This window comes from Canis lupus, chromosome 35 (genome assembly GCF_011100685.1).
Source record: "Canis lupus familiaris isolate Mischka breed German Shepherd chromosome 35, alternate assembly UU_Cfam_GSD_1.0, whole genome shotgun sequence".
Lineage (NCBI taxonomy): Eukaryota > Metazoa > Chordata > Mammalia > Carnivora > Canidae > Canis > Canis lupus.
In genome coordinates, this window is record NC_049256.1 from 4,274,618 (window position 1) to 4,520,511 (window position 245,894).

At 44.3% G+C, this 245,894-nt stretch overlaps 4 protein-coding genes and 4 long non-coding RNA genes across 20 annotated transcripts; 4 read left to right on the plus strand and 4 right to left on the minus strand.

Moving 5' to 3' along the window:
- Positions 1–10,200: 10,200 nt before the first annotated feature.
- On the minus strand, positions 10,201–119,457 carry LOC488190 (myosin light chain kinase family member 4). Of its 4 annotated transcripts, none has more exons than XM_038584014.1 (15): positions 94,390–94,795; positions 92,789–93,059; positions 36,147–36,225; positions 35,358–35,802; positions 33,601–33,899; positions 32,315–32,420; positions 29,982–30,075; positions 29,799–29,908; positions 28,695–28,836; positions 25,829–25,899; positions 24,892–25,020; positions 24,129–24,281; positions 21,010–21,088; positions 16,931–17,003; positions 10,201–14,249 (listed from the first exon to the last, which is right to left on the minus strand). In XM_038584014.1, the coding sequence occupies exons 1-14, from the start codon at positions 94,404–94,406 to the stop codon at positions 16,956–16,958; spliced, it is 2,043 nt and encodes a 680-aa protein (XP_038439942.1). In that variant the 5' UTR covers positions 94,407–94,795; the 3' UTR covers positions 10,201–14,249; positions 16,931–16,955. The 4 variants fall into 4 exon arrangements, with proteins under 4 accessions (XP_038439942.1, XP_038439943.1, XP_038439944.1 ...); XM_038584015.1 differs by lacking the exon at positions 94,390–94,795 and adding an exon at positions 93,259–93,349; XM_038584016.1 differs by lacking the exons at positions 92,789–93,059; positions 94,390–94,795 and adding an exon at positions 90,649–90,769.
- On the plus strand, positions 114,704–139,319 carry WRNIP1 (WRN helicase interacting protein 1). Its single transcript, XM_038584018.1, has 7 exons — positions 114,704–115,510; positions 117,702–117,893; positions 119,216–119,457; positions 132,624–132,853; positions 137,103–137,258; positions 137,947–138,026; positions 138,594–139,319. The coding sequence occupies exons 1-7, from the start codon at positions 114,719–114,721 to the stop codon at positions 138,867–138,869; spliced, it is 1,968 nt and encodes a 655-aa protein (XP_038439946.1). The 5' UTR covers positions 114,704–114,718; the 3' UTR covers positions 138,870–139,319.
- Positions 139,320–143,345: 4,026 nt separating this feature from the next.
- On the minus strand, positions 143,346–144,621 carry LOC119867601. Its single transcript, XR_005384110.1, has 2 exons — positions 144,236–144,621; positions 143,346–143,890 (listed from the first exon to the last, which is right to left on the minus strand). It is a non-coding gene; the product is annotated as an uncharacterized LOC119867601 (long non-coding RNA).
- Positions 144,622–148,477: 3,856 nt separating this feature from the next.
- Positions 148,478–157,753, plus strand: LOC111094000. 3 transcript variants are annotated; one of them, XR_005384204.1, is made up of 4 exons: positions 148,478–149,990; positions 155,342–155,407; positions 155,533–155,723; positions 157,531–157,753. It is a non-coding gene; the product is annotated as an uncharacterized LOC111094000 (long non-coding RNA). The 3 variants fall into 3 exon arrangements; XR_005384205.1 differs by lacking the exon at positions 155,342–155,407 and having other exon boundaries at positions 148,478–149,488; positions 149,870–149,990; XR_005384203.1 differs by lacking the exon at positions 155,342–155,407.
- Positions 157,743–166,480, minus strand: SERPINB1 (serpin family B member 1). 3 transcript variants are annotated; one of them, XM_038584019.1, is made up of 7 exons: positions 166,345–166,480; positions 165,074–165,248; positions 162,917–163,054; positions 162,261–162,378; positions 161,164–161,306; positions 160,906–161,073; positions 157,743–159,156 (listed from the first exon to the last, which is right to left on the minus strand). In XM_038584019.1, the coding sequence occupies exons 2-7, from the start codon at positions 165,239–165,241 to the stop codon at positions 158,755–158,757; spliced, it is 1,137 nt and encodes a 378-aa protein (XP_038439947.1). In that variant the 5' UTR covers positions 165,242–165,248; positions 166,345–166,480; the 3' UTR covers positions 157,743–158,754. The 3 variants fall into 3 exon arrangements, with proteins under 3 accessions (XP_038439947.1, XP_038439948.1, XP_038439949.1); XM_038584020.1 differs by lacking the exon at positions 166,345–166,480 and adding an exon at positions 165,712–165,735; XM_038584021.1 differs by lacking the exon at positions 166,345–166,480 and adding an exon at positions 165,518–165,541.
- A 2,966-nt stretch (positions 166,481–169,446) lies between these two features.
- On the plus strand, positions 169,447–180,579 carry LOC119867602. The gene is made up of 4 exons (XR_005384111.1): positions 169,447–169,596; positions 172,752–173,044; positions 176,113–176,199; positions 180,447–180,579. It is a non-coding gene; the product is annotated as an uncharacterized LOC119867602 (long non-coding RNA).
- Positions 180,580–197,508: 16,929 nt separating this feature from the next.
- On the minus strand, positions 197,509–213,146 carry SERPINB9 (serpin family B member 9). 4 transcript variants are annotated; one of them, XM_038584023.1, is made up of 7 exons: positions 212,989–213,146; positions 210,824–211,001; positions 207,367–207,504; positions 206,894–207,011; positions 204,604–204,746; positions 203,200–203,355; positions 197,509–202,249 (listed from the first exon to the last, which is right to left on the minus strand). In XM_038584023.1, exons 2-7 carry the CDS (start codon positions 210,989–210,991, stop codon positions 201,842–201,844), a joined length of 1,131 nt encoding a protein of 376 aa, XP_038439951.1. In that variant the 5' UTR covers positions 210,992–211,001; positions 212,989–213,146; the 3' UTR covers positions 197,509–201,841. The 4 variants fall into 4 exon arrangements, with proteins under 4 accessions (XP_038439951.1, XP_038439952.1, XP_038439950.1 ...); XM_038584024.1 differs by lacking the exon at positions 212,989–213,146 and adding an exon at positions 212,405–212,428; XM_038584022.1 differs by lacking the exon at positions 212,989–213,146 and adding an exon at positions 211,903–212,291.
- LOC119867635 lies at positions 211,488–234,578 on the plus strand. 3 transcript variants are annotated; one of them, XR_005384207.1, is made up of 3 exons: positions 211,488–211,832; positions 211,910–212,070; positions 233,344–234,578. It is a non-coding gene; the product is annotated as an uncharacterized LOC119867635 (long non-coding RNA). The 3 variants fall into 3 exon arrangements; XR_005384206.1 differs by lacking the exon at positions 233,344–234,578 and adding an exon at positions 225,268–227,065; XR_005384208.1 differs by lacking the exons at positions 211,488–211,832; positions 211,910–212,070; positions 233,344–234,578 and adding exons at positions 223,654–224,502; positions 225,268–227,065.
- The last annotated feature ends 11,316 nt before the right edge of the window (positions 234,579–245,894 follow it).

Consider the following 245,894-nt stretch of genomic DNA (forward strand, 5'->3'; position numbering starts at 1 on the left):
AGATTTTTGCAACTGTCTTCTTTTTATTCAGTTTATACTTATTAAAGTCTATTTTACATCTCTTGAGTCTACTAAAAAGTCAGGGCCTGTATTTTTAATATCTTGTTTTTCTATTTCATTTTGTTAGTAATTTTTCATCATACTTCACAAAAAAATCAGTTTGAAATGGATTGAAAATTAAAATAAACAATCCAAAACACCTGGCAGTTTTTGATCTGTAGATTGAGGAACACTATTCAAGCATAATTCCTCCCTATTAATCAGGATTGGATCACAGGGTCATGCCTTGCCTGTAAGAGAGTCTGAGAAAGAAAGAGGAGCAACCAGATTTATCACATCTGAAGATACAACATTAAAATGGGTGTGTTCCAGAACAGTGGAGTAAGGACCTCTGAATATCCACTGCTTCATTAAAAAACAAGACAAAACAATTTTAAAAATGGCAAAAAAAAAGTCCAAATCAACTTTTTAGAACTCTAGAAACTAATCAAAGGCTTGCAACAATCTGAGGAGTATTTATTCAAGAGTAGCTGAATATTATAAGTACAATTAGTTTTACAGCATTTTAATTTGCCCTGTTCTCATTCCCTCCTTCTCAGCTCTGTAATAGTCTTGAAAAACAGCAGCTTAGCAGTCATGAAGGGTATATGCTACATTTGAAATTTCTCAAAAAGTTTCATCCTAAGAGCTTTGTCAGCGTTAGAACTGTCTGGCAGTTTCCTCAGAAATCCCCATTTTCAGGACTTGTTATGTGACCTGACTTGGATCTTGTTCAGTGGGAGAATCTTTAACCCCAGGGCAATTGTCAAAATGACCAATGACAACTGTTTAACATCTTAGCTGTCTCAGTTGGCATTATCAGTTGGGGAAAACTAAAGACTGACCAAAAACTTTAAAAAAAAGTATCTGGAGAATGAGATATTCATAGGGGGTTTGGAAAAACTCTGACATATTTCAGGGGATTTAGAAAGCCATGCACTTGTACAGGGCTACGTACATGCCCAGGAAAGAACTGAAAACACCCTAATCTATCACTTCTGACTGACCTTGAGTTCCTGCATAAGCAGAAGGTGAAGGCTAAGGCAGAGTTCTAAACTGCTGTTGCATTGAAGAAGTGCCCCAATACTTACAGACAGTTCCTCAGCAAAAAGTGTAATACTTTAAAAAAAAGTGTAATACTTATGTTTAAAAAGTTATAAAAATCACTCTCTAATTATGAATTCGTTACTAAATTTACACTGAGTAGAGACTTCAGTGGCCACTTCATGGCAGGGAATACAGACTTTACAAAACTAGTCAAAGAATGTGATTAAATAAGATCATCATCATCAACAACAACAGAAAAGCAACAATGGCAAACCATAGGGAAAAAAGAATTTGACCTCTAGAGTAACTACATTATTTAAAAAGCCCAATTTTTAACAACAACAACAACAAAATATGAGACACTGAAAGAAAAAGAGAACTATGGCAAGTAGAAAGGAACAAAAGTAATCAGCAGAAATCATCCATGAAAAAGCCAAATTTGGGGACTTATTAAAAATACTTTTAAATAGCTATTACAAATTTATGCAAAGAACTAAAGGAAAACATGTTTAAAGAGTTAAAGGAAGCTATGAAAACAATATCTCACCAAACAGAGAATATCAATAAGAGATATAGATAGGGGGCATCTGGATGGCTCAGTAGGTTAAGCATTCATTCTTGATTTTAGCTCAGGCCATTATCTCAGGGTTGTGAGACTGAGCTCCACACTCAGCACAGATTAAGATTCTCTCCCTTTGCCCCTCTCCCCCACTTGCACACTCCCTTTTAATCTCTCTAAACAAAATACAAGATATTGATAGAGATGGAAATTATTTTTTTAAATTAGCAATTCTATGGTTAAAAAGTTACAACTAAAGTGAACATTTTACTGGAAGGACTCAATAGCAGATTTAATTTTTAGAAGAAAGAACTAGCAAATGTGAAAATAGATTAATTTAATTATCCAATCTGATACAGGGGAAAAAAAGAATGAAAAAAAATTTCTTCATTCTGAGCAGAGCCTCAGAAATCTGTGAGATACCATCAAGAATGCCATCATATACTCAGTGGAAGACCCAGAAGGAGGGGGAAGACAAAAAAAAAAAAGTGGGGAGGAGGAGAGAGATATATTTGAAAGAATAATGACCAAATGCTTCCCAATTTTGATGCAAAACATCAAGATGCTCAACAGATTCCAGGTAGAATAAATTAAAAGGGGGTCCACATCTAGCAACATCATAGTTAAACAGCCAAAAGACAACCTTGACAACAGCAAGATAAAGCAACTTATCATGTACAAGTCATCCTCAATAAGGTTAACAGTTGATTTCTTGTCAGAAACCATAGAGGGCAGGAAGCAATGGAATGGTGTATTCAAGTGCTGAAGGAAAGAGACTATCAGTGAAGAATTCACTATATAGTAACCTATACTTCAAAAATAAAGTAGAAGCAATTCTAAGATAAACAAAATTTGAGAGAATGCATTGATAGTCAACCTTCCTTACAAGAAATAAAGGCAATCCATTTGTATATCAATAAAGTAAATAGCTCAATAAAATAGCTTAAATAATAATAATATGAATCATTCAGACTAAAATGAAAAGACAACAGATAGTAACTTAAATTCGTATGAAGAGAGAAAGAGCACCAGTAGAGGTACACAGGTGAATATAGCATCTTTTCTCTGATCTAAAAGATACTGCATAGAGCAATAATTCTAAAACTATGTTGATGGGATGATAATATATGAAGATATAATTAAATGATGATAAGACCACAAAGGAGGAGATAAGAATAGAGCTCTTTTATAGCAAAGTTTTGTATACTGTTTAAATCAAGTTGGTATTAATGCAATAGATTGTTTTAACTTAATGCACTAATTGTAATCCCCAGGAAAATCTCTAAGAAAATAATTCAGAAAATATAGTGGAAAAAAAAACAAGAGATTTAAAAAGATACACTAGAAAATACTGTTTAACACAAAATAGAAGAACGATAGAATAGAGGGGCAAAAAGGCATGAAATGTAGAAAACAAATAGCTAAATGACACACATAAATCCTACTTGATCAATTAATTACATTAAATGCAACTGGGTTAAATATTCTAATTAAAAGGTAGATATTGGCAGAATTGATTTTTTTTAATTTTTTTTTAAAAAGACACAGTCTAACTGCATGTTAGTGACAAGTGTTGGACTCAAAGTTAGTTTGCATGGAAAAAGATACACCATGTAAACCATAACCAAAAGATAACTGCAGTGGTTATACTAATATCAGGTAATACAGACTTTAAGACAAAAATTGTACTAGCAACAAAGAAGGACACTGTTTGATAAAAGAGACAATTCATCAGGAAGTCAAAAATTATAGACATATGTGCCTAACAACGGAGCCGCAAAAGACATGAAGCGTAGACTTACAAAATTGAAAGAAGAACTAAATATAGATAATTCACTGTAACAGTTGGAAAGCTCAATATCCCATTTTAAATAATGAATAGAACAACTAGGCAGGAGATCAACTTAGAAAGAGAAGAATTGAGAATGTGTGAACCACTACACCTAACAAACGTGTGTCGAACACCTGTTACTGAACTGGGCCCTTGGGCTCTCTAAACAATGGGAACTGACAAGACGCCAAACAGGAGTTCCAGGCAAGGCTTCACTGGGGCTTATGCTCCAGCATGAGGGAGAGAACACAGAGGAAAAGTCCTTCAGGCTGGCCCACGAGGAGAGGTGGGGGAGAGCTTTAAAGAGGCCCAGGTGAGAAAAGGGTGACGTGTAAGCATGTAGAGGTGGATATTTCTTGGCTCCTGTGCACTTAAAGGTCATGCTTCTTCATGTATCGCATGTCTAATTGGCATGCTAATCTCCACCCTTGGGTGTGATTTTTAGGAATATAATAAGGGGACAGGCTGGTGAAAAGTCAGTGCTGAGGTCCACCTTGGCGCAGACTGGTTTGGTCCTGTCTTCTCCAGTCTTCATGGTCAAATCACTCCTTCCAGTAAGTCCCTCCTGCTTCAGCATTCCTGCAAGATATACTATTTAAGAGGCATTTAGCTTTTCTTTTTACAGAGACAGCCAAAGAATGCTAGATTTTGCAGTTAGAATTGAGGGGACCCAGTCCAGTCTCTGTTCTGCCTCACACTCAACCACAATAGAATAGACTTTCTTTTCAAGTGCACACAGAACCTTCTCCAGTATAGACCATAGATAGATTCAATCACAAAACAAGGCCTTAAAATTTGTAAGAAATTAAATTATACAAATTATGTTCTCTGATCACAATGGTATTAAGATAGAAATCAGTAATGGAAGGAAATTTGGGAAACTCACAAATACGTGAAAATTAAGAAACACACTCATAAATAACCAGTAAGTCAAGAAAAAAAATCACAAATAAAATTAGAAAATACTTTTAGATGATTGAAATCAAGACACAACATATCAAAACTTAGGAGATGCAGGGAAAGCAGTTGCTTATACCCAATTGATATACCTGTTAACATTTATGTTAGAGATGAGTGTGATCACCATCATGGAGTTGAGAGTTATACCTATTTAATTGTACCAAACATATCTCAAAACCATTTTAGAACTTTTAAGGAATAATTTTTAGGGTATCCACTATGGTTTTAAAAAAAAAAAAAAAACTTCAATGATAGCAATTCATTTTTTAAATTACTTATTTATTCGAGAGCAAGAGAGTGAGAGCAAGAGAGCATGAGCAGGGGGAGGGAGCCTCTGAGCAGAGAGCCCAATGTGCGGCTCGATCCCAGGACCCTGGGAGCATGACCTGAGCTGGAGGCAGACACTTAACCAACTGAACCACCCAGGAGCCCAGCAATTATTTAAATTTAAAGGTTTTACAAAATATTTGAAAACAGAAGTCATTTGGAGCCACATCAGTGAATAAAGTGAGTGGGGGGGTCAACAATCCCACTATTGGTCTAAAGAAAGATACTGATCTGATGGAAGCATTTTCCAAACAGGACAATGAGCAATTCCTGAAAAGGAATTCCAAACACACATGAAGTAAAAGAAAAAAAAAGATTGGAAGAAATGCATAGCTATAGAAGATGACTGTTTTGAGTACAACAGTCTCTTAAATGTACGGTTTAGCACGTTTCTAAAGCAAGTATCCTCAGCGCCTCATTACTTTATGCAGCCCACCATCTCCAGGTGGTTATCATTGTATCTGCCCATTTTGTTCTTTTTCGAAGAGGAACTGGAAATGGTGAATAGGCAAATATCGGCCTAGGAGTTTGGTCTTCTAAGTTACGTTTATATTGACTACGTGAGTTTCTGTTTGATCTTAATTTGATTTTTGCATTGTTTTGACAATTGAGCATCTGCTCATAAGTCTGAGGATATGTGTATATGTGTATATATGCTCCTACAAAACACGATAGACTATTTTTAAAGTCGGAAAGTCCATGTGCTGTGTAGACCCGTCTAACCCTAGTATTTATTTCCCTGGCTGTCTCTGTAGGATACCAATACCACATAATAATTACCGATAACTAATAAAAATGTCTATGAAGTTATATGCTGTATAAACTACCATACAAAGGCTAAACAGTAAATACTGTTTACAGCTTACAATGAGAAAATAGAAACTTCATTTTGCCAATATGAACAAGATCTCCTCTTATCTTATACTTTAAAGGCTATTATTTTGAAAATTACAAGTCCCAGTAGGTTGCCACATTAGAAAGAATTATTATCTGATTTGTTCCTCTTTACGCAACTAGTAATGTCTTAATATTGTAAAGGACCTTAACCAAATATTTGATGTTTTAGGAAACATCTGATTGTTAACCAAATTTGTAAGCTGGAGCAAAAAGACTGCTGAGAGGGACATAAGGAAAATGAAAGCTATTATAGAAAAAACTGACCAGAACCATGGGCTCTGACTAAAGGCAACTTAGAAGGTAGGCTTGGCAGAGGAGCAAAACCATGTTTTACTTTAGAAAGATGTGAGGCACTTTGTGCAACAAAAGCCGCCAACTTTGAATGATAAGAGATACAACAAATAAGAAGCTTTTTGGTGAAAGAATTTTTTTTAAGTATTTTAAAGTATTTATGAAAAGCAGACCATTCATTGTCTTTTGAAACCTTGGGAAATCTTCATAATTTCTAAAATGTGAAGTCCAATTTTATTAAACATATGGGTAAGTTCGAAATTATTCAGAATATTAAAATTAATTAGAAAATAATTAAAATGCAGAAAAACCTCAGGTATGTGTCCAAGTTCTGGGCAACATTAACATGGTATAAAAATCACTCAGGAAATTTACAGTGAACAGGTGTGTGAAGTAATTGAGGGGGAAAAAGTTCAGACATTAATTAGCAAGAATTATGAATATCCTTGTTGAATTGTTTTCTCCCAAGTTGGCATATTTTTAAGCATATGTACGGAGGAAATATTTTTTAAATTATGAATACACGTGGAAAATAAACTCTTACTTATTCATAATATTCTATACTTTTGCCATGAATCACTTGATGACACATGGAAGGAAAACAAAAAGGGGTCTAAGCCAAAAGAAAAATATTATAAATATTTTTAAGAGTTTATTCAAGAAGTCTTGCTAATATTGTTGAAATGTTCTCCTCCCAAATCCAGCAAAATAAGGATTCATGAACCCAAAGAGTATCTCTGTTGAAACTTGGTGAGAAAAGAATAACTATACCAAAAATAAGACTCAAGTCCTACACTCAAGGAGCTTTCAGGAGGAGGGAAGCCAGACCAGAAAAGCAGAGGTTGGAAAATAATGTGACAATCCCCACGGGAAACATAGAGGATGTGAGAAGGACTTTGCCCTGGAAGGGGAAGGATGGTGGGACTGGGGGTGTTTATCAGGTCGTCAACGTTAGAGGCAGACATTTCGGACAGAGAGAAGAGGGTGTATGAAGCTGCAGAATTATAAGCAAGCCTATTGTGTGGGCGCCCTCAGATGCTATGGGGCAGGAATAACAAACACCTGAGAGGAAACAGGCTGTGGGGAAAAGCCGGGAAGACTCTGGGGAGATTGTTAATTTGAAAGCTTGAAGAGCCCAGAAGGTGTTTCATGAAATCCTAATGACCTTTGAGGCAGTTTTGAGCGATGGTTTGAAGAGGAGAGTGAAGAAAATGTTATCTGAAACTGGAGGGAAATGATCTTTGTTATATAGTGGCAGAAATTTCACTACACGGTCACTTGATAGAGTGAGGGAAGTAGAAAACACTGAGTGACCTGTGTGACCTGGCCAAGATTTCAAGATACTGTTGAAAGCACTTCTTGGTTTCTTCTTGCTGCTTGAATGTGAGAAAAAAAAAGAGGTAAACTAAAGGAAGGACTCCTGAACAAAGACGGAGTGAGCATTGCAGCCTCTCCAGACAACGAATGTTAATACAACTAAGAAATGGCTGGGGCGCCTGGCTGGCTCAGAGGACCGTGGGACTCGTGATCTCAGGTTTGTGAGTTCAAGCCCCATGTTGGGTGGAGAGATCACCTAAAGAAATAAAATCTTAAAAGAGAAAAGAGAAGAGATGACTACCAGGTAAAGATCAAACCCAGGACACTCTGAAGAAAACACGGTCCAATCAGGAAGCCAAGAGTTTCAAATTATTTGGGAAGACCTCCGAAATATCCAAGAGAGTACATCAGAGAATCATTCGGTCAAATAATAGGGCTTCTCAGAAGCTGGAGGGCATTGTCCCTCAGTAGGCTTGGCTGAAGTCCAAGGTAGAGAAGAGTGTATCTCAAAGAGATCTCTGGGGTGGTCTTTTCTAATAGAGTCAATCCCAATAAAATTCACAGGCAACCTGTAAAGTCTTTAAAAGATTTATGTCGCCAGGTGCACCACCAGCTTGAACTAAAATGGGCAAAGAGAGCGCCAAGAGGAAAGGGGCCTTTGAATTCTCAGACTTCCCTGGGTAGGAGCAAGGCTGAGGAAGCACCTAGCAGTTGGCTCACGGGGGGAGGAGGCTCCTGCCTTCACTTCTATCCACCTCTTGGAAGCTTGTAACTGCTCCCAAGAAGACCCCAATAGTTGTGGTGACTTAGGTCTGTCCCAGCACAAAGAATGCGGCCGACAGGACAGTGAGCGTTCTCTGTGCACATTCCCATGACGCTGTGCACGCCGTGTTAGTGTGATGGTGCCTCCAGAAAATAGGTCCTAGGGTGCTGGCCTCTTGAGAGAAACCGGGAGGCAGCCCTGTGCCAGGGTAGGTTGGAGCAGCAGGAGGGAGGTGCCCTCACGTGGTGTCCTGCCAGGAGAAGCTACTCTCCCTGATGCGTTGGCTCCTCAACTCCTGTAAGGATACTTGGGAAATCTCTAAAAATAACTGGGTGATATTTGAGGGGGCTCAGAGGCCCTCAGCTCTGCAGTTGTCGCCCTGAGCTAGCTAAATACACATTAGTACCTTTTCTAAGACCCTATTTGTACCCATAGCCACGTCTGGGGAACATAAACTACAAGCTCTCGGAGAAGCCCCATATGAGGAGCAGTAGAAATACGTTACTGAAGGACGAGCATCTTCCTGATGGGTGTGGGTCATGAGGTGGGGTTGGTGTCCCCTTTCAGAGCAAGGAGTGGTCACAGCAAGTGATGAAGTGGGTTTTGGTGCCCTCCCTCTGTCGCCCCATTCACTTTACTTCAGGACAGAGCAAGGAGAAGGGTGGGAAGATGATTGGTTCCTGTGTCTTGAGTCCCAGGCCCTGAAACTCTGGCATTGAAGATTTATTTCTGTAAAAGGGTGGAGCTGTCCACTGGGACCTATATTGTGCCAACAGTGGAGGGTAAAGGAAAACTGTTTCTCATAACATTTCTGATACCGAATGTGTGGATTTTCCCCTCAAATTAAACGATTCTGGCATGAACCGCTTGGAGTTCGCACAGACCTCACAGGTTAACAGCTCAGTCCTACAAGACCACCCCTACTTCAGACACCAGTCACAAGTAGTGGGGCCCAAGGTCACCCACGCTTCTGACGCAACTGCAAATCGAGCCTTCCCATGACTCCTTCCTAAGGCTCAATAATTTGCTACCAAGGCTCATGGAATCCAGGGAAAAACTTTGCTCACTATTACTACTTCATTATAAAAGGCATCATAAAGGATACAAATGAACAGCCAGATGAGAAAGTACATAGGGCAAGGTCTAGAAGCATCCTAAGCACAGGAACTTCTCTCTCTGTGGAGTTTGGGGTAAGCCACTCTCCTGGCACATGGATGTATTCTTGTTCACCAGCCCAGAAATTCTTCAAATCTCTTTGTGTTGGGTTTTTATAGAGGTTCCATTACGTAGGCATGATAGATATAATCACTGGCCATGGGTGATTAACTCAATCCCCGGCTCCTTTCCCCTCCCTAGAGGTGGAGGGGTGAGGCTGAAAGTTCCAAGCCTCTAATCACGTGGTTGGTTCTTCTGGCAACCAGCCCTGTCCTCCAAGGGTCACCTCAGTGGCGTAAACTCAGGTATGGTTGGAAGGGGCTGATCTCGAACAACGAAAGACACCCCCCTCACCCCTGTCGCTCAGGAAATTCCAAGGGTTTTAGGAGCTCTGTGCCAGGAACCAGGGATGAGACCAAATATATAGTTCTTCAAATATCACAATATCACAGGTGACCCATGAGGTTTCCTCACTTTAGAGTAAAAGTCAGAATGCCTCACCTAGAGATCCAAGTGGGAAACAACTGGAGTTCCCAAGAAAGGGACAGGATTGCTTTGTATGTAGGGGCCATCATATTCTGAAATAGTTCAGTAGCAGATTTTCTGAAGCCGACACCTTACAGACACCTCTCTGAATAATATTCATTAAGACACAGTAAAGGGATTGAATTGCTAATTGTCTTGATTTACTAAGCACTGTTCTGGCACTAAATATTTTAAATACTTTACATATATCTCAGTAATATTTTCCATTAATAGGGAAAGAAATCCTAAATCTGTGGGGCTACGTTGCAACCACCATCGTCTTCAAGTGAGAGTGTTGCTTTTCCACCCTGAGGCCACGCAGTCCGTGACTGCTTCTGGAGTCCCAAACAAGTAGTGTGGCATCATGCTTTTAAGGTATTGGATTCTAAATGTCACAGGACTTTAACACATCAGAGCTTATCATAAAGGACAGGGTTTGTAAGTTTGTATTTACCAAGTCCACTTCTTTGAATAATTTAACTCATTAACCAAAGGATAAATAAGGTCCGTGTTTATTCTTCAGTATAATACACATATGTGACTGTTATACATCTTCATAAGGCAAAGAAATACAGCTGAATGAGACTATGTTCAGAAATAAAAAATATACATGACATATGCAATCACCATATTATGAATCCATTTTTATTTCTTATCTACACCCCTAAACCTCATCAAAAGGACTCACTGACATCTATCAGCTGGGACAACTACAAAACACATACAATTCAAGGTAGGAACACTCAGGTATTAGATGTTTTTTGCTCTTTTGAATAAGTGGTTGTTGAGTTATAAGCCTTCATGGAAGGTGAAACTACCCACATAAAGATCACTTATGGAAAGCACACCTGACTAAATGGAGCTCCGAGACGTATGTAGAACTTCTACGGGGAGAAACTATTGACCTCATGCTAGGCAAGGAGGGCGCCTTCATCCAGGACGCAAGCACCTAATAGTCTAATAGTCCAGCTTCAAGCTTCCTTTAGGACAGCAAGCAATTTGCCTTTTGGAAATATCATTTTTATCCCAAAAAGGCTTTAGGGGAGCACTGTGATGGATAAGAAGATGGACTTTAATTCTAACAGAAGAAAAAGAGAAAGAAGCAAAAAAATAAAAAATAAAAATAAAAAAGATAAAGCAAAAGCAAAATAGGCAGCATCATGGCTGTTGAGAAGTGAGCCGCAGTGAAGGCACAGCCTGCACCCACACTGAAATGGCCAGGGAACAGACACCTGCCTCACCCTCTTGGCACACTCGCACAGATGGACTTCCCAAATGAGGTTCCTTCAGCTGGCCTGTCATCCAAACTGAACAAACACATGTATCATGTATGCATCCTGACACCATTTGCCTCATGTCTAGAGTAGGGGTAGTGGGAGCAGAAGGAAGAAGAAAGGAATGAAATCAAGAATAAGACCCTCATTTCCCTAATATCAAATACGTATTTTGATTTTTAAAACACGAAAAAGTTTTGCTATGCTAATATCCTTAGAAACGGTGAAAATGTAGTAATTCACTCATCTTCCAAAACACATTCATGTCAAAGTAGGCCACAACAAAGCAGCATGCCTATTTACATTTTCGAGGAAAGAAAGCAAAATATACCAAGGCAGACTAAAAACAAACATGAGAATTACCCAGTTTCAACCTAGAAATCTTTCCCCAAGGTTAATTCAGGTGAGAATCCTTTGCAGACGTTTCCATGTCACCGACGGGGGCATGAGCTCTCTTCTCCCTGATTGCTAAATAGCAACAGGTTCTGGGGAAGTGTTGGTATCTTACAAATTACAAATGGGGGCATGGTTTTTCTTGACTCCCTCGTGGGGTTTATCTCTCTGCAGGCAGTGGGACGTGCCACATCAGTGCTGAATTCCACCTTTTTCTAAAGAAAGGGCTACTCCTAATGCAAGCGACTTGAAGCCATAAGGCCCATTAGGAGGGTGGAGGAGCAATGCAGGCTATCCAGTCCTGATGACTTCCTGGAAAAGTTAATCACAATAGCCCTCGTCTAGCCAGACTCGGCTTCTCTGGTCCATGCTTGCATCTGGCTGGATTCCTCCGCTGTGCAAAGCCCTCTTTCCCATCAGAGTGGCAATCGACCAAGTTAGCAGTCCTCGCTGGAGCAGCCCCACATGGGTGTGGAGGGAGGGAACAGGATGAGCAGGAGACCGAAATGCTCCCATTTCGCTGTAACTCTAGACTGTAATAATCAACTCTGCAATGCAAACTATCCTCAGCTCTCACATAAAAGGCGCCCTGCTGGCATGGGGATGCCTCCCCATCCAAATGTGGAAATTTAACTCCAAATTCAAAGGAGACCCGTTTTGAAAGTAGAGTCTCCTTTCTAAACCAGTTTTAAAAAGAAATCACACCCACTGACTGCAGGGTGATTAGTGGATTAATCTGACAAAGCTATCATTCCTTCATCGGCCTAAGCTGCCTCTCCCATGTGTGTTGGGGTCTGGTAAACGTTTCTCTGCCAACGTGAGTCAGAATGGGAGCTGATGCAAAAGACCTCCTGCTCTATCTGGTAGAGATTCCACACCGCAGGATAGAAAACGCCCTTCCATGAGGGGTTTCAAATCAGACCCTTGCGTCTTATTTAGCATTTGAGTGAATGCCAGCTCTCTGCGGTCTGAGTATTAATGCATGCACTGGCTTGTATTTTTCCAGACTCGATGAATACCATCAGCTAAAGATAGCACAGTAATAGAACACTTCAGTCACAGGGCTTTGTTGTGTGTGTGTGTGTGTTTTTTTATATGTGTGTTTTTTTTAAGGAAACCAAATTAAACATTTTAAGCATAGTCACATAACAGGAACAGGAGAAAACCAACCTTGGATAAATGCATAGGCCAAAGGAAAAAAGAAATGCATCATAATGTAAGAGCAAAGCTAGAAAGGGGTCAGTTTTATAGCTAGCATGACCGCTAAATTGGCATGTGGTCTGAACTAAATTACACATTTTCTTCTGTCTCTACTTCCCTTTTACCTTGCACATGAGAATAAGAACATTGCACATACAGTTCTTCACGGGCATGCCAGAAGGATCCACTAGGCGGGTCTGAGCAATAATGGAGAAAAGCCATGCCAATTCAAACTGCCCTCCCTAATACGGCCATGAAGGCATTCTCCTTACCTGTCACTGCTACTGTGACTGCCCCAGCCTCGAGTCATTTACAGCCAAAAATAAAGACATTCTTACAGTTAATCTTAACACAGGAGTTATTTGGAAATGGGAAATAGGAGGAAAGCTAAAGAAGCTGAATGGTGAGTGTGGTGCTCGAGGTGTGACAGGAGTTTAGTGTGGCTTTGCACGGCCCCTTCTTCATAAAGAAAGGACACACACGTTTCACTCTTGAGACGCCCTGTGCCTTTCTGTGCTACATATGGTAGGACTCATCTCCATTATTAGAAATCTGTAATGAAATGGCGCATGAGCTCAGGAACAAGAAGAAGCTTCCAACTGGAAGTCATCCTCATATCCAAGGGGTAAGCAGGAGTGTCCTCCTCACCTCCCGGTTTCTGAATGTTCCTCTCTTCACAACCACTGAGCCATGCAAGACTATGCAGAGGTGAGATGGTTGGTCTTCAAAAATGTTGGAGTTGACCCAGAAACCTGAACGCTATTTCCAAAATCATTTCAACACCGGAGGCGAAGGGCCGCCCTGCCTTAGGATGCTCATGACCCATCGCTCGTTGACATCGCAGCTCGGGCCAAGCCCTCGAGACTGTTACCATCGTCCCAAAGGTCGTAATTCTAGGACTAACTGTCAGCAGACACCTCTTGCTCCACTTGTGAAAACTAGTGCACTTCTTGCACGTGAATGTTCAATCAGAAGAGAGCGGGGCTGCCTTGTGAAGTGCACGTCACTCATTTGAAAGTAGACTCGCTGCTCGGAAGAAACGGATGAACTGGGAGAAAAGTTCAGAATAAGTGGAAGGTAGGATGCCTGATGCCTCTTGCCTCGGGATTCAAAAACAGCTTGAGTTCCAGAAAGCAAATTATTTATCAATTGGATTCACCTGATTTCAGACCCAATCAAAATAATGAAGTCCAAGAAACCAAGTGTTCAAGGGTGCAAAAGACAGAATTTTCTTCTGGCAATATGGTCACCTCTTTGAAAGGCATAGTTTAAGGACCGAAAGCAGTTTTCTGCCTCTAAATGTATCCTCCTCCAGGTTTAAATGTCTCAAAGACATCTTCAGTCCGATTGCTCTAGTAGCTGAGGATGAGCAAGAATAATGCGTCCCTCATCCCAGTGACTAAAATCAAAAGCATTGGAAACTCAAGATGTCAGGGAAACATCTTCCCAAATGTGGACTATCACGGGGTGTAGGGATGTGAGCAAAGGGTTCCGGGGCTTGTCTGCATCCCCGGGACACGACACTAGGCATCGGCCTTAAGCAGGCGCTCGGAGTTCAAGTGCAGCGGCTCCCCCACCCCCATCGCCACCCGTCATCATTGGGGTCAAGGCATCAGAACTGCTGATTTTTCCAAAAATCTTCCCAAAGCAGCAGCAACCGCAGCAGTTTTCCTGCAAAGCAAACAAAATATGACTCTTGTTAATTCAGCAGGGCTTTTAAAATTGTAATTAGTTGGTTGTGCCCCTTAGGAAAACCACACATGATTTTTTATAATGCATGTGTGCATGTGAGAGAGGGAGGGAAAAAAAAAAAAAAGAGAAACCCCTTGCAGGATTCCACTGCTTACCAAAGTTGGGTTTTGTGTGTGTGTGTTTTTTTAAGTTTATGCAAGATATTTTTGCACTATTTGCAACATCGAAGGACAAGGCCGCTTTGTTTCATGGGAAGCACGGCCAGCTCCGAGAGCTCCCCACCGCGCCGTCCATCCTGTCCGCCTGACCCCGCATCAAAGTGACATGGACACCGAAGATCTTGCATGGGAATGTTTTTATTTGCTTTAGGACCACGTGTGGCATGGGCCCGCATGCGGCTTGCTGCCCTACGTCACTCCCATGGATCTGAGGAGGAAGCCTAAATTCATATTTCACAGGTTGGCAAAAGATGCAACAGAAGCACAAAACGAAATGCCACCAGGTCGGTTTTTAGAGTGTTTCCTCAACGCATCAAAAAACCTCTAACAAATTATAGGAGATTTATATGCCTCAATTTACATTGTGGATCCTGCCTTATTCATAGGGCCTGGAAGTCATTTTTTTTTCCGCAGGAATAATCTTCAACCACCAGATTTTAAAAATCAATATTATCACAAAGTTGGTTTTACTCATAACAGAGCTTGCCAAAAACCCCATCTTATCCTGGCAGGAAATACTATAAAAAATGATTTAAAAGAAATTCTTCCCAAATGAGGCTACTCTCAGAGTTAATATCTTAAACTTACATTTTAATTTGGAAAAAAAAAAAAAAGTGAAAAAGTAAACTAGGAAAGACCCACATCCCATGGGCCTAAAACAACTCTTCCCCGGCCTGCAGGGCAACCAAGGTGAATTTCTGTGGCTAACTGGAGCTGGAGGGACCCAGGAGAGGAAGGCAGCCAGCCCAAGTGACCATCAGGAGACAGGCCCGACCATGCTCACAGAAAGGTCTCATCAAGCAATTGCAACAAAAATGGTGTCTAACCGCGCCAGTGTGACCAGCTCCCGTATCTTTGTCCTCTGCATAACTGTCACTGCTTGGGCTGCCACCGTCCTCCATTGCGTTGGGCTCAAGGCTCCAACATGACATGGAAGGACTCCACCACCGCCTCCCACTGTCATTCCCTCCTCACTCTTTTCCTGCCAGACCCCGGCCACAGGCCTGCCTTGCAATGTGACCTCCTGTCACCCAATGAATTCATTCCTACTGGGCCTCCAAAGTGACTCCAGTGCTCATGGTGGGAATGTAGTTTGTGGCGAACCCTCGAGGTTTGTGGTCACTGTGGATGAAACTGGGAGGGAGAGCTGCCCGGGGACTCTGGTGCCCACCACTCACAGTGAAGGCCAGGCTGCACCTCAGCCAGCCCGACGACCCAGGCCGGGGAGCATGGAGAGTCCTTTCCTTCTCCACATTGTCACAAGACCTAAAGCTTTCTTCCTCAACTTTCTCCAAAGCTTCAGTGTCCTTGCTATCACTGATACATGAGAATGGTCTTGGTAAGTAGGAAACCCAAGGCTTTCTGTTTCATAGATTTCTAGAGAAGTGACCTGTACACCAAAGGCTGAATACTTGCCTAACTCTGGTCTGTGACTTTTGCTATGATTCGTTGATATATTTCTGGTTGATCTTATTCTACAAGAGATTCAAGGCAAGATTCTTACAAGAATATACAGGCAAACAGACAAACAAAAACCTTGGGACCAGAATAAATACCAATCAGAATAAAAGAGTAAGACCAGTGAGCAGCAAGAACAATAGACTCATACGTCTTACACATCTGTTAAAATTGAGTTGCAACAATGGCTGTGGACTTACTTCCCCAAATTAGAGAATTGACCTGCTGGAGGTTAAATGAGCCCCCAATTGGGACATAGATGTTGGGATTTCTAAAAGTCCTCTGTAATAAATACACTGCCTTAGGCTTCTCCTTTAGGGCATAAATTAAGCCAGCTTATTGATACAATCAAAGGTATTCATATGTAGAACTATTGTCTTAAGAATTCTGACAAAATTCTAAGCAGGGTAGAGGCTTTGTATGAAGTGGTGGCTCCTCCAGGTCCAAGAGTGGGCCAATACCAGGAGGCAGCTCAGGGAAGAAAAATAAGCTTGGGCTTTAAAAATCAGAGATACCTGATATTAGCGGCATAGCTTTGAGGGAGTTATTTAGTCTGTGAGTCCCTGAGATTGGTTTCCCATTAATAAAAAAACAAAAACAATGAATACTTCCTCTGATCCCACACAACTATGAGGACTACCATAAACTGTCCTGTTCAATTATTGGCACCAACTGAGCTAATTATTGACTACCTCCTATGTGCCAGGCCCTGGTCTCCAGGCTTAGTTTGGATTATCTTGTGGAGCCACTCAACAAGCGTAGGAAGTAAGACTATCCCCAACCCACAAATCATCAGGAAACAGGTTTTTGTGCTAGAAAATGGCAGATCCAGGTTGCACACAGAGCAGTCTAAAATCAAGGCCCTCCCTCTCACCAGAAACACCACCCTGCATCCCGCATAGTCAGTGCAACACACATTTAACTTATTTCTTGATCTTTAAAGGCTTGCACAAACATCTCCTTAGGAAAAGACCCAAGACAAACCTTTCAAATGGGTGCCTTCCATGGACTATTTGGTCACAAGGTCCTTTGCATTCGAGCAGCAATTCTTCTTCCTCTGGGGAAATCAAAAGATATGTGGAGAAGGATTAGAACTTTTTTTTTTTTTAAATCATTTCATTCCTAACTTCTGATGTGAGAACACCTGAAGAGTTAATAACTTGCTACTGAATAGAAAATGCTCTTAGAGAATGTTCTAGAAGCCTACATTGTACATGACCCCCTGACAGATACATTGACCCACCTTTAGGATCCAGCTCAAGCATTCCCCCACTTTCTTATATCATCACTAACTTTCCTCTCAGAGTTAGAGAGCTTGGCATCTGATGACACCTCATTTTTACATACGTGTGTTTTGCCAAAACTCACTTCCACAGACATTCATGTTGACAAAACACAAGAATCAAGACTGAGATCAGGTGAGGACAAAGATGAATCAGATACAACTTTTGCTTCTTCCAAAAGTTTTTGAGTTATTTAAGTGCCACAGGAGAGGTTCAAGAAGTTGGAGAAAGCACCTCCACTTTGGGGATTGGGAAGGACCATCTTAAGGGAGGTGGGATTTAAAGTAGGTCTCACGCACTTGCTAGGATTTGGGCTGGTCTGGAAGCAGTAGCGGAGACAGGACTAGACACCGGGATCGGGGCGTGTCGGGGCTCGCCTGGGACGCTGGCTGTGTTTGTTCGGTGTGCACAATGGGGAACACTTGAAGGATTTTTGGTGAGGAAGTACTATGATCAGAGTTGTTACGAATGAAGTAATCATTTGGTGAATTAGAGAAGAGATGGGCAGAGGTGTAATATCAGATCCTAAGGTATTTTATTAGTTCTGTAAATTGGAAAAAGGGCATGCGCTAAGGTCATAATTCTGGAAATGTGAAGGAAAGGTAGAGGCTTATTAGTTCTGGCAGAAAAGAAACAATGTCAGAGTTGTTCAGTTTTCCTTCCTCCAGGCCCAAAGCATTTATTAAGTCTGCAGTAGGTGCTTGATGAGTTCTAACAGATTGGTAATTTGGGAATGCTTTGTTCCACTCCAGCTGAGAGCTGTTTCTGATGGAAGATGGGTTATGTATGGACGGTTGGAAATGTAAGAACATAATACAGAAGGCAGAGAGCTACAGGGCTTTAACTCCTGGGGGAAAAAAATCCTTCTTAAATTTACTGACTGATTATAGGCAGGCTTAGTGGTTAAGAAATGCTAAGTGCTTTTAAGCATGAAATAATTAAAAGAGATAAGTAAAAGTCTAGGAAAGACTTTTAAAACAGAAGTTAGATTTAAATAGTAAATAGCTAGGGATAAGACTAAAATTTTGAACATAAATTTAAATTCTGATTTTATGGGACATATCAGAACCAAAATTATGCCAAAAATGAATCTTCAGGAAAAATCTAGTCTTAATATTTGCTTTAAAAATAAAACACATTAAGCCTAAATACTGGCATTCAGTAACACCAAAATTGTACAGTACATAAAGAGTTCTGGAAACATCATCAGGTCCCCTTGGCCCAGAAGCCCATTATCCAGCAGGATAGCGGAGCGGCGAAGCTTTGCTCAGACTCCAGAGCCTGCCTGTCTACACTGGGATGCTAGCTCCATCACCTTCACCTGGTGGGATCCTATACAAATACTTAGCCCTGTCCTCTGTTTCCTCATCTATAGGAGGAAAATAACAGTACCCGTTTCAGAAAACTGGTATGGGGATTAAAAAAATTAATTTTTGTAAAGCAGTTAGACCAGTGCCTGGCCTAGTCCCATACAATTATAACTTTAACGATAACTAACTAGATTTCTACAATGGAATTTATTTTTTTCAAATCCTCATCATTCCTGAAATATCTTTTCTCCCAGGTACCAACAGTTGGATGGAATAACAAAAAGGTGATTTTTTGTTGTTGTTATGTGGTTTAAAAAATATTTTAAGCCCTTTTAAACTGTATAATGTCATTATTTATCTGCCGTGGTTTCCATATTGTCCTACCACGTCAAAGTGTATTTGGATACCAATAAGCTTGGATAAAAATACATTGGTGGAAAATTGGCCCAAAATAGGTTGGTAACCCTAATAAGCAGTTTATGTAGTCTGGGTGAGGTACCAACTAGGTAAAAAGTCTATTTTTACTTGACATCAGTACCAATTATCAAGGAAAGGTATATTCAGACACAAATAAAACTTAGTACTGATGCTGAATTTAGAAGTAAAGTTAATTTCAATAAAAACTGGATGTGGAAAAAATGAGTACCTGAAGCATAGTCATTCCAAGGTTTGTTGGTCAGTGAAAAAGCTCCATTCCAAAACCCCGGGGAGTAGGGAGGATGCGGAGTAGAGATGGAGGAAATGAAAGTGTATCAAATGCATAGGACTCCAGGGCAGGCGTCTTAACCGATGCTCAAGTCAGACCTTTCCCAATGAGGCCCAAAGGCAGAGGTTACTTACTGCTGCTCTATACCTCTTGGCCAGTTAAACATCCTAAATGTTTAGTTGAGTTACTTAAATGTTACACTTTGGTTCTGAATTATTTGGATAATTCATACGGAGGTGGGTAGAGAAAGTCTGGAGGAGGCTGTTGTAGTAATTCAGAGGAGAGGTGTCATGTGCCAGGACAACGAAGGGGATGGAGAAGGTTAGAGGGATTCTAGAAGTAATTAGGGAAAATAATGTACAGAACTTGGAGATACTTTACACATGAGATGGGAGGATTGAAGGGAGGGAGGAAACATCAAAGCTGGGGGGTGTTGGGGGGTGCCTGGTTTAGGCCGCTTAGTGGGGGCTGTTCTGGGAGGATGGTGAGGGACCAGGGGAGGTGGGGAAGATGCGTTCAGTCCGGTTTAGGACTGCAGAGGTCCAAATGGAGATGTCAGATACACAGGAGGTGTACGGATCTGAAGCTTAGGAAAGGAATCTGTGCCGAGGGGACAGATGGGCTGCCAGGCACAAGTGGCAATTAAACCAATAAAAGTAGATTAGGGATTTTATTGTACAAAGTTAACACAGAGTGTGGGCTTCATTTTTGTCAACAAGGACTCAGGAAAAAAGGGAAAACAAAGAGAGAGAAAGAGAGAGAGAGGGAGGCAAACCAGGAAACAGACTCTTAGTGATAGACAACAAACTGAGGGTTGATCCAGGGAGGCGGGCGGGGGTGGGCTAGACGCGGGATGGGCAGGAAGGAGGGTGCTTGTGCTGAGCACTGGGTATTGCATGAAAGTGATGAACTACTAAGTCCTACACCCGAAGCTAAGATTACGCTGTATGTTAAGTAACTTGAATTTAAATAGAAACTTGAAAAAAAAAACGATTAAAAAAAAAAAAACCACAAGTACTCAGGGCATCTTCATTCAGTCTTTGGTAATAGTGTCCTTCACATATATTTATATTATGATCTGGATCAACCTGAGTATTACAGTGTTTTGGTGCACAGACTGGACTGGAGGTAAGCATAACGGTTAAAATTCTGAGTTCTGGGGACACCTGAGTGGCTCAGTGGTTGAGCATCTGCCTTCGGCTCAGGTTGTGACCCCGGAGTCCTGGGATCAAGTCCCACGTCGGGGTCACTGCAAGGAGCCTGCTTCTCCCTCTGCCTGTGTCTCTGCCTCTGTGTGTGTGTGTCTCTCGTGAATAAAAAAAATAATATCTTTTAAAAAAAAATTCTGAGTTCTGTTTTAAGGAGGCATATTTATCCTGAATGTAAGGTAACCTATGTTCACCAAAATGTTGTATGTTTATGTATCCTAGACTACAGTGTGTGTGTGTGTGTGTGTGTGTGTGTGTGTGTGTATAGTACGGGGATGTAATTTATTTTATAATGGGTACAATGATTGAATAATATAATAAATAGTTATGCTGAAAATAATATCTCCTAAACAACATACGAAGCATTTATTTTTTTAAAAACCCACACAAAAAAAGCATTTTAAGCAATTCAACACTAGCACTAGCACAAGATTGAAGGCTGTGAGAGATGGAAGTAGACAGGACCCCGTATGAGGCTAAGAAGCTTCTAGTCTCTTATCATCAAAAGACTAAGGTCAGCTAGGAAAGGAAAGGAAAAGCAACAGGCCTTGGTTACCTGTGTGGTGAGTCTTGAGTGGAGCTTGTGGTCTGACAGCCAAGGATGCTTGAGCGCTTCGCTTGCACTTATTCTCCAACTAAAGGGAAATTCAGAGAGCTGTTAGCAAAGACACACCAAGGAGGCCTGAATCTGTCATTCACCTCAGCTCTGGCCATTGTCTTTAGGAGACCAGATGGCCAAATGTCACCTGCTATCTTTTCTAGAACTATCCTGGATGGTTGTAGGTTACCACCAAATCAAGTCGGGGTAACAACAGCAGTAAGACAAGTGAGGCAAGTAATTCAAAATTCTTGTTCCTAATTGAACATCTACTTTCCAATACAAGTAACCATTTCTTTCATGCAATGTTTGAGCTTCATGAATTGAACCTCTATCCATCAGTGGGAAAACAAATGTTTACTTACTATCGCAAGAGCAAAATGCTACAATGATTCTTGATAATCACAAAGGTGATTTATATATTAAAATGCTTGAATAATATGTATCACTAACTTTTCAATTGAGAAATTCTGGGGGCGTCTGGGTGGCTCAGTTGGTTAAGCGCCCAACTCTTGGTTTTGGTGCAGGTCATGATCTCAGGGTCATGAGACTGTAACATGCAAACATAGAGTTTGTTTGGGATTCTCCTTCCCTCTCCCTCTGCTTCTCCCACTCATTCTCTCTCTCTCAAATTAAATTAATAAATCTTTAAAAAAAATTTTGAAAACTTAAATAGATGAAGAGTTAATATAAGTATGGAGAGAGAGTACATTAGATACCTTTACAAAGGAACTATATCCTTTTGAGCCAGCAAATGTTTATAAAATTTAAAAAATAACAGGAGAATTATAAAGATTATATAATATTCTAATTTCAAGTTTTGTAAACTTATCTTGAGTGCTAACGTTTAACACATTAAACCAAATAACCTTTCAAAATAAAAACTCTAAGTGAGCACAACAATCTGGAATCTATTTCTGAAACAGTATCAAGAAAGTAGTTTCCAACAGTCATGGAATTTCGGTTTGCAGATTGCTTCAGTAAAATTGCTTCGTCAGATACCAAATATTTAAGTATGAGACTCGAAGAGACGATAACTCTTTAATCCATGAAGGAAGGTTTAAGAACTTGGTGACAACATCATCATTAGTGAGATTTTAAGCAGGCAGGTATAATTTTTAAAAAACTCGTGACCTCTACCAACCTCAGATGGAAGTGCCATTTTGTTCTGTATTGGACCCCTAGAAGCATTTCAATAGCTGACAGTGCCAAAAAATTATTATTTCTGCCCTATAGTAATGCAAACTTCTGAAAGTTGACTATTAAAAAGTTAGCAATAACATAGTACTAATAATTAAATTTTTAATGCAATTTCATGTTTATTTTGTACCCAGAAATACATTCTATGAGAGTGGTGTCAGGTGTTGGCCTTAGTTTCAGCCAACTATTGATTTGAATACTCAGGCAGGTGTCACTCTGCCCAAATGTGTAACTAGCCTTCCGAAGGTGTCGCCCAGACCAAAGGAAAGGGCAGGGCCTGGCACTGGAGGCCAACGGGCATGGTTCTGACTCTGCCTTGTGCTCTGCAACTACTTCACTGCTCTCAGCCCCTGTTTCCTCATTTAATTCAATCATATAACACATAAAAGTTTATTTGTCAAATAGATTCGCAGTAAATGTAGAGCTCACCCACCAACAATTTGATAGAATTGACATTTTTCCATCTGTTCACTGCCTGGTGTTCAGTGACATACAAATAATAATCATAATAGTAACATCAGCCATTGTGACTTCCCATTAAAGATCAAACCCATGTCTGCATGTCTGTGCAGTGCCCCCTCCTCAGACTGACACCCCCAGCCTGGCTAAGTCCTCCTTACCTCCTAGGACCCAGTCCTGACTGACCCTTTTCAATAAATTCTATCTGCATTAACTGCATTGCATTATATCTTTTTAATAAATATCTATCTCTTCTCCTAGATCATGGGTTCCCTAAAGGCAGGGATTGGACTTTACACAACTGTTCTCGATGCCCCAGACACGTTTCTTGGCAATTGTAGATAAAGCACCTCCTTTGTATCAGGCACTGCTCTAGCCTCATGCTGCTTCTTTAACCCCCAACTTCCAAGTACACCCTCCTATCTATTCAAGGTCATGTTTGTTAATAACTTAACAACCATAAAGATGATAAAACAATGAAGCAAGTAGAAAATCCTAAATGGTATTTACCATTCTTATGTTTTAGATATAAAACCATCTGAAACAGTGTTTTTGCCCCTGCCTGTAATTCTAAAATGTAAGCCCCCTATGTTTCAAGGTCATTCTTCTTTATCTGCTGAAAATTTTTTTTTAAGATTTCATTTATTTATCTGAGAGAGACGGCACAGGCAGGGGAGAGGGAGCGGGAGAAGCAGACTCTGCACTGAGCAGGGAGCCCGATGCAGGGCTTGATCCCAGAACCCTGAGCTGAAGGCAGACACTGAACAGACTGAGCCACCCAGGTGCTCCCATCTGCTGAATTTTGAATTAATGTGGTTTTACAATGAAAGAAAGTAGAAGGCCATGTAATATGGAAGAGATAAATGTGCAGCCTTAGTGGAAGGTTGACATGTTCGACTCTCAGTTCTGCATTGACCAGCCGTATGACCTTGGGCATACTATTTAGAATCTCATCCATAAAATAGTAATGATAATTCCCACCTTCTGGAGATGGATGGGGATTAAAAGCCAGGCCTATGAAGCATGTGGCATAGTCTGGCCCACTGTTGGTTCTCAAGTGACATGATAGTTAAGTGTCCAGCTACACAGAGACGGATATGTGCTTCAGAGATGTGAAAGGGGTTATGGAAATAACTTATCCCACACCCTTCATTTTGAGGCCCAGCAAGAGGCCCTAATTGCTGGAGCCTTATTGCAAAAGGCAGAAGGAAGGAAGATTTTATAGCCCCTTTCAAGTCTCATGACCAAACCAATCCCTGATCTACATAAACAAAGTCAAGAGCATCAAACGCCTTCCAACTTTGCTTGGACAGTGGAGATGTCACTAACGGAATTCGGGAATGATTTACATGAATTGTGGTAGCCTATGCTCCCCCATTTCTCTACTTCTTCCAGAGCCCAGAACAAACTTGGGTTACCTCTTCTCCTTAATCAGAAGCTTGGAGATAAACTCCCTGGCCTCCTCGGAGATGTCCTGAAACTCTTCATCCTCTAAGTCCCACCTGCAGGCCAGGATGTTGTTCAGGGTCTCAGCATCGTTATCACCCAGGAAGGGGGACAAACCACTAAGCCTGTAAGACACAGGATCCAGAGTGAGTCTTGTTTAAATAGCTTCAAACCCTTTACAAATAGGTTGCTTTTTCTTGGTTTGTCGTTTAAAACTGAGAGAAGGCGAATAACCTGATAATTAAACATAATTTTCCAATGTATTTTTGCAATCAAGAAAATGCCGCACTCCCCCACCCCGGCCCCTAATTAAACACCTGCAGCTCTGGGGTGAGCAGCCACACTGAAATATGAATCTCTAAGGATAGCACAACTTCCTTTTTAAAGCGTTTACCGCTGCTAAAGTCTGCCCCACATTCAGATGGCAAAGGCAAACACCAACGTGTCACCCTTGAGGAGTAAGGCTAGCAGTAGTCATTTAGGAGATAGGACGCAAGTTGCTTTTTAATTACATTTAAGGTATTAAGTGGAGTCCTAAGAGTTAGAGGGGTTACAAGTAGACATACATTTACTTTTTCTAGTGATGCAAGGGGAAGAATTTATGTCTTTCACCCACAGGATTCACAGAGCCTAGAAAGTGACTCAATATGGCAGGCCATTATTTATTTTTTAAAAGACCTACATTGGGCTATTTTTCCTATCTGCAAGTGTCAGAGAGACTGGAGATCTGCTTACAGCATATAGGCAATGACGCCCACACTCCACATGTCAGTGGGAAAGGAAACAAAATCATAGTTCACGACTTCAGGGGCAAGGAATTCTGGAGTTCCAAAGTTCACCTTCAGCTTCTCTCTGGGTTTGTATCTGAAATTCAAGGGACAAAGTGGAGAGATGGAGAGGGTCGGTCAAAAAGCAACAATCGTAGAAACTGCAAAGATGTAGTCTATAAGACAGAAATAACTTCAGCCACACAGGAAATTTTAAATACACAGGCTTTAGAGGAAATCGCGTATTTAGTCACAAGTTAAAAACTTGTGAAGGAGTCAGGAGTTTAAGAGTCACAATTCATACTGTAAAACCTTAATAATCTGAAACAGTGGTGGAGGAAGCCAGTGAGAATAACTAGAAACACTGAATTACAGAACACAATGAAAGGAAAACTGACACAACCTTTGCCATGTCGATGGCTTGAATATACCCATATTAATGAGTAAATGAAATGCAATAATTTGCATCCTTTCAAATTCTCCATTAATATTATATGTGCTGAGGCCCACATATAAACTCTGTTCACGTAAGAAGCTTATATGTACCGGAACACTTAGCAACCTTGTTGACACTCTTCGTTTTTTTAAAGTAAATCTTCTCTTTACAAACAGAACAAATACACAAGACTAAGACAAACTTAGAAATTCTAAGCTAATGTCTCCAAATTTCATAACCTCACTGTATTAGATTTTAAGTTTTCTGATGTTTTATTGGATACACTTGTAGAAGCCTCTAAACATTCCAATTCCAAAGTCAGCAAGGTAAGGCTGGGATATAATTTTTGTCAAGTTAGTTCTAAATGAGAGTCTGAAGCCAAAGAGGTGTATCAGATTTATCTTTGCAAAGAAAGAGCACCATCCTGCTCCCTGCCTCCGTTCATATACCTATGCCCAAACACACATACCTTCTGGCCAATCCAAAATCAATAATTTTTATTTGCTTAGCATCCCGATTCACACACAGGATATTCTCAGGCTGCCAGGAGAAAGAGACACATTAGCAATGAAAACAACCATCATTCACTCAAATTGTCCTCGAACCACAACTAAAAATACAACGATGCTCAGGAAAAACATATCAGGCCTTTCACTTTGGGTCTGGCTTGTCTGTGTGGGTATTTTCTCCTTTAATTTTGTGGTGGATGAGGTTGTGGGTACCCTGCCAACCTTGCATTACCCTGCCTGTCCCTCTCTCTGGTTCTCCAGTGTACCATAATGCGTGAGTTCAGGCAGAGGCCTCTCCGAGGGAAGAAAGACAAGGAGGCTGCTTCAGGGCCTTCCAAACAGACCGGTGGAGGCGGTCTCAGACTTGACGTGTGCCCCCCCCTAAAATTATTAAGTATGAATTTCCCCTTCATGGAGGAATATCTTTCCCGAGGATTTATGAGCTCCAGGAGAAATGGCCTGATTCATTTGAACAGCCACACTGAGTACACAATATAATGTGGATACTCGTGACCTCCAGATTTTCCCTTTGCGCTTAGGCTATGGGAAAGTCCTGTGTAAAGGGAAGACATCCCCCTCGTTCATTCTTCATGCTCAGCAATTCCAAAGTTTCGCTGAGTGTGTTTCCAGTGCCCAAACCCTTGACTAAGTGTTCCCTTGGAGTTTAACTCAGGTAAGGCTCGGCTCCGTCAAGCCAACAGTCTTGGGGGAAGTGGAAGAGGGAGAAGTGTAGACAGTAGAGCAATGCAACTCAGCGTTTGTAGAACATCTTACAGGTGTGCCTGTGTCTGTTAGGTTGGAAAAACTGAGGTCCGAGAGAAATAGGGAATTTGACTGAAAGTCTAGGTCAACCATAAAAAAAGAGAAATCACGTTTTCGAAGAATTGCTTGGAACTCTCAAGCTCTAGTCCCAATTCATCCCTGAGAGCTGGGGTGCATTTGTTGAGTTGCTGAATCCCAGGACCCCGCGTCCCATTTAGGTGGGGTCACAGCTGCCCCTCCCCTGCCTGTCCGGGTAGAGAGGAGGTTCAAATGAGATCAGAAACTAAGAAGCCCTGAAAGAAATGATGTAGTGTCTCCTTATCAACACTCAGGGGTCCATTTGGTTGGCATAACGTCTTTCGAAGCCCTTTTCTAAAACATCTCTAAAACTGATGTCTATGAGTAAAAGCTATTTATAAACAAGTGGATGCTCTGTAAGAACATTTGGTTTTGTGCTTAGATAACTGATTAATCATGTATAAAGCTGTCCGATTGTCAAAGGATACTATGACATAAAAATGCGTTCACAGCTTTGAGGGCACTTGAAAAAGTCAAAAAAAAATTTTTTAACTATGAAATGAAAGCATATTCACTGACTAAGATTTGCAAAACACAGAAAAAATGTAAAGGAGGCCATTTTTCATTTTTAAGTCACCTATAATCTCCCCTCCATGGTGACAAGCACTCTTTAATATTTTTGGCCATTTTCCTTCCACAGAGCTTTCTGCAAGGGATGAGTGGTCCTTAATGATCCATCCAGCTGTCGCCTTTACTATTATCTTTGCCTACAAGCCATAACTAAAATTGCCCATTGCAAGTCCTCAATCAATGCTATGAAGCCACATACAGAGCTATTTGACTTACGGTAGGTCAGGTCCTAGTTTTAGTTGCCAATCAAATCCCTGTAGGGCTATCTGCGGAATATATACACTCAGCGAAAACGCTCCATGGCAATACACAGTATCAAACTCAGTTCGAAGCCAAGGGCTTTGCTAATGATTTTCAACCTCTGACTGTCTTTTATATACCACTTCCTCCTGCCCCGTGTATGGGAGGGGTAGTGCCCATAAATCAGGACAGTGAGGCAAGTTAAGTTATAAGAAGAGAGAGCCGTGGAAACCCATTTAAGGAAGTTAAATTTATTTAGCTCTACAATCCCCGATGACTTGCAGCCGGTGGTATGTTATGTAGAATATATATTTTATCTCACGGTCATGCTGTGCAAATGGAGAAATGAGAAAATGATTGTGCCACACAAGAAGGGGCAATTTATGATACTTAGCCCCAATATTAGAGCTGATCAGAGTTATTGAGCCTGGGTCTTTCACTGGTTCTAACTATGTACAGTCAAATTCTAGGACTTCATAATGGGGGAGAGATCAAACGGGAGGAGTCATTACATAAGAGAAGAAAGGCAGGTGGTTTGGCTCCCACTATTCCAGAGGCTCTCCACCATGTCCAAAGTGGTGCTTGCCCCACCCGCACCACCCTTCTGGGCTCCTGAGCATGTTAGCACCACCCTTCTGGCTGCCCTGTATCCCATTCTGCTATAGGTCTCTACTTGGTGCTCTAGCATGCCCACAGAAAAACAAATCCCTAAAGTCCAGCACCTCCTAAAAGACTTTGAGACTGCTAAGGATACTTGGAGAGCTGGAAAATTTGGCTACCACTAGGGACTTCTGAGTTAGCTAAAATCCTCCCACCTATTTATTCTAAAAATGAAAGGGATGCAACAAGGATGCCGTGATGGTGGGAGTGGTGGTGGTGGTAGTTCTATTTCTAATCTTTTAGGGAAAGCATCTCCCTAAATGTGGATTCCTTTAACACAGGCAACTTAGAAGAATCTGAACAGCAGTCCCTGAAGATGGAGGTGTGCAAAAATTAGGGGGTGACATTGCTGGGGATGGGGAGAGGACGATCAGAATCCAGGTTTTTATTAATTCCCAAATATGTACCTCATAACAGCATACATTTCCCAAGCTGGCATGGGGTACTGGACAGGGCCCACTGATCCATAGGAGGGGGAGGTGGCAAGGGTCTCATACCAAACAGAACACACCCTACCTTCAGATCCAAATGGAGAATGTACATCTGATGCATGTGTCTTATGCCCTCACATATCTGCTTGATGAACAGGATGGTGTCAAACTCGGTCAGATTGTAGTTGTCATCGATGATGCGATCGAACAGCTCCCCTCCATCCACACTGCAGAGAGAAGAGGCGTGAAGCCCTGAGTGTGACTCCTTCAGGAACACAGCTATTTCTTGGAGCAAGCAGCTGGCTGGTCGAACTCCCCTAACTCTTCCAACAGGTGTGTGGACACAGTGACCTCTCCAGCCCCGTCGCTATCTCTGCCAGATGATGCTTGTGCTGAAGGCCCTTATTTTAATTACCATCAACTTCACAACTGGGCAGCCTCAAGGTGCCTGTCATCCGGTGGCTGCCACTCTGGAGTGAATCCACATCTGCCATCTCCTGACATATATGGAAGATAAAGAGGACCCTACAGAGGTAGAGAGAGGAATCCCAAATACCAAGCAAAGGCCAAACAGGGTCTCCTCGGGCTACTTTCGGTGTTAACGTGCTCCTATGTGCTTCTGATGCTGGACATTTTATTACCCAAAATTCCTATTGCACAATGATAAACAAAACTCCAAGTGGAGGAATGAATGAACTGAAGCACAACACTGATTCAGTGTTAGTTAGAACTACTCTCTTATTAGATACTTGTTAATTTTTTATAAAAGTGAATTTAAATGGAAGTTTCTTAGCCCTAATTATTAAGAGTTTGATGTGAACTTTGTATTAATGATTAGGTCGAAAAGAAAATGTGGTTCAAGAACCACTTCCCTTCAGGTTAACCCGAGTAGTATTTAGGTTGGCTGTTTGACATGTAGCTTAGATACAAAGCTACACCTATGCTGTCATTCTACTTCTTCTCAGTAACATCACACATGGAGATGTGTTTTCCTGTGTGCTTTTCCTTCTGAAACTGATGCAGTTGTCTGACACACGCCAATCAGAATCAGGGGTGCACCAAACAGGGATCCAGCAATTTCTGAAGCAGGATAGAGCGGCAGCCACATAGTCACGGATGCCGTGGGGCGCTCCAGATGTGTGCATGCAGCTGTGCAGGGGAGGGGATGGGGGCAGAGGAAAACACGTACTACTCCATGACCAGGACAATGTCATTCTTAGACTCAAAGGCATCGTAAAGCTGAATGAGGTTCACGTGATCCAGCTGGTTCATGATGTTGATCTCGTTCTTCACTTCATCCTAAGAAGATGGAAAGACGCTTTAGTGAAGAGAAGATGATGGCAAGGAGAGATCCACATTGCACGGCTTTTACCTTATCCTTTGTGCCTCTGGTCTTGATGATCTTGGCCGCCAGCTTCAGACCTGTTGCTTTCTCCTCACACTTGTGAACCTGGCCAAAGCGCCCCCTGCCAAAGAAGAGCATGTGGCACAGCGTGAGGGGAAGCCAAGTGGAAGACGCGGTTGTCCCGGGGCATTTCTCTTTTTGGGTTAACCTGTGAATGCAGCCAATAAACTTCTAAAACGATGTCAAATTGTGGTCTATCAGCCACAGGCATCAGAATCCACTGAGGGGTTTCCTGGCCCTACCCCAGACCTGCTGAGGCACAAATGCAAGGTGAGGTCCCAGAATCTGCATTTTCATGACATTCCTTGGGTGATTCATATGCACCCTAAAATGTGGGAACTTCTGTTATAGAAAAAAAAAATCTTTCTGAATCCACTTGAAGGTAATAGGCTGGGCTTTGTGAGCCTATGAACAGTACAGGCTATAGGTCAGGCATGTAAAATTATTTTTGGAAACCGCATATAAATAAAGTAATAACAATATCACATATAGATACGTATAATAAAAATACACAAAAAAAATACATATTACATAATCACCCATGAGATTTTACCCTCCTAAAATTGGATATACATTTACATTTACCTTATAGGACAGCTTCTTACAAATTAGAAGTGCACAGTCATGAACAAGCTTAAAATTTGACTCCTTGCTTTGATTCCTGATTTAGTAAGATAGAATGCAGGTGCCTGCTTGTGCAATGTGGCTGTCATGCGGGGGATAGAGGGGAAGCTTCCTGAATGACATTGTGACCCAAAGGCCCACCACAATCTTGGAGGACTGCAGACGTGAGGATGGTGGCAACAGCTGCCAGAGGTGGGGTGGTGACTGCCACCACAGCCCACTCCACTAGGCAGGACAGATGGGGCTTGGAGAATGTTACTGTAAACACAAGCCAAGGGATGACTGTAATTCCAACTACCCTCCTAGGTGTAGTCTCTCCTGGAGCACTTGAACACAGCCCCAGGCACCTCACATGTGGCTGCGGATGATGAAAATGCCCTGGGGGCACCTGGGTGGCTCAGTGGGTTAAGCGTCTCACTCTCCGTTTTGGCTCAGGTCATGATCTCAGAGTCCTGAGATGGAGCCCCTCGTCGGGCTCCCCGCTCAGTGGGGAGTCTGCTTCCCTTCTCTCTCTCTCTCTCCTTCTGCCCTTGCCTCTGCTCTCTCTCTTTTTCTAAAATGAAAGAGAGAAAGAAAGAAAGAAAGAAAGAAAGAAAGAAAGAAAGAAAGAAAGAAAGAAAGAAAGGGAGCATGCCCTGGGAATTGTCCCAAAGTGCCTTCTGCAGATAACACTCTCCTACAGACAAACTGTGGCCGGCTTGTCCCTGAGGTCCCTGAAGACTCGAGTGAGCTACTGGGTGCAGCTCGTGGGAAGACTCCCATGGCACCTCTTCACGTGTCGGAGCTCCTGGTTGTGCCTCTGTCCTTCCTTGCAGTCCCTATAACCAGCAGGCTGAGGGGCAAAGCATCCAGGTGGCTCCTCATGGCAAAAGAAACATGGAGCAGGGAGAGGAAGAGGGATTTCATAAATACCAACCACACCCCCAACGATCAAATGCAGAAACGTACTGTTTCTAGCAGCTACGCATATTTTCCACCTGTTGGTAAGTAAATTTTGTGTATATCAGTATAAATGTTCTGCTTCCTTTTCCTTTTTCACATAGAGATGCTGACAGTAGCAAACTTTATAATTTAGCCTTTACATTAGGAGATCTCAAAGGAGGACCGTGACTGGTGTAAAAGAGGAAGGAATATCCCCCAGTAATACACTTGGCCCCTGATGAACTGTACTCTTCCTTCTTCAGGGAGAGAGTCTGCATTTAGACGTCCTTCAAAAAAATTCAAATTCTTCAGTGAGGGAGACAATCGAAATGGATAATAGTAATTAATATAGTAACAACATGAATGTAAAACCAACAACGAGATACAAGATTTAATACGTGCCACAAGAAATACATAGTGTTCACTCATTTCTACATTTTGTGTCTCTGTTTTCAAGTTTTGGACAGCTTCGAAACCTTCTCACTGGTGACTCACTGGGGCTTCTCCCAATTTCAGACATTACAACATGGGAAGTAAAGCAGATAATAAATGTGGACTTTAGTCACTGTCACCACATCAACCTTTCTGACATCAGTGGTGATTTTCAGAAATGGTTAAAATCTCTTAAAATGTTTGTTTATGATGTTTCTGGTTCTCGGGTCAAGACCGGCAAACATTTATGAAATCCTCAAAATCTGTCTCTTTGAAAACTCTCTTATTTTGTTGAAAGCATATTAAAATTGAGCATGACTTACCCTCCTAAAATTTCCGTTCTGCTCACGGTATAAAAACTGTTGACGGCTGCTTGTTTGGCTGTCACGATACGGTGATTAAATGGGGCAGGAGGAGCTGGGACATCATCTAGATGGTGAGAGGAAGAGAAAGGCCATTTGTTAAGCAGTCAGACCTCTTTTTTTGGCACCAGCACTAGGTCTCAGAATAAAATAAAATGCGCCATCTATTTTATTCCTAACGATCCAGGGAATGTATGTTTTTATTTCATATTATGATCTGTAATTCAGGAAGGTGACACCTTGCCATCTTTCAGAAAGAATGTCAGGACCACAAAACTATGGTTTACACCATCTTTAGGACAACTTTTAGAAATGTCACAATAGTTTAAAATCTCCAAACCCAATACAGTCCATATAGATAATCCTCCCAAGCCTGAAACCATTTAAGTTCAAAGATGAGAAATTGCTTGGTTCACTTTTTTTCTAAAAAAAAGCACCACTGATAAGGTCCATTATTTTAATTAAAGGGAAGAGAGAAAGATAGAGTTTCTTCATGTCATTGAAATGCTTGATATTATTCTATATTAATTTCCAAAATATTTTAGCTTTTATTTAAGACACATTTAAGACAAAAAAGATAAATTTTTCCTGGCTGGAAATAAAACCAGTAAAACTGGCTAAGTACATATTCTACAGCTCTCAAATTTCTCCCACTTCCCACCCTTCGGTCTAAGTGTTTAAACTCTAGTCCACGTCACAATTGGCTCTAAAACACATACTCAGTATTGCTCTTCCACCATTCTTTTCACTTTTCCATGGTTTGTTCTCTGTGGGTCTATTCATTTCCTCATTTATTCCATATTTAAGCATCTACTGCATGCAGATTCTTACATGCATACAGGGGTACAAGGGGAGGTGAGTAGATAATAACTTTGCTTTAGGAACTTTAAATGTATTCAACACGTAATTCTTGAGCACTTTATCTTGTGCTAGGCACTCTGCCAAGTGTTAATATTTTTAAGAACTCAGATAATAGAAGTCTCCAGAAATCTGATTTGATATAGACATTCATCTCTCTCACCATAAATATGCTGAAAACTAAAGAAGTCATGAAAGAATTCTCTTGGTGGCATTCATTTCTTCAGACCAAAAAAGAAAAAAACAAAGGTGACTGAATTACATACACAAATGGCATCAGTGTGGCATTATGTCTCCTTCAGGCTGTTAGGCTAAGGGAGATTTAGTTGGAAATGCTTACTGGAAAAGGTTAAGAAGCTTTAAAAGCCTGAAACAAAAGCATTTCCTACCCAATGGGGTCACCAGATCTTGCTGCCTGGAGGTCTTACTTCCAGCGGACTCCAGGGGTTTGCCTTGGAAGCCTCCTCGGGCTTGTCTGGTTTCCTGTGTCCTAAATGCGTGTCCTTCACCTGGACTCACTACATCTATTCTGCTTTTTTTGTTGTCCTCTTTGGTGAAGCACTCGTCCATCACCCTCCTCTTGCTGCTGCCAGTGTGCTCCGCTTGCTCAGCACTCTTGAAAATGGGTGCTATTTCTGGGGTTTCCGGGGTTCGTGATGCAGAAATGGCTTCTACATTGCTGATACACCTGGAAAATAAAATCCAGCTGCAGGTCTCAGCGTTTCAAGGAGATGGCCTTCAGATGGTCAGAAGTCTTAGACCTAAATAAAGCTTCCTTAACATGGTGTTCTGGTGAAGCTTTATGACAGACTTGGGCTGTTTCAGCATTTGGGATTTAAAAAAAAAAGAAAGAAAGAAAGAAAAAAGAAAGAAGCCTGATTTCCTCATCAAACAACGCAGCACAAGAACAGGTGCAGATAAGTGGGACTCCCAGGACTCTTCCTGTCGACCTTTGCGACTCCAAGTTATTTCACTGACCCTTTACAAAAGCAGTCATTTTATGAATACCTAGCTAATTCGGTCTTCATTCATTTCACTTCCTTTTCTTATAGAGGAGAGAGATTACTAAATTAAAGTATACTAGAGGAAGCAGTCATCTCTCTGAATATTACCAGCGGGAAGAGTAAACCTTAAATTTAGTCCATATGAATTGAACTAATTTCAGTTTTTTAACAGCTCCCTACCTTACTAAGCACATCTTTGCAGTGATGGACTTTCTTAATAAAATTAGTCTTTATGTTTAATTCTTAAAACATTAGACTTCTCCATGATTAGGTTTCAAATACATTATTAAAATAAATGAAATAAAAATTATATCTTAATTCCCTGAGAAACACACAGATATGTGGATATTCTGTTCCAAATGGAGTCTGTGGCCCATCACGACATAGAGTAATTAATTTATTGTGATTGGCTACGTAATTACCTGAATTTATATGTGAAACTTTGCAGTTGAGGAAGAGTCCTTAAATAATCTACTTCTTACTCAACCCTCACAATATTCTAGGAAAATAGCCAACTAATCACGTATAATCAGATGGGCAAACTTTTTCAAAATTAGTCTCTTAACTTACAGATAAATCCGACCCCATTATTCAATGCTTGGTCTTAGGAAGGATGTGCTCTATATTGCTAAAAATAAGAACTTTTTACTTAATCTTTTAAAAATATTGATTGATAATAATCATTATCTTTGTCAACCAGTTGGTAGAAGAAAACAGTAAAAATGCCCAAGAATGTCACGGGCAAGAAGAAAAAGTAATGGCAAGAGAACAGGCCCACACCAGCTGGGAAACTGGTTTCTAAATTGTTGCTTTAAAAATTCACTTCAGGGATCCCTGGGTGGCGCAGCGGTTTGGCGCCTGCCTTTGGCCCACGGCGCGATCCTGGAGACCCGGGATCGAATCCCACGTCGGGCTCCCGGTGCATGGAGCCTGCTTCTCCCTCTGCCTGTGTCTCTGCCTCTCTCTCTCTCTCTCTCTCTGAGTGTGACTATCGTAAATAAATAAATTTAAAAAAATAAAAAATAAAAAAAATAAAAAATAAAAATTCACTTCAGCCCTCCTTTTGGTATGGCCTTAAGTTGCAATGGCGCATAGATCTACCAAAAAAATCGATTGTAGGTGTGTAATGCTTCAAACCCTACCTTCCACAGGATTGATCACTGTTAGTTTTATCAACACACTGCTTTTTATTTGCACACTTGTCCAACACTGTTTCATTTGCTGGTCCTTCTTTCATTTCAACTTTGCTTTTGCTAGTATCTTCTTTAGAATGAAGCCCACATTTCTCTCCTTTGAACACTAGACATTCATTCTTATCCACAGTGGCTTGTGTATCATCTCCAGGACTCTTATCTTCTTGTCTGTTCAGTCTCTTTGCACTCAAAATGTCTCTTGTGTCTACATTTCCTCTCGGCTCTATGGAAGTTTTTAGAGCAAAATCTTCTATCTCGTCTTGTGGTCTTTCTGTATGAAATGTGGCAAAACTTCTCTGAATTAGAGAGGCATTGGTCTTCTCAGAATTTTTCTCGTTGAGTTTATTAACTTTTTCTTTCTCAGAGGAGGGCTGGTTCTTCTGGGAAGATCTCTCTAAAAGCCACAAAATATTTTAATGGAGGACGCATGTGATCAGTATAATTTCCACTTCATATCATGGCATTTCTATTCAGGTTTCTCTTTATCAGAAGATATAAGCTTTTGAAAAGCAAAGTAGAAGTGAACGTGACCAATTGGCTGACATTTGGGTTCCCAAAGATGTCCTAGTTTGTAACTAGTAGGACCCAAAGTCAATCAAATAAAGATATCCACACAGCACTTCTCCCGACACATGGCTTTATGAACACGTAACTCCCTCTGAATAAGAACAATCATAACGGGACTTTTACACCAGAGCTTTTTCTAAGCATAAATATCTAGTCTCCTAAAGATGTTACCTGTGAGAGTGGATGTCCTTTTGCCTTTGACAGGTACTGTTTCCTTCGGGCCATGGTGTGACCATGTCTTCTCCTTAGCCTATGGATACACAATTGAATAATTGAAGTCACTTAGTAATTACATCAGGGTTTCTCAACCTCAGCACTACTGATACGTGGGGTGGATAATTCTTTGTGGTGGAAAATGTCATGAGCACCATAGAATGTTTAGCAGCGTCTCTGTCCTCTACCTACCAGATGATGATGGTATCTTCCCTCAGAGTTGTAACATCCAAAAATGACTTCAGACATTGATAAATGTCCCCTGGGGAGTAAAAATCACCCCAGATTGAAAGCCACTGTATTTCATGATTCAAAAACAGAAGAAAAAAAACCCACTAAAATTAATAGTAAGTTAGAGGGCAGGACAGTCTGAATTAATGAAACTGTGTAGACTACAATATTTGAAAACAAATGAACTCACGACTCTAAAAGAAATTCTATTAAACTCTAACATTGTTTATAAAAGAAAGCCCATCTTCATGATTAGATTAAAGGATATTGATAATGTATATGTCACCTCTGACCTTTGTTTATATTGTCTTGATATGGTTCACATATAAATCAGATGAAAATGAGAGGATATATGTGAATAGGTTTTGTAAACCAGAAAGTAAGAGCCTAAAGTAAGCTTTTATAAATGAGTTTTCACATGGCTTAGAACAGATGGCCCTTTTCCTAGGCAGATAAACATCCTTCTCACAGTCTGGCTTTTCTGAATTTGCTTAGCCAACTTTTCTTAAATACCACATAAAAGATAAACATTAGCCCAATCCACCCAAGTTATCACAAATTCTGAAGTTACGCGTTATAAATGCACGAAATTGTATGGATGTCCAAAGAATCAGTCTTCTTTTCTTTGCAAAGAGAGCAAAATTTGCCTTAGGGTGACTTTTAAGCATGAAACGCCACATCAGTGTGGCTCAGGGCCTCAAGACAAACTGCTAATGTACTTTTAAATAATCCCAGAGGCAGTCCCATAGGTTCAGAGCATTTCCATTTTTCAGATAGAGACTTTGAAACACAAAGGTATGTTTAGTAAATCTGGGGAAAACCAAAATTAGAGATTACAGCCTCAGAGTTTGTAACTTCCTCTTTTTTTTTTTTTTCAAGATTTTATTTATTTATTTGAAAGAGAGAGAGAGAGAAAGAGAGCACAAGCAGGGGGAGCAGGAGAGGCAGAAGCAGGCTCCCCACCGAGCAGGGAGCCAACGTGAGGCTCTGTCCCAGGACCGTGGGATCGTGACCTGAACCCAAGGCAGACACTCAACTGACCGAGCCACCCAGGTGGCCCTGCAACTTCCTCTTTTAAGTGAAAGTGCAGGACAAATGTTCTTCAACTTCCTCGGGCAAAGCCAGTTGCTCGCTCCCCTGTGCACAGCACTCAGCATGTGTGCCCACCCCAGCATCACTTGCAACACTTGAAACGTTTTTCCTGTCAATTTTCCCCTAGCTTGTAAGCCTTGCTTAAATAGGCAGAAAGACTGATTCATCTTTGAATCTCTGGCACTTGGCCCAGAGACCAGGATATAGTGATGATGGTGGTGGTGATGATGATGGTGGTGGTGATGATGTCAATGATGATGATGGCTAATATACATGAAGCACTGTCTACATACCAGGAACATTTCTAAACATATTATTAACTCAGTTGATCCTCACAGCAATTCTTTGGGATACATACTACTAGCCACATTTTATAGTGAAATCAGGTAATTTCTAAGGGTTAAACAGTTCAGAAATGGTTTGGCCAGGATTATTAATCAGTCATCTCCTTAATTCTGTGCTCTTAACTAATACCTTGTACTGTCACTCAGGAAAAAAAAAAAGATTATAGGCAAAGTATGAGGTTAGTATTTATTGATTATCTATCACACAGCCAGTACCACAAGAAGATGAAGAGAGAAGGGTATAAAATGGAAACAAATCAGCAGAGTGAAGCAATAAATATTTTATCAAACAATTAGCATTAACATGGAAGAGAGGCAAGAGATAGAGATAATTAAATCCAATTTTGAAAATAAGTTCAAATTAGTCAAATACCAGAGTTTAACAAATTGTGTTTAAGATGTTGCATAATTTTGTCTTTCAGTATTTCTCTTTTGAAGTGAAAACTCCTGGTGGATAGACATGGTGCTTCTGGATTCATTCTGGATAGCATGAACATTGGTGGCCTTAAAAATGAAAACGTACGTATCATTCAATTTCAGTTCATCAAAATAGGTAAAACTGAGAATCTGGTACTCCATGAAGTGCCAAATTGATGAGCGTTTGCCTCTAAGGTCATCTAGGTGTCAGTGTCAAATGTCCCCAAGTTGTGCTGACATTCTTCGGGTAGAGCAGTCTGAGCTGACCAACAGGAGAAGCTGTCAATTCTGAGGAACATAAGAAACCAGCTTCCAAATGAGACTTTTTTCTTCGTCGATAATGCATCACATATGCTTTACCATTTAAATAATGTCAGGAGGTCTTTATTCATTGCCACAGGCTATTGTATTTTCATTTCTCTATGTAATACTGACATCTAGAGGAACTTTGAACTGAGTTTCCAAGAAACAGAAGCTGTCTTTCTCCTTTCCTGTGTCTGGACGGCAACCTCGGTGTGAAGAGTTTTTACTGTGTGTTTCCAAATTATCTGTAGAAGTCGCTAAAATAGGAAGTGCAAGCCCATAGATATATCTTGTCCAAAAATGAACATGTTTTCAATTGATGAGAGTGGACATGACAAGACTGTTAAGCAAGATGTTTCTGGAAGGATTACTATCACTCTCTGTTAACAGATAAAAATCATGTCAGATTATGTTCCTTTGCTAAATTCATACTGGTGACCAAGATGAGCCTGAGAGCTTCGTTTCATTCAAACTCACTCATGACTCCTTGACTTAATAAATACTTCTATATTTGCACATGGATCCTTTTTGTAACCATTTACTCATTGCTTTTATAATAATCTATTGATGCCTTCAGGATGGCTTACAGAAGAAAGGGGTCCCAAAAGCCCAAGTATTCAAACACAATTCTGCTGTCTCCACTCTGTACAGTTTTCTAGAGCAGTGTCTCAAGTGGGGAGTGTGTCCGAGTGTGTCCAAAGTAGTCTTCAGGTTGTATAAAGGAAATGTTAGAACTCATTTTTATTTGTTTTCTATTCCTTTAAAGTTTATATTTTACATATGTTTTAAAACACCTATGAATAAAATTGGACACACGTATAATTTATAAGCATCTGTAATATACTAAATTTATTTATATAAAGAAATATACATGTATTGCTTATCAATGTACATAATTTCTGAATAAACATTGGGATTTGCTTAAATACATTTTACTGACAGCAATGCAAAATCAGAATAATTTGGAGACTATTCTTCCAAATAACACCATTTCTTACATTGTGATTTTTTTGAACTACTTGTTTTAGAGAAGAATCATTCTAATTAGCAGGTTCATTTCCATTCAATAAAAATCAACTTTAAAAACCCATCTTAAAGTAGATTTAAGCTTTAAAAGAACAGAAAGACAAAACAGCTACTGCCTCCTCTGGACGCCCACAGTGCAGTGTATGGTCCCTTGACATGCCTTTTCCCCCCACTGGGATAGGGACCCTCCTCTTCCACTTTGTTTTCCCAGGACCACGTGGTGGTGGGTCAGGTTCTGAATATGCTTGGTGAACCCACGTGCAGTAAAGGAAAGAGAAGTGCCTGCAGAACTGGTGCTCTCATGCTGACATTTTTAATAAAAGCCCAACTGCCCCAGCATCGTCTGAAATGCATCCCTGTTCCTGATGCTCACTTAACTGATGGTGAGTGATATCTGCAGCCCTGCATTTGGGGATGATGGTTCCTACAGAAATCTGTTTTCTTAACGTCGCAAAGGAACACGACTGTACTAACCGCATGCCCTGAGCTGAAGGCTTTTCATATCACGGTTTGTGGAGATGCCAAGATGAACACTTTCTGGTCATTTTAACCTAATGCCTAGAAACCCAAAAACATAGCTGCAACAATTTATAATGACTCTGCTAAACTTTGATTAGGCTGTCGTGAGGGAGAGGAAAAAAAAATAGAGCCTAAAAGAAATACAAAAAGAGGAATTTTCAGAATATCAAAACTACATCTCCTTGCTTGACTATAGAAGATAATTTTAGAAATCATTTGTAAAATAAATCTATTTCTTTTCATCCTCAGGGCACACGCAAATTCTTGCATTAAGTGAGGAGACTCCTTAAAGTCCCTGGGTGATAAAAAGAATGTTCACAAAGCATAACCTGTTTCATGGTCCGTAGGGACTGGTGTGGAACAAGGCAGGACAGGATCCGACTGAGCAAATCCAGGAAGGGAAAGTGTCAACTTTGGCCTCAGAACTCAGTAAGCAGACCCTCCCCGTGCTGCTGAGAGCATCAAGGATAATCAAACAGTCACCTGAGAAAATAATCCTGCCAGGAAAATTAAGGTCTTTTGATGCGTCTACTATTACAGGGACAGTGCGCGTCATTCAGAAAGCAAGTACAGAGAATTCCTCAAGCATAGATGTCCAGCAGAGGACCTGAAATCAAAGGCTGGTTTAAGAAAGTCTACTGGGACCATCTGTCCTAGGAAGATACATGGGTAATTTGACTTTTATTCGATTTTAAGACGTATTGAGCAGGACTAACTAAAGAAAGAGTGTGCACACACTTAACCATCTCGTCTAGCAGGAGAAGACTGGATGGGGAACCCCACTTGTCAGATGCACTGTATCCGGTTATTCCTTATTGGCCACAGACTTGGCTTAATTTAAATGTACTTTCAGGTTTTCTTGTTCCAATAACTTCCTTGTTACAGCCAAGACCACCCAGGCCATGTGCTCAGTCCTGAGGCGGTGTACAAGGCCCAGCGGGTCAAGGACCGGGACCCTAGTATCGACCCTGCCGACTCAGAGGCCAGGCTGTGGATGAAAGCTACGGGTGTCAGAAAACATTGGCTCGCCTCCATTCTTCTATCCAGGCTGCCTTTGTCGACTTTAGAAGAACCAGTTAGAACAAGTTAAGACTCTTCACTTAAATATTTAGTCACATCAGGTACTTTGATCATATATAGATTGTGTTTTTTCCTCATCTTACGCCCGATGGATAAACTTACCCAAAACATCTTAGAAACGGATTCATATTTTTTAATTTTCTTCTTATCATCACCTCTCCCTTTTTTTTTTAAGATTATTTATTTATTTATTTATTCATGAGAGACACAGAGAGAGACACAGAGACACAGGCAGAGGGAGGAGCAGGCTCCCTGCAGGGAGCCCGATGCGGGACTCGATCCCAGGACCCCGGGGTCACGCCCTGGTCCCAAGGCAGGCGCTCAACCGCTGAGCCACCAGATGCCCCCACCACTCCTATCTTAACACAGAAAATGCTGAGCCCTCTGACTCATAACTGCTCATTTTTCCCACTCATACTACCCACATGACTTTGGTTGGCCACACATGCCATCTCCCACCTTCTAGGCCCAAACCCCCTTTGCTCTAACAAGGTCAAAACTGGAGGGCATTTGAAAATATATGACACATGTGTCCCACCCCTAAAGAGGGGGTGGAGCTGCACACTCTTTTTCTCTAATCCCCTCCCCGGCCCCAGCTCCACCACCACACACATGCACACCCCAGTGACTCCACTGTACCGCAAGGCCGGCAGCTGCTGGCCCTGTCTGCTCCAGCCCCCCTCATTCTGGGCTGTTGTTGTTTTTTCTCCCCGCTACTCCTTCTTACCACCCAGGCTGCTGTGCCACAGTTCTGAATGATGGTAATAGCACTGGAGATGCGGTGTTTCTCCTAATCCCGAGTTCCTCCCACCCACCAGCAAGGGTCTTTGATCCTCTCCCGATGGATTATCCAGCGAACCACTGCCTCTTCCGCGCCGGCCACCCAGAGGCCCGTGTGTGGAAATGAGTCTCAGGTAGACAGGCCCGGAGACCACAGAAACCTCGCCTCCAGGAGTGATCTCAGGGGCATCCGAGGAGGGCAGGCCAATGCAAAAAAGCCAGCATTTCCAACCACACCTGACATCCTCTTCCTCGCTTCCTGGTCAGAGTTTAGTATGAAAGTGATTTCTTTCCTCCACCAAAACGGAGGTGAGCAGAAGGGAGGACGTGGGTTAAGTGGAGAAACACCACTTCACAGGACATAGAATTACTTACAGCCCTTTACCCAGAAGTACCCCCTGAAAGCCATAAATAGTCGTGCTCGGCCTTCTCGGGACTCCGCCACCAGAAAGGCGAGCACCTGAGCCCTTCCAAGGCTGTGCAGCAGGATCCCCGGGAAAGCGCAACAGTGTGTGTGTGTCTGGGAGATAGCACGGAATAACCAGCTTCAAACGCAGGTAGAAATGGGATTACAGCTCCCTGATGTTCATTTGATTAAAATGAGTCTTACTTAGTAAGATTCTTCTTTTCTACTACACAAGACCCAACCCTGGAATGTTTTCACATGAAGTTTACAGTGTTTTTTCATCACCTAATAAAACTCTTCTATTTCTTCCTGCCGCAGACAGTTTTACAAGCATTCATTTCACATAGTGTTCTCGGTGTGCTTTTTAATTTTTATTTTAGGTTCGCTTTTATCGCTCCATCTCCTGTCTCCCCTCCGAGTAAGCAATCGGCGTTTTGGTGCAGGCCCTCCCCGCAGGCTGGCTCCTGGAAGTGGCGTCTGCTGGCAGGGGCTCCTGGGGAGCTCCGTGTTTCCTCAGGTGGGGTGATGTGTGATCCCACGGGTTGGTAGGGAAGTTCGGAGATCTGAACTTAGATTCACTGAGCAAAATATTTAACCTCCTCAAGGTTTGCCTTTCCTTATCTTGCCCTGCACAGCAAATTTTGCAGGCACACTACAGAGTAGCTTTCAAAAGCTATCTCTGAAAAGCAATGAGAAGCTGCAAAGTTCTTAAAAGTCTCCGAATTTGGAGTACATAATTCACGCTCAGTAGATAGAAACGAATCAGTCATGACTACTTGTCCAGTCCCTTCTACTCAATTCGGTCCACAGACAACAGCCACTGGGAGCTTGTTACTAGAGACTCTCGGCCCCTCCCTCCACTCATCCAATCAGGATCTACGTGTCAACCATTCCCAAGGTGAGTCCCATGCACATTAAAATATGGGAAGCCCTGACCCAGATGACATCCACAGTGACTTGGGCAAAGAAATATTTCACAAAATATTTGTCACGGCCACTTGTATTTATTTCAACCTGGCCTCCATCCACAAAGAGCCATTGTCACCCTTGGTTAAGCTCAGAGGGAGGATGTGGAGAAAGAAGGAAGGAGCCAACAAACGCTCAGCTGGTCTGGGTGTCTGCTGGCCTTGAGGGCAGCAGCCAGGGGAAGTCCAGAACTGTGAAGAATATCAGTGAGCTTTGAAGAATGTCCAGAATGTTGACACGGACCCAAGGAGTCCTGGCAGGGACTCAGAAGGGTAGGCGAGACTTGATATCATGTGCCTAGAGGTTTCCGCTAATCTCTGGGGTCTCTACCAAACTCAGGCCTCAGAGGAAAGCAACACTAAGTTGTAAAGTTTCTGTTACGGGCTGAATGTTTACGTGCTGCCGAAATTCATATAGTGAAATCCTAACTTCCAACACGGTAGTATCAGAAGGTGGGGCCTTGAAAGTGGTAATTAGGTATAGGTGACGTCAGGAGGGTAGAGTCCCTGTGATGAAATTCGTGTCTTGACCAGAAGAGGATGAGACTAGGGCCTTCCCCTGCCTCCCTGCCAGGGGAGGAGAGAGCGATCATGCAACTGTCTGCAAGACAGGGAAAGGTTCCCATCAGAACCAGAGCACGCTGGCACCTGATCTCAGACCTCCAGCCTCCAGAACTGTGAGAAAGAAATTGCTCTGTAAGCCACCTGGTCTGTGGTGTTTTGTTACAAACACCTGAACTAAGATTCAGTGAGACTGTGCCAGCAGTAAACTCTAGAGAATCAGGAACATATTCTGATCCGTCCCCAAATGTGAAGAATACAGTTAGGATTATTAATACAAGTGCTGAAACTTGGTCGCTGTAAGGTGACTGTCGACCCCTTAAGAGAAACATGTAATTTTATTTAGCCCAGTTGTTATGAAATAAAAATTACAAAGTACACAGATAGTACATAACCCCTGATACCCTCTAGTCTGTACTTTCACTCCTAAGATATTCTTAAACCCTCAATTTTTGGAGAACATTGCAACACCTTACTGAAGTCCTCATGTTTTTATCTCATTCTTTTGTTTTATTATGGACATACAGGAGAATATTCAGCTGGCACAGTCCCAGTACTATGCCAGTTATTAAAATAGGAAATGGGAAAATACTTCCATTCTGGTTGGTAAATAGTGGATGTCCTGAGACCTCCAAGAGTCCAGTTCTCAACTCCTGACCTAACCACCCTCAGGGCCCGCATAAAATCCAGTAGCTTGAGGGCTAATTTCTGCTATGGCAGGGGCCTCCAGGTCCTCATTCCAGTGCAGTCTGTTCTGAAAGGTGAGTGACTGCGGACCCCCAGCCACGAAGTTCGGTTCTGCAGCAGCGAACGTGAATATAATATGAGTGCACCTGGCCACAACAGTAGGCGCATGGCCGGGTAATTTTTAATATTGGAATAAAAGCTTTTAATACTATCTGTGCTGTTCCTTAAAGTTAATTATGAGAGGAATTGGAAAGTGTGCCTTGACCCTCAGGAAAAGCAGTGACTGATGAGTAAAGAGGAGGTAGGAGAGTTCCTATCAGCAATATCTTTGCCCACCTTAGACCTTGAGACAGTGGTCTGAAGTTTATAAATCTCCTGCCCCAGAGATTCTTAATCAGTAGGTCTGGGCTGGAGCCCAAGAACATTTTTCACAAGCTTTGGAAGTGGTTCTGTTTCCAAGGATCATACTTTCAGAAAATGTATGAAATTCTTACTCATTTTTCAAGGCCCTACCTCATGAAGTTTCCCGTTGTGAATTCTTCCTTGAAACACTCCAGTCCCACATCCTTCTACCAAAGAAGAGTCTGTCTTTCCTCCATCCTTATTGTTGATGACCCATCATGAGTGTATCATATTGGGTTGGCATGCTTGACTTTACCTAGATATCCTGATATCTCTAGCATCGCACTCAGCACATGGCAGAGAAACACTAATTGATAAACCGATTGATTAGGAAGCAGGGGCGGGGGCTGATGCCCGGCAATCTTTACTGAGCATCTCAACCAGCTGTATAAAATTTCCAGAAGGGGATCCCTGGGTGGCGCAGTGGTTTGGCGCCTGCCTTTGGCCCAGGGTGCGATCCTGGAGACCCGGGATCGAATCCCACGTCGGGCTCCCGGTGCATGGAGCCTGCTTCTCCCTCTGCCTGTGTCTCTGCCTCTCTCTCTCTCTCTCTCTCTGTGTGTGTGTGACTATCATAAATAAATAAAAATTTAAAAAATAAAGAAAAATAAATAAAATTTCCAGAAGGGGTGCTGTAGCATGCCCTTTATTATATCCTCCCTGGTATCAGGCTTTGCTGTCTCACCCTCAGGCTCCTCTGGCACCTAGAAATCCCCGCTTTTGTGTAGAGCAATTTGTTGGCCTGAACCTCGAGGAGAAAGAAAGCTCATGGTCTTCTCAGACCTTTGCAGGAATTTTTAAGGCTTGTGTCAACAATTAACATCTGAGACTCCACCCTCAGTGTGGGTTATTGAGGCAATTTATCATTTACCACCTTCTCAACAAATGTCTTATCCCTAATAAAATCAGAACATATGCTATAAACACTCATTTGATTGATGCATATATTTAAGATCTATTACGTCAACCATAACTTCTTTTAACACATAACACATCAGCAGCGAGAGACACTTAATGAATATTATTTTAAAAGATTTTATTATTTGGGGATCCCTGGGTGGCTCAGTGGTTTGGCACCTGCCTTTGGCCCAGGGCACTATCCCTGGAGTCCCGGGATCGAGTCCCGCGTCAGGCTCCCAACATGGAACCTGCTTCTCCCTCTGCCTGTGTCTCTACCTCTCTCTCTCTCTCTCATGAATAAATAAATAAATAAATCTTTAAAAAAAGATTTTATTATTTTTATGTAATCTCTGCACCCAACCGGGACTCAAACTCCCAACTCTGAGACTAAGAGTCACATGCTTCACTGACCAAGCCGGCCAGCTGCTCCAAGAGATGCTTAATGGATACTTTTGAGGATAGAAATGAGAAGAGGTTAGATACTGTTATTGCCACATTTCATTTTGTTATGATTTTGGAACTTAGTTTTGCCCGAAGACAAGAGCAAGCTGTACCTATTTCCTCTGACATGTCTCACGGAACTTCTTTGTTTAGCGCCTAACTCAACATTAAAATAAGTGCTAAATAAATGCCTTTGCATTTTACTGCCGAAGCCCTTTACAATTTTTCTAATGGTGATTAACACATCATATCAATTACTCTAATGTCTCTTCGGCTCTCGAGTTCTGTGATGCCACAGAATCGAGACTAAAGCTTGGCGCAGTTAAAGAGCACACTGAAGCTTTCCATGCTGGCAAGAAACTGCTGCTTGGGTGCTTTTCCAAGTGTCTTCACTGTTGGCACCTATTTGTGGTGATGATTTACCTAAGTAAAGCCTAAGTAAAAGCATCTTTATGGCAGATCATAGAAAACAAGTAGCGTTTGTTTGGTTTGTGCTATTTATTTCGGTCTCCGTTTCTCCGCAGGTGAGGGCTTTGCTTCAACCACATGAGGCCCTGTCACCACTGAGGGAGTTCTCCTGGGGTTTCCATCAACAAAGTTTCCTTGTTCACCCCTTGCTACCAGGACAAGGGAGAGGGATGGGAGTTGTCTCCGAGCTCCTCTACGGTCTTCTCAAGCCCTGCTCAGAGGCAGCAACCCGTGATGTGGGGATGGGTTTGTAAAACATGCCAGTTGGATTCCTTTTCAAATTCCGTGAATTTGAAAAGGCCAGTGCACCTGCCTCCTGCTTAAACAGGGAGCTTCATTTGCTGACTCAGATAGGAACAACATTCTTATTCTCAAAGGCAAGAGACTGCTACTTCAATAAACAACGGCAAAACAAAGCAAAAGGTAGCCCTTTGTTGTTGTGGAAATCAGCTATTTATTTCTCACATCGGCTCACGACAGAACAGGAAGGAATCTGAAAAATCACCTTAGATTTAGCATCACAAATTTAAATTAGGTTTTAGAAAGAAATGAAGATAATGGAAGGAGTTTGCCTCACAATCCAGGGGGTTAGATACCTAACTTTTGAATATTTTTATTTTTTTAATTTTTATTTATTTATGATAGTTACAGAGAGAGAGAGAGGCAGAGACACAGGCAGAGGGAGAAGCAGGCTCCATGCACCGGGAGCCCAACGTGGGATTCGATCCCGGGTCTCCAGGATCGCGCCCTGGGCCAAAGGCAGGCGCCAAACCGCTGCACCACCCAGGGATCCCTAACTTTTGAATTCCCAACCACACAACTCACGACAAAACACCCACAATATTCTAAGGGTTCAAAATAAGACAAAGAAATAGAAAACTTACTAAATCACAAAATCCATTTTGAATTCGGAGAGACCTTAAAGAGCGTTGTGAAACGGGCTAAGGAAACCTAACTCACAGGTAGAGGCGGGAAGCGATGCCAAGAGGGTGGTCGCACACATGCTACTCCTTGCAGCTGGCTTAGGCTAGCAGGAAAAAGGGAGATTTCCTCTCAACCCCGTAACTGCCCTCACCTGCAACCAGGAAGAGGTCCCCTCCACTTCCATCACCTACAGCCAATGAGAAGCCACCACAACTATGAACTCTCATTTCCCGCCAAATTTTGTTCCGAACCACTCCTTCCAATCTCCCCCGTCTCCTCTATAAAAGGACACTCTCCTCCACCGTTCTCTGTACTTGGAATGAACTCAGAGAAACCCCTCTCCAGACTGGAAGCGGATCTCTGTCCTGACACCAGAACTACACTCTAGTGCTCAACCCCTCTACCATTGAAGAGCCCCTGCCTCAGAGCACGAAAACAAAGAGTGAAGGTCTTTAATAAACCTCAACAGGTGCCTATGTCTAATGATCTCCTTTTGCTTAGGCCCTTTAAGATATACCCACTGGGACGTCTGGGTGGCTCAGCGGTTGAGCGTCTACCTTTGACTCAGGTCATGATCCCAAGGTCTCAGGATCAAGTCCCACGTCGGGCTCCCTGCATGGAGCCTGCTTCTCCCTCTGCCTGTGTCTCTGCCCCTCTCTCTGTGTCTCTCGTGAATAAGTAAATAAAATCTTTAAAAAAAGAAAAAAAGATATACCCACCCTTTTCGCCTTAGTTCCTCCACTCTGATTAATATATTGGGCCATTTTCTTAGAAAAACATCATGCTGGAAGTTCTTTCTCCTGAAAAGGGGAAATAATTCTAGAATTTCACAGCATCAACCAAAATAGCCAACTAGGTAAATGGCATGACCCTCAACATCTTTCATTTGCTGTGTCTCTGATGACCCCTAGAGCTAATTCCAAGGATAGTAATCATTTGTCCCCTTTGGATCAGCTACTACTACTCCTTATGGGTAAAACTCAACTAGTAATAGCAGAATCCACAATGCACTTCCTATTAAGACCCAAAAAGATCCCCCAGAACCTCTCCCCTTAATTAATCAGCACCTGTAAGTAAAGAAGCCGTTCAAGGCATTAAGCCAAAATTAAATATTTAGGGCCAGGGTCCCCATTATGCCCTGTACCAATCCTTGTGTCACTCCTATTTTACCTGTGAAGAAACCAAGTGGCCACAGATAGTGGCTTGTCCAGAACTTCCAAGCCATAAACAATATCGTTATCCCCCACCATTCTATTGTTCCCAACCCTCACACTTTATTTACTTTCAACACTACTGAGAGCAAATTTTTTTTCTTGATTGATGTAGCATTTTCTTTAGTATTCTAGTAGATAAAAGGAGTCAATATCTTCTTGCTTTTACTTGGGAAGGACAGCGATGCTAGAGACAGTAATGCCAGGGTTTCATGGAAAGCTCACAAACATTAAAGGCTGACCCAGATGATACTAAATTCCCTGGAGGCTCCACTTTAATACAACATGTGGATGACTTACTACTTCGCTCCCCTTTCCAAGCCTCCTCACGAGATGATAGCATCCATGTGCTAAAACTCTTAGCCAAAAAGGGATATAACACCTCTAAGGAAATATTACAATTTGTTCAAACTCAAGTTTAATATTTAGGACATCTGATCTCAGAACAAGGACTGCATTTGGATCCAGACAGTTTTCATGGCATCCTGAGCTTCCCAAAGTCCCAAACCTAATGTCAACTGTGAGGTTTTCTTGAATTGGCAAACTGTATCCCAAACCTCTCTGTATAGCCCCAACCTTTATACATGTTGTTAAAGACTATTAAACCTGTCCCTGTCATCTAGGAAGATCCAGATGACATGACTTTCCAATATTAAAAGAAAGTTTAATAAAGCCCTTTGCCCTTGAACATCCAAATTATCGGCTCCCTTTCTTCCTTTTTGCATATGAAAAAGAAGGGAATGCCCTTGGGATTCTCAACCAAAATCGTGAGGATTACAACCAACCCACAGGATCCTGCAATAACTAGATGCCACAGTCTGGGGATACCTTCCATGCTTCAGAGCTCCACCTGTTACTTACTGTCTTTTTGGGGTAAAACCCTGACTGAGGAAATTTACTGGGCTCCCCTTTACCCACTTCTGTACTGTCGCAGCTCCTCTTACCTCTCATCATACTTAGTATCCCTCAATAAGCCATCTCACTTCCTGTGAAATTCTACTGGGAACTGTCCTTTCTATCACTTTTTTTGTTATGATAACCTTAGCCCTGCTACTCTCCTCCCCTCCTCTACTGATGAAACTGCCCACAACTGCTTAATACTGACAGATCCCCTTGTGACCTCCATAATAACTTAAAGGAAACTCTTTTGGATAACAGTGACTTTTCATTGTTCAATAAGAATTCTTAGGTGAACGATGAAATAAATTGAAGCGGCACCCTTGCCCTTGGGTACTTCAGCTCAACAAGGAGCTATAAGCACATACAGGCCCATATTCTAGCCAAAGGCGAAACTGCCAACATTTACACCGTCAGTATATATACCTTTGGAGTGGCTCGCAGTTTTGGAATGTTATGGAAACAATGTGGTTTCCTTACTTCCAGTGGAGATAAAATTAAAAGCAGCCCTTACAGTCAGGAATTATTGGATGCCATACTCTTACCTGCTGCTTTCGTTATTATTAAAATCCTGGGGCATTATAAGCCTTGACTCTCTGGAAGCTAAAGAAAATCATCTCACTGAATTTCCATTTAAAAATGCTACCCTCACAGGGTCTAGAAGTCAAATCTCTAATTTGCCATGGTCCAAAGGAACTCACTTCCAGATGATAATTTAGAGAAATTGACTATGGACATCCAACAATAAAGCAATATTGGCAATCAAACGATTGTTAGTATGATAAGAAGAGAAGTCTCAGGTTTGGACCAAATACAAACCTGGTCCTACCAGAAATTCTAAAGCTCCCACTACTGACCACTGTGCATGCGTTAAACCATTGGTCTATAGATAAAATGATGTTTATAAATCAATACTGGTGGAGAAACAGCAACAAGACTGCAAAAAGTACCTACACTGCTTTCCCCGCCTGCGTAAAATACTATCCAGGGAAACCTGTCCACACTGTTCCTGGCGCTTTAAATTGCCTAATGGGCCAATTGAATTTTGGCAAATGGATTTTATCAGCGACCCCTACCTCATGGAATCAAATATGTCTTGGTAATGATTTGTATGTTTTTCCCACTAGGCTAAAGCCTTTCCATGTAGATAAGCTACTATCTTTCTTCAGTAGGTAAAATCCTACTGGAATAAAACCATCCCTACTCGGGGAACTCCTCTTGAGCTCCACAGCAAATGAAGAACCCATACTCTGTTGGTGAAATGTTCTAGCACATCTGTGCCATTTAGCAAGTTCAATAGCATTTTCACTGTGTTTATCATCCTCATCCTTCATCCTTTGAAGACTATCATCCTAGTCTTCAAAGCTAGTCAAAGGAACTGAACTCAATTGGAAAAATTTATGGAGACCCTCCAAATACCTTGACCAAAAGCATTGCCATTGGCCCTTCTAAATCTCAGATCCATCCCCTTCAGAACTTGTAAACTCTCACCATTAGAGAAAATTACTGGGTGTCTCAGCATCTAGCATCTCCCTCTTCTGACCTGCATTTAGTGAAGGCGATATCCATTACTGTTGCAAAGGTCTAATTACACCCCTTGAAAATAGTCATACTCTAGGAGAGCGATCTTTTCACAGCACACTCCGGAGACAAAGACGTCAAACTAGGAATTTCACTTATTGGAAAGGAAGACTCTCCTTATCCAGAAAGACTCTCCTCAACCATGCTGGAAAGGCTCCTATCAAGTGTTAGTAACCAGTCCTTGTGTCACCACACTGTGCAAGGAGTTGATTCCTGGCTCATCTAAAGAAAACCTCAAACCTTGACTGGACCTTAAACACCAAATTGAAGGAACTGATCAGGAACTGATCTCAAAATAAAAATTTCTGGTACCTGAAGCAGACAGCTTTCCCAATATGACAGGATCAGGCCTGTTTATTCTCTCCTTTCTGCTTTTTCTCACCTTGTTTTCTCCTTCTTGGTCCTGGAGAGATGATGCTGTTACTTGCATTTCCCAATCCATCTCAAAAGGAAGCCTTTCCGATTATTGGATCTGTCCTTGGAAACCCTGATCCAGCTGTGACAAACGTGACCCTTTAGCCTTCCCGAATGCCATTTTCCCTTCGTCTCCAATGTGACCCCTAGTTACACTTGCACCCCTCCAGATCGTTCTCACTGAGTCAAACCTCCACAACCAGGTTCTCCTGTGCCTTGCTTTGACTTCTCCCCGTCGTAACTCCCAAAGCAACTAATTGTACCTATTCACGTGGATAAATCCCTCCAGAGAAATAGAAACTCAATTACATGATATTAGGGAAGATGCACATTGGCCACAAAAAAATTCCATCTGATGATCTATAGTCCTTTGATCTCCTTAACTGGTTTGGGCTGCTGATTTAGGACTCTAATACACGATGGGGCCATCATTCCACTCCTCATCTTATTTTGTGTAAACATTTTTAAAGCTTTGTGCCTATTGCCAGTTGAACCTTTGTAAAAACAGCGTACCCAATAGGGTGATGCTGACTCAATGCTTCATGATGATCTCCAACACTTACAACCTTGATAAGATGTAAACTTTAGTGGGAAATGCCTGGAAGCTCTCCGTCCCCACCCTTGTTTGTTACCCAAATGTGGCCTCAGTGTTTTCCAATCTGTACACTTTCCCTCCAGCATGGGACATGACACCCAGAAAAAGTCCTTCCTGACACCAAGAAACAAAAATGTTTCAATAAGGAATAGATGATCCAACTCTTGATCAGCAATGCTTTTGAAGAAAGATCTTATCAAAAGGGGGAAATATGAAAATGTGTTAAGGAAACCTAACTCAAAACTGGAGTCGGAGACCATGAAGGGGGAGTTCTCATGCTTGTGACGCTTGTTGCAGCTTGTAAATCCAGCAAGAGGAAGGAAGATTTCAATACCTGGCGGTATCAAGATGCCCTTACCTGCAGCCAATGAAACACCACCAAGACTTCAAATGCCTGCAACCAATAAGAAGCTGCCACCACTTCAAACTCCTCTTCCTCCAGTGAACTTTTGCTCAAAACAACCCCTCCTAACTTCCTCCTTTTCTCTATAAAAGGAAAGTGTCCTTTTTCATAAATGTCCTTTCCTCCTTCGTTTTCTAGACTTGCCTGTCGTTTGCATAGCTTGCCTGTCCCGAATTGCAATTCCTCTGCTCTTCCCAAATAAACCAGATTTTGCTGGCTGAATCACTTACCTTTTTCTTTTAAAAGACTGACAGCATGCAGCCCAATCAGTTCAACTGGAGATGAGAAGTGAGATTCTTCCCAGTTTCATCTAATTATAGGAGATTTTAATAACATTTAAAATGTACCTGCTGGGGATGCCTGGGTGGCTGGCTCAGTGGTTAAGAGTCTGCCTTCGGCCCAGGGCGTGATCCCAGAATCCTGGGATCGAGTCCCACATCGGGCTCCCTCTGTGGAGCCTGCTTCTCCCTCTGCCTGTGTCTCTGCCTCTCTCTCCCTCTGTGTCTCTCATGAATAAATAAATAAAATATTTTATAAATAAATAAATAAAATGTACCTGCTAGAGGGAAGGCTGTTGCTATTACTGGTGATGTTTCCCACATCTTCAACCTTAAAAATGTAATAGGACATTGTGGCTTACACTCTCAATCTTCATTTCCTCTCACTAAAAATCCGCCCACCACAATACAGTTTTTGGATGTACACGTAGTTCTCAGCATTTCATTTGTTATTAGATATCAGTTTTCTATGATGTTTAAAAGAAGTAGGAAAAAAAAGAAGAAGTAGGGAGCTATAGATTATGTTATATATTGGTATAAGTATGAGCATTTATTTTTATTTATTTATTTATTTATTTATTTATTATTTATTTTTTAGTATGAGCATTTAAATATGTTTTGGTCCTAGGTTACTATTGTGGGAAGTACATAATTAGGTCAAGTAAGCTTTGAAGTGACTATTTTTGCTTGGAGGGAAAAAAAATCCTTCTCAAATAAGACATAATGATGGATAGGATTAAGAAAAGTCTATTAGCATCTGCAGTAACTATCTGAAGAGAATCTGTAGCCTTGGGCTAGACATCCCCTGAGATTTGGGAGTGGCTGGCTGACTTTCCTTGGCTTGTGAAGAGCCCCACTTGGAACTCTGTATGAGGGGACAGACGAGCATTATCACGCATGCCTTGTATTTCCATAGGAAGCAGAAAACAATTGCAGACTTGCTCTTCTACCTTCCAGGAGACTATGATAAACTACACCCAGATAACAACAAATAAATGCATGCCTGTGATGAGGTGACAGTTAGCTGGTCTCTGCAGCAAAAAAAAAAAGGCATAATCACTGATGGAAAGTTTGATTGTGGGTATTCCAAGAACAGGATTAAAGTCTGTTTCCAGTTAGGAACTTCAATAAAAGTGTGCTCCATCTGTGTTTACTACATGCAGCTGCACTTCTCTCAAAGTAACAAGCAAAATACTTGTATAAGACAGTATAGACCAATATATGGTGTACTCCTCCTCCTCCATTTACTGAAACATACTATATACCTCATACTCGCGTGCCAAGCTATCTCATCAAATTCCAGAAAATAAATCTAAACTGTGAAACAAGAAACTACTGGAAGAAAAAAGAAATAGAAGTAACTTTTTCCAACTATTCTGGTCATATCTCATTATGTTCATGTATTAAAATTTAGGCAATAGTCTAAATATACTTGAATTTCACATTTAATGAGATCAGTTCAATTTGGCATTTAACAATCACTGTAAAATTTTTCATTTTGATTTAATTCAGTTATAAGCAATATATTTCTCAAACTGACCTCATTACTGGTGGAATACATTTGCACAAATATATTACTTACTAGCAATATCGGTCAATTCTGAACATGAAAAGTTCTTCACATGCTATTACTTTGCTGTTGTTCATTTTCTCTTCACTCCCACAAAATTACTCATATTGGCACCAACTTTTCCTATCTAATAGAGAAGTAGTGTTATTTAAAAATAAGTAAGTTCCAGGTAGATGTTATAATAGTGTTATGTACATTTTATGAATTCTACTTATAATTAGAATCACCTCAAAATTTTCTCCACTAAAAATTGTTACAATAAATGTCAAAGTCAAATGCAGTTTTTCTTTTGAATTTTAAAGAGAATTAACCAGATGAGAATTACAACTCCTATGAAAATCCACATTCTATAAAACGGAGACTCCAGCTGCAAAAAATCCTCAACTCAAAATCCTAAAATCTGTGTTTTTTTATCAACTGGTTAAATAACTAAGGCTAGTTTATTATATAATATGGATACATTATTTAATGAAATAGCATACCATTCAAACACATTTCATAATCATCTATATTTTTATTAAATATTGCCCCATCAATACTGATTTGACCAAATTAATGTCTGCAGACTGTACAAAACCTTTCCCTCTAGATGATCTAATATCTGTCTTAAAATTTATAATTAACAATTTTGATAGAATTAATCACAATCTAATACTTAAATAATGTTTATTTTAATAACTAGTAAGGTTAAAATAAGTTCCCTAAGTTCAAGTTCTAATCAAAGGACACCAGCTCCAAACTAAAACCTGAAAAAGTTGACAGTGAGTATATTTATATACTTGTGTTTAGAAATAACAAAAGCATGTGCTTATGATGGATATTCTTTAATGAAACTCCATTTTTAAAATTTTGCCTTTAAACATTATATTTTGGTACATTCCCCTTCAATGGTTTTTTGGATCATTTTTCAGAGGATATGAAAGATTTGACCTTTACTTATCAAAGTTCAACTTTGTGAACTTGCCATATAATGTAGGTTTCATTGTCATAAATCTTGGCTGTGGAAAAAAATCATAGCTCACCTTTCCATTTCCTCTGCTAACAAAACAGAAGGAATTATCCAATCTCAAAAAGTATATTTGCTTTGATTTAAGCCATTAGTCTCATTAGCCTTAAGGAGCCCAGGGGTAAATTGGCTTCTCCTGTCACACTTACGGACTCCGGCAGCTCTCAGCTTCTCACCAGGGTTGTTGTTTTGTTTATACCCAGGACTATATGTTCCAGTCCACTTAATCTTTTGGCTGTTTACTTTGAACTCCAGCAGATAACTACAAGTTCTGGTTTCCTCCCTGCATGGATTCCCTCAGTGCTCAAGTCTATATTATAGGAAGGCCTGGGTTCACCTTCTTCTGGCTTCTAACACCTCTGGTTTCTACACCTCATATTTTCCTATGAAGCACATAACCTTGAAAACACTATCTGGTTTCTTTCTAAATGAGCAACTCTCATATGGCACTTTTAAAAATATCTTAAAACTTTAACATCTCTTGGTAAGCCATGTAACTATCAGATTTCTGACTTCTCTTAGAAGATCCTTTAGTTTCTTGGGCTTAGACCTTATCCCATTAGTCGTACTCATTATTCATACATAATCAGAAACTGATAGCTGTGTGACATTTCTTCCTGCTTTGGTCATCACAACACTCTACCAGTCTTCTCGTCTACTAATATATTTGACATCTATGAACACTGAGCTAAGATCTATTCCTTTTGGAGAATTCACCAATCCTTTCAAATAAATTCTACACGAATGATCTCAAAATTGTCTTTATCCCAATGATCACTAGATTTTAACATCTGGACATGCGATAAGAATTTTGAACTCTGAATATCTAAAACAAAGCTCAACATTTTATACCCCACATTGGTTTGCCTTCCTGTTGTTCCAATTTCTTTCAATAGTGTAACGATACTTGTCTTATTCATAGATTTTCCAGTGAAGCATGGACAACAATGCAAGACAGGGCCAGATCTGGGCCTTGAACTAGAATTCCCCATCCTCCCATTGGGCATAGTTCATGAAGTAGGTGCACCCACCTTAGAATCCAAGGTTATGGCAAGATCCAGTGTTTGGGCACATGAATGGCAACAGGAATCCAACAAGTGAACACAGCAGAACAAATAGGAATCCAGGGAAACATTGCTTTGAATTCCAATCAAGAAGGCTCTACCTTTTGAAAAGTCTGCCCATGGTTATTAAGGCCCTGGGTACTGAGTTCAGGTCCAAGGATGCAGCTCCAGCCTCTAGGAAATAGCCCAGGTGTGAGGTCTAGACTCAACTCTGGCACACACAACCAAAGATTTAAACAGGGACCAATAGAGCCTGATCCTAGTATCTGGAACATTCTTGGGAGATGGGGTACTTTGGTGGAGCAACTCAGGTGTAGGAGGCTCATTATGAGAATTCAAGGAGCCAACAGGAATGAGCTACACTTTGTGAACTATAATGAAGCGAGGATCAGCTTAAGTTTCATGCAATGGTTTGAGATACCAAAGGGATCCCAGTATCTGCCCAGAGACATTTCATTTCCCAAATATTTCAACAAGGAGAAATCCCTAAAGTAAAATCTCTCTTGTCTAAGAAATGACAAAGAGGTCAAGGCTGCCTAGAGGTTCTTACTTTACACTAAGCCTGTGGATCCACAGCTCACTAAGGGTGGCCTCTGGGAAGCTAAAGCATATGATACCTTTGAAAGGAGGCAAAACCTACACTTGACAGTCATGGGAACAAGGTTCAAGGTCAAAACATGCATTATAAGGCAGTGACCCTCTGACCCTAGCTCTGACCCTCTGACCCTAGCTGCATGATAGAATCACCTGGGGAGTCTCTGCACAACACCAATCCTGGTGTCTTCATTCCAGATCGATTGTATTCAAAACTCTGAGTGGGGCCCACACTTTGGTATTTTCCCAAGGCTCATAGTTGTCAAATTTAGCAAATGAAAGCATGGATGCCCAGTTAAATTTAAATTTCAGATAAAAGAAACAAATACTTTTTCTGATATAACTATGGCCCATACAATAGTCTTATACTAAAAAAAAAAAAAAATCATTCATTGTTTACTTGAAATTCTATTTTAACTGGTGCCTTGTATATTTTCTCTGACAACCTATATGATTCTAATGTGCAGTCAGGGTTGGAAACAATCGCCCTAGGGTTAGCTTGCTAGGGTGCTACCCTCAAATTTGCAAAGTTCATCTTAGTGGAAAGTGAATTCTGTTGCCACATTCAAGACTCCTCTTTCTGATTTGGTTAAGTAGGATTGCATTCTCCAAACTTCATCAGTGTGTGTTGCAGACGTGCTAGGATTTGACAATAGAAATAAAGAAGATACTATCCCTGTCCTCAAAGAACAGTCCAGAGGCAAAATAAAATTTTCCATACTTGAATTATATATTCCATTAAAATAGGAAGTAATTTTTTTAAAAAATATTTACCTAAATAGTGATTGGTCGTGTTGACATTTCTGTTTATAAGAAAAGTCCATTTAGAGCAAGACTTACAGGAAAACGACTTTACAAAGAGTTCTCAAAAGTACATTCTTAAGAATGAACTTTTAAGTACTGGTTTAAAGCTTCTTCATCTATAGGTTTTCTGGCACGAAAGCCAATCCCAGTGCCAAATGATGCCTCACGCCTGCCGGCTACTTTCAGCTTTGTGGTTAGCATCTCTCTCACCCAAGCCAGTAGTTCCTTAGGATATTCAAAGCACACCTTTTAGCATTTTTTAAAGTTGGTGTTTAAAATGTTGAACAGGATGAGATCAAGGGACAAAGGGCTGAGTATTTTGGAGTACCAGAGTATCACAGCTGGAATCACAAATAATTTGTTCCTAATAATGTCCAAGGTATGGAAATCTGTAAGCCTTTTATTTCCCAAATCTGAGCAGTACATTTATTTTCATAAGACTGCATCTTGCACTAACTCATCTCCAGGTGTGTTTTCTTGGGTGGGGCAGATAAGCTGGACTTGTGGCCAGTTTGCTGCACTCTGCCCAGCCCTGCACACAACCCTGCACACGAGTCTGGAATAGCAAGCGTCATCCTCCCCGCAAGCCGCAGCAGCACCCATGCTGAAGACTGCGGCTCTTGGTTCCTATCGATCCGTTCATTCACACATATTGAGTATTGTTATTTAACTACCTGCAACTGCGGCCAGCTCTTCTGTTATCCATTTTACATGCCTCTGAATTTCCCACGAGACACGGCAAGAAACCCAGTTGCAGAAGTTAATCCAAATCGCGGCATTCCCACATCCGCTAGCCCAGGAGAAAAAGGGATGAGTTTAGCATGACATGTTCTTGATGAATGCGAGCTACAGATTTTTGTTAGTGTTTGCATATGTTAGCAAGACCCCACCTTCACTCCCAGATGGGACTCTGTACTAAACATCCTCAACTACCAGTCACTTCCATCTTTCACTAAGTTCTCTTGCAAGTGGCTCAGTACAGATGAGATACAAGGAGTAGGAGAGTCCCTTTTTGGTTTCAAAAAAGTGTTTTAGTTGACCCAAGAAACTCTTCTGGTTCTTCTGCATGAGTTATTCTATGGGGCGTCAGCCCTGTGGGATGAACATGATTGTGCATGAGTAAGCTTCAACACGTGGTATTATCTGAGACGCTATGAGGCACAAGGATGGTTTGAACTGGCATCTGAGACAAGCATTCAGTATGTCACATTATCCACTAATTGAAAACATTTTTCAGTAATGCTTAAAGTTGGGTATATTTGGTTAAAAAAAATAAGGTATATTTTAAGTATGTAATTTTAACGTGGGCTCTGAAGATTTCACTCGAGAGCAAGATACAAGTGATACTTGTTTCTCACAGTAACTAACACTCTTCCCTCCAATCATAGTACCCTTGACAAAAGGTGCTTCTGTACCAATACAAATAATAAAAATAAAAGTTATAAGTGATGCAGGGGAATACGTATCAGAATACGTATCAGAGTCCGCCACTTGAAGTAAGTTTTTCTCATCTTTTGTTTTAAAGCAGAAGAGGGACTGCTGTTAACTGGTTTATTTAAAGAAACCATCATCACGTTCCCACTAATACTCACCGTAATCTAAAACCCTCGAGCCGCTGATACTGCTCTTTCAGTAACAACAGCTTCATCATGTTCTGGGGCTCATGTTCATTAGGGGCCACCTGAGCTGATGAATAACCTCTGTGGAGAGAAGCCATAAGTCTCAGCTGGTTCCCTTTTGTCTATCAATGGTGTTCACCTGCTGTGTTCATAAGTACCCATGAGCTCTCTCTGACACGTAGGTCTCGAGTTAGCAAATTCCAGAGGATGGACCATTTATGCAGTGGCTTGCATATTTGCAAATAGCCTGATGAGCTCTGCCCAGGCCTGTGTGTCTGCTTCAGGCCATTTAAAATCCAGTGGGAAGCCACCAATTATTCAAAGAACATCATCAGTGATATACAATTTCAAGCAATTTCTGACTTGTGCTAAGTGGAGTAACAACAAAAACCTAGAATATTCATTAGTCTGACATTCATATTTTGAGAAGTTGATATTAATGACCATGAAAGTCATAAGCAGTGTTTTCTAAATTCTAAATTAAAATAGAATTAGCCAAACCAAATTTCTATGGGTTTCACGAGTACGAAGTGATACCCACTGAGGTGAAGGAGGCCTCCCTGAGGTATGCCTGTCTGCAGGGAGTCAGACTCCTCCTCCTTGAACACCAAGACTATACGCCGAAAGGACCCGATACAAGCTGTCTGCCACTGCTCAGCAGAGTACCTTGCTTCAAGTCATAAAAAGCCCCAAAGAAAGCAGGCTACTCAAATCCATGAGATGTTAGCTCCTAGGTGGGATCATAGCCATCAAAATTGATTATTTGTCTACAGCCCGGGTGCTGGGTTCTAGTCCTATTTCTGCTTACCAACTGCGTCCTCCTGAGGAAGGCATTTAATATCTCAAAGACCATGTTTTTCTCTGCCAAATGGGCTTACTTTCTACTAGATTACTGGATCCAAAGATTACTGAGAGGCTAAGATACCATTACAAGTGTTTTTGGAAAAAGAAAAGCAACAAAAGCACGAACTCAAACAAGCAGTTTCAAGTGTCTGCACAGTGTTTGCTCCGAATCCTCTCTCTGCTGCCAGAGGAGAAGTTTCTGTGTTGTCTCTACATCTAGACTGTCACCACTGCTGAAATAGGAGTGTCCATGCATGACCCTGACACTTGGAAGAACACTCTCCCTTTTACATAAGAGCACAAAGCTGCCACTAGTATTATGTTAGAGAAGGGGAGTTCCCCACCCCAAGAGTCAGGACAAGCTTTAACTGTCAGGAATCCCCTGAGGAGGTCACTAAGGACCAGCACAGCCAGGTGGTGCAGAGTTTCCCAGCCAGTACCATTTAAAGGTCGTGTTCCATATTTAGACCCAAGGATAGGCTGGCTAATGTGCCCTGAGCTACTATTCAGTAGAGAACTTTGCGTCTTTTATTCCTCTTCAAAACACAAATAAGTCATGGCCACTCCCACCTGAACCAAGAATGAAGAATGATTTCTTTTTTGAGTGAAAAGTAATAAAAGCCAAAACTACCCTGAGATACCACCCCTCAGGATGGCTACTATCAAAAACAAGAACAAAAACAAACAAACAAAAAAATACAAAAGACAGTGTTGGGGTGGATGCGGAGAAATTGGAATGCTTGGGCATCGTTGGTGGGAATGTAAAATGGTATAGCTACTGTAGAAAATTATATAGCAGGTTCTCAAAAAATAAACATAAGCAATTCCATTTCTGGGTATATAACAAAATAATTAAAAGCAAAGACTAAAAAAGATATTTATATATTCATGTTCACAGCATATTCATTATAGCCAAAAGGTAGAAGTAATTCAAGGATCCATTGACAGATGAATAGATAAACAAAATGTAGTACATACATACAGCCTTAAAAAGGAAGGAAGTTCTGACACAGGTCACAATACACATGAACCCTGAAAAGATGCTCAGTGAAATAAGCCCATCACTAAAGGACAAAGAGTGTATGATTCCATATACACAAGATACCTAGAAGAGTCAAATTCATAGAAACAGAAAACAGAAGGGTGGTTACCAGGGACAGGAGGAGGAGGGAAGGGGGAGTTAGTGTGCAATGGGTACAAAGATGAAAAAGTTCTGGAGATGGATGATGGTGATGGTTGTACAACAGTGTGAACGCACTTAGAAGCCACAGAGCTGCATACTTAAAGATAGTTAAGATGCTCTATTTTATGTCATATTTTGCCATAATTTTTTTAAGTCATGAAAGCTAATACATATTTTGCTGTTTGGGAACTTTCTGGAGAGAAAGTAGGCTAAGCTGACAATTGTGGACAGAGAAAAGGGCCATGGTAAGGTTTCCTGGCTACATTAAAGGCCTGGGCACAGGAGATTTTCTCTGCTAAGGGGAAAAAGAGTGCATCCCTAAAGGGCATCTGGGTCAAAGCTTCCTGCTGACTTTCAAGAAGGAGCTAGTCCCTCTCTGAGGGTCCAGTCCATAGGTGAGAATCAAAATCACAAATAAATATGTTGTTCTTCTCTGGTTCACCCTTACAGAAATTCTTGTTCTCTGTCCATTTCTGAAAGAGGTACATATTTGCACCATATGGAAAATGAAAGTGTTTTCCCTGCCAGAGAAGGAGATGAAATGTTTGCACAGTAGAAGAAACGAAAGTTTCTTTGGAAACTTCAGAGCGTGTGGGAAACGAAAGTTCTTTGGAAAGTCCAAGATTTATGGAACCTTTTCTGTTCTAGCCAGGAGCCCATGGTTTGTTATACACACCCACCACCCAGGCTCCCAAGATTGCTGCCACCATGAATTTTAGAACCTTCACACTGTGCTCAAAGCTCTCCATTCCCCAGCTCTTTTTCTTAAAAAAATAAAATAAAAAACACTCCAGTAAATACTTCTTGGTAAATGCAGAAGAATAAGAAAAATGAAAGATTCTGAGTGTGCACTGTTGATAAGTGCATTGGTTAAGCTCTTTCCTTATTTCTTTTCCTCTTCCCCAAAGGATTTGAGGTTACTACCACATGGTTAGAACATTTTAAAAATTGGATTTGGTGCTATGATCAACTATTTTAAGTGACAGCGATTTTTATGGACACTAAGTCAATGGAGTCTTCAAGGCATCATAATCAAAATATCATGAATCATCTCTTCTTTGGTTTTGTTTTGTTTTGCTTTTTTAAGCTGAAAATAGGTTATACATACTAGCAAGGAACAGAATGTGTTTAAGTGTGAATCCTATTGGGATAAATCTTGCAAAGCATTTTTACATATGCTGATATGTGCAAAAAATCTTCTAAAAGAAAAAAAATCTTCTAAAAGAAATCATAAGAAATGATTCACAGTGCTTACTGTGGAGAGAGAAGCTTGAATTTGGGCCACATAGTAATCTCTGTCCACTTTAGAGTTTTACTGTACAATTTGCATTTGCTACCCTAGGCTAATATGTGTATATATACATTCATTCATTCAAGATAAAATGTCGGACAAAGCCCCTGACAGAAAATTCCCTATAATCTAGTAAGGGAAATTGGTAAGTACGTTATTAAACAATCATCACGGACGTGCTGCAATTGTTTAAAAACCTGGGTTCAAATTCTGAGTTGGCTATTTTCTAGCTGGGTGATTTGGGGCAAGGTACTTAACCTTTCTGTGCCTCAATTTTCATCTGCAATAGGATGATAGTTCCTACCTCATCAAGCTTTTATGAGCATTAAATGAATGAACATATGTAAAGCACTTGGACAATGCCGGGCACTTAGGAAGCGCTCAGTAAACTCCTAATGTTATTATGGGAAACACGTAAGACAGGAATATACTAGCTCAGGGCAAAGAGGGCTTTCTTCTGCCTGGGTCTTGGGCTATCAGAGGCCTTGAAGTGCAGATGCTCTTGGGCCAGGCCCTAAAAGATGAATAGGTTTTTGCCAGGGAACAGAAGGGAAAGGACATTTCAGGGAGCGAGAACAGTGTGAGAAAGGGCAGGGAGATGTGGCTGCCTGGACAGCAGCCCGAAACAGCAGCCCAGTGCGAACTCCTGAACTTTCCTTCCAGGAGCGTCTCAAGGAAATGAAAAAGAAAGAGCAACGTTGTTCATTTTTAAAGTCCAGTACGTAATTTGTGTAAAGTCTGACCCTTCATATGGCATTTCAGACTCACTTGTTAAATTGCTTTTTTATAGTCTTCTTGGTAGAAGTTCACACCTGATCAAACATCTATAAATGAACTAGTATAAAAAATGAAAATCCTGAAATATAAAGCAGATACCTACACAGACCTCCAGAGCACAGACATGCAGGATGGAACAGGCCTCACACCTCTGCAATCCAATTGACACCTGCTTCTGGGGTCAAGTAATTTGCAACACAACTGTTTGGTATTGGGATGTGGCCTCGTGACGTGCCTGCCTCAGCAACTTTTAAGTGGGATTCAGGGCAGAGTCCAGCACGTCACATTCCCCTGGTTGCCTCCAAATCCGAGTTTAGACCATGACCTTGCACTCCTTGACTCAAAGTCACATTGAGTGGGCACCTACGTGTTTGAAACCGTGCTAAGTCTTGGTCAATCCTCTCAAGGAGCCTCTGGGAAAACATTCTGATTTCCTTCTTGTAGAGGAAGAATTGAGCAGTTTAATCTGAAAAGTTAAGCAATTTGCCCAAGTTCCTGGCCAATAGTTAGGGTTCATATCCACGTCTTCTCATTCCACATTCATGCTTTTTTCACTATCTGTTGCCTCCTCTGAGAAATGCCTTAAACTCGGCATGCCAAGATGTCAGCCTCAGAGTGTCAGAGAGCGTTAGAGATGGAAGACTTTCTGGATATTTACCCTGTGGTCTCCATCCCATACACTGAGAACCTCTTGTTGCCCAAGATTCCAGATGCAGCCTCAGCATTGTCTTTAGCCTGACTGTGTCATAGACTGCGATCCAACATCCTCCTCCCATCTTCCCTTCTAACAGACACCTGTGCTATTATATAATGTGCTACAGTCTTCAACCTCCTTTGCAAATGGGGTAGCCATGGAGATATACGCATAAAGGAATAAAAAGCTGTCAAGAAAAAAATTTTTTTGCCCTTCCATTGCCCTTCCTTCTTCAAGCTTAAGAAAAGCAGATGTTGTGGCAGGAGGTCCAGCAACACCCTGGGACCATGAAAAAAAGGCCAGAGAATTTCAGAAACCTTGGCTATAAACCAACACCTCTGGGCTTCATTATTATGAGGGTCTAAGTCTTTATATATTTAATCCATGATAGCTAGAACTCTCTGTCTAGAAGCTACATACAATTCCTAAGTGATATCGTGGCTAAATAATAGCACGAACTGAATGTGTGGCTGTTGTTCCAATGTTTGTTTATACTAGTGTGGTTAGTAAGATTCAGACTTGCTTGAAAGAATTGCTGAATAAAAATAGCTTTCAGTCGTGTATTTTCTCAACAGGAAATAACAGAAGTATAGCTGCTATTATAAGGGAGTCTCTGAACTTTTTTCTTTTCCATTAATAAGATTGAAAGTCACTAATCTCATTAGATCCTTACATGACTTTGTAAGGCCAGTTCTCTAGATTCATGATGACATTCTCTTTCTACCATTCCACTGGCATCACTTCGGACTGCTAATGCAGACAGATTGTTCTAGCAAGGAGTAGGGAAAAATGGGAAGCTAATTTTGAGCAAAAGTCCTGGGGCTTCTTAGGGAAAGCCAGCACTCTTCACAAAGAAGACTCTTCAAAGGGCAGGAAATGCAACTAGATCTTGGGTTATATATCCTTGAGTCACATCCATTCACATGGGAGAAAACACTCCAGTCAATTTTATGCATAAAGATTAGCACATTGAATGTTTATCAGTGAGTAATGATGGAGGAAGGAAGGAAGGAAGGAAGGAAGGAAGGAAGGAAGGAAGGAAGGAAGGAAGGAAGGAAGGAAAAGAAGGGAGGAAAGGCAGAAGGAAAGGAGGAAAGAAAGGAAAGAAAAAAATAGAGGATGGGAAGCAAAGGCTAATGGATAGTATTAAAAAGAAACAAAACAAGCAACACTACTGTGAACTGGAGGGCTGAGACTCAATTTCCCCAACTTTTATAATAGTTCTTGAGAGTGTGAAAAGAAGGCCACAGTTTCACAGGAAAAATTGTGAATTTGAAAGCAATTAAATATAGTAATTTTTTCTACCCGGCTACAGAATCGAATGTGCCAAATAATTTAGTATTAATTGACTGTGAAAATGCATGGCATTTTATAGCCCTTGAATTTCTTGCCTGTGTTTAGTGATTTATTAATTATAAATGACATGTTATATTTCACAGTTTGTCTTTCTGTTATTTTCATTAGAGCAAGTTCTTAACAATTCCAAGTTCAGGTACCTGAGAAGTCTATAAAAAAAAGTATGACATTTGTTTAAAAAGAAGTGCAAATTTCATCCAGTTCTTTTAGTTCTGTAATACAAAGTAATAGCTAATAAAGTACAAAAAAAAAATAGCTAATAAAGTACGGTTCAGGTACATGCCATATCAGATCCACATCAACAAGCAGCATTTGTAATCAGAAGAACTAGTTTGTCTTTTGACATACAAGTTCTAATAATACCCTTGAATATTTTCTCTCTTACCTAGGTTGCTAATCTACAGTCTTGTTTACAATAATTTTTTAAATCAAATCCCTCTCTGCCAAGTAGAACAAAGGTAATTTTTCTTAATCAAATCCTCTCCTGCCAAGTAGAACAAAGGTGAACTTTAACCAAGTCCATTATCACTAATTAGATGTTAGCAAATTTGACTACATGAGGTTTTACTGTGTAACTGACTATGATGCCAGTGCTTTCATATTTAATGAAAATTTGGGTTGTTTTTTGAGCTAGTAGCCCTTTTTTGAGCAATTTAAGTGAAGTGAAATCGCAGCTGATAGATTTGTACATGTATCGATAGGACCTTTCCAGTTCAGAACTTACCTCCTCAATGTGTTCTTTCCTAACTCCACACTCTGCTCCTTCTTTAAACCCCATTAAAATATTAGTAAAGGGGTTGGTGAAATGACAAGAACACAAAAGCACAGTGAAAGAGGAAAACAAGAAAGGAGATAACAATAATGGAATTTTGGAAGCTGGAGGCAGATGGATAAGTGGTAATCAATTGGGCATATGCAAGAGAGCTGAATTTTAAGAGGACAAAGGAAAACATTGAGAAGTAACTTAAATTGTCCACAAAACCCCATAACATCACCTGGAAACCTTCAAATATACTGTTCTCTAAGTCCTATTCCTGAAAATTGTAGTGTAATTTGGTCTGGCATATGGCCTAGAGTTTGGAATTTTTTTCAGATTTCCTAGGTGATTCTAATATACAGACAAATTTTCAGATCCCTACCCTAACATGAAAAACACAGATTTAAAACTAACGCAACAAAGCAATTGGAGGAAACGGAGCTTATGTGGAGAAAAGACAACCTTTTAAAAAACTCATCACTATCCTCAGGGAAATGAGAGAATGTATTAAATCTATGTAACAAAAACAAGATTCATGAAAAAAGAAACACTCAGAGAATTTAAGAGTTCTTAGAAATTAAGGCTATAATAGTAGATAAGAAAATTTAAAGAAAACTTCCATAATAAAGAAGTCTCATTGAAAGCAGAGCAACCAGATACAGAAAATAAAAATGAAGAGAAAAGATAAGAAATTTAGAAGACTACACTAGAAGATCCATCATTCAAATAATAGGAGCTCCATAACAAGGGAATATAAGATTGTCCAAGAAAGTTTCCCAGCTTGAAAGATGTAAGATCCCTGCAAATATCATGCACAATGGATGAAATACATGTACAAGTTCTATCATTATGAAATTTCCAAATTTTAGGGACAAATAAAGGGTCTCTCACAGCTGCTAGAGAGGAAAATATATGCCACATACAAAGGATCCAAATTCTGAACTTATTTGGGCTTTTCCAAAGCAACATGAAAGCTAGAAGACAAGTTACAACGCCTTCCAAATCCTGAAAAGAAATTATTTCCAATCTAGAATTATACACTAGATAAACCATTATCCAAGTGCATATGTAAAATACTCATTTCAGACACGTAAGATCTCAAAAAATTACATCCCTCCATCACTTCTCATGGAAACTACTAGAAGATGGGTCCTGTCTAAACAAAGTAGTAGAACAAGAAAGAGAAACAAAGGATATTTACCAGAGGATACACAATATAGGAGACAGGGTCTTTCTACACTGATAGGGAACAGAAATCCTAGGATACCAACTGTGCTTCAGGCCTAGAGGGCACCCAGTGTAGAATGAAATAAAGTTCAGATTGATTAGAAGTCTCCAGGAGAAATTCCTTCAAGAATATAAAATTGATAGGATATCTAATATATCTGAAGTTTTGTAGAAAAGATTTAGACAATTAATAGTTTGGTTCTGAATTCATGACAAACTTTTCTTGAATAGACAAATTTTTAAAATCAAGGCAACCGATAACTCTGGAGAAAACAAAAGGTTGAGCAAGAAATGAAAATACACAATGAAACTCTACATTGCTCTCAGCTATGAAAGGAATTTTCAAAATCATAATTATTGAAATACTGAATATTTATTTAATGAAAAAGTATAAGTATGTTGGGAAACTGAAGGGAGTAGGCAGGACATAAAAGGTGTCCCTGTGTGTCTATGGGTGTGTGTGTGTGTATGTGTGTGGTGGAAGTGGGAGATGAAAGAGACTTTTTCTTTCCACAGCATTCAATTACAGAAGGCTAAATATGAAATGGAAAAACAACATATACATGTTATTTAGACATATGAAGGTAAATAACAAAAAAAAAAAAAAACAGCTAAAACGAATGAATGTGCTTACCTCTGATGAGGGGGATATGAGGTATAAGGGTAGGGACTGCTGTTTCTCACCAAAAACTTTATAGAACTTTATGACTCTTTACATTATGTGACTATAATGAATATTTTAAAAATCATATAAAAATATGAAGATTTTATATAGAAATCCTTTAGGTATCTTACATGTAAAATATCTTAATTATGAGTGAGCTGTTGCAATTTAAGCATGACAATCTAAGACCCTGTTACATCACCTTAATAATTCACTTTTACATTTAATAATTCACATTTTTTCAATGATACACCAACTTCTCATACTGTTACTTCTCTAATTAAAAAAATAAGTTACAGGATGTCTGATAATTATTAAGATGACCAGATTTTCAATGTAAGCTTTCTCACCCTCATGGAGCATCCAAAAGAGTGTATATTAAAGCTCGCAGTGAAATAAATTTGCTTAAGAAATTCAGCAGTCAAATATTTGAAAGTACAAAAGATGCAAAGATCTCTCAATAACACTGGGTTACTGCCCTCACACTAGGCTATCTTAAGGTTTTCTTTCTCACTGACACCCTAGGGTCTGCATTTGTTCTTTCATTTAAAATCACTTCTCCATATTTCCTCTTCATTCATGGCTTAGTCAAAACACCTCATAAAGTTTTGTATCCTCACGAAGGGCTCAGGTGGAAGTGGTTGGGCTGTGGGCAACTCTGGCTCCAGGCAGATCTGGCTAGACAGACACCTTTCATTAGGTTGCTAGCTCTCAGGAGAGCCTGGCTATTTCTGGGCTCTTCTACACAAAGTTATTTTGACTGTTTCTGATATTCTTTACACTGGCTCTCTGATTTTAAAGATTACCTTGTCCTCCTTTTTATCCCCCTATAGCCAAGAATGATGTTTCTCCTTCTCATCTAGCACCTGGGCTGGTGAACTAGACATGTAAAGGACATTCCTATGGCTGCTCAGTCATCATCATTCTGATGTTGCTGCTCCTGAGGGTCCAGGGGGGTTTGCTCCCTGGGTTAGGGGCTTGTTAAGAGAAAACAACAGGAATCCCAGGAGTTCAGATCTATAGGAGCTGTGAAAGGATGCTCTGACTTTGAACCCGCTGAGAAGAAACCAAGCAGAAAGGCATCTAAAGGTCTTAGTCATAGTCACCCTGTGCTAAGAAACGGAACTGAGAAGGGTCACTGAGAGCCATAACAGAAATCATGGAGAAAAGAAAAAAGCTTTGTTTTCTTTTATCAAGTAAACTCACACTACAGAAATTCATCCTTTAGGCCTTTATGGCCAGTTGCTAAATAATCCAAGGCATTTGAACCTGCTCCACAGTTCATTATTTACTGGAGATCTTGAGGGAATCCATTTCATCATGATAGGGTGAACACAGAGAACACAGTCTGGTCTGTCCAAATTTCTAAGCACTGTATGTGTAGCATAGCAGCTGACAAATGAAAATTCAGTTTATATCTTGATGATGATTAAGACTGACAGGGAAATCCTCATGGAGAATCCTCTTATTCTATTAAGAAGCATAGTTTTTTTAAGTTAAAATTCACGACACAAACAACTCAAGCTTACTAAAACTATATATAAAAGTAAGAATAGGGGATCCCTGGGTGGCGCAGCGGTTTAGCACCTGCCTTTGGCCCAGGGCATGATCCTGGAGACCCGGAATCGAATCCCACGTCGGGCTCCCGGTGCATGAAGCCTGCTTCTCCCTCTGCCTGTGTCTCTGCCTCTCTCTCTCTCTCTGTGTGTGACTATCATAAATAAATAAAAATTTTTAAAAAAATAAAAAAATAAAAGTAAGAATATATTGTGTAGCTAAGTAAAATGTTAGCATCTTTTGAATTAAATCTTGACCGGCAGAGCACTTTTTAAAATAACCTCGTGTATACGAGGGGAATATAAATCAGAATTCAACACATGTCAGGCTTCAATATAGTAAAAAATCAAAGACTCCTACAGTTTGGTGAAGCATGTGAGTGTGTCTCATTCAAACCCCATTTATAACCTCCTTGACAAATAGTGGTCCAGCTCTACAAGCTCACGACTGCATGATCATGTTCCAACATGGAATGAACTCAGTGTTTGGAAGGTCCATTCTTATATACCAAGGTCAGCGTTCCTGGTCTCCTCTCCAAGACCCTGACACTGCATTCACCAAGGAGCAAGTAGGGGCCATTGATGCTGGGCTGTTTTCTCTTGGCTCACTCCTTTTCCGTTGTACATACTATCAGATGTCTCACGGAGTTGAGGGGCATTAAAGCATTTTTTAAAAGGCTAAGAAATAATCCACATCTCCAATGTATTTAGGAAATGCATAATGCTTGTTCAAGTCCAAAAATGGTGCTGAGACTCTGCAACTATAGAATTGCCAAAAAAAAAAAAAAAGGGACCATGTTTCAAGTTACAGACAGATGTAATAAAAAGCAGAGAAGTTGTAGGAGGTGAGAGGAAGGAAGGAGCTCTGGGCACACAAAGCCATAGCCATTTGCCAGGAAATAGTTTGAAGTGTTTGGAGACTGTAGGTGAGTGGTTTTCGTGAAACCAGATCTCAGTGTTAGGTGTCTGCTTAAATAAATTCCATCCTTGGTGCACTCTCCTAGCCATTGAGAAAATTACTCATTCCAACTTAGAAGACACAAAAGCCCTGCCCAGAGTTGTAAGGCCATTATAACAGATGAGAAAGCATCGTGAAAAGTAGGAGTGGCCCAGAGGAACCCCAGACCAAAGTAGCTCTCGCATCCGTGGCTTTTCTTTACTATATAATTAACCAAATGATAACTCAAGCTGAAACAAATTTCTACGTAAATTATCTTAAAACTGGATTATTACCTTACAGCAGGAAAGACCAATTTTGTGGTATATAATACTTTGGAATTATAAATATGTGTCAGATACTGTTACCTACAATGTGGCCCTAGTAAAGTCCACTTTGTAATTTCAGAGAGTATAGATGCAGTTGGGTGGGACCCCAAGGGCCAGGAGAATTGGCTGTTTCTGGTCTCCTTGGCAATCTTTATTAATCTTAAAGAACTGGCTCCATCAACTAAATCAAAATCAATTGCTACAATCCTTTAAAACAAAATACAGTAGATCCACTGTTCTGCCTCAGACACAAAAACTTTGGATTCTACTACTCTAAGAGTCTGGACACAAGGTAGGAACAAGACACAGGGAAAGACCCACAAGGCTTTGGGGGTAAAATGAAAATTGAGAGCGGTGAGGAGCATGCCAGGACAAGAGGCTGCCTCAGAGCTGGTGACAGGAAGGCACTAGAAAGCTCTCCTCCTCCTCCAGAGTCTCAGGGACACAACCTACCCCATAGGTGAGTGGGAAGCTGCCCAAGGACAGGCATTCTTTCATAGAAAACAGAAGGCAATGTTGCCAAGTTTAGAATACCTAAGAATCACTAGGGGTTGTACTTAAACATAAAGATCAGAAATTTTGATTTCATGGGTCTGGAACAGAGCTCAGAAATTTAAAAAAAAAAAAAAAAAAAAGTCACCTGGTTGGTTTGTACCTTTTTTTGTCTTCTGCGTCTTATAATGATTCCTATTATTAGCGAGCTTTACCGAGGATTTCACATCAGCCTAATACCGCTCTGATGTAAGCCACCTGAACCCAGTAAATGCTCATTTTTCTTCTATTCCACATGCAAGCAAGCCAAGGCCCAGAAGAGTGAAGTAACGACTGACTCCAAGGCCACGTGGCTGGTAATTAGCGGAGCTGGCACCTCGACTTGTAAAGGTGACCCAGGCGCTGCAAAGCCCCCGCCGTAAGGGAAGCGTCAGACAGCAGGGGCAATCCTGGTGCAGCATCCTTTGCTTCTCACTATTCCTTTGAAGGTATTTTTCGCAGGTAAGACGCAGCTGGCACAGTGCAAACTTCCTGTTTCCTGCACAACAGGAGGTTGGTGCCTCACCCCTTCGGAGGGGCCACTTCTCTCATGTACCCACTCATGTGATGTTTGAAGAAAGAGCTTAAAGAGAAGAGGGTGATAATGCCCAGCCTCTGGGAGGGTCAGGCTCTCGTAGCAGGTGCCTTGGCCCACCTGCCTTTCCATCTTACCTTTTGCCACTTCCCGTCTGACCTACGTGCTGGCCGGGCCCTGCTCAAGAACGCATTTCCTTCCACCTGTGACTGTCCTCACTGCCCCAACCCCACTGGCCCGGCCCGTTCCCATCATGCCTGGCCAAGCTGGGGCTCCCGGGGAGGGGGGGGGGCGCTGAGGCTGGGGGCCGAGGGGGCTTTCTCCTCCGTCCTGGTTATCAGGCTTCACATCACATTTCTTGATCTTCAAATCAATTCGTCAAGCCCCCACCCCCCCGCAGTCAGCAGACTCTCTGGCTTCCTCCACCCATCCGCACCCAATGCCAACAAGGGAGAGCTGGAGAACATTCGTCCACAGTCCCCACGGGCTCCGGCTTCTGCAACTCCGCCTTCTGTTGCTGCCTCTCCACTGGGCTGTCGCAGGGCACTGCACGACAACTGTTGGTCCCTGTGTCGAGCTGTGGGTGCTGGGTGCTCCCACTCCCTCCTCTGTTCCAATTCACCAACCGCATTCACACCGGGGGTCCCGAGGGCCCAGGGCTTTGGTTCACAGCCACAGTCACACCCCGCGTCCTGTGTAGCCTTGCTTAGGGCCACACCCCATTATGGTGCAAATAAAACTGCAGGAAGCGCAGAGAAATCTGAATTTCAGATAAGCAATGAGTAACTTTAGGGTATGTCTCATATATTACATAAACATACACAGAAAATGATGCGCTGTTTATCTGAATTTCAAATTTCACTGGGGGTCCTGAACTTTATTTAGCTACCCTACCCTAGCCCCTGCCCTCAGCAGTGGGCCAGCCCCCCCAGCCCCCAAGGGGAGTTTCTCTTTAGGCCTCCTTGGATACTTTCCAGACTGTAGACTTCAGTTCATCAGATGTGTTTTCATAACTTTGGGGAGAAAAGCGAAGGTCTCATTTTGTTTCTTTCTAGGAGGCTCCTCCTCAGGGGCATTTTTCAGCATTCACCCACCAAGACCACTGGGAGAGGAGTTTTTGACACACTACAAAGGAACCCGTTGAAACCTATCCTGGAGGCAGTGGTTTCTGTGATTTTCTTATTTACATAACCCAGAAGGGTTACTCCAGCAATTTCTCCCAGCAGGACCACTGGGCTCAAGACAGCTTTTTACCTCCATCCAGATGGAGATACATTTGGCAAATGCTAGCTTTCCTGCTCCCTAAAGCACTGCCTTCCCAGGAAATACACGAGGCTTTCGCAAATGCATGATTAACATTCTTAAGAATGAGCTCTTAGCAGCTAAACCAGAATGAACGAAGAGCAGACCAAGAACGAGTGCTACGCTCCAGCAAGACGTCCACATCCACATTCGGCGTGTGGCTGCTCTTCTAGGAGGCAACCGGGGTGTGTCCCCTCGTTCTTCTCCCATAACTGATGTCGGCTGACCAAAACATCAGCCCGCAGCGCACACAGAAGAATGTCCCTGCAAACCTGTTCTAGAAGGAACTCTTCTCAAAATGTTGCACAAAAGTCCCCTCCTGGCTCGAAGTGACCCTCGGTTCCAGGAGAACTGCCCAGCACAGAGGGAGAAAGGATGAGGAGACGTGGATAGAAGTCTCAAAAACCCAGTTTTCCTTCATTGCAACATTCAATCGAGAACTCCAAATAGCCACAGGAGCAGGTCCTCACGTGGTTAAAGGCTCAGGCGTTTGCTTAAGAGGCTAATTTTCAGCCCACATTCTCTTACTCAGCACTTTTAATCAAAATAATCAGTCCAGTGTCTGAGGAGGAACAGGGAATGAATAGGGCAGTGTAAGAATCCCTTGTTGCTAATGAAATATTTAAAAATCCAGGACAGGGATGGCCTGTACTATTTAATACAGAGGAGACTCTTACTATGCCCCTCCATACCCTGGTGGGGCTTTTTTTTTTTTTATTTGCAAGAGGAAAAAAATAGAATTTATGCACCTTAAAAAAATATGAAGTGAAAAATTATCCACTAGCACAGCAAAGACCTATTTCCAGGAAACAGGTTTTAAAAGAAAATTCTTGACGTCCTGAGGTTAAAACCGGGAGGTGTCATGACTTTGAAAGTGAACGATGAAAGAGCCACTGTGTCCAGGTGCAGTACAGGCTCGCCTCGTTTCATCTGTTAAGGGAGGCTGGTTAAATCCCTGGTTGTGGTCCAAAAATATCCTGGCAGTTAGCATCTTGCATTAAAATTTATAAACCACGAAAGACCTTTTCTTAAAGAAAAGTTAATTCAGGCTGGATAGCCTGGAAAAAAAAAAAAGTATTTAAAAGGGGTAGTCATCAGAAGTGGTTATATGGAAAACTAGAGGTAAGTAATGCTTTTTACTCCCCTAAAACATACTAAAAATATAGCAATAGTAATTTCAGAAGGAAGGGAAATGGCACCAAGTATAATTTCATTTCTAAGAAGTCCCAGGAATGAGCCCTGAAACTGCCAGAATTAACTTTTAGGGGTGACAAAATAATGGTAGGAATATTAGCAGGAAATCAGACCTGTCAAATGGATGGAAACAGGCTGCCCTTCAGTGTCTCCACACCGGGGCCGACTCCAAGGGTCCCCTCTCTCCAGACCTGGGGTAGGCAGGTCTGGAGGGGCGCTCGGCCCTGCTCCATCTCCCTCTGCTGTGCCTCCTTCTTGAGTTCACTTAGGAGACACGCCTTTATTGAGCACCTCCTGTATACTGCCCTGCCCTGCTTTCTTGCTCATCTTGCGGAGGATCCTGGAGCTCCGCATGCTCCCAGAGGCCTGCGTGGATGACTTACTCCAGGTTAGTGAGACGCCCTGGCCTCTGTGCTTCTCCAAACCCTAGTACCCTCTTCGGTGGCCTGACTCCTCTGTGAGCTTGGGGGGGGGGGGCAGTGGGGAGACGGTTTCTCTTACAGCTCCATCCACACCCCTCCCCATCCACCCGACACACACCGACTGGGGTGCCCAGAGAGGACTGGCGAAATGAATCGACACTAAACTGTGAATCCAGTGTCACGGGCCTGTTTTATCTGGTTTATCATTTATTCCAGAAGGACTTGGCAATTCGGCTCCAGAGTTCGAGTTTTAAGGGGCTTGGTAAAGAAGAGAAGGCGGCAGCAAGGAGACGGGGGTCATAAGGGTCCCTCCTACACAATGGGCAGGCTGTCGACGGGCAATCTGACCGCTGGCCTGCAGGTGACTCCCCCATTGCATAGACCTAAGCGGGAGCAGAGAAAGCCGCAAACACTCCTCTGCAAGCCCGTCCTGCAGGAGGTCGGCCCGGACCGGCCTGCCGGCTGCGCTTGCAGAATCATAGTCCCCAAGACCAAGCTTGAATTTGCCCAAGCTCGTTTTCTTCCTCATTCATATAATCAGACATTTCAACCTCGACTAAATGATAAGCCTCTAGGGTAACAGTAACAATAATGTTAATGTGAGCTCCCATTTATGGAGTGTTCACTGTGTATCAGGCGGAGCGCTAAGTGTTTTACACACATTCTGTACGTATCCTGCACAGCAGCCAGCATGAGAGCAATATTATTAACCCCATATTTCAAATACCTACTCAGCAAGCTATCGGAATTGACATAAGTCCATCAGCTAATCACGATGGGCACCGTAAATCCCATTTCTTTGGCCTCCTCTGAATATCCTAGCAGGTATTGGGGTACTCAGGAAGCATTTCATAAATCTTTTCCAGTTGGCCTGAGCAGAACAGTACAACTCCTTGCATTTCTGGTGACAGTGATTCCCACCTGGGCCCACACACACAGCCAGAACCCATCTGAGCTGGACCCTGGTCTTGACAGAGTTTATTGGCCAGCTCCGCAGTGACCCTAGGAGTGCCGTTCTGTGCCAGGCCATGCGGAGTGAACCCTGAAAGCTGCTGGAGTCTCAGGACGGGGTGGAATCAACATTCTGGGAGGTCAGTGGAATCTTTATTGCTAATGCCATAAAACTGAAAATCTAGAGGGTTTTGCAAGAATGGCCAAAGGGACTGCGCTGGTGCTTCATTTCTACCGAGAGTAACCTCACACCGAAGGTCTGGGCTTCACTCCACCTGACCTTGGCTGTTCCTCCCGAACATTCTTTCATTTACAACCTTCCTTGACCCTCTGTCCTCAACTGCTCTCTCAATCTATTTGTGGTTGTGTTTAGGGCTAAGAACACGGGAGTTGGATTTCATTCAGTGTCTCAAATACATTCAAGGAAGGCTTACTTTATTATAATTATTTAGACAGGGACAGGCCCTCCTACCTGCTTGCACATCATGCAAAAGGATTCTCAACTCAATCCTTCCTTAAAACTTTTGTATTATATCTTCATTTTTTAAGATTTTATTTATTTAGTCATGAGAGACACAGAAAGAGAGGCAGAGACACAGGCGGAGGGAGAAGCAGGCTCCCTGCAAGGAGCCCAATGTGGGACTTGATCCCAGGACCCTGGCGTCACACCCTGAGCCAAAGGCAGACGCTCAACCACTGAGCCACCCAGGCGTCCCTGTATTATATCTTCTTTTCAGATTATTTTTGATCTGTTGGTTTCACCCCGGATGAATCCTCTTTTGCGACCCTAACTACCTATTAGGTCTTCTACCCAACTGTGAAGAAGCCAGCCCTCTCTCTTCTCTCACTGGGTATGAGAGAATCAAATTTTTAATCCTGCAAAACATTACTTGTCTTAGCCTTGATGCAACTGATACAAAGATTGAAGAGTTAACGGTGGACATGGAAATATATATGTAAAAACTATAGTTTCCCACAATGTTCCATGAATTCATAATCCCCAGAGACCAAACAAACACTAGGAAGGCCAAGAAGCTCTATAATATCAGCTGACAGGTAGGCAGATCGACTCAGAACAAAAATCATCTAATATGTGTGTATTATTATCACCTTATTGTGTAGAGAAGGAAACTCAAGTGGTCACGAGACTAAGCTGTAAGAGGTAGAGATGATGAGTCCTCAGGCCGGAGTTCAGTGTATTTTTATAGTCACAACATCACCTTCTTAGTTGCCAACCGGCACCTGCTGACACGAACAAGTTTAGGGTTAGAAGAAGGCAAGGGAGCACTTCCCCAGAGCGGGGCTAACCACACCTCTCATCAGAGTCCCCCGAAGGGTTATTAGAAACACAGATTCCCAAGCTCCCCTCATGGAGATACTGCCTCCGGGGCTTCCGAGGGGATGGGGATCTGGACGTTCACCAAGCCCCCCAGGTGATTCTCATCCTCAAGACAGTTTGGGAACTACTGCCTTCGAACAGCGTCTCTCATCCCAGATAAACAAATCATCAGAGTTACATAACGTGCTCAGAGTCAAGGTCATGCATCTACCGTGAGTGGCAAAGGCCAGATGGACCCACTAACTCCAGACACCAATGATCTTGCCACGTGACCCTGAGAGCTTCTGAACCGAAAGCCATCCTAAAACCAGCGACGGTGCAACACACTGGGTCCGGCTGCTCCACACCACAAGGACTCGCGTCTACGTGCTCGAAAGCACCTGCAGAAGTAACCCGTTGCCAGATAGACTCTCACAGAGGAGTCCTTTACTCAGCACATATGTGGCTTTCAATTAAACCGCCTGTTGCTTTGCCGACGAGAACAGACCAAGGGATTTCCATGACGCAGAGTCCCATCAGAGGGCGACAACCTCCCGGATGGGCAAGGAACTTGATGTCCACGCCCGTCTCTGAGAGGACCAGAGTGACCTTCGCAGAGAAAGCAAGCCATTCCTGGCACTTCACATGCTCTCTCACCCAGCTAATCTCACTGGCCAGAATGCAAGCTTCATATTTTGTCTGCCTGGGAATCTAATGGAAAGAACTATTATTAGACATATTTATTTTATCAAGGAAAATATTCTCATAAAATGTTCAAGAAAGGATATTGCCTGGTTCCCAAGAAGCAGCCGGAGAGACCCCTTGGAGGATACACACATACACGTATATGTCCTGAATACACATGCATGTGTATGCGTGTAAAACACATATATATTACTTAGGTAAGCATATACTCATAAGGGCAATAATAAATGTTTATTTTCCTTTCAGCAATTTTTTGCAATAAACCAATTAACCCTTCACTTTTCAATTGTGGGAGGTGACGAATATTCTAGTGCATCTCAGACGTCAATATGCATGTGAATCATCCAGGGACCTTATTAAATGCATTCCTTTTTAGTAGGTCTGGGTGGGACCTAAGAGTCTGTATCTCTAACAAGTTCCCAGGAGATGCTGACAAGTCACAGATGCTTTGAACAATAAGATTCTGGTTTTTGGCAAATGACCATCTTCATCGCACGTAAACAGCAACCATTAAGGATTACGCTATATAAAAGCAACAAAAAATAAATAAAAACTGTGTTCAGATTGGCTTACTTTTTATTGGATAATTAACTCCAAAAAGGGCTTCAGAATCTATGCAATGTCCCTTGCATATAATCATAAACAACTTTCACTCAATTTTATTAGAGCCATTTCAGAGTACAAGTGGATGGACAGATTTTGACTTGAAAGAAGGAGGAAGCAGACTGCGTTGTTCTTCAGAAGGAGGCAGAGAGCACCCAGAACTTGGTATTCTCTTTTTGCAGACACTCTGATCTGGGAGTAAATGAAGAATGCTGGAGTATATCAGATCACACTGATCTCTCAAAATTGACTCTGCCAGCCTCGAAATGATTAAAGTCTCATTCAAGCACAACCTCTTGGAAATTTCGGGGAAAATGTCAAACACCAATATCATTCCAAATATTCTTCTATGTGGAATTCTACTCACTACTTCATTTAAGTGTTTGACATACGTATATTAATAATTATCTTCGCATCTAAGGCTTAAAATATGAAATTGTTCCTAAAATGTGTTGGTGATAACTAGAGCACAAATGGAAATGGACATGCATAACCCAGTTGCTAAGATGGAAATGAAGAAATCTAGGGAATAATCCCATTGGGAAGGAGCCCAAGTTTTTTAGGAGCAAAGGCCCAACCTATAAGACAATTATTACCAGAAAGGACACGAAAATTGCCACACACCTGTTATTTAAATGGTGTAAAGGATGATGTAGTCAAGGCAAGCTTGGTGGGGGCGGGGAGGAGGTGGGATGTCAGATTAGAATCAACTATGGTGGGATTTAAATCTGACCTTGAAGGACAAGAAGGATTTCTAAAGGTAGAGAAGAGGAGGAAGAATGAGGGAAGGCATGGTGAACATAAAGAAGTGGGAGCAGATATTGGATGTGCCAGGCACCAAGCTACTTGCTAACAGATGGATGAGCTAACGTAATCCTCTCAATTATTCTGCAACGTAGGCATTCTGACCCATGATGCTGAACCAGGGACAGACATTCAGGTTAAATGACTAAGGTCACACAGCTGGTAAGGGGTCCCATGAGGATCTGAATCTGGGTCTATTTGATACCAGAGTCAATAATGGATCCTCTCTAAACCAGCATTCCCCAAGGTACATCCTATGGCACCCTGAGATGTGAATGAGTCAGGAAACAGAAGAGTTCAGTGGCCAGATGAATTTTGAAAGCTCTTAGGATAGATGAGAATGCTAATAATGTTTCAGATAATGTTTCATTCATTTATTGAATGTTTCCCATGGGCCTGGTTGAAATGGCTGTGCTGTGTTAACGGGGGACCTCTCAGAGCTTTTAATGTTGTAACATGCATTGAGAATTTCCAATCTGATGTTGGGGAATAGCATTAATCATCCCACATAGGATGATATGATCATGCAAACCCAGAGATTAAAGTAGAATAATTGGAAATAGACCAATAGGATTCAATTAGAGGTCATTATCTTTCGGAGTCAAGGATTATGTCTGATGACTTCCCATTCTTCCCTCCATCCCCCAGTAACTTCACCGGGAGACACAGCCCTGTTGGTCAACTGTGTGTGGCCCCCTGAGCTTGGCCCCAGGGATGGTTCTCGGGGAACAGGGTCGGAGAATTGAGAGGTAGGGAACACAGCTTCTCCGGTGGCATCCAACAGCTAGACAAGTTGGGGGTAGTCATTCGCTATTCGAAATATCAAGAGATGAAGGTGCCGGACAGGACACCAGTGGCGCCTCCTTCCTCTTTTGTCATATCCCTGGTGGTACTTGCTATAATTTGAGAGTTGGTAAATCTTTGCCCGCTGTAGCTGTGCCAGGTTCGGCTGAGCCACACATTGCCTGGCTCTGTGGCATATTGAATAATATGTGTCCGATAAAATAAACACCCTCTCCCTTCTCTCATGTTCTATCAAGCCCATCTTACTAAATCCTTCTCCACGTCAGATACAGTTGACCTTTGAACAACGTGGGGTCGGGGCCGCTGACACAGTCAAAAATCCACGTATGACTTTTGGCTCCCCCAAAACTTAGTTACCAATAGCCTACTGTTGACCAGAAGCCTTATCAATAACCTAACAGCCAATTAACATATATTTTGGGTGCAGTGTGCTGTATCATTACAATGAAGTTATTTTAGCTTATCATTTTCCAGCCTTACTATATGTTGCAGAGGATCGTTAGCTCCAGGATATTCTCTCCTGGCTTCTGCTGTTGCATGGACCTACACGTGCAGATGCCGGACTGCAGCCCCAAGATGCGGTTCCTACAATGAGCAGGATCTGTGACCTCCCCGCACTGCCGCAGTGATGCTTGCAGGCTCTCCCCACTAGAGGACACTGTCGCATCGCACTTCCAGAGAAGAGCCAGCTTGTGTCGAGCAGAGGAAACCCGACTTTTTATCCAACCACTCTGGCTGGGTTTGCACAGAGCAATAGAACAAATAAGCAAAAACAATCACCGAATGTAAATTATATTTCAGATAATGTGGAGAGAATACAAACTGTCCCTAGAGGGGACCCCTGGGTGGCTCAGCAGTTTAGCGCCTGCCTTCAGCCCAGGGTGTGATCCTGGAGTCCCGGGATCGAGTTCCGCACTGGGCTCCCTGCATGGGGCCTGCTTCTCCCTCTGCCTGGGTCTCTGCCTCTCTCTCTCTGTGTGTCTCTCATGAATAAATAAATAAAATCTTAAAAAAAAAAAAAGACTGTCCCTAGAAAACTCATCAAGGATGATTTGCTTTCGAATATTTCCCGTCTCATCCAAAAAAAATTAAAATCCAGCTCCATTTTCTTCAAATAAATGCGATTCTCTTTTTCAAGTGATTGGGCAAGCTAACCCCAGAAGAGATATCATGGTCTTTAGTTATACGACTATAACTGAGCAACTACCTGATGTCATTAAACCTCAGTTTACACATCTATAAAATGGAGGTAATAATTATACAAAGTCATTGAACCATTGAGGATTAACTGAGATGCTGGATGAAAAGTTCTTAACGTAGTGCGTGGGGCCCACTAAGCAGTCACTATTATCTGTGGACCCAATCAGGGTGCTGTCTACAAGGTTTAAATGAGTTCTTATTTGGAAATTGCTTAGAACGGGGTCTGGCACACAGTGAGGGCCACTCACAGGCTTGTTCAATAAATAAATAAATAAGTAGACCCAAGTTAAAGCCTAAATCCTAAACAGGTAAATGCAAACACAGCCTTAAGAATGTAGAAACCTACCTATGTTGTCATATTAATTCAACATACTTATTCTTGAAGATTGGGACCTAACACAGGTCATTATGCATTTTTGAATTTCTAAATAACTACAGATTGCCAAGTGGCCTAAAGGGAGATCCTAACATAAAACATCTCTAGTACGGGGAGCTCAGACTCAACAGAAAAAGAGCCATTTGCAACCTAAATGCATATTCTGTGTTTACCCTTAAATGAGGAATCACGTTTCTTCTGATTCTGCCTCTTTTTGACACATCGGTGAACATCAATGCGTGAAACTGCTTGTGTCCCTGGGTTTCAAGTATCTACCCTCCAAACCAGGGTCGTAGTCTGCGACAACTACGGGATAGTCCCAGTGTCCTCCTGCAATAGAAACTCAGTAATTCTTTATTGAGTAGATTAATATAGAACGTAAGCACAACTATCTAAATAACTTTGATACAAGCTGATTAAATACATTTACATTCCTGCTTCATCAAGTACCTTTTTTTTAAGGAAGACTGGCTCTTTTAAAAACAAAACAGAACAGGGCAGCCCGGGGGCGGGGGGCCCAGTGGTTTAGCGCCACCTTTGGCCCAGGGCGTGATCCTGGGGCCCCGGGATCGAGTCCCCCGTCGGGCTCCCTGCTTGGAGCCTGCTTCTCCCTCTGCCTGTCTCTCTCTCTCTCTCTCTGTGTCTCTCATGAATAAATAAATAAAATCTTAAAAAAAAAAAAAAACAGAACAAAAGTTTCAACTGTCTGCTGGTGAAAAATGCAATGATTACCAGGACACAATAATGCCTTATTTTGTGCTGAGGTGCTAGCAGTTTCGCCCACCGTTGCCTGTTTATCATCAGTGCAAATGTCAATGCAGTGGAAAGGCCAAGAATTTGAATTACTATGAAAATAGTTTTGGACTTGCAGACCTCTGAAACAGTCTTAGGGTTCCTCTGGGGGTTCCAAGGATTTCACTTTAAGAACTGCTGGCCTAGTGGCTGATGTTCCAATGAAAGACAGTGCTGAACAGGGTAGGTTCATCAAGTGTTCCCCTTGCCTGTTCCATCCCCTTGCTTCTCTTCCTCCAGCAGTTTGGGAAAACACCCAGGGCTGCTGGGACCTTCCTTAAGGTTTCAGCTGGGATGGGTGATGAGCACTTTCTGAGGCCACACTTGTGATACTTTCTGGAGAACTGAAGGGATATGAGTGCAAAGGCCTCCGGCAGTTTCTAGAAGACTTAGAAGCTCCAAATAAAATATTCAGCTCCTGCTAGTTCCTCCCCTCTTATCCTCCAGTGTCCAAGGGAGCTCAAAACCCCTTTCAGAATCAGAAACCATCCTCTAGACCAAATATATGCTAGAGACAAAGATGTCCAAGCTACAAGTGGGACCCTAGAATGACAGATGCTCTGGACTAGAGTGATAGAACAATGCTCGCAGAGGTTGATTATTATGCTTCCTCAGAACTCTGCAGCTTAAAAACTCCACGGGTATCCCTTCTCACTCCATAGAGCAACACTCAACGTAGAATCGTATGGCTGGGGGTGCCTGGGGGGCTCCGTCGGTTCAGCATCCGACTTGATTTCAGCTCAGGTCATGACTCAGGGTCATGAGGTGGAGCCCTGCATGGGGCTTCCCACTCCGTGGGGAGATTGCTTAAGGTCTCTCTCTCTCCCTTTCCCTTTGCCCCTCCTTCTGCTCGCACTTTCCCTCTCTAAAATAAATAAATAAATAAATAAATAAATAAATAAATAAATAAATAAATAAATAAATAAATAAATCTTTTTTTAAAAAGAATTGGATGACTGGATATGGGGAAATGCTATTATAAAAGCATTTATATTGCATAGAAGGTAAAGTCATTCTCAAGGACACAGGAAAAACACAGTTATGAATTAAAATCTTGTCTCTATAATTCATTTCTGTACTTACCCCTCACCCCAATTAGTTCCGATACGCCTCAAACCATATAAAAAGTAAAACAGAAAAAAGAAATCTACATTTTTTTTTTCACTGCTTACATTTGGGATGCCAACACTAGAAGCTAAAGGTCTAGTAGACAAATCAGAGGTTGGGCTCACACACCCTTCATTCCAGCCTAGTGGTTGCCTTGCTTTAGAATTTTCTGACACCTGGCCACTGACGGGAGCATTAAACCTGCTCTGTCACAGTCTGAGCCTTCTTACTGGGCTCCTTGCAGCTCAGATTCCCAGCTCCGGAGTTGAAGCCTTGGGGGAATTGTTCATAAAGGGAGAGCCTGAGGCGCAGGAAAGTTAAGAAGACAGGATGCTCCTGCCTAGAAAGAGGTGGTGCCATGGCAAGATGCCAGTGGGCCTGGCTGTTGGCCAGCCATCCTTTGAGGCAGACCTGCAAGACTTGAAAAGCTGCCCTGCTCTGGGCGGAGCCGACCTGGGATACCTGCTGTGCTGTGCCTGCTGGGAAATGGCCAACAGGGAACCTTAACAGCAATCATGCAAAGTGCTGCCCACCTGCTCGCCCAAAAGGGCTGGCACTAATAAAACAAAACATGCAAAGAGCAATATGGAAAACAGGGCTGGAAGGGTAATTCTGACCTTAGGAAAGATCAGTTCCTCCATGTAATGACTCTTGGGCAAGTCCAGTTTACCTCTCTTGGACTTTGAGTCCTCCTTTCAAAAAAGGATTGGAATGAGCTGACCACCAAAGGCCCCTTAAGAACTATGTTTCTAGGTTCCTAATCTTTGAGTCACAGCCTCCTTCCTAGGGCACAGGTCTTTAGGGTCCCATTCATTATGGAAATGCCACAATTACCTGGGCTTATCAGAACCCCTGAGTGGATGAAGCCACGAGCCATGGATTATACTGCAGGTGTGTGCAGGTGTATCCAAATGAGCACATATCATTCCTACATAATCAATGGACTAGCAAATCGGACACTCTTCCTGAGGTCAAAGGTGTAAATGAGGTTCAAGCATGTGGGACGCCCTTGGAAACCAGCGATTACCTGCATGCAACTGAAAGTGCCAGGGGGTCAGTCACCCGATAGGACAGCTCTTGACCAGTGGGGATGAGCCAGTGAATCAGTGTTATCGGCCCCCCAGTCCTAGGGGTGGACAGCTCTGAGGCCATCCTACCTGATAGTAGTCAGCTTAGCAATGTGAGGTGCTGGGTCTCTTTCCTTCTCTATTTCACACTCCTCAGGCCACCACTTCTACTTGCTGAAGTCAGTTCCAAAAACAAACAGTCTAAACATGTGCTTTTGTCTCAGTTCTGCCTTCTGATGGGACTTCAAGAGCAACAAAGTGGAGAACACGGGTCCAGGCACGTAAGAAGAGTTGCATAGACTTTACCTACTATCAATTTTCCGTGTATCTGCTACCTAGAGGGAAGACTTTGGATGTCTCTTCTCTCCACTGCTGTCTGCTTATCATCAGCTTCCCCAGTCTTTGTTATTGTCACTACACAGTGAGCAGAAAATGAGAAATAGAGTTGAAAGTATCAAGTGGCACAGGCAAAAAGCCTGAAAGAGCTTCCTGAGTCTAGGTGTCTAGAGACTGAAGTGGGATCACCTCAGTGTTAGGGATTTGGGGTGATTTTAGGTTGTAAATGAATAAAACATTTTTAAAATGTATGTGTGTATTACTGTGTATTTGAAAAATCTATAATAAATATTAAAAATCTATAACATCAAAACCATGATTTCACTCTATTGTTGCTTTTGCAAAAAACTTTTAAATGACTTGATATGTGAAAATATTGATAGAGGTTAAAGAGGTTAAAGCAGCATGCAGATACAGCAAAAGCCATGAAGGTGGTATGTGAACAACTCTGGGAAACACTGATAGCTCAATATGCTTTTTACTATAATGTTGTAGGTGAGTTTCGTTATCAAGTATGCTAAGCATTTTCCTACTTAAGAAAACAGACTTGATTTGCAGTATTTATGTTTTTTACTATATTGCCTTAACTTCTAGAGAAAATGAGATATTTTTCTCATATTATAACACATATTGTAAAACTTTAATTACCCTGAGGACCTGAAATGACACAAACAATATGACTTATCTGTGTGTTTGATCTAGGACACCGAGAACTTTACATGGGCAAGTAAAGCATTTTATATACATTTATACCCAATGTATTGGGAAAAATCTTTCAGTTGTTTTATGTTCCATGGATATCCCTATGCCTGTATTACAAACACAACATTTTTATGTTCTATGGATGCAGAGTACATTAATATGACAATTAGGACTCTCTGATGCTCCTATAAAAGCCATTTTCTATAACTTCTGCACTTGCAGGAATTTCTAAGACAATAGATTGTCCACATTTCTAAATAACCATCAACAATGGGGGAAAAAAGTAATAGGATACAAAATCTAACTTAAGAGACGTTTTCTTAACAGTTAAAAAGTTGCAAAGACTTTTTGAAATACATACCCACAACACTCCCAATTAGCCCATATATCTTGTTGACCTTGTCTCTGGGAAACACTAGAGGGCTACGTTCTGAGAGCTTGAGTGAATAACTCATTCTTTTCCATATAGAAGATGAAAGCCCTAGTGGCATTTCCCCTAGGAGATCGGTTAAGCAGCCAAAAATGAGTAATGCTCGGACAACAGTGACCAAGCCTGAAAACACAAACCTAATGGTGACATGAGGTCAGACCTAAAGAGATTAGAATGTTTTATGATCTTACTTTAAAAAAAAAAAGTCCGTTCCTGTCTATCCATCTTTCTCCCATCTCTTTTACCTTGTCCTCAACTAAGATAGATCAGATAATAAACCACCCCAAGGTCTGGCGACTCCTGTGAACGTGGACTTAACTTACTGAGTCAGGGTCCCAGGGAAAGGCTCAGGGCCACTGTGAAAGCCTGGAGCTCTCCGTCCTCCAGCACCACCAGGATGCTGCTGCTGAGCTGGTGGTTTCTTGTTGAGTAAACATAAAGCAGGCATCTGCTTACGGGGACACGGATATGCTGCCCAGCTCCCCTAGAGAAATGTGCATTCTCAATAAGGGTAATATCACCCCCCAAGGAGGTAAAATAGTTCTTTAGGGGGGAGTGAAAAAAAGTGCATTCTTTTTATATATAAAGCACAGATACACCTGTAATATGTACACAGGTACATGGTATATCCGTGGTGTTAAGATTTCAAGAGAGGGGCTCCAGGAGGGGGAGAAAAGCCTAAAAGCCCTTCGAGGGGAGGAGATGGTAATAAAACAAAGCTGAAGCACAGCACATGGCTGTAAATCCCCTTCATGTGATTCAGGCTGGTGTCTGTAGTACCTTCCAGAAGGTTTTATACCGCCTTGAAAATAACGTATTTTATGCTAATTGAGAAAAGAATGAAATCCGTGGGGAGAGCTGTTCACCCAGACATGAACACCCTCTCTTGGGAAGGGCTAAAATCCCGAGAATCTGCATTATTTCTCTTCTTTTGGAATTGTACTATCGTCCCCACCAAATTCCATTCCTGGAATAGCTGCGGCATCACGTGAAAGGCTGAGCCGGCAAGGGCTCCAGGGGAGGGGCGCACAGGCCGGAGGGCTCCCCAGGGGAGGCGGCCCCTCCTCGGATTCTGCTTTTGCCATAGATGTGATGGGGGGGGGGGGGGGGAGGCGTGGAAGTTTTGCTTTTGTGTCATTTCATCTTCATAATTAGGTCGTATACGCAGGAAGGGGTTGGAAGGAGGCTGACGTTGTTCAGCCCCCAGGACAGAAGTGGACGGCCGCCTTCCGCATGCACCAGGAGGGGCTGCTTTGGGTTCCCCGAGGATGGGGCAGGTGTTTGGAATGTTGAGATGTGCCACATGTCCCTCGGGCCACCCGCTCCTCGGCGGGGAGTCTTGGGCACCGTTAAGAGGGCCGCGCCCCCCTCCCCTTGGCAGGCACCGCTCCCTGCTGGAAACCGAGCGTGCAAGGGGGACTAGCGCAGCTAGAGGATGTCCTAGTTAACAGCGAGGTCACTACCAGCGTGTCCTCCGGGGCAGCGGCCTGACTGCGACCTCCGGGCCATCCCGCACTGGCACACATGCCGCAGGACGGGAGGCGAGGCGAGGCACACGCTACCTGCGGGCCAGGTGCCTTTTCTTCTGAGCGCCAAGTGCAATCTCAGCTGTGGAAGAGGCTGGGCTGACGTGCCCCTCGCCCCCCGACCTAGCACAGGGCCTGGCACAGGCTTGACACGTTCTAGCCAGCGTGATCTCCAGGAGCGGCTGTGCAAGAGGCTGGGCTGACGTGCCCCTTGCCCACTCCCCCCCCCCCCCCACCTAGCACAGGGCCGGGCACGTGCTCATGACACACTCCAGCCAGTGCGATCTCCAGGAGCAGCTGGGCAAGAGGCTGGGCTGACATGCCCCTCGCCCCCCCACCCAGCACAGGGCCTGGCACATGCCCGACTCGCTCCGGCCGAGGAGCGGCACAGGCCCCTGCAGGCCCCTGCGATGCGGGCTTCCAGCTCCACGATCAACAGATCCTCGGCCTCTTTAAAGGAAAACTCCGAGGGCCTGTGTGACAGATCCCAAACAGGTGTAGGGCCAGAGGGACACTCGCTGGTGACAACTGACACCAACTCAGATGCGCTTGTCCCCGGTTCAAGGACGATTAGCACCACAGAAAGGGGCATCTGCCCGGAGGGGGGCCGCTGCCAGGGAGCTCTTTCCTGCCCTACGGGTGAGGAGCAGAGACGGGGGTGCGAAATGCAACTTTAAACATCGCAGAACCGCCCCCCTCGCCACGTTATTTTGATCTCTAAGCAACTCATTGGGAGCACCACTGATGTACGATGTCACGGCGGTCAGTCAGGAAATGCCATCTGCCGTTAGGCTCGCCAACTGCCATCAAAACAGGGAGAGCCGCGCTTTGCTCCAACCCACTCTATCCTATTCACATCCTGCCGATAAATATTTTGTTTTGTTTGGTCTTTGGAGCATGGGTAGCAGGCATTTCAACATTCTGCCTCTGTCGGGGCCGCCCTTATTTCTCCCCCGACAGCACCGCCTTACCTCCTGGTTGGGACCATGCCTTTCAGGTGGGGGTTAGGTACCAGGGTCCTATAGGGAGGTGGGGGGAAGCCAAAGGACAAGGAGGTTGGGTATTAAAAAGTAGGTATGTGTATAATCAGTGAAGGAGGGCAAAGCGGGGGGGGGGGGGGGGACAACCAAATGGGAGAGTAGAACTTCACTTGTCTGGCCCTTCTGTCTTTTATTAAACAAATAAAGTGTGTGTGTGTGTGTGTGTGTGTGTGTATTAAACAGTAAATTGTATCTAAGAGAAGTGTGGCAGGGGGCTATTTATACAGGTAATGGAGAACTAACTAAAGAAGAAAACCTGGGGGACGCTCAGGTGGCTCAGTGATCGAGCATCTGCCTTCGGCTCAGGTCATGACCCTGGGGTCCCGGGATCAAGTCCCACATTGGGGAGCCTGCTTCTCCCTCTGCCTGTGTCTCTGCCTCTCTCCGTGTGTCTCTCAGGAATAAATAAATTAAATATTTTTAAAAAAGAAAGAAGAAGGGCAGCCCAGGTGGCTCAGCGGTTTAGTGCCGCCTTCAGCCCAGGGCATGATCCTGGAGACCCGGGATCGAGTCCCGCATCAAGCTCCCTGCATGGAGCCTGCTTCTCCCTCTGTCTGTGTCTCTGCCTCTCTCTCTCTCTCTCTCTCTCTCTCTCTCTCTCTCTGTGTGTGTGTCGTGAATAAATAAATAAAATCTTAAAAAAAAGAAAAGAAAGAGGAAAACCTGTATTTGACTATATAAAAATGATACTAATTATAGTTATGAGAGTCATTGATCGTTTATGAGTACTTGGTAAGCTCATCACTTGTATGTAGCAGATTAATTTTCTTGTGTTTTAGTCTATTTCAACACCATAATATGTGGGTTTAGGCCGTTTTATTATGGCATATCTGCTAAAAAGCTTTAGAACTCTACACGATTTAGGGGATTTGAACACCCTTTAGACTATAATAAAATGAGAAAAGTCATTAGGAAACAGAATAAAAAGGGAAGTAGAAAAATGAGGTGAACAAAACAGAGGAGAAAAGTGGAATGCGCGGCATTTAACAAATTCAACAAAAAATAGAGGAAAAGAAAGAAGATAGCTAAAATTAACCTAACGGAAGAAAAACGAGTGACAGAGGAAAACCCAGTTAAGAGCGCGAAAAGAAAAAGAGTCTGAGCTTTACCAGCCTGGACAAGGGGGTAAAGACTCTTCTAGAAATAAATTACTCTTCAAAGCTTCAAAACGAAGCTTCCACCTCACTAGAGTATCTGATATGCAGAGTAAACTATTTCCCAGGCACCACAGTGAAGTTTTCTAGAGTGATCAGCGATGCCAATCTTCTCAAAGAGAGAAGGGATAAAAGGAGGAGAAAGGAGAATACGTTTTCTCCTCTTAGGGCACATCACAGCCAGTATTTTTTTATATGTTCCCTGGAGACAAAGGACTAATATTGTCCAGACTCCCTGTGGCCCCAGCAGAAGACGGAGACACGTCCCGACCGTGTAGCTCTGTGAGCGTGCCCGCCGCCACCCGCGCTGCCGGGATGCCCTTCTCCCCCGCCAAGGCCTGCGGCCTACCCCGGCACCCACTGACCCGGCCAGCTGGGCCCTCCAGCACCTGGCAGCCACAGAAAGAACAGCTCCGTGTCTCCCCTTTGGGTCCCATCCGTCCTCCAGAGGGCAAGCGACAGAGACAGGGAAATTTATTGCTGACACTTCTGGGCCTTTGGCCATTTCCCAAGAAGAAGCTGAATGGGACACATGGAGCTACCAGTCACTCCCTTCCATCTTCCACGCATCAGCGACCACAGGAGCGAGGCCAGGAGACCCACGTGACCTGCAGGACCTCAGACTACGCCCGAAGGATGTTCTCTCCGGCTTTCTGAGGAGCAACATTCTTGTCCTCAAAAGTATCTAAGATATTTAATTTCCGAATCATTTGATTTCTAATATTCTGGAGCAGTTTATCACAAAAACGCTTCTTCCTAAAATGTTTCTGCTCCAGCTTAGCACCACCTCATTCTTCAAAGACAATTCCTACTTCTGAAAAGTTTATCACAGGGGCCCCTGGGGGGCTCAGTGGTTGAGCGGCTGCCTTCGACTCAGGGTGTGACCCCGGGGTCCTGGGATCGAGTCCCGCATCGGGCTCCCCGCAGGGAGCCTGCTTCTCCCTCTGCCTGGGTCTCTGCCTCTCTCTCTGGGTCCCTCATAGATAAACAAATACAATCTTTATAAAATATTAAATGAATGAATAAGTAAATTTTTAAAAACTGTCTCACAGAAGCCAGAGAAAAAGAGTACTGGAAAAATCATCAAATCCGTATAAACTATTACCAGGAGCTGGTTATTTCAAAGTTATCCATAGTTGTCTTCTCTGTCCTACAGAAATTAATGAACAGAAAAAGGAATCCTTCTGTTAATTCATTTGCATTATAACAGCCCTAGGAAGGAAGTCCTTCATACGTGACTTCCGTTTGGCCTGTGGAAATTTCTTTCTGGTGTATCCTGGACAAGACATCAACTCAGAGGGAAAGTAGAGGTCCCAAAAAACCTAAGTTTCATCCCAACTCCCTCTTCTCTCTGGCATGTTCTATCACTCCATACTCCCGGATGCTGCAGAGACTCTTCAGCTCTGGATACTCAGCGGCCCAGGGGCATCAGCCTGGCACCGTTAGAAATGCCCTTCCTCTCCAAGCTGTGGTCGGACAAAGAGAGATGTTTCCCCATCCCGCCTGAGAAGACTCACGGCTCTGATCTTTTAAAATACTCATTGCTCGCCTGCAGCCAGGATGCAGAATTCACTTGTACAGCTCTGTCCGTTCCACAGACCTTTGGGGGAACCCCTCTGCACCAGCTACCAGGACAGCAACTGAGATCCAAGGACGAGGGATTCAAGGCGTTGACCTTGAAGAGCACTGTCTAGAGAAAGGTGACAGACATTTGAAACAGTCGCATGTGCTGGCATAAGGGCTGCAGGGCCAACCCTGGGCCGACTCTGGACCCAAGAGTGGGAAGTGACAAAGTCAAGAGAGGAGGGGAGACCATTGCTGGATGACATTTCTCGAACGCTTACCATGGTGACAGATCTGTGCTAAGTCCTTTATATACATTATCACGCCTAACTTCCCCAACGGCCATCGTCCCATTATTCTGATGAGGACGCCTCTTGACTGAGCCTAGTAACTTGCCAAAGATCAAGGAGCCAGAATCAGGCTCAGGGCCTCGTGGTGCACGGATGAGGATCCAGGCATAAGGGATCCCCTATCTGACTGTCACCGTCAACAGCTATGTCACCTACACTATGAGGAGCTCCAAGTCTTGAGGAAATTAGAAGCTTCTTCTGCAGAGCGACTGTACCCCCGATAGTGCTTCTCTGAGTTTTACACCCAAATCCATCCTTTTGAATGATCCTTCTCAAGAAATGTGTGTCTCTGGAAGTTCCCTCTCGTAACGCCTAAGCTGCTAACCACAGTGAGGAGAAGGCTGCTGGTAGAGATGCATATTCAAAGGCCTCTCAATTTCTTACCAAACTCACTTGTATAGTCTACAACATGTAATCCTCAGTGAAACACAATGAAAAATGTCTTATCTGTAAGACACGTTCCTTAATTCTTCACACAAGTGACAAAAATAGACTTTGACGAGTCCGCTAAGTGGCTACATTCACTGATTCATGTAAGAATAGATAAAGTAGAACTGGTACTTTTCACAAGACTAAATTAGCCCATAGTTACCTCATTCTTTCCGGATCTTGAATCCTGTTCGCTAGAATTTTCTTCCAGAAAACATTTCACTTTCTCAACCTTTTCCATGCAGTGGAAAAAGGCCATTTTCTCCAGTTTGTTACTGTTGTAACATGTGTTCATTTCTTCCAGCCTCTTCACTTTTAACATCCTGGTGGTAAGTCCGATTAAGTTACTGTCTGGAGTGTGGTTTTCATCTCCCTCCGTCTCTGATTTGTAAATTAAGACGCAATCATGAGCTTTGAGCGTGCCTTCCTCTTGACTGTAAAAAAAAAAAAAAAAAAAAAAAAAAAAGGAAACAAAGTTCTCATCTCTCATTCACATACTTGACTTTTGAAGAAAATGACCAGTGAGAATTTGGACCTGGAGAGAAGACCCAAAATTAGGAAGAGAAATGCTATTGTTAAGATCAAGTTTCAAATGCCGGAACTTTGAAAGAAAAAAAGGATTATTTCCCCCACCTTTTCCTACAGAAGCAAACAGTAAAAGTCCACCTCCAGTTTCACTGGGTGACTGTCGCCCTCGTTGCATAAGGTAAGATTTAGATCAAGTGGCCAATTTAAATATAGAAAACAAAATTTGATTGGGGTTAATTGGGATTGCAGATTTTGCTCCTCCCATCCCCGGTGGGAAGGGCTTGTGCCTGTATGAGGGGGTCTCTCGTGCTTCCCCCTGGGGAATTTTGTCCTCCTCTGGGGCGTGATCTGCACCAGATGGCCCATTTCCAGAGCCCTTCTCTGCCTACACCAGAAATGTTCGGTGTTTATTTTTAAAAAGAAATTTCCTTACTGCCCCCTCGCACATTTAAGATGCCCAGATAGCTTTCTTTGCATTGTCATTACCTGCCAGGTGTCAGGGAGTTCAAATTGTGGTGCTTTCCTTGAAATAATTTCATGACAGATTAAGTAATACGCATAATACTGCTCCCATCCTAGAGATCGCCGCCTAAGTCCGTGTCCACACACCTGATGGTGTGGAGGCTTGGGGGAGAGACACGGATTGGAGTCTGCCGAGGGTTCCCACAGCTGATTGCAGAGGCCCCCTGCTGGAGGTTTTCTGAAAATTGCTTTCAGCTTTTTCCCAAATTTAAAACCATCTGCGATTCTCTCCACAAAACTTCAGTTTTCATTCTCTCAACTCACATAGCAAAACTCATATATACCTTGGGTTCCAAATTATTAAGAATCCAGTGCTCTGCAAAATCCTTCTTAGCCTTACAAAGACCTTACGTCAAACACGCTGAAATGCACGTAGTACCAACCAGAGTTCTCTACAATACCTTACAGATCAATACTGGCATCTCTTCAAAGCGCCCTGAAAACAAATCGTTATTAAAATAAAGAGACGGGTGCAGGCTATTTCCAAAGCCAACTATGACTTGTAGATAACTCGTAATTGCAGATGGTACTCACGCTGGAGCAGGAAGCCACGTAAGAATTAACACATTAAAAAGAAAACAGGTCCAAGGTATGATAACTTTGCAAAGAAGTCACAACTGTTAAACTCTACCTGGAGTTTGGTACAACCTGTTATTTAAGGCAGCACAGAAACAGGAGATGTGAGAGGTCACAATGATTTTTTTAAATAATTACCACGTATAGGAGGACATCCTAGGGTTTGGACCACTTCAAGTGCAGAGTGTAATTTCCAGCAGATAAGGGAAGTTTTGCAGAGTTCAAAATGACCACACAATTCTCTGGGAAAGGTCTTTACTCTCCGCCGGTATAATTCTTCTGAAAAGACAAGTGTCCACTCCGAAAGGAAGTATCCTCTCTCTCAAATGCCACTTTGAGCCCCTGTTTAAACTAATATCATCCTTGATCTCATGTTGCTCAGCTGTTGCCTTCTTAGTCAGATGGAGAAGAATATTAATTTTAGACGCCAGGCTTTTCAAGGCCAATGGCTCCATTTCAGAGGTCAGGTAAGGAGAGGATGTACTGGGAACAGTGGATGAAATATCACCTTCACCTTTTCTTCTCATCAGTGTGGTAATGCTCTCAGAATTACCGAGCAGCATTTGCCTTTGGCGGTCAGATGCCCTGTTCTCCTGCCCCTTTTAGACTCGTGATGATTTAAGTGTCACTCCCAGCCAAGAGGATTCTGGGTGTGGGAATCCCACAGCCACCTTTGTTTGTCCATGTGACACTTAGGACACACACATCTAGAATATGACAGATCTTTGGAAAACACTCAGCAAGGTTTCATTTTCTCAGTCTTTAAAATTATCTGCAATATCTCCAACAGTTTCTAGCTCTAGGAAAGGTCGAAGGCTCAAGCGTCCGCGGAGTTCCAAAAAACAGGAATGAATTTTCATAAACTCTCCTTACAAACAACACCGTGGTTTTCCCCTGGTTGCCTGTCACAAGTCAAGAAAGGAGAATCCAGTGCAAATAACCCACCTACACGATCCTAACAAGAGTGTATCCGTGACTCCTAACAGGAGTGGCATCAAACCTCAACTGCCTGAGCTAGTAACAATCGCCTGATTCTTCGAGACCTGGAAATTTCACCTCTTTGGCTCCTTAGCTGATGCCTGTCCTCCCCCCACCAACACCAGCCTCTAGATTTATTTTGTTTTTCCAAAATAAAAACAGTTTTTATTCTTAATTCAGATCGATGTGTTCCATATAATATAAAAATACATTTCCATTTTGAGTAGCATATAAAGAATTATGGCAAAATCTTTAAAAAGGAAAATTTATAGGTGTTTTTCTAGGATTAGAGAGCTTGGCTCTTTAGGAAGAGTAACTACACAAAATTAGGTATTTGTTAAAGATAAATTATTTAACAAAATTGTTATAAAAAGAGTGAACTGATTTGAGGTCATCAATTTTGCTTGGAGTAATTAAATTGTGAAAAAAAAGTGATAAACTGATGAAATGACCAATCTCCTGCCCAAAGAAAACAACATGCATAGCCTTCTGCTGATTTGACCATAACTTCCATCCAGACCATCCAAACAACAGGATCAGATCTTCCATCCCCTCAGGGGGGTGGAAACCAGCCACAGGTGCCAATGAACTAGGAAGCAGCAAGATCTGCTCCTTTGCTTTTTTCTTTTTTTCCTTAATAAATTGTTTTATTTTAGAATAGTTTGAGATCTACAGGAAAGGTGAAAAGAGCACAGGCAGTTTCCTTATGCCCTGTACCCAGTTTCCCCTATTGTTAACATCCAACATCTATCACCATTAATGAACCAATGCTGATGCTAAACTCCATGCTTCATTCAGAGTTTGTCAGTTTTCCCCTTTTCTGTGTCAGAATCTCATCTAGCATTTCATATTCCATTTAGAGCCACCAGAATTTGTGATGGATTGGATCTGGGGTGTGAAAGGATGATGGTAGACAAGGATGACTTTCCAGTTTTTTCCTGAGCATTTGAAGGACAGAGTTGACATTAACTAAGATGGAGAAGGATATGGGGGTGGGGGGAGATAATTTTTGTGGGGAAAAATCAGAAGCTCAGTTTTTGGCAGGCCTATTGGACATCCAAGTTGAATAGATTGTGAAATGGAAATCTAGACTTTGGGGAAGAAGTCCAGATTGGAGATATAAATTTGGAAGTCATCGCATATAGATAGTTCCATGTGCAATATGTATTTGATAGATATTTGTTGATTAATTACTAGAGAGAAGCTTTTTAATTGTGTCTATCATAAGAAAGAAAAATTGATTCAAACAATCCATGCTGCTTGTTTTCTAAAATTAGAATCAGTGTCCAGTTCTGCTATGTCACACTATTTCCAACTTCTGATAGCACAGAGGACAAGCAGCCTGGTATAGTATTTGATCATCAAAAAACAAAACAAAACAAAACAAAAAACAGGTAACATATGCATGCCTATTATGATCTATCTGCCTCGCCTCAACATCCTAAGTCCACACCCATAAAATAATTGGAATGTCTTAAAGATGCTCATATGCTTGGAGAAGTTCACAGTGAGGCTATGAACAGACTCAGTGACACTTTTCCTGGATATCCCTCATATTTTGGAACTATAAACCCTAATAAAAAATACCAACCTCAGAAAAAACACATTCCATGGAGCCATGGGAACTGTAATTCTTTCAAGGGACATTTTTATTAACTAGCAAGAGACTGTACTGTCAAAAAAAAAAAAAAAAGCCATGTAAACCATGCTTTGCCAATGACTGTGTGCTGATTGGCATTCAAATCAGGCTGGATAGTGCTTATAATTTCTATTTGTACATAGGATTCTGAATGTTTCCAGAACAACATGGCCTCTTGAACATTTACACATAAAAGTGGAACAATCTTCAAAAAACCAAAATGCAAATGAAAGACATCCCTGTTATCCATATAACTATTGAATTTTCTTCCTTTCAAAATCCACCACTGAGAATGAGTCATAAAAGCAAAAACTGATAAATTGCACTTCACTGAAATTCAAAATCTGCTCCTCAAAAGACAGTGTAGGAAAATGAAAAGACAAACTACAGACCTAGGGAAAATACTGTGAAATCACACATTTGGTAAAAGAATTTGTATCCTGAATATACAATCAACTCTTACAAATCCCCAATATGATAATAATCCAATTTTTAAAATGGACAACAGATTTGAAAGACATCTCATGAAAGAAGGTATATAAATAAATGGTTACAGAACACAACAAAAAATGTTCAACATCCACTTTTATGTGTAGATAGATGTTGGGAGATGCAAATTACAATCACAATGAAGGGACACCTGGGTGGCCTAGTTGGTTAAGCATCTGCCTTGGGCTCAGGCTGTGATCCCAGAGTCCTGGGATCTAGTCCTACATCGGGCTCCCTGCTCAATGGGGAGAAAAGCTTCTCCCTCTCCCTCTGCCACTCCCCCTGCTTGTGCTCTCTCTGTCAAATAAATAAAGAAAATATTTTAAAAATGAAATAAAATCACTATTAAATTGCCTTTTATGCCCACTAGAAGAACTACAATTAAAAGACTAGAGTTACTGATGGGAAGAATGTGGAGTGACTGGAACCCTCACCATACATGTTGGTGGGAATGTAAAATGGTAGAGATGTTTTGGAAAACAGTTTGACAGTTTCCTAAAAAATTACTTCCCATGCGATCTAACATTTCTTTTCTAGGTATCTACCCAAGAGAAATGAAAACATGAACTCTCAGAGCTTTGTGCATGGATGTACATAGCAACATTATTCACAGTAGCCAAAAATTGGCAACAACCAAAATATCCATCTCTGTTAGGTAAAAAGAAAGAGATAATGTGATATATCCATTCAAATGGAATACTACTCAATAATAACAAGGAATGGAATACTGGTCCCTGGTGCAATTTGGATAAATGAAAACATTGTGCTAAGCGAAAAAAGCCAGAAATAAAGATCACATACCATATAGTTCCATTTGTTTGAAATGTCCAGAAAAGGCAAATCTATAGACACAAAAAATAGATTAGTGGTTGCCTGGGGCTGAAAGCAGAAACAGGAGTAACTATAAATAAAATCTTATTGGGGGGGTAGGAGGATGTGGTAATTGGGTGATGAGCATTAAGCAGGGCAAGTGACGTGGTGAGCCCTGGGTGTTATACGCAACTGATAAATTACTGAACACTACATCTGAAACCAATGATGCACTGTATGTTGGCTAATTGAATTTAAAGTTAAAATTTTTAAAATAAAAATAAAATTTTTGAAATTTTTGAAATTTTAAAAAATTGTATTGGGTGATAGAAATTAAAAAACTGTTCTGTGGTGGTAATTGTGTGACTCATTATGTTTCCTAAAACACTGTTGGATTATATATACTTAGAGTGGGTGAATTTCATGTGTAAATTATACTTCAATAAGGTAATTAAGAAAAAAAGAAAACCTAATAATATGACAAACAAAAAGTAAACTTGTTAAAAGAAAACAAAAGAACAAAGCACTACTGAACATTTACGGCCAGTTTTTCCAGGTGACCAAGACTGGGATCCAAAGAGATATAAATTATACCCAGACCTGTTGGGTCACCTGGGGCCAACGAAAAGGAGTAAGGAACAGTGAGTGGCGAAAAGTCAAGACTCTCACTCTTCTAGTATGAACACCATGTAATGCATGATTTTGTTATTAACAGAAAAATTAATGGCAAGTTAAAACTGAAATCTATCTCACTTTCTACTCAGAGATTGGATTCTTAGAGCAAGGAAAATAATAATGCTACAGAACATCCAGACGTATTTACATTCTGCCCTTAATATTTCCAAGTGATAATGAGTAAGTAGCTAAATTCTGTGTAATAAAAAAAATGAAAATAAAAAAACAGGGGAGCTTAAAAAAAAACTAGACAAAAACGTAGATGGGACCATTTAAAAGTCAATCTCCTTCAGAAATATTAAATAATGTCTTAGTTCATTATGTCTGTAATGATTTCACAACTTGTTCATCTAGCTCTACCCTTTTTTACTTTCTTGTAAACTGTAAATGCATGTCACTGAGTTTAATCAGTGGATTAAACAATCCAGGGAATATTCAATAGAAACATGCTACGTAATGCTACGTAAATACTATTTGTGAATAAATTTCCAAAGCTCATGTGACTTTCATATAATTTTTGTTAAATAGTTTTCCTTTCCTCTGACTTCTTTTTTTTTTAATTTTTAAACTTATTTTAGAGAGAGCCTGTGCATGTGAGTCAGGGAAGGGGGAAGGAGCAGAGGAAGAGAGAGAGAATCCCAAGCAGACTCCCAGCTGAGTGCAGAGCCCGCATGGGGCTTGATCTCAAGACCCTGGGATCCTTACCTGAGCCGAAACCAAGAGTCCCACTCTCAGTTGCCTGAGCCACCCAGGTGCCCCTCCTCTGACTTTTTCTTAAAACTTAAAACCCATAGAAAATGTACACAAATAGAACAATGAATATCCATATACCCTTTATGCAGATTCACCAACTGCTAGCGTTTTCTGTGTTTACTATCTCTGTTCTCTGACAGTAAGTTACAGACCTCATGAAACTTTATCCCTAAATACATTAGCTTACGTCTCCTGGAAATAAAGACACTTTCTCACATAACAGGATGCCATCACAAATCACACAGCACGTCTTGGCGTGTCTTTTTTAATATTCTTTTATATATTCAGGGAACAATCACCCAGTCTTTTTTTTTTTTAACCCTTCATGACATTAATATTGTTAGAGACTCCAGATCTATTTCTTCACAAAATATCTCTCAACTTGAATTGCCTCTTTGTTTCTTCATGTGTGGAACTGGGCAAACTTGGGCATGAAAACCATGGAAGTGATGTTTGTCTTTCAGAACAACCCAAGAGGCGGTACATGTAGGCGGTACATGTAGCTTGTAGCATGTCACGTGTGATCAGTCGTGAATTTGGTGATCTAAGTGGCATCTGCCACCTTTCTCCAATGTAATGCTACCCCTTTTCTCCTTGGAATGAATAAGCATCTTTGAGAATTTATGGATACCCCGTTCCCCAACAATCTATGATTTTAGTATCTGTTTTTGCCCGAATCAACTCTGATCACAGCAATTCTTGAAAGGTGATGTTCTAATTCTATCATTTCTTCTATGTTTACTAATTGGTATTTATCTCTAAGAGAAGAGCTCTCCATCCCCATCCTGGTCCCCTTTGCTTTTTAGTATCATCATGAACTAGTGAATTTTTTTAAATGAATATACATTCCCTATATTATTCATGTTGATATTCAAATTGCTCCAGATTTGGTCCATAGGAGCACTTCTGAGCACCCACCTGTGTACTTTTGACATGCCACCATTATTTTTTGAGTACTTCCTACCTTCTGGCATAACAAGATGTTCAAAACACACATTGTACCTTTCCAGCTCTATTTCTAGAATCTGCCATTTCTGAAAGGAGCCCTGGTTCCTTTCAAAGAAGAATAGTATTTAGAAATTAAGACAAGGGCCATAGAGGGTTCTTTGTTACTGGGGTGTCACGGCTTCTAGTTCCTTCATGGACAGAGCTAGGAAATACAATTTTTTAAAAATCAGGAGTTCATATTTGCATATTTCTAATTCCAACCCACCACCATAGGATTCTTTCTTCCTCTTCCCCCTTTCCAGATACATATCTCCCTCCCATTATTTAATGGTAAAATTAAAAAAAAAACACACACACACAGTAGAATGCTTGCTACAAGGTAAAATTCATGCTTCTATGTGACTACCTGTTCTAAACAATGGAGGAAAGTCTAAAAGTGTTCATGCCCAATTTCTAAAAATTCCATTCTGCAGCATGAATCATCATTTTCTTAGTTTTTGGAATTGGAGGAAGGGTATAGTTGTGTTTACATTCTTGGGAATGCTTTTCTACCTTCCAAATTAGAAGTGAATTTCAGGAGCTAGAAGAAGCTTATGACAGTAACAAGGCATGAAATTACAGAAGTGCAAAGCCCAAGTCATGCTCTTCTGACCAAATGTTGGCCTGCTCTTTCCAAGAGGGTAAGGTTCAGGAGAGAAATTTTCCATAGGGAAAAATACGGCAGTAGAGAGGGTATTAGTGGCTGATGGCGAGTTGGGTGAAAACTTCACCTACTTTTAGGGATGTGTTATTTCCTATTAAAGGTAAAAGTTGTATTTTAAGCTAGAAAATAAATTTGGCTGTTATATAATGGTTCATAATAGGTTCTTAGGTTTTATGCTATATGCTCAAAATCATTGAATTTTTCATTTGAATTTTTTTTTTTTTTTGGTGTAAAAGGACCACAGCAGCTGGCAAAATGATAAAGTGGCATTATATAGAAACATTCTCAGTGTAAATGAAGCCTGGGTGGGCAGAGGGGGATGGGCACTCTCATATACTTCTGGTTGGAATATAAGTATATAAACTGTTTTGAAAATATAAATATAAATTGTTCTAATCTTTCTGGAAGGCAATTCAGTCACACCCTTTGACCCACAAGTACATTCTTAAGAATTTTTGCCTCCGACCCCCACCCCTGAAATAGAGTTGTACACAAAATATTATCTTTGAAGTCATCCATGATGACATTATTTATTATATTTAAAACCCTGAAAGAGAACCTAAGTATAAGCTGGTTGAATAGTTATGGTACTTCCCTAAGAAAGAATATTCGGCTTCTATGAAGTCCCATGTAGAAGAATGTTTAACAACACAAGAAAAGATGAATGAGACAGTTAGGAGGAAACAGTATATGCAATAAGATTCCAATTTTGACTTTAAAAAGATACTGTATAAATATATAGATGAATGGTAATACACATAGATACACAGGAGAATGGATAGGGTGACTATATCAAATATTAACAATGGTTAACTCTAGAGTAGGGATGGGGATTATGGTTTGTGCTTTTCAAGAATTACCAACTTTTCTAAGACACATATTTTCTTCATAATCTGAAAAAAAATCCATTAAAATAATAAGTGCCATAATAAGGAGACAACCCTAGTGGGTAAAACACAGGCTTTGGAAACAGCTTAGGCTTGTGTTTGAGATTTATTTGCTACGTGATGTCAGGGAAGTTGCTCCATTTTCCTGAGCCCAGGCTTTTTTCATCTGTTAAACGAAGATAACATTTACTTACAGGGTCATTTAGATATAAGAATGAAATAAAAATGGCTGATGCATCAGAGGGACTTGATAAATATTAGTCTTTTTGGTTATCATTGGTAATATTATTGCTAGTATTACTAAATCTCATAAAAAAATAAAAGATATGGTTTGAAAAACTTAAAGCTTAAAAGCTAAGGAGGAAAAAGTATCTCAATTTTCTTAACCATGGTGCAAGGTCACTTGCTGTTCTTGTATGCTAGGGCCTCACTAGCCTATGGCTGAAAAATGAAGTCATGTTAACTTAAAATATATTTTTCTTTCATTGGAATATACACATTTGGAAAGGACATACAAGTGTATGTACAGCTAAGAAATAATAGTAAACACTCATAAAGCCACTAAAATATTGCTAGTGCCCCCAAATCCCATTCCTTTGTCCTCCCCATTGAATTAACTACTAATTTGAATTTTTATAATAATTTCTTTTATTCGTAGTTTTTCCATTTATATGTACACACCAAATATACAGTTTTGTTTTGCCAGTTTTAGATTTGTGTGTAAATGTACTTATACCATTTGCTTTATTTTGTATCTTTCTTTCAGTTAAAGTTGTCTTTGATTCATCATATTACTGAGGATAGCTGTCTTTGTCATTTTTCATTGTTGTGCAGTATTTCATTCTATAAATATAATAAAATTTATGCAGGCACCTTACTATTGACGAACATTCTGGCTATTTTCAGTTTGGACTTGTATGGATATTATTGTATATGCAAGATGTATATTTTCAACATATACACCAACATAGACTCCTGCCAGCACTGTAAGAATGTTCCCATTGCTCCATATCTTTAACAATATTTTATTTTTTGCTGATCTAGCGGATGTACAATAATATATCATTTTTTAATTTATATTGCATTATTCTGTCTATGGAAGGATCAAGAACATTTTCATATACCATTTTGTCTTTGCCTTTTATTAAGCACATATTTCTTTGCTCAATTTTTAAGTTTACTATCATTTTTCTTATTGCTATGTAGTTTTCTAGTGCATCTTATTACTATTAATTAATTAATTTTAATTATTTTTAAATAATTTTTTAATAATCTAAATACTGTGCTCGACAGTAGTGAATAAAGTCAGAGGAAAAAAAATAAAGGACTTTAGGGACTGGAAACAGGGAGAAGGTCAATCTCACTCAAAAACCATGTAACATCAGTGCTGTGCATGAACCATCAACATAGCTGTGACACGATGCTCACAGACATCCTGCTCCTGTTCCTGATTTCAAAAGGAAACATTTTACCATTTCACCATTAAGATTAATATTTGCTCTAAAATTTTCATGGATTCTCATTATCATATTAAGAAAATTCCCTTTGACTCCTAATTTTCTAAGAGTTTTTAAATCATGAATGGAGGTTAAATTTTATTGAGTGCTTTTATTTTTGTGTGTCTTTTGAGATGATTGCATGGTTTTCTCCTTTAATCCATTAATATGACTGATTACATTATTGGACCTTCTAGTGTAAAATCAACCTTGCATTTCTGGAATAACTCAACTTGGTTATTCCTTATTATCTTTTCATGTATTACTAAATGAGATTTGTTAATATATTAGTTTTAAGATTTTTCTGTCTGTGATTCTTGAGTAACGTTAGCCCACACATTTTCTTAAAAAAAAAAAAAAAGTCCTTTCAGGTGTACTTCTGTTATATGCATTTAAGACTACAAACTTAGCTCTATGTGGGCACATCTCTCAGGTTTTGAAGTGAAATATTTGTGTGTCATTAAGGTCAAAATATGTTCTTATTTCCATTCTGACATCTTCTTTGACTCATAGGTTATCCAAAATATGTTTCTTTCTCTAGAGAAGGTCTCCCTGTCCCTCTGCCAAGCCCTGGGAGCACTTCTCAGAAATTCAGGACCTAATAAGTTTTCAGTTTGAGGCTCAACTCAAGAAACTGCAAGGCCAGATGGAAAATCACACGCGGCTGAGCCCACAGGCACAGCAGAGATAGTCACTTGTAACATTATTGTCTCCCCTGTCTTGCTCAGCGCCAAGGAACCTTCCCCACGGTCTCACAGGAGTAGTGGGGTTGGATTTACTTCTGGTTCACTCTCACCATCAGAGTATTGCCCTTTGCGGGGTACCAACTTAATGGAGGAAGATGTAGTAGACCCCTCAGCGTGGGGAGACCTCAAGCTTGACTACGGTCATCCTCACCCCATGAAGTCACGAAGATCCAAGCCTACACTTGGAAGAATTGCCCAAAGCCCTCAGGGCAAGAGAAATTTTGTATTCAGGTCCCTCTTGTCTCTGGATATCAATTCTCCTTGAAGTTTTGCCTTACTATTTTATCAGGCCTTTGATACCTTTAAAAAAAATTTTTAATATTTTACTCAGCATGTTTAGTTGTTTTCAGCAGGGATGTTGATCTGAATTTCCTAGCTGCCATTATTGAAAATGGAAGCCCCTCACATTAATTTTTTTTAATCAAGATAAAATTTGCTTATAGTGAAATGCACAGATCTAAAACACTATACAGTTCTATGGGGGGCACCTGAGTGGTTCAGTCTGTTAAGCGTCTGATCTCAGGGTCCTGGGATGGAGCTCCGCATCCTGCCCCCTGCCTGCTTCTCCATCTCCCTCTGCTTGCTGCTCTCCCTGCTTGTGCGCTCTCTCTCTCTCTCTCTCTCTCTCTGTCAAATAAATAAATAAAACCTTTTAAAAATTAAAATACTATATAGTTCTGTGGGTTTTGAGAAATGTGTATACCCAATTAATCAGCATCGCAATCAAAATATAGAACATTTCCATTATGCCTCCTTTCAGTCAACTACCCCAGAGACAACCATCCTTCTAATACCTTTTTTTAAAGTCAATCAGAGAAACACAATTATCATGTCATCTCACTCATCTATGGAATTTAAGAAACAAAACAGAGGATCATAGGGGAAGACAGGAAAAAATAAAACAAGATGAAATCAGAAAGGGAGAAAAACCATAGAGACTCTTAATCATAGAAAACACACAGAACGTTGCTGGAAGGGATAGGGGGTGTGGGGAGGGGATACCTGGATGATGGACATTAAGGGGGGGCAGATGATAATGAGAACTGGGTGTCATATAGGACCGGTGAGTCGCTGACCTCTACCTCTGAAACCAATAACACATTATATGCTAATTAATTGAATTTAAATTAAAAATAAATTAAATGCAAGTATTTTCTTTTTTTTTTAAGATTTAGTTTTTTATTTTAGATGTGACGGGGCAGAGGGAGAGGGAGAGAGAATCCCAAGTGGAGCTGGATGTAGTGCTTGATCTCACAATCCTGAGATCATGACCAGAGCAGAAATCCAGAATCGGATGCTTAACCGACTAAGCCGCCCAGGTGCACCCATCCTTCTCGTTTCTAACACTATAATGTTCCTGCGCTTATCTTTTCTTGAACTTCCTATTAATGAAACCATAGTCTGTGCTGTTCTGTGTCTGGCTTCTTTCACTCAACGTAATATTCATGAAAATCTTGTAAGTTGTTGCATATATCAGCAGCTCATTCTGTCCCATTACGAAGTAGTATTTCACTGTGCAAATACACCAGTTTGTTTATCCCTTCACCTACTGATTTACATTGTTTCCAGGTGTTTTTTTGGTTTGGTTTGCTTTGGGGTTTTTTGCTGCTAAGAACAAAGCTTTTATAAACATTCTTCTACGAATTTTTTTGTAGACATATTTTCATCTCTTTTGGGTAAACTCTCAGGAGTACAAGTGCTAGGTCATAGGGTAGATGCATGTTTAATTTTATAAGAAACCAAGAAATTTTTCAAAGTGTCTGTACCATTTACGCTTCCACCAGCATTGTAAGAGCAACATAGGAGAGCTCCAGTTGCTCTACGTCCTCACCGACACTTGGTACTGTCAGTCATCTGAATATCATATGCATGGGTATGAAATAGGATCTCACTGTATTTTTAAAAATCAACATTGTTCATATAAAATTTGCATTAATAAACCTCACTCATTTTAAGGGTATAGTGTGATGTTTTATAAATATACATAACTGTGTAACCATCTCCTCAATCAATAAACACCATATTGCTATCACTATCCCCCCAAATCCCTGATGCTCTGTCACCATCAATAATGCCCATCCTTCTGCCCCAGAGAGCCACCTATGTGATTTCTATCACTAGAGATGAGCTTTTCCCAGGCTAGAATTTAATTGGAATCATACCACATATATTCTTTTGTATCTGGTTTCTTTCATTCAACATCATGTTCCTGAGATTTATTTATCTTCCTGTATGTATTGGCAGTTTATTTTTTACGAAGTAGAATCACATCGCATGACTAAACCAAAATTTGTTTTTCCATTCACCCGTTGATGGGCTTTTGGGGTGTTTCCAGTTTGAGGCTATTATGAATAAATCTGTTATAACCATTTGCATGCAAGTCATTTCATGGATGCGTTGTAGACATGTTTTTTTAATTCTCTTGGGTAAATTCTCTTGGGAATCGCTGGGTTATGTGGCAAGGGTACGTTTAACTTTTTAAGAAAATTGCCAAATGATTTTTCGAAATGGTTGTATCATTTCATACTCTCACGAGCAATGCATAAGAATACCAATTGCTTCTTGTCTTCCAAGACTTATAAAAAGTCTCTGAGATTCTCCTTTGCAATGCCTCACTCTTCCAACCAGCCATTTAGCAGCTCCCAGTGTATCCCCTACTTATTTCTGGAAGTTCCTCAGAGAGTTGCTGAAATGCGTTACAAAGTTGGCTGTAGTCATCACGTTGCGCCTGTAGGGCTCTGCATGTAGTAAAGGGCGATGCTCAAGAGCCTCCTTGAAAAAGCCTGGCTATTGGGCACTGCTCATGAAGTCCATGGTGCCAACACTAAAGTCTGTGGGGTGGGTGCTGTCCATACGTGCTCCTCGAGCAGTCCATCCTCGGGGGCTGCAGCAGAGCTGGGGAATCTGGCCCCGCCCCAATTCAGTGCTGCTGGTTTTCTAGCTCCCACAGCAGCACCATTAATGGCCAGAACATCCAGTTTCTCACAGTCTGTTCATCCTCTGGTCTTCAGCCCTCTCACCATAAGGTTTCAAATGCAGTTTGATTAGCAAGAAAGAAACCAGATGTCATGGCATAGCCTCCACATTCTCTGCCATCTTCAGTGAAAAATCCATGTCTCCCGAAAGCAACCCAGTCTTTCTTCCCAGTGGTAATTCTCCTTTGCTCTAAGTGACCATCTTATTCTCACCTGAAGGAAAAAAAAAAAAGTATCTTTTTTCTTCATGGGATGTTGTCTAACCATCTCCGTGTCAGCAGAGTCTTCACCAAACCTTTCCATACCTTCAAACTCAGATGACTTTTACAGAAGAAACATAATGCTCCAAATGTGAACCTTAGAAGAGTTAAGTCTGTACTTTAAGCCTGCCTGATTGCTTTTATTCGTGGATTTCATGCAACCACATTCCTAATGTCCACGACATGTCAGGCGTGGGGCCTGGTCCTGAGCATGCAAGGTGAAAAACTCTAGCCTATAATGGAAGTAGAGGCAGGAGTGCAAATAGACATGGAAATGTGCAACTATAATCCTATAATGTGTCCATTATAAGGAATAGATAAGGTGTCAAAAGGCACCAGAGCATATAGCAAAGGACACCAAAGCAGCCTGGTCAGGGCAGGTAATGGGACTTATTCAAACTGAAGAGTAACCAGAAACCCAGACATAGCAAAAGGCTAGAAGGGAATTCTATGATGAGGAAGCAAGATGTATATGTGTGAAAATGTGATGAATATCTTTAGTATTTTTAGCTTTAAACATAACAATGGCTGCTAATATGTGGCAAAAAAAAAAAAAAGAGAAATGTCTTAAGGAGGCATCTTTCTCCTATTTTAATAGAAGGTTTTTTTTTTAATTGGGGATTGAATTAGAATTTTGTCTATACCAGTTCAAATTTCACTTTAGAAGATTAAGAGATTTGCTTTCTCCAATAATTTAATAATACCTTATACTGGCTAATGCAAGTCAAAAAGAAAACAAAGTAATAGTAATGTATTGAAAAGGAGTAGGCAAGAGTATTGTTCTGACACCAACTCGATGTCCTGTAATTCAGTTCAATTCTGACAGCAACTAACCAGGTAGCAGAAGCTAAGGGGAAAATCCTCCACAAGACTGCCCCATACCATCCTCCAGCCTGAGGAGCCAGCCGCACTCTGCCCAACTAGATACAAATCTGGGGGTTCTCATGACCCCCTAAATTTTCATAATTCACTAAACAAATCACGTAACTCATTGAAAGCACTCTACATATGATTACAATTTTTTAGTAAGGGATACACATAAAGCCAGGTCTGGGAGGGTACCAGATGCAGAGCTTCCATGCCCTCTCCTGTGGAGATAGGGCTCATTACTCTCTTGGCCCGTCAATATGTTCACCAACCAAGAAGCTCAACTGGGCTTTGGTGTCCAGGGTTTTTACTGGAATTCCATTATATAGGCATCATTGATTAGCTCACTAGCCATGTGATTGAACTCAATCTCCAATGTCCCTCTCACCACCCAGGTTATTCTCAAGTTCTAATCATGTGGGTGGCCTTTCTGGTGACCAGCCACCTTTCTGAAGCTATATAAGAACCCCTCAGGGATCCCTGGGTGGCGCAGCGGTTTGGCGCCTGCCTTTGGCCCAGGGCGTGATCCTGCAAACCCGGGATCGAATCCCACATCAGGCTCCCGGTGCATGGAGCCTGCTTCTCCCTCTGCCTATGTCTCTGCCTCTCTCTCTCTCTCTCTCTCTCTGTGACTATCATAAATAAAAAATAAATAAATAAAATAAAAAATAAAAAATAAAATAAATAAAATAAAAAAAAAGAACCCCTCAGAGGCAAACTGATTGGCATAATAAAAACTCTCCTGTCACTCAGGAGATTCCAAGCGTTTTTGAAGCTCTGTATCAGGAACTAGGGACAAAGTTCAGATATATTATTTTTATATCATATCAATAGAAAACTACTTAAAACTAATAAAAGTGTTCAAAAGAGCCAAATATGAAATAAATCAATAAAAAATCAATGTATTTCTTTTATAGCAATAAGACCAGTAGGAAAATAGAACAAAAGACCTTATCATAATATTAAGAAAATGTATACAATTTAGGAGAATAAACTTAGTTTAAAAATGTGGCATAAAAAAAAATGTGGCATAGATTCTGGAAGATTTAGGGGGGATGTCAGGAAAGAAAGGAACATGAGATTAGGTTAATGGAGAGGAATCATGGGATGCCTAGGTGGCTCAGTGGTTGAGCATCTGCCTTTGGCTCAGGTTATGATCCCCCGGGATCGAGTCCCACATCGGGCTCCCTGCATGGAGCCTGCTTCTCCCTCTGCCTGTGTCTCTGCCTCTCTCTCTCTCTCTCTCTGTGTGTGTATCTCTCACGAATAAATACATAAAATCTTAAAAAAAATAAATAAAGGAGAGTAATCACAAACCAGGAAGGAGAACAGATAATCATAGGGCTTCTAGGATGGTGACTAAAGACGTCAGGGATGTTTCATGATGAGATTAACTGGACTCAAAATATCCAACAAACCTTCGGTATGAACATGAGCAGGAAAGATGATACCTGGAGGCAGTAATACTTGTGGCTACTGAATAGAGGGCTTATTTGAGCCACCCACTGAATACATCATTCCCATACTGACTCTGGAGAAGGAGGACATAGAAGATGGTTAAATTGTTCAAACTGCCAAGGCCATGTGAAAACAATTAATCAACGGCTTATTTAAAGAGAAAATTTAAGCCTAGATTTTATTACTTTACAATGGGTCTCATTTCCTGCAACCTTATAATACGGTTTAAATTTATTTGTATTTTGCTGATTTTAAAAGAAAGTTTAAATTTGGTTAGAAAAGTTGGGAAGGTAGATTCACTTTATTTTTCTACCATCACCATCTAGTGGAGAAAACTTTGAACTTCAGACAGAATGAGTTAGGGTTCAGGAAAAAAAAAGAATAGAGGCATTGTGTGTCGGGCACTATACTATACACTTTGCATATATAAGGTCTTCTGCTTCTCGCACAGATAATTCAGTGGTCACCTCCGTGAGCACTTTCAGATTTGGAAACTGAATCTGAGAAGTTGAGTATCTCGCCCAAGGTCACACTGTGGCCAACTCAAGCCCATATTCCTGAAGTCCATGTCAAAGTCCATTTTCACCTCATCCAAATGGCTCCATTTTATTCATAGATATGACCATGAATGTGAAATATACATACATATATGGAGAATTTTGTCTTTTCTTTATGTTTTCCTGTTTTCTTTTATTTCTTATATAATATATATGTGAGCAAAGCACGTGTATTAAAAGAAAATACTGGGATCCCTGGGTGGCGCAGCGGTTTGGCGCCTGCCTTTGGCCCAGGGCGTGATCCTGGAGACCCGGGATCGAATCCCATGTCGGGCTCCCGGTGCATGGAGCCTGCTTCTCCCTCTGCCTGTGTCTCTGGCTCTCTCTCTCTTTCTCTCTGTATGACTATCATAAATAAATAAAAAATTAAAAAAAAATACTGTATGGTTTTGTATTCTAATTATATATATATAATATATATATATTATATATATTATATATATATGTGATCTTGAACTGCATTTTAAAAGACTGGAAAAAGCTGCTAAAATATTAACAACACTGGTCTCTGAGTAGATTTTCCCTAATAACATGAATTATTTCTAAAAATATACATATTTTAAGTCTAACACTCACCAAAAGACATTCAAGAAACTCCACAGTTACCTAATTTATTGTAGCTATTTAGAAATAAAAAATAATGTGCTTGTATTTGGGGTGACCATATGTCCCTATCTTTCTATAATCATTTAAAATACATTTCCATATTTAGTAATACTTTCCTTCACAATCTGTTTTGAGGGCAGTAGTAGAACCTGAAGGGTAGCAGAATTTGCCCCACCAAAATATACCACTTTGGCATAAGGATTATCATTGTGACACAGGTTTGAACTGGGCGAGTCCATTTACACATGAATTTTTATCAATAAGAACAGTACTGATAATGTGAAATTTAAGAAACAAAATAAACGGATAAAGGGGAAAAAAGAGAAAGAGAGAGAAGCCAAGAAACAGAACAAATCAGTGGTTACCAGAGGGGAGGTTGGAGGGGGATGGGTGAAATAGGTGATGGGGGTTAAGGAAATAGGCGATGGGGGTTAAGGAGGGCACTTGTCCTGATGAGCACCCGGTGATGTATGGAAGTGTTGAATCACTGTATGGTGCATCCGAAACTAATATTACACTGTATGTTAACTAACTGGGATTTAAATAAAAACTTAAAAATAAAATATTTGAAACTGCTAAAAATTAAAAACAGTACTGTAAATGGATTTTCTCTTCCTTATGACTTTCTCGATATTTTCTTTTCTCTTTAAATACGGTATATAACATATACAACATATAAAATATGTGCTAATCAACCATTGATGTTATGGGTAAGTCTTCTGATCAACAGTAGGCTATTAGTAGTTAGGTTTTGGGGAATTGAAAGGTCATACATGGATGTTCCACTGAGTGGCGGTGGGGAGATCACTGCCCCTAACACCACAGTTGTTCCAGGGTCAACTAGCTGTATTTTGAGCTGAAGGCAATTAGGCAGCAGCAGATATAAGATAAGCTCTCTGCTCTCCTCGCCATTTGCCCAAAAACAGAACATAAATTGGTAAAGGCGCCCTTCCTCCCCCTCTCTACCAGAAAGGATAGGGAGCTAATTGCCAGAGGGTGCCTGGGTGGCTCAGTCCTGTAGCCTCTGACTCTTGACTTCAGTTCAGGTCATGATCTCAGGGTCATGGGATCAAGCCCCACGTCCAGCTCCAAGCTCAGCGTGGAGTCTGCTTGAGATTCTCTCTCTCTCTCTCTTTCCCTCTGCTCACACTCTCACTCTCTAAATAAATAAATAAATAAATAAATAAATAAATAAATAAATAAATAAAATAAAATCTTTAAAAAAAAAAGTTACCAGAGACAACTCTAGATATTTATCAGCCCACAGCTGGCACCAGAGGAATCTACATATGGAACTTAAGTGGCCCTTATCTTCCATTAGTTTCCCATAGATTTACCTTTCCATAACTTGCCGCTCTTGAAACTTGGTCCTTTTCCTTTGCCTTGTCACTGCTCTACAGATTTATTATTATTTTGTTAAGATGTAATAAGCCCACGTTCATCATTAAGTACTTCCATGTGCATGAGTGCTTTTGTGTTAATCTGGGTTTTTTTTTAATTTGTTTTCTCTTTTTAATCTGTCTTTTGCAAATTTAATTCACCAGGGCCAATAAACTTTAGAAGGGTAAAAGAAAACACTTTTTCTTTCCCTTACCAGCCTATTCTCAAAGCCTTTGCTTCTGTGATGTTCCTGAGATGGTTGCTGGGAGATAGATAGGTAAGGCACTATAAAACGTCATGCTCCTTCATTTTTGCACAATTTCAGATGATGACAAACAATAAAGATTCTTAATTCATTTTTTTAAGATTTTATTTATTTTTTCGTGAGAGACACACAGAAAGAGGCAGAGACAGAGGCAGAGGGAGAAGCAGGCTCCCTGCCAGGAGCTGGAAGCAGGTTTCCATCCCCAGACCTGGGCTCATGCCCTGAACCAAAGGCAGATGCTCAACCACTGAGCCACCCAGGTGCTCCTCTTTATTCATTTTTTAAAATTTTGTATTTATTCATGAAAGACACAGAGAGAGGCAGAGAGAAAGGCAGAGACACAGGAGGAGGGAGAAGCAGGAAGCAGGCTCCATGCAGGGAACCGGACATGGGACTCGATCCCGGGTCTCCAGGATCATGCCCTAGGCTGAAGGCAGCGCTACACCGCTGAGCCACCCAGGTGCTCCCCTTAACTCATTTTTGCATATCTTATCTATTAATCTTATTTTCGAGCCTAACATATCTAGTCAGAAAAGCCATGAAAAAAAATCAAGTCTCACCTCTTTTCAGAGTTACCAGGCGCCACACGTATCAACTGAAACAATGCTTCCTCCACTCTATCTTTCGACTACTATTCTTTATCTAATTCTAGCTCCTTGTGAGTCACTGTCCTTTTTGTAAAATCACCTTACACGAAGAGTCATAAAACCCTTAGGCGTTTGCTTTGGAATAAGGTGCATGGAGATGCTCTTGGGCAGATTAAAATTAAAAAAAAAAAAAAAAACTCATGCTTGTCAACTTTTAGAAAAGTTCGTTCTTTCCCTGGAATTCATTATCGTTTCCTTCTTCGCTCTCCCTCAATTTCCTTCCAAAATACCAGAAAATAAAATAATAAAATAAAATAAAATAATAAAATAAAATTTAAAAAAATAATAAAAATAAATGCATGCTTCTGATACATGTTTGGAGAGGTTTACAGAAAAGCAGAAAATAAGAGCACGGAAACGGTAACCCTATCATCCAAAGACGTCTATAACATCACTTTTTCATCTCTCTTTCCCCCCCTTTATGGCGGGCATCATCCGTCACTGCCTACAAATACGTGACTTTAACGGGCCCCCTGGCACCGGGTGGCTAAGCCGGTAAATACACCTGAGTCGGCCATCCCGCACTTGGAAGGAAGTGTGCTTGCTGGTCGTTTTGTACCCGGAGGCAGCGGACCCGGAGGGGCCTCAGGTGAGCAGCCCGGGGGCGAAAAGGCCGCGAGGGAAGGAGGGATGCTCTGTCCGCGCATCGCTGCGACGCAAACGCCTCCCAGACGACGTGCGGCTGTTTGCATTGTCTTTTGCTTGCATTGTTCCTTTGTGCAGCCTCCCTGGGATCGGAGGCCCCCCCGCCCCCGCCCGCGGCCGCACGCCCCCGCTCGGCTCTCCCGGGGCGGACCTGGTCCCATCACCGCGGCGGCAGGTGCAACCCGGGCTCCCCAGCCCCGCCCCTCCCTTCGCTCCTGCGCATGCGCGCCCCGCCGGCCTCCGGGCCTCTCGCAAAGGCGGCTTTCCGCGGCCGGCCGGAAGCGCAGCGGGCAGCGGCCTGGGCGGGGCGCCGTGTACTACATTCCCCGAAAGGCTGCGGGACGCGAGCCGGGCCGACTACGCTTCCCGGCGTGCCTTGCGCGAGGCGACGCCCGCGGCCGGCGGCGGCCGCGGTGCGCAAGCCGCGGACTACACTTCCCGGCGCGCCGCGCGGGGGCGTTGCGGGCGGCGGCGGCGAGGCGCGGCGGCGGACTACTCCTCCCGGCGTGCCTCGCGCCAGGCGCCGCCGGCCGCCGGCCGAGGGCGGGCCGACGCGGGAAGCTCCGGACGTGAGGCATGAGCGGCGCCCTCCCCCGGCCCGCGCGCGTCCTGCCGCCTCCCCGAGCGAGGGTCGCGCGGCGCGGGGCCTAGCGGCGGGCGGCGGGCGGCGGGCGGCGGCCGCCATGGAGGTGAGCGGGCCGGAGGACGACCCGTTCCTGTCGCAGCTGCACCAGGTGCAGTGCCCCGTGTGCCAGCAGATGATGGCCGCCGCGCACATCAACTCGCACCTGGACCGCTGCCTGCTGCTCAACCCCGCGGGCCACGCGGAGCCCGCGGCCGGGCCGCACCGCGCCGGGGAGCGGCCCAAGGCGCTGTCGCCGCCGGGCGCCAAGCGGCGGCGGCTGTCGGAGAGCTCGGCGCTGAAGCAGCCGGCCACCCCGACGGCGGCCGAGAGCAGCGAGGGCGAGGGCGACGACGGCGACGACGGCGGCGAGACCGAGAGCCGCGAGAGCTACGACGCGCCGCCCACGCCCAGCGGCGCCAGGCTCATCCCCGACTTCCCGGTGGCCCGCGCCGGCAGCCCCGCCCGGAAGGGCTCGGGGAAGAGGCCGGCGGCCGCGGCGGGGGCGGCGGCGGCGGCGGCGGGCAGCGCGTCCCCGCGGAGCTGGGGCGAGGCGGAGGCGCCGGACGAGGAGGACGCGGCGGGCGACGGCGACGCGGACGGGGACGGGGACGCGGACGCGGACGGCGAGGACGAGCCGGGCCGCTGGGAGGCCGCCGCCGCCGACGTCGGGGCGGGCGCGGTGAGGCAGATGCTGGAGGGCAAGCCGCTGGCCGACAAGATGCGGCCCGACACGCTGCAGGACTACATCGGCCAGAGCAGGGCCGTGGGGCAGGACACGCTGCTGCGCTCGCTGCTGGAGACCACCGAGATCCCGTCGCTCATCCTCTGGGGCCCGCCGGGCTGCGGCAAGGTGAGTGCGGCCCCCCCCGACGGCCCCCCACGGCCCCCGGGGTGCGCGCCGAGCACCACGACGTCCCCCCCGCCCCCCGCCCCGGAACCGAGGTGCCTGCACACCTGGCTCTGCAGACGCGTCCGAGCTTTGAGGGCCGGGGAGGACGTGCTGGCGACTGCACAGGAGCATCCGGCCTCCCCGGCGGGCAGGCTCGAGCTCAGAACCGAGGTGCCCGCACACCTGGCTCTGCAGACGCGTCCGAGCTTTGTGGGCCGGGGAGGACCCAGCCCTCCAGGGGAGGACGTGCTGGCGACTGCACAGGAGCATCCGTGTAGCCAGTCTGGAGGTTATATGGGTGTGAGCATTCCGGGGGGAGGAGGAGAAGGAAGGAGGTGGGGAGTCAAAATTTTGTTGTTTCAGTTGTTTGCTTCCCGTCCCTCGTGCTGTCAGCTTATTTTAACACTCGGGCGTTTGTTTATCCTTCGGAAGGTGTATGTAGGTAACCAGGATGACAGGTGGACTCTTTTTCCTTTTCCAAGTCGTTTTCACCCTGCATTTTGCATGAGCCTCCTCGTTTCGCGTCTGCCTTAGGCAGCACGTCAGTACATTTTCTTCCGGTGTTCCAGTTCCACGCAGGGCGTTAGGAATTAGCACACGGCCGGAGGAAGTTCGGTTTGGATGTTGGGGTCTGGGAAACATGTCACTGGAGAACATTGGAGGGACACTGGTGGAGGCCAGCCAAACAGACCAGGCTAAGAGGTGTTTAGGTCTGTGATTTTTTTTGTTTTGTTTTGTTTTGTTTTTTTTGCTAGGCACAGGAAGAGAGGATGAGCATCAGTGAGTGAAAAGGCAAAACTCGGGATCCAGGTGTAAAGGGGCTCTCGTAGCTCCGTGGTACAGACTCCTGAGTTTAGTGTACGAGGACAAGGACTGGAACGACTTGTCCCGGTTTTTCTTTTCTGACTTCATCTCTGACTTAATCACACCTTCCTTTGCTCTTAATTCCTAGAACGCATCTTGCCCATTTTGTGCCTCCTTGTTCGCACTCATACTTTCCCTTTGGCCAGCAATCAATCCCATCTATCCCAATAATGTGATACCTGGTGGTACATTGACTTGTTATTACCCCACTTAGGAGATTGAGCAGGAGCACGATTAGTGATTGTTCGCAAAATCTTTACGTAAGATCATGGGATGGCTAATCAGCTGTTGGTGAACCAGATGGCAAGGACAAAACTCCCTAAGGAAACGAGTAGGATGAACTAATAGAAGATGCCAGGCAAGAGATGCGATGGGCCGCTCAGCAAAGTGGTTGATGGTCACCAGCTTTAGACGTATGTGGTGTGGGATTTGATGGAGAAGCAACTGTAGTATCTGAATGGTACTCTACAAATTTTAGAAAGTAAAGTGCTCCTTTCCATTCATTCAGGACCAGATTTGTCCCTCTCTGTCTTATTTTTTTTTGTCCGTCTCTATTTTAAACATACGTTTTGTTTATTCTCATTCTTATTACCCTTTTCTGCTAACAATAATGTCAGATATCAATAACGGTATATGCACATTTATGGAGCACCTGCTAAGTGCCAGGCACCTGAGCGCTGCCTTCCTTGGATCTCGCCATTGTCTTGCAACTTGTAACATGATCAAGGTGCTGCTGTTTAATCTACTTCCAAGGTAGACATTCAGAGGTGGCAGCATCTTACTATCTAGTAAGATAGTTGTCATTGGTCTTTCCTTCAGTTCAAAGGCTCACTCCTTTTCTAAGCTGCACTGATGAGCCTCCAGTTGTAGGATTGATTGATTCTGTGGTTCTGCACTGTTTCCATAGCTCGTCCTTCAGCAGTAATGCTTTCTTGGCTGGAAGAGGTCACAGCTGTCACTCAGGCTCTGCTAAATCAAGACAGCCGCTCTTTACGGGGATTCCAAAGATCTTAGAGTCACCAAAAAAGGACTCAAACAGGGTTAGGTATAAAAGAGAAAAGGTCAGGATTAGCCTAAGGTTTAGCTGCTTTCCTGTTTTATTTTTAACTTTTTTTTTTTTTTAATCTTTAAAAATGTGCTCTGGTATTTTGGATTGTGTCTGTGCTAAGCATTCTTAGAATTCAAGTTGTTTGGTAGATAGTGCTGATGCTGCGTGTGTTAGTGCCCATGGGTGCTTTTCTCTCTGTGTCTGATCAGCTTTCGAAACTATCTGTGTCCTATTTTCTAGACCACTCTGGCTCACATCATAGCCAACAACAGCAAGAAACATAGCATACGGTTTGTGACATTGTCCGCAACAAATGCCAAGACAAATGATGTGCGAGATGTCATAAAACAAGCTCAAAATGAAAAGAGCTTTTTCAAGAGGAAAACTATCCTTTTTATTGATGAGATTCATCGGTTCAATAAATCTCAGCAGGTATATTCACATTCTTTACCTTTTGGTCATTGTGAACATTAAGGTGAATATAAAATATGTAAAGTCACTTTAAAAAGCATAAAGCACTATGCAGATGTGAGGATTCTTGTCATTGATTTTCTGCATACAGAGAGGTATAAATTGTCAGCGCACCTTTCTTGAGCCTGTTTCCTCACTTTTTCCTAGGGTTTTTGTTGACAAGCAAATGTTTTCTCTATCAGATAAGTGAAATTATGAATATGGCTCAGAGCTATACAATATCTGAAAAGCAAAAAAAAAAAAAAAAAAAAAAAAAAAATATCTGAAAAGCAGCTTTATCATGTTTCTCATTTTTTACAGATTTTGTATCTAAATATTAGGAGTCATAGTAAGCAGTTTAAGTTGATTTTAAGATTCTTATTTTCATATTTTTAAACTTCTCCCCTGTACAGTCTTCCTTTATTTTCAAAATTAAAGAGTGTTTCTGTGACCTCAGGCTCTCAGCAGGGTGAATGTTACAAGATCTGATCATCACTAGTTTTTTAAACAGTTGTCTGAAATAAAAGTATAAGGACAGTTTATTTTAATAAAGCCAAGCCACTTTTGTATTGTTTCTAAATAAACATTAACTTTTTTCTTCAAGTATGCTTTTTTCTTTAGCGTATTTGTTAAAGCTCTTTAATCAGAGATATTTTACAAAACCTACTAAGCTTTTGTTTCTGATCTGAATCTCTCTCTCTCTCTCTTTTTTTTTTTTTTTTTTTTTTTTTTTAATCTGAGTCCCTTTTTAAGTAGATTCTACAGAGTTCTGACAGGATGTTATCACTTCAAGTTTCATTAGACCACTGACTTATCTTAGCATTTCTTCTCTGTAAGAGAACATCCACTGGTTACATATTCACCAATGCATATTTACCAAGTTTGTTAGGAAGAATAACTCTTAAGGCTTGAGTACTCCAGCGAAAGATTTTAGGAATACTAATGTTTTTGTGCTTTCTTAGGCTTAAATAGCTGCTATATGTAAGTTGTCTACCAATTTAAATAGAAGCCTTAGGATAGAAAAGAATTTCCTAAGTAAAAAAAAATCATTTATGCTGTAACTACATTACACTTCTACTTTGAGCAAGTGGCTGGGCTCAAACATTCACATCCCAAAAGATGTGTTTTTTGGCTTAAAAAGAAAAGCATGAGTTGCACTCTCCCAACAGTGCATCCATATTCAGTGAATATAAAGCTGTGGTTTCTGAACTCAAAATTAGGAAAAGAAAGGAATGGCCAACTTACATAGGATTCTGCAGGTTGTTGACTGGAATCAATTTCTTCTGTTTTCCTCCCATGATTAGGACACTTTCCTTCCTCACGTGGAATGTGGAACAATCACTCTGATTGGGGCAACCACAGAAAACCCTTCCTTCCAGGTCAATGCTGCTCTCCTAAGCCGCTGCCGGGTTATTGTTCTTGAGAAGCTTCCCGTAGAGGCAATGGTGACTATTTTAATGCGAGCAATCAACTCACTGGGAATCCACGTCCTAGACTCCAGCCGTCCCACTGACCCTCTGAGCCACAGCAGCAACAGCAGTTCAGAGTAAGTTGACTGTGGGCAGTATCCTGGGGGCACAGACCTCTCAGAGAATCCGCTGGCACGGGGCCAGAAAAGGCTGGCTGTCAGGAGAGGGCGGGGACAGAAGATACGTTGATCTAGTAATGAAAACAAGAGTGGAGGAAAGGGCTCAATTGTACCAAATGTACCAAATCTATCTCTGCAAACATTTTGTTTCTTTTTGATGGATTTTATAGCCCTTAAGGGGGAGGGGGGAGTGCATCTAATTTTTCAAGCTTTAAACTGTCTTGCCCATTATTTCAGTCTTGGGTGTTTGCTTTTGTGCTTAAGGATTTTGTTTTTTCCTAACACACTTTTTTTTAAAGGCTTGAAAGACTATGGGAAGCCTTACTGATTATTTTCTTATCATGGAATAGGCTTAACATACAAGTCGAGATTTATATTCAGATTCCAATTTCTTTTTTCCTGCAGTTTACTGCTCTCTTAGAAATATTAAGTATAAATTGATGTAAATGTTATAATAATTTTTAAATCTTTATAGAATTATTTTTGAGCATTCACATTCTAAAAGTCAAGCTCAATTCTGTGAAAGTAGAGAAATTTTACTTGAAAATGACACATTAAAAGCTCTCTCTTTCCTTTTGGTAATCTATTTGTATCATGAGTACCATGTGAGCTCATTAACATACAGAATATGTATGTATTTATAGTATATAATCAATTAGATGACTTGGGTCAGAGGTTTTCTTTATATTCGAATATATTCTTCAGATGTCGTTTATTCATGTGTCAACTGAAATAACGCAGTGGAACATAAGCTGGTGTGATGAGAGACTAATGCCTGCCTCTTCATGCTATGGACCCCCACAGCTGCTGGTGCCTGCCCTGAGGCCAAGTTCTGGAGCCGCTCTTCTGTGAGGATTAAAGTACGAGACATAGTTTGAGGTTCAGGGCTTAGGTTTCAAAAGTCTCTCCCTATGCATCTGGCCTCTCCCATTTGCCCCTGTCTCGTGTAGGAGGAATTATACTGTGCCTCACAAAAGCCTTGAAACATGGCCAAGAACCCCCAGGCACAATGAAGTCACATCATTTTAGGTTTGGGTTGTGATGGCATAGCCATCAAATTTGTGGCTTAAAAGAAATAAGGAACCTGCTGGTATCATTAAGTGTGTTCACACTTAGGAGCCCCTTTGCGTGCTGGGCACTTGTCAGGGTCAGAAGGGCTAATACAGCCAGCCTGTCACATCCAGTAGGGTTGTCTTTTAAACAACATTTTCACTGCAAAATTCCTAGAACCAAGCGATGAAAATGGAAAGAGAGGGATAAATATCCCAACATACTTCTGTGTATTTTTATTTATGTGTGCTGATGATCAAAATATATCTACAACTATTATCCTACATTGTTATTAATCTAGGGTAGTTTTGTTGATTTCAGTCACATCATGATTTCTTGGAATTGTTACACAGTTACCCTGAGGTTTTCTCTCCCCAGTCACTGCCATGCCATAATTAGGTGAAATGAGGAGGACTGTAGAATAATCATGGAGCTCATCTTAAAAAGGATTTCTGCATTTTAACAGGATCCCCAAATCATTTGCATGCACATTAAAATCGGAGAGGATCAAGTGAAAGAATTAAGATTTCTCTTACTACTGATACTTGGGAGCCTGATTTAAAAGTGAACCAATGATTCTTAATCTCCTAAAATTGCACTTCAGTCAGAGAAAACTGTGTCCAATGGATTATATACTTTTTCCAGTATTGCTCATTTGGAATTGAGCAGTTATTATTTTTATTCATTCGTTTCCTACCACTCCCCTTCCTGGAAGGGCTAAGAGGATAAAAACTTATCCTTCTTTTTCATATTCCCAGCACACTGCCTAGTGTATATGTGCTAAGTAAATGATTTGTGAGTAAATTCTAACTTTCAGTAGGAGAGAAATAGTTTGATTTTATTTTTGGATAGTTCAGAATAAGGGATGATTGCCCCATTGCCCAGGTATCAAGAACCTTTTTCTTTAGTACTGTTGCCTAAGCAAACAGTGAAATTAAAGACTATTAAGCTTAATTAATTGGTCTACTTGTTAGCAATTCTGACAAGAAAGTGAAGTTGGGAGATGTCATAGGCCACAGAAATAACTCTTACAGTATAAGTGATTTTCTGACAGAAGCACCTGACCACCCCAGTTGCCATGGAGAATAAAAAATGGATTTTGTTTTCTATCGGTTTTAGATAAAATTGTACTTTCATATCTTTTGATTGGCTGCAAATGTAGATGCACTCTTGTGGACATAACTTAGATTCGGTTTATATTAATATAGTTGGAAAGATTTTTAACCCCAAATAATTACTTTTTCTGGGAAGGCATGAGTGCATTTGTAGCCTTGTGTCTTGTTACCCTAGTTTACAGAGAAATCTAGACTACTTATGGCTGTGTATGAGAGGAGCTGAGCAGGTACTGGTCTGGAAACTAGTCGAGCTGAGGCTTAACACCATTGTTGGTTTTTCTTGAGGAATTGTGAGTTCTCATCTAGTATGCATTTGTATGTGACAGATTCCCGTTAGAGTCAGATAAAAGTATTCTTTTTAAATTTTTCCTTTAAATTTATTCAGCATGAATTGAAGGCCCCCATATGCTAGGCATTAGCTGAGTATTGAAAAGCACATTCCTGTGCCTTTAGAGAGCTTGGTGTGTGATAAGGAGATAGATGGATAAATGGGCTTCCAGGGATGTGCTGTGATTGAGTTATGACCAAGGAGCAGTAGGGGATAGAGAAGAGGCATCTAGAGTATATGAAGTCTGATGGCTGAGTTGAATTTTGAAAGATAAGCGGAATTAAACTAGATGAAATGGAAAGCTCATTTTGGCTAGTTAATATAGCATGTGAAAGACAAGGTGGTAATAAATAGCATGATCCATTCATTCATTATAGCAGAGTGGAAGAATGGGTGTGAGTAAGTGATGGTCAGCGGAGCCGGGGAGGGAGGCAGAGCCAGATTACGAAAGATCTGTGTTCTAAGATAAGGTGAGTGATGTGGAGAGCTATGGGAAACCAGAGAAAGATTTTGAGCAACAGAATGACATATCAGCTCTACATTTTAGGAAGATGGGAACAGCATTGGAGAGGGTGGGTTGGAGGGAGTAAGTCCAATCTTCCCTACCCCTCACCAGGCAGCAGGAAGACCAGTTAGGAAGCTCTGACTGTGGTGCTGAAGACCCATAACAAATGCACGTGACTTGAACAAAGGCAAGAGCTGCTCTGAGAAGTCGCAAAGGTGGTAGGCCTAGGTGTGAGGAGAGAGGAAAGAGGAGTGTCTAAGATGACTCTCCTACCTTGTGACTGGGCAAACAGTTGTAGTTTTGACAAGAAAGATACAAGGAGGGGCGCCTGGGTGGCTCACTGGTTGAGCATCTGCCTTTGGTCCTGGGATCAAGTCCTGCCTTGGGCTCCCTGCATGGAGCTTCCTTCTCCCTCTGCCTGTGTCTCTGCCTCTTTCTGTGTCTCTCATGAATAAATAAATAAAATCTTTAAAAAAGAAAAAAGGATATAAGAAGAGGAACAGAAGAGGGGTGGAGTTCAGTTTGGGACTTAGTTTGTGGGGCCTCTGGATGATTCATATGAAGAGACTTTCTAGGCAGTTAGATAAAGAAGTCAGGAGAGCAATAGAAATGTCTTGAGCCAGAGATTTGGGAGCCACCAACACTTCAGAGAATGTATAGTCCATGTGTTTGAATACGAGAGCTAAAGAGAGCCATGAACTAAGGGTAGGAAGTTGAGGATTGTCAGCATTTATAGTGTAGGAGAAGAGACAAAGTTCAGAAAGGTAGGAAAACCAGAAGGATGCTCCACAGGGAAGAGCTTCAGGAAGGAGAGAGTACTCAACATTATTGAACCATTTAAGAATAGATTTGCTGTATATAACAGGAAGAAAAAAAAAATCAAACTAACTGGCATAAACAAGATAGAACTTTCCTTCTCATGTAAAAGTATCCTGAAAGTAGACAAGTGTAAAAAATGCAGTTGCTAGTCAGCCTCATGGTGTCAGGGACCTGGGCCCTTATCCTTCTGCTCTCCCACCTTCAGCACAGGGCTTCTGCCTCGTGCCCCAAGGTGGCTACTGGAGCTCTAGCCATCATACCTGCATTCCAGGCAACAGAAAGGAAGAAGGGCCAAAGAACAGCATCTTCCCCATCTGGTCACATGATACAAACAGTGAAGCATGTTATCTGTGCGCTGGGTTAATTTTGGAGACCAGGGGAAAAAATATCCATGATCTATGTCATCCAGTGAACTTGTGCTGCTGGAAATGAGAACGTGAACTAGTGTTTAGTCACTCTGAGAACTTGCTGCTTTGAAGGATTAAAGATTCCACATAATAGGATCCATGCGTATTCAGAAACACCCAGAAAGAATCCATTGTGTGTGGGCCAGATACCAGTGCATTTGTGTGTGGATGTGAGGAGACTGAAGAGAGGAGTCGGGGCTGCCCTGTCGCTGTCTAGCTAGGCAGTTCCGACAGTTGGTTGAAGTTAAAACAGCTCTGTCCTCCGGAAGTGAGGGTGCTGCGGCCTGACTCGGAGTCTGGGAAGGGAGAGCCCGCACAAGATGGCTGCAGGCTGGCTTGGTTGGTTTTCACTAATTAATATTATTAATATTAATACTATTGCCTGCCTTTCAAAAATAACCTTTTTTTTTAACACTGAATGGAGAAAAGTTAGTGGAACACCAGTATAGAAAGTACTGGTTGGAATGAGTTGTGGATTTAGAGTGGATTTTAATAATTGTCCTTAGAAATGGTTCAAAATAAGAGAAAAAAAAGGTATATAAGCATATGTTATATAAATGATGACAAAAATAACGACAACTGGAAAGAAACACCAGTTGGTTTCTCCTGACCTTGTATTCCTGCCATCACAAATTATGGGTATCTTTTTGAAAGTTCACATTACACATGCTGCATATTCACAAAAAGACCTGCATTCATAGGTCATATGAAGAGGATTTTCACTCTTACCAAAAAAAAAGGCAAAAAGCAAAAGCATCCAGCACTCGTTTCGCAGTGAGTCCTTTACAGAGGCAGTGCCCCCAGCAGGTGGAACGGCCCTACCCAGCTCCTTATCTGGGAGCCACTCTCCGCGTCAGGCCGCCGTAGCTTTGGATTCTGTCTGTGAGCATGTGTTTTATCTCAGTTCCTTTTGTGCATCTGTTAGCAAGATGTGTCCTAAGATCTCAGAAAAGCCTAAGAGAGGAGAGGGTCACTTTATGGGTCTGGGAACACTAAAAAAAAAAAATCTCCATTATAAATTAATGGTAATTGGCTATTTATGCCTTTTTGGCTTGCAAAAGGTTTCAAGGGAACCCTGTACTTTCAGGTAGTGGGGACAACCTGTATCACAGAGTGGGTGGCTTACAACAATAGATATTTATTCTCTCTCTCCCTGTTATGGAGGCTCTGAGTCTGAAATCTAGCTGTCAGCAGGCCCATTCCCTCTGAAGGCTCTAGGATAGAGTCTTTCCTTCCATCTTCACACGGCTGTCTCTGTACCTCTGTCTTCTCTTTTTCTGTCTCCTATGAGGACATTTAGGTTTAGGCCCCATACTAAATCCAGGATGATCTCATCTTGAAATCCTTAATATAGTTAAATTCACAAGTTCAGGGATTAGCATTTAGGCACATCTTTGGAGGCCACTGTTCATCCCACTGTTCTCTCCCAGGTGGAAGGTAATTGGGAAAGATGTATGCCTCCATGGGATTAAACAAAAAGGGGAAATCATCTGTGAAGTTTATGCAATTTTTGGAAAAAGTAAGGGTTTTTTTGTTTGTTTTGTCTTATTTTTAGTCTGGTTGTCCTGGAAGCAGCAGAGTTGAGAGCTCTGCCTTGAAGATTTGCAATTCTAGGCTAATTGGAATGAGGTGTCATTAGCTCCTTTTATTAGATGAAGAAACCAAGGCACAAAAAGGTGAAGCAATGTGTCCAAGATCACCCAGCTTGACTGCAGTAGGGCTGGTATCTGAAGGCATGCTTCTAACCACAGGCATACCTCAGACATAATTTGGGTTTGGTTCTAAACCACTACAATAAAGTAAGTCAGGTGAATTTTTGGTTTTCCAGTGAATATAAAAATTATGTTTATGCTACACTGTAGTGTGTTAAGTATGCAGTAGTATTATGTTTTTAAAAAACAACATGCAGGGATCCCTGGATGACGCAGCGGTTTGGCGCGTGCCTTTGGCCCAGGGTGCGATCCCGGAGACCCAGGATCGAGTCCCACATTGGGCTCCCGGTGCATGGAACCTGCTTCTCCCTCTGCCTGTGTCTCTGCCTCTCTCTCTCTCTGTGACTATCATAAATAAATAAAAAATAAAAAAATAAAAAAAAAACATGCATATCTTAATTTAAAAACATTTCTGCTAAAAATTGCTAACAATCATTTGAACTTTCAGCAAATCTTAATCTTTTTGCTGGTAGAGGATCTTGATGTTGGCAGCTGCTGACTGATCCAGGGTGGTGGTTGCTGAAGGTTGAGTGGCTCTGGCAGTTTGTTTAAAGCAGCAGCGAAGGTTGCCACATCAATTGACTGTTGTTTTCACAAACAATTTCTCTGTAGCATGTGATGCTGTTTGATAGCATTTTACCCACAGTAGAGCTTCTTTCAAAATTGGAGTCTCACCCCCTACCACTGCTTGATCAACTAAGTTATGTCATATTCTAAATCCTCCCTTGTCATTTCAGCAGTCTCCATGGCATCTTCGCCAGGAGTAGGTGCCACATGAGGAAACCACTTTCTTTGCTCATCCATAAGAAGGAACTCCTCAGGGCACCTGGGTGGCTCAGTTGGTTAGGCGTCTGCCTTTGGCTCAGGTTATGATCCTGGGGTCCTGGGATCGAGTCCCACATCAGGCTCCTGGTTCAGTGGGAGTTTGCTTCTCCCCCTACCCCTCGGTCTTGCTTGTGATCTCTCTGTCAATAAAGTTCTAAAAAAAGGGGGGGGGGAAGGACCTCCTTATCCATTCAGGTCTTATCACAAGATTACAGCCTTCCAGTCACATCTCCAGACTTCACTTCTAATTCTAGTTCTCTTGTTATTTCCACCACATCTGCAATTACTTCCCCCATTGAAGTCTTGAACCCCTCAAAGTCATCCACAAAGACTGGAATCAGCTTCTCCAAAAGTCTTGTTCATGTTGATATTTTGACCTCTTCCCATGAATCTTGAATGATCTTAATGGTATCTGGAATGGTGAATCCTTTCCAGGAGGTTTTCAGTTGACTTTGCCCAGATCCATCAGAAGCTCTAGCCTTACAAGATGTATTTCCTAAATAATAAGGCTTGAAAATTGAAATGACTCCTTGATCCATTAGCCACAGAACGGATGTTGTGTTAGTAGGCCTGAACACAGCATTCATCTCTTTGTGCATCTCCGTCAGAACTTCAGGATGGGGATCCCTGGGTGGCGCAGCTGTTTGGCGCCTGCCTTTGGCCCAGGGCGCGATCCTGGAGACCCGGGATCGAATCCCACATCGGGCTCCCGGTGCATGGAGCCTGCTTCTCCCTCTGCCTGTTCTGCCTGTGTCTCTGCCCCTCTCTCTCTCTCTCTCTCTCTCTCTATCATAAATAAATAAAAATTAAAAAAAATTAAAAAAAAAAAGAACTTCAGGATGAACAGATGCATTGTCAACAAGTAGGAATATTTTGAAAGGAATCCTTTTTTTCTGAGCAGGTCTCCACAGTGCGCTTAAAATACTCAGTGAGCCATGTTGTCAACAGATGAGCTATCATCCAAACTTTGTTCTTCCATGTACTAAGCACAGGCAGGATAGATTCAGCATAATTCTCAAGGGCCCTAGGATTTCAGAATAATAAAAGAGCATTGGCTTCAACTTCAGGTCACCAGCTGCATTAGCCCCTAGCAGGAGAGTCCGGCTCTCCTGGCTTTGAAGGCAGGCTTTGGCTTCTCCTCTATAGCTATGAAAGTCCTAGATGGCATCTTCTTCTAGTAGAAGCCTGTTTTGTCTGCATTGAAAATAACATTGAATAGTTTCCTTTGCATTTTTAACGTGGCTGTTTGGTGCAAGAGGTCTAGCTTTTGGTCTGTCTGGGCTCACACTGTGCCTTCTTCACTCAGCTTAATCATTTGCAGTTTTTAAAGTGAGAGATGTGCTACTCTTCTTTTCAGTTGAATATTGGGAGGCCACTATAGGGTTATTAGTTGCCCTGATTTAAATATCATGTCTCAGGGACTAGAGGAACCTAAGGAGGGGGAGAGCAATGAAAACAGTTGGTTGATGAAGCAATCAGAACAAATATTTATTAATCGGTAAAAGTTCTGTCTCATGTGAATGTGGTTTGTGGTTCCTCAAGGCAATTAGAATAGTAACATCAAAGATCACTTATCATAATTCACCATAACAAATAATAGTGAAAATTTGAAGTAGTTCAAGGACTACCAAAATGTGACCTAGAGGCATAAAGTGAGCAAATGCTACCGGAAAAATGGCACCGATAGATTTACTCAGTGCAGGCTTGCCCCAAACCTTCCATTTGTAATAATGTAGTGTCTGTGAAGTGCCGTGAAAGGAAGCAAGGTAAGGGAGGTGTGCCTGTACTCCGTTTAGAAGGGGTCTAAGTACCAAGTTAAGCAAGTTACTTATTTGCGCTTAGTATCAAGTTAAAATGCTACTGGTGGATATTAAAGTTCCAGTCTTCCTCTGTGTTTCTTTGTGTAAAGACAATAGTTTTAATTTGTGAGAGATTAAGAACTAAAGATTCCCATCTGCAATTTGGCAGTAGTGCCTTTTAGCCAGATCTACATACCACATTTACCGAGAATACATTTTGAAAATATAATTGACCCCTGAACAATATGGATTCACTTACACACAGATTTCTTATGGTATAGTACTGTAAGTGGATTTTCTCACCCTTATGATTTTCTTAATAATCTGTCTTTAGCTTATTTTGTTTTTGAGAATACAGCATGTAATACACGTAACATACAAAAGACATGTTAACTGATTTTTGTTATTGATACAGTTTCTGTCAACAGTAGGCTATTAGTAGTTATGCTTTGGGAGACTCATAAGTTTTTTTTTTTTATAAAGTTTTTTTTTTTTTTAAGATTTTATTTATTCATTCATGAGAGACGCAGAGAGGGGGGTGGTGGGCAGAGACACAGGCAGAGGGAGAAGCAGGCCCCATGCAGGGAGCCTGACGTGGGACTTGATCCCAGGTCCCCAGAATCATGCCCTGGGCTGAAGGCGGCGCTAAACCGCTGAGCCACCCAGGCTGCCCACTCATAAGTTTTATATGAATTTTTTTACTATGTTGGGGGTCATTGTCCCTAAACCCCACATTGTTGAAGGGTCATCTTTACATGTGCCAGGGTCTGTCCTGGAGATTATAGAATCAGTATATCTGTGATTAGATACACATGTCTGTATTTTAGGATAGTTCTTTGTAATGTCCTGCACATTCATGTGCAGTTGTCACCCTGACCATGGAATGTTCCTTTTCTGTAGTAAGAGAGAGTCACAAAGTATTGTTTCATGATTTAGAGAGAGTTTAACTGAGCCACACCTATTTTTTTGTTCTGCCACAAAATAACAAGTACATTGTCACTTATTTTCACTCCTCCTCCAACTTAAACAGCTAAGCATCTAAAAAGAATTCTCCAAATCCTGGTATTATCCACTACAAAAACAGTGTGCAGAAAGATTCAGGCCCTTAGAAATGAAAAGGAAAGGAGGAAGTTGACTTTACAGCATGCTTCCCTTACACCTGCTAAGACCAAAGCATCTCTCTTCAGTTAGAGAAACAAAGTTAAGTCTTTAATTTCTACATGTTAACTGGGAAGATGATCTTCTCCAGTACACTTATTTTAGCCATTTTTTTTAATAAGTTTATGCTTAAATTTTGAAGTAATATCTCTGGACAAGGAGCACTCTTCCAAGATAATTTGTGCAATAGTTACCGTTTATCAAGGAGTTTTGCAAGTATCAGTATAAATATTCATGTTGTTGGCATGAGTACTTATGTGCTCCCTCTTCTAAGATTTCAAGATATTTTAATACACCTTATGACTTTTCAGAACCAAGGTAATGTAAACTGGGGTTCAGGACCTACTGGAGAATAAGGTGTAGAACCTTTTGGAAATCCTGTACCGTGTTCTTAATAGCAAATTTCCATTTGGTAATTTGCTTATGTGACCATTGTGAGTGCCGTCAGCAGTCACCTTTTATTACTTGAACAGAGTTGCTGACAGATTCATTTGTGTTTAAAAATACTCGTTTCGGACAGGGGTGAAATTTGAAATGTGGATCATATCAAGGGGGAGGAAGAGTGGAGCAGTGGGAGAGCTCGTAGCTCTCATTGTGGCAGCTCTCCCACTCCCCATGACTCCAAACCTGATTAAAAAGGATAACAATAGAATGATTCTGACTTTAGTTAAGAGTTTAAAAATTGAAGGAGAGATAGTATTTTTCCAACCGCATAAAATACCCATTTAAAGGCCTATTTACATTGTGCTATTTATAAATCTATGGAGCAGTCTGTAGTTGGCTTCTCTCATAATTATTACGGCCTACTCGCTGTCTTTGTATGAGGACCAATGGAATTGAGGCTGCAGAGTCAGTGCTAGGGGTATATAAGGACACCTGTCTTTTTTCTGTCCCAAAAGCATGCCATGCTGCTAAATATATACAGTGGACAAGTTCATTAGAAAGGGAATCTATACCAAAATACTAACGCTGAGGTAGTACAGCAATAGGTGATTTTTGCCCCTTTATGTCTGTTTTTCAAATTTCATATAATGTTTATTTTGTTTTGCAAAATATTATTTAACTGTTAAGGGTGCAAACTATATATAGTATGATCCAAATTTTGTTTTAAAAATTAAATGTAAGGTTGATGGTTGCATAGGTGGTTGGACCATAAAGAAAACTCACCAAGACCTAGTAGTTATTTAGTAGTTATTGTTATCTTTAGGTAGCACATAAAACGGGTTTTTTGTTGTTTTTTTTTAATGTTTTCCCATGTGTTATAATTCTTTAAAAAAATAAACATTTCACTCTGAGGTTGTGGGGGAAATTGAAATTAGTCCATTTATTGTGCAGATACTGAATGCCTGTTCTCTCCCAGGTACCAGGGATGTAAAAAAAGGAATAAAACATAATTCCTGTCCTTGAGGCCTCAGCCTTTAGTGGGGATTGAGAGATGACAAATGTGATCCACTAATGGCCCGACTCCTGGTGATGGCTCAGTCAGTTAGGATTGATTAGGGCTCCTGCTTTACTCCTTTTTCTTCCTCCAAATGATCCTGTAGGCTCTTTGTTGCTAGGAAGCCTTCCACAGAGATGGAAAGCTTTGCTTTTAGTTCTGAGGCTGAAATGAGATATTCAGGCAGTTTTGGTTTTCTCTACCCACCTCCACCCCCCGCCCCACATACACACATGTGCACATACATGCACACATTCAGACATAATGTACTGTAACCAAGCCCCCGGAGTGCCCTTCCCTTTCAGGCACATCAGTTGCTACCACGCCCCTCTGACGTTAGTCCCTCCTAACACATTTTCTTGAGTATGTGTCTGTCATTTTCTTCATAATCATCTAGAATCTGCTAAACAATATCTGTTTGAGAAATGCTTCCTCAGCTTTACAGACACCAGTGATGTGGGCTTGGTGTATGTTTTGCGTATCTATCTGGTCAGAAGGGAGGAAGATGGGCTTCTAAACTGTAACCATGGTTCTTGGGGCCCAGGCAGCTGTCAGGAATCTGATGAGAGACTCATTCATTATCAAGTTAAGACAAAACAGGTGCCTTATGTGTGGTGATAGATGAGAAACTGGAAGTCTTGGCTCTGGGATGAGGCTGTTTTTAAAATGTTGGAAACATCTTTTAGTGAATGAAATGCAAATGCTCTTATTCACGATACTCACCAAAGCGAAGTAGCAGGTGGGTGTATGGTATAGAATTATGCATAGACCTTCAGAGACAAGCTGGGTCCCTCTGAGGGACTGGACCTCCACCGCCTCACCTTTTCCCAACCCAGTTGGTGCCTGTGCTTTGTTTTCTAGGTAGCTGATTTGGACAGTCCTAATCAGCTTATTAATTACTAGAGACATTTTCAGATGAAGGTTGCAATGACATGGGTGAGCTGTAACTTCGAAAAACATATTTTCCTTTGCAAATGTGGTAGCTAGCAGCTAGACAAGCAAGAATTAGACCCTTTGAAATAACTAAATATGTGATATATTTTTTCTGATTAGACTAGAGATAGAAAGATTTGCTGAATTAGACTTGAGAATGAATCCTAATTAGATCTTTATGAAGGTCCACACTTAGAAATATCATGGTGACTTTACCCCAGGTCTTACAGCCAAGTTCTGTCAATCTTCTTTTAAAAAAAAAAAAAAAAAAAGCAAGATTTATTTATTTATTTATTCATGAGAGACACAGAGAGAGAGGCAGAGTCATAAGCAGAGGGAGAAGCAGGCTCCATGCAGGGAGCCCGAAGCAGGACTCGATCCCGGGTCTCCGGGACCACACCTTAGGCTAAAGGCTGCTAAACCGCTGAGCCACCCAGGGATCCCCCAGAGTCTTCTGATTGATACCCAGATGAGTGACTTCTCTGCTACTCTGGGCAGGCTTTTTGGAAGCACGCCCCAGGCCGAAATCCCAGAGGCTTGCTTCTAGGTTCTGCTGTATCCAGAGTAACTGGGGACCTGGTTTGTTTGTAAAATGAGAGAATTGAGCTGCGTGATGTGATCCTGGCCCTTCCCTGTTTGGGAAGCAGTGTGAACATACCCCTCTCATCAGGATGTGGACCGTGTTTGAAGTATGTTTTCTGTATATTATAATGAAGCCCTAGAGGTTTCTATAGTTTTTACTCTTTTGTAGGATAAAACCAGAGAAGCCGTATGTCTTTCCATGTCTCCTTCATGCATGCTTATGCATGTGTGCTTGTACAGTAAAATAATCTCATGACTCAAGGTCAGGAGAGTTCTCAAATCTTGATAATGCTTAGCCATGAGTTGACAACATGAGTTAGAGAGAGAGGGCGGGAGCCTTGAACCTAAGGTAGCTTTTTAATGAACTTGCTAAGACATAGCTGTTCTGTAAGAAGTGCTACAGAATGAGAAGTGTCAAACATGAAAATCACGGTAACCCTGTTTGTGTTGCAGGCCATCTGTGTTCATAGAGGATAAAGCAGTAGACACTCTGGCTTATCTTAGTGATGGGGACGCCCGAGCTGGGTTGAATGGACTACAGCTGGCAGTGCTGGCCAGGTTAAGCTCTAGGAAGATGTTCTGTAAGAAGAGTGGGCAAAACTACTCTCCCAGTAGAGTTCTGATCACTGAAAATGATGTGAAGGAAGGCCTCCAGCGATCTCATATTTTATATGACCGAGCAGGTAAGTAATAGAAAGTGAAAAGGGGAGAACTTTAATGAAATAAATTGTGTCCACACATTCGCATCCCAGGTTGCTTTCAGCTGAGTTCAGAACATGAACTTGATTCTCAGTTGGATCTCCACGTTGGTAATTGAATTAAACCTCCAACTCAGAGCCTGATTTCAAAGACCTAGCTTCCTGATCTTTCTTGTGAGAGGCCACAGAGTAGCAACTATCCTGATAAGAATTGAGAGGAGCAAAAAAAAAAAAAAAAAAAAAAAAAAATTGAGAGGAGCTTTCATGTTGAAAATTGCAGACTTCAAACTTCTCTTGTAAAGTAGGTAGGTATTCTTTCTGTTATTCTCTGGTGGTGCCTTTTAAAATACATTTTTGAAAGCCCCTACATTTACAGTTGACAGTAATCTTTGTGATCATATATAATGGTAGGAAATAAGAAGAACGCTTTTGTAATAAGTGACTTATTTTTATTAGGTTAATAAGAATTAAAGTCCTTAATTTTTAGAGTCTCAACTAAAAATGGAGTTTATATGGATCTTGATGTAATTCCCTTAGTTTGTCATAGCTTTTTTAAAGAATTTTGCTGGGTACACTTCTGTTTTTGTACAACTGCATTTACAGATAACAGATTTGAAACGATATTAGATTAGATCTCTTATTAGATCTGTTACCTAGCAATATTAAATGTCATAAGCATAGCACAGCTGTATCTTTTTATAAAAGAAGTGGGTGGTGAAGATCAGCATATTATAGATTAGGCTGGACTCTGGGGCTTGAGTATTTGTGTGATTGTGTTTTTGTTTTGTTTTTTTAAGATTTTATTTATTTATTCATGAGAAACACAGAGAGGAGAGAGAGAGGCAGAGACACAGAGGGAGAAGCAGGCTTCATGCAGGGAGCCCGATGTGGGACTCGATCCTGGGTCTCCAGGATCACACCCTGGACTGAAGGTGGCGCTAAATCGCTGAGCCACCTGGGCTGCCCTATTTGTGATTCTCTGTAGAGTCATATTGCAGTAACTGGAATGATATCCACACCTTTAAAAGCTATGCCGGAAAAAAGAGCTGATCATTGAAGAGGCCAGAGCATCACATAGGTGGTACCTTGACTACAATATTCCCAGATGCTTTTCGATGATGGAGAATACTTCTTACTGGTTAGAGAAGGCAGGTGCAGGAGCTTAAGAATAACTTTGGGTTCCAGGCACTGCCTCCTGTTAAGTTGAACAGAACACTGTGTGACTTTGAAGAAGTGACAGAGGTTCTTCAGCCTTAATGTGCCTCAGCTGATTGTGGGCAGAGGTGTGGGCATAGTCCTAATAAACCTAATGGACACGTTAGTAAGGACTCATCAGAGCCATCTAATAGTCCTATCTCCTCTCCGGTATGAGCATGCCTCTTGGCAGGACCTCTGCTAGCACAGCCCAGAGATCCCAGGTGGCCAGCTCTCTGTTCTCCTGAATGTCATATGAAGGCTTGAAAAGTCTGAAAATTAAAGCATTCTGGCCATAGAGCTTTGCTTTTTTGTTTTGTTTTGTTTTGTTTTGTTTTGTTTTGGCAAATACAAGAATAGAGGATATGAACAAAAAGTAAAATTTTAAGAGGTAAAAATATCCCACCTGCTACATTCTCCATGGTTTTGAGGGGTTCCAGCAAGGGATCTCTCCCCCTTGTATATGTCCTAAAGGAGACTCTTCATTTTGACTGGATGGACTGGAACTGTTCTTTCACACTTTAGCAGACTGTCATAAAATCAGACAGCTGCTTTTTTTTAACATAAAATTAACTAACACTGAATATTTGAGTATATATACTGTCGTGTTTTTTTTTTTTTTTTTAATTCTCAAAATTACGTTAGGAGGTAGTAGTTAATATTATCCCCATTTTACAGATAACAAGGCTTGCCTTACTTCACAAAGCAAGTGGTAAAACTCATTCTCAACTCCCAAGTGGAAGACAGGTTCCTAGGACTTTGTCTTTCGGAAGGACACAGTCCTAGGAACCTCCACGCCAGCCGCTCCCTCAGGTCACCGGTTTCCCTCTAGAGCACACTCACACACTCACGTGAGTATACTAACACCCATACACACACAGTAGATGCCAGACATGTCTAGTCCTAGGGTTTCTACTCCTTGAGGCTCCCATTCCATCCAGGGGAGCCATGCACGGTGGGGATTACTTTCTTTGTAGCTCTGTGCTGCCCCAGGAAGAGCTGGGGACAGTGGCAGCTGCCTGGGGTCAGGCCCTGAGAACCCACGCATTCTGCAAGTCTCGGACTTAATGTGTCCATGCGCTCCACTCCCGCCACTACCCCACTGTAGTAGAACAGCACAACGGTGGATCCATAGACACTCATAAATACAGTTCAGATCCTAGAGAATTGTTCTCTTCCAAGCTGGGTTCCATAAATAGAGATGAAAGAAGCATTGCCCTGGAATCCTGCTAGCTTATGCTCCTGGGCCTTTTTATAACTCTGGTGAGACAAAAATCCCCAGCCCTAAGATTTTAATTATTTCTTTTAATGCCATCTAATGTACAGTTACCCACTTGTGGGAACCAGTAACTAGCTCACATATTTCTGTATCAGAGTGAAGAAATTTCCAAATTGAGAATAGATTCTTTGCCTTGCATTGAGGTCAGGGTTCTACATAAATAATGTGAAATTTTTGGTTAAAAAACAATACATGATAAAAGCAAAAATGGAAGCTAGCATACAGTAATATCTGACTTAGATGTTCCTGTAGTGCTTACTCCATACCAGGCAGACGTTACTTAAGACTCACAGTCCTAGGAGCCAGGGAGTCCATAATCCACTGTTCACAGACAAGCAGCCCGAGCCATAGAGAGGATCAGTAACTTGCCCATGGTTACCTGGCTGGTGAGTTTGGCTCACACCCAGGCTGCCTGGCCGTAGAGCCCGTGCTCTTCACGTACTTGCCTCTCAGCACTGACCTGCCGTAAAGGTATGAGGCAATAGTAACCTTTGCGTCAGGGAGGTTCGTTGCCTCCTCCTCCTTTACGTTTCGTGGAAAGTGAAGCAGAGGTGGCTGCTTTCATCTCCCACGTGTATGTGAGGTGGCCAGGCCTGTGAATGGGGGGTGACAGGCCCCCATTGTGGATGTCACCCAGAACCCTTTCCCAGCCGGTCTCCGTGACATTGCGACGTAGGTAGGAAGCCTGGGGATAGATGACCATTCCATTTGTCCCCAGAAATCTGGTGGCTGGACTGAAAACCACTGATCCGCTGTCTTCCTGAACAGGAGGTGCTCAGGCCCCTGCAGTCGGCCTCCTGGCTCTTTCCTCCCTGCAGGCCAGCAGCTTGTCCCATGCTGTCTTCAGAGGATTGTCATACTGGCATGGTCAGCTGCTGGGACTCGTTCCTGGGGCCTGAATGCCGTGCAGAGCAGGCCATGATCTCTGTCCACATTGGTGCTTCCCTGGAGGGACTAATGCGAAAAAGAGTAACTCCCCTGCTTTCCTTCATGACAAGGCTGTCCTCTCCTTGAACTTAGGGAAGGGGTGATGGTCAGAAGATCATGAAATTTCTCTTCTTTTTTTTTTTTTTTTTTTTTAATTTCTCTTCTTAAATATGTTTTTTAAAGCACATTTCACTGCTTTGTTTGCATGTGAGTCCTGGGTGAAAAGGGGAGGAGATCCAGGTGCTGAGGGAGGGGCTACAGTGCTTTCAGGGGGAGAGCTGTTAGTCCACACCTCGGCCTTTCTGGGATCCTGCCACACCGGCGTCCCCACACCAGATTTAAGTGACTGCAGCCTTCAGACCCCAGAAAGGCAGCTGGAAAGGACACAGAGAAACATATGGGGCCGTCCATAACAGATGACCCTGTCATGGACCCTCCATCCTGGCTCCAGCCGGGCCCAGTTTGCCTCAAAATGGCAGTGGGGACACATGGCAGACGTGGAACATCAGAGCAGTCGCCTCCACCTCCTGGTTGTGGCAATCCACTGAGGCCCAAGAGAACACCAGCCTCCCCTGGTCTCTGTTCGTGTTCAGCATGGGCAGCACAGATGCTCCAGCAGCCTCCTGCTTAAGGGGGAGCAGGTTACTAGACGGAGCTGCACGGGTCACCAGTGACCTGACGCCCTCCCACCGAGCACCTTGGGGACAGCAGCCAAACCTCCCTCTCCCCCAGACTGTCCTAGGTCCCGTACTCAGGCTTGGATGACCCTCCCATGAGCCCTGTGAATTCTGTCTTCTGGCCCGTAATTGAGGGTGTGCTTTCTGTGGGATCTAGGAGAAGAGCATTACAACTGCATCTCTGCGCTTCATAAGTCGATGCGGGGCTCAGACCAGAGCGCCTCCCTCTACTGGCTTGCGCGCATGCTTGAAGGCGGCGAGGACCCACTGTACGTGGCACGGAGGCTGGTGAGGTTTGCCAGTGAGGACATAGGTGAGTGTTCTGGGCAGGACCCGGGCCTGTGTGTGCACGGAGGATGGGGTTGTGCGCTGTAGGGGCAGGAATACTGCTGCTGCTGCTTTGGGGCCTGGGACTTTCTTGGGACCATGTGGACAGGTGAGGAGAAGACGATGAGTATGAACTCACTGGTTTATTTCTTGGCTTGTGTGTGTTTGAGTGTCGGTGTTCTGAAGTCATCATTACCTGTTTCCTCTCCGGGAGTGATTTTCCTAACGTGAGTGTTGAAATAAATATTTTAAAAGCTTTGCAGTCGTGTGTTCAGGTTTTCATTGGACAGGCTCCTGAAATAGTCATGGAAGATTCTGGACACTCTGTAAAGAAGAACATTAGGAAGACTTTTCTTCGGTGTTAGTCAATGTTTTGTCTCCCGCGCGTCTGTCCTGTGACTGCATGGCCTCTGCTCCTCGTGCTTGTGGTGCGCACTCCCGTGTTCTTCCTACTAGATGTCGTTTTATCCACGAGGAAACCATTCTTGACACCAGTCAGTAAACATTTCTTGAATAAGCTCATGAGATTAGAGCAGTCTGTCCATTTTGCCAAAGGGACGTTTTTTGTTCCGCGAGGAGCACCGCGGCGGCGGTCTGGCCGCAGCAGCTCGTGGGCAGGTATGGGTGGGAGTGTGCAGTATGACCTAAACTTCCTTTGTCTCCGTGTGCGACAGGTCTGGCCGACCCTTCTGCATTAACACAGGCGGTTGCTGCCTACCAAGGCTGTCACTTCATAGGCATGCCCGAATGTGAGGTAATCAGCTCAGTTCTTGGCGAAACGGTTCCTTTCCCTTGTGCCGTGTCCCTGGGTGGACCGGAGTGTGTGTCCTGCCTTCACCTTTAATGTTCAGGCCCCGGAGAAGCCGCTTGGCTCTTCAACTCCCATTTTAGAAGCTCAGACTTGAGAGAGAAGGGAGGGACCTTAAGTATCGACAGGGTCATGTTTTGGAACTTTTCAGTAGTCGTGGTTTCAGAGGAAGTGCTCAGGCTTTCCTGGGGCCAGAAGCATTGAGAGAGCTCAACAGGAAGTTTCTGTAAGTTCACCCACAAACGGAGCAGCTTCATATTAACTCTTAAATGTTAGGGTTGTAAGAAAAGACTCGTTTAATAAAAATGCTTCTGTTTGACAGAAAAAAGTAGACCGTTGGTTTGGTTCAACCTGTCGCCTCCTGTTGGAATTTCTTCTTTGTATCCCGAGTGGTTATCTAGACTGTAGGCATAAAAGCCTGTGGGAATCTTTTCAGAATTACCTAGAGGTGTCCCAAAATATTCTGCAGAACAAACTTTCTGGCACCTTCATAACGTTTCCTTTGTGTCCTAGGTGCTTCTGGCCCAGTGCGTAGTCTATTTTGCCAGAGCCCCAAAGTCCATTGAGGTGTACAGCGCTTACAACAACGTCAAAGCCTGCCTGCGAAACCACCAGGGCCCTCTGCCCCCCGTGCCGCTGCACCTGAGGAACGCGCCCACCAGGCTGATGAAGGATCTGGGCTACGGCAAGGGCTACAAGTACAACCCCATGTACAGCGAGCCTGTGGATCAGGAGTACCTGCCGGAGGAGCTGCGGGGAGTCGATTTCTTCAAGCAGAGGCGGTGCTGACTCGCAGGCTTTGACCGCAGAAGGGTGTGTCTGTTTTTAAGGAGAGCAAGAGTAACTGGATTGTGAAGTTGGTTGCCCGGTGGAAGTTAAACCGACATTCTGTGCCAGAAGTGTCAGAGTTCTGTAGAGGGAGGCACATGTACTTCAACTAAATGTGTAACATTGAAATTGTGTTCACTTGCACTCTGTGCAATGGTTATGCTTATGAAAATATCTGGCAGCTTTGTGCAATGAATTAATGTTATAAGGAATTATCTATTTTGTCATAGTATTTAAGTCATAATGTCATTCAGAATTCAGTTCTGTAGGATTCTTTTTTCTTTAAGAGATGTATATTCAGGGTAGTTTGAATTGGTAAAAAAATGTAATTGTGATTTAATACTGCATAGTGTTTTGGGTATTTTTTTTATATGCAAAGGTCTTATGAGCCAATAAAACTATTTCAAAGTACTCTCAATTGGTTCACGTCTTTCCCACCCGGGAGCCTAGCCACCAACATCTGTCCCCGTCACATGATGGTAGGTCAGTACCGGGAAAGAAAACTGCCCACAGGTGAGAAGGTTGGAAAGCTTAGGGAGAAGTCCGTATCTTCGGGACAATCCATATTAATTTTTAAAGGAAAACAAGTTTAAATGGCTTATAGAAGGATCCAGTAGTCTGGTCGTTCCCGCAGCCTCTTCTTGCAGCTCCGTGTTTCTAAATGACACACTGCTATTTGATTTTTGTGATTCCTAAACCTAAATCCCCCCCCACACACACACACACACACACAGCGTCGTTTCCTCTGCGCCTACTGCTAATTGTTTTCCAACTACCTGTTGGTTCCGTTCCCCACCCCACGCCCCCCACCCCACGCCCACCCCGTCTGGTGTGATCCCTCCAGGACAACGCTGCGTCCTTGTGTCTGGAATGCTGCACAGCTGGTCCCCTGGGACGCCCCCTGCCTTCACACCAGCCCTGCCTTCCCGGTTTATTCCATCATTTCTGCACAACACGTCCTTTGCTGGTTTTACCAGGCCGGAGAGACCGTGAGGTATCACTAGCCGGCCTTGCTGTGCGAACTCCCCTCCTCGATCCCGACATCCCCCTGGCACTGCCTCACGTGTTCCAGTCAGCGGGGCCCAGTGCTTTCCTTTATCTGCTGAGGCGATCCACATGCCCTCGGAGCTTCGTGGAGCAAGGATGCATGGAAGACAAAAAAATTTTTAGATCTTAAAAGGGTCTGAAAATGCTTTTCTTCAACTTTCAGACTTCTCTGGTAGTTTGGGAATAAATTCTGGGTTGGAAATTGTCAGTTGTCTTCCTCTTTCCCATGTTGCTATTAAGAAATTCTGATTTGTGACTTCTGCAAGTTGATAGAATCTTCTGTTCCTAGTGTTAGAAAGATTCACAGTGATTTAACCGGGTGCTCAGCGGGCCCTTTCAGTCTAGATGCCCGGGTCTCTTGGTTCTGGGAAAGTTTCTTTATCCGTTCAGTAAGTCTGGGGTACTAGCCTCATGCTAAGCACTCGTATTGGGAACACATCAGTGAAGAAAAAAGCATACTGTGCTCATGAAAAACTAATATGTTCATGAAGGGTGCCGTGGGGAAAATAGGGAACCACTAGGAAGGGCGGGGACGCCCCGATTGTATTTGGAGTGGCCAACGTAGACCTTATCAAAAGGGAACACCTGAGTCAAGAATTAGGAGGGATCATGCCCTTCAAATACGTGGAGATGGTTCCGGGCAGTGGGAACAGCAGGTGCCGAGGGCCTGAGGAAGGCAGGTTGGGGCTGGCTCGGTGCCAGGAAGGAGGCCAGTGGAACGTAGGGAAGGAAGGATAGAGGCTGAGGAGAGGTGATGGGGGTTCGTACTAACCTTGGCCGTCCTGGGAAATCGTTTACTCAAGGATCTAGCAAAGGGGGCGCGGTGGCGCAGAAACGTCCTAGGGCGGCCCTTGCTGCGTTGTTGGGGGGCGCGGGGGCGGGCAGCCGGCTCCGCACAGGGTTTCGCTGTGACTACGAGCGCGGCTGGGAAACACCCGCTGAAACTCGCTGGTCTGGGTCTCAGCTGAGGATGGGGCCACCCCTGCGTGCTCTGGAGAGCCGCGCTGCCCCCAGGAGTCGCCCCCCCACTGGAGACCCGCCTCATCCCCCCCACAAACAGGGTTTTGAAAGGACTTGGATTACAAGAGCGGCCCGTGATGCAAGACTGGCACAGGAAGGAGGCGGCCGAACCAGCGTGCACACGTGCGGAAAAAAATAATAAAAATCAGCCTTAACATCCTCCTGACGATCACTGTTCACGGCCCCCTATATGCCCTTCGGGTATTTTTCCGATGCACGTGTGTGTGTGTGTGTGTGTGTGTGTGTGTGTGCCCGTGCGCACAGGGCATGGGCCCCACCGCCCACCGGTTCTCACCTCCCCACCCGACTTCTCACAGCTCACCTGTGACCCCAGGCGGCCTGCAGGGCACCCCGGAGCCACCCCGGCCGGGACATGTGGCCGCCCGAGGGCTGGGTGCGGTGCCATCGGAGAAACACCCTGTGGGCCTCGGGCCACTTCCTGGCCTCGGGGCTGGTCACCTGGGCCCTGCCCCCGGCACCCCACCCTGTGACCCCCGGGAGGGAGGCCGGGCACAGCCGTGCCATCCCCTGCCATCGGGCCCTGGCACCTGCTGCTTCAAGCCTGTCCGCGGGGCTTCTCTGCCCTCGGCATAAAAGCAAAGTCCCCGACCCCACCCCGACCTCCTCCCCAGCCTCTCCCCACACTCGGGCCCTGCAGCCCCGGCCCAGGCTCCTGCAGCAACTCCGCCAACTACGAGGGTCAACAGCCTGGGCCCCCTGCACCCGTCTGCTTGGGTTCGAATCCCGTCTGGGCCGCTTCTCCACCGTGTGACCTTGGGCAAGGTCATCATCTCTTTCACTTTCCTCCTGTGTGAATAGGGACGAAATGATCCCTAATGAGGACGGAGCTGGGTGCAGAGAGCGTGCCTGGCGCGCAGGCAGGTAGCTGTGAGTGTGCACAGCGCCCTGAATCACCAGGGGCTCCTCTGACCCTCAGGCCCAGGCAGGCCCGGGAGACCCCCCAGCCCCCCGGGGCCGTGTGCTTTGCCGTAGCCCTGTGAGCCCCATGTCCCCATGTCGCTCTGTCCCCTCCGAGCTGCGCCAGGTGGGGGCTGGTGCGCGGCCTGCGCACTCCCACTTCCCTCCCCGGCTGCCGGGGGCGGGGGCACCGTCCTCCCGGGACAGCGGGCACACGGGTTCGCTGGTGTCTGACCGCTGGGGTGGGCACAAAAGGGTTTTCCCTTAGGATCCCATTTCCAAAGTAACTAACTAATGAGTGGTAACTAAGTCACTGAGTATTTACTTTGAGTAACAAAGTAACTAACTGAGCTCTACTGATCTCACATCCATTTTAAATACAGAAGAGGCTTCGGGGGACCCCGGGGGGCTCAGTGCGGTGGTCAGGCTCTGGTCATGATCCCAGGTGCGGGATGGAGTCCCGAGCCAGGCTCCCAGCTGCGGGGGCGGGGGGAGGGGGGAACGGACACCTGTGTCTCCCTCTGACCCCCCCACCCACTCCCCACCTCGTGCTCTCACTGTCTCTCAAATAAATAAAATCTTAAAAAAATAGAAAAGTTTGAAGGCTTTGGGACTTCAGGTGGCGACTCCCGGGTGGCAAATCCAGGCTGGGAGCCCGGGCGGGGGCTTTTGCCCTGTGACCCCATGGGCTCCTGCAGTGCCTGCTTAGGGCCCAGAACGTCCCGTCCGGGCTGTGCCACCAGCGCCAACAGTTTGTCCCCGCCCAGCTGGCAGGTGCCGCTGCCCCTCCACCCCCATGGGCCGTTATCTTCCCTCTAGAGACCCAGGGGAGGCCCGGGAAGCCTGTCCCAAGTCCCCACGCCAGCTGGGCCCACGTCCGGCCTCCCCCCTCGCCCTCCGCCCCTCGAAGACCAGTGCAGCAGGTTCAAGCCCCGGCCCCTGAAATGGGGACAGAAGTGGGGAGCCGGGGCCGCGGTGGTGGCACCGCTCTGGGACCCAAGGGAGGGTGTCCCATGGGGCCAAGACCATGGAGACGGCCAGAGGCGACCGTGGAGGGAGGGGGCTCCTTGGTGGGGGTGCAGGTGGCGCGGGGGGCAGCCTCCGGCCGCAGCTGCGTCCTGAGGCTGAAGCACTCGGGCGGCTCCACGTCTCCCGCTACATCACGTGCTGACGCGTCGCCCGGGCGAGCCCCGTGGGAGGTGTGAAGGCCTCCGTCAGGCCGCCCGGTAGAGCCAGCCGCCCCCTGCCCGGCTCGTGGCCCCCTGCCCGCCGCGGCCGGTCCGAGGGGCTCTGGGCACCTGTCCAGCGGGCCGTCCCTGGGGAGGCGGTGACCCTCAAGAGCAGACACCCGCGGCCCACACGGCGCAGGCGGCACCTGCCGGCTCAGGGCAACGGGCGGGATGGGCCGTTCAGGATGAGGTCTGAGTTTCCACCTCGGCACTGCAAACAGGATCCATCTCCCTTTTGCAATATCTTTATTCAAGCAATGACCCCAACACTGATTGAAGAGTCGGTGTTTCTCGACCTTTCCGTGAGGCCTTACTTCCTGGAGTCGAACACGTACTATATAATTAATATGATTAAGCTGGTAAATCATAAAACAGGCTTGGACAGCTTCCGGAAGAATATTAATTAGCCTCTCTAAACCTCTGTCTCCTCACCTCTCGAAGGAGCGGAGATTAATCTCTAAAAACTCATGCAGTTTGAAGACCCGTGCGTGTTATTCACGTCCTAAAACCACTCACAGGAAAGTCCCCCTTTTGCTGATGAGTCACTCCGTTAAAGGGCCCATTTTAGATCTTTCTAGAATTCTTCAATGTCGGGAAAGTGAAATTTTGAGACGAGGCTGTTGTTCGATCTCTGGCGAGTCACGTTCCTTCTTTGTGCTGCCGCTTTCTAGGTCTGGACTGAGGGTCACGGTGGCTGCTGGGCTCACTTGGACTTTGGACGTTTCTTATGAAAGTCAAGTAGGATAAGTCCCCTGGATACTTCATCAACTGTCAGGGAAATCCAAAATGAGGGACTACTTTTTTTTTTTTTTTTTTTTTTTTGGACATTTATAGACGAAATAGTAGTGAGTTTCAGAGGCCAAATGCCACGGGAGTCAGATTTGTTTCACCGGCTTGCTTGCTACCCACGCAGGAATGCGGGGGCCTCCGAGCAGCACAGACACGGCCCCACTCCCGCCCCCCGGCCCCGGCCCGTCGCCCTGCAATCCTGCCCACTTCCTCCCCTAACGGCCCGAGTGAACGTCCGCCCTCCACTGTCCCCGCCACCTGGCAGCGGGCCGGTGGCCGAGGCCCTGTCCCCGTCCGCCTCCCCGCCCGCCCCCAGAACAGGACCTGGCGGGCCGCGGAAGTCACCAGGGGTCCCGGCAGCTGACGCCGAGGATCACACCGGGAGCCTCTCTCCAAGTTTCTCCTGTCGGAGGAGAGTCACAGCGACGCGGGGAGCAGGACAGGAAGGGCACCGGGGGTGTCACAACGTCGAGGAGGTTTAGGAAACCTTCACCAACGTTTCCCCAAGTCACGCTCGCCCTGGGAGGGTCACTGACCCCAGGGGGGCAGTAAAGCTGTAGGTTCTGCAGGACAGAAGCCGAGAGTCGCGGGGACAGGGCCCTGCAGGCCCCGGGGACAGCCCGCGGGGGCAGGATGGGCTTCCCCGCAGTGTGCAAGGGCGCCACCAACGTGAACCCTGGCCCACTAGTCGGTTACCCCTGGGTTTGTGGTTCTCCGGGTGTGGTGGCGGTCGTTTAAATTTAGATTCAGTTACCCAACGTGTACGTAAGTCCATCATTCGATCCAAAGTAGCAGTGCTCGGTGACTCGCCGGCGCTCACTCCTTCAGGTGCCCTCCCCGTGCCCGGCCCCCCACCCCGGTACCCCGACCCCCGTCCACTGTCCCCCAGGTACCCCATCCCCCCCGTTACCCCATCCCCCCAGTACCCGTCCACCGTGGGTACCCTGTCCCCCAAGATCCCGTCCCCCCAGTACCCCATACCCCCCGTACCCCCATTACCCCATACCCTGTCCCCCAGTACCCTGCCCCCCCAGTATCCCATCCCCCCAGTACCCCATATCTCCAGTACCCCCCAGTATCCCATCCCCCCGTCCCCCACCCTCCACTACCCTGTACCCCCCCAGTACCCGGTCCCCCCGACCTGTCCCCCAGGTACCCTCCCCTCCAGTGACCTGCAGTGTGGTGCCTGTAGCGAAGAGTCCCTGGGGCTTGTTCCCCCCCACACACCCGCTGATTCCCCTCCCTGCTCCCCTCCCCGCTCCCCGCAGATCCCCACATTCCACGGAGGAGTTGCCACAAGGTGTGGGGAGAAGCGGGTGCAGCTCAGGGAGGAGAGGGGGCCGGCGCCTCTCACCTGGAGGCGGGGCCGCTGCCACTTGCAGCTGAGCCTGCACCTTCTTCTGCACCTTCTTCCAACAACTCCTCTGCGCCCCATTTGTCCAGGTGTCATGGTTTCAGCTTTGTCAGCCTCACAAAGGTACTTTTAAACATTGTCAAGGGATCCCTGGGTGGCGCAGCGGTTTGGCGCCTGCCTTTGGCCCAGGGCGTGATCCTGGAGACCCGGGATCGAGTTCCACGTCGGGCTCCCGGTGCATGGAGCCTGCTTCTCCCTCTGCCTGTGTCTCTGCCTCTCTCTCTCTCTCTCTCTCTCTGTGACTATCATTAAAAAATAAAAAAATAAACATTGTCAAGATGTAGACACACTCGCGAGGTGGTGCACAAGGACGGGGCGTTTTAAACATAAAATTCGGGGCGCCCGGGGGGTGGGGGAGGTCAGCGGGCAGGCACCTGCCTTGGGCCCAGGCCGTGACCCCGGGGTCCCGGATCCAGTCCCCAGTTTGGGCTCCCCGCACGGAGCCGCGCCCCCCTCTGCCTGGGTCTCTGCCTCTCTCTGTGTCCCTCGTGAACAAATAAAACCTTAAAAAGAAAATAGCACCTGCCAGTCGGGACAACCAGGGACAGGTCCCGGCACTGCCCGGCTCCGGCTCTGGGGCTGGGGGCAGCCTGGGAGGTGGGGGTGCTGCTCGCGGGGTTCGCAGCAAGTCCCTAGACGTTAAACCTTGTATGTGAGGCCTCAGGCGCTGGTTCCTCTCCTTAGTGGATGCTCCCGGGAGCCTAGAGCAGAGGCTGCTGTGTTCTTAGCACTTTCTGTGGATCTTTTTTTTCTTTGACCTTTTAGCATCAAAGAAGGCGTTGATTGTGAGTAGTAAGCGGGGAGCACGGTGGGCAGACGCAATATAATAGGGGCCTGCAAGTCCTCGGTGTCAGGAGAGTGGAACAGAAGGGACAGCTGTGGGGAGGGGCCCTGAGGGCTGGATGGGCCGCGTTGACCTACAGTAAACTGCACAGACTGAAGGGTGTCATCTGCGAGTGTCACGTATGCTCGCACCTGGGAAATCACCACCACAATGGTGGAATTACCATTATTTGTTCCATAATGTTTGGTGGAATTCAGCAATGAAAGCCATCTGGACTGGAGTTTACTCAGTGAGGAGGTATTGAACTACAAATTCAATTCCTTTCATTGACACAGTATAGTCAAGTTACCAATTTGTTATTGGTGAGCGTTGGTAGTTTTAAATTTTCAATAAATTGTTCATCTCATCTAAGTGGTTGAATGTTTTAATACAGTATTTCTCATATTTCCTTATTGTTTGCAGAGTTTGTTGAGCTGTCTTTTGCTCATTGTTGGTATTTGTAATTTGTATCTTTCCTCTTTTTTTTCTGATCAACTGGCTAGAGGTTTACCAATTTTATTTATATTCTCAGAAGGTTAGCTTTTAGCTCTACTGACTTCCTCTATTTTTGTTTCTATTTTCTATTTTCTGTTTGATTTCAGTTCTTATATTTCTTTTTTTCTGCTTTCTTGGGGTTTATTTTGTTTTTCTTCTTCTTGCTTCTTAGGATGGGAGCTTAGGTCATCAATCTGAGACCTTTCTTTTCTATTATAGGCATTTGAAGCTCTTAATTTCCCTCTTCTCACCACTTTAGTTGCATACCATAAATTCTAATACATCATTTTTCAATTTCAAAGTGAAATTCAGTTGAGCATAATTTTTTCTCTTTTTATTTCTTCTCTAACCTATGGGTTACTTTCAAGTCCATTATTTAGTTTCTAAATATTTCGAGATTTTCCACATACTTTTTTGTTAATGATTTCTAATTAAATTATATTGTAATTAGAAAAACAATTCGTATGATTCATATCATTTTAAATAAATTGAGCCTTGATTTTTGGCCCAAATATGGTCTATCTTGATCGGTGCTTCTTGTGTCTTGAAAAGAATGTCTATTTTGCTGTTTAAATGGAGTGTCCTATAAACGTCAACTAGGTCAGTTTGGTTCATAGTGTTAATCTATATCTTTACTGATTTTCTGAGTACTTATTCTATCCCTTATGGAGCAATCCAAAGGACTTACAGTCTCTACAATAGTTTACTATTACTCAATGTATTTTGAATTTCTGTTACATGCATAAACAGAAATGGGTTTGGGGGGAAATCTGCAATTCTTTACAACTCTGTGGCTTTTCAGAATGGGAGAGCTGATGAAGAAGAAGGAGGAATCCGAATAAGTCTGTACTTGTCTGGTATCTGTACATTCAGGTATTTATATAAGTCACTGGACAAGAGCACCCGAGTCAGGATCAACCCCAGGCCAATGCTTTTTTGAAGTCTGAGATTTGGGTCCATTATCTTTTCATTTCACTCAGAGCCCAGTGTGCCCATGGTCTCTCTCCTACTCATGTCTTGTTCTCAGTCCTCAGTCCAACAAATATATAAATGACTGATCTTCACTAAGATGCAGATGGTAGCTAAAGACTATTATTCCTTTAGTGAGCATTTTTATTTTAAAGAGGACTTAAATGTTTAAGGTAACAGGATAGAGGTTCGTCCTGGAATTTCAGGCATTAATCAGAGGATAAGTAAAGTCTCTGGAGGCAGAGGTGCTGGAAGCCTCAAGGAACAGCTGTAGACTATCAGGGTGTCTACTTGGCTTACACCAGCCTGGTTTCAGGTACAGTAAATGCTAAGTGTTTTCCAAGTTGGAATTACAACTGTGTAAGAATCTTCCACCACTCTTACAACTAAAAGAAGGAAACATGCCCTGTTGCTTTGTGTTCAAAATACCACACTCTTCCTGCTCTCCAGGAAAATCCAGTTCTGACCAAATTCTTTACAGCATAGGAACCTGAATCTGAATCTGAAGTTTCTCCCCTTGGCTTTCCCCTGACGTAACTGTGTGTTCTGTCATAGGCCTCGGTTGTATTCTTAAAATTCAACAGGAATCTGTCCCATAATGCTTCAAATGCAAGCCAAAGCTGAGGTGCAATTATAGCAGTGAAACACCCAATGTCTTATCTTATAATAAATCCTGATGATCTATATCACTCTATTTCTGCTGCCTGGTAATTCAGGAACATAAAGGGACCTTTATTCTGTGTAGGAGGAAACAAAATAGGGATAGATTTGCTGAGGTTATAGAAACAGTGATAAGGGGAGATATGGAATCAACAAGGAAATTGTTGCCAGGCAACGTGCTTGGTTGTCAAAGAGATAGAGCATTCTTCAGTAATAACCGATGAGCAATCTTCAATAATAGCTCATAGATCTCTGAGACATTTTCTAAATGTCTTTGTCATGAGTGGGTGAAGGCAAATACTTTTCCAAAGAACCAAAGCATCCAGCTATCCCATTCCATCCCATAATATGAACCGTGCTGTAAATATAAGGCCCTGGGGTTTAGCGCATTTGAGGGGTGTAGCGTCCTTGCTAAGTGGAGCATTTTGTGGCTTTTTTCTATAGTTGTACCTCCAGCTGTATGCGATATTTTTACTCAGCACCATCAACCACAGTCACAAGATGCACCCAAATCGTGCCCAATATCTTGTTTTGCGAGGCTGGCAAAGTCTTGCTGATTTGATCACCAACATGTGCCACCGAGTCCCGTTCATAAACGAGACCATGACCAGGCATGAAGACTGCAGGATGTTAGGGTTTAGAGGAAACTTAGAAGACATTAGACCCACATCCTCACTTTCCCAAGGGAGGAATGTGGTTTCTATGATTGATATGCTAATGGCATCTCCTCCTGCTCTTTGAGTCTACATTCCAAATAGAATGGAATAGTCTTTGTGTTTGGAGTCCTCTGCAGCTGTGCTCATCCTGTCATTTTCCTCCAGGAAAGGACTCCTTGACAGAGGACTCTGCTCTACTCATCCCTCATCACTGGCCACTGGCGCAGCTCGTTAACACATCATTTCACAGGAGTATTAATACATCAACCTGAGCAATGATCTTGAAGACAAAGAGTTCATCATAACCAGCCAGAGGGTGTCTTACACACCTGCCCGCTGCTCTGTGCTACAGAAAGCAGTACCGTGGCTAAGAACAAAAACTCTGTCCAGGTTGAACCTTGGCTCTTCGTGACCCCTGACAACTTGACTCTGCGCCTCGGTTTTGCCATCTGTAAACCAAAGATATTGGTTATATGTGAACTCCTCAGATGGTTGAGAGGATTAAGCAAGCTATACGTAAACCAATAAGTTTAGAAAAGTTCCTGTCACATAAACATTATGTATGAGATATTATCTTTCTTTTTTTTAGAGTTAGATCGAGGTTAATATCATCAGTGACCTTTGCAAAGCGACTTCTCCCAGGGATTGGGACTCAGAAGGGCTGTGCTCAAAAGGAGTGCCAAGGGGCAGGGTGCAGGGTTGGCAGAGGTGGTGGTGGGAAGGCCAGCACCTTTTCTTTTTTCTTTCCTTTTGGGTTTTTACTACATGAGCCGCATGATTGCTGGGTTGGTGATTCTGAGCAACATAGATTAAGCAATTATCCGGCTTTTCCTCCCTGGATTTTCCATGTCATTGCTGATTTTGGTTTACTATTATTTCTTTTAAAGAATAGTCAGCAAAGAAGTTTACCAAGAGTTTTACTCATTGTTGTAACAAAACAGGTTGAACTGCTCAGAAAAAGAAAGTTTTCCTGCTCAACTGGTAACAAGACAGCTCATATTTAGAAGCCTTTCTTAACATCCAGGAGAAGAGAGCAGGCTACAGAAAGAAAATCCAAACAGGGTGAGAATTCTTTATTATTACTTGGACACATAAAAGCCAAACACAGAACTTCAGTCCTGTGGGATGTTGCTTTCTTCACAAGAGAAGTTGGCCATTCGGAATAGATTTATATGGGCTCCACACATATGTACACACAAAATATAACAGTAAGAAAGTTCAGATAGAAAATAAAAAAAAAAAGAAAAATTCAGACAGTGTATAGACAAAACTCCTCTAAGAGAGTAGAGGAGAGTTTATCCTGGCCGGGTTTGTGACTTCTGGAGCGCTGGGAGGATTCTATTTCTTGATCTGAGCACTAAATACAGGAGTATGTCCACTTTGTGAGACATTTTTGAGCTGCACTGTTCAAAGGTAGTGAGCGCGCTATATAAAACACAGTTAGTTCTTAGCAAATGTCATTTATCAAAATGTAGACTTTGTAAAGAGTTTTAGAAGTTTTTTTTTTTAAAAAAAAAAAAAGAGTTTTAGAAGTTTTATAAAGTCACATCAAGGTGATCCCTAGTTAGGAAATTTGATGGTTGCAATGATTGAACTAAAAAAAAAAATATTATCAAAAAGCAGATCTGAATGGTACTGTGTGGATAAATCATCCAGTTCCAGGATTGTTTAAAAAAAGATTTTTTTTTTTTATTCACGAGAGACAGAGAGAAGCAGAGACGCAGGCAGAGGGAGAAGCAGGCTCCCCGCGGGGAGTCTGACACGGGACTTGATCCCAGATCCCAGGATCACACCCTGAGCCAAAAGGCAGGTGCTCAACCACTGAGCCACCCAGGCGTCCCTCCAGTCCCAGGATTAACTGACCTCCCCACACCCTCCCCGTTCCAGCCCTCTGGGGCCAAATGAGTCACTCCTTTTCTTTGAAAATGCTCTGCCTCTCCCTAGTCCTGAACCTCTCATGCTTTATTGTGGTAATTTGCTTCTTGTCTTCCCAAATAGAAAGTCACCTTCCAAAAGAACCATTTTGTCTTACTTATCTTTTCATCTTTAGCACCCAGGGCAATGAGAGGCATGTATAGAAGGTGCTCACTTTTCACCGGATTAATGCTTGCAAGGACAGAGGACTTTCCATTTGGGTCCTGGTGGGGGAGCTTTCCAGTCCCTGAAGAATCCTAAGACCACAGGACGGATGGCACCTGAGAGGTCGTCCACCCAGCCTCTGTCCCTGATGCCTGGACACAGTAGCTATCTCTCTTGGTACACATCTTAGGGATGTTATACCTTTGTCATATATGGTGCGAATATTTTCTACAGGTAGAAAAAAAATTTGTGAAATCAAATTTATAAATTTCTACTTCATGGCTCTGGACTTTAAATATATTCTCTGGGGTTTTATTCCAGTACTTTTATTACTTTATCTTCTTAATTTATAGCTTTTTTTTTTTTTTTTTTTTTTTTTTTTTTTTTTTTTTTAAGTTTAGGCCTTTAATCTATCTGAGATTCTTTCAGGGTATGAAGTGCAGATGTATTTTTCCCCAGCCAATTGCCCCAACACCTACTTAGTCAATCCATTCTTTCTCTTGATTTAAGACACCACTTTAATCCTGTAACAAACTGCCACATATTCTCACAGACTCACTACTAGATACTCTGTTTTATTCTGTTGATTTGTCTATTTCTGAGCCATAGCCACACTCTTTCTGTTACAGGAGGTCAAGTTTTCTCTCATTTTTCTCTCTTCTCAAAAATTTTTTTCTTGTTTTACTCATTTACTTCTCCAAGAAAACCTTAGATTTAGTTTGTCAGATTGGGGTTTTGATTGGAATTTCATTAGAATTATGGATTAATTTGGGGGAACTCATGCATCTACCACATGGATTCTGTCTTAGAATATGATTGTCATGTCATCATTTTCCTGTCTTTCACTCAAGTTTAATGATTTCCTTTCTACTCTTCCACTTCTATTAATTTCTAGATATTTTCAAATTTTGTTGATACGGCAAATGAGATTTTTTATTACAGTTCCTGACTTACTTTTGTGATTAAATAGAAGCCTATTAATTTTTGTAAATTTACCTATCTGTTGGTCCCATAACTAGTAAGTTATAGTGGTTTACTAATTGAGTGGATGCTGGGGGTATCAGAAATATTGGTAGGGATGGTGGTTTCATGCATATATACATTTGTCAAGATTCCTTGAAATGTGTGCTTTGAGAGGGTGATTATTTGTAAGCTATGCCTCAGTAGGTTGATAAATAAGAAATCTATGCTGTTGCCACAATCTTGCAGCCAAAAGTTGTGCTGCTGGTTACTCCTTGAGCCATTTCCATTTAGCTTCCATCGTCACCACTGGATAAATGTTCCTTTGCTAAGGTCCCCGGTAACTGCCATGTTGCTAATCAAAAGGGCAGTTCAATCTTCACCTCCTCGACCTCTCCTGAATTTGATGCAATTTATCCACTTCCTCCTCCTTGAAACTCTCCCTTCCTGTGGGTCCGCTGACCCCTCCCTCTCCCATTCTGTCCCATCTCCTGAGCTCCTTCTCTCTGGCATCCTTTGTCCTCACTGGCTGGCCCTCAGGCTCTCTCCTCTCCCTCCACTTCACAGTAGGCACACCAGGAACCTCTGTGGTTAGACTCCCAGCTTTCTCACCAGAACTGCTCTTCCTCCCACCCCCACCCCCCATCTTTGTTCATTCACTCAGTTGCTAGAAATCTGGAAGAAATTCTGATAATTCATTTTCTTTCACTCTTCACAAGTTACCTCCTGCAAAGGGCTGCTTCCAAGTATGTCTCAAATCCATCTTTTGACATCTATCTTCACTGGCCCCTGGTTGAAGCCACCCTCATCTCTCACTCCTGGAAGAGTCCCTAAGTAACCCTCTGACTCCCACTCCTACCCTCCAATGTGTCTTCACATGCCAGGCACAGTAAATGTTTCTCATGGCCTATCTGCTTTAAAACACCGTTTTCACTCCAATTTTTAACCATTTTGTCTTTAGTACCTAAAACAGGATATGGGACCTACTAAGGTGAATGGAGTAATTACACTTAAGATAGAAATCCCCAGGTCCACCTGCCTTCAGTGCTCTGCAGGACCCAGGCTCTCCACTCCCAAGCCACATGCCCCTTGTTCTTCCCTTTTCCTGTTAATCTCCAATCACCCCACCCTGGTTGTGGTTCCCTAACCTTGTGCCTTTGCTCATATTTTTCCCTTTGTAAAGGGAGCGTCCACCTGCTCCTGGATTAGCTGTGTTTTGGGGATTCACAACTTTGCTTCAACGGAAGACCCCAGGTATATCTAGAAGGGGGAGTAGATACCAGAATACCTACACTGATAACAAGACAAGTAAAGGGGCAACTGGGTGGCTCCATCGGTTGAGCGTCTGCCTTCAGCTCAGGTCGTGATCCCAGCATCCTGGAATGGAACCCAGGTCATTGGGCTCCTTACTCCGTGGGGAGTCTGCTTCTCCCTCTCCTTCTGCCTCCTCCCCTCACTCATGTTCTCCCTCCCTCCCTCCCTTATTCTCTCCCTCTCTCTCTCTCTCAAATAAATGAATATAATCTTTACAAAACAAAGAAAACCACAAAAAAAAAGCTCAAGATAAGTACAGACCCGCTAATTGCCAGCTTACTAAATACTGTAGAGAAAAGCTTCCCAGAGTGTTGGCACCCAATACCAAAGACAACCCCCTGGGTTGCAATAAAGAGAAAGATAGGAGCAAAAGCACAGGATTAAGGATCCAGCAACCAAATTGATACCATTGCTAGCTAATGGGTCCAGTTAACCAAATGAGTTATTGGAGAACTATTTTATGAACTAGACATAGACTACCTTTGGGCAGGGGTCTTACTGGGTTCATCCTTAGAGCCTAGTCCAGCGCTTAGTACATAATATATGGAGGAGGAAAATTAATTAGAAAAATGAGTGAATTTGAAACTAGAACAAAGAGAATTGATTTAAACAGTCTTAAGAGATATTTCATGCTATTTGTCACGGTTCAGTGGAACATGGTGAGCCTTGAATATGAAGGACCTTACCTATTCTAGACTAGCAATTTTACTGGAGTTAATCTATTTTTACTTAAAAAACACTCACAATGATTTAAAAACATTAATTTTTTAACAGTAGTTCAACAAGTAATGTAGAACATGAACGATAAGAACGTATTAATGAATCTTAAAAGTATATTAGTCCTGGGACGCCTGGGTGGCTCAGTCAGAAAAGCATCTAACTCTTGATTTCAGCTCAGGTCATGATCTCAGGGTTGTAAGACTGAGCCCCGAGTCTATGCTCAGTGCAGATCTTGCTTAGGATTCTCTCTCCCTGTTCCTCTGGCCCACCCCCCTCCACTCACACTCTTTCTCTCTAAATAAATGAATAAATAAATAAATAAGAAGCATGTAAGTCCTTACAATAATATGGTTATGTCATGTGAAAGCAACTGAAAATTTTAATTATCTCTTATTTTGCTTTTATAGAAAATATCTGGGATTAACTGAAAATGGAGGGGAAAAATTTTACTCAATTTCTTAAATATACCAAATTTTGCATAGAAAACTAAAATTTGCCATGTATATTCAGTCTTTGAAAACTGACCTCTTAAAATACTGTACAGTGATATTTAAATTGTTAATTTAGGGGCACCTGGGGGGCTCAGGTGGTTAAGCATCTCCCTTCAGCTCAGGTCCTGATCCCAGGGTCCTGGGATCGAGCCCCACATTGGGCTCCTTGCTCAGCAGGTCCTTTTCCCTCTGCCTCTGCCTACTGCTCCCCCTGCTTGAGCAAGCTCTCTCTGTCAAATAAGCAAATAAAATATTTTAAAATAAATAAATAAATTGTTAACTTACAGGGAAACTCATTTATCTGCTGATGCAAAATAGCTTATTATCAGGATTTGTTGTAACATAGTTACAAAACCAAGGAAGGGCTGATGCAAGAGCTCTTTGAAAACCTCTTCTAGTAACATCCTCTTGTTCTTGCTATGCATTGCTTTTTTTTTCTCTCTCTCTCTCTAATTGTCCCTCCTGTGTACTGGAAAGTCACCTTTGCTCCATGGCACCCATGTGGTTCTTTGGCAGTGTAATTTGGAGCTGACTCATTCACGCCACATCACTCCAATCACACCCTGTACACTGGGCTCCTGTCACCACAGCTACTGACCATTTTATCTTTTTCAGATCAGAAACTGTCTGATGTCCAATTCTGCACATGTGTTTCGAAACCTGAGCATTTAGATGAAGAAATGCTTTTTAGCTGTTCATGTTTATAAGACAGTCACCTCCCCACCGTTGAAATGTGACCGATCCTTTTTCGGTCTCCAACTGTTTTTTGTTTTGTTTTTTTTTTTAAACGACAAATTCTTCCTCCAGGATATTTGTTGTCCCCACCCAGATGTATCATTTTTTTTGTAGTGATCTCAGCTCTTGGCAGTGACATTGGAAGCCAAAAGGGTGCTAGATTCATGCCTTGGAAAAACGGTAACTCAGCAGGTTCTGCTGAAATGCCCTTTGCCTCCTGTTTCCCAGCAATTTCAGGTTATATTTTGCCTTTTCAATAGCAAGTTTATTTGAAATCATAAAATTATCGAAGGTTTCATTTGCAGTGGCTGCGACTGTCAGCTGAGAGGGGACTGGAGCATTGATTGGAGACCCGTTTAGAAGGCACTTCTCATCCCTCTGGGTGAGACTCGGTGACACTCAGAGTTGCTTCAGGTCCCGATGAACCAGGGTGACCTGGGCCCTGCGGAGCTTCGAGCCCCAGCCGCATGCGGCTTCCCCTGGTGCCTGCCGTGGGGTAGGTGCTAATACACCTGCCGGGGCTGCCCCCGACCTCAACGAGCAGAACTTGGGGTAGAGTGGGCTCTGTTGCTGAGCGAGGGAGACTTCAGGGCGGCGGGAAGGTGGCAGTAATCTGTTTAATCAATGTAGAAATCAATGTAGATCGGTGTAGAAATCACAGGCCCATTTGACATCTGATGACGTTAAAGCCCTCCTGATTCTGCAAGACCCAACCGGATTCCCCTTTCCCTCCTGAGATGGGCCCACTTTCTCCGGGTAATTAATGTAAGGCAGCCTCTCTGATGTATAAAAACTCTGAAGATACTCGGAAGCCAGTGTCCAAAGCTGTACCTTCCTGGAGTCTGGCTGCCCTACCCACATGTTTTTAGTTCTAACTTGGGAGATAAGGATGGAAAGGCTCCAGGCTCGGACCCCTCCCTTGGGGCATATTCGCTGAGACAGCGGGGTGCCCTCCCTGGGGCGCTGGCCTGCACCCCCTAGCCCAAGGCCTGCCTTGGGCTATCTTAATGGTGTGTGATACAGAACTGTAGTTCTTAATTGTCATTTGGCCCAATTTGTCATTTAAAAAAAAGTGTCCAAATGCCTAGAAATAAATTTAACAAAAAATTGTGCATGTGTCCTATTAAGAAATCACAGGTTCATGAACATATATTCTTATACGATCTCCTCAAATTTTTATGGTTTTGCTCCCATAGCTGGGTCCAGCTGGTCTCAATATTTGTCTGGGCTTAAGGCAGGAATCACCTTGAATTGCTTCCCATGTGGGTTCCCAAATATCCCAGAACAGTGTATTGAAAATGTCCTCCCTTCACTCCCAACTTAGAAGTGCCACGTTCATCGTAACTATGATGACCATATGGTTTATTATCCAAATTGATTCCATCTTGAGAGTAAAAGAGGGCATTGATACTAATTAAAGTCTCGATTCAATTATGTTCCTCTCACCTGGTTCTTTTTCAAGATTGTCTTGGATATTCTTGGTCTTTTATAGTGTTGTATAAATACTAGAACCACTTGCCATGTTTTACCAAAAATACTTATAGCTACTTCTACTCCTATGGTTTTAGTGCCATAGATCTTTTCCTTTCAAACTCTACTTTTGTGTTATAGACACATTTCCTGTAAGCACCAGATAGTATTTTTCCAGTCTAGCATAACCATCTTTGTCTTTTAACTGGCACATTTAGCCAATTTGCATTTTAAGTAGTTCCTTAAACTTTTGGAGTTGATTATATCATCTTGGTATTTGTCATGCCTGCTTTGTGTAGCTTTCTCCCTTTTTTTTTCTTTTTAAAGATTATATGTATTTATCCAACAGAGAGAGCACAGCAAAAGAAGCAGCAGGTAGAGGGAGAGGGAGAAGCAGACTCTCCGTCAAGCAGGGAGTCCGACTCGGGACTTGGGAGCCAACTGAGCTACCCAGGCACCTCTTTCTCTTTTGTCTTTCCTCTTTTTGGATTATTTCTTGTTACTCTCTTTTTCTCTTTGGTTTATTTTGAAAGTTATAAACCTTTGGGATGCCTGGGTGGCTCAGTGGTTGAGCACCTGCCTTCGGCTCAGGGCGTGATCCCATGGTCCTGGGATGGAGTCCCGCATCGGGCTCCCTGTGGGGAGCCTGCTTCTCCCTCTGCCTGTATCTCTGCCTCTCTCTGTGTGTCTCTCATGAATAAATAAAAAAAAATATTTTTTAAAAAAGTTATAAACCCTTTTACTATTCTTCTAGTGGTTAACCATAGACTGTGCAACATGCACCCTTAACAAAATAGAATGTAATTGTAATTATACTTTTATTCTCTTCCCAGACAATGACTTTAGAATTTTTACTATATTTCCTTCCATAAGAAGAAAAAAAGGAAGGAAGGCTTGCTGACAACAGATTTGCTAACATATTGTTTTCATTCTGTGGACTCTCTTACTATCACCACGGACACCACTACTTTCAGGCCAAGAACCCCCTGTTCTATTCTTGGCTTGTATAAGATCCAGGAGAACAAAAAGAGAACTGAGATCAGTCTGGCTTGCAGTATCTTAAGAACATTTATTAACCAGCCCACAAGTTTTGTGGAAGCAAGAAAATGCAGCATTTCAAGCCTTGTTCCAAGAAGTACATGTATATAATTCAGAGTCCATCCTCCCATTTCCCTCCACAGAATTGCTTAAAGCCATTCCATCGCCATAAAAACCCATATCACATGACAGAAGTCAAGAACCTTTAACAGAAAACACGCAAGAAGACTGCTAACAAGTAAGATCTTGGAATCCCCTCTTTGCTTAACCATCTCTCCCACTACATTAGTCTTTTTGACATTTCTTGGCATCTTTTATAAGACATCCACTTCTTGACTCCATGTGATCCCACACAAACACCACAGCAGGTAGGATAAAGGAGAATATAAGAGGCAAGGCAGGCTATCACCAGGTGGCTCTTTAATTGTTTGAAAGAATAAGAACAACAACAGCAACAAAAAATACTAATGCTGTTGAACAAGGAATCAGAAATATTGGCCAAGACAAGTTTGCCTTCATAACCCAAGCCCTTGAGGCCCTATATTTCAATCAGATATCTGATTTTAAGGCTCTCTTCCACAATCAGTGTGTCTCTACTTGGGCTTCCAAAATTCTGTCTGTAAAATAAATTACAGTATTATCAGGTTTCCTTTGGGCTGTCAGAAGAGCATAGCAATTTCACAGACTACTATGTGGTCAAGAATCTACACACCTGATTTCATTTCTTGCCTTTTTTTTTTTTTTTTTTTTTTTTTTTTTACGTTGCATTCAAAGCAATCGCTGGATTTTGTCAATATAACAAAAAGGAAATGTGCTTGCTTCGGCAGCACATATACTATAACGAAAAGGAAAATAGATACCCGCGCCAAAGTTCATAGACGTATATAAACAGAGCTACACTTAGGAGGGGAATTAAAGATGTTTTTGGATAGTGTCTGTACTGGCCAAGATGTACGAAATTGCCACTATTGGGAGTACAGGTAACAAAGCTCTAAGCTTGACCTTGGTACTTCCAGCCTCTAAGGGGAGCAAAGTCTACCAAGGAACAGGATGTTAGATGAGGGATTGTGCCGGATAAAGAAAATGAATGGATGGTCAGCAACAAAGTTCTCCTCATGCATCATCATGGCAAAGGTGGCAATGCCTGCTGTGGCGGCCGCCGCCTCTGTACCCTCCTCATTCACTTCCACAAAGGACTTGTGGACAATTTTTGATATGAAAAGATCTCTGACTCCTGACATGCCAGACAGATCAGCCCTGCCAGTAAAGAGATCCTGTACACCCAGGTGGGCCAGGTGGGAGTTGAGTTCGTAGCTCTCCTCCAGCTTGAACTTGGGCAAGTAGACATTGACTTCAACGCGATCCAGATTCTCCGCTTTGGTCCACTCATGCAGTTTTTCCAAAGTCAGATGTTCCTCAATCTGGAGGAGAACGGGCAAGAAGGAGAGGTGAGAACAATCTAACATAAGTGAACTAATAAAGCATGACTGAAATGAACGAGCCCGTTGTATCAGCTGCCATTTAGTCCGCACATCTTGTGCCAGAACAGATTCCACTTGGAAGATGTCCTTTCTTTCCAGTGATTGGGGATAACAGAGCAGAGCTGTGTTCCAGGCCACCAGGTGCCCAAGTGCAGGAACTCTGGACGTCGGGTCCATCAGGTATCCATCCACCTCCCTACCCATATGCTCATGCACCCACCCATCCATCCGCCCAGGACTTACTAAGCCCCTTCCATACCAGCTTACACATGGGATGTGCCAGGATGACTGTATTACCTAATTAGTCAAGTGGTACAAAGGAAAATTTGAAAGCCTTTTTCTATTTATTCTGAACCCCATTGATCACAGTGATCATCTGTGAACCTCACAGAGCTGTAATCTCTAATAGACTTAGCTCCTAGGGGGACATAGAAAAAACTTAGTTCCTCATTTAAAAGGGAGTAATAATAGTACCTACTCTACAGCATTGTGTATAAACTTAGTTAACATATATATCAAATGCTTGGCACATAGTAAGTGCTACATAAATGACAGCCGTTTTCATTACTCTTATAATTACTACTATTGGACGAGAGCAGAACCATTACCCACTTGTTCTACTGATGCTGATTATTCTTTTTATGAGGCTAGAGACTTTCTTTTTATAATCAGAGAAACAGATGAATGTGGAGATACAATTGAAAGAAGGAACATGTTGATTCTAATGGAATGCAGGATTCCAGTCTAAGGAACATATGATTCTAACATACTCTATACATGGAAATGGCTAATATTACACCCCTTCTGGAAAGGAAGTTTGATCGTGGACATGGAGAAAAACCACACAGCAGCCTAGAGACACTGAAGAAAAAACATAATCTTATTTTAAGACTTATTTATTTAGAGGGGGTAAGTGGAGAGGCAGAAAGAGAGGGAGAGAGAGAATCTCAAGCAGATTCCATGCTGAGCAGAGAGCCTGACCCAAGGCTTGATCTCATGACCCTGAGATCATAACCAGAGCTGAAATCAAGAGTTGGACATTTAACTGACTTAGCAACTCAGGCACCCCACCCCCCAAATCATAATCTTCACAGTTTTGCCTGGTCTCAGTTTTGCCTGGCAAGAGACAGCACAGCCTTTAAATGACACAGAATGGGAACCTCATACAAGGTTCGCGTTAGGCATCAGCCTTAACCCTCAAGCCGACATTTCACATGAATCTTTTTCTGCTGTGTGACTGTTGGAAATTCGACTCACAACCCATATGGATTGCAGCCAGGAGGAGCAGTGTAGTAGGGTTTGTAGTACACAATGAAGCTTATGTACCATAATGGTTTGGGGTTTTTAAATTTCAAACATTTGTTTTGATAATCCTCATTCTATTGCATTTTCCCCTAACGTCCTTCTAAGAGAGTTTCCATGAGCACGAGCCACTGACTTGTGTTACGCTTAGTAGACGTCGTTAGATGCTCTCCATCACCTCTGTTCACTGACAGCAGCTGAAAATTTAAGGTTTGGGAGCAGTAACGTCCATGGGCCACCTGACAACAGAGCAGCAAGCACCGGGAAGGGAAGTAACAGCCGCAGACACATACCAAGCACCTTCCACCAGCAAAACCAGCCACCACCACACAAGGCCGAGTGGATAGGTCGGGAGGAAACGTGAGGCGTGAAGCTGGGAGCTGTTACCTTCTTGAGCCCCGTGGACTCATCCTCAATGTCATCCGGCAGCAGGATGAGCATGCTGAGCTCCCTGCCTCGGTAAGGCAGTTCCAGCACCCGGCACTTCAGATCCTCGATGTAGCCAAATGGGAATTTCTTCTTCTTATACATCATTTTTACGGTCTTTTTGTCTTTCTGAGCGGTTGGGGGAAAAACACATCACTCACATCTTTATCCACGTTCTCGTGGACCGAAGGGTAACCTTAGGCAGTTGCCCCACCTTACCTTATTCAATCGGAACGGGGCATCGGCAGTGTCTTTTTTCGAGAACTCGTCCTCCCAGCTGCCTTTGAAATAGATGGCATTCACCAGCACGAGTTTAGTCATGCTGTCAACCGTACCTGCAGCCAACAGTTCCGGAATCTTCCCTAAAAAGATAAAGTAAGCTTTAAAAAAAAATCCACATAGCAGAATTTCAAACTGGAACAGACATTTGATTAGCAGTGAAACGCAATCCAGAAGCATATTCCGTACCCACTTTTCCTTTCACTTGGCATGAAGTTAGGAAAGCCCTAGCAGCAGTTTTCTACTTTAAATAAGCCAAGGAAAGGGCTAACAGGCTACAACAGGAAAACTCTCCTTTTCTGGAGTGTAGGGTAGACAATGAGCTTTATTTTGTGAGTGACCATTCTTTTTCAGGAACAAAAAAATGTCCTGAACAAAAATATTTTTAGTGACTAGTAAATCACTTTTTCAAATCCTCTAAATAGAAACCTACTCTCTCTCACACACACAAAAAAAAGATTTTAGTAAATATCCAAAAGGTAGGACAGTTACTGCACTGAAACAGGAGAGCCAGCCTTGACTGCGGTGTATCCACGAACGAGTCATGGTATGGAAGACAGTCGTTCTGCAGATGCTCTGACCCTCCCACGACTGGCGAGAGAATTACACGTATCATCCTTGAATTCTCAGACAAGAGGCTGGCAAAAATTATTTATGACCACGGTGGTTTGTGAATATTTGTTCCCAAGTATTAGGATATTTTTTCTCCACGTGTATGTTAAATAATTTAGGCCAGGCTGGGCTTCCCTCAAAATTTTTATTCCTTTTATTCTACATTCAATGTGAATTTTAATGTTAAAATGCAGTTTGGGGAATGTATGGGGAAAACGTATTTAGCTGCTTCAGTTAAATCATGTTGAAGTTTCCTCTGTGAAGAATTTTTACACGCGAACACTGTCCAATGGGCAGTGCAGAGTCCGTTCCCAGGGTGAACTCGAGGATTCCCAGGACGACGGGACAGGAAAAAGGGAGAGAAAGTCACCTGCAGGTGGGGCAGCAGTCAGGAGGGGAAGAAGGTCCGACTGCCAGTCTCTTACCTTCTGTCTGCCCTTTGACCCACTTATTAATCGCCTTCCTCGCCTCTTCAGAGGCTTGCTGAAAATCCACGCTGGCCAGTTCAGCACCATACATTTTCTGAGTTGAAGCTAAGAATTCCTGTTTAAAAAAATTTTTTTTAAAGGAAATATCATGAATAACTCCTACTACATACAGAGATAGTTTTCAAATATCCTTTAAAGCAGAAATGGTCCTAAAAGGTACAAATTGCATTGTAACAACAACAACAAAAAAATCTAACTCTGAACATTTTTATTATGGTAAAAAAAAAAAAAAAGACACAGAACATTAAATTTACCATCTTAACCATTTTTTAGTGTATAGTTTGGTAGTTTCAGTGTTGTATGAAATTTGCCAATTCTTTTCCAACGTTTGGCTAACATTTTCACAAATAAGCAAACACTGATTGTACTTGGAAGTGAATTACGGGATTCGCTCTTGCTTTGGTAAATAGCCAGGAGCCGATCTTTTCACTGTGAAGACTATAAACTGACGCCACGTCAATTAGTGGGAGTGCTGGCTGTCATGTGTTTTCATTCGGTATCATTTTTCTGAAATTTTATAAAAATTAAAATTGACTTTGAAAAAAGTGTGCATTGTCTAGTGAATTTCTGGAGAGGAAGTGCAAAGTACTTACAGGGAGGAAATTGTAGGTCTTCTCTCCATATAACCTATTAGCAAGTTTCAAAATATAGGAAGCTCCACGTTTATTGATATCAGCATTCAGGCTCTGAAATCTTGAATGAATCTCCTCAACGGCATCAAAATGAAGAGCCTAAAATAAATAAAACATTCTTTCTATAACTACTTATTTTGAAATTTTAAGGCGATCCCTTGGCATTTGCTTCCATCAAATTAATTTTTTTTGACTGATTATTCATGATCTCCACCCAAAATTTTATTAATTTCTCATTGGAGAAAAAGTAATAGAGAATCCAGAATGTATAGCTTTGTGAGACACAATAATCATAACATTAGAAACTGCTTTCATATCACTTTTTTGTTACAATTCTCGTTCTATGAGTTAATAAATATTTATACAAGTCTACTTTTTTCCAAAGAAAACCACAGATGATACGTTCATGTGCTTATTCTGCATCTAATATAATTTCACTGAAAGTTCTCAGAGATAAACAGCAGAAATAAGAATTATTACTTAGGCCGGAACACAAAAATATTACAGATAGAGGATTTTTTGATACTATTAGCATCAGTAACTCACTTACTTAAAAATAACTTATTTTTTTTTAAATGACTTCTTTAAGCTTAACATTTGGCAAAAGTTTAATTCCTCATGTATCCATTCCAAATCAAGAGTCCCTTTATGGTTTTATGAGGCCTGGGCTGGTTCTTTGCTTTTAAGACACAAAGAACAAACCTATAGTTACAAAGTCCAGTTACTCACCAAGATGTTGAATGTCTACACGGAGGGTATGACCCCTCTGCTTCAATGGAATTGTTGGCCGGGGGTGGGGGGGGCTTAAAGCTATTTTTTGCTGAAGGCTTAAAGTCCCTGGAAAGCCTCCAAATAGAAGCTGATATTACCCTGCCAGGAGCAACTAACAATTAGTACCAGGGGGTTTCAAAAAAAAGGGAAAAAAGGTGGATTTTTAAAAATCTTAAAATGCTTTCCTAACTGCAGTGATGACGATGATTGGTTCGCCGTAAAGTAGAGGAAGAGAAGCTCTGCAGCTGGAGGAGATCCATGAACTTGAGTCCGCGGCTAGACCTTCTCTGGCGGCTCGGGGCCCTGCGCTTGGTGGCTTCACTTTGTTAGACCTTCACTTTGCCACCCCTTCCCCTAGATCCAGGGAAAACCAGAGTTCCCCTCTCAGAATATAAGAACACCTGGTGCGGAGGGGCCCTCCGCCCCCAGCAGGGCCGGGAGGAAGGCAGGGCATCCTGCTGCTTCTGTCACCAGAGCCACCGGCTGCACCCCTAGGGGCTTGGTGCTGGGCCTGCAGCTGCCCGGCCTCGCTGTCCCTGCCACTCCTGCTCCCACCAGCGCCCCGGGTCACAGCCCACAGAGCCACGCTGGGGGCCTGGCCCGGGGCTAGTGGAGGGAACGTGGAATCCCCCAGCCGCCCTGTCCCCTCGAAAGGGCGCCACCGCCAGCAGCCGCACTGTGATGCGTCTATGTGTCATTAGGCTCGAAAGTAACACTATGTCAACGGGCATCATTCATGAGCAGCGGGTCATGACATGCAAAAGGGACACTGGAAAATCGTCCTCCAGGAAGAGGCACGATGGCTCAGAGGCGGGCTGTCGAGGCAGGCACCGCGCCCGGCTTTGCCCGCGGCCTCTCTGCTGTGCCCTCAGCCGCACACACAACAGGGCCTGGTGCAGGTGGCAGGTGGCAGGTGGCAGGTGCTCGGGAGGCATGTGCTCGGGAAGGAAAGCCTGCCCACAACTGCGCTGTTCTTGGGGCTTCTTGCCAAGCTCTGACCTCACGGTGCATGGTTGTTGACACAGAAATACACTTCTAGGAACCTCTGTACGAGGGGGCGCCTGGGGGCCTGGGGGGTTGGGGCCCTGGGGGCCTGGGGGGCGTCTGCCTTCACTCAGGCCATGGTTGGGGCCCTGGGATGGAGCCCTGCACCCGCTCAGCGGCTCTGCTTCTCCCTCTGACAGCCCCCCCCCCCCCCCCCCCGTTCTCTTTCTCTCAAACCAACAAACACAATCTTAAACACAATCTTAAGAACAACAACGACAACAGGACACCGAGGAGGGCGCAGCTTCTCAGCGGGCGCCGCCAGCAGGGAGACACGGGGCCGCTGCTGCTCTTCCTGCTCACCTTGGACACCTGAGCTGCGGTGCTGCCCCGAGTCCCCAGGAAGATCATGGCCAGCGCCGAGGAAATGCTCAAGGGGGAGACGAAGATGTTCCCAGCAGGACTGTCCTTGCGCAGAGCCCGAAACAGGTCCAGGGCGAACCGCGTGTTGGCCGCGCTCAGCTGCTCCATGGCGGGGCTGCAAGCGGAGCGGGGGCCGGGCCCCGTGAGGCGTCTTCCTCCGCCTGGGCCCCGGGGCGCCCCAAACACCCCCAAGCACCCGGGACCTTGCACGCCCCCCTTCCCCACGCGCACGGATGCCCGCCCAGGGCCCGGCAGGGACATGGGGCCCCCGGCCCGCCTCCCCGAAGGAAGTGTCTCCATTAGGAGATCCTAAACCCCTGCCCGCGCACTGAGGCAAGTCCCCCCCACCCCCACCCCCACCCCACAGCCAAGTGGCCTCATCACCAAGAGGCAGCCTAACGTGTCCCGTGTCCCGAGGCCGCGAACCCCGACTCTCCGCTCGCGTGCGATGGGAAGGCCCAAAACCCCAACCGTGGGTTCCAGGGTGGGGCCGGGCGGCCCTCAGTGCCCCCATCCAGTGCCCGGGAGGACCCTCCCCCCCCCCCCCCGTCGTGCGCCGTGTCCCCGGGAGGACCCACCCTGCGGTGCGCCCGCCCCGTCCTGGGAGGACCCCGCCCGCCGTGCGCCCCGTCCTGGGAGGACACTCCTCGCGGTGCGCCCCCTCCTGGGAGAACCCCGCCCCGCCGTGCGCCCTTTCCCCAGAGGACCCCCCGCCGTGCGCCCCGTCCCCGGGAGGACCCCCCTTGCTGTGAGCCCCGTCCCCGGGAAGACCCCCCCCGCCGTGCGCCCAGTCCCCGGGAGGACCTCCCCGCCGTGCGCCCCGTCCCCGGGAGGACCCCCCCGCCGCTCCGCCGAGCGCTCCTGCCTCCAATCCCAGGAAGGAGAAGCCGGGCGGGACCGGCCGCTCACAGCTCGGGCTGGAGCCGGAAAAACATTCTGATCCCGGCCTCGGTCCTGCCTGGCAGCCGCCGCCACCTCGGCCCCGCAGGCCCGCGGGCCCCAGCGCCTCCCCCCCCCCCACGCCCTCCACGCGGTGCGCGGGTCCGGGGGGTGCACGGCGGGGTCCGGGGTCCGGGGGGCGCACGGCGGGGTCCGGGGTCCGGGGGGGGCGCAGTGGGCGCGGACCGCGGGGGCCCGCGGGGATCGCCGGGTCCCCGAGGCTCGGGGCGCCGGAGCCGGGCTGCCCCGCCCTCCCGCCCTCCGGGTCCTACCGGCTCGGCACGAGGAGCGCTGGGGTGCGGGGCGGGCGCCGAGGCGGGCCGGGCCCTTATAGCTGCGGCGGGGCGGGTCCCGGGGCGGCGGGGCGCGGCCTCCCCCGGGGACTTCCTGGGCCCTGGCCTCGCAGGCCCGGCCGCCCGGAGCCCCGGAGCCCGGGTGGAAGTGACCCCGCCCCCGCCCCCGCGCGGCCGCCCGCCTCCCCGACTACCGGCCCCTTTCTGGGCCCCAGGCGGTCGCTTGGCCGCGGGGATGCGATGGGCTAGTTCCCGCCGCGCGGAGCAAGTGGCGCCCCTGGGGACGGCCAGCCGGGGCCGTGGGTACCGCGCACTCCACGATGACGGGGGGCGCAATGCGGGACGCCGGGCACGGGGCAAAAGTGGGCCCCCAGAGAGAGAAAGCCAGGTGCCCTCCAAACCGCGGCCTTGGGGTCCCTGTCTTTCAGGTACCAAAGTGCCGCCCCAGGACTTCCCTCACAGGCCAGGGCCACAGCCGCTGAGTCACTCACAGCCGCACACCATAGTGACTCACATCTGGTCACTGAAGAGTGTCTTACCCCCTGGACTAGAACGGAGACTCGCAGTTCTTCCTCCTGTACTGTTAAATGGGATGGCTGTGGTTGCAGAGTAAACCCCCTAACTCTTTCTGTGGGGCTTTTGTCTATTTGTTCTCCCTTGAAAGGTCCAGGTACGTAATTTCACCAAAATTTATAGCGCTCGAGGGTATGAAATAATTCTGCATCCATGGGGATCCCTGGGTGGCTCAGTGGTTGAGCACCTGCCTTCAGCTCAGGTCATGACCCCCCAGGGTCCCCAGGATCCCAGGATGAGTCCCCCGTTGGGCTCCCTGCATGGGGCCTATTTCTCCCTCTGCCTGTGTCTCTGCCTCTCTCTGTGTCTCTCATGAATAAATAAATAAAATCTTAAAAAAAAATAATTCTGCATCCATGAAACTTCTCCTGTGCTTTTGTTTTTGTTTGTTTTGCAAATCTCAACTCGTAAAGGGAACAAAGGAAAACACCCTATTGTTTTATTAGTAGGGATAATACAATATGCATGGATTTGTAGATTTATTTCAACTGTCAGAACTTGTTTATAATGAAAAGGAGCAAAAAAAGATCACAGTGATGAGTAATAAAAATACTCTCCATTGTTATATAAAAAAGCAGCAAGAGTTAAAGAACTAGGATTGTAGGCTGCCATACAGTTTATTAGAATAAAGAAATCAGCACTTCTTGAAAGGCAATCACAGTCAGGTGGAAGTGATTCGATGGAATCTGGTAAGCTCTCCACCATTTCTCACAGAACTAGAGAACCATTTGGTAGCTTCTGCTAAGAGGCCGAGGTGAGAAAGTCAAGAGCGCAAAGTTGCACTGAAAATGTGTTAAATTAAAATCTGAAATACAAAAAAAAAAAAAAAATCTGAAATATACAAACCAAAAAAAAGCGTTCTGATTTTTTATTTTCTCTCCTGACATTTTGCATTTGTGCTAGCCTGGAGTTAGTAATGTGGGTCAGATATGAAATAAACCCATTTCCTAAATCAACACATTTGCTCTATAAGGTCAAGACAAAGTAACTCTTCGGTTGAATAACAGTGGAGGGTTCTACTTGTAGCTTTAGACTCTTTAAACTGCGTGGCCACTGTCAAGGTCGCGCAGAGATGCCCCCATACACCGGTGGCGCCCGGCCGGTTTGGACAGTGTTGGGCGTATCACTGAGCTCAAACACATGCTTACCCTAACTATGATCCAGCAGTTTCACCCCCAGGAATACACCCAAGGAACCGGGTGTGAGTGTGTGCCCCTGGAAATGTGTACAAGAATGTTTATAACAGGGACGCCTGGATGGCTCAGGGGTTGAGCGTCTGCCTTCAGCTCAGGTCATGATCCCGGGGTCCTGGGATCGAGTCCCGCAGGGAGCCTGCTTCTCCCTCTGCCTGTGTCTCTGCCTCTCTCTGTATCTCTCATGAATAAATAGATAAAATCTTTTTAAAAAGAATGTCATACCAATGTCCTTTATATGAACCCCAACCTGGAAGCCTCCTAAATGCCCATCAACAGAAGAATAGATTAAATTAATACAACAGAATAATATACCGCGGTGGAGATGAACACACTACAACAACACACAACAACACGGCTCCATCTCACCAACACACCTGTGAACAAAAGACTGCAGATGCCAAAGGGTATGGTTCTAGTCACGGGAAGTTCAGAAACACAGCTGATTCGTGGTGTTTGAAGTCAGGAAAGACGATCTCTCCGGGGAGGGAGGAGTACTTTACTGATTGTATTTTCTTATTTTCTGTATTCTTGGTGCTCTGGAATTTGGGGCCCTGCTCCCAGAGAGATTGCCCCTACCAGCGCCAACTAATTCCTAGAGAGAGCGAGTGATTCCCCTGATAGTGGAACTTTGATATATAAACCCACCAGTCCGGTGGCCGTACTCTCAATGCTCTTTTTTGTCAAACTCTCATCCCTCAAGCCAGTGCTCCCCCTGCCCTAAACCACCCCCGGGCCAGGTATCGGACAACTGGAGACCACCTGAATAGCCCAGAGCCCAGAAAAATTATTTAAACTACCCAATCCTAAGTTTTCTTAGTGTAGCTACCCTGCCCTGCCCATTCCTTCCTGCAAGAACCCCAGTAAAGGCTCTAGGCCATCCTCTACCCTCTCGCCTCCTGCCTCCCGGACGACCTGTGCTTCCCAGGTCCTGCAATGGTCTGGCATGGCGTGACATGGTTTGCCTTTTATTTTTAGGGATAATAGACTTCCTTCATGACTCTCATTTCCATGTCTTGCCACAGCCAACAAAACCACATCCAAGTTTCATTTTTAACACATAGGGTCATGTTTCGCAGCAGACGGGGTGGGGAGGGCTCCGGTGTACTGATGATGTGGCACTTCTTGACACAGGTAGTAGGTTACACAGGTGTATTCATTTTGTGATACTGCACCGAGTTGTACACATATGGTTGTACTTTTCTGCATGTGTGTTATACTTTAATAAAAATTATTAAGAAGTAGTAACAAAAAAAAAGTCAGATGTATGTGATTATCTTATTTCCTGTTTCTTCTTTCTCCACTGCCACAGGATCAAGCGGCTTGAAGCTGGCTGCCATGGCCCCCAGCATGTCCACCCCTAACTGCGGTCAGCGGCTTATGCCCAAGGGATCCAGGTGAGCTAGTGAACCCCGTGCTCTTCCTGCCTTCCCACATCCAGCAACACACAGCTCTCCAAATCCAGGTAAGAAGCCCTTCCCCTCTATTCTCACATGTGGGCACACATCAAGGAGATGCAGTATAAATCTTTCAAAGATCCACAGCCAGATTCATAAAACCCAGGAGAAAATCTCCAAGCAGCACCAGTAGATGTTTGAGAACTAATTGTGTCTGTTACTGACTTCTAGAGAATTGTACTGTGGATAGAGAATGTGACCTTTATATTAGTTTCATCTTTGGAAGTGTTTCCAGACTTCTTTAGGATCCACATGATGGTCAACTTTTGTAAATACTCCTCTGTATCGGAAGAAAAGATATATCCTAAATCCATTAAGGGCAGTATCCTGTATCTGTGACCATTAGGATAAGAGCCTAATCATTTTATTCAACTCTCCACTTAGATTTACCAAGCATATTTAGCAACACAGGGACTAAACATCAGTATTTCTACTAACTGCCAACAGATGGAAAATGAAATTAAAGGAAAGATACCACTAAAGTAGCATCAAAAAATCAAGCAGGAAACGCTTCTAGAGCAGCCCGGGTGGCTCAGCGGTTTAGCGCCGCCTTCAGCCCAGGGCGTGATCCTGGAGACCCGGGATCGAGTCCTACGTCGGGCTCCCTGCATGGAGCCTGCTTCTCCCTCTGCCTGTGTCTCTGCCTCTCTCTCTCTCCTCTCTGTGTTTCTCATGAATAAATAAATAAAATGTTTAAAAAAATTAAAATTAAAAAAAGGAAATGCTTCTATACAGAAAGCTTTTAAACATTATTAGGAGAATTTTTTTTAAAAATCTAAATGAAGCAATGTGTCATGTTCATTGAGTGGAACTCACTATTGCAAAGGTGGCTGTTTAACTTTAACTGATTTTTTAAATCTCAATCCCAAACAGTATTCCAAAGGAAGCATGTATGTGTGTATGTGTGCATGTGAAACTAGGCAAGCTGATTTGAAAATTTGCACAGTGTTGGGGATCCCTGGGTGGCTCAGTGGTTGAGCGCCTGCCTTCGGCCCAGGGCATGATCCCGGGTTCCTAGGATGGAGTCCTGCATTGGGCTCCCTGTGTGGAGCCTGCTTCTCCCTCTCTCTGTATGTCTCATGAATAAATAAGTAGAATCTTAAAAAAAATGCACAGTGTTTTAAATGATCAAAACACCCTTTTTTTTGTTGTTGTTATTAATTATTGATCAAAACACTCTTGCAAGAGAACAAGGCAAGAGGACACACCCAGCTATATACCAGAACTTATAAAGCTGTGATAATTAAAACAGTGTCGTATGGGTGCAAGGAGAGATGACAGATCAATGAGATAGAACAAAGGGTCCAGGGACAGACCTTTGCATATTGATAGATGACAGAAATGGCAAGGTGTCAATGGGGAGAGGGTGGAATACTTAATAAGTGGTAGAGACAATTGAATATCTATATGTAAGAAGTAAAGAGAGAGACAGAGGAGAGCCTAGCTGGCCCAGTCAGTAGAGCATGCAAGTCTTTTATTTTTTTTTTTAAGATTTTTTTATTTATTCATGATACACACACAGAGAAAGAGAGAGAGAGAGAGAGAGAGGCAGAGAGAGAAGCAGGCTCCATGCAAGGAGCCCGACATGGGACTCGATCCCAGGACCCAGGATCAGGCCCTGGGCTGAAGGCAGCGCTAAACCACTGAGCCACCCAGGGATCCCCAGCATGCAAGTCTTGATCTCAGGGTTATAAGTTCAAGCCCCATGTCAAGTGTCAAGACTACTTAAAAAAAAAAAAAATTTAAAAAAGGGAAAGAGAGAGAAAGAAAAAAAAAGAAGAAAAAAAAAATCCTTACCTTATACCATACCAAAAAGTCAATTCCATGGATGTTTGAGATCGATGAAAAGTACTCTGAAAAATAAAATTAAATAAAGTTTTAGAAGAAAATGTAGGAGATTTTCCCATGGGTTTTCAAGGAAGAAGACATTTACTATACAGGAAGATGAATAAATCTGCTTTAAAAATAAGAATTTCTGTTTATTACGAAGATATCATTAGGAGAGTCAAAAACGCAAGCCACACAGTTGAATGAGAATTGAATGGCATATGATGGACAGACTGGTATCACTTGTGCGTGCATGTATATGACTTATGCAAATCACATTAAAAACTAGGACAAAAAGGGGGGAAACGATTTGAATAAACACTTCAGGGATCCCTGGGTGGCGCAGCGGTTTGGCGCCTGCCTTTGGCCCAGGGCACGATCCTGGAAACCCGAGATCGAATCCCACGTCGGGCTCCCGGTGCATGGAGCCTGCTTCTCCCTCTGCCTGTGTCTCTGCGCCTCTCTCTCTCTCTGTGACTATCATAAATAAATAAAAATTAAAAAAAAAAACACTTCAAAGGAGAAAACTCAAATGGCTTAGAATGTATGAAAAGGTATTAAATAGGGCGCCTGGGTGGCTCAGCGGTTTGGCGTCTGCCTCCAGCCCAGGGCGTGATCCTGGAGACCCGGGATCGAGTCCCACGACGGGCTCCCTGCATGGAGCCTGCTTCTCCCTCTGCCTGGGTCTCTGCCTCTCTCTGTGTCTCTCATGAATAAATAAATAAAATCTTTAAAGAAAAATAACCCTTCAAAGGGTCTTCTAGGGCCTTTATTTTCCGCCAAATAGAGGAACAAACCCAGTGTTAAAATTTCAGCTGTGGGGGATCCCTGGGTGGCGCAGCGGTTTGGCGCCTGCCTTTGGCTCAGGGCGCGATCCTGGAGATCTGGGATCGAATCCCACGTCAGGCTCCCGGTGCATGGAGCCTGCTTCTCCCTCTGCCTGTGTCTCTGCCTCTCTCTCTCTCTCTCTGTGACTATCATAAAAAAAAAAAAAAAAGTAAAAAAAAAAAAATGTAAAAAAAAAAAAAAAAAATTTCAGCTGTGGGACGCAGGTTCGTCCACCAGAGGGCCGGATGTCACTGCCATGAAACATGCAGGGGGCTGCGGAGCCGTCCAGGACCAGGAGGCCTCCCGCACGCACTTCTTCCGCTAGACCAGATCCCCTTGCTCTGGCTCCGAGAGCTGAGATTTCCATACAATTATTCTCTTCTTACAAATGCGCACGTCCAGCAGCGACTTCCTTTGACCTCACCTGACCTCACCTCCTTCTCTTTCCCCCTCATTTCATAGATCCTTTTTCTCAGTGTCTCAGACTAGAAGGCCCTCTTTCTTCCAGGTCATTGTCAGGCTCCTACCTCGTCCCGGAATGACGGGGGACTCCTCACCAGGCTGGCCTCTGCGCTGCGCCACCTCCGCTGACACCAACCCCGGCCACTGGGCCTCGGTTCTTGTTCCCGGTTGCTTTCTGCTTGTCTTCCAGCACCGTCGCCATCGGAAATGACCCCACTTATGAAGGCATCGTCTGTCTCTTTCAACAAACTGTCCCATCACGGCGATGGCCCTTGGACCCGTGTTTCACCGCCATATCCCCGGGCTCCAGCACAGCACCTAACACGTAGAGGATGTTCGGTACGTACTGTTGGAAAATGCCTGGGTGCGCCTGGGTGGCCCAGTTGGTCGAGCATCTCACACTTGGTTTTGGCTCAGACTGTGTTCCGGGGTCATGAGATCGGGCTCCGCGTGGGGCTCCGTGCTCAGCGGAGAGTCTGCTAAACCACTGAGCCACCCAGGGATCCCCAGCATGCAAGTCTTGATCTCAGGGTCCGCGTCTCCCTCGGGCCCTCTCTCCCCGCAGCGCGCACACTCACTCTCTCCTGTTCGGTCTCCCTCTAAGATACATAAACGCATCTTTAACCACGTAGCTCCACACGGGGACGAAGGCCACAGCCCGGACAGCAGCGCTGTGTGAGCAGGTGGTGTGGGGCCCAGTGCCGTCCTCGGTGAGGGGGAAGGGGAAGGCAAGGCCTCCGGGCTGAGGTTAGAGTAGCTCTGGGTGACCTGGAGACGAGCCCAAGCAGGAGTGTAAACCAGCGCAGTTCGCTGAGCACAGCCACGAGGTGACGCTCGTGGCACGAGATGGCACCAAAACCTTGGCCCCGGGAACCGAGGACTGAGGAGGAGGCATTTACCGAGCCTGTCGCCGTCGTGCCCGGGCCAGGGTGAGGGCGCCAGCCGCTCCCAGGCGCACTTGGGGACACGGGTCCTCCACGAGGTCGCGGGGTGAGCTCCCGGAGGCGCAGCCGCTCGGGGCTCCGGGGAAGGCCCGCGGCCCCCCTGTCAGCCTCAACCAACCGGGAGACGCGGTAGACAGAACACAGGTGCTTTAGATGTCGGCCTTCAAGAGACCCTGTCCGCGGACACCGGGGGGCACCGGGGGCAGACCAGGGCCTGCGCTTGCCGCGCCGGCGTGGCTGTGAAGGCCGCGTCCAGGGCCGGGCACCCAGGGGGCTGCTCGCTGGGCATCTGGAAAGCAACTGCACTCGCTTAATTCAAAGAGGAAACGGGCAGGAGGGAAGCGGGCGACCGAGCCCCACGTCCCTGCGGGCGGCCTGCCGGGGACCAGGACACACCCGGCCGCCGGGGTCCCGGCTGCACCGTCCACGCGCCCAGACCCTCAGCGCCCCGAGCTCCGGGGCGGCCAGTGGCCAAGCTCAGGGTCGGGCGGGCGGGCGGCCTGCTCCTGATTTCAGCTCGGGTCACATCTCAGGGTCCTGGGCTCGAGCCCTGTGTCAGGCTCCAGGTTGGGGGGCGTCCGCTTGCTTGGAGACTCTCTTCCTCTCCCTCAGCCGCCCCTGCCTCTGCTCATGCACCTGCTCACTTGCTCTCAAATAAATAAACCAAATAAAAAACAAAAAAACCCACAACTGAGGACACCTAAGACGAGTATGGTGACAGGAAGTTTGACACAGATGAGAGCCTGCCCCGTGCATCACAGCCTCTAACTTCACCCACTAGTGACACTGGCACAAGTAAGGGCACGCTCGTACCCGGGCTTCGGGGGAGAGAGACCGGGGGTGCGCCCCCCTCCGCAGTGGCGCAGGGCTGGAGGCCCCGGCCTGGCGCTGCCCCTGGCGCCCCACCGCCTCGTTCTTCCCAGCCCAGGGCCAGCTTTTTTTTTTTTTTTTTGCATTTTAACACAACAACACTTTATTGAACTTTCAACAGCAAACAGGGACTCAGAGCCGAGGGTGCGAGCCTTCCCCTGGGGAGGGAGACCTTCCTGTCCTTGAGGGGAAAGTGGAAATCACATGGGGGTGCAGGTGCTGGAGTCCCCCACCTGGGAGCCTGCGTGGACTCCGGGGGGCGCATCTCCTGAGGTTGGGGACCGAGAGGGTTCTCAGGTGCTTCAGCAGCGCGGCTGTCGGGGCGACGCCAGGTCCGCGGGGAGGACGAGGCGCCCCGTGGCCGAGGCCCACGCCGGCATCTCCTCCAGGGCCGGGACGAGCAAGCTCGGGCTGCGGAGTTGACGGGCTGACCGCCAAGTTCTGGCCGCCGTGGCCGAGGGCCTGGGTCAGCGGGTCGGGCCGCGGGCAGAGGCAGGAGCAGGTCCCGGCAGCCTCCCGTGCACGGTGCACCGCGGCCAGCAGGGATCTCTGGGGACGTCTCGGGTGCAGAAAGGTGGTTCATTAAAGCTTTAAAGCACTCGTCACTGAAGAAAGAGCTGCGCCGGGGCGTTGTTGGGGGCACAAACCCCAACATGCTTTGGAAGCAAGGTCTCCAGGACCTTGAGGGGATCAGCTGTTGCTGGGAAAAGGTCACTTATTCCTAATAAACCCTGATGCAGGAGACCCTTCAGGTGGATATGGGCGGGTCCCATGCTTGGGTGGGGGTCGCCAACCTGCATCTTGGGGGTGGAAACGGGATGTTTCCAAAGGGCTTTTCTATGTCAGAGGAGACTCCCAGGTCCTGGGGTGGGGCTCGGGCTTGGATCCCTGCTGCCCTCAGCAAAGCCTGAGCCCGGAGGCGACGGGGCTCCTACAGGAAGGGTATCTGCATGTTGCCAGGACGTGTCAGTGGGCTGTGAGCAGCGAGGAGGTCAGTGCTCCTTTTGCCTTGTCTCCCACAGGCCACGGAGGGCCGGCCCTGCGGAGGGCCGGGCGTGCACAAGGCCTGCCTGCAGGGGTGGCTCCCGCCCTGCTGCCGGGCCAGGCCCTTGGCGCCCTTCCCGACCTCTTCTGACATCTCCCTTACAGGAAAAGCAGCACCAAGTATGCAACTCCTTTCATCTTCTGAAGCACTCTCTTTTTATCACGTTTCCCTATTTCCAACCACGATCAGAAAGGCATCATTGTCTGGGCGCCTGGGGAGCCCAGTGCGTTAAGCCCCCGACTTTTGGCCCAGATCAGGGTGGCGGGGCCATAGGATGGAGGCCCCCCCACCCCCCGGGGCTCGGCGCTCAGCGCACAGTCAGCTTGAGATTCCCTCTCCCTCCCCCTCTGCCGCTCCCGCTCGCTCTCTCCCTCTGAAATAAATAGGTGAATCTTTAAAAAGGGAAAGGTAATAAATTAATTAATTAAAATAAAATAAAATAAAATAAAATAAAATAAATAAAAAATAAAATAAAATAAAATAAAATAAAATAAAATAAAATTAAAAAAAGGGAAAGGTGTCATTTTAAAGATTTTTGCATCCCACAGGTCATCTCTGCAGAGGAAGCTTCTTCCAGCCGTGGACATACCTGCCGCCACTCACCTTCCAACACGACAATTCTGCGACACCAGCAGGTAGGTGTCCCGCAACTCCGTTCATTCGGACAAGAACACCCTGCAGTTTGTGTAGATGCCACAAGCTAAAATTAAGACACCACCTTCCCAGAACCTCAGCGTATTCACCAACCCGGAAACTCTCCAAATTTCATTGTTTAAGGTTTTCATCAAGGTATGGTTGACAAAATCATTGGCTATGTGATTTTTTTTTCGTTAAGATTTTATTTGTGTGTGTGAGAGAGAGAACACAAGCAGGGAGGAGGGAGGGGAGAAGCAGACCCCCCCACTGAGCAGGGGACCCCCCCCCCCCATGACAAGCTTGATCCCGGGACCCTGGGACCATGGCCTGAGCTGAAGGGAAGGCAAATGCTTAACCAGCTGAGCCACCCCGGCGCCCTCTGGGCATGTGACTTGAAGGCCACCTCTGATCCTCTTCCCCTCCCCACAGGTTGGGGAGGGAAGGTGTTGAAAGTTCCAAAGTTCTCATCCCAGGCTTGGTCTTCCTGGTGTGGCCAACCGCTCCCTTGAAACCCTCTAAAGGCCTAGTATGCGTCACTCCGTCAGCATACACTCAAGAAGGTTGAAAGGCACTATTCATGAAGAACCAGAGACGCTCCGAACACTCAGGAACCCCCACAGGTGTTCGAAGCTCCCGGGCAGGAACCGGGCGTAGACCAAATGTGTTTGGTTGATACCACGCCTAAACGCCTAAACTCATGGGCCCCGACTCTCTGGGTCAGACTGGCACGTCCGGGAAGGGCAGGGAACTCAGGACAGCGTAGGCGTGCGGGGTCATGGTGGGATTGCAGGGGTCCTCACCCATCGTCCAGTCCAGCTCATTCTTTGGAGACACAAGGTCAACAGAGAAGCTCAGAGACTGTTGCCCGCAGTTGCCCAGCGTAAGAATAACAAAGCCTAAGGACACAGCATAGGAGCCCCGGCTGGGTAGGTCAGAGTTCCCTGGCTCTGCCTCCGTGTGTGTCATCGCGGTTCACACCGCCCGCTGCCCACACTTCGTCATGAAGCCGGTATGTTTAATCCTCAGCCAAAGCCTCCTTGACCGCACTGTTCCAGGACAACAGGGTGCGATCTGCATCAACCGCGTCAAGTCGTCTTTCGAATACCCTGGGAGGTGATTTAAACTCAACGCCTTGTTGAGTTGCTGGTGATGGGAGGTGAGAGTGTGTGAAACCCCCAAAGGGCAATGTCAAGGTACAGGAGGGGGTATCTATAGTAGTCCCAATCTACTCTTGGGGCTTCTTCAAATAAAAAGCTTCTGCACAGCAAACAGGATATGGAACGGAGAAGAGGAGACAAGAGGCTGTCTCCTGAGCAGGGAAGAGAGGGGAGGATCCCCAAAACCCCAAAACACTTCTGCTAGAGTAGCTAATGAGGGAAAAAGTCAGGGCACAGCCCCGCTCCACTCCCTAAATTTCTAAATTCAATTTAGTTAACATACAGTATATTACTAGTTTCAGGGGTAAATTTTAGTGTCAGTTGCATACAACACCCAGGGCTCATTACATCACGTGCCCTCCTTAATGCCCATCACCCAGGTACCCCGTCCCCCACCCACCTCCCCTCCAGTGACCCTCAGTGTGTTCCCTGTAGTTAAGAGTCTCTTCTGGTTTGCCTCCCTCTCTGTTTTCATCTTATTTTATTTTCCTTTCTCTTCCCTTATGTTCATCTGTTTTGTTTCTTAAATTCCGCATATGAATAAAATCATACGGCATTTGCCTTTCTCTGACTGACACTTCATTTATCATGACACCCTCTAGTTCCATCCACATCATTGTAATGGCAAGATTTCATTCCTTTTGATGGGCGAGTAGTATTCTATTTTTTGTGTACACCACATCTTCATCCATTCATCTGTTGATGGACATCTGGGCTCCTTCCATAGTTGGGCTATTGCGGGCATTGCTGCTATAAACATTGGGGTGCAAGTGCCCCTTCAAATCATGACATTTGCATCTTTCGGATAAATGCCTACTAGTGCAATTGCTGGGTCAGGGGATAGCTCTATTTTTTTTTACTTTTTGAGGAACCTCCATACAGTTTTTCCAGAGTGGCTGCACCAGTTTGCATTCCCACCAGCAGGATAAGAGCCATCTTTATCAAAATACCAGCAGCATTTTTCACAGAGCTGGAACAAACAATTCTAAAATTTGTTTGGAACCAAAAAAGACCCCAAATAGCCAAAGGAATGTTGAAAAAGGAAGCCAGACCCAGGGGCATCACAAGGCCAGATTTCAGGTTGTACTACAGAGCTGTGGTCATCAAGACGGTGTGGTCCTGGCACAGACACAGACACATAGATCAGTGGAACAGAATAGAGAACCCAGAAGTGGGCCCTCAACTCTATGGTCAACTCATCTTCGGCAAAGCAGGAAAGAATATCCAATAGGAAAAAGCCTATTCAACAAATGATGCTGGGAAAATTGGACAGCCACGTGCAGAAGAATGAAACCGCAGCACTTTCTCACACCATGCACCAAATAAATTAAAAATGAATGAAAGACCCAAATGTGAGACAGGAAACCATCAACATCCTAGAAGAGAACACAGGCGGCAACGTCTTTGATCTCGGCCGCAGCAACGTCTTGCTAGACACATCACCAGAAGCAAGAGAAATAAAAGCAAAAACGAACTAGCGGGACTTCTTCAAGATAAAAAGCTTCTGCACAGCAAAGGAAACAGTTGACAAAACTAAAAGGGAATCTCAGGTTCTTAATCCATCACCTGAAGATTATGCAAGCCCTCGTGTACCTCGCGTAAATTCTGTGTTAATCATAGGATGTCTAATGGTGATGTCTCCAATAGAAATCCGCTCATAGTTGCACTACATGAGTGTTTGTAACATCACTGTTCGTCATGGACCCAAATGGAAACCATGCAGGTCTCTATCAGCAGTAGAATGGACAGACACAAGGTATATTTACGCAACGGCATATTTCTAGGATACAATGGTATGCTGCAATGAGAATACACTACAACTGAACTAAAAAAATATAGAGGAATTTCTTGTGTAATGTATTTAGGGGAAAAGCCAACCATAAGTTTGTGTAAACAGTAGGCTTACATTGAAACAAAAAAGTTCCAAAACAAACTAAGCTAACTTAGCAATGATCAAAATCAGCACAACCCTGAACGGAAGAGTGACAATGGTTGGAAGGATAATTCTGTGGTGTGGTTCATGTTCCATTTCTTGAGCTGAGGATTTTTTTTATACGAGTTAGATCGATGAGCGAAAATTCACAGGATTCTATACTTTTGAATGCTATAATTTTCTGCGTATTATTTATGTCTCCCTAAAAAGCTCGAGGTTCCGTAAAGCAAAAGACAACCACAAGAAAATATATGGAAGTAAAACATCCTCAAATAAGTTACAAACAGAAGATAAATAAGACTATCATCCCCCTGAAGAACACCTTTGCGGTCACGTTCTCTGCGTGTGTGATGCACTTTGAAATTATTTTGCACGTGAAGTCAGGTTACAAAGAATGCAGAATAACCTATCAACTCAGACATGTTGGACATCAGCACATGTTCTGGAATAAAACTATCTCTTTTACTTCCCACAGATCTGCCCTCAGGCTTTTGTGCTGTCACATTCACCCACACGGAGTTGTGGGTTAATTTTGGCGGAATTGTGCTATATGCCCTGTAGTATCTCAGCGTATTTCAGTGGGCTTGGCATAGTTTATTTTTTTTTACATATTATGAAGGTGCAAAAAGTAAATCATTTTTTAAAAAATATATGATATTGTAGTTTATTTCCAATCACTTGGTTTATACAGAACAAAACGAATTGCGGTATATCATATTTAACACAAGAGTAATCTTCGTGAAAGATGTGTGTGAATGACATTATGTTGGGGAAACTAGATACCACGAACACAGATACATGAATATTAATCGTAATATATCTTCGAATGACAATGATTCTGACTTGAAATCTACATTTCACATTTAATTCTGGAAAATGTTTGTTGGCATATACTTTACCTTGTGTGTGTACCATCTACTGGTGATAGATTTCAGCATATCTATGGTAGTTTTGTGTTGAGATCATTAAATATAGGGTAGTGTAAACCAACGGGGTCAGAGGTCTTTGATAGTTAATATATTTATGTTTTGTCTCTCCTGGTTCTGTCCTAGCCTTTGCGTCTTCTCATTTTATTATCTCCCCTAGGTGATCCAGCCCACTGCTGTGCTCTAAAAAACTACACTCCTGACATTTTTTTTTTTTTTTTTAATTCTAGGACACCACAGATAATGAAGACACAGCATGAACAAAACTGGAAAGTTTTCGATCTATAGATGCTGGGAACCTGGGAATATTTGTCAAAGATTTAATTACTGCTTTGCCCTATTCAAAACATTCAATAAATAAACGTGTCATATGGATATTTTTTCTCTGTAAAAACTCTTCAATTCATCCATTTTCCTTATTCTAGTGACCATTTCTCTATTCCGGGCTATTATCTCACCCCTGAAGCCATACTCCTCTTATTCTCCTGGATGTCAGTTTTGACATTTTCTTATTATCTGATCAAAATTTTTCAGAAATGCTGTTTTAAATGATATTTTTTTCTATTTGATTTCCACCCCCCCTACTTAGAACTCTTTAGTGTCTCTCAAGTTTACTCAGAATAACATGAAAACTTCTTAACAAGGCACATGGATACCTCCTCCCTCCATCTAGCTTTTCCTGCCTTCCTGCCTTCTTTCCTCCTTTCCTTCCTGTCTTCCTGCCTTCCTTCTCCCTCCCTTCCTCCCTTCTTCCTCTCCCTTCTTTCTTTCAGCTATAATTGACACATCTTCTTTATCCATCCATCTGTTAATGGACATCTGAGCTCTTTCCATCGTTTGGCTATTGAGGACATTGCTGCTATAGACATTGGGGTGCAGGTACCCATTTGTATCTTTGGGGTAAATACCCAGTAGTGCAATTGCTGGGTCATGGGGTATCTATTTTCAACTTTTTGAGGAACCTCCACACAGTTTTCCACACTGGCTGCACCAGTTCACACCAACAGTTGTATGAGGGTTCTCTTTTCTCTGCATCCTCACCAACATGTGTCCTTACCTGACTTGTTAATTTTCCCCATTCTCACTGGTGTCAGGTGGTATCTCATTGTGATTTTGATTTGTATTTCCCTGATGGCCAGTGATGCGGAGCATTTTTTTTTTCATCTGTCGTTCGGCCATTTGTAGGTCTGAAAAAGAACAGTTTTATTTCTTCATTTCCAATCTATATGCCTTTTAGTTTTTTCTTTCCTTATTACACTAGGAGAGCTAGTATCACTGTTAGTAGTTGATATGTCTCCTAAGTCTCTCATTTTTTTTAAAGAAATTAACTTTTTTTAGAATAGTTTTAGATTTACAGAAAAGTTGTACAGATAGCACAGTTTCCCCTGTTGTTAACGTCTTACATTAATGTGGTACATTTGTTACAACTAATGAATCAACACTGATACATCATTAAAGTCCATACTTGATTTACGTTTTCTTAGTTTTTACCTAATGTTCTTTTTCTATTCCAGGATCCCAGTCAGGACAAAACATTATGTTTAGTCCTTAGGTTCATCGTGGATATGACAGCTTTCAGACTTTCTTCGGTTTGATGACCGTAACAGTCTGGAAGTGTATTGGTTGGGTATTTTGTAGAACACCTCTCAATTGGGATTTGTCTGACATTTTTCTAATGATTAGACAGGGGTGATGGGCTTTTGGGAGAAAGATCACAGAGATAAAGTGCCATTCTCATCAAATCATCTCAAGGATACATGCTATTAATAGGATTTATTACTGTTGATGTTGACCTCAGTCACCGGGCCGAGGTAGTGTTTGTCAGGTTTCTGTGCCTGTAACTCTCCCACTCCAACAATGAGAAACCTGTTCCCACCATCCACCATCCATTTACTTAATTGTTCATTAGTAATATTACTTCTAACCAAGAGAGGCATGCAGAGGGATGCCTGGGTGGCTCAACGATTAAGCATCTGCCTTCAGCTCAGGGCATGATCCTGGAGTCCGGGGATCGAGTCCCACATCGGACTCCCTGCAGGGAGCCTGCTTCTCCCTCTGCCTGTGTCTCTGTCTCTGTCTGTGTGTGTGTGTGTGTGTGTGTCTCATGAATAAATAAATAAAATCTTAAAAAAGAGAGAGAGAGAGAGAGGCATGCAGAGAGTCCCTCAGACTCCTTGATATTAAAACCAGGCAAGAAATGTCTAGTCACAATTCCTCAACTAAAACCCCCTTGATTTTCCCAATTTCATTTCATTATCTTCAATCTACCTAATAACTGAGGCCACTTAGTAACCTTGAGAGTGAGATACTTACAGCTGATGTCGACATTGGAAAGTTTGTGTGGACGCCAACCTTCAAATTTTTTGATATTTCCAAAAAATTCACACAATTTCCTGTTCAGTTTTAAAAGTTAGTCTGAAACTTACTCTACAGAAATCAAACTGCTCCCCTCTCTGGGTAAAATCACCTTTGTAGTTTCTTCTTACAACTTACAGCCAATTATTTGCCTATGTGGGTGTCCAAACAGCCCTCAATTCCCCTATTTCTTATTCTGGTAAGGCTGTGTTTAGAGATGCCATGCCTTAAAGAGAACAGAGAACCAATGCCAAGCAGTGATCTTGGCCAAGGGCTTCCCTCTTGAGAATGTGCTGCAGCATGACCACGCTGCCCACCAGGATGCTAAGTAAGGACATATCCATGGGGCGGATTATAATGGCTACTCCTGAGAGAAGAAACAGAGTCCAGCCAAGTGAACCAGCTCAGGAAGTTCTGTTAGCTCTTACAGTTCTCTTAGGTCAGAGAATTCTCAAAAATAAGTACATCAGCCCTTTTATCCTTCCACATCATCTGGCAGAAGGAGAGATGTCTCAAGTGCACTTTCAAGCTGTTTCAAAGGGTCAAACAACAGAGGCATCTTTATCTGGGATCTTTATCCTGAAAGCAGAGGACAGGAAATTGTCACTACCGAGATGAAAGAGTAGGTGGCTTGAAGTACTGGAAGCCTTTGTAAGGGTCAAGGTGTGAATGCTGACAGACAGGCAGGCATTCAGGGGATTGAAGATGAACCCTTTGTAGAGAAAACTCAATAGTCGTTTGCTCCTCTAAACTGAGAACAGTCACTTTCTTTCTAAACCCAAATTAATGTTCATTCCACTCCTGCTCTAACTACCAAGGTACCCCCAGAACATCCTAAAGTTGTTTGAAAATCACGGCATAAAGTTTAAGTGCATGTATCATAGAGGGCTGAGCTCAGAACTTCAAATGAGCTGCTGTGGGGCTGAGGCCAAAACGTGTGTATTATAACAGGAGAGAGAAGAATAAATACAGCACAGCAGCCAGAAGTAATTGGCTTATGGAAAGGAGAAACTTCCACAGAATGCTCTTTATTCTGTGGTGCTAAATGAAGAAAATGAATGGGTGATCTGTACTCAGCCTTTGGGGTTTGTGCATTTTGCCTGTTGTGACCGCTGCAATGGTCACAACAGCCACTGCTGTGCCCTCCTGATTGACCTCCAAAGAGGATGAAACTTGGACAGGGACAGCTCTGTCTTGGATGACATTCCAGAAAAGTCAGGCTTTGTAGGCTTTGTATTGTCAAAAGCATTGGTAATTCCCTAACTGCCAAGAACAGACCCCATACTGCACTCTCCCTTGTTGTCCATTGCTCCTGGCTTTGTGCACTTGCAGAGTGTTCCATGTGGAAGCTCATTTTCCACCTGGAAGTAAAGAGGAAAGAGCCGTAGGGTCTCGATAGTGGGCCAGTCACTCACTCTGCCCTGCTTTCCCATATAATTACCCAGGACTGTGGCGTCACAAAGTCCTCTGTCCATGAGGTAGGGCTTCACGGAGGTTCAGACAAGGCCCAGGCCAATATCACTTTTTGGAGTCTTCTCTCTCTCTCTCTCTCTTTTTTAAATTAAGAAATGCAAGCATTATGATATGTTTTAAATTTTTGTATTTAATAAACAGATGCTTTTAAAAATACAATGTAATGTAGTTGTGCTATCTCCAAGTTAACTATAGGATTTATAAATAAAACATTGTTATATGGTTTCTTTTGTGGGAGAGGAGCCTAAATGTTATAATTAAAGTATTCTCTGTCCATTTTTTTCAGTGTATCTAACTCTACGACTCTACATATAATTACATTAGAAAATAATGTCAACAGTTTAACTTAGGGGTAAGTGGCCCCCAATCCAGGCCCTGCTGCCACCGCCTGGAAACCCTACCAGGTCAAGCGCCCTGACATTTCCTCCCATCAGTCACGTGGGCCCTGGAGGGAGCTGTTTAGCTGTATGTGACAGATAAAAATGGAGTTACAGTTCAAGAACATTTGAGTTTCCCATCCCAAAAGCTGGTTTAAGATGCTGGTCAAGTTGATTTCAAATAACTGAATAGTTACTAATTACTAATTGGTTGTATTTTTATGTTTTATTGGCTACTCTGAATCTAATCATGAAGAATTTGGCCTAAGTCTTTGAGCCTATCTGCAGCTTTTTTCTTTTTTTAATTTTAGTTCCAGTATAGTTAACAGTGTTATGCTAGCTTCAGGTGTATCATATAGTGACTCAACACTTCCATGCATCACCTGGGGCTCATCACGAAGACAGGTGCCCTCCTTACCCCATCACCTATTTCACCCATCCCTCTCCCACTTCTGCTCTGGTAACCATCAGTTTGTTCTCTATAGTTAAGAGTCTGTTTTTTGGTTTGTCTCTCCCCACCCCACCCCCACCCCCACCCCCTGTTTGTTCATGTGTTTTGTTTCTTACATTCCATATATGAGTAAAATCATATAGTATTTGTCTCTCTCTGACTGGCTTATTTCACGGAGTACTATCCTCTCTAGATCCATCCACGTTGTTGCAAATGGCAAGATTTCATTCTTTTTATGGTTGAATAATATGTCATTGTGTATATGTATATACATATAAACCACCTCTCCTTTATCCACTCATCTATGGATGGACACTTGGGGTGCTTCCATAGCTTGGCCACTGTAAGTAATGCTGCAATAAGCATAAAGGTACATATATCCCTTTGAATTTGTCTGCAGTTTTGCAGCTGGCGTTTGAGTAATTGTCAAGTGCTAAGAGGCTTTGTTCTAAGTATGTCTCCGCTCGTCTCAAAATGCAAATGAATCTTGATCCAGAAAGTCTGTGCTATGATAAAATAGATAATTTATATGAGGAGGGAGCTAATTGTGTACTAGTGAATTTTCAGAAAAAGAGCAACCGATCTTTATGAATTAAACCCATAAGGCATTTCCGTGGAATTCGTCCCAGCCCTGCCACTTACTGTCTGTGCGATCTTCGACAAGTTTCTAAACCTTTTTGTCCCAAATTCTTCATTTGTAAAATGGAGATAATGGTTCTGGCTTCGCCTGGGGCCTTGAGCTGTTATAAAATCAAACACAGAAATGGATCAAAAGTGTTTTCTTTTTTTCTTTTTTTTTTTTTCAAAAGTGTTTTCTAAATTGTAAAAGTACCCTGTGCCTGGTGAATTACCACATTCTACCTTGCATTACACGTAGACTTGCTTTTCTTTCTTTCTTTTTTTTTTTTTTTTTTGTTTGCTTTTCTTTCATATGTGGTTGACTCTGCAGAACGGGACCACATCTGACTTCTCTCCATGTTTTTCACAGTTCGTAGCACATTTCAACAATGCTTCTGGTCTCCACCAGAGGGCCAGGGCCACGGGGTTGCCTGGCTCCAGGGTGACATATCTGTCACCCTCAATATGGATGGCTTGCTCTGGAGTTTTGCAGACAGATGAGGCACTTCCCCACACCCCTCCGGAGAGTTGTCCTTGCTCTGCCACAACTTCAGTTGCATTTAATTTTTGATCCATCTCTTACCCCCAAGAACTGGTGCTTGGGAAGGGTCTATTTTAGAAGAGCACAACAAGCAATGACTCGTGGCATTTAGATCCCCCTTGACACGGTGTCAGGGAGCAGAATGGCCATGCTCAGCTCCCCAGAGACATGGGGCAGCTCCACCTCTACCCAGGATGTGAGAGCCCCAGCTGCTGATCCATCACCATCACGTGCCCCATCTGTTCTCATTCTAAAAGAAAACAGGTGTAACTAGGCAACCATAACCAGATGACTAAAGAGGAAGGCAAAAGGTCTTATTCAAAATATAAACTTGATTCAGAATACTCACATGACTGCTCTGGTGTTTGAGCACTCATTTTCATTTAGAAGCCGAAAAGAAATCATAGCGATTTTTAAAATTTAAATTACTTTCTTGTGGCTGCTTTCACGAACTACCACAGACTTATACAACAGAAGTTTATTGTTTCCCAGGGCTCAGGTGGCAAGTCCAAGATCAAGGTGTCAGAGATGTGGTTCCCGCTGAGAGCCTCTCTCCTTGACTTGCACGTTCATCTTAGCATCGTCTTCCCTCCATGTGTCTGTGTCCAAATTTCCTGACATAGGGGCCAACCCACCTGATCTCATTTTACCTTGATTCCTCTCTAGAGCTACCTCTAAATCCCACCTCCAAATATAGTGCATATTCTCAGGTGCTGGGGGTTAAGACTTCATCACATGAAATCAAAGGGACACAATTAAGCTCAAAGCAACAGGCCCGTGTCTCAAGACAGTTTCTGCACAGGTCAATATAGCTTTATGTTGTTAATTTTAAAAAACTTTCTTCCGTATGTTTTTCATCAAACTGCCTGGACTGCTTTCCTTTGAAGTATACAGCATCGACAAGGGCCCGTTGTGTCAATGATCCAATTGAATCGGCAGGCACTACCTCTACAAGGTTGTCTTTTTCAAAAAGGAAACACAATAGGGTAGCCTCAGCGGTTTAGCACCACCTTCAGCCCAGGGTGTGATCCTGGAGACCCAGGATCAAGTCCCATGTCTGGATCCCGGCATGGAGCCTGCTTCTCCCTCTGTCTGTGTCTCTGCCTCTCCCTCTCTGTCTCTCTCATGAATAAATAAATAAAATCTTTAAAATTTAAAAAAAAAAAAAAGGAAAGACAATAAAGAGGTCTAAGTAGAACTTGGGCCCAGGCACAGTGATAACGCGTATAAAGAACATATCATGAGCTGGGGACCAGCCTGTCAAACTGTTACGGCTCTCGTGCCTAGTAGTCGACTTCGCAAACAGGAATCCTCAGTTTTCAGGTGCCTGAAACTATTCTTGACAAGATACAGCGCAGAGAGTTTGGGCTGCCTCTCATCTCTGCCAGAGGGCAGATGATAATGGTCTTTTTTTTTTTTTTAGATTTTTTATTTATTCATTCATGACAGAGAGAGGCAGAGGGAGAAGCAGGCTCCATGCAGGAGCCCGACGTGGGACTCAATCCCAGGTCTCTAGGATCACGTCCTGGGCTGAAGGCAGGTGCTAAACCACTGAGCCACCCAGGGATCCCCTGGATTGTAATGGTCTTAAAAAGGCGTTAGGAATAAACAGAAGAGCAATATTGAATCATTTCTACATAGAGAAATGTTTCTAAACTAAAAGGGCAAGTTGAGGCAGGTGGATTGTAGCTGTACCTGGCTTTATGAAGGGATGGGAGGGGTGGAGGGCCTCCCGCTGCCCCAGGTGGGGGAACAGAGGGGCCTGGGGTGGTGAGGAGGATGCTCGCTGTCCCACCCGAGGGCCAACGTGGCCAGTCATGGAGGGTGCATGTCGGGGTGGGAGTCCGGGGGTTCCACGGGGACAGGCCGCACCCCCAGCTCTGCCCCAGGACCTGGGGTGCAGTGGGGCGTCCTACCGGGGCCCCGCAGGACAGCCCCACCTGATGCCCAGGCGGGCCTCGGGCAGGAGCTTTCTCTGTGTCTTCGGCTTTGGAGCCCAAATCAGCGTGGGATGCGCCCCTTAAATTGAGCCAAGCCCAGGGAAGCCGGCCCGGTGCCTCCGGGGACCCGGCCCAACAGGTGCCCGCCCCTGTTGGGGTGATTCCCCACCCCTGGCCCACCCCAGGTGATTGGAAGCAGGGCCGCCTCGCCTGGGCCCGGGGCCTCCGCAGAGCCTCGGGTGGAGGCTACACCGCATCTGGAAGGTCCCTGGAGGACCCAGGATGACCCAGGATAACCCAGGATGAAAGCCTTCTTTTCCTAAATACTTGATTGTTGTCCTGAGAAGTGAAAATCCTAAACATAGTGCTGACAAGGGAGCTGCCTCCCAACAATCTCGAGGGGCCACACATCCAGGAGCACATCTCAGGGAGCACGGACGGTGGCGGTGGTGACCAGGCCACGTGCACCTGGACAGAGGGCAGAGAGGCTCAGCCCGACAAGGGCCGTCCCGCCGTCCCTCCTGCTTCGTGGCTGCATTACCGTGGCCTCTGTGGCCCCGGCCTCCACCCTGCAAGGTCCCGCGGAGCTCACTCAGCATCGGAGCAGGACCAGTCATCCCATCCCCTTCCAGGCTCCCTGCGGAGTTAGTTTCATTCAGGGTGTGGGACCATCAGAGAATATTAGTCGTCATCATCATCATCATCGTCATCATTCTCGGTCCCAGTTCCTGGCACAGAGCTCCTAAAATGGGCAATTAGAGGGTGGGGAGTTCCAGCTCCACCCTCTGACCTCTGGGGAAAGGACCAGAAGCTGGAGACTGAGTCCAATAATGACTCAATCGGACTTACATAAAAAGCCCTCAAGAGCGGGGTTTGGAGAGCTTCCAGGCTGAGGAGCACGTGGAGGAGCTTGGGACGGTGGTGTGCCCAGAAAATTCTGTGCCCCTCTCCCATACACTCTGCCCGATGCCGTGATATCCCTCCTAAGAAACCAATAGCTGATCAGTAATGTGATAAATTACTGAATGTAGGGATTGGCCATGGGAACTTGTAATTTGTAGTCACCTGGGCAGAAATAGAAGCCTCCTGGGCCCTCCATTTCGGGCTAGCATGCCCACTTCAGGGAGCAGTCTTGGGGGGGCTAAGCTCTTCAACGTGTGACATCTGCACTAACTCTGTAACTACTACAAAATGGAATTTTGGGGGCAGCCAGTTCGTGTCATAGAGTTGAGTCATGTGAGAAAAAACCCCTCAAGCACTGCCGCTTACTGACAGTGTTGCTAAATTCATAGTAAGTCTTTTGATCAGTCATGAGGTCTGACTTACTGAGAGGACATCATACGTCTCTTCTCCAAAGAGCCCACTGGTCATTCTAAACAAGGACTCAATTCCCAGTCTGTTAATGTTAACAAGAAGTGACATCAACATGCAAATGACTTTACTTCCATTTACCGAAGGTACTTTTCAAAAAAAGAAAAATAAATTACCTTAGGCGTCGCCCTTCAGTTTCCTGAAGAACAGTGGGTGTTCAAGGAAAGTCTTTCTACTAAGCTCCACTGGGTCTTTTCCTGTCGTAACAGAGAGGTGGGGTGACATTGTCTGGGAGGTTCACACGTTCAGGGAAAGATCAAGCATAAAATTTGAAAGGGACCAAGCAGCAATGTTAGTATGTGGTGGGCTCAGTAATCGACGATGAACAAAAACGACAGTTCGAACATCGAATCTGCATGTGGACAGAAGTGCTCTGAGCCCAAGCGGTCATCAAAGCTGTTCGGTTCGTATATTAGTGTTAATCCTTTGTGGTTCATTAATAAAAGGACATTTGGAGCACTTAGTGGTCTCCTTGCTCTAGCCGTGCACAGTGACTTGTTCCTCAGGACAGAGTTACAGATGAGGGGGATTTGGAGGATTCCTACCTTATCTTTGTCCGATAATACTGAATTAACTCATATCGTCACTATTTTTAAGAAACACAAAAGCCTATTAGCTTAAAATTTTGGCTTCTCGTATGCCAGTTGGAAATAAACTCCAAAATAGATCAATATAAAAAACAAAACTATTAAAACTCTAAAGAAAAATATAGGTGAGTATTTATGTAATTTTAGTGCCGAGAAGACGTTCAGTGCACGACAGAAGGAGGGGGAGAAGGTATAAAGAAAAGGTAATAAGATTGACTACTAAGATATGAAGATGCCAGAGAAATGTATTCATGGACACTGAACAAAGCCTATGTGATATTTTGCTAAGTGAAATGTGGGTAGTGGGGCATCGCCGGCTGATTAGGGGCTAAAGTCATAAAGTTCCAGCAGGAGCTTATTTTGCGTACCTTTTCTTCTCCCTAGCCTACTTGAGCCGAACCCCACTAGGATGAGTACCAACGGCAATCTTGTTGCGGGACATGGTACAAGAATGATCTCTTCTTCTCAATGTCTCAGAAAATGAAGGAAGTGGGGTGTTCAGAGAGGCTGTTCTGTAATAAAAGAGTTTTAAGACTCATAAAAATCAAATATGATGCCTAACCCATGAATGGGTTCTCGTGAGAAGAAAAGAACCATAAAAGATATTTCCAGGGGCGCCTGGGTAGCTCAGCTGGTTGAGCATCCGAGTCTTGGTTTACCCAGGTCATGATCGCAGGACCCTGGGATGGAGCCCCACGTCCTGGGGCTCTGTGCTCAGCAGGGAGTCGGCTTGAGGAGTCTCCTTCTCCCTCTGTCGCTCTCCTGCTCTCACTCTCTCTCTCTCAAATAAATAAATTAATCTTTAAAAAACCAAGATATTTCCGGGATTACAAGGCAATTTGAATGTGGATTGGATGTGAGGAAATAATTGTTCTTTTGATAAGTGTGAATGTGGTATTATAATTAGGTAGGAAAATGTCTTTTTTTAAGGACTTTATTTATTTATTTATTTGAGAGAGACAGAGAGCATGCACCAGAGAGAGTACGAGAGAGAGCACAAGCAGGGTGGAGGGGCAGAGGGAGAGGGAGAAGCAGGTTCCCCACTGAGCAGAGAACCCAAAATGGGGCTCGACCCCAGGACCCCAGGATCATGACCTGAGCCCAAAGCAAACAATTAACTGACTGAGCCACACAGATGCCCAGAAAATGTTGGGGTTTTTTTGTTTGTTTGTTTTGTTTTAAAACAAAACTAAATGCATACTGAAGTTTTTTGGAGTAAAAGTCATAGTGTATTTACTAATTTTTTTGTGGCAATGTCTAGTCCACTGTTAAGGTCATCTACTAAGTCTTTTATTTCAGATTTTTCTATTCAAGAATTTCCTTTCCGTGTGTGTGTGTGTGTGTGTGTGTGTGTGAGTATCTATCTATTGGGTTTTCACATCTGTTTGTTCATTATGCCATGTATTCCTTAAATCCTTTAACACATTTACAATAGTTGTGTTGCAATCTTTGGCCGTTAATGTCAACATTGGCATCATTTTTGTGTCTGTTTCTTTTCTTTTATTTTTTTATTTTTTTAATTTTTTATTTATTTATGATAGTCACACATTGAGAGAGAGAGAGAGAGAGGCAGAGACATAGGCAGAGGGAGAAGCAGGCTCCATGCACCGGGAGCCCGACGTGGGACTCGATCCCGGGTCTCCAGGATCACGCCCTGGGTCAAAGGCAGGCGCCAAACCACTGCGCCACCCAGGGATCCCTTGTGTCTGTTTCTATTGACTGCTTTTTTCCCCCGGTTATGGGCCATATTTACTTACCTATGATTAGTAATTTTTTATTCCATGCTGGACATTGTTGGTTATGTTGTCTTCCTTTAAATAGAATTGAGTTTTCTTCTTACTTGGTGGCTATTTGGTGCTGATGAGGTTAGGTTTTGTTAGGGAGGGTCCAGAATAAGGACCCTTATCAATAGGGAGCCCTTATTCTGGGGCTATATTAGCCTTAGTCCTAAAGGCCTGGGCTTCCTGGACTCTCAACCAGAAGCCCTAGTTGTTCAGCAGGGCTTTCTTAACTCTGTAAGGCCAGAAATCTAACAACGCCGTCTAATTCCATTGCAGCACCATGTAATCTGGAATCTTGGTCCAGCCCTCATGACCCGTCTGTTCTCTGCCAAGTCTCACAGAATCTCATCCTGTGCTGCAGCTCAGTTCAGTATTCAGTCAAAGACCCAAGGAAAGGAACTCCTCTGGATGTTTTGGAAGCTACTTTTCTATATTTCTCCCCGTTCTGTGGCACCATGTCCTGCAAATGCAACTTGCTCCAACAACCTTAGACTCTGATCTTGGTCCGTTCTACCCAGGGACACTCCTCTTTTCTGCTTGGGCTCCTCTTCCCTGTGCTGCAGCTTGGAAAGTGCTCTCTCAGCTATAATATAGATCTCATCTCATGTGTGGCTTTTCTTTCAAAGATCACAACCTTGCACTGTCTATCCAATACCTGAAAGCAGCTAGTTCATATGTATTGTCCAGTTTTATGGTTCATTCCCTGAGAGGGCAAGCCCAGTCATCCTTACTCCATCTTGCCTAGAACTAGAAGTGACTTCAACTTGCTTATTAATCTCTGAACTTCAGGTTCATCAACACCTGTGGCATGAGGCTTTGGGCTAGACCAGTACATCTGATGTGTAACTCTGCCCATATTCAGAGCTGTTTCTCAGTCCAAGCCACTTTCTCCACCTATAATATGGGTTTCCAGTATAAAAGTTGGATTTGATCTCTTGAATAAACTCTTCTGCAGTTACAGAAACTTTTGAACTAGAAGAATCATCAGGCATTACACAGTCAATATTTTTATGGCTAAGGTGCACATTATTTTAAAATTTATAAAGCACTTTCACATACATATTTCACTAGTTTATAGATGTTTTCTGTTTTGTGAATACAAGCCAAGCTGATACTATCCGTCTTTTATAAGGTTCTGAAAAGGTATGTGGCTGAAGAAAGGTTCCTTAGCAGATCAGAGGCACAGCCTGGATTTAAATCAGTCTAAGCTCAGGGCCTTCCCACAAAACGACACCTCTGAGTTTATGTGAAAAGTGAGGAAGTTATCACAGGTCTTCAAGGTCCTACCACATTTTTCACTTCTTTGGCCATTGCAGCAGCGCTGGCGAAAGTTCTCATGAGCAGCTTCTGTGAAGGTGTGTGGTGGGGGAAAAAACAGTGTTTGATTATATCAGTCAGGATTGGCTTGGGTACACTGGGTAACAAACAATCCCTCAAATCTCAGTGGCCTAAACTAGCAAAGAGTCACTTAGTTTTCAGGCTGTTTGTCCGTGATGGATAGGCAGGGGCACCGAGGGTCCCAGGCAAGTGGAGTAGCCGTCATCTCAAATGTCGCCGATGCCGTGTTAGAGCGACAAAAAGAATTCTGGAGGACCTCAAGCTGTCAGTTAGTGTTCTTGTGTGTGTGTCCCTTCTACCTGTGACCCAGTGGCCAGAACGGGTCATATGGCCCCAGAGGGGAGCCAGGAAAAAAAAAAAAAAAAAAAAAAAGACCAATCCTGCCAAGTGCAAGAAAGGAGAAAACGCAGAAACTTTTGGCAAATGACTCTAATGACCACACCCAATTCCTCCTCCGCTGCCGTGGAGACCTCTGGGCATTTGGGCAGCAGTGTTGCCCTCTGCCCTCAGGAGAAGCATAGCCAAAGCAGAGGAGACATTCAGAAAGGAAAAGAGAAACAAAACAAAACAAAAGACATTGTGTGAAGGGTTTTCTTCACGTGGTTTCTTTAAAAGATAGACAGCAAAGGGGCCATTCGCTTGAGAGGGCATCCGTGCTGGGGGTTCTGGAACCAGAGCACAGAGACAGATGTATTCGGCGTGTGGGACAGTTCGCTGTCGTCAAGGACGGGGCCTGCTCAGTAGAGCCAGCAGGGTGTTCACGGGCTTGGAGGGGACAAGCTTGGCTGCTGTACGGCCCAGGGAAGTGGGCGTGCGTAGGAAGCTGCCTCTTCTCCTGCCTTCTCAGTCTCCCTCGGAGGACTCTGCGAAGCAGGGTGAAGGCCAGGCGAGGCTGGGCAGCCGCGAGGCAGGAGGTCACGCTTGCCAGGGGAGGGACCGGTGCCTGTGGCGGCTCCCAGGCGCCATCGGGCAGGGAGGAAGGAAGGCCTGTCAGACCTGACTCTGCTCGACTCCGCTCCCTCGTCGCTTGCCATCACGCCTCTCCTGCCCCTGCCGCCAACCGCCCGTGACCGTCCCTTCCGCTCCCTCTGGTTGTCCCAAGATGGCCTCCCAGGAGCCTGGCTCAGGGAGCCCGGCCCTCGACCCCGCACTCATGAAGTAATATATGTCTCCTTGTCCTTCCACCTCTTTTCTTCACCATCTGCCCACAAAAGATTTCATTCCCCATTTTCCGTGGCCTTAGCTATGCCTTAGGAAGAGAACAATCTGATGAACTTGAAACGGTCCCAGAAGCTAACATTTATCAAGCTCTTACTGTCAGTTCCCTGTTGTCCCAAGTAGGTCACAACCCTAATCCTTTGAGAGAGGCATCCTGATAGATGAGGAAATCGGGCTTGGAGAGCTGCAGTGGTCCAGTCAGTAGGGGGCACAGAGAGGGTCACACCCAGGCTGGCCGGCTACAGACCTCGGGCACCTACCACTGGGCTGCCTTGGGGCTCTGCATATGTACGTGACTGAGCAGAGCGCACCCCGGGATCTTGATTTGGGAAATCTCAGGCAACTCAGGGGCAGAGTTTGCTTGGGCCCCAGCCAGGCCACTCCCAGACCAGGGTCTTCTGGTGGACCCCGGAGGACCCACCTGCCATGCCAAGGCCCTGGCCTCTTTGCCCCTAGGTAAGCCTGGAGCCCTGTCCCAATTCTTGTCCTGGCAGCACTTGAGTCCCTCCCAGTCCTGGACTCCATCCTGGCTTTGATGACCTAGATGCCTGCCTGGGAGCTCAGCTGCCCCCAGCTCTGGCCTGAGAGGAGCACGGAGCTCTGTCCTGGGAACCCAAACCTGGGCAGCAATCTTCAGCTTACCTCTGGGAGGCCCCACTGACCAAGCACAGGGTGCTTCATAGGAAGTGTGTTGGGGTGGCGGTGGGGGCCCACCAAGCACATCTGCCAGAGGCCAGGCCCCAGGGTGGTGGTGAGAATCTCCTGAGCAGCGGCCAATCGGAATAAATGCTGGCCAAACACAACCAATGTGGCCCTGTTGCTGCTCGCTTGTTTTTTTTTTTTTTTTTTTGTTTTTTTTTTTATTTACTTATGATAGTCACAGAGAGAGAGAGAGAGAGGCAGAGACACAGGCAGAGGGAGAAGCAGGCTCCATGCACCGGGAGCCCGATGTGGGATTCGATCCCGGGTCTCCAGGATCGGGCCCTGGGCCAAAGGCAAGCGCCAAACCGCTGCGCCACCCAGGGATCCCTGCTGCTCGCTTGTTAAGGATTCGCCTCATCAGGCTTCTCCCCGAGTCAGTGCCTACTTCTGGGTCCCAACGGTGCTACTACAAGGACATAATGTCCTGGCTCTCGGAGCCTTCCCTCCTGACCCTTCCCAGCTCCTACTCCGCAGCTCTCTCTGCAGAGGAATCAAGGCCTCGGCCTTAAGAAAATGGCCATTGAGGTCTTGTGGCCCCTGCAACTGTAGTCCCCGAAGAACGCAGCCGTGTTTCCTAATCCTAGGCACACAGCAGATGCCTGGATCCTGGTGGTCCTTCCTTGTCCTCTCCTAAAGCTCAAATGACTCCCCTGGGGCCCCGGGGCTCTCCAGGGACACACGCAGGAGCCAGAGGATGGCTGGGAGCAGAATCAGGGCCCCAGGTTCTCCTCCCTCCTTCCCTGGGCTGGGCGGGGGGCGGGGCCTGGAGGGAAAGGGGCGGGGCCGGAGGGGGCGGGGCCTGGGGCGGACGGGGGCGGGGCCTGGAGGGAAAGGGGGCGGGAGGGGCGGGCCTGGTGGGAAGGGGCGGGGCCTGTTGATAAAGGGGCGGGCCTTGTGATAAGGGGCGGGGCTTCGCCGGCCCAGCAGAGCTGCTCTCGCATCCCCCATCCCAGCCCCCCGGTCTGGACCAGCTTGGCTTCAGTCTAGTCGTTTTCCTCCCCCGAATCCGCTCCATCCTGTCCGCCCAGGCTGGGGTCCCAGGGGGCACAGGCCCTGGGGCATCACTAAGCCGTCCTCCCTGGAGAGATGGAGTTCTGGGTGGTAGCTACCCTCTCCCTCCAGCCCGCTTCGGTCAGTAGAGCCTCCTTAATGTTTCAAGAAGCAAGAACAAGGCGCTGGCAGCCCCTTGTTTCCGCTGTGCTGGGAGGGCAGGGGTGACCCCGAGCCCGTGCACCTTGCAGTGGGGGCAGGGGGGTGCGTGCCTTTCACCCAGGCCCGCCCACGCTCGCTTCTGGCCTTGCTGTGGAGAGCTCTGGCTTCATTTCCCTGCCAGCCTTGTACTAACTAAATGGACAAGGCTAAGTGAAGTTGCCTAACTTCTCGGAACCGCAGTTTTCTTATCAATATTGACCTTCCCGTGTTGCTGTGAGCACTAAGTAAAAAGATGCAGGTGCAGTGCCCAGCACGGTCTCTGGGCCGCACTGGGGTTTAACAAATGCTAATTCCTCCTTCCACGGAAAGAAAAGAATTACTAGATCTAATTTCCTCTACCTCACCGTTTTTCAGCGGAGCCCACGTCTCCTTGGGGCCCTAGGCTGTCCTGATGCCATCTCCACCTGTTGTCAAGAAGAGATCCAGAAGCACAGGCTTAGAGAACGCTGGAGCTGGGAGTCTTGTCCAAATGGACTTCCTTATTTCATCGCCCTGGAAGGTGGCGGACTGGCTCCCGCAGCAGGTGGTAGGGAGGAAATAGCAGGACCCGGTTCACACTTCAAGATTAGCATCACATTCTGGACTGGAAACTTCCCCTTCTCTGCCCACATTATACAACCTTAGCTCCTGGGAATTTAGAGAAGTAGCCCAAGCCCCAGAGAACCAAGAAGAGAGTTTGTTGGTCCCTGCACTCACCGCTTTGTCTTAGAAGCTTGAGAGACCAAACAACTGTAGTTTGGCCCATTTGGGTTTGTTAGGATTGATATTTTCATGCCCTGCATGTTTCTCTTGGGCAATATCCAAATGTCTAGCATATCCAGGGGACATAAGTCAAACTCACAGAGTCTCTGTATCTCTATCCATCTCTGTCCCTGTCTTTTGTGTCCCTCCATGAGGGAACTTAATCTGTACTGTAATGTGGTGTGGAACTACCAAAGTGCCTACTCATCCACACAACCCTAGGGAATCAATGGGCCAAACATGTGAAGTCAGTTCACATGGAAATAAAGTTTTGAAAGATAATTAAAAAAAAAAAAAAGATGGACATAAACCTCATTCATGATTGGAGGAAGATATATGTTTGATATTCTTATTAAAAACTCTTACAGGAGCACCTGGGGGGCTCAGTGCTTGAGCATTTGCCTTTGGTTCAGGCTGTGACCCTGGGGTCCCGGGATCAAGTCCCACACTGGGCTCCCCTCAGGGAGCCTGCTTCTCCCTCTGTCTGTGTCTCTGCCTCTCTCTGTGTCCCTTATGAATAAATAACACCTTCAAAAAATATAAATATAAATAAAGTAGATACTCCCATAAAAGCCAAGAATAAAACATTTTAAAGGTGTTTATGTAGATTTTATTTCCGTTCCAATACCATGTCACTAAGAACTACACATGTGGTTACATCTCAGAGTTCTTCTTCCTTTAAATTATGTGCAGATCACAGGATTAGACTTCCCTAGTTGAAATGTTAAATAATATGAAAACAGAGTAAAAATTGGAAGTATCCCCCCATTCCCCTCCAAACCTTTCCCAGAGATAACCTCTGTTAGCAGTGAAGGCTTAGTCTTTAGACCTTTTCCCATAGGCTCCCATACATGAATTTACGTGTACACATACAAAGCTTGTTCACATAAGTGTGTGCATCATGCTGTGCACAGACAAGCTGTGTTTTTCACTTAATTGGTTTTCATGATCTTTTTCAGGAACTGCTTATAGACCCTTCACAATTAAAAAAAAAGGTTCCGCATAGTATTGTATAATATAAGTGAATTAAATTCTCCTATTGAGGAAAAAGTAAATTCAAATGAGTTAAATTGCTAAGGCACCCGCTTGGTGTCCCTGAGAAGCGGAGAATTCTTTGGTGTAGAAAAACCCACACGACTCGTGTCAGAAAGGTTGTTTAGTAGTAGGAGACAGAAATAGTGATTCTCTTTAGTATGTATTAAACTTCAATTGTTTGCTTAGATGTAACTCATAACCAGGTGAGGGAAAAAATGCTCTCACAATTATTATAATGACAATAAAATGTAGAAATAATGAGAAAAACAAAACTATGTCTATATGTATCTATATATAGACTGAGATATATTAAAAAAAAGGATTTGGATAAATGGAGACTCCTCACATTTTTTTAAAACAAGACTAACACTGTAAATAGATTAATTTATCCCAAATTTATATGTTTAATGTCACACTAATCCCTCCAAAAAATATCAAAGTTAAAAAATTATTTTGAGGGGATCTTTGGGTGGCTCAGCAGTTGAGCACCCGCTTTCAGCTCAGGGCATGATCCTGGAGTCCCGGGATTGAGTTCTGCATCAGGCTCCCTGCGTGGAGCCTGCTTCTCCCTCTGCCTGTGTCTCTGCCTCTCTCTCTCTCTCTGCATCTCTCATGAATAAATAAATAAAATCTTTAAAAAAAATTATTTTGAGTATTGCAAAATTATTCTGAGGTTCACCTGGAAGAATGAAGATGAGAAAATCATCATGAACATTGGGGAAAAACAGATTACTTACAAATAACGTTGAGAAATTGGGTGTAAATAAATAAAATTATATTTCTCCTGAATGTCAACAACACAAAAACAAATTTCAGATGGATTGAATAGTTAAGTCAGTTAAAAACATAATAGTTTAGAAGAAAATATAGGTGACCTACTGGCTTCAATTGGAAAGTCTTTCTAAGAATTGAAAGCAGTGTCAAAAATCGCTAAGGAAAAACCTAGATTTGACTGGGGGCGGAATAAACCTGTTCATTAATAAAATATGGTAACAAAATTTATGAAAAGTTTCTCACCAATAGAAGAAATACAATTGGTGTACATCCTTGTTTAACATATCCTGCAGAGATTTTTACAGAAGTAAAACTTAAAAGTTGTTGAAGTATATTTATATATACTTATATATATACTACTATACTATATACATAATTTTTTTAACTCAACATCAGCTATCCAAGACTAAAGACCTACTCTGTACTTTAGTTTCTAACTCCTATATAATATCACAGAGTATGTCTCACATCTTCATTATCTATTCCCATTGAGATGGACACTTAGGTAGCTCCCGACTCATTGCCAACATAAATGAAGTTGCAGTGAATACTCCTGTGGACTTGTGCGATGGCATCACTGGGCCACACACCCAGAAAGGAGCCTGCTGGAGCCCAGAGCAGACGCCAATTGAGTTCACTGACAGATTACTTTTTATCTTGGCCATATTGGTTCCTGGTCCCACAAGTGCTCCCAAATTTCCCTACTTCCCGGCTGATGCTGCATAGTATCCAACTTTCTAACTGACACCAATCTGATGGACGTAGGGCAGTATCTCACGGTATTTTATTTGTATTTTTATGATTAATAATTGACTGTCTTATTCTCTTTGGTTTGCAGGGGTTCTTTGTATACCCTAGTGTTAATTCTTTACTGTTTTTTTTTATAGTTTCTTTCAGTCTCATTATGGTGTCCTTCATGGAATGGATTTGAGATACTTGTGTCTGTGTGTGTGTGTGTGTGTGTGTGTGTGTATGCCAACTGTATGATATTTCACCTTATCATTTTTTTTAGATATTTTCATTTTTTTAGATATTGTCTTTCTTTTTTATTTATTATCAACATCCTTTTTCAGTTCAAAAGCAGTTACAGGTGCTGAGACAACTGATATCCCATATGCAAAAAAAATTAAGTTGGACCCAAACCTCATATCATATACATCAAAATAGATTAACATTCTAAACAGAAGATATAAAATCATAAAAGTCTTAGGAAAAATAGTTGTAAATGTCCATGACTTTGGAGTTGGCAAAGGGTTATTACATATGATACCGTAAGTATGAGTAACAAAAGAAAAAATAGATAAACTGGACTTCAATGAAATTAAAAACCTTTGTGGATCAGAGGGTACTATCAAGAAAGGGGAAATATAACCTAAACAAAGGGAGAGAATATTGCAAACCATATATCTGAGAAGGGTCTAGTATCCAGTATATATAAAGAACTCTTATAACTTGACAACAAAAAGACAACCCTATGAAAAAATGGACAAAGGACTTGAATAGACTTCTCTCCAAAGAAGCTATCCAAACAGCCAGTAAGCACATAAAAAGATGCTCAACACTATTAGTCATCAAGAAAATGCAAGTAAAATGCACAATGAGATTTCACTTCCACCACCAGAGTGGCCATGATTTTTAAAACTGTTCCCACAAGTTTCTCAAGGGTGGGAAATAACAAGTGTTGATAAGGATGTGAAGAAACTGGAACCCTGGTATAACAGCGATCCAAACAAATACACAAATATGCACATGTGTAGGAGGATGACTCACAAATAACCAAAAGATGGAAACAAATCAAATGTCCATCAATGAATGAGTAGACAAACAAGTTGTGCTGCAGCTCTATGGTAGACTATTATTCAGTCATAAAAAGAGATGAAGTACATACAACAACGTGAATGAACCTCGCACACGCCATGCTAAGTAAAAGCCAGAAACAAAAGCAATCCATTTATATGAAATATCCAGAATAAGTAAGTCCATAGAGGTAGAAAGCAGATTGGCAGTTGTCTGGGGTCGAAGGGGGTGAGAGGACGAGGAGTGACTGCACAGGTTTTCCTCTGGGGTGAGGAACATTTTTTGGAACTAGATAGAGGTGGTGGTTGCACAACATTTTCAATGTCCTAAAGGCCACCGCACTGTTTGCTTAAAAATGGTTAATTTTACGCTATGTGAATTTCACCTCAATAACAAATCCTTTAAGAAGGCCCCAATAATGTCACTGATATCTAATCACTTTTTAAAAAAATTACAGAGCTCAGCTGTGATCAAATTACATATCGCTGCATTGTAAGTAGCACATAGACTGCAAAATACACTTCCCAAGCCCTGAGGAATTTAAGGTCTAGTTGGAGAACACGGTGATTAATAAAGCAAACGCCATAAGAGAAATGCCCTCCCTCCATGGGTTCAAAGATGCACATCTGCTTACACAGAAAAGGAAACTATTCTCGGAGAAGATGACATCGGAAATGAGCTTTAAGAGTTGAACGAAATTTTTGTGAGAGTTGGAGGTGGAGAGATACAAGAACGCGAAGAAAGGTATGATCCCTACAAGGGGATCACGTGATAAGTTTAAGGACATAACCTTGTCCCACCTGGCTGTCCTAAAAGCTACATGATTCTGGCAAGATTATTTAAGACCAGATGTCCAAAGGCCGTGACTCCACCCCGTCGTCTCCAATGCCCCAGGCCCTGTTTGCCACCTAGCTGGTGATGCATGAATATTAAACAAAGATAAAATAAAAATGTACATTAAGGAAACTTTCTACAAAGCCCATGCACCAGCGCACAGAGAACAGTAGCCCGAGCTCGCAGCGCTTGTCACCAGGGAAACAGGCTAAGGCAAGTATGCAGCAGGATTTGAGGACCGAGGCAGGACTCAGTGTCACAGGTAACTTACCTACGGAGGGAGGGGGACCCAGTCTGGGGAAGCTCTGCGTCCCATCCGACGGGATGAGGACTGGGCTCTGAACACCCCAGGGAATCACTAAGGTCTCTCGTCCCCTGCCCTACACTGGGTAGGGCCAACGAGGGGCCAGGACGGGGCCAGCCGAGTGTGGACAGGCGCGGGGCAGGACAGGGGTCACGGGGAGAGGGAGGGGCTCGCCCTTACGGGGAGGAAAACCTGCCGCAGAACAGAATACTGCCGGCTGCGTTGTGCCTAATGAGGAACAGGAAGGGGTGGTCGGCGCAGAACCTGGGCCCCGACTCGGAGCAGCACTCGGCCACCACCAGGGCCGCGCTGGCCGCCGCCGCCGCCGTGCCCTCCTCGTCCACCTCGAGCACACTCCTGTGCACAAACCTGGACAGACACACATCTCCGCGGGCCGACATCGCCGAGAAGTCGGCCTTGTCCCCCTGAAAGGCATCGGCCATCCCCAAAGGCCCAAGCACCGCGGCCAGGTCGTACTCCTCCCCCAGCTGCAGTCTGGGCAGGAAGACCTCCACGTCGGTGCTCCGCATGCACGCTGGCCGGGTCCACGCGCGGAATCGCTCCCAAGTCAGATGGCTCTCCACCTGGAAGGACCCCAATTACACTTTAAATCTCACGGCTCAGTACAGGTTGACACTTCCCTTCCCCCCCCACCTGTGGGCGCGGGCCTAGCAGGGAGCACCCCGGTGGCCCTTCCCCGTCTTACCCAGCGGCCGCAGGGTCACCGCTTTATCCCGACAACCGTCAAGGCCTACCTGACTCTGCTTTCCCTTCGTTTTCTTTTTCTTTCTTTTCTCTCTTTCTCTCTCTCCTTTCTCTCTTTCTCTCTCTCCTTTCTTTCTTTCTCTCTTTCTTTCTTTCCTTTTGCCCCCTGCTCAGCGGGGAGTCTGCTTCTCCCTCTCCTTCTGTCCCTCAAGCGCACACTGCTCTCTCTCTCTCTAATAAATCTTTAAAAAATAGATAAATAAAATATAATGCTAACAATGATCATGATAGTAATAATGGAACGCATTTATTCAGGGCTTATTATGTCCTAATGCGCTAAGTTTGTTACCTGAACCACCCTCATTTCAATCTCATAACCCTCAAGCAGAGGTTGTCCACTTGAGAGGTTGTCTTTAATAAAATTAAATATTTAATGTATTTATTCATGAGAGAGACAGAGAGAGAGAGAGAGGCAGAGACCCAGGCAGAGGGGAAGCAGGCTCCCCGCAAGGAGCCTGATGCGGGACTCGACCCCAGGACCCCAGGGTCACACCCTGAGCCCAAGGCAGATGCTCAACCACTGAGCCCCCCAGGAGTCCCACCATCCCCATTTTCGAGGCCCAAAAACGGAGTTAAGGAATTTGGCAAGATCACGTGGATAACAATGGGAGGAGTGGGTCCTGGCGGGCCGCTGGGTTCCAGAGGCCAGCGCCTGAACGCTGTGCCCGCTGCCTGGCTGCGCACACCATGGACGTGGAAGGTAACACACGCTGACCGCGGCGCTTGAGGCCTAGCAGGAAGGACGCAGAGGGCATCCCTGGACCCTCACCGAGCTGAGCTCCACGTGGTCGTCCGGGAGCAGAATGAGCATGCTCAGCTCGTCGCCCACATAGGGCAGCTCCAGGACCTGCATCTGCAGCTCTTCGATGTAGGCGAGCTTAAACGTGGCTTCCTGGTACATCATCTGCACTGGCCTTTGCTCCTTCTGATGGGAATTAAACAGGTGAGCACAGAATTAAAAACAGACTCTTGAAAGCGGCAATAAAAATTTCCAAAACAGCTATAATTGGCTCCAGGAGTGTTTTCAGCCCCCCTGATGGAAGCAATATTCGTGTGCTAGCTCTGACTCTTTCCTGTCACCACCACAAGGCCCGTAGTGCAAGCAAATACGGTGCCAGCCTAGGAAAGGACACGTTTTATTCAGCGAAATAAACGCGACACTGCATTTTTCGCAGGAGGCAAATCCAATTTCCTCATGTAAAATCTGCAATACATCTAAGGAAACAATATAATCAAATGAACTGAAACAGAAAACTATTTGTATTCAAGTGGAAAACGTGTTAATGATAAAGAAAAAGAAACTGAAGAGTTTCGCAGCAGTGTGACCCGTAGTGTATGCAGACGGCCCCTCAGAAAGCAGAGGGAATTACATGTCTCTTCACATATTTAAATCCACTTGTTCCAATTCTGATACTCGAATCCAATGCAATATGTATTTTTTTAAAGTACAGAAGAGGTAATATGCACGCAGAAGTTCATTGGACTACTCATTAAATTTTTAAAAACTGATATGGATCAGCTATTATAAAAATTAGATGCTAGAAAGGTCCTCCCCCAACACACCTTTATAACTAAAGGGCTGATTATATGAAGTACACCTTATGCCCCCCCCAAAAGGATTTACCTGTAAAGTGTAAGTTTCCTAATTTCATGAATTTTTTTTTTCCACAAGCTGGGAGATTCCACAAGCTATTTTAATGCCTAACATCTTTGTCAGTTTTAATATTACAAACATATAAATACTAGATCAATAATGATTAACAATAATCCAAGTCTATACTTATTTTAATTTTTAAAATATCTGATTAAAATGATATTGACTCCTTCTATATGCTCCCCAACACATACAACATATCACACTTCCTGAACACTTGTTTTTTGCTTTCTGTTAAGCTTACTGGACTTAGAAAAAAAGTCTTAAGTTTCCTGAATTAGGTGGCAGCAATGAATGTAGGAGAAATTATCAGAGGCCATAGGAGCAGTAATAAAATGCAAAAAAAAAAATCATAGCAAATAATTTTTATTTCTCAGTTCTCTTCTACTTTAAAATTCCATTCACAAAGGTGTTAAGTTTCAGAATTATTTTTAGCCAATCATTTATGTTTTTACAAAGTTAACTATTTCCATTCACTTTCTTCATGAAACTAGGAGGATTTCTGAAAGCTTCTCTCACCTGGTTTATTCTAAAAGGCATTTCCCTTGTGTACCTTTTGTCGAACTGTTCATTCCACCTTCCTTTGAAGTAGATGGCATTGACAAGAACCAGCCTGGTCTTTGCATCAATTGAGCCACCTGGCAACAGCTCTTGAATTTTACCTTCCAGGAAAAGTAGAGAATATATTCAGGTTTTTTTTCTTTTCACAGAAGTGTGATGAATAAATTGTGGTAAGGCTTACTAGCAGATGCTTGTTTTTTTTGTTTTGTTTTTTTTTTTTTGGTTTTTTTTTTTGTTTTGTAGATTCTTGGTTATTAATCAAGAACCAAATATTCATTTCTTTTTGAAATGAGCTGAGTTCGGACTGTTATGTGCAGAAATAAAAAAACAACACATACAAGTGGTATTTCACAGCCAGGTCACCAATGCTGTGGGGACAGTCACAGAGTTGATAACAGCACAAGATTTATAAATCACTCAAAGAAAAACACTATACTAGGTCAGACATGAAGGTAAGCAGGATATGAGAGATGGGCTGGGAGGGACTTCTGTTAATCTCAAGTGGTAAAATGGAGTGTGTAGTTAATGCACGGACGTCACAACCAGCGCTAACAGCTGTGTCCGCATCGGAGGCAGCCAGGATGAATGGCTCAAAGGGGAAATAGCTGAGGCTGGGCAGCCTGGGTGCTCTGAGGAGCTTCTGGAAGGATCTGGAAGAGATTTCACTATTTGATTCTCTAAACAAAACACCAGGACACCTGGGTTGCTCAGTGGTTGGGCGTCTACCTTCAGCCCAGGTCGTGAATTTGGAGTCCTGGGATCGAGTCCACATCGACCTCCCTGCATGGAGCCTGCTTCTCCCTCTGCCTGTGTCTCTGCCTCTCTCTCTCTCTCTCTGTCTCTCATGAATTAATAAATAAAATCTTTAAAAATAAATAAATAAAATAAACAAAACACCAGACATTCCTGGGAAAGGTAAAGTGGGCCAGTGAAAGACACCCCCTTCTTCCCTGGATATCATGATGTATTTTTCCAACCAACCAAGAGCAGCCCTACTGAGTCGCTGCCCCCAGATGCCCTAAGGGGCAAATATTCCAAGAAATGGTAGCAACCACTGCTGGCTCTGTAAGGACAGACAACCTCTCGTTCTCTGTGGCCCGACTTAGTCACAGTGCTCCTCGAGGTGCTATGCTTAGCAGTTAGCGCGGAGGGTCCTGCGTGGCTCCAACATCAGCGGGCACGCGGCCCACGATCAGAACCCTCCACTCTGGGGATCCCTGGGTGGCGCAGCGGTTTGGCGCCTGCCTTTGGCCCAGGGTGCGATCCTGGAGACCCGGGATCGAGTCCCACGTCGGGCTCCGGTGCATGGAGCCTGCTTCTCCCTCTGCCTGTGTCTCTGCCTCTCTCTCTCTCTCTCTCTGTGTGACTATCATAAATAAATAAAAATTAAAAAAATTTAAAAAGAACCCTCCACTCTGTAAAAGAGAAACGAATCAGGCTCAAGGCCAAACAGAGCGTGATTTCAGTCCGTCGAGCTGCCCGGGCCTGAGGCAGCGTCTGCGGCCTCTCCAATCTGGGCTCAGCAAAGCTCACGGGGGAGTGTGAGCAGCCCTGAAAGCAGAACAAGGCAGTTTCGTGGGCAGCCTGGGGAGGTGGGGGGTAAGGAAGGCCGCAGAGAATTTCCAGAGAGGAAGCCCAGGCGCCTGTCTCACAGCAGAACCAGAGCGAGCCACCTCCCAGGGGCCCTGCGAAGGGCACGGGCCACGTGAAGCTACGCTTCAGTCAGTGCAAGCTATTAAGCTGGAAATCTGGCCTATTGGTTTCTTTCTTTCTTTTTTAGAAGATTTTATTTATTTATTCCTGAGAGACACAGAGAGAGGCAGAGACACAGGCAGAGGGAGAAGCAGGCTCCATGCAGGGAGTCCCATGTGGGACTCGATCCCAGGACTCCGGGGTCACAGCCTGAGCCCAAGGCAGATGCTCCACCACTGAGCCTCCCAGGTGCCCCTGGCCTATCAGTTTCTTTGGACATTTGTATCAGTCCTTCTGGTCCCAGGGGAGCGGATAAACTCTTTGGTGTCTGCTGTTGCACACCTGAGCATCTGCCCAGAACCCCTGTGAGGCCATTAAGGTGCAAATAAGGCAAGAGGCCCAACCTGTCAGCGCCCAGACCAAGTGAAACACTAGTGAAATCTGAAGTCGGAGCAGCAGGAAAAGCAAGGGGAGGAGAACCAGGGGAAGGAGGGGAAAGCCGAGGGTGCGGGGAGGGTCGGGGGGGGAGGGGGAGGTAACTGCAAGCAATTCTGACCTTCAGTCTTCTCTGAGACCCAAGCGTTGATGTGCTTCCTGGACGGCTCTGCCGCTTTGGCAAAGGGAAGCTGTTCCAACTCAGCACTGTAGAACCGAACACAGGATTCCTTAAAGGTCTTTGGAAAGAAAAGTGCAATGCGGCTATATTCCGAGATAAAGTCTAGTTTCCCCCCCAAATCGGGATATTACATACATTTTATTAAAATGAGTCTACATCTCTTGAAACTGATCGAATCTTAGTCCACTAGGCACTGTAACAGCAGAGTTTATAAAGAGGGAAGTACTAAGCCATGAATAACCAGAAATGGATAAATGAATTTTAGAAGTAGTCAAATTCTTAAAAATTCAAGGCACGGTTATAGAAATAGGATTTTAAAAAACATGTTTACCATAATTTTCAGTTCTTTGGGATCTTCCTTTCAGACTCTATACTTTGATTACAACTTTTATTGTCCTGCTGACTCAACTTACCGGGAGGAATTCACAAGTCTTTTCTCCAAAGAGCCTGTTGGCTGTTCGGAGCAAGTACTGGGTGCCAGGTTTGTTCACTTCCGCGAGAAGCGACTGGAAACTCTGATGAATGTCTTTCTCTGTGCTTAATGAAAGCACCTGTTGAGAAAACATAATTTTGAAATTTATGAAGATTGTTCTTTGGGAGGCACCTGGGTGGCTCAGTCAGTTGAGCATCTGACGCTTCATTTCAGCTCAGGTCATGATCTTGGTTGGGGTCATGAGAGCAAGCCCTGCGTTGGGCTCTGCGCTCAGTGCAGAGTCTGCTTGACATTCTTTCTCCATCTCCCTCTGTCCTTCCCCCATCTCTGCCAGTTGCTCAAGCACTCTCTCTCTCTCAAAAAAAAAAACAAAAAAAAAAAAAAAAAAGAATGTCTCAAAAAATCTGTAAGCAAAATTCTTTCCCAAATACTCCACAAAATTTTCCTTTAAAGGGCATTGTTTTCTCTTTTTTCAAAAGGAACATTACTTTCAATTTAATTGCAGATTTAATACCTACTAGGGCAACAGGATGTGGGGGTGGGGAGAAGATATAGAAAGAAAAGGGGGGAGGCAGAGAACAGAAAACAAGGGAGTAAGACACAATGAATGAAAGGCCTAAATGTGAGACAGGAATCCATCAGAATCCTAGAGGAGAACACAGGCAGCAACCTCTGTGACCTTGGCCGCAGCAACTTCTTGCTAGATATGGCCCTGAAGGCAAGGGAAACAAAAGCAAAAATGAACTACTGGGACTTCATCAGGATAAAAAGTTCTGCACAGCAAAGGAAACAGTCAACAAAACTAAAAAGCAACCTAGAGAATGGGAGGAAATATTTGCACATGATGTATCAGATAAAGGACTAGCGGCCAAAACCTACAAAGAACTTATCAAACTCAACACTCAAAAAACAAACAAAAATCCAGTCAAGAACTGGGCAGAAGACATGAAACAGGCATTTCTCCAAAGAAGACCTACACATGATCCAGACACATGAAAAAATGCTCAGCATCACTCGGCATCAGAGAAATACAGCAAGTGCTTGCTTCGGCAGCACATTTACTAAAAAGAGAAATACAGCAAAACCACAGTGAGATACACAGTGAGGATGGTTAAAATGAACAAGACAGGAAATGACAGATGTTGGCGAGAATGTGCAGAAGGGAAACCCTCTTGCACCGATGGTGGGAACGCAGGCTGGCGCAGCCACTCTGGAAAACAGTGCGGAGGTTCCTCAAGACGTTGAAAATAGAGTTACCTTATGATCCAGCAATTGCACCACTAGGTATCTATCCGAAGGATACAAACAGCAATTTGAAGGGGCACCTGCGCCCCAATGTTCACAGCAGCAATGTCCATAACAGTGAAAATATGGAAGGAGCCCAGGTGTCCTTCGACAGATGAATGGATAAAGAAGAGGTGTTCTATATAGACAATGGACTCAGCCATCAGAAGGGATGAACTCTTCCCATTTGCAGTGGTGTGGACGGAACTAGAGGGTATTAGGCTAAGTGAAATAAGGCAGTCAGAGAAAGAAAAATACCATATGATTTCACTCATATGTGGAATTTAAGAAACAAAAGAGGTGAATATAGGGGAAGGAAAGGGAAAATAAAATAAGGTTAAAACAGAGAGGGAGACAAACAACAAGGGACTCTGATCTACAAGGACACAACACACTGAGGGTCGCTGGAGGAGGGCGGGTCGGGGGAGGGGGTAACTGGGTGATGGGCATTATAGGAAGCCACGGGATGTAATGAGCACTGGGTGTTGTATGCATGTGACACTAAATTTTACCCCTGAAACTAATAATCTACTTTATGTTAACTAAATTGAATTTAAGTTAAACATTTTTTAATTTAAAAAGAGCAAGGGAGTAAGAGTTGGCTTTTCTACCTAAATAGATCTCTATTGTTTCAAGGCAGGTAATAGAAAGGGGCACCTGGGTGGTGCAGTCCACTAAGTATCCAACTATCGGTTTTGGCTCAGGTCATGATCTCAAGGTTGTGGGATCAAGCCCCTTGTCAGGCTCCATGCTTCAGGGAGTCTGCTTGGGACTCTCCCTCTCCCTCTCCGTCTGCCCCTCTCTTTCTCAAATGAATAAGTAAATCTTAAAAAAAAAAAAAAAAAGGTAAGTAGTGACAAGGATAAGAGGGGCTCAGAAAAGGGGCTTTTATAAAATTTTGCATCCCAAGGAAAACATAAGTATGAACTATATCCTATATAGAGGGAAACTCGCATCTAAGATTCACAAGGAAAAAAACCCAACAGCACAAGGAAAAAAACCCAAAAGCACATACAATTAAAAGCATGAAAGGTTCATGGGGAGATGGGAAGAAATACAGTCAGTGGGGGAAACCTCACTTTCCGTCCCCACCAGTGCACACAGAATCTGAAAGCTAGTTCCGTGAGAGAAGGTCCCTTAGTGCTCTAAGCAACGTGCACTTAGCATAGCCAGTGCCATTGCCGTCCAGCCGAGCCCAGGAGGATCAGGAATTTCAATGTCTCTGAACACAAAGTAACTGATCTTGAGGCTCTCAAAAAAAGCCCCCAGAAGGGTTCATCAGCTAGCTTAAAGCATAGAAAGTTCGGTAGGCTAAAGAAGCCCCCCTCAAAAAAAAAAAAAAAAGAAGACCCCCTCTACACCTAAACCTTCAATCCCTCCTACCGCAAGCTGAAAAAATGAAAAAAAAAAAAAAAATCACCCCAGATAAAGTTCTCAAGGGAAAAAAAAGTCCTATCAAAACCAAGAGCCACACTGATCCACACGTCGTCGACAGTGAAGGTATCTACAGGGGCAGGAGAAAATAAGCTTTCAGGTTTTATCTCGGGCACATGTCCCTCTGCTCGCTCCATCCCTTCAGGACAGGGATCGACTTTTTATCATTTTCCGATGTTTGCCGAACGTCTGTTAAGCAGACTAGGCCACATGATATAGTGTGTATGTGTAACAAAGACATGTGGTTTTTTATCCACTTGTGCGTATTTTTGTCCATCCCCTTACTGAGCTAGGAAGGCATGTTGGCATATTAATGGCTTGAAATAGATCTTAACCTACCTGTCTGCCAAAGAATAGTCATAGCCATGCAGTCTTTTACTCCAAAAATGAGAGCTCTTAGCCGCTTAGATTTCAAAGAATTTCAGTACTGATTTCTAAACAGAGATAAAGCGCTAGGACAAGATTTTGATGGTCTCATCCAGGTTATTAATTAGGGAACTTCCCCCCAAAAAGCATCTCAGTGGAGGAGACTCCCGGCCCTGCCCTTTCTGTCTTGGTCTCTAGCAGCGCCACCGGCACACGGAGGCACAGATGTGTGCACACACCTGGCACCCCCCCATCCTGCCTTATGGGAGCTCTGGAGTCAGAGGTATGAAGCTGGGCCATAGAACATAACCCCCCAAAGGCCTTCTCTTCCCCTGGGCGACAAGCAGGTTTACCTGGGCCACCTGGGCAGCGGTGTTTCCTTTTGCCCCCAGGTAGACCATGGCCAGGGCAGAGGAGATGATCACAGGAGAGTAAAACACGTTGCGTGAAGGGTCATCTTGACACAGCATCTTTAAAAGGCGGATGGCGAAGGTGCCATTTGCTTCAGAAAGAGCCTCCATGATGCAGGGTCTGGAACCAGAGCAGAGAGAGAAAGGCTGCTTCAACCCACCCCCGAAAGCTACTGCCTTACTACGTGGCAATGCGGGAATTGTACATTTTTAAAATTTTTATTTATTTTTAGATTTCATTGATTTATTCATGAGAGACACAGAGAGAGGCAGAGACACAGGCAGAGGGAGAAGCAGGCTCCACGCAGGGAGCCCAATACGGGACTCCACCCCTGGGCCTCCAGGATCACGCACTAGGCCCCTAGGCTGAAGGCAGGTGCTAAACCACTGAGCCACCAGGGGATCCCTGCATTTTTTTTTTTTTTTTTTAGATAATAAAGCTCATAAGTATTTTCAGTTGGAGGAAAATCCATTTCCTGTGGCTCTCCATCCAAAAAACAAGTCCCAATTTTAATGTAATTAGCCACGTGTGGTGCTGGCAGCAGATCAAACCAGCCCGGGAGCCTTGGGAAAGTGAAGAGCACTCAGCGTCCGGAGATCAGGGGAGTCCAATCCTCTGTCACAAGGACCAGCTCTTCGGGTCTGTGGAGGGGCACAGGGTCAGGGCAAAGGAAACTTCTGAGAGTTTCACCTCTGCAGCAGACTACAGTCTCCCTATCCATCTGCTAATTCTTGAGAAATGTTTGAGATGCTGGTGAAAGAGAGGCTACAGCTGGGTATGAAATTGGCTGCGAGGCAAGGACCTTGCACCTACAGTGACTGGTCACCGGCCAAGGGACAGCCAGTGCGCTCTCTCGCTGAGCAGGCCTCGGCACCTGGAGGCCAACTCAAAGCACCCACCGCCGCCCCTAGGGCCTAGGGGCCAAGTGACCCTCAGACATTGGAAATGAGGGTGAGGCGACTGTGTGTTTTTGGTTTACGATCTTTGTGCTGAGTCAGAAACACTGATTTGAGAGTTTTACCCATTAGTCCCAGCAGAAGCCGCTGGCGCGGACTGTGCCTGAGAGGGCAAGGACCCGGCCCTTGGGACACCTGAGTGGAGAGGCCAGGGGGAGCAGAGAAGAGCCCAGAAGGAGGTGAACCGTCCAGAATGGGGAGGCCAGTAGCTCTGAAGCTCCAGAAGCATAAAGGTGAGTGGGCAGGTGTGCCGGCCACAGGTGAAGCCGGCGGCCTCATCCTACCACCCCGCAGCCCACATTTGGCCAGGGAATTAGCTAAGCTTGGAAAGGGAGGGCCCCTTTCCTGGGGCCCCTCCACCCTGGGGCCTCCCTGACTCCCGGCCGCAGCTCCTCCTCCCCTCGCGCCCATCAGCACCCATCACCGAGGGTTCCCTTCTGCTGCCTCCTAGCCCTTGAACCAGCCTGCTCCTCTTGAGCCTGCATCCTCTGCTCCCTCTAGGAGCTTCCAGCTGTCCACCCCCCCTCCCGCCCCCCCAGCGCTCTGCCCTCTGACGGGGGAGCCGACCTTTCGGCCTTCCTCTTCAACCTGCCTGGGCCTGGGGATAAGCTCCTCCACCTGTCGGCCTCCCTTGCTGCAGCCTCCGCCTCCAGCCCCCTGACCACCTTTGCGTCCCTCCAAGTCACCCCCGCGCCCCTGGAAACAGTTTCTCCAACTCCAGGCCCCCCTCCACCCCGGCCGGTCTCCCCGCGCCCGCGCCCCAGCGCCCCCAGCAGCCCCCCTGCAATCCCCGCCTTGCCCGGGGATGCTCCGGCGGCCCGGGAGGCCTGCGAGGGCGCCGCGGGCACGGGAGGGGCTGCAGCCGCGGCGCGGAGGGGGGCGGAGGGCACGACCGCGGGGTCGAGAGCTGCAGCCGCGCTCCGGGGACCTTAGCGGGAAGGGGACGGGCGGGGACGGCGTCCCGCGGGGACCCCAGGGGAGGGGGGAGGGGGAGGGGGCGGGGGGCCTCGCCGGGGACCGGACCCGGGCGCCCTGGGGCCCTGCGGAGCACCGAGCTGTGTTTCCGGCCACGGGGAGAGGCGATCCCGCCCGCCCCAGGCTCCACGCCCGAGCGCCCGCCACCGCCCCCCGCCGCGGCCCGGAGCCCTCACCTGCCACCTCCGCCGCGCGCCGCTCTGCCCGCAGCCACGCTCCGCCGCCCCGGGCCGGAGACCACCTCTAAGCCTCCCGCCCCCGGGGGCGGCGCCTCGGGGCAGGCGGGGGTCCCCCGCGCGGGTCAGGGCCCGGTGGGACGCCCCGCCCCCTCCCGCTCCCCCTTTCCGCTCTCCGCTTCTCCTCTCCCCTCCCCCTCCCTCTCCCCCCTCTCCCCTTCCCTCTCCCCCAGTCCGCTCCCCCCTCCCTCTCCCCCTCCAGCTCCTCCTCCCCGCTCCTCCTCCCCCTCCCCCCTCCCCCCTTCCCCTCCCGCTCCCCCTTTCCTCTCTCCTCTCCTCCTCCCCCCTCCCTCTTCCCTTCCCCCTCCCTCTCCCCCTCTCCCCTCCACCTCCAGCTCCTCCTCCCCGCTCCTCCTCTCCCCTCCCCCTCCCTCTCCCCCCCTCTCCCCTTCCCTCTCCCCCCAGTCCGCTCCCCCCTCCCTCTCCCCCTCCAGCTCCTCCTCCCCGCTCCTCCTCCCCCTCCCCCCTCCCCCCTTCCCCTCCCGCTCCCCCTTTCCTCTCTCCGCTCCTCCTCCCCCCTCCCTCTTCCCTTCCCCCTCCCTCTCCCCCTCTCCCCTCCACCTCCAGCTCCTCCTCCCCGCTCCTCCTCTCCCTCCCTCTCCCCCTGCCCCCTCCTCCTTCCCCTCCCTCTCCGCCTCCCTCTCCCCCTCCGCTCCCCTCCCTCTCGCCCCCCTCCCCGCTCCCCCCTCCCCGCTCCCCCCTGCCGCTCCCCTTGCCCCCTCCGCGCTCCCCGCTCCTCCTCCTCCCTCCCGCTCCTCCTCCCCGCTCCTCCTCTCCCTCCCTCCCCCCTTCTCCTTCCCCTCTACCCCCCCCCGCTCCGGCCCCGCCCCGCCCCGTCCCCGCCGCACCAGCCCCACCCCCCGGCTCCGGCTGGACGCGCCCGGGTCGGCCCGCGGCCTCGGAAACCGAGGAGGAAGCGAAAGGCGTTTCCCGACTGGCGACGCGCGGGCGGGTCCGGCTCCGGCGCCCGCGGGTGACCCCGGGGAGGGAGGCCCGGGGGCGGGGGACGCGCACGCCCGGCTCCCGACTCCCGGCAGCTCAGCGCCCGCGCGGGTCCCCGCCGTGCAGGAGCAGGGGCTGCGGTCGCTCCTGCACCCTCCGACCCGGGCTGCAGGACGCACCTGCGGCAGGTGCCTGCCCGCCCCCCTGCGGGACCTGCGCCCTCCCCTCCGGGGCCCCGGCCGCCTGCACCCCAGCAGCGCCCCGCTACCTGCACCTGCGGGGGCCGAACAGGTGCGCTGGGTCAGACCCGCCCGGGATAGGGACTTGTGAGGCGGAGTGGACTTGCGGCCGGGGGGTAGGGGTGGGGGTCAGCGGGCACCGCCCCCGGGTATCAGCCTCGCCTCGCTCCCAGGCCGCGGACCGGGGCCTCGGCGTTTAACAAAAAGCATTTCTTGTTGATGTGATGATGTCCAGAAGGAGGAAGCAGGGCAGATGCCTTTCCGAGGCCGAGGGGTGTCCCCGGAAGCCTTGTCCTTCGGGACACTTCGCCTCCTATTTCAAATGAACCTGAATTAGCGCATCCTCCCAGGGTCTGAGGAGGAGGAGGCCAGCCAGGTGGCTCCAGGTAGTTACCGAGGCCCCCACTCGTGGGCCAACCCCTGTGCCTTCCCGACCCTGAGAGCAGGTGTCTCCCTTCAAAATAATAATAATAACAGCTCTATTGAGATACGATTAGCACACCTTAATACTCACCTTTTAAAAGTATATGATCCAGGGGCACCTGGGTGGCTCAGCCGGTTAAGCTGCCTTCTTCCGCTACCCACCGTGTTCAAAGGTTAATCCTTGCTGGTTTAAGGTATCAATGATCTGTACTTCATTTCTTTTTATGACTGATAATATAATAATATTGAGTGTGCACATATATATCCATTTTGATTATTCACCAATTGATAGACATTTGGGTTGTTTCCCTCTTTTGTCTGTTGTGTACAATAATGCCACTGTGAACATCGCCATATAAGGTTTTGTGTAGACACCTATTTTTGTTTCTCTTGAGTCTATACCCGCAGTGGAATTGTTAATTCACATAGTAAGTCTATATTTAACTTTCTGAGCAAATGTCAAAATATTCTTCAAAGCAGCGGCACAATTTTACCACCATCACCGTATGTGGGTTTCAATTTCTAGACATCTATTGTTCTTTTTATTTTAGCCATCCAAGTGGGTATGAAGGGATACCTCATTATGGCGTAGAACTGTATGACTATGACTATTACTAATAAGCTGTATTAGTCCCTGATGCCTAATGATGCTTCATGTACTTACTGGCTCTTTGTCTAGCTTTCTCAGAGAAAAATTAAGCCAAATACTTTGCTCATTTTCAAATTAGGTTGTCTTTATTGTTGAGGGTTTTTAAAAAGATTTTATTTATTTATTTAAGATAGAAAAAGAGGGATCACACAAGAGGGGAGCAGGGGGAGAGGGAGAAGCAGGCTCCCCACCGAGCAGAGAGACCGATGTGGGGCTCCATCCCAAGACCCCCCGGGATCATGACCTGAGCTGAAGGCAGACCCTTAACCAATGAACAACCCAGGTGCCCCTGTTGTTAAGTTTTAACTAAGTTTTTATTCATTTCATCATCACACTGCATAATCAAACTGCTCAAAACCAAAAAGAGAAAAATCTTAAAAGTGATCAAAGAACAAAGGTACAGCAAAACAGAAATAAAGATGAATATTAGATTTTCCTTTGGAAACAATGCAAGCAGGGATACAGTGGAGATACATTTTTCAAATACTGTAAGAAAAAAGAGAAACCATCAACCAAGAACTCCGTCCCTTTCAAAAAAAAAAAATTTTTTTAAATGAAGGTGGAATAAAGACTTTCAGACATACAAAAGCCAAATGCTTTCATCACCAACCAACCTTGTACTTCAAGAAGCATTGAAGTAATTGCTTCATGCAGGCAGACTAAAAATAATAAAGAAATAGGATTTACCCAATATATATAAGAACTCTCAAAATGCAATAAGTACCCTCTCCTCTCAAAACAAACAAAAAAAATTGAGTGACAGATTTTAAAAGATGTATTTCACCAGAGAACAAATATGGATTGCAAATGGACACAGGAAAAAATGCTGAACGTCACTAGTCATTATGGACATGCCCACTAAAGCCTCAATGAGATGACATTATACACATACTGGAATTGTTAAAATTAACAACACCGACCATACTAAGTGTTGGTCAGGAGGCAGAGCATTGGGAACTCTCATTTGAGCTACTGGGAATGTTAAACGGCATAACTATTTTGGAAAACGATTTTAGAGTTTCTTAAAAAATTAAACCTGCCGTATGATCCAACTATTCCCCACTCCTATATGAAGGGAAATGACCGCATCCGTTCATACAAAGACTTTGCAAATGCATGTTCATAGCAATTTTATTTACAATAGTTAAAATCATTGCAACAACCTAACAGGTGAATGGATAAGCAGATTACAGTGTATCCGTACAAAGGAATATAACTTAGCAGTTTTTTTTTTTTAATTTTTATTTATTTATGATAGTCAGAGAGAGAGAGGCAGAGACACAGGCAGAGGGAGAAGCAGGCTCCATGCACCGGGAGCCTGACGTGGGATTCGATCCCGAATCTCCAGGATCGCGCCCTGGGCCAAAGGCAGGCGCCAAACCGCTGCGCCACCCAGGGATCCCAACTTAGCAGTTTTAAAAAATGAACTACTGATACCCACAACAACATGGATGGATTTCAGAATGCTTGTACCGAGTGATAGAAGCTGTGTCCAAAAGAAGTACGTGTCGTATGCTTCTATATGTATAAAATTCTATAAAATGCAAACTAATCCAGAGTGGCAGACAGCAGGGTAGTGGTTGCCTGAGGACTGAGGGTGTGTGGGTAGAATGGGGCAAGGAGGGAGGGCAAAGAAGGATTAAAAGGCATAAGAGGAGCCTTCAGGTTGTGGTGGATGTGTTCCTTATCTTGATTATGGTTTTACTAGTGCATCCAGGATCACAACTTATTGACGTGTACATGTCAGATTTGGGAAGTTTGTTGTATTCATTATACCTTAATAAAGTTGTGGGATAATTTTTAGAGGATGAAATGAAATTATAATTTGTAGATGTCTGCTTTCCGGTCCTGTGGATTATTATTTTTTTTTCCAAATCCATTTTAGAAAGCACAGTCCCTGAAATGGATGTGGTCTAACAGGGAACATAGCCTGGCTTGGTGTAATATAAATTTATATTATAATATAAAATATATATTATAGTACATACAATATAAAATATATTAATTATAATTATATAATTATCAACTATAATTATATAATTACACAATATAATTATATATTAATATATACTTAATTATATATAATTAATATATTATATATTAAGTATATTAAATATTAGATATTACATAATTATATTGATGTATAATTATAATGTATAATATAAAATATGTATTATAATATAAAATATATATAATAAAAATACATATATAAACTATAATATAAAATCTATAAATAGATGGCTCAGGTAACAGGCTGATGAACTGTGAATCCAAATTTGGACCAGGGACAACCATGGTTCAGTCCAAGTCATAAAGAATAAATCAGGCAGCGGTGAGCAGTAGCATAAGTGGGAACATAAATCATTACTTTTTGGAGACCAGTTTGGGAGGAGCCTCAAAATGCATCCAACTTTTATCTCAACAGTACTAGGTTTAGGAGGATTTCCTTTAGAACATTAAGGATGTTAGCAAATAATCAGGATATTCATAACGGTACAGTATATAATATAAATAATTTCAATTACCCAAATTGTCTACAAGTAAATAGATCACAAGAGATACGGACAATCATACAGTGGAGGTGTACGAGTACTGATGTTGATGATGTGGGAAGATAATTACGTTGAGGAAGGTCGAGAGTAAGAAAGGGCAGCAGAGGTCTATGACTAACCTGTGGGAAAATGATTATAGGTTTATATTTCCATCCATGTGTTGGTTTAACCACACCACACCCCGCCCCGCCCCGCCCGGAGTTTCCCTGGTACAGTCGAAAGCAGCCTCCTGCTCGGAGAGGAGAGCCCCAGGGAAGAAGGCCAGCCCAGGTGGGTGGCAGTTGCAGGAAGCAGAGGGAATTTACGTCCAAGGCTTGTCTCGGGTGGATCCCGCCTCCACCCACCACGACCTGGAGCTCACCATCCACAGCGGAGATCGCTGGGTGTGAATTTGCAGACTGCTTAAGTTTGCTTTGTATTTCCTATAGTTTCTAAATTTCTGCCACAACACATACTCTTCTGTAATCAAAAAAAAAAAAAAAAAAAGATCTTACGTAGGGAGGTCCTGTCTTAAGCAAGGGATGCGCTTGGGCCACACAGGGCCACACGGAGCCACGGTTCCCAGGCGTTGGTGCCCTGGGGAGGGTTTCTCTGGGGGCTTCAGGAGAGCCAGGCAGAGCTTTGGGGGTGCTTCCAGGGGGTGGCGATGGAGAGGCTTGCAGGCATGTGTGCGGAGCCCCACATCCTGCCCTGAAGCTCCTGCTAAGCCCCTGGGCTTCTATCTGCCTGTGACTACAGGGACTCACTGAGACGCCTGCACAGCACGTGGGGCTCTCTGGGTGACCCTGAGCAGGACGCGAGACACCCTGTCTTGTTGTTGAAGGGACAGCGCCCGGATGGCTGCAGGCGGAAGGCGTCAAGATCTGCAGCTTTGCGAGCCGCGGGGCCTGGGCCCTGGCATTTCCAGGCGAGGTGGGCAGGGGTGGGTGGCAAGCTCCGAGGTGACCCCAGGACGAAGAGCGGATGATTGGTCCGTAGATCCCTGGAGGTGCCCCTAGGACACCCACAAATAATGAGCCGGCCCGGGAGGAGGCCATCCAGGCCTGTCTGGGGTGGGGGGGTCAGCCCCACGGTGGTCACCGCGAGCAGCGCCTTCTCAGCCCGGCCTGGCCTGCGGGGACGGCCACAGCACCTTCCTCTGGACAGAAGAGTCCAGCGCTGCTGGCTTCCCGGTGCCGGAAGGGACAGGGAGGGGTGACCCGAAGGCAGGTGGTGCGTGTGGCCGCCCCTCTGCTTTGATCTGGGGAGGGACACTTGCACGTCCCTCAGGAGCTTTCCTGGATTTGCCCAGGTTCTGAACTTCGCAGATGTCTGCACTTTTTCCAGCCGTAAAATCCAGGCGACATCCTGTGTCCAGGGGCACACTCACCATCCCCACCCCTTGTGCAACAAGGTGGAAAGGTCGGGTCCAAGGCAGCGCACAGATATTTTCCTTATAAATACCCCAGACTCTTCCCAAAATCTTGTGTTTTCCCTGTCCTAGGGACCCAAGAGTAAAACAGCTAGAAAACTACAGCTGAGGTTTCCTTTCTTTTCTTTTTTAAAGACTTATTTATTTTAGAGAAAGAGAGGGCAAGAGAGACAACAGGAGCAGGAAGGGCAAAGGGGAGAGAGTCTCGGGCAGACTCCCTGCTGGAAGCAGAGCGGGTCCCACTACCCGAGATCCTGACCTGAACCCAAATCAAGAGTCAGAGCTTAACCGACTGAGCCGCCCAGGTACAACTGCCCCCCCCCTCCCCCGTTAGGTTTTCAAAAAAGAACTATTTTCCCTAAACTCCTTTAAAATATTCAATTTCCAAATCCTCATAACTAACTGTCACATGTAGATTCATGCAACACACATTATTGTGAGTCAAAGGACATTCTGACTGAAGGGGAGACAAAGCTCTGACCTCTGACCTCTGACTGCCCAAGAGAAGGAAATCAAGGATTATCTCCCCAGGAAGGGCGGCCGGCGGGCTTCCTGAGAGCGGAGAGCCAGAGCCGACCGGGTCGGGTGCAGCTTCAGGCCTCTGGGCCTGTCCTTGGGCGCAGCTCCGGAGTCGGCTTCTGGTCCCGGGCCTGGGAGGAAGGGAGGACAGCAGGGGCTTCGTCTGCTTCTCCGCCGTCGGCTCCGGGGACATCCTGGAGGCCCAGGCTGTGCGAATTTTCTTCAAGTAGCCCGACAGCTCTCACCGCCCCCCCACCAGGCCCCAAAAGGGGAGCGCTTCCTGGCCCCAGGAAATCAGGGACAGCAGGCCGCGCGCGGCCTGGGCTTCCAGGGCAGCTGGCAGCTGGAGCTGGCTCCTCCCTGTGGCCAGAGGCCACTCGTAAATTCCCAGGAGCTTTGCAGGCCGGGGTGAGACTCTCGGCAGGAAGTCAGCTGTGGGGTGGGGAGAGCGGGGAGAGCGTTCACACCCTCACACCGTGGGAATCAGCCATCATTATTCGGGCTCCCACCTCCCCCAACCCCAACACTACACATCCCCTTGGGGTTTGCGGAGTCCCTTGCAGCAACATTGATCCTATACCTCCCGCCTCCCGAACTCTCTTCCTTTGGCTCAGAGAAAGAGATTCTCCTCCTGGCTCAGGCGGGTCGTGGCCTCTGCTTCAGATCCTCGCCACTCCAGTGTGCCCCGCGGACCCGCAGCCTCTGTGTTACACGCAATCCTGTTAGAAGCGGAAACTGGCCACACGCAGCCCTGCAGAGCAGAGGCTGCGCCTAAACGGGATGGCTAAGCCGCTGCGCCAAAGTGGCACGCGCTGAGGGCCTTAAACAACAGGCACCTATTTTCTCACAGTTCTGGAGGCTTGAAATCCAAGCCCAAGGTGTCAACAGGTTTGGTTTCTTCTGAGTCCTCTCTCCTGGGCTTGTAGACGGTGATCTTCCTTCTGGGTCTCCACATAGCTCTTCCTCTGTATCTGCCTGTGTCCAAGCTTCCTCCTCCTATACGGACATCAATCATATCAGTCATAAGGGATTAAGGCTCACCCCAATGACCTCCTTTTTACTTAAACACTTGTTTAAAGACCCCGTCTCCAAATATGGTCACATTAAGGGCTTCAATATATGACCTTTGGGGAACACAGTTCAGCCCATAACAGTTTGTATACACATTAATGTTTGGGAAACACTGTCTGCACCAATCCCAACCCTCTCTCTCAAGACTCTCGTTCAATAATTATTGGGCTTTCAACAAGCCTTTCCCTTCAGAATAAAGAATAATTCCTTATATTTTTGGCACTTTCCTTATATTTTTGGCACACCTTCTTCTTTGCTTCATCAAAACTTGTCCATACCGCAATTCCACTCTTGTATACCCAGTAGAAATGCAAACATAGGGGGCGCCTGGCTGGCTCAGTCAGTAGAACATTTCATTCTTGATCTTGGGGTCCTGAGTTCAAGCCCCAAGATGGGTGTAGAGATTATGTAAACAAAAAAAAAAAGAGAGAGAGAGAGAGAGACAGACAGACAGACAGACAGAGAAGTCTGGGTGGCTCAGTGGTTGAGCATCTGCGTTAGGCTCAGGTCATGATACCGGGGTCCCAGGATCGAGTCCCTCATCGGGCTCCCTGCTTCTCCCTCTGCCTGTGTCTCTGCCTCTCTCTGCATCTCTCATTAATAAATAAATAAAATCTTAAGAGAAGAGAGAGAGATGCATACACATGTTCACCAAAAGTCATGCAGTGGGTGTTCACCCAGCACTACTTGTGATAACTCAAAGTTGGAAATTCCTGGAATGCTATCTAGTGAATGGATTTAAAGAAATGAGCTCAGGCTGGAATCCACCGACACTCTGACTCATCGCCTGGGGCTTACCCAGCACAGAGCGGCCTGAGGTCTGGGTTTTGCACCTATCTGTATACCGTTTCACTGTTTTAAATTTAGCTTGCTTAGATGTCATATATACCCTAAAAACACAGGAAGTCAAAATTAAATTACTGAAACATGAACACAGCTTGCCCCCGAGTAACGCATCTAACTAGAAGAACCCCTCGGGGACAGATAAGAGAGTTTTTGCTTCTGTCTCTTTATGCTGATGCATATAAAGTCTTCATCAGTACATCCCAGTGTCGATTATGGAGCGTTTTTGTTCCTACAGATCAAATATTACCAGGTAAGAAAGAATAGATCAGCAAACACAGAGACATAAACTTTCTATACTAGTTTTGGAAGGAGTTGTGCTTTTGTTTCTCTCTTGAGAAGCTGCATAAAGAAACACCTCTAAAAAAAAAAAAAGAAACACCTCTAAAGATCTAATTAAAAAGTATTTCTCTAAGTTACGAGGATCATCAGCTGATATTCAGGCCTGTGCAGAGAAGGTTCTGGTTAGAAGAAATATAGTTGGCCACAAGGAGTGATCCTTTCATCCTGAAGAGTTGCCCAGTTATGTCATATAAATGTAACTATAAAGTCTTAAAATATATTCAAATATATTTTATATTTTTATATCTTTGAGCAATATGCATACGAGGTTGATGGAGGCCAAATCCAAGCCATTGCTCCCACCATCATCACATTCAAAGGAGAGTGTAGGAAAGTGTTTAGTCTTAACATCCAGTGACACTTTTTTTTTTGAGCTCAGAATTGTAGAACCAGAAATCTTAAGACCACAAATAAGGCATCGTTATCACTCACAATGCAGGAAGGTGTCTGAGTAAATGTAGGGCACGTTAGCATGATACGTGTGCGCTGGCTGCCTCTGCGCTCCAGGGCTTAGAGGACACTTACCTCCAATCCAAATCATATCACCAAGGGCAGAAGATGGATTTGATGAAAAAAACAGAGCGCTCACTACAAAAGTGGCTTTAGGCTTTTTCTCCCTTGCTCCCAGTAAAAGATACACAGGGGACATGAAATCCATTCAGCAACAGATTCAGAATTGAAAATTGTTTTTTTTTTTTCTCAAGATTCATTTATTTATTCTAGAGAGAGAGCCAGCAGGGAGAAGGGCAGAGGGAGAGAAAGAATCTTCCAACAGACTCCCAGTTGAACACAAAACCCGTTGCAGGGTTCATTCGAGGACCCTGAGCTCGTTACCCAAGCCAAAATCAGGAGCTGGATGCCCAATGGACTGAGCCACCCAGGTGCCCCAAGAACTGAGAGGTTTTGAAATAAGTTATTTATCTTTTTCCACCAAAATCTTTCCCATGTCATTACTTTAAGAAAAGTAACAGTATCTGAAAAATATTTCCTGATCTGGGAAATCCACATAATCCACATAAAAGACAAATAGGGCCCCAAAGAGGAAGTGTTTTTCAGAGATTTTCCTACACTCAGAAGAGAGGAGATTTAAGTGTTTTTTGAAAATCACTATTACATGACCTGATGGTCCCAAGACAAATCACGAAAGAGTGTTGCTGGCCCCCAAAATAGTCCTCTGATAACTGGGGCCGGTGCTAACCCCTGGGAGACCGTGCCTCAGCCAGGCTGGAGCCCTCCTTCCTTCCTGACTTGAAGACCCCCAAAGCCGGCGTCTCATACCACCACTGTGTGACCCAGTTTCCTATCTTTTCTGTGACTCCGCTGTGTCATTAGCAATGGACCTCTCACAGGATTCCTTACAAAGAGCAAATCCTGAGTTGGGCTCTATTCTGCACAAGTTTCCACAATTTAAAAGAAAAAAAAAATTTCCCCTCTTAGCATGTTTCTGCCATAAATACTTGCACAGGTTATGCTGCATTTCAAGACTCATTAACTCAATTAACAAAAAAAGTAAAACCGCCTACGCCCTGCCTGTCACTGTACTAGGTCCTTGGCACCAAGTTGAAGACACAATATCTGACCTGAGCTGACTTCCAGTCTGATGAGAGAGGCCGAAAGTACAGAGAGGTACTTTCCAGGTGTCATGTGGAACTGGATGGTGGTGGCCATGCTCCTCAAACCCCAAGATCGTCCCTGTCCCACACGCATACTCCATGTGGACTCCATTGACTTTTCTGTCTCTCTCACTGGACTGTAAGCTTTGGATGGCCTCACACTCCTACACTCGTTTTTGTGTCAATGGTATGAACCACAGTGTCTGAAACATATGTGTTGAATGACTGAGACACGTCATAGTGAGGCTGTGATCATTTGAGAATATTATAGCTCTCCTACGGGACAAAGAGGGAGACAGCCTTTTACATCTGGATCATCGTGGTAACCAGAGATCAGAGAGCAAGGAAGGTCTTCTGGGAATGGATTGGAAGGGTCTGGAGGGATGCGTGTGTGTGTGTGTGTGTCAGGGTGGGTGTAGGGGGAATGTGACGGTGGGGAATGATCATTGCAAAATAAGTTTGAGACCAAATAGGGAAGGATCTGTACCCAATACACTAAAACCTGGAGACAACTCTCCCATGATTACTTGATTTCAGATATAAAGAGCTTGGCAATTGGCTCCCTTCCTCAACTCATCATGTGTTTTCAAATAGTTCAGCTTTTATAGAAGAAAGAGGAAATAGAGTAGAAGAGAAACCACGGAGGGTGGTGGGTGATTCCTTGCGTCCACGATATTCTCCAATATTGAAAAATGAAACCAATGTTCAAAAATGAACTCCCGGTAAACCAGATGTTTCCTGGAATCGCCCGCGCTAACCCTGGAAGACCCAGCGAGCCAAAGGACCCAGGAGCATCCGCTAGGAGGCTGAGGCCCAGAGCCGGCAACCTCCTCGGGCTGCCGGCACAAGGGTAAGGATGTATTCGTGACTTCCAGAAGAAACCTTGGCACTGCCAACCGGACAGACGGCCAGGATCGCTCCACCAGCTCATGAACCTCACAATATCATCACCTTGTACATATTACATGGTGGATTTTTTGTTTGTTGGTTGGTTTGCTTTACTTACTGCGTTAAAGAAGGGTTTTCTGGACTAAGGAATTCTACGGAAGCCACCTCGATGTAAATCTCAGTTTAACAACAAGATTTTTATTTAGAAAGACTATTTTGTCAGTAGTGTGGATTTATGAGACAGAGGAAAGGATCAGGCTGGACTTGGAGGACCAGTTAAGAGGCAATTAAAGTAATAGTGGAAAATAAAAATAAAAATAAAGTAATAGTGGAGAAGATACAGTGAGACTCTGAACCCAGGCAACAGCAGTGTGACTCGGAAAAGGGGGGTAAATTTAAGAGATTTGGAAGGGAAACCAGCCTAAGCACCAGAAGTAAGACTGGGAGGACTCAGGATGGCTGAGCTTCTGCCTTTGACAGTACAGTGGGGGAGAGGGAGCCAAGGGGGAGGAGCGGGTTTGGGTGCAGGGGGATAGATATGCTGAGAGTGACCCCACAGAGAGAGAAATGAAAAAGAAAGACATAATTCAGAAGCCATATTAAAACTCAAAATTATAATCACAAAGGTATATTTCTAAGCACATTTTTAAGGCAGTAGAATCATACAGGAGATCCCCAAGTTACTAGGCTTCAGCTTATGATTTCTTTTTTCTTTATGTTGGTGCAGGCGTGACGTGCATTCAGTAGAAACTATACTTTGAATTTTGAACTTTTCAAGACTAGCAACACGTGGGACGATTCTCTCCCATGATGCTGGGTGGCAGCCGTAGCTCCCAGGGACCCACGTGATCATCAAGGTCAACAACCGATGTGCTTACAACCACTGTGTACCCATACGACCGTTCTGTTTTTCACTTTTAGTACAGCATTTAAAAAATTGCATGAAATCGTGGACACTAAGATGACACTAAGTTTGACACTAAAATAGTGTCAAACACAAAACTTTGTGTTTGATGATTTTGCGCAACTGGGGTCTAAGCACAGAGTATCCTGAGCACTTTTAAGGTAGGCGAGGCTAAGATACAATGTTTGTTGGGTTAGGTATCACTTTCAGGTTAAATAAGTTAAATGTACTTTCAGCTTTGGGTATTTTCCCTCGATGATGGGTTTATTGGGGCAAAACCCCACTGTCCATCAAAGAGGATCTCTACTTCATTCTCTGCTCTTCTGTAGTTTCTCTTCTATTTCTCTTTTCATCAATGTGTGAACACTATTTACAGAAAGGAAATTGCACAATTTCTTTCCAAAGGCTCTAAGTAGCTCTGAGAAAGCCCTGCTTGCCTTGTTGGTCAATGTCATTGAGAAATGAGTGGAAACCTTGGTGAGCATCTCCATCTTTGTGGCTCCGTATCTGCTAACGGAGAACAACACCAACTGCTTTTACCATTGCCCTCTAATTCCCCAAAGAGTGACTTCCAAATAAATCTCTGTACTAAAGATCATGTGGGTTCCTACATGATTCCATTGTCTGGCATAGTCAACAATGTCAACCACATCATTATCGACATTTGGGGCCGGATGATCCCTCGGTATAGGGGCTCTCTGTGCATTTTAGGATGTCTAGCAGGTGCCAGTAGCACCGCATCCGTTATGACAACCCACAGGGACTCCAGATACCGTCACATGTCTTCCAAGGGGACACAATTGTCCCCAGCTGAAAACCAGTGTAGTAACTCTATTCATATCAGATAAGTATGATAACAGGAGGCAGAAAAAGAAAAAAGAAAAAAGAAGTCTTTGGGATTTAATCTAATGTGCCCTCAGGGAACATGAGAAAGAACAGACATAAAAACAAAAATGTCTAACTAGTAATTTTACAGAAGTCCTCCAGATGAGGCTATGATTAAATGTCAAGTCAGAATGGCAACTAAAGCTGTCCCTGTATCTCCCACCCCCGCCCGAAGCCTCCCTCCCCTAGTGAAGTGGAAGAAGGAATCTCAGGGAAACCTCAACATATAACCTGACGTTACACGCAAAATGTTATGCATATTGCAATGCTCTGGGGCACTTTGACCAGATCATCACAGAAACCTAAAATACGAAGAGGCAAAGAGCTACTTCTTGAAAGCATTACCCACTTCGCTGGTACAGAAAGTCACACATAACCCACTTTGGAGAAGACTATACATCGCCTCGAAATAACTCCAGAAGATGTAAGTTCTCATTTGTGTTGTATTCTTTCACTATCCGTAATCACACACTAAAAATGGCCAATTTACAGAAGTAGATGACTGCGTGTCTCCCATCCAAGTACCAAGCAGGTACTTAGCTTGCTTAGCTTAGCTTCCCAGATCAGACGGGTCGGTCGCGTTCAGGGGGGCATGGCCGTAGGCGATAACTGCAGGTCAATTTTAAATATGTTTTTAACAGAAGTTTAAAATAGAACAGAATTTAAATCCTTTGCCTTTTTGTTGAAAAAGAATTGTAGTTTTACTCTTCAAAAATACAATTATGCTATAATATTACTGACGCTTTTGTCTGGATAAAATAACATAATCACTTGATTTCCCCCGTGAACACTATGGGAGATTTTGTGTCCTACACAGTTTAACCTTTCTACCCATGTCGGCCCTTTCCCCATCACCATGGTGCCCCTCCTGCTACCGACGGGCCACGCTGGCGTTCATCAGCTCGTGTGAAGGCCCAAAAAGATCAACTCGAGAGAATCGCAGAAAAAAAACATGGCTTTGTTCTTCCTGTGAGACGAGCATGCAAACCTGGGACTTCTGGGTAGCAGGGCTTCCTTTCATTGTCATGAAGACCGAGGCCAGGACAGAGCAGATGCTCAGGGCCAAGAAAAACACATGTCCTGAGTGCTCCTTTTCCCCCCCACATTCTTCTTTTTTAAAATTTAATTTTCTTTTATTTAAATTCAATTAATTAACATATAGCATATTATTAGTTTCAGAGAGTTTAGTGATTCATCAGTTGCATAGAACACCCAGTGCTCATTACACCACGTGCCCCCCAGCCCCCCACCCAGGGCCCTTCCAACCACTCTGTTTCCTAGAGTTAAGGGTCTCTCATGGTTTGTCACCGTCTCTGATTTCGTCTAATCTTCTTTTTCCCTCCCTTCCCCTATGGTCGTCTGTTCTGTTTCTTAAATTCCACACATGAATGAATCATACAATCGTCTTTCTCTGATTGATTTCACTTAGCATAAGTGAACATGCTAAGCACGGAACCCTCTAGTTCCATCCACATCATTGCAAATAGTAAGATTTCTTTCTTTCTTTCTTTCTTTCTTTCTTTCTTTCTTTCTTTCTTTCTTTCTTTCTTTTTCTTTTCCTTCTTTCTTCTTGTTTTGGTGGCTGAGTAGTATTCTCCTGTATCTATAGACCACATCTTCTTTATTCATTCATCTATTGAAGGGCATCTTGGCTCCTTCCAGTTTGGCTATTGTGGACATTGCTGCTATGAACATCGGGGTGCAGGTGCCCCTTCAGATCACTACATTTATATCTTTTGTATAAATCCCCAGTAGTGCAATAGCTAGGTCATAGAGTAGCTCTATTTTTAACTTTTTGAGGAACCTCCATTCTGTTTTCCAGAGTGGCTGCACCAGCTTGCGTTGCCACCAACAGGGCAAGACGGTTCCCCTTTCTCTGCATCCTCGCCAACATCTGCTGTTTCCTGACTTGTTAATTTTAGCTGTTCTGATGGGTGTGAGGTGGGATCTCATCGTGGTTTTGATTTGTATTTCCCTGATGCCAAGTGATATGGAACATTTTTTCATGTGTCTGTTGGCCATATGTGTATCTTCTTTAGGGAAATATCTGTTCATGGCTTCTGTCCATTTCTCAATTGGATTTTTTGTTTCTGTGATGTTAAGTTTGATAAGCTCTTTATAGATCTTGGGTACTAGCCCTTTATCTGATACATCATTTGGAAATACCTTCTCCCATTCTTTTGCTTTGTCAGGAAAGACCCAACAGTCAAAGGAATGTTGAAAGAGAAAGCCAAAGCTGATGAGCATCACAATTCTGGACTTTCCCCACATTCTCAATGAGCAGATGGCAAAAGTACCATTAGCAACACAGGCAAGTCTGTGACCTAAAGCATCTTCAGGGCAAGTCTAGATCTAAGTGTAACCCCGAAGCACACCAAGTCCTCCTTGAGTCACCTTGTCAGTGGACCCTGGCTGTGGTCAGCAGAATCATGGCCCCCCAGAGGTGTCCACATCCCAATCCCCAAAACCCATGACCTTACATGGTAAAAGGGACTTCGGAGATGTGATCAAGTTAAGGGCCTTAAGATGGGGAGATTATCCTGAATTATCTGGGTGGACAACGTAGTCACGAGAGAGAAGCGGGCAGGTCAGGATCAGAGATACGAGGACAGAGCTAAAGACCAGACTGATGTGGGGCCATAAGCCACATAAGACAGAGCTAAAGACCCCACTGATGTTGGCAGCTTTTAGGAGCTAGAAAAGGCAAAAAAAAAAAAAAATTCTCCCCCAGATCGCCCAGAAGAAAGCAGCCCTGCTGACCTGTCTTGGACTTGCGATCTGTAGAACTATAAGGTCATAAACTTCAGTTGCCACCAGCCGCTACCTTTATGGTAATGTTACAGCGACAACAGGAAGATAATACACTGGTTTGTTCACAAAGCGGCCGATCGTGGCGGCCTGGGCTCCTGACAGCTGCCCGCAGACCCCTCCAGCATCGGCTTCCCGTAGCCCCAGCAGGAGCCGCAGCTTCTGGTGCCAGCCCCGCGGGAGCACGAGCACGCCTGGGCCGCCGACAGCGCGGGGACGGGCGCAGGTATCCCTCCTAAGGTGAGCTCACCTGCTGCCAGAGGTCGCCGCAGGCAGCCAGCAGGGCACCTGGATTCCAGGGCCCCAATCACCCCAGAGCCGCCCGCTCCCACCTCTCCATTCAGTGCGTCTCCAAGCTAATTTGTAAACAAGGTTCTAGGAATCAGTACTGTTATTCTCTGTAAAAACAAAATTTTGGTCACGGTGCCATGAGAACGGCCGCCAGAACTCACCCAGCCTGGAGGCTTGGCTTGAGGCGGTCTCTGCTCTAAAACGTGAGCAACATAGAAAAGACAAACTTTACTTTGAACCTGGGGGACTCCAAAGAGATACACCCTGTTCCACTAGAGTGGCTGAACCTGGGCCGAGGGGGTGCCCGGAGGGCCCACGGGACAGGCGGCAAGTACGAACCAGCGCCATCGGGTGGGCACTTTGAGGAGCCACCGCGGCGTTACAGACTCATTCCCCCGGCAGATGGGTTGTCGTCTGACCTTTCACCTTCCTGTTTCGGGGAGGGGAGGGCTACAAAGTGCCTCACTCTGCAGTTTTGCAAATGTGCTCCATTAAGCTTTTTTTTAATATAAATTTATTTTTTATTGGTGTTCAATTTGCCAACATACAGAATAACTCCCAGTGCTCATCCCGTCAAGTGCCCCCCTCAGTGCCCGTCACCCACTACCCCCACCCCCCGCCCTCCTCCCCTTCCATCACCCCTTGTTCCTTTCCCAGAGTTCGGAGTCTCTCATGTTCTGTCTCCCTTTCTGATATTTCCCACTCATTTTCTCTCCTTCTCCCTTTATTCCCTTTCCTTATTTTTTATATTCCCCGAATGAATGAGACCATATGATGATTGTCCTTCTCCGAATGACTTACTTCACTCAGCATCATACCCTCCAGGTCCATCCACGGCGAAGCAAATGGTGGGTATTTGTCGTGTCTAAAGGCTGAGGAATATCCCAGTGTATACATAGACCACAGCTTTATCCATCATCTGTTGATGGACACCGAGGCTCCTTCCACAGTGTGGCTATTGTGGCCATTGCTGCTAGAGACATCGGGGTGCAGGTGTCCCGGCGTCTCACTGCATCTGTATCTTTGGGGTAAATCCCCAGCAGTGCAATTGCTGGGTCTTAGGGCAGATCTATATTTAACTCTTTGAGGAACCTCCACACAGCAAAATCCTAGAGGAAAACACAGGCAACACCCCCTTTTTTTTTTTTTTTGGCAACACCCTTTTTGAACTCGGCCACAGCAAGTTCTTGCAAGATACATCCACGAAGGCAAAAGAAACAAAAGCAAAAATGAACTATTGGGACTTCATCAAGATAAGAAGCTTCTGCACAGCAAAGGATACAGTCAACAAAACTACAAGACAACCTACAGAACGGGAGAAGATGTTTGCAAATGACCTATCAGATAAAGGGCTAGTATCCAAGATCTATAAAGAACTTATTAAACTCAACAGCAAAGAAACAAACAATCCAATCATGAAATGGGCAAAAGACATGAAGAGAAATCTCACAGAGGAAGACATAGACATGGCCAACATGCACATGAGAAAATGCCCTGCATCACTGGCCGTCAGGGAAATACAAATCAAAACCACAATGAGATCACACCTCACACCAGTGAGAATGGGGAACATTAACAAGGCAGGAAACCACAAATGTTGGAGAGGATGTGGAGAAAGGGGAACCCTCCTACACTGTTGGTGGGAATGTGACCTGGTGCAGCCACTCTGGAAATCTGTGTGGAGGTTTCTCCATTAAGCTTTAAGAAAAGTCTTGTGAGCCTCTTAGGGGCGCATCAGGAAGAGAGTAGGGCTGGGTAGGTGAGACGGAGTAGCAGCGGCATCACCACTGGGATAAGAGAGTCTCCACTGTTAGATGCTTTATGTTAAGCTTCCTCCGAAAATAGTTGTTTAAGAGGGAGTGTCTCACATTTAAAAAAATAAATAAGTGTGAAAGCCACTCTCTAAATATAGAACAGCCCAAACCAGTACAAATTATTTCAAGTCTCCATGTGCGAAATGTCAACCAGGAAAGTACAATAGTGGTATAGTTCGCACAGCAAACCCTACACACAATAGGTCATGTTAAATGTTAAAGTTCCTCGACTGTCCTCAGCTCACAGTGCCTCCAGGGAGCCTTTAGCTGCAGCGTGTACTGGAAGCCTGCAGTTTCTGGAAGGCTGGTGTGTTGGCCATGGGCAAGCCCCCGGCAGAGCAGGGTTCAGCCTCCCCTGGGCCTCTTCCGGCCCACACAGCCTCACCTCACACCTCTAGACGTTTCCGGAAATAAAGGACTGAGTGCCAGAAAGAGATACGCAAACTCTGAAGCCCTGATTACACCCATGTCTCTAGCCTGTCTCCTGAGCTGTAGGCATTCCCAGGCTCTGCACTATTGGACACCTCCCAGAAACCTGGGGCGAGCCCTTTGCCCCACTCCCAAAGCTAAATGATCAAAGGTCCTGTCACTTCTATCATCCGAGCAGCCTTCCTGTCCACCGCCTCCTCGTCACCTCCACGCTTGGGTGAGGCTCTCCTCGCTCCTCTCCTTCACCTGATCTCCACACTGAAGCCCAAATAATCATTCAAATCTGATCGTGTTACAGCTCAGTTGAAAACCCTTCTTGAAGGGAGAAGAAATGTGTGGGAAATATCAGAAAGGGAGACAGAACATGAAGACTCCTAACTCTGGGAAATGAACTAGGGGTGGTGGAAGGGGAGGAGGGCGGGGGGTGGGGGTGACTGGGTGACGGGCACTGAGGGGGGCACTTGACGGGATGAGCACTGGGTGTTATTCTGTATGTTGGCAAACTGAACACCAATAAAAAAATAAATTTATTATAAAAAAAAAAAAGAAAACCCTTCTTAACACCCTCTCATCCAAAAGATCAAGTCCAAACTGTCAATCAAAGAGTGTAAGCCTTTTAAAGTCTTGGCTAAGTCTTTGCTCCTTCCAAGCTGTGGGAAACCTTCTGTAGTCCCTCCATATCCCGCGTGCACATCCCTCCATCCTCTCCATGAACACATGGGGCGCCTGGACCCCTACCTTCTCTGTCAAAATGACGCTCAAACAGTGCCTCCTCCAAGAAGCTTCCCCAGATATTTCCAAGTAGTGTTTGCTTGTTCTGCTTCAAATAAATAAATAAATAAATAAATAAATAAATAAATAAATAAATAAATAAATAAAATCCTATGGCCATTCTGAACCCCAAATCAATGCAGTGAGGATTGCTTGAGCAGGAACCCAGGCAGTGGGATGGATTCCAGAGTGGGGCAAAGGTTGGGAACCATGGACCACTGAGGGAGAGTTCTCTGATTCTCAATCATTCCCCATGTGATTACAAGGATGGCAGGTCCAAAATCTGCAGGGCAAGGTGGGCAGGCTAGAGACCCAGGGAGGAGTTGGTGCTGCAGCCATCTAGAAGCAAAATTCTCTCTTCATTGGGAGGAAATTACTGTCATGAAATTCATGTGATGCTTTTTTTTTAAGATTTTTATTTATTTATTCATGAGAGACACAGAGAAAGAGGCAGAGGCACAGGCAAAGGGAGAAGCAGGCTCCCTGCGGGGACTTGATCCCAGGACCCCGATCACCACCTGAGCTGAAGGCAGACTGTCTCTTTCGTGCCCCCTTCTGATGAGCCCAACACGGGGCCATCTGGTGAAGTAGTAATATTGACAGGGTTTCAGGGTGTCAGTGAAAGGGGGAGTTGGAGCTGAGAGACAGTAAATTGGGGACCGACATGGCAATGCACCGGTTCCCGCTGCTCACTATAGCCTGGGGGCAAATCCGAAAGGCAACCAGTGAGTCTGTTTCTCTTTTCCTGACCCCCGTCAGGCCCTTCCTTTCCACGCACATCACTCGCACAGACTTCATTTTATGGAGCTTTGCTTGAGTGCACTTCCCTTTATTGAGTTTTGTAGATACTGGTTGTTTTTTTGTTTTGGGTTTGTTTTTGTTTTTGTTTTTGTCTTTACAGATTGAAGGTTAGTGTCAACCCTGCATCAAGCAAGTCTACGGATACCATTTTCCAACAGAATTTGTTTATTTTATGTCTACGTCTCACGTTTTGGCGACTCTTGTAAGATTTTGAACTTTGTCATTATGTGTGTGATGAGGATCTATGCTCAGTGATCTTTGATGTTATATAGTAATTGTTTGGGGGCACCACAAACCACACCCATATAAGACGGAGACGTAATGGATAAATGTTTTATGGTTCCTGCCTACTTCATTCCATCTCTCCTCCTCTCCTCCGGCCTTCCTATTCCCCGAGACTCAACACCAATGAATCAACGTGCAAGTGAAAGAAAGAGTTGCACATCTCTCACTTTAAATCAAAAGCTAGAAATGATTAGGCTTAGTGAGGAGGGCATGTTGAAAGTCAAGAGGCCTCTTGTGGCAAACAGCCAAGTTGTGAAAGCAAAGGAAAAATTCTTGAAGAAAATTAGAAGTGCTGCTCCAGTGAACACATGAATGGTAAGAATGTGAAACAGCCCAATTGCTGAAATGGAGAAAGTTTTAGTGGTCTGGAGAGAGGACCAAACCAGCCACAGCAGTCCCTTAAACCAAAGCCTCACCCAGACCAAGTCCCTAACTCTCTTCAATTCTGTGAAGGCTGAGAGAGGGGAGGAAGCTGCAGGAGGAAAGTCTGAAGCTAGCGGAGGTTGGTTCATGAGGTTTACGGCAAGACGCCATCTCCATTACATCAAGTGCAGCGTGGAAGCTGCAGCAAACTATCTGGAAGATCCAACTAAGGTCATTTATGAAGTTGGCTGCACTAAATGACGTATTTTCAATGTAGACAAAATAAGCTTCTACTGGAAGAAGATGCCATCTAGGACCTTCTTCACTGCTAGACAGGAGAAGCCAATGGAGCTTTCAAAGCTTCATAGACAGGCTGGTGCTCTCCTTGGGGGCTAACGCAGCTGGTGGCTTGAAGTTGAAGCCAATACTCACTTGCCATTCCAGAATCATGCTAAGTCCACTCTGTGCTCTATAAACGGAACTTTTATAGCTTGGATGACAGCACATCTGTTGCAAATACAGTTAACTGAATATTTAAAGCCCACTATTGAGACTTAATGCTCCAAAAGAATGATTCCTTTCAATCCTTTCAAAATATTCCTGCTTGGGATCCCTGGGTGGCGCAGTGGTTTAGCGCCTGCCTTTGGCCCAGGGCGCGATCCTGGAGACCCGAGATCGAATCCCACGTCGGGCTCCTGCTGCATGGAGCCTGCTTCTCCCTCTGCCTATGTCTCTGCCTCTGTGTGTGTGTGACTATCATAAATAAATTAAAAATTAAAAAAAATATTCCTGCTTATTGACAATGTACCTGGCCACCCAAGAGCTCCAACAGAGAGGTACAATAAGACGAATATTGTCTCCACACCTGCTAACACAACATCCATTCTGAAGCCTATAGATCAAGGAGTCATTTCAATTTTCAAGTCTTATTAGTTAAGAAATACCTTTTGTAAGGCTAGACCTGCCATAGACAATGATTTCTCTGATGCATCTGGGTGAAGTCAATGGAAAACCTTCTCTTTTTATTTATTCATGAGAGACACACAGAGAGAGGCAGAGACACAGGCAGAGGGAGAAGCAGGCTCCATGCAGGGAGCCTGATATGAGACTCAATCCCAGGACCCTGGGATTATGCCCTGAGCCAAAGGCAGATGCTCAACCGCTGAGCCACTCAGGAGTCCCAGTGGAAAACCTTCTGGAACAGATTCACAACATTCATGATTCACAGAAGGTCAAAATATGAACATGAACAGGAGTTTGGAAGAAGTTGATTCCCACCCTCATGGATGACTTTGAGGGCTTCAGGATTCCAGCGGAGGAAGGAACTGCAGATGTGGAAACAGCAAGAGAACTAGAGTTACAAGTGCAGCCTGAAGATGGGACTGAACTGCTGCCGTCTGACGATAAAAGCGAAAAGAATGTGGAGTTGCTTCTTACAGAGGAGCCAAGGAAGTGGATTCCGGACGTGGCACCTACTCCCAGGGAAGATGCTGTGAAGACTGCTGAAATGACAACAATGGGTTATAATATGACATGACTTGCTTGATCAAGCAGCAGCAGGGTTTGAGAGGATAGACTCCAATTCTATCAAACAGCATCACGCGCTACAGAGAAACTGCTCATGAAAGCAAGAGTCAATCAATGCAGCAAGTTTCATTATCTTAAGGTACAGCTGCAGCCACCCCAAACTTCAGCAACCACCACCCTGACCCAGCAACTGCCATCAGGAAGGAGGCAAGACCCTCCACCAGCAAAAAGATTACTCACTAAAAGCCCAGATGATGGTTAGCAGTTTCAGCAATAAAGTATTTTTAAAGTAAGGCTTGTACATTTTTTAAATATAATGCTGTTACTGCACACTTCATAGACTATAGTGTAAATGTAACTTTTATATGCACTGGGAGACAAAACATTCATTTGACTTGCCTTATTGCAATATTTGCATAGTGCGGTGGCCTGGCCCCAAAACCACAATACTTCCAAGGTATGCATGTATAAGGAACTCACTCACTGATATAACCACAGTATGTCTGTTGACAAGGTGATGCGCTGGGTCACAGCAGCTAGGGACAGGTAAATTCTTCTGGGCCAGTGTTGGTGGGAGAAGTATTTGGTACTTCAGCTGCCCCTTGATTGTGCTGTGGTTCCTGTGAGGCATATGGGAAGCCGCCATCTGGTGGGTGTAATTGGAAACACAGAAAATTATAGTTTAGACGTATGTAAAGTATGCACAGGGAAATAGAGGCTGGCCTATCCAGTTACGGTGTATTATAGAAAAATCCAATTATAAAAAAAAAATTCCAATTATAGAGATTAGAGGGAAAAAAAAAGTTGAAATTCTCTGGCAACAGCGATATTGTCCATCATAGAGTGAAAATCTACAGACACTTACTTATTGTGAGATTATACTTCTTTATTTTGCAAATCATTTTAGCAAAGTGGGCCCAAAAATTAAGTACTGGGTTTTCATATCTCAAGAAATAGAGAGTGTGATGTGTACAAAATGGTGTTTACCGCCCACCATCATGGGTAGCATAGTGTGATCTCTAATCATGTGAAGACCAGAAGATGCTATCTATAAGAAAATACCAACATTTCCTTCAAAAGATAAATTTTTTTAATGATTTATTTATTGGAGAGAGAGAGAAAGTGAGCAGGGGGAGGGGCCAGGGGAGAGAGAGAGAGAGAATCTCAAGCAGACTCCCTGCTGAGCATGGAGCCTGATGCAGGGCTCAATCTCATGATCCTGAGATCATGACCTGAGCCGAAATCAAGAGTTGGAGACTGAACCGACTGAGCCACTAAGGTGTCCCTAAAATGTAGTAGTTATTTTTTTTAAAAAGATTTACAGATTTTATTTGAGAGAGAGAGAGCATGAGAGCAAGTGGGGGAGGGGGAGAGGGAGAGAATCCCAAGCTGACTCCCCACTGAGCGCAGAACCTGGCACGGGGCTCAATCCCATGACCCTGAGATCACGACCTGTGCTGAAATCAAGAGTCAGAGGCTTAACCCACTGAGCCACCCAGGCATCCCCAGGTAGTAATTATTTCAAGAAGATGCTACCCACAGGTAACAGTCTAATGGGTCCAGCTGCAGGGGTACATGGACGTGTGGCTTTGTGAAGCAGACTTTTCATTTGATCAAATGACTGTTACTGTAAATTAGTTTGTCATTTTCAAAAAGCAAAGCAATTCGTGAAAAGTGTCAGCTCCATTCGCAGAAGAAAAATTACATATTCCTAAAGCCAGTTTCATTAAGCCTTCAAATAGAAAATCAGTTTAAGTTCTCCATTTAATTCATGGATGGATAGCCGCTGGGTGGCTCAGGGGTTGAGCGTCTGCCTTCAGCCCAGGGCGTGATCCCAGAGTCCCGGGATCGAGTCCCACGTCGGGCTCCCTGCAGGTAGCCTGCTTCTCCCTCTGCCTCTCAGTTTGTGTGTCTCTCATGAATAAATAAATAAAGTCTTTAAAGAAAAGAGCATTTACACTTAAGAATATATGACTGGATAAATTTATAGTCTACATCAGAATCCAATGAAACTGAGGTCAAAAATTTTGTAGCATACATATTTGGAAAAACAAGAGTTATATTGATAAATGATTTGGTAAGATTTGTCCCATCCAAGTATTTGGAAAAGAAACACATGCTGTGTGGAGGCAAAAAGACTGTAGCTATGGAAATATTCCCACTAAAATAGTTATACATTTATACATTCTGTCAACGCAAAATGAGCAAATCTTTTAGTTTCCTTAAAAAGGAAAAGTAGAGAATTTTATTTATGCTTAAGTGAGGACAGCTGCCCAGGATACCCAATCTTCACAAAGAAGAAAGTGCTCCTCAGAAGGATTGAGGAATACAGAGTTGTACCTGTTTTTTGTTGTTGTTGTTGTTGTTTTTTGTTTTTGTTTTTGTTTTTTGTTGTTGTTGTTATATCAAGAGTTACAGATCATCAGGACTTCAGACATTCCAAAAAATAACAAACTTGGTCTTGTGCTTTTAGTATGTGCAAGGTCACAGGCTTTGAGGTAAGGGAATTTAAGGAGCTTTTCACTCTTTAGTTTGAAGTGTTTCTTTTAGGTTATTTGCTGATGAAGCAGAGGAACAGCGTGTGCTCTGGGCAGAAATAGAGTGCGTGCTTTGGGCAGCCCCTGTGGCACAGCGGTTTAGCACCGCCTGCAGCCCAGGGCGTGATCCTGGAGACCCTGGATCGAGTCCCACGTCAGGCTCTCTGTATGATGCCTGCTTCTCCCTCTGCCTGTGTCTCTGCCTCTCTCTCTCTGTCTCTATGAATAAATAAATAAAAACTCTTTAAAAAAAAAGAAAAGAAATAGAGTGTGTGCTTTGCAGCGTGGTTAAGTCATTCTGACCCTTGTAAAAGTTAAGGTATCGATTCCCTGGGAGCCCTGGAGCAGGGCCCCAAAACAGTAAAGGTTGAAAAGGTCCTTTATCAATTTTAATATGAAAAAATAGAATTGAGATCTTTATTTTTCAGAACTTGCTCTGAGCTTACTTAGGTCTCTCAGCACCTCAAAAAACAAGTGTTTTCTCAATTAAAAAAAAAATGCTGCATTCTACAGCAGGTCTGGCTGCATGATTTGCAGGATCCAGTGCAAAATGCAAATGAAGGACCTTCTGATCAAAACATTGAGGTTCAAGACAATCATAAGAGAGCATTAAACCAAGTGTGGGCCCTTCGAGACGGTGGCTGCACGGGCCACGTGCCTCAGAATCCATGAATGCTGGTCAAGAGACAAGATGGCCACTGATGATGGCTAACTGAGACGACAATAATTTCAAATTCGTGAATAATACAATGAATGAAAAATTGTTAGAAAATTTTAATAAGATCGTATTGAAAAATAAATTTTTGAGATAAATACTAGTGACATTTCAGCAGATTCAGCTAAGAAGCAAATTAAAGTATATTAATAGGTAGCAAGAACAATTATTCTGCTTATTTTTTAAACACTCAGATAATCAGGGGTACCTGGCTAGCTCAGTTGGTGGAGCATGAGACCCTTGATCTTGGGGTTGTAAGTTCAAGGCCCATGTTGGGTGTAGAGATTACTTAAAAATAAACTTAAAAACATACGTAAAAAAGTAAAGATTTAGATAATATATATTTTTTAAACTTTGCTTTAATTTATATGTTAAATTTAATCTTTTGAAAAAATATTTTTAAAGACCATTTTGACAAGAATTATTTTTTGGTCCACTTTAATAAAAACCAGGTAGGCAGTCAGTAAATCAATTTCTAAAAATAAAACAATCAATTATTTTCACTACCTCTTTCATTTTCAGGTGTCCCAGTTTGGACACACTACATACCTAGCAAGTATATTTGATTTCATGTTATAGAGATGTGTATAGGTGTTACATTATGTTTTATATACTGAAAAAATAATTCTATCTTTTCAGAAAACTGTGTGAATTGTTGTCTTAATCTGAGCCCAGCCGTGTTGATTGTTTCCTCCAAGAATGGTGGGGGAAAGGAAATGTTACTTCTAAAAAAGATGTTTTTTTAAGATCTATTTATTTGGGAGAGAGAGATATCACTCAGAGAGTGGGGGGGGAGGGGGGGTCGGAGGGAGAAGGAGAAAGAGAATCCTCAAGGAGATTCCCCGCTGAGCATGGGCTGGATTCCAGAACGCTGAGATCATGACCTGAGCTAAAAACCAAGAGTTGGACAGTTAATCAACCGAGCTACCCAAGTGACCCTAAAAAGGAATATTTTAAAATTATTAGCTACAAGTTCATAGAGAAGTTATGGCACTTATTTTCATGATTCATTTCCCTTTGTAGCTCACTACCTTTTAGCAAAGTGACATGGGTACCTGTGAATTTCAAGCAAACTGGTGACATAGTTGCCCTAGGCATTCTAAGAAAGTATCTAAATGACTCTGATAAGAAAGGGTTTTTAATGATATTGGGGCACTTTTCTAACGTTGAGAAGAGAATGTATCCAAAGCTCTGTCTACAGATTAAAAATAACAGTAACAATATAAATGATATTTATCTCAAAGGGTAGATGTGGAAATTAAATTAATATGTAAAGGGCTCTGTACTTGGTCTACCTAATTAAGAAATTAAAACTATCCATAAATGGGCCTATTATTGCATCTCTTAGCCACTGTCTTCTCCTGTAGGGTTAGATGGCTATTTCTGCATCTACTCATGTCACTATATAATTTTGCTCCTTTGTTCTGCAGATGAGACAGATGACATTAATTTTATCATGTTGTATTGACTTTGTGTTCCTGGGATAAACTCAACTTTTCCATAGTATCCTTATATCACTAATGAGATTGTTTTTTTTGTTTTGTTTTGTTCTATTTTGTTTTGTTTCATCTTCCGCATATTTTGGCTAAGGCTGATTTGTGCCTTGATTGCTACATACAGTTTCTACTGCTGGAAATTTGAACTCAGTTTCCATCTGCCTGCAAGGTTAGCCTTGAGGTTAGCCAAGATCCAAACAGTCTCAGCGAGGGAATGAATAAAAAACATGGCCCCAGTATATTCACAAAATAGTTAGGCCTTACCTGATGGTTCCATTCTCTTTTCCTCAGATTATGTGTTAAATCTTCAGAAAGAATAATATGAAGTCAACGTACTTTACTGAAGTAAGGATATTGAAATGCACCCAAGGATAGGTACTTCACTTGGCTCTGGCCACCATCCGCATGACCATTGATGGCCAAACTCAGAGAGGGTCATCCCAACCAGAACTGTGTTTGCAATGATATTTTGAGTATTTTGAAAGAATGAATTGATATAAGAACTTGAGGAAAAGGGAAGATAAGATGGGAGAAATGTGAGAGGAAAAACGTTGCAGGTATTTATGATGACTTAAAAGGAAAGTACATCCCCAACAAAATGTTACAAACTGAATTCAACAATACATTAAAAGGATCACGCACCATAATCAAGTGGGGTTTCTTCTAGGAATGCAACATTCACAAATTAATCAACCTGATACATCACATTAACAAAGTAAAAGATAAAATCATATGATCATCACAATAGATGCAGAAAAAGCATTTGACAGAAGTCAACATCTATTCATGATAAAAGTGCTCTTCAACAAAGTGAGTATAACAGGAACCTACCTCAACACAATAAAAGCCACAGCGGTGACAAGCCCACAGCTAAAATTATACTCAATGGTGAAAAACTGAAAGATTTTCCTCTAATATCAGGTACATTACAAGGATATCAATAGTCAGCATGTTTATTCAACATAGTACTTGAAGTCCTAGCCAAAGCAATTAGGAAGGAATAAGAAATAAAAGACATCCAAATTGGAAATAAGTAAAATTATCTCTATTTCAGATGATATAATATTTTATATTATATATATATATATATATATAAAACCCTGAAGACTCCACACACAAAAAACTGTTACAAATGATAAACAAATTCAGCAAAGTTGCAGATGTAAAATCAATATAGAAATATCAGCTATATTTCTATACACTAATAACAAACTACCAGAAAGAGAAATTTTTTTTTCAGAAAGAGAAATTAAGAAAACAACCCCATTTACAGTTGCATCAAAAAGAATAAAACATCTAGGAATAAATTTAACCAAAGACTTGAAAGACCTGTACACTGAAAACTATAAGCCATTAATGAAATAAATTGAAACAGACACATAAATAAAAAAATATTCTGTGTTCATGGGTTGGAAGAACTGTTCATACTGTTAAAATACCCATGCTACTCAAAGCAATATATAGATTCAATGCAATCTCTATCAAAATTCCAGTGGCATTTTTTAGAGAAATGGAACAAACAATCCTAAAATTTGTGTGGAACCACAAAAGACCCCAAATAGTCAAAGCTGTTTTGAAAAAGAAGAGAGTTGGAGACATCACACTTTCTGATTTTCAACTATATTACAAATTATAGTAATCAAAACTGTATGGTATTGGATTTAAAAAAAGACACAACGATGAATGATAGGAGAGATTAACACACACACACATTAACAGAACAGAGAATCCAGAAATAAACCCACACACGTATGGTCAATTAATTCACAACAAAGCAGCCAAGACTATATAATGGGGAAAGGAGAGCCTCTTCAACAGTGTTGGGAAAACTGGAAATCCACATGCAAAGAATGAAAGAGGACCACTAGCTTATACTATACACAAAAATTGACTCAAAATGAATTAAAGGCTTACATGTAGGATCTGAAAGCATAAAACTCCTAGAAGAGAACATAGGGGATGAATTCCTGGACATTGCTCTTAGCAATGATTTTTTAAAAATTATTATTATTTTACACCAAAAGCAAAGGCAGCAAAAGCAAAAACAGGTAGGACTACTTGAAACCAAAAAACTTCTGTACCATGATGGTAAAGGAAACCATTACCAAAAATGGTTTCCTATGGAATAGTATGAAAATGTATGAGAAGGTAACCTATAAAATGGGAGAAGATATTTGCAAATCATACATCTGATAGAAACTCATATAGCAAAAAACAAACAAAAAAACAAAAAAAAACCCAAAAAACAATCCAAATTTAAAAATGGGCAGAGGAACTGAATAGACATTTTTCCAAAGAAGACATACAGGTGGCCAACAGGTACGTGAAAAGATGCTCAGCATCACTCATCATCGGGGAAATGCAATGTCAAAACCACAATGAGATATGGACTCATAACTGTTAGAGTAGCTTTTGCCAAAAAGATGAGAAATGCCAAGTGTCGGCAAGGATGTAGAGAAAAGGCAATCCTCGTGCACTGTTAGTGGGATTGTAGATTGTTTAAACCAATCCAGTGATTCCACTTTATCCAAAGTAAATGAAATTACTCAGTCTCTCAAAGAGATCTGCATCCCACGGCCACTGCGGTATTTTTTACAACAGCCAAGACATGAAAACAGCCTAAGGGCAGCCCCGGTGGTGCAACGGTTTGGCGACGCTTGCAGCCCAGGGCCTGATCCTGGAGTCCCGGGATCGAGTCCCACATCGGGCTCCTTGCATGGAGCCTGCTTCTCCCTCTGCCTGGGTCTCTGCCTCTGTGTGTGTGTGTGTGTTTCTCATGAATAAATAAATAAATCTTAAAAAAAAAAAAGAAAGAAAACAGCCTAAGTGGCTAAATGGATAAAGTAAATGTGATACACACACACACAAAGGAATATTATTCAGCCATAAAAAAGAAGGAAGTCGTGTCACTTGTGACAACATTCATGGACTCTGAGGGCATTATGCTAATAAAATCAGTCAGAGAAAGACAAATACTGTATGATCTCACTTATGTAGAGAATTTAAAACAAAAGGGGGAAACCCCAAATTCATTGATACAAAGAACAAATTGGTGGTTGCCAGAGGTGGAGGCTGGAGCCAGAGTGAATGAGATAGATAAAAATGGTCAAACTTCCAGCTATAAGAAATAAATCTTGGGGTGCCTGGGTGTCTCAGTCGGTTGAACCCCAGATTCCTGGTTCACTCAGGTCATGATCTCTGGGTCCTGGGCTGAACGAGGAGTCAGCTTCAGGATTCTGTCTCTACGCCTCCATTCCCCCTCTCTCTCTAAAAAGTTTTTTAAAGGGGATTCCTGGGTGGCTCAGCGTTTGGTGCCTGCCTTCGGCCCGGGGTGTGATCCTGAAGACCCGGGATCGAGTCCTGCCTCGGGCTCCCTGCGTGGAGCCTGCTTCTCTCTCTGCCTGTGTCTCTGCCTCTCTCTGTGTCTCTTGTGAATAAATAAATAAAATCGTAAACAAAAATAAAATAAAAAGTTTTTAAAAATCTTTATTTATTTATTTTTTTACTTATTTATGATAGTCACAGAGAGAGAGAGAGAGGCAGAGACACAGGCAGAGGGAGAAGCAGGCTCCATGCAGGGAGCCCGACATGGGATTCGATCCCGGGTCTCCAGGATCGCACCCAGGGCCAAAGGCAGGCGCCAAACCGCTGCGCCACCCAGGGATCCCTTTTTAAAATCTTAAAATGAAAGAAACTTTAAAAAAATTTAACCTTTAGGGTATAATGTACAGCATGATAACTATTTTTTTTTTAAAAAGGAAAGAATGGACCCCACCAACCATACAAACACAATCCCACAATGTTTAAATATAAGCTTTTCTTTCCTGTACATAGTTTTTAAATAATATTTGCCTGGTTTCATAAAAATACAAGTTCATTGTAGAAAATTTTTTAATTCTTATATATGCCTCCAAATAATAATAAGCAAAACCCACCTATAACCCTGGAACCTGTTTTGTTTTTTTTTTTAATATTTTCTTTATTTATTTTATTCATGAAAGACATGGAGAGAGGCAGAGACCCAGGCAGAGGGAGAAGCAGATCCATGTAGGGAGCCCGACACAGGACTCAATCCCAGGACCTCGGGGTCACTGCCCGGGCCAAAGGCGGGCGCCAAACCACTGGGCCCCCCGGGGATCCCCTGGAACCTGCTTTATACACGTCAGAGTGCAGATTTCCCGCTGCTCTTCCTCTCCCCTGGAGCCCGTGGCTTTTCAGATCTCTGCTCCAGACGACCAGCCGCGGATCGGAGTCCTGCCCCGCGGAGCAGGTGTTCAGACGCCCTGCGACCCGAGGAGGGGAGCTCAGGCCAAGGTGCGGCCCAGCCCCAGCGCCTCCGGTCGCGTCCCTGGGGAGCCCCGATGCCCGTGCCCTGCTTCCTGTCTCCACCTGCCAGGGGCGCCGGGCACAAGGTCGGGGGGGCGGGAGCTGCCAGTGGCAGGTGTCTACAAGGGCAGCAGGTGCGCGACCCCTCGCTGCCCGTCCCCCCCGCCCCCCCCCCCCACACCCTGGCCATGTGCCCTCGGGAGCCTTTCCTCCGAGAGCCACGGTGCAATCCCAGGGCGTGCCCGCAGCCCCCAACTCCCCACCCATGGCCGGTGTTCGCGGTCCGGGGCCTTGTGCTCCCGGGGCTAGAAAGATCCCGGATCCACTTTCTCAGATGCGAGAACAGCAGCAGAGACACGAGCCTTCCCCAGGGCTGGGCCGCTGCAGGCTCCCTGTGCTGCACAGCTGGCCCTGTCCCGTCCGCTGTCCCGCGTGGGGCCGTGGGGCCTGCAGACCCCGCTGCGGCTCAGCAGCACGGCCCGCCCACCCCACCCGGGAGGCTGCAGGTGCTCGCTCACCTGGCTTAGCCCTTTCCGCCTTCACGGCCCCCCCGCTAGGCACTCCTGGGGATCACAGCGTCCACGTCAAACACAATGGGGCCACGCGGGCGCCCGGGAAACATTGGCGAGCAGGTGAGACCAACCACCTGCTTCCCAGAACCGAACCCCGGGGTCTTTTGGTGGTCGATCCTTGCAAGACAGAACGGGAATGCCCTCGGGGCCGTCTCAAGGGACCAAGCAGTATTCAGGGACGTGCCTTTCATGACGACTGTGCATCGGGGGACCCTTCAGAGGCACCCTGACTGCCACGCCGAGGCCTTCCCGAGAGCTCCGGAGCAGCATGGGTGTTCATTCCACGCGCACTGCACCTGCTCGCCCAGGCAGCTCCCGGCAGGCGGGACGCTGGGTTGGTTTTGTGACTTCCCACCCGACGGCGCTGCTCCCAGGGGACAGACGCCTGGAAACCCAGGTGCTGAGCGCGGCACCAGGCGGTGGGCAGGCGGGGGTGCCAGGGCCCAGCCAGCACCCCAGGGCCCCCCGCCTCCTCTCCGGCCACTCACAATGCGGCCCCCCCGGGCCCAGCCTCGCCGCTCACCTAAGCTACTGGCTTGGGTTCCGCGGGGCAAGGGGAACGCGAGTGACGCCAGTGAGGTCCCCGAAACAGCCCAGCTCTCCCCCCAGGCCTCACACACAGAGGCTCCGGGTCACCGAGCGCGGTGACCACCTTCCGCACGCAACACGAGTGGCCGCAGGAACCTTGGCCACGTCTTCTCCAACACTCGCGGTCAAACCAACTCCCCCGGCGATCTCAAGTCAGAAGGTGTCTTCCGCCACTGCACGGGGAACACGCCCCGTCTGGTCACCCTGGGCCACTGGAAATGCTCAGAGCAACCGGATGTCGC

Excerpts from the sequence above, each read along its gene's own strand:
- WRNIP1 (XM_038584018.1), top strand. The coding sequence starts at position 114,719 with ATGGAGGTGAGCGGGCCGGAGGACGACCCGTTCCTGTCGCAGCTGCAC. Across the intron at positions 119,458-132,623 it reads AGCAGCAACAGCAGTTCAGA|GCCATCTGTGTTCATAGAGG; the intron begins GTAAGTTGACTG and ends TTTGTGTTGCAG. Across the intron at positions 132,854-137,102 it reads TATTTTATATGACCGAGCAG|GAGAAGAGCATTACAACTGC; the intron begins GTAAGTAATAGA and ends TGTGGGATCTAG.
- LOC488190 (XM_038584014.1), bottom strand. Across the intron at positions 30,076-32,314 it reads AGAACGGAAATTTTAGGAGG|GGGGCGCTTTGGCCAGGTTC; the intron begins GTAAGTCATGCT and ends CTTCTTTGGCAG. Across the intron at positions 24,282-24,891 it reads GGCGTCATTGCCTATATGCT|GCTTAGTGGTTTGTCCCCCT; the intron begins GTAAGCAGATCT and ends TGTGTCTTACAG.
- SERPINB9 (XM_038584022.1), bottom strand. The coding sequence starts at position 212,066 with ATGCTTCTGGAGCTTCAGAGCTACTGGCCTCCCCATTCTGGACGGTTC. Across the intron at positions 211,002-211,902 it reads GCTTCTGCTGGGACTAATGG|ACCCTGCATCATGGAGGCTC; the intron begins GTAAAACTCTCA and ends CTCTGGTTCCAG. Across the intron at positions 207,012-207,366 it reads AGACTTGTGAATTCCTCCCG|ACCTTTAAGGAATCCTGTGT; the intron begins GTAAGTTGAGTC and ends TTCTTTCCAAAG.
- SERPINB1 (XM_038584019.1), bottom strand. The coding sequence starts at position 165,241 with ATGGAGCAGCTGAGCGCGGCCAACACGCGGTTCGCCCTGGACCTGTTT. Across the intron at positions 161,307-162,260 it reads GGTCAAAGGGCAGACAGAAG|GGAAGATTCCGGAACTGTTG; the intron begins GTAAGAGACTGG and ends TTATCTTTTTAG. Across the intron at positions 159,157-160,905 it reads AGTCCACGGGGCTCAAGAAG|ATTGAGGAACATCTGACTTT; the intron begins GTAACAGCTCCC and ends GTTCTCCTCCAG.